Source organism: Palaemon carinicauda, chromosome 35 (genome assembly GCF_036898095.1).
Source record: "Palaemon carinicauda isolate YSFRI2023 chromosome 35, ASM3689809v2, whole genome shotgun sequence".
In the NCBI taxonomy this organism is placed as follows: domain Eukaryota; kingdom Metazoa; phylum Arthropoda; class Malacostraca; order Decapoda; family Palaemonidae; genus Palaemon; species Palaemon carinicauda.
Window position 1 is genome coordinate 30,056,983 of NC_090759.1, and position 263,868 is coordinate 30,320,850.

At 41.2% G+C, this 263,868-nt stretch overlaps 2 protein-coding genes across 9 annotated transcripts in view; both read right to left on the reverse strand.

The window, feature by feature from the left end:
* The window catches only part of LOC137627680 (uncharacterized), a 180,797-nt gene extending 98,749 nt beyond the window's left edge, over positions 1-82,048 (reverse strand). The window contains exons 1-2 of the mRNA XM_068358880.1: positions 81,987-82,048; positions 6,034-6,267 (exon numbers count right to left, since the gene is read on the reverse strand). Coding sequence (XP_068214981.1) covers positions 6,034-6,261 — 228 coding nt within the window. The 5' untranslated portion in view covers positions 6,262-6,267; positions 81,987-82,048. The remainder of the gene's footprint in view (positions 1-6,033; positions 6,268-81,986) is intronic.
* A 12,493-nt stretch (positions 82,049-94,541) lies between these two features.
* LOC137627679 (zinc finger protein 160-like) lies at positions 94,542-242,191 on the reverse strand. Of its 8 annotated transcripts, none has more exons than XM_068358875.1 (14): positions 242,099-242,191; positions 227,766-227,866; positions 223,539-223,771; positions 220,679-220,795; positions 209,736-209,866; positions 208,569-208,704; positions 197,681-197,778; positions 196,090-196,402; positions 190,711-190,823; positions 180,366-180,528; positions 166,812-166,889; positions 165,969-166,227; positions 155,817-155,873; positions 94,542-96,187 (listed from the first exon to the last, which is right to left on the reverse strand). In XM_068358875.1, exons 2-14 carry the CDS (start codon positions 227,827-227,829, stop codon positions 95,004-95,006), a joined length of 2,946 nt encoding a protein of 981 aa, XP_068214976.1. In that variant the 5' UTR covers positions 227,830-227,866; positions 242,099-242,191; the 3' UTR covers positions 94,542-95,003. The 8 variants fall into 8 exon arrangements, with proteins under 8 accessions (XP_068214976.1, XP_068214978.1, XP_068214979.1 ...); XM_068358877.1 differs by lacking the exon at positions 94,542-96,187 and adding an exon at positions 105,841-106,775; XM_068358878.1 differs by lacking the exon at positions 94,542-96,187 and adding an exon at positions 126,613-128,068.
* Positions 242,192-263,868: the final 21,677 nt, after the last annotated feature.

The following is a 263,868-nucleotide window of genomic DNA, read 5'->3' on the forward strand; positions in this document are numbered from 1 at the left end:
AGGTAAGGAGCACTGCCATAGCTTCTAGAAAGTTTATGTGAAAGGTCTTGAATAGATTGGACCAAGTCCCTTGGGCCTTTTTCCGATGAGAGTGACCTCCCCACCCCTCCTTCGAGGCGTCTGTGTGAATCGTCACCAACGGGGGAGGTGGCTGAAGAACTACAGACTTCTTTAGATGTCTGGCTTGGGACCAAGGCCTGAGAAGAGTACGTAGACGAAGCGGAACTGGTCTTCTCAGATCTCTTCGCGCATTTGATGCATAACTTCTCCAAACTCCGGTTGCATCCTTTAGCTGTGCTCTTAGCATCGGGTCTGTTACCGAAGCAAACTGGAGAGAACCCAGTACTCTCTCCTGTTCGCGTCTTGATATCCTTTCGGAATCTAGAAGTCTCTTGACAGAACCAGCTATCTCCTTCCTTTTCTTCGCCGGGATGGAGAAATGGTGTGACATTAGGTCCCAGTGGATTCCCAACCACTGGAACTTTTGAGATGGAGAAAGTCGAGACTTTTTTCTGTTGATCTTGAAGCCTAGATACTCTAGGAACTGGATCACCCGCAGGGAAGCTTGCAAGCATTCTGTCTTGGATGCTGCCCACACCAGCCAGTTGTCCAGGTAGGCTACTACCTGAATTCCCTTTAGGCGTAATTGTTTGAGAGCTACGCTCGCAAGCTTCGTGAAGATCCTTGGGGCTATATTTAGCCCGAATGGCATGGCTCTGAAGGCGTATCGTCTTCGTTGTAGCTTGAACCCTAGGTAGAGGGAGAGTCGACGATTGATTGGAACGTGCCAATAGGCGTCTGACAAATCTATGGAGACGGTAAATGCCCTCTTGGGCAGTAAGGTCCTTATGTGTTGCAGTGTTAGCATCTTGAACTTGCAGTTCACTATGAACTTGTTGAGTGGCGACAAGTCCAGAATGACTCGGAAACTGATTCCTTCTTGGGAACACAAAACAGCCTCCCTTGGAATTTGATGGACTTTACCCTTCGGATCACTTTTTTCTCCAACAGATCTTGGATGTACTCCTCCAGAACGGGGGTGGAGTGTTGGAAAAACCGAGGGCACGGGGGTGGAGCGCTGTACCAGCTCCAGCCCAGTCCATTCTTGAGTAGGCGGTGGGCCCAGGGATCGAAGGTCCACCGATCCCGAAAATTCTGAAGTCTCCCTCCTACCGGTATCATCTCACTTGGACTGTTGTCCTGAGGTCTTGCCTCCCTGACCGCGACCCCCCCTGAATCCCCTTCCCCTTTAGGGGCGCCTAGACGAGCCTCTGGCTGCTCCTCTAGGCTTTGCTCGAAAGGAAGTTGACTGCCCTTCGAACGTTGGGTTGAATGCTGGGGACTGTGTCGACACGGCCTGGGGTACCCACTGGAATGTGGTCGGGGTTTGTGCCACCATCTGGGGCACTGAAGGCATCGGCAATTGCTGTTGCTGTTGCTGTCTAAATGGCTTGGCTGGCCGAGACGGTAGCCTAGTCCTCTTAAGTCTTCCTCTTTGGTTGGGGACCCTCATCCGGGGAAGACTTTCTCTTGATAGACAGGCCCCACTTCTGGAGAAAGTTTCTATTCTCCGTGGCGGCCTTAACAACTTCTTTGACCGATTCGCAAGGGAAAAGGTCTTTGCCCCAAATGTTGGAGGAGATTAGTTTCCTTGGCTCGTGCCTCACCGTAGCCGAGGTGAACACGAATTCCCTACAAGCTCTCCTCGCCCTGACGAAGCTGTAAAGATCCTTCGTCACTGTGGCCAGATGAGTCTTGGCCACTACCATGAACATTTCATGGACCTTGGGGTCACTTGCCATCGTCTCAAGAGTGGTCTGACGAGACATTGAGGCAGCCAGTCTTTCTTTTGTCTCGAGCTCTCTCCGCAAAAGAAAGTCAGACAGCTTAGGGAGGTTCTCACCGAACTGACGTCTGGCAATATCAGCCTCCAACTTCCCGACTGAGAAGGTAAGATGGACGTCCTTCCAGTCCTTGTGGTCCATAGGTAGGGCCAGCGACAAGGGTTTACACTCCTCCAAGGAGGGGCAAGGCTTGCCAGCCTCGACTGCTTTTAACACAGCCGCAAACCCTTTCTGCAAAAAGGGGAAGGCTCTAGCAGGAGAGGACACAAAGGAAGGGAGCTTCTTACTCAATGCAGCCACCTTTGAGTTTGTGAAGGCCCTCTCTTTCATCGAAGATGAAAGCAAAGCTTGAGCCTTAGCATGGTCCATCACTATGACCTCCTTCAGCTCTGTCTCCTCCTTTGAAGCTGGTTCCTTCCTCAACCGGACATAGCAGTCCGGATATGACCCTTTGCTGGGCCAGAATTCCACCTCCTCTAGGGGAACTGAACCCAACTTATCCGACATGACGATCTTTCCAATCGTCATCGGCATGTGCTCAGCATATCTCCACGGGTTAGCATCAGAGCACAAGGGAAGGTCTTTCACGTTGAGCCTTTTCTGGGGCCCACGTGATGCTGCAAGCTTCTGCATCTGCAGTTCCATTGCAGCCGCCATCTCCTGATTCTCCTTCTGCATTTGTTGGATCATTCCAACAATGGAGGAGAGGGCCTGTCCCAGCTCTACTGGGAGAGCGGACGATGTTGAGGGAATAGGTTCAGGGATCTGAACCGGAGCAGCCGACACCTCGTCGGCCTCTCCCTCTACAATGTCTGGGGCTTGATCTTCATCCTGGCCTTCTGCCAGGAGGTCTTCCTCCAGACGCTCGGACACGTCTGACATCCTGTCGTCCAACTGGATGTCTTGCTAGGCGACCGCGACTTCAGCATCCACCGGGATCTGAACTAGGGGGATCTCCTCTTGAGGCTGGGGAATCACTGCATCAGCTGATGCCCTAGGGAAAAGGTAAGCCCTCATCTTCTCACTTGGAAGATAAGGTCCAGAGGTGTTCTTCTGGAAGCCCCTTACCCAGGTACGAAGCTTCTCCTTGCTATATCCCTTGATTCCGCCGTCCTAGGGGAATCAAAAGCCTCAGTAATCAGGTTAGAGCACACGGTACATACCTGAGGGTCCCAATACCGGAGATCACCCTTGGAGACAGCGCATGCTGCGTGCCTCCTACAAAACTCATGTCCGCAGAAGTTCTTACTGCGGACGTTGCAGAAAACACTTCCGCACTTCGGATGGTCCTCCTGTAAAGAGAAGAAATTTCCATGAGTATCAAGTGAACTACGTATCACTGGATATGCACAGTTTAGCATAACAAATCAGAAAGGAAAGACACACACTTGTGTTTCCCGCACAACCAATTGTTGCAGCCTTCCAGATAATAAAATCGTATGGTTAATCTGTCCTAGAGTAACCAATGAAAAATTTCCAGAGGAAACAGGTGTAGCTCACACCTAAGGTATGATTTTAAAATACCGGATAATAGACAAGAAAGAACTCACTTTCTTATCTGTAAGGCAACACCAAAGGGCTGTGCAAGACAACACAAAAGTGTTAGAAAACACAGTGTTGTACCAATACTATACTATAGTTTTCTTCCTACAGTATATGCTATACTGAAGAATACTGGTACAGTATAGAAGGTAATGCGCCGGCCGGCACACACCATAACTAGCTTTAAAGTATACTAAACAGCTATAAGGCGGCAGAACGCTGGTTCAAATGCATGTGCCGGCCGGCAACAGCCAATGTCGGCCGGCAACTACACAAGGTAGCACCCGGCTGCCGGCCACCGCTCGTAGCGACCGGCAGACAAGGGCGTGACAATAGCCGGCCGGCAAAGGTAAACAACCGATGCCAGCCAGCAGCAAAAGAACCAGAGAACTCCGGCAGCCGGGTCGGGTACAGCACTAGAAGAAAACAGAATGGATGCCAGGATAAGAGAGAGTACTACCTCAAAGCCCGGCAATCCGAAAGAGTGCATATAAGGAAGGGGAGAATCTAATTCAGGCTTCCTGACCAATGCCGTCTGGCTCTACAGACAGACATGGATGAGGGACCAAGGGAGGTCCGGGCAGCACTCAAAGCAGAAGACCTTTGCCGGCCGGCAAGGGACTGAGTCAATTCCACATCCTAACCTATACTAGGTCCAGATGTAGAATGACGTACAGTACTGTAACGGCTAGGCCATTACAGAGAAAGAGGGGGAAGGGACAAAGAGGGTCCTACCAACCTTGCTTTAGTAAAGAATTACCCGCAGCCAAGAAAACTCATCTTAGCCTAAGGGAGATCCAAGGAGGGAGGCCAGCAATACTTGCCAACCCCCACTGAACCAAAGCAAGGAAGGTGTTGCTACTCCCGGGGAAAGGATCTTATCCTCCCACCGAGAACAGCAACAAGGACTAGTCTGCTAGATCACAAAAGAAGGAATCATCTCGTACAGAAACCTTCGGGAGTGACCTAAGGAGGTTAAGCCTCCTATGTCTGCGTCAGACTAGCGAGGGAGAGACTACCCCAAGCCAGACAAACCCAGACTCAGACTAAAAACTCTGATGTTTTGCCCCTCTCTGAAGCCAGACTTACTGGAACAGGAAGGTACAGTAACACCCCAATATAGTTGTATCGAAAGTTAATTCAGATAAACCACTAGGGTTAAGCCCAAGGCTTAAACAGAGGGAAAGGGATTGCATACCTTCTCCGAAGAAAAGAAAGCAACCGGGGAGTATGAGAAAGTATACTAAGGCTCCATAGGCAACTTAGCCTAGGCACCAAGAGAATCGATTACCTAAATCACCGAAACTCACTCGTATACTATCTTGGAAATAATCAATATAATCTTAAATGTATAAAACTGCCTAAAGCTTCAATAAAATTCTAAAAACACTCGGAAATCCAAAAATCATGCAGGAAAGTACTAGGGCCAAACGACTAGGCTACATGGTCTAGCGTAGGCCAGAATTGGCGAATACTTCGCCAAAAACAAAACATACTAAAAGCACGAGTAAGGAAATCCTATGTAACGCTAAATAGCTAAAATTATTAAAGCAAAACAGCCGGGAACGTCGCTCTAGCTAACTAAAACTCATACCTAGCGAGCGACAGCGTCCAGGACGCCTCCGGTAGACAACGGCTCTTGTAACAAAGATTATTACTATTAATCACTTTAAAAATTACCAAGAGCCTACATTTATACATAAAAGAAATAATACTCAACTTATCAGAGGCAGACGAAGTTGGAGAAAGCATAATAAAGCGATTAAATCCAAGATTTTGCGAGAAACGGGAAAAAACACCGAGTTGTTAAGCTACGCAAAAAGGAATACAGATGGCGCCAGAATCGGCGCAATGCACGCTTACGAAACGGGAGAAGAGAGAGCCTTGCGAACAGCTCTCCTTTTTCTTTCTCGTTTTCGTTTTCTTGCCAATTGACCCCTTCAAAGTGTTATCTCTGTTCGGGGTGCAGATTGCCATGTGGCGTGTCAAGAATACGTCCTCTGATATTTCGCGATATCCCTGGTACTTTCATTAGGGATATTCGCTCCAGGAGTTAGAATTCTGGGTACCTTAAGGTAAATTCTCTGGGAATATCGCCGTAGTTGTAATATACCCTAGGAAGCTACCCTATAGGAACTTCCATCAGGACGACATGGCTTGAGCCCAAAAAATGCAGTTGTTACATAGCCTATCTGCAGAATTGTTTCTTCCGATGGACAACTCTGATTGTAATACCCTTGGGTAACGATGGCTTATCTTCAAAAGTATGCATTACGTAATGGAACTTCAAAAACTTATCATATTTTCAGAAAATATTAGGTTTCTAACATTAACTTAAATATTGCCATGAAAGCCTAATTCTACATTATTCTTGTCAAAAATATAAAGCCCATGATTTCTTCGTGATAATTTTAGTTACTGAAAAAGATTAATATGTATAGGATTGAAATTCTGGCACAGTGCTGGGTTTGGAAGCTATTATTTTCATTGTTAGTCATAAAATTATTCAGTATTTTAAATTTAAAGAAAACTTGAGTTTCCTTTTCCAATCCAGTGCTAACAATAACGCAACAACCATTGGCTATCGTAAAGAAGTTATATTTTCTTTAATCGAGACTGTTTGTCTTTAGAAAAATACTAGTCTTACCTTATCAGTTTCATTGTAGAAGCACTCAACTTTTTCTACGTGATGTTTGCAATTACGACTATTTAGTGAAACTATCAACTCTCTCGAACTTTCACTTGAACGTGCAGCTGTTCCACGTCTGTTTGAATACACCTTTTGCGTATGTGATGACATAGGGGTGAATAAAATAACCATCAGAAGCGACATTGTTTTTCCATGATGAACTGTGGATACCTCGTTCAACTTCATAGTGTCCTGTTGTAAAAGGATACCCAGGATTACAAAGTTTTTCCTTGTCAGATACTTGAGCATTAAAACAATACAAAATCTATTTTAGGGAAAAATTACTAGAAATGAGAATACTGTACTGTATACAGTATTTTCTGTGTACTGTACAATACCACATCTATTTTCACACTAAGTCATCAGACTGGGGGAGGAAGATTGATTGATTGATTGATTCAAAGTTTTCAGGCATCCTGACATCTGAGGTCATTGACGCCGGTAACATTTAATTTATGTATACAAAAATAAAAGATAAAATAAAATAAAAAATAAAAGAGTATTCAATTAAAATCATAAAAGTTGAATGTAATAAAAGTTAAATATTTTTCAGAAGACCTGCTTCTGAAATAAATCTAAAAATGCCACTTGCATGGTAGGACATATCATTTCCAAGAATCTTGGCAAGGATGAACCTGCCACCCTCACCTCGAGCCTCAAACAAATATCTATTCCGCAAGTTGTTATAATTGGGGCATTCGGTCAACAAATGCCTTACTGTTAGAGGTACTACACAGTCGTCACAATATGGTTGGTGTTGGCCCTTCAGCAAAAACTCGTGTGTAAACCGAGTGTGACCAATACGGAGACGACAAAGAGACGTCTCCCATTTTCGGGGCATCATATTATACCTCCAAGGAGATATGTCATTTGTTATCTCTCGCATTTTATTGCCATCTTGACTATCCCATTGCTGTTGCCATTTATTGCAAACCAATTTCTTGATGTCAGGTAAGAAATCATCACAGGGAATGGGATACCTTCTTGGCAGCAACTCTGATGCAGCCTCCTTAGCCAGTGAATCTGCCTTCTCATTCCCAGACACACCTACATGTGCTGGAACCCAACAAAATTGAACTGTTATACCTCTCCGTCCAATTATGAAAAGCCATTCTAAAATCTTTAAAACTAAAGGGTTATTAGAATTAAAAACTTCCATAGCTTGAAGGACACTCCTTGCATCACTAAAAATTGTAAAATTACCCTCCTTCTCCAACGCTATTTTCTCAATAGCGGTTAATATGCCATACAGTTCGGCAGTAAATATGGAAGTGGTCAGAGGAAGTGCACCTCTACAATTAAAACCATTACTATGTACTCCAAATCCAACGCCAGCATCAGATTTGGAGCCATCAGTATAGATAAAAGTTGATCCTCTATGTTCTCTAACATGTTCATTAAAAAGAGACCTGGCTTCTAGGTCTGACATATTCTTCTTATCTCCAATAAAATATTTACAAAAAGATATCTCTGGTAACTTCCATGGAGGCGTTGGTGATACCTTGAATGGAAGTACCTTATTTCTAATTAAATCCAGACTATTTAATAATCGTTTCACCCGAAAGCCATAAGGTTGAGGAGATTTTGGGTGCAACTCAAAGTATGATGCGTGTCTTACAAGGCTTGCAGTCTGAAAGGCGAGAGAGTTAGGGAGTCTTTGCAATCTAAACCAATACCGAAGAATGGAAGACATTCGGTATAGGTCTAGAGGTAACTCTCCAGCATCAACAAGGAGACTTGGGATAGGCGAGGTTTTAAAAGCTCCAGTAGACAATCTAATACCTGCATGATGTATCGAGTCTAATATTTTTAACCGGCTTGGGGTGGCTGAAGAATATACCTCACAACCATAACTAATTTTGGAAAAAATCAAGGCCTTGTATAATTTTAAAATAGTATTGCGGTCTGCCCCCCACGATGTATGGGACAATACTTTTAAGATATTCAGAGCTTCAACACATTTAGCTTTTAATGCTTTTAAGTGAGAAACCCATGTCAGCCTACAATCAAATATCAAACCTAAAAATTTAGCTTCTCTTGCACATGGTATCCGTTGACCTTTAATGTATATATCCGGGTCTGGATGTACTCCCCGGATACGACAAAAATGGACAACGGTAGTTTTACTTGTCGAGAACTTAAATCCATTCATGTCAGCCCACTGGATAATTTTATCAATAGAGTGTTGGATTTTTCTCTCAACCATTGCCATTCTAGTGCCAGCAAATGATATTGAGAGATCATCCACAAATAATGTTGAGAGAACATCCTGGGGAATGGCTTTGGATATCCCATTAATTGCTAGTGCAAAAAGGGTTACACTCAGCACACTACCCTGAGGAACTCCTTCTTCCTGGCACTTACTCTCAGATAGTGTTTCCCCAACTCTCACTTGAAAAACTCTACGTGAAAGAAATGCCTGAATAAATAGTGGCAGCTCTCCTCTCAATCCCAATTCATGAATGGTTTTAAGTATACCATATCTCCATGTGGTATCATATGCCTTTTCAAGGTCAAAAAATACTGTAACATGGTGCTGTTTGGAAGCAAAGGCTTCACAAATAGAAGACTCTAGTCGTATCAACACATCAGTCGTTGAGTGCATTTTTCGGAATCCACATTGAATCGGTGATAAAATACCTTTCTTTTCAAGGTACCATATCAGCCTTGCATTGACCATCTTCTCCATGATTTTACATAAACAAGATGTCAATGCAATAGGACGATAGTTTGCTGCTAAAAACTTGTCTTTACCGGGTTTTAAAAAGGCTAAAATAATGGCTAGTTCCCAAACACTTGGGTAACTATGATCATGCCATATTCTATTAATAATACTTAAAATAAATAGCTTTGTATTAAAATGTACATGTTTAATCATTGCATATGGAATTCCATCGGGTCCAGGGGCTGTATCGTTGCAATGAGCAAGTGCGGAATCAAATTCTCTTTCAGTGAAAGGAGAATTATACGACTCTTCCCTTCTTGTTGCAAAATTTAAAATTTTCTTTTCTTCAGCGCTCCTATACTGGTGACCAGGGGCTCCTTCACACTTGCTGGATACATTTGAAAAATGATTAGCCAGGGCATTGCTAACTTCCTTTGCTTCAGTTACATACTGGCCATTCACCTTCAACACTGGTGGTGGGTTGGGGGTGAATTTGCCAGCTATCTTTTTTACTTTCCTCCACACAGAAGATGGTGGTGTTCTACTGTTAATGGAGGAAACAAAAGACATCCATGACTGGCGCCTTGCTTCTTTCATGGCACGACGGAACTGTGCTCTACATTTCTTGTACATGATTAAATTCTCATCAGTTCTGCGTCTACGCAATCGTGTTAAAGATCTTCTTGTGGCTCTGTGCAGGGCAGTTAGTTCTGAAGACCACCACGGGACTGGTCGTCGTTTGAATAACCCTGTTGTTTTTGGAATTGAATTGACTCCTGCTGTATGGAGAGTTCCATTCAGTAAGTCTATGGCATCATCGATATTTTCAACTTGTCCTGCATCCCCCTCAATTTCGCTTAGCTCACGAAATTTACCCCAGTCCGCCTTGTCAAGATTCCATCGTGGCGATCCCTGTAAAGGTGGACCATTGTTGGTGTTTATAATGATTGGTGCGTGATCACTAGTATGCCAATCATCTAATGTTCTCCAATCGAAGTCTATTAGGCAATTAGAGCTTACGATTGCTAGGTCAATACATGACAAGGTACCTGTCTGGACATGAAAGTGTGTGGGCTCTCCTGTATTAAGGAGTCCCACATCTTCATTTTCCACAATTGATGATATGATATTTCCCCTCGTGTTTGCTAAAACATCACCCCACAAAGGATGTCTACCATTCAAATCTCCAAGTAAAAGAAAAGGTTGAGGGAGTTGTTGAATCACCTCCACTAAGTTGTCATACAAAATGTTATCATTTGGAGGCAAGTACAGAGAACAAATTGTATATTTTCGCCCTATGTCGATCTGTACAACCACTGCCTGCAGAGGTGTACGAATAGACAGAGAAACTTGGGGAACATCTCGACGAACGTATATGAGACTTCCGCCATGGCTCCCCACTTGGTGATCATATGGTGTCCTATAACTAATGTATTCGCGAGGACATGGGGTATTATGATCAAGTTTGCTCTCCTGTAGACAAATAATTATGGGGGAATGCTCATGAATAAGGAGCTTAAGTTCTTCATATTTGGCCCTTAAACCCTGACAATTCCATTGCAAAATGGAGGAAAAAACTATGGTTTATAATTTGGTAGACCCCTTGGATGGAGTCTTCCCATTAGCAGTTTTTGATCTAACACTATTTTTAGGTGGTTTTATTAAAGAAGGTCTTGATAGATTGGGTTTATAATTTATGATTTTCTTTTTGTCTTTTTGATCTGATTGTTGAGGAGGTTGGTGGACCTCCACTTGAATTTCCGATTTATTTAAATTGACTTCCAGATCAGAAATATCAACAGACAAATCATCATATTTATTTGACGTCGTAATTTTGATATTTCTTATGGAAGGGGGTGAGAGAGATGGAGGTCTCTCTCTTTTCCGATTAGTAGGTTTTGAGCTACCAGGTTTTTGCACCTTCCCCAATACAGGTGCACCTGGTAACTTAGTGTCAGGTGGCATCTCCATCAAATCAGGCAAGGACATGGCCTGGGAGAGGTTAGTACTAATGTTAGTAATGGGGGACGAAGGCTGTACAGAAATGGGCAATGGCCCATTTTTAATACGCTGTGGCAAAGCCTCAGAAGGCAATACGATTACTTTGTCATGCAGTACTTTATCATCAGAGGTTGTATTTCTTTTCTTAGAATTACTGGCAGTGCTAGGTGGGGTTGCTGTCTCCTGTGGTAAATTTACCTTTGATTTTAAGGCCTTTGCATAGCTGGTTGATTTATTCAACATTCTTTTTGCATGTCCCACACTTATGTGTTCTAAACTTGATTTGTTTAGGGCAGCTTCCTCCAACTTATACAGTTCGCATATCCTATCAGTTGATTTATGATTCAAATTGCAATTTGAACACCTGGCCTCAAGTGTACATTCTCCATGATAAGTTTTGGAGCAAATACCACACATTTTTCCATTTTTGCAAACTTTGGATGGGTGTCCAAATTTAAAACAATTAAAACATTGCAGGGGCTTTTGTTTGAAAGGTCGAACTTTAATCCTTTCATTTTCAATAAAAATATGGAAAGGTACATCAGCATCCTGGAAAGTAAGTATAATCATTGAAGTTCCAGGAACCTTATGCACTTTCCATACATTTAATGGACACATAGAAAGTATCTCCTCCTCTGTAAATTCGTATAGGTCCTTATTAAAGACCACTCCCCTTCCATAACTAAAATTTAGATGAGGTTTCATTTCCAATGTAATTTCATCACTGCCTGTCTGTAAGTTAGACAGTATTGCAGACTGAGTCGAAGATTTGGCATGGATGAGATAACTGTTCTTCCCAAAACGAGATATATCTCCAGGTGCTATGGTTCCTACTTTTTTTTGGATAAACTTACATATCTTAAAATAATTCCCTATTATCCCTTTAGGTTCAGCTAAGAGCCACATAGGTGGTTTGGGTTTTCTCTGTGAAGGCATGGGTACATTTCTATCTTTTTCAAACCAATCAGCAGGTTTGTACACATCCAATTCCTTTGGGACCTTATCACAAAGAGCTCCCATGATGTTCAATTCGTTAATTTTGATACTACTAATATTACTTATGGCATTAAACGCTTCATCTTGACTTTCAAAAGATATCCAAGAGTCCCATTTTTCATCTCCAAGTCGCATCCGTATTTCCTTTATCAATCCATAGCACTCAAATGCTCTATATATATCATCATAATTTGTCTCTAATGGGATTTGGGAAACATGAAGGAATCGTAGTTTCCCTGTGTTACCCAAATTGCTAGATTTTTTAACATCAGTAGAGTGGTCCTTTTTAGTTCGAAGGTCGTCAACAGAGTTTTCCTTAATTTCAGTAGCAGAAGTCGTCAACAGTGCCGGGGGGGAGTCAGCAAATCCAGGGGATGGGGAGTCAGTATTTGAAGGGTCCATATTTAAGGGAGGGATTTTCAGGTTTTTTGTTGTTTTGTTGGGGTACCTGCTTGAGAATTATAAGAAAGTATCATACGTTGGAAAGGAAATTTGCATTCGCCACTATCGGCACAATGAGAGTATATTTCCCCGATGGTCCACTCCATACCCTACCCGAAGGATAGCATCAAAACAGATATAGAGGCACAGGTGTAAGCTAAACCCGCCTGTTAGGACTGAGACCAAAGTAATATGGAATCATCCTCCCCATATCTGTAATGATGGGCTTCCGGCCAAAAGCCAAGAGTCCCACCTCAAGGATTGGATCCCCCTGGATTCCGATGACCCAACCCTTGAGAGTAGTTCCGCCAAAAAGGTCCAAACCATCTTTGGGATGGCTGAGATCATCCAATACTCTCATATATAGCTTTGAATGCGAATACCTCCCAACCGTGATCCCTTCTCCCATTCATCTAAGCAGGCAGTAATAACGAATGTGGAAATATCCACGCCATTTAAATAAAATAGAAAAAAATAGATAAAAAAATAAATGAACAAATAAAATAAATAAATATATATATATGCATACATCTACATATATATATATAACTAAGAAAAATAATAATCATAGAGATAGGACAGCAAGATGAAAGAAAGGAAATTTGATAAAATTAGGAGAAGGTCGAAGTAATATTAAGCAGAAGAAAAAGATGAAAGAGAGAAATTTAGATTCGAACTGGGGGAGCAATTTCCCGAAGTTCGAGAGCCCTCTTGCCCGTCACCAAGATTCAGCACGGGAATGAAATGCCGCGCTGAAGCTCAATGACTTCATCAAGGCATTCTCTCATTAAGAGGGGGGGGAGGAAGAGGAAGAGGAAGAGGAAGAGGAAGAAGAGGAGGAGGAGGAGGAGGAGGAGGAGGAGGAGGAGGAGGGAGGAGGAGGATGAGGATGAGGAGGAGGATGAGGATGAGGAGGAGGAGGAGGAGGATGAGGAGGAGGAGGAGGAGGAGGAGGAGGAGGAGGAGGAGGAGGAGGAGGAGGAGGAGGATTGATTGAGAGTTTTCTGGCATCCTGACAGAGTAAGGGGAAGAGGAGGGAAGGGAAGAGGAGGGAAGGGAAGAGGAGGGAAGGGAAGAGGAGGGAAGGGAAGGGAAGGTGGAGGTGGTGGTAGCCTGTGAATGAACGATATTAGGTTATTTGGCATCGTAACATTGAAGGTCATTAATGCCGAAATTTCTTATAAAATAACATTGAAGGTCATTAACACTGATATTTTTTATACACAAAACTATAAAAGAAAATTAAATTTAAAACCATATAAGCAAACAGATCTGTAATAAAGTCAATAGGTTTCAGAAGACCTGCTTCTAAAATAATTCTAAATATGTCCCTAATATTATACAAGACATCCTCCCCAAAAATCTTGGGAAGGATGAACCTGCCATTCCCACCTCAAATCTCAAACAAATCTATTTCTTAGGTATTCAAGAATGAGGCATTTAGTCAATAAATGCCTCACAAATAGGGGTACCAAACAGTCCTGCAATTTGGCCGGTCATAAAAAATGTGCGCGCCCATAATGAAACCAAAAAAGCGTAGCCTCCTACTTCCGGGGCATCATGTTACACATTACCTCCAAGGAGATATAACACTTTTCTTTATTTCCATATACAGTAAGTGTCAATTCTGCTGCCAAATTTCATAAAACCACCTCTTTATTCTTGTTACAGAGTCACTACTGAGGAGGGGATACCTTCTTGGAAGCAATCAGCTGCTGCTTCCTTAGCCACAGTCTGCCTCATATCCAGGCACACCTATGTATGACAATCTAGCAAAACCAACCTGTTATACCTCCGCTAGATAATACCACTAAAATTTCAAAAACTTAAGGGTTACAGGAATTAAAAACTTTTATAGCTTGTAAAATACTTCAAGCATAACTAGAAATTGTAAAATAACTCCCCTTTAACACATTTTCAATAGCAGTCAGTAATCCATAAAGTTCTACAGTGAATATAGATACTAGGGGAAGTGAACTTCTGTAATAACAGTGAATTTATTGCTATATACTGTACTCCAAATACAACACCAGCGTTGGATTTGGAGCTATCGGTAAAAATAAGAAACATGATATTTTGATTATAAAATAAATTTTTGAATATACTTACCCGGTGAATATATAATAGCTGACGTCTCGGACGGCTCGACAGATTCCAAAAACTCGCGAGCGATCGCCGTGAAGGTTGCGGGTGTGACCACCAGCGCCGACTATCTGCCAGATACCGCATATACTTGTCAAGTTCTCCAGTTCTTCTCAGTCCGCTGGGTCTCTATCGGGGAGGAAGGGAGGGCCTTTAATTTATATGTTCACCGGGCAAGTATATTCAAAAATTTATTTTATAATCAAAATATCATTTTTAAATATTAAACTTAGCTGGTGAATATATAATAGCTGATTCACACCCATGGTGGTGGGTAGAGACCAGTATTAATGCAATAAAGGTGTATATGCTTATGAGTTTTTGACAATTATATCATAAAAAAACCCACTTAAATATAGGTACCTGGTAAGGAAGCTGACTCTGACGATTACTCTGCCTCATTAGTCCGCTTTCCTCACGAAGCCCAGCCATCCTCTCAGGATGCTGAAAGACTCCCAGGAGCTGTTATATCCAGGGCGACCACCCATATAACAGGACCTCATCAATACCCTTAATCTGGGCGCTCTCAAGAAACGACATTTGACCACCCGCCAAATCAAAAAGGATGCGAAAGACTTCCTAGTCTTCCGTACAACCCAAGACAAGATTAAAAACATTTCAAGAGAAGATTAAAAGGATATTGGGATTAAGGGAATGTAGTGGTAGAACCCTCACCCACTACTGCACTCGCTGCAACGAATGGACCCAGGGTGTAGCAGTCCTCAAAGAGTCTGGACGTCTTTTAAGTAAAATGAAGCGAACACCGACTTGCTCCTCCAAAAGGTCGCGTCCATAATACTTCGCAGAGACCTGTTTTGCTTAAAAGCCACCGAAGTTGCTATTGCTCTCACTTCGTGCGTCTTGACCTTAAGCAAACAACGATCTTTCTCACTTAAACGAGAATGTGCCTCCCGGATTAAAAATCTAATAAAGTACGATAAAGCATTTTTAGACATGGGCAATGAGGGCTTCTTAACGGAGCACCATAAGGCCTCAGAACCACCTCGTAATGGTTTAGTACGAGCCAAATAAAACTTAAGAGCTCTAACTGGGCACAGTACTCTTTCAACCTCGTTGCCTACGATTTCTGACAGGCAAGGTATATCAAAAGATTTAGGCCAAGGATGAGAAGGCAGTTCATTCTTGGCCAAAAAACCAAGTTGAAGCGAACATGTGGGTTTATCTGTAGAGAAGCCGATGTTCTTACTAAAGGCATGGATCTCACTGACCCTTTTAGCCGAAGCCAAGCACACCAAAAAAAGCGTCCTGAGGGTGAGATCCTTCAGGGAGGCTGAATGCAATGGCTCTAACCTGTCGGACATTAGGAACCTTAGGACCACGTCTAAGTTCCAAGCAGGAGTTGACATACGACGCTCCTTAGAGGTCTCGAAGGACTTAAGATCTTGGAGATCTTTATTATTTGACAGATCCAAGCCTCTATGTCTGAACACAGAAGCCAACATGCTCCTGTAGCCCTTAATAGTGGGAGCAGAGAGGGAGCGAACATTTCTCAGATGCAGGAGAAAGTCTGCAATTTGGGCTACAGAGGTACTGGAAGAGGAAATAGAGGATGACTTGCACCACTCTCTAAAGACCTCCCACTTCGACTGGTAGACCTTGATAGTAGATGAACTCCTAGCCCTCGCGATCGCTCTGGCTGCCTCCTTCGAAAATCCTCGAGCTCTTGAGAGTCTTTCGATAGTCTGAAGGCAGTCAGACGAAGCGCGGGGAGGCTTTGATGAAGACTCCTTACGTGGGGCTGCCGTAAGAGATCCATCCTTAAAGGTAGACTCCTTGGAACGTCTACCAGCCATTGAAGTACCTCTGTGAACCACTCTCTCGCGGGCCAGAGGGGAGCAACCAACGTCAACCTTGTCCCTTCGTGAGAGGCGAACTTCTGCAGAACCCTGTTGATGATCTTGAACGGCGGGAATGCGTAAGCGTCCATGTGAGACCAGTCCAGCAGAAAGGCATCTATGTGGGCCGCCTCTGGATCTGGGACTGGAGAGCAATAGGTCGGGAGTGTTTTGGTCAATGAGGTCGCAAAGAGGTCTATGGTGGGCTGACCCCAAGTCATCCAAAGACTCTTGCACACGTCCTTGTGGAGGGTCCATTCTGTGGGGATCACCTGACCTCTCCGACTGAGACAGTCCGCCAAGACGTTCAATTTTCCCTGGACGAACCTCGTCAACAGTGAGATGCCTCGATCTTTTGACCAGATGAGGAGGTCCCTTGCGATGACGAACAGTGTGTGGGAGTGAGTGCCTCCTTGCTTGGAGATGTACGCCAAGGCTGTGGTGTTGTCCGCATTCACTTCTACCACTTTGTTTCGGAGAACTCTCTCGAAACTCGTCAAGGCCAAGTGAACAGCCAACAGCTCCTTGCAGTTGATGTGAAGGCTCCTCTGATCCGACGTCCAAAGACCCGAACATTCCAGACCGTCCAGAGTCGCTCCCCAACCCAAATCCGACGCGTCTGAAAATAACACGTGGTTTGGGTTCTTGACCGCCAGGGACAGACCGTCTCGAAGACCTATGTTGCTGTCCCACCAGTTCAGGCACGTCTTTACTGGTTCGGAGATCGGGATTGAGACAGCTTCCAAAGTCTTGTTCTTGTCCCAATGGGAGTCTAGATGGAACTGGAGAGGGCGAAGGTGAAGTCTCCCTAGAGAGAGAAATTGTTCCAGGGATGACAGCGTCCCTAGGAGGCTCATCCAACTTCTCACTGAGCAACGGTCTTTTCTCAGCATGAGGCGGACTTTGAGCAAGGCTTGATCTATCCTGGTGGCAGACGGAAAAGCCCGAAAAGCTAGACTGCGAATCTCCATCTCCAAATAGAGAATCGTTTGGGAGGGAGTCAGCTGAGACTTCTCTAAGTTCACCAACAGTCCCAACTCCTTTGCAAGATCCAACGTCCATTAAAGGTCCTGCAGACAGCGATGACGGGACGACGCTCTGAGCAGCCAGTCGTCCAGGTACAGGGAGGCTCGAATCCCCGATAAATGAAGAAATTTTGCCACATTTCTCATGAGCCTCGTAAAAACAAGAGGAGCAGGGCTGAGGCCGAAGCACAGTGCTCGGAATTGGTACACCACATTCCTGTATACAAACCTCAGATACGGTTGAGAATCCGGGTGTATAGGAATGTGGAAGTACGCATCCTGCAGGTCGAGAGAGACCATCCAGTCTCCCTCTCTGACCGCTGCTAGGACGGACTTCGTGGTCTCCATCGTAAATTTTGTTTTGACAACAAAAACGTTGAGCGCACTGACATCCAGCGCCGGCCTCCAACCTCCTGTATGCTTTGGGACTAGGAAGAGACGGTTGTAAAATCCCGGTGATTGAAGGTCCGAGACTTTCACCACCGCTCCCTTCTCTAGCAACTGAGACACCTGCAGTTGTAGTGCCTGTCTCCTTGACTCCTCTCGATACCTGGGAGAGAGGTCTATAGGAACTTTTACCAGGAGGTGGTCTCCGTACGAAAGGTATTTTGTACCCCTCCTTGAGCAACAACACAGACTCTCGGTCTGCACCCCTCTTCTCCCAGGCCTGCCAGAAGTTGTTCAGTCTGGCCCCTACCGCTGTCTGAGGACGTGGGCAGTCAGACTCTGCCACGGGAGGACTTGGATCCTCTCCTCTTGCCTCTTTTACTGTCGGCACGAGCACCTCCCTTACTGGGGGCTCTGCCACGAAAGGGCGGGATAAACCTAGTTGCTGGAGTATCGAGCTTGGGTCTTACGACATAAGATGATGAAGGAGCAGCCTTGCGAGCCGACGTAGCCATCAGGTCGTGGGTATCCTTCTGCACCAGAGAAGCTGCAATATCCTTAATCAACTGCTGAGGAAACAAGGCAGATGACAACGGGGCAAAGAGAAGCTCTGACCTTTGGCAGGGAGTTACTCCTGCCGAAAGGAACGAGCAAAGAGTCTCCCTCTTCTTAAGGACTCCTGCCGTAAAGGTAGCAGCGAGCTCATTAGAGCCATCACGGATAGCTTTGTCCATGCAGGACATAATAAGCACGGATACATCACGGTCGGCCGAAGAGATCTTCCTGCTCAAGGCTCCCAGCGACCAATCCAAGAAGTTAAAAACTTTTGAAGGCCCTGTAAACCCCTTTGAGGAGATGATCAAGGTCCGAAGAGGACCAGTAAACTTTAGAGCGTCTCATGGCCAGGCGACGGGGAGTGTCTACGAGGCTTGAGAAGTCTCCCTGGGCAGAGGCAGGAACTCCCAAGCCGAGAACTTCTCCCGTGTCATACCAGACGCTCGCTCTAGAAGCCAGTTTAAAAGGGGGGAAAGCAAAGGCTGTCTTCCCCAAACTCCTCCTGGTGATCAACCAATCGCCTAGTAAACTCAAAGCTCTCTTAGAAGAGCGAGAGAGCACTAGCTTAGTAAACGACGCCGTCGAAGTAGCTAGGCCTAGCGTAAACTCTGACGGAGGCGAACGAGGAGCAGCAGTTACAAAATGGTCAGGAAACAGTTCCTTAAAAATCAGCATGATCTTTTTAAAATCCAGAGAGGGCTGAGCAGCTTTAGGCTCCTCTCCGTCCGACAAAGTCCCCAAAGGAATATCAGTTGGAAGGGGATCAGCGACTTCCTCATCCGACGGAACTTCGTCCGACAACTGCAGTCTCATGAAAAGGAGAGACCTGCCGAGGAGGCAACGCTTGACAGGCAATGTCAACAAGCAAAGGAGCAGCAGTAGCAGAAGAGGAAGCGACGTCACGCCGCTACTGAAAAGACTGAAATCCCTGCGACTGACCAACCACAACAGCTGAAGTTTATTGACGCTCGACGTCACGTCGGAACTGCATTGACTGCAGAGTCTGAGCAGGCAAAACAACCTCCGACTGCGGTGACTGACGCTCAACGTCACGTCGAGGCAACGGAGCCGGTCGGCGAACGTCAGTGCGGGGCTGCGGCGGCAGCAGCTGAACGTCAGTACGAGACTGCAGCAAGGGAGGATCCATGTCACGTGACTGACTAGAAACGTCAGCACTAACGTCAAACGGACGAGTGAATACTCGTTTGCGCGGCTGACGGCCAGAGTCACGCTCAGCGCACTGGCGACTCGAAAGCAAAGGATCATCGCGAACCTGCTCAAAGTCATACTCTTCCATAAGGGAGGCAAGCTTAGACTGCATGTCCCGCAGGACAACCCACTTCGGATCAACGGGAGTCGGAACGGGCCGTGACGTCGGTAACGTCTGCGTTGGCAAAACATTGCCTCTACCGCGACCCTCGGACCCCGTGTTACGCTTGCGCTTAATAGGCGAACAGTCATCCGACGACTGCAAAAGGTCAGAGCTGTCCCAATGGCTACAGCCAGGACGCTGGACCTGTCCTGAAGGGACTGACTTTCGCTTCAAGGGTCTAGAAACCTTGCGCCAAGGTTTCTTGTGCGATAAGTCTTCGGAGGACGAGGAGAACACAGTCTCACCCGTCTTATGGTAAGGGCGATCTTGACGAAAAACGTCCGATACCAAAGAGGGAACATCTGTACGTTGGTTAACGCCTCTCGTCCCCTTAAGTCCTACCACATTACTTCTCCCTGGTGCAGGGGAGCCTGAAAGAGGTCTCGGACTAGGGGAGCGGCAAGCACGAACAGACGAACCCTCGGTCGCAACACTAAATACACTTTGCGCACTTATCACTTTATCACTACGATTTTCTGTTTTACCACTCTGACACTTCAACAACTTAACATCTGACATGAGTTGGTTACGGTCCGATGCTAAGGACTCAACTTTTTCGCCTAAAGCTTGAATCGCTAGAAACATATCCCGCATGGACGGTTCATGAGTGCTAGTAGGGGGTTCAGGAACAACTACTACAGGGGAAGGATTAGGTTCAGGGGCATGGGAGGAGGAAAATTCCAAAGATCTAGAGGAGCTTCTCCTCACCCTATCTCTCTCCAGCTTACGAGTATATTTGTCATACTCAAGCCAGTCTAATTCCGACAAGACCACGCACTCATCACACCGATCTCCTAATTGGCAGGATTTACCCCGGCAATTAGAACAAACGGTATGTGGGTCGATAGAGGCCTTGGGAAGACGTTTGTTGCAATCCCTCGCACACTTGCGATATTTAGGTTCAGGGATAGGAGAAGGGTCAGCCATATTGAACAATCAGAGAAAATCCAAGTCAAAACCAAAGTCATCAACAATAAACACCAGCCAAAAAAAGGGTTTCAAGAGTTTAATTGAAGAAAAAATACCCGTCACAGCGAAAGCCAAAAACAACCAAAATAAAGTACTTCACCAAATAGGTCGAAAACTCAAGGTCATAAGCGAGCGGAACCAACTTGTCGATAAGACCGACAGAGAAGAACTGGAGAACTTGACAAGTATATGCGGTATCTGGCCGATAGTCGGCGCTGGTGGTCACACCCGCAACCTTCACAGCGATCGCTCGCGAGTTTTTGGAATCTGTCGAGCCGTCCGAGACGTCAGCTATTATATATTCACCGGCTAAGTTTAATATTTAAAATTGCTATGTTTAACATACAGTATTCCATAAAAAACAAACTAAGTCAGTTTTTTTACACCAATAAAATAATAACTACAGCAAGATATTTCTGGTAATTTCCATGGAGTGGTTGATGGTACCCAAAATGGAAGCACTATTTATTGCTATACAAAGATTGTTTATTAATGGTTTAGTTCAACACTCTTAAGGTTGAGGAGACTGGGTGCAACTCAAAATACAGTACCTAGAATGATTTGCAAGGTATGCTGTCTGAACCATTAAAGAATGAAGAATTTTTTGAAGCCTAAAAGAATATCAAACAATAGAAGACCTCTGGTGGTCTAAAGGTAATTCTCCAGTGTCAATAACGAGGGTTGGGATGGGTGAAGTTCTAAAAGATCCAGAAGCCATTCTGATACCAGTACGTTGTATAGAATCTAAACACTTAATCATATTGGGGTGGTTGACAAATTTCATATCCATAAATAGTTTTTAAAAATACTAGAGCTTTGTAGAACTTTAAAAGTTTTGCGGTCTGCCACAATGATACGAGGGACAGAACTTTTTAGAAGTTTTAGAGCCTCAAGACATTTTACTTTTTAAAAGCTTTTAAGTGAGAAACCCATGTTAACCTGCAGTCAACCATGAACCCTAAAAATCTGGCTTCATCTACACATGGAATCCATTGGCCTTTGATGTACATATCCAGGTCTATAAGTACTCACTGCACACAAATGGACAACAGTATTCATTGTCGTAAACTTAAATCTATTCATATCAGCCCAATGAATAATTCCGTCAATCGAGAATTCTCTGGCATCCTGACATCAGAGGTCATTGATGCCGATATAGTTTGTTATAAATAAATAAGAGTATTCAATGTAAAACCATAAAAGCGAAGATGTCCTTGAAAAATTTAAAGGGATTTTGACGTAAGAAAAAAGGGATTTTGACGAAGGAAAAATCTATTTCTGGGGAGAGACCTGTGGCGCCCGGCGAAAAGTCCTTCTTGTATACCTTTTCTGATAAAAACCTTCCAATTATACCAGAGAAAGATAAAAGCATGGAATGCTGAGGTTACAACCCTCGCGCGAGCACCTTTTGGGTGTCGTGTATAAAGCAAAGGCGCGTGAAATCCACTATTCACAGGTTGTCTTCCATTTAGTTAATTCCTTCGCCAAAGGGATGGGCCGATACAGAGGCCCTAGACACATCCCCATCGCCGCACCACCCACGCCACGACGCGAGCGCCATCTGAACAACATCCTTCTGTATTGACCATGATGGCTTGGAAAGGAAAGGGTGGGATCGTGTAAAATAAGGGGAAGGGTTTCGCCGGGCGCCACAGGTCTCTCCCCAGAAATAGATTTTTCCTTCGTCAAAATCCCTTTTCTGGGTCGAACCTGTGGCGCCGGGCGAAAATGTACCAGAGAATGCCTTCCAAGCCCAACAATAACTACTAATTTAATAAGGGGAGAGAAACAACACCATGTAAAGAAAATCATATATAATTCAGGTAAGTAGGCATAAAATATAAACTAGCCACAGGGCATAGTGATAACAAGGAAACCTCTGAGTATCAGAGGAAAACATGCAACAAAACTGACATGGCTAAGAATATCCCAACTTAATAACAAGGGAAAACAATAATAGTTACAATCATATTAACCTACTGTAATATGTAATACACTTAGGGCTAACGAACCACCAAGGAAGCGGCGTCGTGGTGCGAGTGGCGGGTAGGAGGGAGAAGAGAAGAGATGGATGAAAGGAAGAACAAAAGATCAATGGGGAGAGATAAGGCTCCCAGCTGCAACCGTTGGATATTTAAGAGCCTGTAAGTTCTTTAGATAGTGGCGTTTGAAGACCATAGGAGATTTCCAACCCGTGTACTTCTTAAGGTTATCAAAGTCCATATTCTGGAAATAGTTGATGGAGGTAGCTATCGATCGGATATCATGAGCATGGGGAAATGAACCCGGATTGGCTTGTTTAATGAAGTATAGGATCTGTTGCCTAATGCCACGTATGGAAATGGTACCTCCTTGTTCTCTGATAAACAAGGGGCCAGACGATTGGGTAGCAGTCCTGGCTAAAAAGGCCCTGAGAGTGGTGACCGGACATAGAGAAGTATCTTGGAGAAGAGAAATAATCTTCCAAGGGGACCACCTATTTTGGGGGTCCTCGTTCTTAGCTAGGAACGCCCTGTCTGGTGAAAGAAGTACCTCACCTGAAGGGAGGAAATCCATGTTCTCTGAGTTTCGTGAGAGAGCTGCTAGTTCTGAGATTCTGGAACCCGAGGCCAAAGCTGTTAGAAATAAAGTCTTCCTAAGAAGAGTGATATAAGAGCAGGATTCGTTGTCCGTGTCGGAGGCCAGTTTGAGGACATCATTTAGAGACCAAGAGACCTTTTGAGGACGGACCGAAGGTCGAAGCCTAGCACATGCTTTTGGAATAGATGAGAAATAAGACTCCGCCAGGTTAATGTTAAACCCAACCAGGAAGACTTTCCTCAGAGCTGACTTAATGGTGGTTATAGTGCTAGCTGCTAGGCCTTTGTCAAAAATGGACCTAAAGAAGGAGATGGCTAAATTAGGAGTCATAACCGAATGGTCTGAAGTCCTTAAGAAATCCGCTAGTTTCTTAACCGCCGAATCATATTGGCGAATCGTTGAGTCCCTTTTGTCTGATTCTATAAAGAGGACATTATCTGGGTCGATGTTTGCGTCCCTACGTGCCGCAAACTTCATGAAATCCACAAAGTTAGGGTTTTGGCTATCCTTGAGGAATCTGACACAGTCCGTGTTTGGACCACCTGGGTCAGTTTGGGGAATGGGATCCGGAAGGGACGGAGTTTCAACTCGAGGAGGAGAGGAAACCAACTGCTCTTTGGCCAGTGAGGTGCCACTAAAGCTACTACCCCGTTGAAGGAGCGGAGTTTGTGCAAGACTTTCAGTAGAAGATTCACTGGAGGGAATAAGAAGATCTTCTGCCAATGGTTCCAATCCAGGGTTAATGCGTCCATGGCATAAGCCTGAGGGTCCAGGTTCGGTGTCACATAACACGGGAGTTTGTGATTGAGTCGGGTCGCGAATAGATCTACCTGGAGACCTGGAACCAGCCTGAGTATCCACCGGAAGGAGTGCATGTCCAGGGACCACTCCGATTCCAGTGGGCTCGTCCTGGATAATGCGTCTGCTATCACATTCTGGACTCCTGCTAGGTGAGTTGCTGACAGGAACCAGTCTTTGTCGGCTGCCAAGGTGAAGATAGTGACTAGGATCTGATTCAGGTTGGGTGATTTGGACCCCCCCCTGTTGAGGCAGTGGACTACGGCCGTACTGTCTGAGACTACTCTGATGTGGGTCGACCTCGGAGGGGAGATTCTCTTCAGGGTCAAGAACACCGCCATGGCTTCGAGAACATTGATATGGAACTGTCTCATGGCGGGTGACCAAGAGCCCTGACACATCTGATGTTGGGAGTAACCCCCCCAACCACTCAGAGACGCGTCGGTATGAATTGTCACTTGTGGAGAGGGGAACTGTAGAGGAACTGACTTGGAGAGGTTCCTCCGATCGGACCATGGTCGTAGTCTCATTTTCAAGACAGAGGGGATCTTCGAGGTCTTGTCTCTTAAAGGTATTGTCGCCCTCTTTCTCCAAACTCGATTGATGTCTTTGAGTTTGGCTTTTAATAGGAGATCGGTCAGTGAGGCAAACTGGAGTAGGCCGAGGACTCGTTCTAAAGCTCTTCTGGACACCTGTTTGTGTTTGAGAAAGTTCCTGACCTTGGCAGCTATCTCCCTCACCTTCTTGGGAGGAAGGGAGAGCTTGTGCTTTGAGAGGTCCCAACGGATGCCTAACCATTCGAAGAGGCTTGATGGTTGTAGGCGGGACTTCCGGAGGTTGACTTGGAAGCCCAGTTTGGAGAGAAAATGGAGTACCTTCGACGTAGCTCTTTTGCATTCCTGGTGCGACTGGGCCCAAATGAGCCAATCGTCCAGATAGGCGACGATTTGTATCCCTTGGTGTCTGAGTTGCTCGAGCACCGTCTCCCCCAGTTTCGTGAATACCCTGGGGGCAATGCTGAGACCGAAGGGCATGACTTTGAATGCGAAGGCTCTCTTGCCGAGACGGAAGCCTAGATAAGGAGAGAAGTTTCGAGCTACTGGGACATGATAATAGGCGTCGGTAAGATCGATAGAGGTGGTGACGGCCCCACGGGGAAGTAAGGTCCGTACCTGAGAGATAGTCAGCATACGGAACTTGTCGCAAAGGATGTAAGAGTTGAGCTTCGACAAGTCCAGAACTACCCTCAACGCCGACGAGTCTTTCTTCGGGACTGTAAACAGGCGGCCTTGGAACTTCAGGGATCGAACCCGCTTGATTGCTCTCTTCTTGAGTAACTCCGCAGTGTACTCTTCCAGGATGGGAGTGGGTCTCTGGAAGAAGGTCACCGGTGGAGGAGGGGATCCCTGTGACCATTTCCAACCCAAGCCCCTTGATATTATGCTGTGAGCCCATGGACTGAAGGTCCAATGATCCCGGAAGTGATAAAGTCTCCCTCCTACCGGCATCACATCATTGGGAGGGAGTGAACTTAGGGCCCCTCCCTCCACGGGAACCCCTTGCTCTGGGCCCGCCGCGTTGGCGGAACTGTCCTCTACCTCTGGAACTCCCTCTTTGGTATCCACGAAAGGAACCGGAGGGTTCGTAGGCAGGGTTGTATGCAGGTGAGGGCATCCAAGAGGGGTTGGGCTGTGTACCAGGGGGAGCAGCGAGGTAGACTACCTGCTGAGGAGGCGCCTGTTGTCGAGAAGTCGAGGCCGCGGAAGGCTGTGGGGACGAGGTACCCCGGGCCGCTTTGTAAGGACTAAACCTCAGCTTCTTCTTGAAGAATGTGTGTCTCTGGGGTTCGAACCTCTTTTTGGCTGAGAGACCCCACCTTACCTGCAAATTCTGGTTTGCCCTCGCTGCGTCCTGAAGAACCTTATCCACCTCGGTCTGAGGGAAGAGGGTCTTACCCCAGCAGGAGGAAGCTATCAGTCTGTTCGGCTCATGCCTGATGGTGGCCTCCGACAGAACGAACTTCCTGCAACTAACCCGTGCTGACCAGAAGTCATGGAGATCTATTTGGTAGGATAGCAGCTGGTTCTTTGTGGCGACTCTGAACAGCGTTTCCTCTGGGTAAAGAGATGCAAGGGACTCCATGGAGGTGATGGATTGGAGGGACCTAGCAAGTCTAGTACGGGTCTCGAACTCAGTTTTGAGAAGACTCTCTATTAATCTGGGAAGCTTCTCAGAGAAAAGAGTAGAGGCACAGTCCGGGTCTAGTTTCCCCACCGTGAAGGTAGAGGCCGCAGCATCCCAGGCTGCCGAGGAACCCGGAATAAGCAAAGAGGTGGGGTCCGTCTCCTTGAGAGCCGGCATGGAAGAGCCTTCTTTGATGGCCTGTATAGTCAGCTCTGTGACTTTGTCTATGAGCGGCAAAGAGATGGAGGCCGCTGTCGTAAAAATAGTGTAGGAACCCTTGTGAGGGGTGAGCTTTGAGTTAATACACCCCCACTCTGATAGTGTTCTGGCCCAGATAGCCTGGGCCTGCTCTTTTGGAAATATGACCGCTTCCTTCGGTACCTTGTCCATACGGACCAATGCATGTTCCTTTAACCGTACAAAACCATTGAACGGGAATGCTAGGCCAGGGGGATAGAACTCCAGGTCCTCTAGAGGGCGGGTGCCCATGCCCTCCAGAGTTAGGGAGCCATCTACGAATGGAGCATGCAAAGCAAACCGCCAAGGATTGTTTTTATCGAAGGGCGGCAGCTTCGATGCGTCTGGGGCAGAAGGGGGAGGGAACTGAGTTCCGGCGCGGATCAGAGTAGCCATCATATCCTTAATCTCTGTTATTGCACCAGAGTGATGTTGAACTTGATCCCTGACCAATCCTTTGATCAGTTGGATGGGGAGGAGATCAGCCCAGGGTACCTGAAAGTCACCCGTTGGTTTTTTCTTGGATTTGGTAGACTTAGACTTCTTAGGAGTAGTGGTTTTACGAGGAGCAATATGAATATCAGGAGCTGTCGAGGGTCCGGGGACCGGTGACGTTGATACTGGCAAAGCTGAAGTCTTATAAGTTCGAAGTGGCTTCACCTTGGGTCGTACGGAGGCAGAGGGATCCCGAGGAGAAGCCTTAGAGTTATCAAAACCTAGAAAGGAAGAGGTAGAAGAGGGAGTAGGAGAGAAAAGGGTTTCCACCAACTCGGCACCACTTACCTGCTCGTCCCTGGGTTCTACGTCTATATCCAGACCAGCCATGTCCATTTGTACGAGGGTTTCGTCCTCCACGGAAATGGTAGCCCTGACTTCTTCAATTAAAGGGGCAGCAAGGTCAGGAGAGACTGCAGCAGTAGTCGAGCCTGGGAAGAGACGGGAGGCCATATCCCCATCGAGGAGATAGGGAGCGCCAGACGGGGCATTCCTGCCAAAGCCCGACACCCACGGCCGAAGAGTAGCCCTTGCTGACCGAAGAGAGACATCATCGGCCTGTAAGATTTGCAGTGATTAGTGATGGAGGAGGGGGTTTGCCCTCCTAAATATACTGTGTATATCATATTCATGCCTATATTAGTGTCTGCCAACGAGAAATAAGGAACAAAGGGAAAACCCACTTACATCATCATTCAGCAGAACTGACGACAACTCGTAACAGAACGAGCACAAATCCGGGAACCACACTGGGTATTGGGCCTGTCCCGGTTCCTGGATAAAGGGAATGGAGCAGTGGGCATGAGACCGGCAGAGGTCATGCCCAACGGGGTCGCTGAACGAGGCAGAGCATCCTTCAGCAGTACAACGGGCCTTCTGTAAAAGAAAGGAGACATGAGTCTGGTGATGCTTGAAACTCTGATAAGGGATAAAAACCTATTATTTTAGAGTTCTGGCACTCACTGAATTACCTAAGCACCCATATTGCCTTGACCAAACAACTAACTATTAACTTTAAGTTGATACTGCCCCATACCATTGTTGGCACTTTAAAATTCAATTGTCTGTATATTTGTAATGCACCCAATTCTGTTAATGACATAAGGATAATAAGCTTAAAGTAATCCGCCGACCTCCAAGGGTCGAGGAAGCAGTGACATGCCCTTAAAATAAATACAAACACCAGCCTTAGCTAAAGGCAAGGCAAATATAAGTGTGAAGTGTATGGGCGACCTCCGGTGAAGCCGGAGCTCCGGTGAGGCCGGATCGTAATGAAATGTCCTGAATAAAGGAGCCTTAGCTAATTAGCTAAGGCAACTTTAAGTGTTAAGTGTTTGGGCGACCTCCGGTGACGCCGGAGGATAATGAGATGCCCTGAATAATTCAATTGTGGCTAATAATTCAATTGTGAAAGATAAAAAGCTAAGTCGTAGCTAAAGACTAAAGCTTAGATTATAGTAAAGCGTATTTACGATCTCCGGTGAGGCCGGAGGGAGAAGAAAGGTCCTGAATAATTATTGTGAATAACAACACAGTTGTAATAACAAAGGCTATTGTGGATATGGCCGTGGCCTGAGACCGAAGTAAGGGCCACCGGAGGGTCTTATCTAAACAATATGAAGCCCGTCCCATGTAGTAAACAATATAAATATAACAATAGAACGAAAGTTATTGAGAATCCCTCGTGGCGGAGTATAACTCAAGGCGGAGTGGATAACGTTCATAACTACTCCCGAGCCGTAACGGGGAGAGGGCGAAACACGGACCAAAATAACGCTAACAATTGAAAAGTCACGAAAAAATAAATAACTCGTAAGTTATCATCCACCCAGAGGGGGAGAGGTGAGGGAGGGAGAACCCGCTGACCGCACAAAACGGAAAACGGGAAATCCGCTCCCCCACCGGAGCTAAGAAAGAAAACGAGAGAAAGGGGTAACTCGTGACTGCGAACAGAAAACGGGGACCCCAATCTCTCGCTCTCTTGGACACAAAAACAGGACTAAAAATCACAAAACACTATTATAAACGTATAAAATAAAAATGTACATCCATATAATACTACGATCGAAGAATAGCATCCGTTAAAACTTAAAATAAATAGCACTGTTCCTTTAACCGAGTCGAGTGACGAACGCCTCGGGCGGTTACTAAACAAAAACAAAGCTAAATCGCTATCTCGATCGTAGGCTGGACTTACTTGCAAAAAGTACCATGAGCAAAAAAATAAAAATAAAAATAATAACGGTTCTAAAGGCATAAGGCCAGGGACTTAACCAAGAACCTAAGTGACAGAGTACTAAACGGGCAGATAAAGATGAATTCCCCAACAAGTGAACAAACAATGGCCGCCATGAACGGCCAGACGGGGATAATAAAACAGACTATACTGGATATAAAACACAAGCCCGGTACAATAAAATACTGTCAAAACAAACTATGGTACTTAACATTGGAATGTGTGAAGATGGAGCTTCGGACATGACAAAATAAATCCACGATAGATAAAAAAGACCGAGAGCACAACGAAAACATTCAACACTTTTGAATTCCAAAAAGAAGGATGTTGTTCAGATGGCGCTCGCGTCGTGGCGTGGGTGGTGCGGCGATGGGGATGTGTCTAGGGCCTCTGTATCGGCCCATCCCTTTGGCGAAGGAATTAACTAAATGGAAGACAACCTGTGAATAGTGGATTTCACGCGCCTTTGCTTTATACACGACACCCAAAAGGTGCTCGCGCGAGGGTTGTAACCTCAGCATTCCATGCTTTTATCTTTCTCTGGTATAATTGGAAGGTTTTTATCAGAAAAGGTATACAAGAAGGACTTTTCGCCCGGCGCCACAGGTTCGACCCAGAAATCTATTTTTGGGCGAGAGCCATGTCATCCTGATGTTAGTACCCCCCGGCTGCTTCCTACTGTATAATATTTCTGCGATTGATATTATAAGAGAATTACCGTCAGGTATCACGGGGTTCTAACCCCCGGAACGACTATCCGCAAATATCGTGTATAAATAGGGACGTATCCTACGATAACCATTGATATCTGCACCCCAAATAGACCTTTCCCAGTCTAATCCTCTAAGGGGAAGGATAAGCGAGGAGCCGTTACATATCCTATCACCTTTCTGTGCTCCCATATGACCCTGCTGCTTCATTCCACATCGCAGCGGAGCTACTGTGAAATAGAAGCCTCCAATGAGCAAAGGGGTGGGAGAAAAATGAAGTAACGGGCGGGCCATCTGGACGACATGGCTATCTCACCCAAAAATAGATTTTTCCTACGTCAAAATCTCTTTTTTGGGCTCAAGCCATGTCATCCTGATGGAAGTGTGCCAGAGAATTACCTATACTCAGTGGGAGGCTTTGCATAGAAGACCTCGAACCAAAAAATGCTCCTCACCTACGTGACAAAGCATAAGTATTTGGCAAGTATGATGGAAACTTATGAGAAGGTAAACCTGATCAAGTGACATGATCACATCTGTACCAAACAAGGGGTTAATCACCCAAACCAAATGAGCTATAGCCCAACAACATTTACTGTAGACAGTTAGGCTGTAGCACTGAAGGAACACACAAAGCATTGTAAAGACACCTGGGAACCTGAAAAGTAAATGATTAAGTGCATTTTTCCTTTCCTACTCTAAGCAAAAACTTCTGTTTACTCATTGCTAATAACGAGCTGAAGGAGTACCGTAGGACGCATTATGGGGTACGTCGTTGCCGTGGGGTTAATAACATCCCCTCGACCATCACAATGACTGAAGAAAACCTAAGTGGAAAGTGGACTTCCGACCAGTATATGTCTGCAGTCCCTCAATAGATATTTACTGGAAAAAGTTCTAGAAGGAAGCCACAACTTTAGGGCCGAGACACGAAGTCTTACAAGCCGGGTCCGCTCTTCTTATAAAGTAATCTTATTTCGTAACTGGTCTAGAGACAATTCAGACCACACCGTATTATTTTGAAACAAAAGACTACCCTTAAACTGCACTTAACGAGGTTTAAGTGGATATGAATGCTCTCATTCAGGTATAAGTTCATGAGGGACAAGAAGACTGCCATGGGCTCCAGAATATTGATATGGTATTGTTAAAATTTCTGAGACCATCAGCTTTGCAATTTCTTGGGTGGGTTAACCCACCCAACCTCCCAACGAGTCCTCGGAACAAAGTGTCACTACTGGAGGAGGAAAGCGCAACAATAACGTCTGCGAGAGACCTATGGCAGTAGACCACGGTCTAAGTTGCTTCCGCAGTAAAACCAGGGTCGTCTTCTGATGGTCAGGAAGAGCGTTGGAGGCTCTCCTTCCCTAAACTCTGTTTGCATCAGAGTCATACATTGAGGACAAAATTCGTGAATCGTAAAGATCCTCAAACCCCCTCCAAGTGTCTCCTGGTGATCATCCCCGACTAGATCTGGGACTTGACCGACTTCTGTATTTCCTCTCCCTTGAGGGAGGAATAGAACGGGAGTGAGAAAGTCACAACAAATCTCCAACCACGGGAAGTCCTGAGCTGGAGTCAGTTCTGATTACTTAAGGTTGGTCTGAAGTCCAAGGGACTAGAGGAATTAAAAACTCATTAAGCTGCTTCCGAGCACCCTGTGCCAAGGGAATTCACACTAGCCAGTCAACCAGGTACGCCTCTACTTGAAAACCTCTCTACCGCAGTTGTAAGACTACATCAACAAACTTCATGAAAACCCTCAGAGCTATGTTGAGCCCGAATGGCAAAGCTCTGATTACGTATACCCTTCTCCACAGGCTGCAACCCAGGTAGGGAGATAAGTGTCGACCTAACCGACAATACAAAGACGTCAGGAGTCCAAACAGACAGTGAAAACTTCTAAGGGCGGAATGGTCCATATCTGCAAAATTGCCAACATCCAGAACCTGTCCCACTGAACAAACAGGTTTAGCCCAGACAAGACAAGAATAGTTTCAGGTAAGCTCGAAACCGTTTTGGCACACAAATAGACAATCTTGAAATCTCGGATTTCACGCAGCAGATAACTCCCCTCTTCAAGAGATCTTATACATATTCTTCCATACAAGATGTTCCTGGAAGTCTCTCCTGGACTGTGGTGGCCATTGTTACTATTACCAAGCAAAACTGTTGGAAATGACATCCTGTGTCCAAGGACTGAACAACCCACAATACTTAAAGCTAAACATTCCCCTACCAGAGGCCTTCATTATTTTGGGTTAAGGACATGAACCTCAACCTCCACTGCAGTTTCAAAGTCCACGATCTCTGGACTTGCCTCCACTGTCAAGACGGCCTCGGAAAACAAGCCTTACTCATACATAGGGTGTAAGGCCGGAGACTGTGACACCACTTACAAGGGCACAGCGTAGACATTCTGAGGGATAGCGGCATAAGAAAGAACAAACGACTTACCATGATAAGTCAGTTTGTGAGACCTCTTGGTTGTGGCCTTTCCAGGGGTGAATTGAATTGAATATTGGATTTAGGCATTAAGCCAAGCACTGGGGCATCAAAGGCCATTCAGCGCTATATAACGAAAATCATTCAATCATATCTGTACACTCACACCATTTAGTATCATTTTAACCTTTAATACAAATCGTAACACTTTCATACAATAAAATCTAGATGTGAAATAAATAGGGATTAAAAGGGTAAAATAAATAAATAAATTAATAAAATCAATTATAGCTTGTAATATAACCCAATACCTTGTATAAATTCTCAAGTTCAGGGTATTACAGTTTTCCCCCAGTATATCTCTTAAAGGTTTGTCCTGGAGTAAATGTGTCCTCCTCTGAAGATTAAAAACAGGACAATCGACTAAAATATGTTTAACATCCATTGTCACTTGACAGGTATTACAAAGAGGGGCCTGTCTCCCTTCCCCACTCTTCATTAAATAATTGTGCGTTGCATGTGTATGGCCAATACGCAGCCTAGTTATAATAATGGTATCCCTTCTACTTGTAGAATTACAAGAAGACCATTTATCCACCAATGGGTGGATTTGTTTCAATTTTGTATTGGTGGTCAGTTCAGACCATCGAGCTTGCCACTTATTTTTACAGTAAAGATGAATCTCACTTTTAAGATCTTTGTAAGGAATACTCAAGGGGGATGGATTACTTAGCCCTGAAGCTTCCTTTGCTGCCTTATCTACTTGTTCATTCCCATCCACCCCAACATGGGCAGGGACCAAACAGAAGTGAACACTGATACTCTTCCTAGACTGCAGAAGTACTAACCAGTCCTGCACCTCTTGTACTAGATGATGGCCTGGCATAATTTGTTTTAATGAGAGTAAAACACTATTGGAATCCGTAAAAATTGTATAAAAACTATTTTGGTTGTCATTTTTAAAAATATGTTGGACTGCGAGAATTATTGCGTACAGCTCAGCAGTAAAAATTGAACAAGAGGATGGGAGTTTCCTTTAATAACAATATCCCCACCACAGCTGCACTTCCAACTCCTGCAGCCGATTTGGAGCCATCTGTAAAAACATGTTTCCCATGATGTTGAGCAGCATGATTTAAAAACTCCTCACTTTTCATTACCCTACTAAGTAATATATTTTTCCCTCCTGCCGTAAAACATACTTTAACAGGTGGATTACACCAAGGAGGAGACTTGGGATATCCTACCTCTGCTATCTGTACTGTTAACAAGCCTACTTCTCTAGCATCCTTTTTCAGCTGTACTTCCAAAGGCTTAGGCACTCTAGATCTGTTAGGAGCCCGATCTAAAGGCGCCCTAACATATTTACAGTTAGGATTGTTTCTCACAGCAAGGGACCTAGCTAAAAACCTCAAACTCAACTCCTCTCTGCGAATGGAAAGGGGAGGTATGCCAGAATCAACATAGAGACTGTCAATGGGAGATGTTCTGTAAGCACCTGTGCAGATGCGAAGCCCAACATTGTGAACAATATCAAGTTTTCCGAGTAAAGTCTTGGTAGCTGACCCATATATTTGGCATGCATAGTCTAACTTGCTCAGACACAAAGATGTATAAATTCTAAGCAAAGTTGTTCTATCAGCACCCCAATCAAAATGCGATATCACTTTCAGAATGTTCAGTGACTTCTTAACCCTGATAGATAGGTCATTTATATGGGGACCAAATGTCATTTTCTTGTCGAAAATGACTCCAAGAAACTTGACACTATCCTCATATGGCAAAATACAATCATTTAAGAAAAGGATGGGGATCTCTTCCCTTTTACGAGTACGAGTAAAGCGAATGGCTTTGGTCTTCTGAGGAGAAAACATGAATCCACGAGAATTTGCCCATGCGGAAGCAGCATTTATTGCAATTTGAAGATTTTGGCATGGTTGTAGTGCAGATGATCCACTACAATAAATTGCAAAGTCATCGACAAATAGTGATCCTTGTATGCCAGGAGGTATGTGACTAATGAGACTATTAATAGCAACAGCAAACAAGGTCACACAATACGTTGCCTTAGGGGACACCTTCTTGCATGTAGGATGAAGTTAGTTCTGACCCTACTCTCACTTTAATTGAGCGGTTTGATAAAAATTCTTCAATAAAAGAGAACATATGTCCTCCTATACCCCACGAGGCCAATTGCTTTAAAATACCACCCCTCCAGGTGGTGTCATATGCCTTTTCGAGGTCAAAAAAGACACCCACCACCTGGTTTTGGTTAGAAAACGCATTTGAAATTTCCCTTGATAACATCAGCAAAGGGTCTAGAGTACTTCGGTTCTTCCTAAAACCAAACTGTCTGTTAGATAAAAGATTTTTTGATTCTAGATACCACACAAGTCTGTTGTTGATCATTCTCTCAAATAATTTGCATATGCAACTGGTCAAGGATATGGGCCTATAACTAGATGGCAGTTCTGGGTCTTTACCAGACTTGTGGCCTGGAATTACAATTGAAGTATGCCAGGAATCAGGAGATGTATGGGAAGCCCATAGACCATTAAAGGTTTCTAATAAAAATTCCTTGGTATCCACTGGAAGATGTGATATCATTTCATACCGGATGCCATCCTCACCTGGGGCAGTTAAAGAAGAGCTGGAGATAGCATTTTGCATCTCCTCCATACTAAAAGGCAGGTTAAAAGCTTCAGTATTTGAAGAAGCAGGAGGAACAACAGATGTTGATGCTCTAATTTGTAGAAATGCTGGGGAATAGTTGTCAGCACTTGATACATGAGCTAAGTGCTTAGCAAGAACCTCTGCTACATCTTTGGGGTCAGATATATATCTATTATTTTCCCTTAATATTGGTAGAGGCTTAGGAACGAATTTACCTTGAAGTTTTCTAATCTTGTCCCATATTTCCTTTGAAGCAGTTTTGGTATTAATATTAAATATATATTTCTTCCAAGATGCTCTCTTTGCTTTTTTTAAAATTCTTTTTTGTTTGGCACAGGCTCTGAGATATGCTATTCTATCTGCTAAATAGTTTGTCCTCAAGTATCTTCTGAAGCAAGTTCGGGTCACTTTTCTTGCGTTGGCACATTCTTTACTCCACCAAGGAACTACACTCTCAGCAAAAGTAAACTGGACATTGGTCTAGTGGATGGAATCGTGTGGTAAGAAAGGTGAGACTGGTGTGCACTCTTCCAAAGCTGGGAGAGGCTTACCCTCACAAAAGGCTAACTCCATTGATGTAGCTCTTCAAAACAAAGTGGAAAACCACTTTGTCCAGGGCTACAAAGGAGGCCAAGGTTTTACCAAAGGCGACAATCTGGAAATTGATACTCACTGCTGTCATCATTGCTGTGTGAAGTAAGGTAGCTAGTTGCCAAACCTTATATCTAGGCAACCCCTCTTTCTTCTCCAAGGCCTAGATCTCTTCACATGAGGCCTTGAAGACCATCACCTGGTATTACTAATTCCCCTCCATGAAGACTTTCTTATTAGCCATAAGAACCAGATGTATTGTAGCACATAAGGTACTCGGGAACTGGGGAACTCCATGATCTTAGTAGATTATGTTGGGAGGAGAAACGGGCAGGAACAGCCCCCGTCACAGAAGAGCAATCGCAACCGTAGATCGGGAGACCGATGTCATACTGGAGTCAGAATTGGTAGGCACCACAGAATCCTTTATGAGATCAGACCTCATCCTCTGTAGATCGGGAGACCGATGTCATAGTGGAGTCAGAATTGGTAGGCACCACTGAATCCTTTATGAGATCAGACTACTGTACCTCATCCTCTTACCCAGGTGCAAAAGTACTGCAGGAAGAACCTGCAGTCATTATCGGAGGTATCCTCCGAGACCCATCTGGAGTGAAGTAAATCCTTACAAATACTGCAACCCTGATGGTCCCAGTACAATACTGGGGATTTCATCCGCCAACACTTCGCATGTGTGCGGGAAAAATCGAGACTACAGGGATGTCTCACAGCTCTGACACACATCTGCACTCAACAGTGTATCTACATATAGACACAGCATGTAAGGAGAAAAGGGTTCAAATGAGTACTACCTCCTCTAGCAGACACCAAAAGCCAAAAGAAATGGGTCATTAATGCTCCATGTAAACAATTGAGGGAATATTAATCCCATAATTGTGTGTAAATGCCATTGGTGATAAAAAAGATACATTACAAAATGTCCATTCCCCTATAAAGAACATGAGATTGGAAAAATTACCCCACTAAAGGTCCGTTGCTATAGGCCCAAAAAGGGGAAAAAAGGGGGTGGAGAAATGCTCATGGAAAGAACCGTTGCTCAAATATCTCCGCAGAGAAATGGCCAAATAGAGGGCACCGGTACAGGTAACCTTAATCATTAAGCAATCAATGCATAGATTGCATAGATTATTGAGCAAGAGTGCAAAGCAATCCATAGGTTATAAAAGCAAGGTTATAATCTCCATAGAAAAAACTCGGGAGGGATAGCTAGCCTACAGAGTTACCAACCATCTATTCAATCTACACCCTCAATGAGAAATGGACAAATTGGTAGAAAACCAATAACCATATGTAGTGGTTATTCAAAGCAAGAGCCTAGAACCCTTTCGTAGATTGAGTTCCCAGGCCCAACCTACATAAAGAAATCTCAAATGTTAAAGGAGTAAGGCTTTTATGTTAGGTTGTAGTAGAATTCACCTACAGAAAGTAAAGAATAAATCTTAGTTATGTAAGACGGTCTCATAAAAAAAGGCAGAAAGGCTGTGCCCTAAAGGTACCGGCAGTACTAACCCCGCCGCCAGTAACAATAATTCCATCAGTAGCAATAATGCCCAAGGGCAGCGGAGATAACGGTCAAGGGCTTCCGTAGAAAATACCTTGCCAAAAGATAAGCAGTGTCGCCAGTGGCGGCACAGCCGTACGAAGCAACATATTGCCAAAACGGGCACTATAAAACAGATTTTGACGTATGAAAGATCTATACTTGGGCATCGAAAGGTGGTGACAATCGTTATTCAGGCATTGCCATATTGCCATAGGCATGTAAGCCAGATATACCAACGTTGCAGGAAGCACCAGCATCACTAGGGTGTAAAATCAACGCCGCCATCCTCCTATGAGTAACGGCAACACCGTTAGGGGCGAAAGTGCCTAGAACGGCAGAGACAAACGGCAATGGTTCCTGTAGAAAAAACCATGCCTTAGCTGAAGGCAGCGCCACCAGTGGAGGCACTACCGCAGGCAGCGACACATCGCCCAAACAGGTACAATAGGATAGTGTGCCAAAAGGTGGCGGTAAAGCCGCGGACACCGGCAATATCGTTAGTCTGATAGTTCACCCCTCAGGTGAGAAGCATACCGACAGCCATGAAAGGTCACAAATTCCATGAATCAAAATAAATGCCACACCGTCAGACGGCAGCCGCCGACCGATCGAGAAATCTCAGAGGCTAAGAAATAGCGGCAGTTCATACAAGTCGGCACACCGACATCATGACATTACCCTTCACAAAGGGGAGTTCCAAAAGACTGTGCAGTCCTAGCACAAGAGATCACGAGCGAATGCAGAAAGGCTAAACCTAAAAGGTAGATGCCACAGGTAAATCGAGAAATCCCAGAGTCTATGAAGGAACGGCAGAACGGTAAGTTGGAACACCGACAAGGAGAAATCACCCTTCGCAAAGGTGAACTCCAAAAAACTGCACAGTCCGACTATGGGATTGGGATATCATTAACGCTTGCAGCATGGCAGCCCAACGGATTTGCCGACAAAGAAAACATTTGCCATCAAGGTACAAAAATCACCGTTAGTAATGGCACACTTAAGTAATGGCATTGCCGACTCCCAAGGCTCTTCTTAAAGCAGAGGCATAAGAACACTCCACTGTACGAGGCTTTATCTGCCGTCAGTAACGGCAGTGTCGGTAAGAATGGCAGCAAAGTCCAGCAACAAGTGTTTCCACAGAAACATCATGCCGTAATTAAAGGTTGTGGCAGTACAGGCCACACTGCCTAAATAGCAAAGTATCTATCGTATGCCCAAGAAAAGGAATGCCGTCGGAGACGACGAAGCTAAGTACCGGCATTGCTGTCAGTCTAACAACTCGCTCTTTAATACAGGGGTATGCTGACGTGTCTCTAAGACCAGAACCCCAAAGGGATTAGGCCTCACCACAACAATTGCAAAAACAGCATTACAAATAAGATTAAGTTCGATATCAGTAACGGAAAGACTCACCGTGGAAAGGTGTAATGACTAAGTAAAAATTCTACTACAGTACTCTAAAATTCTGAGGCTAGGATACGGCAGCACACAGCTGTCGGCGCACCGACAGTTAAAAGATCACCCTTTGCAAAGGGGAACACGATAGAACTACCGTAAGCCAGCATGAGAAATTATAAATGAATGTAACAATGGACAACGAACACGCCGTGGAAGGATAAGCTAGGCCTGGATACGACAAGTCATAAGAAAAATCCCAGAGGCTAAAAGAAAAGGCAGTATGACAGCTAGCAAACAGACTGAAAAAAGATAAGTGAGCTCACCCTTCGCAAAGGGGATCTCCAAAAAACTGCGTCTTCCTAGCCCTATGAGATCTCCGATGCTTGTAGTACGATGGCTAAGAGCCTAAGCGGTCAGTGCCGAGAAACTCCAAGTGGAACAAAAATCTCAGAAACTAGTATGACTGAGTAAAAAACCTCCCCGAGGGGAGAGACCACTGTCAACGAAACCAGAACTAAAGACCAAAAACGAAAACGGCGAGTCCGTCCCAGACTAAAAACTTACCGTCTCAAGGCTAGGCTAGCTGAATCTGACACGAACTCAAAAAGACAAAAAATAAACATACTATGTAAATGCTAACTTAAAATAGAGCCCAAAGCATAGCAATGCAAAAAAACTCCTACTATGAGATTCAGGGCCTCTGTAACAGTTTTTTGGACTTTCCTCCTTATCAAAGCATCGGATGTAGCTGAAAGTTGACATATGTATATTTTACAACCACACACAAATTTTGTCAGCATTATCAATCACCTAAACCCGATAATTTTAATTTTTATAGAGTAAAAATGAACTAGCTGACGCCATGGCCAGTGATAACGAGCCAAGAGTTGAAAACATTCATTACGTAAGTAATGTAAACACCTTTTGACAAAATTTTGCCCCGCCCATCCACCATACACCCATTCACCTTGTTCCATCGGCTCTGAAACCCATAACAGTCAAGATGGCTAACAGGATTTGGAATTGACCCCGTGGTTGCAAAACTGCATTTGTCTTATGACTTGCAACTTTACACCGTCAAGAGAAAGCTCGTGGCCATATTTACTATAGTCTGAATAAGTAATTATTCAGTTTCTAGTTTAAATCCAATGTTTATGGTCTGATTTGTATTTAGCGTAACATGATTATAATACTTGTAATGTCATTCAGGCTTTTGAACATTTCCATTTACTTTTCACTATGCCACCAAGAGAGAGAGAAAGAGAGAGATTGTATGTAAACAGTCTTTATATAACTATTTTTGTTAAAATAAGAATTTTGTGCTAAAATCTCCATCAGACCAACGGATCATCCGATATAAGTTTTTCTTCTTCTTCTTAGGCCGTACGACCATGTTGGCTATGTTTTGGGCATGACTGCATTTTGTAAATGAATCTGGAATAGTTTAAGGAGTTTTATTTGTACATCTCATGGGAATTTATAGAAGTAAAGTGAACATAATTCATTTATACTTTAAAATAATTACTACATGTAGCAAAACAAATAGTAGTAAAGATGATAATGCAATGAAGGAATGGTACCATACTTTATCTTTAGCTTCAACATTGGCAATAACATACCCAGTTGCCATAATTTTTTGTCAGCTTAATTAAATAACCTATAATCTAATGTTAAACTTAATTTCTGAGGAGGCCATGGCTTATTGCACAGTGAAAAAACATTACAAAGACTTTATGAATGGCGGAACGATACATATGTGGGTGGGGTATGTGTGCTAGCGTGGTAATACAGTAGAACCTCGGTTTACGAACGACTCCGCTTACGAATTTTTCGGTTTACGAAGGGATTTTCTCTGAAAAATTCGTCTCGGTTAACGAATTTAAATTTCCCTCCCACCCGCCGTTTTTTGTGGAAAAGTGTTAACGCCGCGCTTCCCGATCGCATTTTTCATGGAAATAACTTAACGACCGTATCTCACAATGGAGTCACGTGACTCCTCCCACGCATACCTACCACCCCCTAAACCCCTTTATTACCCCCTTCCCTCGTTCATTATCTCAGTATCCGCCGTCTCGATAGCATACATACTTAGTGAATTCGTGGACGATTTCTTTGTGATTTTTACACTTGGTTTGTGATTTGTTTTATTTTCACTCATTTGTGATTACAGTACTGTACTGTATTATTGTGATAGACAATGGCTCCTAAGATGTCGAAGAAGGAAAGCAGTAAGAAGAAGCTGATGATAACGATCGAGATGAAGAAGGAGATCATCAAGAAGCATGACCAAGGCATGCGTGTGAAAGACATTGCTAGACATTGCTAGTTTTTTCAATCGCTCGCAGTTGACGATATGCACAATATTAAAGAAAAAAGAAGAAATAAAGGCCGCTAAAGTAGCTAAAGGTGTATCGTCGTTATCAAAACAACGGCCACCTATTCTTGACGACGTAGAAAATTTATTAATGGTGTGGTTAAATGAGAAGCAGCTCGCAGGAGATTCAGTAAATGAGAATATGATTTGCGAGAAGGCAAGAACCATTTACGAGGAGGGAGGCACTGCACAATCACTGTCTTCGAGTGAGATAAAAGATTTTTTAAAGAAGTGGGAAGACGTGAAAAGTTTTCTTGAGGAAAATGTCCCGAATAAGGCTGAAACAGACCGTGCAATAAATTTATTAGTCGATAATGGGGTGGGTCACTTCTATAAAATTTTAAAGAACAGACAAAAGCAGGTGTCTCTTGAAAAATATCTTGTGAAGGGGGAGAAAAGAACTGTGAAAGACAACGACCAAGAGTCTCGCAAACGCAAAACCAGTGATAGTGAACGCCATTCTCGCAAGAGAACTCCAGTCAACGTTCCTGAAGTTCTCATGGAGGGAGATTCTCCCTCCAAGCAGTAACCCCCTCCTCCTCCTTCCCCTCCTCTCGTCTCCATCAAGCCAGCAGCGACACTCCTCTAAGGTAAAGTTCAGGTTTACTGTGCATGCATATCCATATTTTCATCATTAAATGACTGCAATATTTTAATAATTTTGTGTAGAGTACAGTAGAGTACTGTATGTGTAAGGAAAAATTTGTGAAAATTGGTTTTTGTAGATGGGTTGAACTAATTATTTCGATTTTATAACATTCTTATGGGGAAATTCGTTTCGCGATACGAATTTTTCAGTCTAAGAGTTCGCATTAGGAACGAATTAAATTCGTAAACCGAGGTTCTACTGTACTACTGTAGCAGTAGTGCCGCAACAGTAGTATACATGAATAAAACGTTTAGGCCAACTGCTGGGAACCTTGAGGATCATTTAGCACTTCTTAAAACTACTCGAGAAATGAGTTTTTATAGTCAGAATTTGAATTTTCTGATACAACAATGCCCATGATAGCCTTCAGTGATATCCTGAATCATAACCAGGCCAAAGTGGGTGGAGCCTCATGAAGTAATCATTCTGACGATAGTTATTGGTGAAGGTTCAAAGCCAAAATACAGTACCGGCTATTTTTTTTTTTTTTTTTTTTTTTTTTTCTTTTTTTACAGTAAATAGGTAGGTAGATAAACAATAAATAAAAATTTGCTTGACATTGGATATAGCAGTTATCAAATTAGGTAAGTAGATAAACAATAAATAAAAATTTGCTTGACATTGGATATAGCAGTTATCAAATCAAGCTTGTCAACTACGTTTTGGAAAATTACCAACTATTCCTTACACCTTGTCAATCTGATTGAGACCTATAAAGTAGACTAATTTCTTAGGAAACTTATTTTGGGAGTTAGACTAATAATCGAAGTGTTTTTGTATTTATTATCATATTTTGTTGGTTTGTTCATTATGACAATTAGCAGTGGAGAGGTTTCAGAGTTCATAAAGGTGTACTGCTTTGCTTTTATTTAAACTTTTCTGTCATTGTTGGCAGAGGTATAGCCTTCGTTACGTATAGCCAATCATCGATCGAGAAAGAGGGAAAAAATGCCGTCATAAGATACGTAACGAGTGCGTTCGAAACCTTTTCTCTGAGTAAGTTGGCCCGTCTTCAAAAAACGTCACTTTTACATTATAAGTACCAAATTTATTCAACCTACGTAATGCAGAATATAGTCAAAATTTATGTGTAGATATAATGTGCATTCTGAAGAAGCGTTATATCTATGAAATTCATAGATAAAAAATTATTGCGAAAAAACCGTGTTACAGGGGCCCTGAATCTCATAGTAGCTAACGTGAAACTTGCAAAATAAACAAACAAAAAAAGAGCTATCAGGTACGAAACTCGACGCCATGGCTAGCTGGCCTCGAAGCGCTCAGGCTTCCTCTATCACCAAAACTAAAATTTAACATCCCGAAGGGAACCAAAGCAATTACAGCTAAAACAAAAAGCAAAGAGGTAGGTACTCAACTTTGACGAAGAGGAGGAAGCCAACATACAAAGAAAATCTTCGAAAAAATGTGAAAAGAGCGCGCACAGAAAAATATAGGACAGTAGCGTGAAGCTGCGATCAGAGGAATGAAGTAGCAGGGTCATATGGGAGCACTGAAAGGTGATAGGACATGTAACGGCTCCTCACTTATCCTTCCCCTTAGAAGATTAGACTGATAAAGGTCTATTCGGGGTGCAGATATCTATGGTTATCTTAGGATACATCCCTGATTTATACAAGATATTTTCGGATAGTCGTTCCGGGGGTTAGAACCCCATGATACCTGACGGTACTTCTCTTATGTCAATCGCAGAAATATTATACAGTAGGAAGCAGCCGGAGGGAACTTCCATCAGGAAGACATGGCTCGAGCCCAAAAATTAGTTTTAAGAAGACCTACTTTAGAAATAAATCTAAAAATACAGCTGGCATAATACAACACATCCTGTCCAAGAATCTTGGCAAGGATGAACCTGCCACCCTCACCTTGACCATCACATTTCTTTCGGAACTGTAAGTGGGGCGTTCGGTCAACAAATGCCTCACTGTCAAGCATACTTAACAATCATCGCCATATGGCTGGTGTTGAACAGATACCAGAAACGTGTGTCAACCGAGTGTGACCAATGCAGAGACGAGAAAGTAGTTTCCCACTTCAGGGCATGTACATGTTATTTCTTTCATATCAACTACCATCCCAATACTGTTGCTAATGGTTATAGATAAAATTCTTGATTCTAGGTATAAAATCATCATAGAGAATGGGATACCTTCTTGGTAACAACTCGGCTGTAGCATTCTTTGCCAATAAATCTACCTTCTAATTTCCAAATACACCTACACATCCATGTATCGCTTGCCAGAACAGAGGAACAATGAGAATGTTTGCGAGTGAAGCAAGACGCAGCAGAGCAAAGACCATTAGAGGGATGCAATATAATTTAAAGTACTGTATAGGTAATTACATTTCTATAGGAACCCACAGGAATGCCCTGCAAAACACAGCCCTGTAGCCTATGGATTTCCAGAACAGAGGAACAATTACAATTGTTAATTGCGAGCAAAGAGCCACGGCAGAGCAGAGACTTTTTGGGAATTGATTTAAGTTAACAGTAATTATGATAACTTAAATTTTACACCACTTAAAGCACCAAATAATTTTCAAGCTTGCTATCTTGTGTTTATTATAAATTTTTGATCATTACTAGTGCTGCAAATCATCCTTTTATGGTTTCCCCATACCAAAACCCTATTTCCAACTGGACTCCCCCATTATGATTTTTCTTTACTGTACTGTGTCTTTATTATTCTTATTTATCCTTTCCATGATTATTTTAGCTACCTCTCATTCAGTTCCCCAATTCATCCTTCAATGCAAGCAGGTAAGATCTCCACGGCACCGTCTTTGATGTAGGTATGAAATTTTTCATGGTTCCCGTTTGAATCTACTTTATTCAGTGTCAGTCTAGGAATTTAAAGGTCCACACACAGCCTCTGCCAATTATAATTTTTATACAATTACTTTATTACTTTTTGTATTCTTTATAGACACCTTTCCCAATCTCTGCTTCAACAGAGATTAATACTGTGGGGGTCAAGAGTGACATCTGCCTTCATGTGTGGGAACTACACTAGTCAGGTGAGCATGCAGCCTGTTTAACAGGCCATTTGACCTACAGCTGTGGTCAGAAGAGAAGCCTCTCTCTTATGCTTGCCCCATTAAGTTCACAGCAGGGCACCAAGTCCCTCTTTTACTAAAATATTGAAGTGTATCATTAGCCCTGACGCCCCGGGCGTCCTAGGTGACCATCATCATCATAATAACCACGTTCGGATCGTACGTTTTCACATACTCAACGTTAGGTCTCAGAAACGCTGGGGTAGCCTTCCAGCGCTTAATGGACATAATCATGGAGGACCTACATTTCTGCGTTTTATACGTCAACGACATCCTGGTGATCAAGTCCCAGGACGAACATTTTCAGCATGCAAGATCAGTGTTGAACCTACAAGAAAATGGCCTTAAAGTGCGTTTTGACAAAAGCACTTTTGGTGCCGAGAAGGCAGAATTCCTGGGGCACGAATTGTCAAAAGATGGGGTGCGCCCTTTGCCATCGAAGGTCGACACGGTCATCAAGTTCCCGACGCCAACCACCATAAGAGGTTTACTAGAGTCCATCGGCATGGCAAATTATTATAAGAGGTTCCTTCCCAACATCGTGGGCATCATGACTCCCCTGCTCGGCGTCCTGAAGGGGAGGCCAAAGAAACTATGGGGTACTCCTAGACAGGAGGCCTTCGAGCAAACAAAGGTCGCCCTCTGTGGAGCCAAGACTTTGTCCTACCAGGATCCAAAGGCCCCTCTATGGTTGACCACGGACGTCAGCAAGACCACCTGTGGTACCGTCTTGGAACACACTGTGAACAAAGAACCACAACCTGTAGCCGCCTTCAGCAAGAAATTGAAGCCACCCGAGACACGGTACACCACGTTCGACCGCAAACTCTTGGCGGTATATCTCGCCCTCAGGCATTTCAAGTATCTGCTAGAGGTGATTTCATTCACCATCCAGACGGATCGCTAACCAATGATCCACGCCTTTCCCAAGCACGGGGATGCTTGGTCAGCCCGTCAGCAACGTCGCCTGGCAGCCATATCTGAATTCGTCAGCACCATCACCTACGTGCCAGGGAATAAGAACCCAGTGGTCGATGCCCTGTCATGGATAAAAATCATCCACATCGGAGTGAACTACGACAACATCACTCTCGAGCAATCAGCTGACCCTGCAACAGCAGACGCAAGAGCCTCTCCTATGTCCCTCCAGTGGGAAGACTTCAAAATAAGCCTTAACAGCTCCAAACTACGGTGCGACACAAGCACGGACCGTCCGACCTTTTATACCACCATCAAGGTGACGGGTGATATTCGATGTCGTTCATGGCCTCTCCCACCCATCAACGAGGACGACCACCAAGCTGATGACTGATAAATTCATATGGCCAGGCATCAGGAAAAATGCACGTGAATGGGCACGGACATGCACGATGTGCCAAACCAGTAAAGTCAGCCGACACACTGGAGTCTGGAGTCGGCACCTTCCCGCAACCCAGACGACGATTCGGTCTTCTGGAGGTGCCGGATAACTACTGACCATCATCAATCGCTTAATAAGATGGTTGGAGGTGATATCTATGGCCAAATCATCTACGGACGCGTGCGCCCAAGCTCTCCTCTCCAGCTGGGTCAGTCGTTTTGGAGAGCCGGACGACGTGTCGACCGACAGGGGACCCGCCTTCATCTCTGACTAATGGGTGTCCCTTGCCCACCTAATGGGACCCAAACTACACAGCACGACCGCCTACAGCCCGGTTGCAAACGACATGGTTAAGAGAAGCCATCGTTCCCTGAAGGCGGCATTAATGGCGAGGTGTTCTGACGAACACTGGGGCCATCAACTACCATGGGTCCTCCTCGGTCTCCTCACAGGCCCAAGGTCTAACGGCGACGCCTCGCAGGCCGAGAAGGTGTATAATGAAACTTCATTCGGGCGAATTCTTCCCAGCTGAACCGGGCTACGACAACATCAGCATCGCCCGTTTACGTAAAAAAGCGGGGAAATTCACACCCTGCTGCAAGACGTGCATGGACAGAACCAAGCACTACCGACCAACCGCCCTGAACTCCTGCCCATGCGTCTTCATAAGGCAGGATGCCCACTGGCCTCCACTGACTCAGCCACACAGGGTGCCCTACCGTGTCCTAGAGAGGACGAAAAAGGCCTTCAAAATCATGGTGCATGGGATGGAAGATTAGATATTAGTGGACAGGTTAAAACCGGCGCACACCAAAGACGACGACCTTCAAGTGCAACATGGGCGACAGCCTCGTATACCACCCCAAAACAAGAGAGGAAGCCAGGGCAAGACACTATAAACGCAGTCCAGGAAGACCGCAAACAGCAGTCGAACCCCCGGGACGCTACGAACGGCGCGGCATCTTGCAGTCACTAGACTTAAGCACAGGAATCGCTGACAATGGTCCACTAAGCTGGTATCCCGAAGAGGCCGTCTGAAACCACCAGCATGCTACACAGATATCGAGTTTTTTTTATTTTATTCTTGCCTGTTCTCTCTTGTCATCCAATCATTTAAAGGTCTTATGATAATTGTTTTGGGGTGGGGGGTGGTGAGTATTTGTAAGGACAATGTCCTGCAGCATTTGTACACTGAATTCTCTGTTCTCATCTATACATATTTTCCTGTTACTGTATATCATTGTAAATGTTATTTATATCATTGTGTGCAGAATGGTTAATGCTGGCCCTTGATATTTGTAAATATGTTAACAAAGAAACCCAAATGCCCAGCATATTTTACCTGTGTGACGGTCAGTCACCTGCCCCAGGGGGCCTTGATGCTTATCCGTTCGCAGACCTCTGTCAATCACCTATTCTGAAAATAAAGCATCGGTCGGCTATGATCTGTCATTCGCCCTTCACACTATGAACTCTTTCAGTTGCAAATAAAGTTCATATATTCTCTAATACTGCATGTCCTACGGTAATGGCAGCCACTCGGTGCAAACTGAGGGATTTGGGTGGGGAAATTTACTGGGGAATCAATAATGGTTAAATGAAAATTTTCTTCTCTACATTATTCTATGGGACACTGTAAATTCATAAAAATTACACAGTACTAGCATCCTATGCTCCTGACTCGTCCTGAGTTATTTCTCATTTTTGTTGAAATTCTAGGATTTGCACGTATTAGCTCCTGTTCATTCATGTGTACATACCCTGTTGCGTAGTAATCATTTTAAGCTTTCTGTGCATTTTCTCCTGTTCGTTCACGTGTACATACCTCATTGCTTAATCAACCGCTTTAATCTTTTTGTGCATTAGCCACTTCCCGAATTTCTTTCTACCAATAATTTTACTTGTTAGTTCGTTTGTTGGTTCCTCTTAGTTCCCTGAATCCTTTGTTGTTTTCCCACTGTTTGGTTGTCTTTATGGAGTGTCTTGTACCCAAGTGTAATGGCTACACTTTTATGAAAGTTGAGTTTCTTGGTGAGTACAATGGTACACCTAGTGTAGAACATTTTTACAAGCCTGCTGCGTCATTCACAAAAGTTACATCTTTTAGGGAAAGCGTACTCATTTTCTACTGCAATTGTTCTATGGACATGCAAAACAGAGGATGACTCAATCATAATGCAAGACATTGTGATATAATTTTAGGTTTTGTGACCTGGGAAGGGGATTATGGGGTCTTGGCCCTCGTATAGGTCTGACCTGGGAAGAGCAGTCTGGGTCCTGCCCCCTGCTAGGTACAAGACCTGATAAGGGGGTTCTGGTCATATGATCTGGTAACTACTACGTTAGGTTAGGTGGGGCGAGTCAGGTTTTGTGGCTTTTACCAGTACTCTAAATTTATTTCTTGTTAAGGGAAAAAATACAGTAAAATTTTTTTTCTGCAGTTAATGTTTGCAATGAATTTTACCTTTGTCAGTTTTTTTTCTTGGTTCCCCCAAATCTCCCGGATCCCACGTCTCCTTTTGGAGAAAGACATATTTGCGGTGGAAATAAAGGTCAAATTAGTTTAAAGTGTAAGGATTTCCACATCAGTTTGAAGACTTATCCACACAACTTGTTAGCTGGTCATTAGTAGTTTATTCTTCGTCACTGGAGGAGTGATGATAAAATTAGATCCTGACTGGACCAAACATATACGCATTAGACAAAGTAGTGCGCTGGCTTATGTAAATTAGCAAACTTATATCTCCCTTCTTTAAGAATATTACCAATTATAAGCAAGAAGTTTTTGGAATACCAAAACCATATTTGTTACATGACAAGGCTACTTTAAAATGTTAACTATTGTGCAGCTTGAAGCAAGTACAGTGGAACCTCTACATACGATTGTCCTAACATACGAATTTTCCAACATACGAAGTAAAATTCGACCAAATTTCTGTCTCAACATACGAAGTGTTGCTCCAACATACGAAGTAAACAATACGCTTACCCGTGGAATTTTCTCGAAAGCGTCCAGCGTCGTTTGTTGTTGACGCCGCTAGACGGCAGCACATCGGAGGGACGCCAATCGAGAGTCACCTTGATCAGTCCTCTCATCTCGTGCGCATCGTGTGGTTGTCCTCTATTCGCTCAGTTTTAACAGTTTTTTATCTTGCCTTTTCACATGTTGTTTCCTGTGTTCCGTAATCATGGGTCCTAAAAAGCTTAGTTTCGGTTCAGGAAGTACTGTAGTAGTAGTGGTGAGAAAAAGAGGAAGTCTATGCTTTCATTAGAATTAAAGCAGGAAATAATAGAAAAGCATGAGCGAGGTGTACGTTAGCGATCTGGCTAAACAATATGGCCAGAATATGTCTACGATCTCGACGATCACAAAACAGAAGTCAGCCATTAAAGCAGTGAAACCTTCGAAGGGGATCACGATTATTTCCAAATGTCGTAGCCGTACCCTTGAAGAGATGGAACGACTTTTGTTAATATGGATCAAAGACAAGGAGATTGTTGGCGATACAAACGGAAACGATCATTTGTGAGAAGGCCAGCGCTATCTACAGTGACTTAAAGGCGGCGCGCTCTCGGAATGACGTGGGGGAGAGTTCAGCCGATCCTACGACGGAGGAATTCAAGGCGTCTCGAGGTTGGTTCGAGAAATTTAGGAAACGGACCGGGATTCATTCAGTTGTTCGTCATGGAGAAGCTTTGAGTTCGGACACCAAGGCTGCTAAAGACTTAGTTAAAAAGTTCGAAAGCATCGTGGCGGAGGAAGGTTACGTAGAGCAGCAGGTGTTCAACTGTGATGAAACTGGTCTGTTTTGGAAAAAGATGCCTAGTCGAACGTACATTACCGCCGAAGAGAAGAAAATGCCTGGACATAAGCCAATGAAGGATCGGTTGACTCTTGCACTTTGTGCCAACGCCAGCGGGGACTGCAAAATAAAACCGTTATTGGTTTACCATTCCAAAAACCCTAGGGCATTTAAGCACATAGAATTAATAAAGACCTGCTACATGTTCTATGGCGTTCTAATTCTAAGGCTTGGGTTACTAGGCATATCTTTGTGGAATGGGTAAACGTAGTTTTCGGCCCTGCTGTCAAGTAGTATCTTCTGGAGAAGAATTTGCCTTTGAAGTGCTTGCTTTGTTTGGACAATGCACCCGCTCACCCCCCCGGACACGAAGATGATGATATTGACGAATACAAATTCATCAAGGTGTTGTATCTTCCACCGAATACCACCCCTATCCTCCAGCCCATGGACCAGCAAGTCATATCTAATTTCAAAAAGCTCTACACCAAGCACTTATTTACGCAGTGCTTTAATGTCACGCAAAGCACCAACTTAACTTTGAGTGAATTTTGGAGGAGCCACTTCAATATCGTGCACTGCTTAAAGATCATTGATCAGGCTTGGGAGGGAGTAACTCGTCGAACCCTGAATTCCGCTTGGAAGAAGCTTTGGCCTGATGCTGTTGCTCCCAGAGATTTCGAAGGTTTTGGCCCAGAGAATGAACCTGTGGTTGCCGCCGAGGAAGACGTCGAAGAGATTGTATCCCTTGGCAAGTACACGGGTCTGGAGGTGGATGAAGATGACATCACCGAACTCGTCGATGAGCATCATGAAGAGCTCACCACCGAGGAACTCAAGGAGCTGCAAGCCATGCAGCATGATGAGTTCCAAGCGCAGTTGAGTGAGTCGGAGGAGATCGAGGAGGTAGGCCAAATCTTATGTACGGCAGAAATAAAACAGATGTTGGCATATCATCAACACGTTGATTTCATCGACAAGCATCACCCACAGAAACTTCAGGTTTGCCGTGTTGTTGCGCAGTTCGATGATGTTTGCTTAACGCATTTTAGAAAAATCCTCAAAAGCCGTACCAAGCAACTTTCACTCGATAGTTTCTTTAAAAAAATCTTTAAAACGGTCTAGTGATCATGATGAAAAGAAAGATAGTGAAGTAAAGAAAAGGAAGACTGAATCGTGTGAAAGTGATGAAAATTAAAAATAAGAAAAGAAAAAATTAAAAAAAAATTATAAAAAATATAAAATTATAAAAATGAAAAAAAAAATAAGCTAAGTTAAAGTTCACATAGTAGTGTAAGTTAGTGTAAGTTAGTGTAAGTTATTGTACATGTTATCGTACAACGTCACCGTCCCTACCTCCTCGCTGATCTTCCGTCTCCTGCGTAGCAGTCCCTACACCTGCGCTGGCCTGTTGCTAAGGTAAAGTGTTACATTAAAACCCGTTTTTTATTTATTATTTCATTATTATTATTCTTTTTATTTTGGTTTGTAATATGTATTTATTATACAGGTATTGTATTAATGTAGTGTGTAATTATGTGTAGCCATTTATTAAGGATTTATTATGGGTTTTTAGGCTGAGGAACGAATTAAATAAATTACCATGTATTCTTATGGGAATATTTGCTCCAACATACGATTGTTTTAACATACGAAGCAGTTTCTGGAACGAATTAAGATCATATGTAGAGGTATCACTGTACTTCACAATATAAGAATATCAACTTGAACCATGACATCACTATGTGAACCAAGATATAAAATATTGCTAGAACATTTGACATCACTATAAGATAATTATATCTTCAATACAGCATCTGAAGTGTTATATCAGACTATTTTAAATATACGTAACATTAGTCATTAAAATGTCATTCCCACAATACACAGTTCATTGTTCATATCTCTGGTTCCTTCACTTTTACTGGATCTCATTGTCACGGTGGTACCTGGAGCTGGTTGGGTTGTGGATAGTGGTGAATCTGTGGGCTTCTCAGACAGGGCTGCTGCTGGGGGCGGTTTGTTAGAGGCACTGATGGAACTCTGTGCCACGGCATCACACGTGGTGTCAGAGGTATGGGATGATGTTGATCGCTGATGCTCGGATGACATTGACTTGTCGTCACGGAGATGTTACAGATTCCTACGGAAAAGTTTTCTTGCGGGTCTCGCGACCATTTATGAGCAAGATTCTGAAGCTTTCTCCTTCACGGTTGCTTTTCCCATTTCTTTGAGAGTTGCTTCTGGATGTATACCTGCTGTCCTTCAGTTAACAGAGATAGATCTGTCTTTGCTTGTCTGTTGAATTGCTGTTTTCTGTTGGTCTTGGAGCTGGTGGTAGATTGTGTCCTTCTGTGGTAAGGGTTTTCCAATCCTTAGTGGGAGGGTGCTTTGGAGTTTACGGTGGCGCAAAAGTTGTGTGGGATTGGGAAGGTGGTGGTCAACTGGTGTTGTTCGTAGACTTAGTAGCGCCAGTTTGCGGTCTTCCTGGACCACATCTATAGCGTCTTGCCCTGGTATCCTCTGTCTTGTTTTGGGATGGTAAACGAAATTGTCACCCTTGTTGCACTTGAAGGTCGCCGTCTTCGGTGAGCGCCGGTTTTAACCTGTCCACTGATATCTAATCTTCCGTCCCTTGCACCATGATTTTGAAGGCCTTTTTCGTCCTCTCTAGGACGCGGTAGGGCACTTTGTATGAGCGAGTCAGTGGAGGCCGGTGGGCATCCTGCCTTATGAAGACATACGGGCAGGAGCTCAGGGCGGTTGGTCGGTATTGCTTGGGTCTGTCCCTGTACGTTTTGCGGCAGGGCGTGAATTTCCCCCGCTTTTTTACGTAAATGGGCGATGCTGACGTCGTTGAAGCCCTGCTCGGTAGGGGAAAATTCGCCCGAATGGTGAGTGTTTCACTATACACCTTCTCGGCCTGGGAGGCATCGCCATTAGACTTTGGGGCTGTGAGGAGGCCGAAGAGGACCCATGGTAGTTGATGGACCCAGTGTTCGTCTGAACACCTGGCCATTAATGCCCCCTTTAGGGAACGATGGCTTCTTTCAACCATGCCATTTGCTGCCGGGTTGTAGGCAGTCGTGCTGTGTAGTTTAGTTCCCATTAAGTGGGCGAGGGACACCCATTAGTCAGATAAAGGCAGGTCCCCTGTCTTTTGTCACGTTGTCGGGAACCCCAAAACGACAGACCCAGCTGGAGGGAAGAGCTTGGGCACACGCGTCCGTAGATGATTTGGCCATAGATATAGCCTCCAACCATCTTATTAAGCGATTGATGATGGTCAGTAGGAATCCGGCGCCTCCAGAAGGCCGAATCGTTGTCTGGGTTGCAGGAAGGTGCCGACTCCCGACTCCAGTGTGTCGGCTAACTTTACTGGTTTGGCACGTGCATATCGTGCACGTCCATGCCCATTCACGTGCGTTTTTCTTGATGCCTGGCCATATGAATTTTTCCGTCATCACCTTGGTGGTCGTCCTCGTTCATGGGTGGGAGAGGCCGTGGATGACGTCGAATATCACCCGTCGCCTTGATGGTGGTATAAAAGGTCCGGGACGGTCCATGCTTGTGTTGCACAGTAGTTTGGGGCCGTTAGGGCTTATTTTGAAGTCTCTCCACTGCAAGGACATAGGAGAGGCTCTTGCGTCTGCCGTTGCAGGGTCGGTTGACTGCTTGTGAGATGTCGTCGTAGTTCACCCCAATGTGGATGTTGATTTTTATCCGTGACAGGGCATCGGCCATTGGGTTCTTATTCCCTGGCACGTAGGTGATGCAGAAAAATTCAGATATGGCTGCCAGGTGACGTTGCCGACGGGCTGACCAAGCATCCCCGGGCTTGGTAAAGGCATGGATCATTGGTTGGTGGTCCGTCTGGATGGTGAATGAAGTCCCCTCTAGCAGATACTTGAAATGCCTGAGGGCGAGATATACCGCCAAGAGTTAGCGGTCAAACGTGCTGTACCGTGTCTCGGGTGGCTTCAATTTCTTGCTGAAGAAGGCTACAGGTTGTGGTTCATTGTTCACAATCTGTTCCAAGACAGCACCACAGGCTGTGTTGCTGGTGTCCGTGGTCAACTAGAGAGGGGCCTTGGGATCCTGGTAGAACAAGGTCATAGCTCCGCAGAGGGCGACCTTTGTTCACTCAAAGGCCCCTTGTTGAGGAGGACCCCATAGCAGTTTCTTTGGCCTCCCCTTCAGGACGTTGAGCGGGGGAGTCATGATGCCCATGATGTTGGGGAGGAACCTCCTATTATAATTTGCCATGCCGATGAACTCCTGTAGACCTCTTATGGTGGTTGGCGTCAGGAAGTTGCTGACCGTGTTGACCTTCGATGTAAAAAGGTGCACCCCCTCTTTAGACAAATCGTGCCCCAGGAATTCTACCTTCGACACCAAAAGTAAATTTGTCAAAACGCACTACGAAGCCGTTTCCTTGTAGTTTCAACACTTGCTGAAAATGTTCGTCCTGGGACTTGAACACCAGGATGTCGTCGACGTATACAACGCAGAAAGGTCGGTCCCCCAGGATGTTGTCCATTAAGCGCTGGAAGGTTGCCCCGGCGTTTCTGAGACCTAACAGTTGGTATGCGAGAACTCACGATCCAAATGTGGTGGTTATTGCTGTCTTGGGAATGTCGGGATGTATCGGGACCTTGAAGAATGATTAAATGAGGTCCATTTTGGTAAAAATTGTAGCCCTGTGGAGGGTCCCGGTGAGGTCCTGCATGTTGGGCAGGAGGTAGTGGTCAGGTGTAACCAGATTCAGACGTCTGTAATCACCGCAAGGTCTCCAGCTTCCGTCGGGTTTCTTGACCATGTGTAGCAGTGTGGCCCATGGGCTGGATACCTTTTCACACACTCCCATTTCCTCCATCTCGAGGAAAGTGTGTGGGGCATCCTGTAGTTTTTGTGGTGGCAGACTTTTAAATTTGGAGCGAGTTGGTGGGCCAGTCGTAGTTGTGGTGATATATTCCTTGCTTGGCGGGAATTCCCTCCAATTGTCGTTCAGGCTTGAAGACTTCGGGGAACTCCTGCATGAGGCGGTTGTACTTGCTGTGTGTGACTGAGCATACGCGGGGAATATGGGGCCCGTAGGAGAGTCGGTAGGACCGGTAGGTATCTTCGTCGACAAGTCGTTTGCAACGCACGTCTACTAGCAGACCGTGGTGGGCGAGAAAATCAGCACCCAAAGTGGTGTCTTGATGTTGGCAATCAGGAAAAGTCAGATGAACTCTTGGTCCCAGAATGATAATTTAAGCGTTCTCGTCCCATAACAGGATGAAGCTGCCGTTCGCCAGCAACCAGTGCAGTCCCATTGTCTGATGGGTGGCCATTGTCATGTTTAGTATGTGGGAACGTAGAGACAGAAGCGCCGGTATCCACTAGGAACATTCTCCCCGAATTTACGTCATGGATGTAGAAACCCCCGGGGTTAGAGTTCAAAGGTTCTGTGGCTGCTTGTAGATGTGGTCGCTAAAAATTTTTTGGAAAAGAGCATGGCCAGGTGCATTTTACCGCTCTTTTCACCAACGTGCGGTGGTAGTAGCACCATCTTGATCGGTCGGGAGTTTGTTGTTCATTTTCTTCTCCGTGCTGTTGATGCTGGTAGCGACCCAGTGGGGGTGGGGGGGTCATTGTTGGCGAGTTCTCCTGTTGTAGACCGCATGGACCCCTGCCTCTAGTTCCGAGGGACACACTTCCTCCTCTGTCACTGCGTTCATCGAGGCAGTGGCAGCGTATCTGGAGGCCTGTGCTGCCAGGTGGACCTTAGTCTGCCTTTTCTACCAAAGAGGGCATGTCCATGTCTTCAGCACCTTCTAACTGGGCGCGGACATTCTTTGGAAGTCTATGCAAGAATATTTCTCGGGTCAAGCCGACTTCTTTAGGCCACCCGCTGCTGTCCAGCTCGTCCAGCTGTAGCAGGTCCAGGAACTTATCCCAGGTCTCCGATGGGAGATTGTCGCCGAGGGGGGGAGGGGGGGTTGACATCAGGTCAAGGGCGCGCTGGGCCCACAGGATTGTGGGGAAGCCATAGACTTTTGACAGTTTCTTTTTCTGCTCGGTATTAATGTAGGGCTCCCAGTCTCTGCCTCAACCAGGATAATATTTTCTTGAATGTGTCTGCCGAGAGCATCACCATCATGATGTCGGCCATCCTTATCTCGTCTCACAGTTGCGAGCCTGAAGTGTATCTCAGCCCTCTGGTACCATACCGTGGTTGCATCTGGTGTGAAAAGAGGCAGTTGTAACTTGTGGCCCGTCGCCACATGCGTGATTTGAGTTATGATCGCACCATGCCCTTCGGCTGCGAGGGGCGTAGAATTATAGACGTCCAATCTGCCATTCTTCTCATGCTCTGAAACTCACTCTTGAGCTGTATTTAGTCCGTTAACGGAGAGGTTTTCTGAGCAGGCAAGTTATCGTTAGTGCCGTGACAAACTGCAAGGAAGAACGCCAGAACGCAAGCTATTTTGCGCCGTGGTAAGTCCGTTAGAGGCATTTTTTGGGGTATGGAGTCGCGAGCCCAAACAATCTCTTTCGAGGTTGCTGTGTCAAGTCCGTTAAGGGAAACTCCATAGGTCACCAGTTTTGAGGGGCGAATGACAGATCAAAGCCAACTTATGCTTTATTCTCAGAACAGGTGATTGACAGGTTTGCGGACGTATAAGCAGCAAGGACCCCTGGGGTAGGTGACTGACCACCACACAGGTAAAATATGCTGGGCATTTGTCTTTACGCTAACATTTATAAATAGCAAGGCCCAGCATTAACATGAAGAATAATGATAAATAAAAAGAAGAGATGATTTTGCACACTTTGTTATCAATAACATTTACAATGAAATAACAGGAAAATATGTATAGAAGAAAAAAGGGAATTCGTAGAATAAAAATAAAGTAGGACATTGTCCTTATATATAAAACCACATTTCATTAGTAAAGCTTTTCCCGTGTACTATAATAACACCTATATATTTCCTACTTGTTCTCTTGGGTTTTATGGTCTGACCATGAGTATTGGGGGTAAAACACCGGTAAAATGATAAAATACGTTACATTTCTAATCAATAGAACAACTTTCCCTACAGAGAATAATGCTTACAACGTATTTGACCTTTAAATGCACTGCAAATAAACTGTTATTTCATTCTCCCTCTCTCCTTCCCAACAGACGCAGTTGAGAAATGGTATTTTGGGTGATAAAACAGGAACAGTGATTATTTAACACTTCCGAGATCAGTAAAGGCCACTCCACTAAACAATCCACCTAGCTTTACCTAAGTTCAGGTCACAGACCTAACCAGGGGGAAAAGCTCCCCATATGCCCTTTTCAGGTCACAGACTTAGCCCGTGCAGCAGGAAATTTTTCCCTCGACTGAAGTTCCCCCCTTGGGAAAATGGGCCTAGGATCGATGTCCCCCCGGGAAAAGCAGCCCAGCTGTTATTCCCCCAGGGGAAATTTCAACCCGATATTTTCCCCCACCTAGTCCATTTCTCACCAACCCTCCCTTACAGATTAACTATTTTGATGAATCAGATAAACGGTAAGTTTGAAAAAATCCTACATACATACATATACCCTACCGGGTAATTAAGACGACAACGAAAGCTTTCCTTCTCGACGTCCATGGCCAAGAGGACTGGGTCTCAATAGACCGCGTGAAACCAGCGTTTCTCGAAGGAAGCGACACCGCCTCCGCCGGACCTGGCAGATACAGAGTGCCACCTCAAAACAAGGCGCCCAACGAAAGAAAAATCATCAAACGACGACAAGAGGAAGAGAACCTTACGCCGACCACCGGGGCGCCACTCCATTCAAAAACAAAAGGAACCCTCCGACGCCCGAAAAGATACGAAAATTGATCATCAGCCCTCTACGCCGCCCGATGTCTTGGGGGGCGGGGGAGTACTTGTAAGGACACCGCTCCCTTCGTCGTCCAGAAAATCATCAAACTTATTTTATTTGAATTCTCCTAACGCCACTCCGTGGTTTCCCATGTATATGTATTCCGCTCTATCAGAGCTACATTTTGACATATGTATTATTTCATTACATGTTTGTTAACTCATAATTCGTATATTTGTAAGTGTAAGAAAACATATATTTTGGCCGGCAATTCAATCTGATTTGGCGCCAGCGCCATCCTACCTTTCCGTCCGCACCTTGTAATATACTCCCACGCACATTTGAATAAAGTATCAGTTGATCTTGGTGACGCTTGTCTCACTGTCCTTACAATATTAATATATATATATATATATATATATATATATATATATATATATATATATATACTGTATATATATATATTGTAACATTATTGCTATATATTTTTAAATTATTTAAGTTTTATATGTATAAGGTTAAATATACTGTAGGCTTATTGTTTACCTTCTTTAATAGTTTGTCTTTTCACTGGTGGTTATGTTAGTATTTATGATGGACTAACGGCTGTTTTATATTTTCAAGTGGTGTGGGTTACATGGCTGCGCTCCTGCGTGAACGGAGTTTTGGAGGGGCTTTTTTTGAGGATGGTTCCTTAGTGTGTTTCTGAACCTCCAACTTTGAAGGGCGCGACGATTGCTGTGGGAATTATATTTACTCCTCGCCATTGCAGAGCTAGTGTGAAGCTATTTAGCTTTTTGGATATCCTTTCTCTGCAGCAAGGACCCAGATCGTCTCGCATTTTGTGTACTGCCCTTGGTTCAGTAAAAGCCAAGGGGACCTCTCTGTCCCAAGGTAATAATATTTATACCTGCTTAAGTATCGTGATCACGACCTGTGATAGTCAGCTGACGTCATTAGTGGAGCTTGTGAAAGCCTTTCAATCAAACCAGCCATCGTCAATTTGATAGGGATATTTAGTTTGTATTTGTTAGGATGTTCTCACTTTTCGTTGGCCTTCTCCTTTCTGGACCCTCTCTCCATTTAGTATGCATGTGTTGATGACCTTTCTGTAATCGTGTAATTGTTTTCTTTTGCAGGGAGTTAAGATTGAGTGTGTATCATATATTAATGTATTATTGTGGTTCAGGTGTTATTTCTGTTTAGTTATTATGTATTAAAATCAAGGAAATTTTTGTGGTATTTTCTTTGTCCCCTTGAGTTGACCTTGCACTCGTATTGATGTTTGGTTACTATTCCACCTTTAGTGGACTTAGTACTGTATGATGGTGAATACTATTTGATAAGTGTAGTGTTTTGAGTGGTGGTCAAAGCCAGCCATCACAAGTGGCGACCGTGACAGGATCTTTCGTTCCTGAGTATTCACCTGTGTTTATGCAAAGTTAATTCTTGGGGTAATTTTTTTTTTTCAGGCGTGTATTTTCACCTCCTCGGTGTTGTTTTATGTAAATTTAGTGTTTTGTGTGAATAAGTGATCATGGCTGTTAATGTATTCGAACTCCTTAGAGGAGAGGGGTGGCAAGAGATGTTGGCAGAGTTAAATAGGGAAGACTTGGAAATTGTAGCAGAGCATTTTGAATTGGAATATGATGTGTCCATAAGAAAGGGTGTATTGCTATTGCACATTTATGATTATGTTAAAACTGTAAAGACAAGTGGGGAACAAGAGGTGAAACCTGATAATGGAGTGTCAGTAGAAATTTTGGATAGGCAAATTGCCCTGAGACAAATGGAATTTGAAATAGAAAAGTTTAAGGCAGGGGAAAGAGAAAAGGAGAGGCAGCATGAGATTGCTATGAGAAACCCAGTTTCTTTTTCCCCCGCCCATTCCCCAAATAGGTTAGTAACGCCTCCTATTAATTTAGCGCAGGCTCTCAAATTTGTACCTAAATTTGAAGAGAATAATGTAGCAGAGTTTTTTGTGTCATTTGAGAGGATTGCAGCAAGGTTGGAGTGGCCCAAAGAGTATTGGACCACTCTTATACAAAGTAAATTGGTTGGAAGAGCTCAGAGGGTATATGTAACGCTGGAGGAGGATCTATCAGCAGATTATGAGAGTGTAAAGGCTATTGTCTTGAAGGCCTATGAGTTAGTCCCTGAAGCTTATAGGCAACGCTTCCGGAACTTAGAAAAATGTAGGGAACAAACTTTTGTTGAATTTGCCAGGGCAAAGGAACAGTATGCTAGCGATTGGTTCAAGTCCAAGGAGGTGGGAGATTTTGAGAGATTGAAAGAGTTAATGTTGGTGGAGGAGTTTAAGAGGTGTGTCCCAGATAAACTGAAGGTCCACCTCGAAGAGTTAAAACTCGAGACCGTTCAGGAAGTAGCCATCGCTAGTGACGAATATTGCTTGTCTCATAAGAGTGAGTTAGGGGGAGTAACGACAAATGTGAAGTCTAGTTGGGTTAAGATGGGTAGGAATAATAATGCTAATCCGAATAATAATGCTAAGGTGTTTAACAGAAATAATCATGGAAGTAATAATAATCAGGGTAATAATCAGGGTAATGCTAATAATTTTTCTCCTAACAGAGGTAATAGGCAAAATATATATAATCCAGAGAAATTGAAAACATTGACGTGCTTCTTTTGCAATAAGAAGGGGCACGTAAAGAGCATGTGTTAGCGTTTAGGAAATCCCAAAATGCTAATGTTAAGCCAGTGATGGGCGTGGAAGAGAGAGAGAGAGAACCTACCGCAACAACATCCACTGATCAATGACTACCTGGTTGTTTTGACAGATATTTGTCCTTCGGTAGTGTCTCCTTCGCCAATTCGTCCGAGAAAAGACGAGTGCGTATTTTGCGTGATACCGGTGCAACTCAGTCTTTGATTCTAAGGGAGGCATTACCTTGTAATTTTGTACCCAAAAGTGGGGAATTTGTGTTATTGGCTGGTTTTCCTGATTCCGTAAAGTCATATGCTATTGAAAATTTTAATTTAATTTGCCCTTCCTTTGCAGGGAATTTAAAATTGGCCATAGTTGATAAATTCACGGTTAAGGAGGTTGATGTTGTGTTAGGGAATGATGTGGCTATGAAGAATAATTGTCCGATATTGATAAACCCTGATAGTGAAGTAGCAGCAGTTACTCGTTCTAGTGCTAGAATTGTTGACGCTGCAGAGTCAACAATTGATGTAGATTTAAGTAGTTTAGATCGTAGTGATAGCCTAGCTGTAGATCTTGGAATGTTAACGGACAAGTTAAATTGGACTACTGAAGAGTTAATCAAAGCCCAGAAAAAGGAGTTTCGGGAACTCCCTATCGAGTCAGGGGAGGTGTCTGATATGACTGGTCCCAAATTTAAGATAATTAATAATATTTTATATAGGTTGAGTAGGCCTATGGGGGTGGATAATGTTGATTATGAAATTGTGAAACAGATAATGGTTCCCTTTGGTTACAGGAATGAGTTAATGTCATTGGCGCACGAAAGTGGTTTGGCCGGCCATTTTGGAATTCATAAAACTTCTTGCAAATTGTTAGGGAATTATTATTGGCCGAAGTTGAAGGCAGATGTAAAGAAGTTTGTCAATAGTTGTGATGTGTGCCAGAGGGTCAGTAAACCCAATCAGCGGATTCCAAAATCGCCTCTATGTCCTATTCCTGTAGTTTCCGAACCTTTTAAGAAGTCATTATTGATGTGGTTGGACCATTACCGAAGACGCGTAGTGGTAATGAGTATATTTTGACAATCATGGATAGGATGTCTCGATATCCCGAGGCCATACCACTACGTACGATAAAAAGTGTTAAAATTGTACATGTACTAATTGACTTTTTTACCAGGTTTGGGATGCCTAAAATTATTCAATCGGATTGTGGTTCTAATTTTGTTAGCAGGTATTTCAGAGATAAAATGGCAGAGTTAAATATAAAACATGTGACTTCTCCATATCATCCAGAAAGTCAGGGAGCTCTGGAGAGATTTCATCAGACCCTGAAATCTATGGTAAAGAAATATTGTTTGATTAATGGTTCTGAATGGGATAAGGAATTACCTTATTTGTTGTTCGCTTTTCGTTCTGTCCCAAGTCAGTCTTTAGGTTTTTCGCCTTTCAGCCTTGTGTTTGGCCATTGTGTTCGAGGTCCTCTTGATGTGGTTTGAGTGTCTTGGGAGGGAGACGTCCCTGAGGTTAATTTATTGGATTATGTGTCTAATCTAGGCAATAAATTAACCAAGGCTTGGAAATTTGCGGGTGAAAACTTATTATGTAGCCAAAAAAGAATGAAGTTCTTTTTTGATAGAAGGTCCAAGGCACGCGACTTTGCGGTAGGCGATAAAGTATTGGTTTTGTTACCCTTCCCAGGGAATCCATTGAAAGCTGCTTTTTCAGGTCCTTGGAAAATTTTGAAAAAAGTAAGTGAAGTTAACTATTTAGTGGAGACACCTCAAAGAAGGAAACCTTTTCAACTGTGTCATGTAAATATGTTGAAAGCTTATATGGAACGGGAAAAAGTCATTCCTGTGGCAACTTTTTCAGAGGGGGAGGGTATTGATGATAATTGTTTTAATGGATGTGAATGGCGGTCGGATAATAGAAAGTCTTTGGAAAAATTTTCGGGAGTAATTTCACATTTAGGTAAGGAAGAACAAAGGTCTTTGAAAAATTTAGTATCTAATTATAAAGAATTATTTTTGGATGTACCGAGTAGGACTTCGGTCCTTGAACATGATGTAGAGGTAGGTAGCGCCACTCCTGTGAAACAATCTCCTTACAGGTTGAATCCCTTCAAAAATGAGGTTGTAGCAAAGGAAGTGGATTATATGCTAAAACATGACCTAATTGAACCTAGTCGTTGTCCTTGGTCATCACCTGTTGTATTGGTAAAGAAATCCGACGGTGATTTCAGGTTATGTTTTGATTATCGTAAGTTGAATGAGTTATCTAAATCTGATTGTTATCCATTACCTCGAATTGAGGATTGTATTGATCGAATGGGTAAGGCCAAATACATTAGCAAATTCGATTTGTTGAAGGGTTATTGGCAAGTTCCTCTTTCAAAGCGGGCAAGGGCCCTGTCTGCTTTTGTAACACCACAGGGGTTGTTTCAATGTAAAGTTATGCCGTTTGGTATGAAGAACGCGGCTGCCACCTTTCAGAGGTTAATGAATACTTTAGTCCATGGTTTAGAAGGATGTGTTGTGTATATTGATGATATTTTTATTTATAGCGATGATTGGGAAACCCATTTAAAACGTATTAGGGCACTATTTGAGGTGTTGAAAAAGGCAAATTTGATAATTAATTTTAAAGAAAAGCGATTTCGCAAAGGCGAAGGTGGTATATTTGGGTCATGAGGTTGGTAATGGTAAAGTTGCTCCTAAGCAGGCCAATATCGAAAGTATTGAAAGCATGCTAGTCCCTAAATGTAGGAGGGATGTCAGAAGATTCCTTGGTTTGAGTGGGTACTACCGAAGGTTTGTTAGGAATTTTTCGGATATAGCCAATCCGTTAACAAATCTCTTGAGAAAGAAGGTAGCATTTGTCTGGACGGATGAAACGCAAAGGGCTTTTGATAATTTAAAAAGAGTTTTAATTAATTTCCCTGTCTTGAGAGCTCCTGATTTTGACCTTCCTTTTTCTCTTGCCACGGATGCAAGTGACGTTGGTGTAGGAGCGGTGTTGTTGCAGAATGACGAGCAGGGAGTTTCTCATCCTGTCGCATTCTTTTCAAAAAAATTGTCCTCCGCCCAACGTAGGTATTCAACGGTGGAGAAAGAGACTCTTGCGTTAATATTCACTATTAATCATTTTCAGGTTTATCTCTCCTCCTCAGATACACCTATTAAGGTCTTGACAGATCATAATCCCCTGACCTTCATCAGCAGATACAAGAATAAAAATCAACGATTGATGAGGTGGAGTCTCATGCTGCAAGAATGGAATTTAGAATTTTCCCACATCCCAGGAAAAGATAATATTGTTGCCGATTTTCTCTCTCGCAGCGTTGAATATTAGATTATTGACAGAGGGCTATGCAGTTATTAAAGGTAGTATCTGTATCGTTCTAATTATGGTGTGTGTGCTGTTGAAGTGGGCACGTAGTGAGTAGAAGTAAATGTATATTCAAGATTTATTAATCATGGTTTCTTTACAGAAGATTATAATGTTTTGGGTATATTATATGGGATCTTTAAGGTTAAAAGGTGAGGGTGATCACTGGTACTTTTTAATGATTAATTAATTAGATGGGTCATGGGCTCACGGGTCTGTAGCACAACACAGCCGTTTTTTTAGGCGCTACAGGCTGGTGTATGAGTGGTACCCTAGACTGAGTTAAGGTTAATCTACTAAGGTTTAGAGGTGTCAGGTACGATAAGGTTTATAATAAGCTAAGAAAGAGATAGGCACTACAGTGAACCCTCGCTACTTCGCGGTTCGACAATCGCGGATTCACCACTTCGAGGGGTTTTCCCATAACCCATATATATATACATATCGCGGATTTTCCGGAAAATTCGAAAATACCGCGAAATCTGAAGACAACCAAATACGATATTTTGTTACCTGTAATTCCATTAATACTGTAATTAGTAATATCTGTTCTTACTGATTGTTCATTGAATTACATATGATATATAATTCAGCACAGAAAGAAATAAAACACGAAAAGAGAATGTGATCATACGATAATTCAGTACTGTATACAGTACGTAGTAAAATTAAATCGAACATGAAACGCAAATCAGATGCAGTCATACCATATTAGAATGGTGTGTACTGTAATGGATGTGCTTCTTTTCCATGAATCTTTTGTATGTATACGTACGTAGTACTGCATCCAATAATATTCTTTGTTGCAAAAATCACATTTCGAATAAGCGTACGAGAGAGAGAGAGAGAGAGAGAGAGAGAGAGAGAGAGAGAGAGAGAGAGGCGTAAAATAGCGTACGTAAAGCTGTATTATTATTATTGTTATTATTATTATTATTATTGTTGTTGTTGTTAATAAAATTATTATTGTTATTATTATTATCATTATTATTATTATTATTACTGTACAGTATTATTATCATTATTTATTATTATTACGGTATTTACTTAATCTACGTACGTTCGGTATGCGCGGGGCATCTTCTATGAGTAGGTAACCAACGCATCATAGTACTGTAAGACGGGTTGTGATTGGTTCAAGCGCTGATAGATGACGAATCAGAACTCAAGTTTTGTTATCTAGCCTGTGATTGGTGTTTTGCCCGCATTTCCTACCCGCAGCATCTAAGTTCTCGCGGGGCTGGATCGTCCACTCTCTGTTACCGCGTATCGCTGAGTAGACGTTCTTAAGTGTGTGAATCTGTGCTGTGTGCGACTTTTTTAAGTTGAACTTTTTGTTACTGTAAATCCTACTGTAATGGCTCCCAAGCGTTCTGCTTCTCTTAAGGCTGGTAGTGAGCCTAAACGCCACCGAAGGATGATGACGATAGCTGAGAAGGTTACGCTTCTCGACATGTTAAAAGATGGTAGAAGTTACGCGGCCGCCGGCCGCCATTTTGGCATCAACGAATCTACTGTTCGCTATATCAAGAAGGACGAGGCGAACATTAGAAAGACGGCTGCAATCACCTTTAGCAGATCAGCGAAGCGAGTCGTTACAACACGTAATAAAACGATCGTACGCATGGAAGGTGCTTTAGCTGTGTGGATTGCCGACTGCCGGAAGAAGAACATAGCGTTGGATACGAACACCATTCAAACAAAGGCTTTGAGCTTATGAGAATTTTGCTGCAAAGGAACCTAAAGACGACGGCAACCATGCTGAAGATGATGATGATGCAGATGATCCTCAACCAGGGACATCCACTGATTCCCAGCCTCAGAAACGTTTTTCCGCAAGCAAAGGATGGTTCGCGAAGTTTCAGAAACGCTTCGCCCTGAAAAGCGTTTCCCTGCATGGGGAGTCTGCTTCCGCTGACACTGCCGCTGCTGAAACTTACGTGAACCAGACGTTCAAGAATATTATCGCCGAAGGTGGATACAAGCCGGAACAAGTCTTTAATATGGATGAGACTGGCTTGTTTTGGAAGAGAATGCCGTCGCAAACTTTCCTGTTCAAAGAGGAAGCCAAAGCCTCTGGCTTTAAAGCATTCAAGGATCGCATTACCCTCGTGATGTGTGGCAATGCTGCTGGATTTTTGTTATAGCCGGGGCTTATTTATAAGTCGAAAAATCCTCGCGCTTTGAAAAATAAAAATAAGAATCTCCTTCCCGTGTACTGGATGCATAATCAAAAAGCCTGGATTACGAAGATGCTGACCTCCAACTGGTTCCATCAGTGTTTTATCCCGCAAGTCAGCAAATATCTCTTAGAGAAGGGCTTGCCATTCAAGATCCTTCTCCTTATGGATAACGCTGGTGGACACGCAACTGACCTGTCGCATGAGGGCATTCAGGTTGAGTTCCTGCCACCCAACACCACGTCATTAATTCAACTGATGGACCAGGGGGTTATCAGGGCGTTCAAGGCCCTCTACACGAAGAACACCTTGGCGGACCTCGTTGCGTGTGTGGATGCTGCCCAAGATGACGAGGATGAAGATTTTAACTTGAAGGCGTACTGGCGGCAGTACACCATAGCCACGTGCCTGCAGAATATTCAGAAGGCACTTCAAGAGATGAAACCTGCAACCGTGAATGCGAGCTGGAAGAAGTTGTGGCCCGATATTGTTTACGACGACAAGGGATTTACTCCGTCGGAAATCCAACACTCTGCAATACGCAAATCTGTGCAGTTGGCTGCCATAATTGGAGGTGACGGGTTTGGTGACATGACGACTGAAGACGTCGATGAGTTGTTGGACTGCCATTCCCAGCCCCTAACTGACGCAGACCTCGAAGACCTGACGAAATCGGCAAGTGAAGAAGAGAGTGATACCCAGTTAGAGACCCAAGAAAATGTCGAAGAAACGGGCTTAACATTAGAACGGCTTGCCAAGGCCTGCAACCATGCGAAGGAGTTGAAAGAAATGTTGCAAGAGTGGGACGAGGATATGGTTCGCTCGATGCAATTCTGCAACAAGATCGATGAAGACATGACTCCCTACAAAATGCTCTTGGATCGAAAAAAGAAGCAGCGGCAACAACTTCCGATCACAATGTTCTTCCAGCCTCGCAAAAAAGAGCCAGTTCCTCCTGCTAGTACGCCTTCGGAAGAAATTGAAGAAGTTTCCCAGGAAGAAGTTGAAGAGGTGTCCCAGGAAAAGACACCTCCGTCTGAAGAGACGTAAAATACTATCATTGGCTGCACAGTAGAACACATCATCAGCTTCATCATCATCATTTCTACTGTGCAGCAAATTCATCGCCATCACCATTCAAGTTTTTCTTCAACTTCTTTCGTGGTGAGTACAGTAACAATCTTTATTTTTTACTTTAATATTCTTACTGTACATTCTAAAACTGTATTTGTGCCCGTTTTATAGTTTAGTACTGTACGTACTGTATGCATTAAGTTAAAGGGAAGGTTTTAAAAGTCTACATGTTGTAACCTATAATTTTTTTTGTTTAAAATTTACATTTACGTACGTAAAACAATCTCTCTCTCTCTCTCTCTCTCTCTCTCTCTCTCTCTCTCTCTCTCTCTCTCTCTCTCTCTCTCTCTCTCTCTCTCGTAAATTGTTTTCCTGCTTTGCTACGTACAATACTGTATAAATTATATTTGTAAGGTAACATATTTTGTAAATGCTTTTACTGTAAATACTGTATGTACTGTATCATTATTTATCACTATCATCATGCGCGTTAAATGCCTTGTTTGTTCTGAGTGTGGTTGTTTACTGAGCGTACACGCCGTCGTTTCAGGCGGCGTCATAAAGAAAAACATTTCATTTGGAAGTCCTAAGAAAAATACGTAAACTAAAACATTGGTAATAAAAAAATCAACATACAGTACTGTATAATCAATATAATCGATGCAAAAACTAACCTATACATATATGTGTACTGTACACTAAATGAGTTTGTTTCTTCATTATGATCAGAGATGAACGTAAACAAAACATTGGTTGCCATTTTTTATCGTGCTTTTTAGGTGTTTAGGAAACGCATGATATAAAATCGCCTTTAATATTTGTGCCTGTTTTAGTTTAGGGTGCTGTAGTACATGCATTAAGTGTTCTGTACATTAAAGGGTGGTTTGTTAACAGTACTACGTACAAGGGAAGGTTTTAAAAGTCCGAATATACATGTTAAATAAATAGGTAAATATGATGTCACTACTTCGCAGATTTTCACCTATCGCGCCCGCGTCTGGAACCTATCTACCGCGATAAACGAGGGTTCCCTGTAATCTGGTATTCTGTATTTTCAGGCTAATAATTACGCTTCATCGAATTTGTTTGTTTGTTTGCGCAGGGGAGTCTTGTGGTGGTCTTCTCTGTGTCGTTCGGTGTGTGTGTATGTATTGGACACTATGGTGATAAGTGTGATATATAACACTGAAATAGACAGTGGTTTTTGTGATCAACATTTATTGATAGCGAGTGATGTGTATCCCTGAAAATGAACAGTGTATTGAGTGTGGAAAAGGTTATAGCTTTTGGACTATATATACAGAATCCGGCTGTTGGTGCAATGTCTCTTAATTAAGTTTATTAACGATATGAGTGATGTGAAATTTTTAGGTTGGGTACCTATTTATTGAATGGTGATGTTTTGGTTTTCTGGTTTTGGAAAGTTTACTTGTGATTAATTTAGGTTTAAGATTTTTTTTAGTATTGGTTATATATTGCTATCCTTGTGAGCTGCAAACCTTGGTACTTGCCCCCCTCTTTCCTTTTGTTTGTCATGTTTTTGCAGTTTGTTTAATGATTATTTTTGGGCTCAAGCCATGGCGTCCTGATGGAAGGTTCCTTTTTGGTATCTTCCTTGGGTAAATAACTACTAAGATATTCCCAGAGAATTTAACCACAGGTTATCACAGAATTCTAACTTCTGGAGCGAGTATCCTAAAGGTTTCCCTTTTAAGACATCGTATATCAACAGGGGACGCATGTATTAACGCGCCACATAGCTATCTACACCCCGAACAGAGTTAAGGCTTCGGTGTGTAAAGGCGGAGAATAGCTGGGAGCCGTTCCATAGCTAATCTCATCCGTGGCTACTTTTGGTACTCGAGACGTAAACAAACAGGCGCCATTGCTTAAATGACGTCACGTCCGTCTTCATCCTTTGTACAGTAGCTCGCCTTACTTAGACGGATTTTCCCTGTGCTATCTTTATCGCCTTGCATCTTTATTATGTCGCTACCTTCGACCTCGCCTTCTTCTGGAAAGTTGAGTACAAGGTTCCAGTATTGTTTAGTTAAGCTCTGACCGTAAAGTAAATATTACTTTGAGATATTTGTTGTTTTGTGGCAGAGCTGTGCCTCTACCGGACCCGTCATTTTATGGCGTCATTGTTGTTCTGCATGCCTTATTTAGTTAGCCACAACAACGCTTCCGGCCTCATTTACTAATCGATAACATTAGTTTATTTAGTCTTCATAGCTAGGAACTTTTATATCGTGTTTTGACGCTTTTTTACCGGTCATCGATTGACCCTATACCAGTTGGCTACTATAGCCCCCAGGCCAGAGCGCCTATATCAGTGTTCATGCATGATATTTATCAGTGATCCTAGGCTTACTTATGAAGATAGTGGCATTATTTTACAATACTATTGACTGATGAAAGTGTTTTCGCCTTCAGGGACCATATAGGGGATAGGTTAGTTAGTGTGTCTTTCTAACCTAACCTACATGTAGGACCCCTATATGCTTCATTCATCCCCCTGCCCTTGGCATTCCCTCTGCGTAGCCTTGCTCCCTTTACCACGTAAGGGGATCAAGCTCTTACCAGAGTATATTATCGCCTTTCAGTCCTCCCTAAGAGAATTAACCCCCCTTAGGGTTGCGCCTGAGAGTGAGGAACAGCTAGTCTTTCCTCTATGGCTAGGACTAAGTCTACGACTGTCCTGCGATAGCGTTATGTCTTCTATCCTTCCTAGTTCAGGACGCTCAGCCCTGCTCTAGGTTAGGTTTTGGAAGGGTAATTCTGTTCCTTGCTGAAACTGTACCCATGCACCGTTTCAGTCAGGCTGCCTTACCTTAGGTTAGGGAGTGTCCTCCCTTCCTTAGTGGCCGCTCTGGTACAGAACCCCTTTCATGGAAGACTCTTCTCTTCTCCCCTCCCCACCTATCTCTTGTATAGCCTAGCCTATACTTAGGTTAGTCTATACCCATCTGTCCCCTGTCCTACAACTCCTCTTTAGGGTGGAGTGATAGGGCTACCTTGAGCTTCTGTGTACAGTCCACTCTGGTACATATACCCTTCATAGTGTCCTATGGGGTTAGCCACTGGATGTGTTCTGTATACAGGGGTCTCCCCCTCTTTGGGTGTCCCCTAGCCCTCCCTTGGGCTACCCTAGCTCCCGGTCCTCTGCGGCCCCTGCTTCTGGGTGATAGAGCCAGTCTCTATCATGGGTACACCCTCTCAGGGGGGGATGTCTGGGAGTCCATGGCTGGACTCCTTACATCCCTCCCCCCTGTCTCTTTCACTATCCGGGTGCCGGTCCCTTGCCGCCTCCACTGTCGGCGATACCCACCTCCTACCTATGGTGACTCTCCCCATACCCCATGGCCGCCAGTCCTCCGTGTGCCGGGGGACTGCCGCCGGCTTCCAGCCGATGGCTCTCCTCCTTCCTCATAGCTTGGCCGTCCGCCCGCCGGCCGGCCACCGGAGTGCCGGCATCCACTGCCGGCAACCCGGTTCTGCCATAACCATCCTTGATCCTGTCACCAATCTGGCATCCTCCGGCTGCCGGAGCCGCCGCTCCCTCTGCCGGCGTGCCGGCGGCGCCACCCTGGTATTACTCGACTTATATTGTCTGTACTAATGCCAGAAACTCTGCTGGAGCGGCCTCCGGCGTGCCGGAGGTCTGCCGGAACCCCCCGGAGGCGTCAAGACGACTTGCACCCCCTTATACTAGCTATTATCTGATATTGATAGCTCTACACTGCAACCAGATGGCCTGTTTACGTTAGTGGATCAGTACCTTGGTACTGTTCTATTAGTAATCATGCTGTCCTTTTGCATTCTTCAGATTTCCAGCATGCTGCGTGTATCTTAGTGCGGCTGGTTGCCGGAAGCAGTTACCCTCGGGGATCCTTTAGCCCCCTAATTTGGGACTGAGTGGCCTCAGTCCAAAACTTATCCTTGGCAATTCCCATGGAATTCCATTACCCTATGGATTTCTGCGGGAATTCTATCCTGCGCCTTCGGCCACCTCGGATTATCCAAGGATGAAGCTTGCGGTAACCAGCCGGGCGGGATGCATGGAGTATGTTTCTTTACTATCTCAATCCTCTGTGCATCACACCCTTTATCAAGTTAAAATTAATGATTAATATTAACTTAGCTTAAGAGCCATTCTTATGACTCCCCCCATACTCATTTTCTCTTTCTTCCACAGGAGGAGCAGATGAAGTGTGACTTCGACTTCTGCGCTGTGAAACGCCCGCACTTCTACGGGCATACGGCTTGCAGGACTCACGCCCCTTGTGCTAACAAGAAAGGGGATTTGAAATTCTGGGACCCACTGAACTGTACGGTCTGCCAGGCTCACCTAGTTGATGCCTTCCATAACCCTCCCTCAGCGGAGGTCAGGGACACTTCTCGGGAGAAGCTACGCAAGTGGGTGCGTGGCTTCCAGAAGAATGCCACCGGACCGTACCTGGCCACTGAAGAATTGAGGTCACTTCTGTTCCCTAAGGCCTCCCCTGATTCTGTGGTGCCCAAGGATTTGATCCCCACTGTACAAATTACAGTGGAACCTGATGTAGTCATGGCCCAGTCCATGCACGAGTGCCGCCTGGATTCCGAAGATGATGAACACATGTCGGATGTCTCAGAGGACACGGAGAAGACCCTTATGGCTCAAGGGGCTGAAGATGATGAAGACCAGATGGAATACGCCGAGTCGGAGCAAGAGGTCGCTCCTCCTTCCATCACCGCCCCTACTCCTACACCGACGGAAGTGTCTCTCCCGTCTACCTCCACTACCCCGGAACCCTTGCCATCCACCCAAAAGATGCTCCGGATGATTAAAGCCATCATGGACGACAGGCTGAAGGAGAATCAGGAGTTCATCAGGTCCATGATAGGATCCAAAGAACCGAAGAAGATCTCTGTTAAGGATCTCCCCGCTTGCTCACATGCCAACCCATGGAGGTATGCTGAGCATATGGTTATAGCGACCGGCAGGATCTTCGTCAGCGACAAGATCGGCACGGTCCCCCTGAAAGACGTGGAGTTCTTCCCAAATTTCGAGGCCTACCCGGACTGTTACGTCCGACTTCGCTCTGAACCTGCCTCTAAAGAAGAGACCGAACCGAAAGAGGAGATAGTGTTCGATCTCGCGAAGGCCCAGGCTATGCTAGCCAACACGTTTAAAAGTAGGGGTTTTACCTGCTCTAAGCTTCCGGCCCTGAGCAAGAAGCACCCTACCTACGTCGCACCCGAGGATGCAGTCCTTCCATTCATGGAAAAGGCCTTCGCTGCGTGCCTCAAGGCTGTGGAAGAGGGAAAAGCCTGCCCTGCACTGGAGGAGTGCAGACCCTTCTCCAGTCACTCCCCCCGACGCTCGACACTGGAAGGACATCCAGCATACTTTCGTGGTGGGAAAGCTAGATCCTGACGTCGCCGGACGTCACTTTAATGAAGACCTCCCGAAACTCAACGATCACCTCCTTCGTCGGGAACAAGATACGAAGGACAGGCTCGCAGCATCCATGTCCCACCAGGTCCAACTGGACATCATGGCCTGTGACACCAGAGTACCAGACCACTACATGGTACTTGCCAAATCCCACATGGCAACCCTGGTGAAGGACTTGTACCACTTCATGAAGGCTCGGAGAGCCTGTCGTGAATTCGTGTTCGCAGGTGCCACTGTGAAACATGAACCCCGGAGGCTGACTTCCTCCAACATCTGGGGCAAACACCTCTTTCCTTCTGACCTTGTGAAGGAGATCACCGACAAAGCCGCCACGGAGAATAGGAACCTTCTCCACAAGTGGGGCATGTCAAAAAAGAGGAAATCCTCTCAGGACGACGGACCTCAACCTAAGAGGAAATCTTCCAAACAGAAACCCCAGCAACGTCAACCAAGACGTCAGTTTCCGGGACCCGCTACCTCCCAAGTAGCAGCTCAGCCACAGCAGACCTTTCAGCTGGTCACCCAACCGATCTTGTCACAGTCACCGGTTTTCACCCCTGCTTTCGAGCAACAGACTACTACCTTTCGTCCCAAAGGTAGAGGCTCAAGCAGAGGTGCAGGCAGAGACGCGTCTCGCCGTCCCTCCAGAGGCAGAGGAGGAAAGGGAGCTAGCGGCCGAGGCAGCAAGCCCTCGGGACACCAGAAGCAATGAAGTGCTTCCGGTGGGAGGAAGACTCCGCCAATTCCAGGATCGTTGGACCTTCGATCCCTGGGCACACAGCATCGTCAAGAAGGGTCTAGGCTGGAGTTGTACTCAACCACCCCCAACATTCCAGCAATTCTTCCAACAATCAACCCCCCTTCTGGAAGAATATGTCCTAGATCTCTTGAACAAGAAGGTGATAAGGAAGGTAAAGTCCACCAGGTTCCAAGGGAGACTGTTTTGTGTCCCCAAGAAAGACTCCGACAAACTCAGAGTCATTCTGGACTTATCCCCCCTCAACAAGTTCATAGCGAACGACAAGTTCAAGATGCTGACTCTTCAACAGATAAGGACCCTTCTGCCTCGAGGTTCTTACACGGTCTCCATAGACCTGGCGGATGCCTACTGGCACATTCCGATGAACCATCACGCTTCCTCCTACCTAGGATTTCGACTCCAAAGGAAAAGCTACGCCTTCAGGGCCATGCCCTTCGGCCTCAATGTGGCCCCTCGGATCTTCACAAAGCTGGCGGACGCCATAGTACAACAGCTCCGCCTCCGAGACGTCCAGGTGATGGCCTACCTCGACGATTGGCTAGTTTGGGCTCCATCGCCCGAGGATTGTGTAAAATCCTGCAGCAAAGTCACCCAGTACCTAGAACACCTGGGATTCAAGATAAACGCGAAGAAATCTCACCTCTCTCCAGCTCAGAAGTTCCAATGGTTAGGAATCCTATGGAACCTTCAGTCACACCGCCTTTCCATTCCCCAGAAGAAAAGGAAGGAAATAGCAGGGTCTGTCAAGCGACTACTGAAATCCAAGCGGATCTCAAGACGCCAGCAGGAACGAGTTCTAGGCTCTCTACAGTTCGCCTCAGTAACAAACCCAGTGCTTCGTGCACAGCTAAAGGATGCCGCGGGAGTCTGGAGACGTTCTGCATCCATCGCTCGAAGAGACCTCAAGAGACGGCTCCCAAACAGACTTCGACTTCTCCTCAAGCCGTGGTCGGAAGCAAAGGCCCTGAAAAGGTCCATTCCTCTTCAACACCCACCTCCATCACTCAACATCCACACGGACGCTTCGCTGGAGGGTTGGGGAGGTCACTCCCACCAAAAACAGGCTCAAGGCACATGGTCTCCCCTGTTCAAGACGTTCCACATCAACATCTTGGAGGCCATGGCGGTCCTTCTAACTCTGAAGAAACTCTCCCCGCCTCCCTCGATCCATATTCGTCTAACCCTAGACAACTCAGTGGTAGTTCGATGTCTCAATCGCCAAGGCTTAAGATCGCCCCAGATAAATCAGGTGCTTCTCCCAATCTTCCGTCTGGCAGAGAAGAAGAAATGGCACCTGTCTGCAGTTCACCTACAAGGATTCCGCAACGTGACAGCGGATGCTCTATCTCGGACAAACCCGATAGAGTCGGAATGGTCTCTAGACGCAAGATCATTCTCCTTCATCTCTCACCAAGTCCCAGAACTTCAGATAGATCTCTTCGCAACGAGCGACAACAATCAACTTCCTCGGTACGTGGCCCCGTACGAGGACCCCAAGGCAGAAGCAGTGGATGCCATGTCACTGGACTGGAACAGATGGTCCAAGATCTACCTGTTCCCTCCCACCAACCTTCTGCTGAAAGTCCTCTCCAAGCTGAGAACCTTCAAAGGGACAGCGGCCCTAGTGGCTCCCAAGTGGCCCCGGAGCAACTGGTACCCCCTGGTCGTGGAGCTGCAGCCCAAGCTGATCCCTCTCCCGGGCCCAGTTCTCTCCCAGCAAGTACAGAAGTCGACTGTCTTCGCTTCATCATCGAAAATCAAGGACCTTCATCTCATGATTTTCTCTCCCTAGCCGCAAAGAAGAGGTTTGGGATCTCGAAGAAAAGTCTAGACTTCCTCGAGGAATACAAGACCGAATCCACAAGACGGCAATACGAATCTTGGAGAAAATGGGTCTCTTTCGTCAAGACAAAAAATCCTAAGGAAATCACAATTGATTTCTGCATGTCCTTCTTCATTCACCTTCATGGACAGGGATTAGCAGCCAATACGATTTCAACTTGCAAATCGGCCTTGACTAGACCAATATTGTATGCCTTCCAAATTGATCTGTCCAGTGACATCTTCAATAAACTGCCGAAAGCATGCGCTCCTCTACGCCCAGCACCCCCACCGAAACCGATCTGCTGGTCATTGGACAAGGTGCTCCATTTCGCCTCCAACTTAGATAATGATTCATGCCCTCTCAAGGATCTGACTCAAAGTTATATTTCTCTTTGCTCTTGCCTCAGGAGCCCGAGTCAGCGAAATAGTGGCATTGTCAAGAGAAGAGGGTCATATCCTGTTTACTGATTCAGGAGACATTACCCTCTCCCCGGATCCGACGTTTCTCGCCAAAAATGAATTACCCACCAAAAGATGGGGCCCCTGGAGAATATACCCCCTGAAGGAAGATGCCTCTTTATGCCCAGTAGAGAGCCTCAAGGTCTATCTTCGCAGAACTTCGAACTTTGGTGGAGATCAACTCTTCAAAGGAGAAACATCGGGCAGCGACCTGTCACTGAAACAATTAAGAGCGAAAATCACCTACTTCATTCGCAGAGCGGATCCCGACAGTACACCCTGCCGGTCACGATCCTAGAAAAGTTGCATCATCTCTGAATTTCTTTCAGAGTATGGACTTCGAAAGCCTTAAAAGCTTCACAGGCTGGAAGTCCTCGCGTGTTTTCTTCAAACATTATGCGAAACAAGTGCACGAAGTCAAACATTTTGTGGTAGCCGCAGGTAGTGTTATGAAACCTGCACCTAACTCTGCATAGAACAGCGAGTTACTTGGGACTAACTCTTCGGGTGCCTATGTTGACCTTCGAGCGATACATAGTGATGTCGAAAACACTTAGTGCTTTCTTATAACTGTTCTTATCCCAGGTGAAATGTCATAGTTGTCACACAAGTGCCGCATGCCTAGAGCATGATGTGTTTTAATTAAAGACTAACGTTCCTCGAGAACGAGTGCCTACTAATAAATTTGAAATTCCCTTTCAGATTCAAGAGCAAGTCTTTATTACTATGTACATTATAATTACTGTAAATTAACTTTACTTATTGCTGCAATTCATTTAATTTCTGCAACTGTGAAATAAAATTTCTATTTTATTACTTGTGCGTCTCAATCCGCTCCTACTTACTATGAAATACATGCCTGTCATAGTTTTATTATCCCCTTTCCTTATGGTTCATGGAGATTTTAAGGTCCTAACCCTTATTTTATATTCACTCTTACAAAGTAATATTCCAATACGAATACTTACTCTTCATACCCTGGAGACGAAACCAACCTTCTCAGCACACAGTGTCCAACCACCACTTGTCTGCCTTCCAGAATGTTACGATACGAATGCCAACCATTCAGTTCTTCAGGTTCTTCTAACAAGGTGAATAGCCCTTCAATAACCACTTTGATCTCGGCATGGCCCGTGGGAACTTCACTGCCAAGGGGGGCAGGAAGATTCTTCCCTACGGTTCTTTATTAAGATTACTATGCTATTTTGCTCAAAGCCCTTGGCACTTACCAATATGGGAAAATCTACCACGATACATTGATTCTCTGGTATTCTTCCATCAGGACGCCATGGCTTGAGCCCAAAAAACGGATTTTGAGCGAAGCGAAAAATCTATTTTTGGGTGAGATAGCCATGGCGTCCTGATGGACCCTCCCTGCTACTTCGTCCAGTTTTTAGGTCCCACCCTGCTCTGCTGTATCATGGTGATCGGCAAGCAACTGGCTTCAGGATGAAGACGGACGTGACGTCATTTAAGCAATGGCGCCCGTTTGTTTACGTCTCGAGTACCAAAAGTAGCCACGGATGAGATTAGCTATGGAACGGCTCCCAGCTATTCTCCGCCTTTACACACCGAAGCCTTAACTCTGTTCGGGGTGTAGATAGCTATGTGGCGCGTTAATACATGCGTCCCCTGTTGATATACGATGTCTTAAAAGGGAAACCTTTAGGATACTCGCTCCAGAAGTTAGAATTCTGTGATAACCTGTGGTTAAATTCTCTGGGAATATCTTAGTTGTTATTTACCCAAGGAAGCTACCAAAAAGGAACCTTCCATCAGGACGCCATGGCTATCTCACCCAAAAATAGATTTTTCGCTTCGCTCAAAATCCGTTTTTTGAGTGTTGGTTTAATATTTAAAATTTTTGAGTGTTGGTTTAATATTTTATTATGTGATAACCTGTATGTTGTAATTCAAATCACTTTAAAATAAAAAAAAATTGGGGGAATTTTTTTTTTTTTTTGGTTGGGTTAGGAGGTTAACATTATTGCTATATATTTCTAAATTATTTAAGTTTTTATAGATGTATAAGGTTAAATATACTGTAGGCTTATTGTTTACCTTCTTTAATAGTTTTTCTTTTCACTTGTGGTTATGTTAGTATTTATAATGGACTAACGGCTGTTTTATATTTTCAAGTGGTGTGGGTTACGTGGCTGCGCTCCTGCGTGAACAGAGTTTTGGAGGGGCTTTTTTTTGAGGATGGTTCCTTAGTGTGTTTCTGAACCTCCAACTTTGAAGGGCGCGACGATTGCTGTGGGAATTATATTTACTCCTCGCCATTGCAGAGCTAGTGTGAAGCTATTTAGCTTTTTGGATATCCTTTCTCTGCAACAAGGACCCAGATCGTCTCGCATTTTGTGTACTGCCCTTGGTTCAGTAAAAGCCAAGGGGACCTCTCTGTCCCAAGGTAATAATATTTATACCTGCTTAAGTATCGTGATCACGACCTGTGATAGTCAGCTGACGTCATTAGTGGAGCTTGTGAAAGCCTTTCAATCAAACCAGCCATCGTCAATTTGATAGGGATATTTAGTTTGTATTTGTCAGGATGTTCTCACTTTTCGTTGGCCTTCTCCTTTCTGGACCCTCTCTCCATTTAGTATGCATGTGTTGATGACATTTCTGTAATCGTGTAATTGTTTTCTTTTGCAGGGAGTTAAGATTAAGTGTGTATCATATATTAATGTATTATTGTGGTTCAAGTGTTATTTCTGTCTAGTTATTATGTATTAAAATTAAGGAAATCTTTGTGGTATTTTCTTTGTCCCCTTGAGTTGACTTTGCACTCTTATTGATGTTTGGTTACTATTCCACCTTTAGTGGACTTAGTACTGTATGATGGTGAATACTATTTGATAAGTGTAGTGTTTTGAGTGGTGGTCAAAGCCAGCCATCACATATATATATATATATATATATATATATATATATATATATATATATTATATATATATATATATATATATATATATATATATATATATATATATATATATATATATATATATACAGTACACAATGTTACGCAACGTTACCAACGTTACGATGCCATTGTTAACGTTAGCAATGCTACGATAATATTAACGTGTATTTTAAAGCATCTTTCGGTATTATTACAGTTTCATCCATTATGGGAAATCTATTATAATAATATATTTCCCGAGTAAAGCTAAGTCTTTTGTAGTATTTCTGTAAAATATTTTCTGTCGCAAATGCCTAGTTCTTTATATATCGACGATCAAACTCACGCTACTCAAGTCTTCCTCCCAGATTTTTTCTAAGTCTGTTGTTATTGTTGACTGTCTTGTATTTGCTTAAATGAGCCCTGTAAACACTATAATCCACAGAAACTAGTCCACTATGAAGTTTTACACGTTTGGCCAATCACAGCGCCTGTCCACTATGACGACATACATGTTTGGCCAATCACAGCGCGACAATACAACAGCGCGACAATACATTATCTTATCCAGGCATTTCATTTCGTTCTTAGACACGAAGGCCATAGCAAGCACGTCATCTCATATTGCACAAGTTGAAATTTCATCTTGTCCTGACTGTTTCCTAACTTACAATGAATTTGTTGTAACTTATTCGGGGAATATTGAAAAACTAGTGGATTTGTGCCAGAGACAATTTAATTTTGCAAAATAAAAATTGTTCTGCATGTCAAGGAACCTTCGCAACGGCTTCACGTTTTCCTCAAAGCTCCAGCACATCTTTATGAACCAACAGTTTAAGGTAAGCTTCATTAATTTATAGAGTATATTATAATGGTGATAGTATAACGATGTATACAGCAGTACCATCACTTTGGATTAGGTTTGATGGATGTGTTAGGTAGTGGCTGTAAGGGGGGGGGGTCGCAGGGGCTAGGCCTAGGTAGGGGTACAGGGCCCTAGGTTAGGTGGTTGTATTAGGTTCGGTAGTGTCCCGAAAATCACTGTGGCCTTAAGGGGGGGTCGCAGGGGGGGGGGGCGGAGCCCCCCTGGTAGGCTTAGGTAGGGGTACAGGGCCCCTAGGCTAGGTGGGTTAATTAGGTTCAGTAGTGCCCTGAAAATCACTGTAGCCTTAGGGGGGGTCGCAGGGGGGGGGGGCTCCCGGTAGGGCTAGGTAGGGGTATAGGGGGAGGGGTGGTGGAAGGATAAGTATTCATTTATTGCAAATATTTGACCCCCCCCACCCAAAACCCCGGTTCCCACCTGGTGTCCCCCATAATTGTTGGGATGAAGGGTCTTTCTGCATTCTAGAACAACTTGTTTTAACTCCAATTACATAGTAAATCTCTAAATCGGATGGTTTGCGGTCAAAATAAACGTTAAATTCGTTGGAACTACATTATTTCTGATGCAACAAATATTTTTATTCCAGTTTCCCCATAATGGATGAAACTAAATTTACCCATTTTTCCATATACCCTTTACACAAAATAAAGGGTACAACACCTAACAAACCCACCTAACCTAACCTACAAGTTCCCAGGTCACAACCCCTAGCCAGGGGCAAACCCCCAGACCCCCTTCCCCGGTCACAACCGTTGGCCGGGGGCAAGCCCATGGACCCCCTTCCCAGGTCACAATTACTAGCCAGGGGCAACCCCCTGGACTCCCTTCACAGGTCACAAACTTGTACAGACAAGAGGTAATGTTGAACTGCACACTCTAAAAACACTAAAATTAGAGAAATTGATGACTTACTTATATGACCCGGTGTAATGGTCTTTCCCCCCATCCGAAATAATGGTTATCTCCACCAAGCAAAGGGGGTATCTTGGCCCAGAGGGGGGAATATCCTGGAACAAGGCCCACCTGAGGGATATATATCCTGGGCGACATTCCCCCGGGTGAATTTCGGACGGGGGCGATAAACAGACCATTACACCGGGAACAAGTTACAAGACCCAGGGAACCCCGTTCCCAGGTCACAGACAGTGATGGCAAGCCCTGTGGAATCCCCTTCCCAGGCCACAGACATAGCGAGGGGCCAATCCCACCGAATCCCCCTACCCAGGTCACAATGTATATTAAATAATTGCTTAGCAATTATGATCGACACCAACACCTCTTGAGCAATTTTCACAGTAGGGTTGAAGTAAAACAAATATGTTGGTCTCTCCTAAAAGATAACTCAGAATTGCAATTAGGATACCAAAGTTTGAGGGATAACGAGATGTTATAAAAGAACGGATACGTGTGGTTTGTAAAATTGAAGCAAAAGTGAAATAAAGACTTCAGGGGAACAAGATGTCGATATTTTGCGTAATTTTTCGTGAACTTATTAATGGATCCCAGAGAATAATGTATTGAGAAAAAGGTTAGTTCTACCACTATCGATTTCCCGGTAAAGTTAACCCAATCCAAACAATCTGGTTCCCACTGGGTAACCTCAATTACCGTAGGATATATTAGGGTATATCCTAAATTTATTAACGAAAATGTGATATCAAAGAAAACGGTTGTCTTCTATATAAAAACTGCGTTCATTTATTAGTAAAGAGTTTTTCGCGTTTTTATAATACCGAGCTGCTCATGCCAATCATGTGGGTCATTTCGGATATTCTTTACCTTCATACGAGTAACAATAGCCTCATATTGAACTGGGCGTTTTAAACAATGGCCGAGATAGAAATTAAATTACTAAATTTATAAACGGATTGAATACCTCTGAAGAAAACTTGTTCTTGCGAGAGTAGGCATGTCATATTCCAATAAACTCTAGTAGATGGGGAAAATGGCTCTAATAACATCCGGGAACTTTAAGCATGAATATTTGGAAGCTTTTCATTGATTAAAATTGCCAGCTAATGATAGTCATAAAAAAAATCCCAACCGAATGCAATCAACGTATGAGCGGTAGTTTAAGTCAACTACAATCACTAGTAACAATAGCGTTTTAGCCGATAGATACCTAATTTACTATACACCGGCCCCAATTTTTCGAGAATGTCAAAACCGCCAACTATCATCAATTTATCATGGTAAATTCAAACTTCGAGAAAAAAAGGATCGAATATCAAGCGTTGGAATAAACTAGCGCATATGTTGCATATAAAATTTTTTTAATTAGGCCTACCATAATAACTTTCGGGTACCAGTAAAATTCACAAATATTTCCAAGCCATTTATTACTAAATACTAACTGGCACGAAATTTAACACTTGTGAATTAGTCATACTGATTAGTTTTTCGCAAAGATAAAATTAACTTTCTAAATTCTCCTGAAAAGTAGTCACATTTCGGGCTTTTCTATAGAACATTGTCTCGAAAAACTAAAAACCCACTGTAGAGAGAAGCGTTATGCAATCAGGACAAACTTTCAGGTAATGATGAGCAACCAATATAACAAGTATCATATGGCGGAATAAAAAACAAAAAGGCAGTTACATTTCAATTGTATAACTGCTACAATCGATCAAGCGACTTGGTAATTGAAGAGTCAAAGACCTTTAAATACCACAGTTAGGGTTTAAACAAATCCGCGTGGTGACTAAATAATTCTGGTATATGGTTCACATTTATAGAGATTTAAAACATAACACCGTAATAAACTTAATTAAAATCAAGGTCTTTAAAATAACTACAATTCGGACTTGAATAGTCCACATAATGAACTTGTATCAACATTTCGGTCAATGGTTTCAATTCAATATAGTAAAGACAAAGATAAAATGCCAACATACCGTAATGAATGTTGTGCAGTGTCGTACCGAGTCCAAAGGGTAAAAACCCACGCGTCCTTCTATCGCTCCAAATATCGCCTTAAAACTAAAACAAGGACACATTTCAAGAACTGTGACTTGGCAGAGTAGGTGGCGCTGTTTTTACCCCCACTTCTGACTCCTTGGAAAACTATGGGACAGCGTTGAATGCAATTTGGAAATATCTTTTCGTGAAAAGTACAGAAGTTATTGAATGGTTTCGCTTTAAATCTTTAACTTGTATTGAATACAATTCAACATTTATATCTGAATCATCATCAATTAATAATTTAAGCACGTTAGACAAGGAAATGGTGGATTCTGTTTTATTATCAAAAAGTGAATACATTCCTATCAGTATAGATACATGCAATGGTGTATATCTAATAATTACATTAATGTTTCTTCTTTAAATTGGTATATATATATTTTCTAAAATGAATTAGTGTAAGAAACATTTATCGAAAGTCGGGAAAAGATCACAATTAATGTTAAAATTACTTATGGGTATTGGGCTTCACTGCGAACGCCGCCCATAGTTGTTTTCCTATGGTTGGGGGTTTTAGAGTAATTATTTCATTGTACTTTTAATACCTAAATAATTTGATACAGTGATACAATCATAATTTTACATGGTATGTTCAGTTTCCATAAAAGACATAGCATACTTATGGCACCAGGATGAATATATAATTTAAAATCTAATTATATATTTAGGCAATTATATATAGGACAATGCACTTTACTCTAAAGTAACGTGATCACCTCATTCTCAGAGCTACATTGCAATAAGCTAGCTTATAACCAGGACAGTCGCGTAAGATATATCGATAAATTTATTTGACAGGCGTTGCATACTGTGTGTTAAACCTACTTCCTATCTTGATTTTGTAATGAATACATATGGCATATGGGTGACATACATACAGACCCATGTTTAATACATGGCAGCGATAAGGTTATGCAGGTCCGTTTTATTAGGATGGTTTGAAATTATTACTCCCAATTTTATACCCGCCCCATCTAATCTCTCGTTTTAACAAAACCATTTTGTTATCAATATACTTAACGTCTATAACTAACACATTTCTGATATGAATATGGAACACTAAAAGGGAATAATAATGGCACATGCAACTATAGGCTACCACGCAGCGCACAAGATTCCAGCACACGACTTTGACCCATCAGTACATTTTGCCTACATTGGTGGCTGAAGTGTTTCCAAAACGTAATGATCGGACCATTAGGAATTTGGTCGACATGGCCCGGTACCAGTACTTACAAGGCCACTCAGCTGCACTATGAAGCAAAATTATCATTACTACTTGCCAAGCTACAACCGTAGTTAGGAAATCAGTAGGCCTATGCTATAAGCCTAAAGGGCTTCAACAGGTGGAATAACCCAGTGAGGAAAGTGAAAAAATAAATTACAAGAAAATTAATGAACAATTGAAATATTTTAAGAAACAACAAAATAAACCCGTCATATATAAACTATAAAAAGGATACAAGCGGAAGAGAAATAAGATGCGTACCTGAGTGTACCCTCAAGCAAGAGAACTCTACCCCAAGACAGTGGAAGACCATGGCACAGAGGCTATGGCACTAACCAAGACTAGAGAACAATGGTTTGAAGAGTTGCTTACCATAGCTAAAGAGTCTCTTCTACCCTTACCAAGAGGAAGGTAGCCACTGTACAATTACAATGCAGTAGTTAACCCCTTGAGCGAAGAAAAATTGTTTGGTAATCTCAGTGTTCTCAGGTGTATGAGGACACAGGAGATTATGTAAGGAATAGGCCAGACTATTTGGTGTATGTGCACGCAAAAGAAAAATAGGCCGTAACCAGAGAGAAGGATTCATTGTAGTACTGTCTGGTCACTCAAAGGACCCAATAACTCAAGCGGTAATATCTCACCGGGTGGCTGGTGCCCTGGCCAACCTGCCACCTTCACAGATGCATGATAGTAAAAGCCATTTTGCTCACTTGTAAGGAGTTATAAGATAGGAGAAAAGTTACAACTGGTTACCAGATGTATAACAAGTTGCCCAATCTACCAACTTGTCCAACACCAAGTTACACTTAAAGGACAAGGCTTCATTCTCAAGAGCGTATTTTTATCTTATTTTTCCTTGTTTCCTTTCCTCACTGGGCTATTTTCCCTGTCGGATCCCTTGAGCTTGTAGCATCCTGCTTTTCCAACTATGGCTGTAGCTTCGCAAATAATAATAATAATAATAATAATAATACCTAATGTACATTCAGTCTTTTCAGTCATCTCTTTGTCAAAACTGAAATACACAGAATGTAAAGCATGACACATCTCTTCCTTTAATCCTATCAACTATGCAATTGGTCTACGATAGTTGACCTGCCGTTCACTTCAATTTTAATTGTCCATTAGAGAACAAAATGGGAAGCAGAAAAAGTACTCTGATTACAGATAAGCCTACAGACGGAAAGACATTTCATCAGTTTAAAATAGGGACGGTGGGGGAAATATGACAACAGTTCTAAAAAGGACATTATGCAATTGGTAACGGCAACTTAATAGACTCTTCGTTTAATAACCCAAGTCCATTTATTCTATATAATTTAAGACGCTCTCTCTCTCTCTCTCTCTCTCTCTCTCTCTCTCTCTCTCTCTCTCTCTCTCTCTCTCTCTCTCTCTCTCTAGTGTAGTCTGAAAAGGTGCCACTAAACTTATTCCATATTTTGAAAGAAATGCTTCCTTTTAAGAGAATGTTAATAATTTTTAAATGCACAGCTAACGGCAGACTTGGGTAGATTTATAGTAATTTAAATTATCTGCAATTATGAAATATCATATTTCGTGTACTACTAAGCACGAGAAAAATATAACAAACTAAATTCACCTTAGACTATTTCTGAAAAGAAAAATGGCGCACGCTAAGAAAAGATATTTTCTGTATCTGTGACCAAGCCTCTCTCGTCCAGTCTATCCTTTGAAAAATGTCGAATAATTTTTTTTTAGAAAAGCATTAAAAATTGCATCCTCACCGGATATTTCCCTACTGAATAGGGCAAAATATTAACGAAAGAAGACAAATGAAACGGCAGAATGGGTCTTTTCATTGTGGCCTTCTTCTGTATCTGACAAGCCTTCAACGTTCCACTGGCCACAGAAAATGGGGATTCGTCGTTGTCTACGGGGCGTGAATAATGTCTTTTCTCACCAAGGGAGAACTCGGGAGTAAATAATTCCTTTACGGTCAATGATTAGTTATTGCACCCGCTTAAGATGTTGGAAAGAAAAAGAAGAAGAGGAAGAAGAAAGGGGTTTAGGTTTTCACAGGAAGAATTTAAATTAGAGTCCAAACTGACCACAATAAGTTGCCAAAACTGATGAGATAGCAAGGTGTTATCATAACTGATTTCAAGGTAGAATGGGATAAAAGTAAAGATTGACAATTTTACCATTAATTATTTATGGTACAGGTAAAAAAAACTCGATTGTAATAATAAGAATAAGCTTAGAAGCTTAACTTTGCACTAATCTATATATTGATAGAGTGCCCGTAAACTTATTTTGCGGAGTGATCAATTAGGAACCAGGAACCAGGTCCAGGTGTTTGTGGTTTACGAAATAGCTCGAGATCGTATGAACTCATTTAGACGGAACTTAAGTTCCTTTTTAGGCGACACAATCCAAATAATCAACGAGTAGTAAGTATATGATACATGGATGTGAATATGAAAATATTTGGTAATCGAAATTTGTTCCTACATAATGGTTAATATATAAAAAAAAATATTTTTTCTCTTTCCATTCATCATTACACATCAATAAATCACTTTAATGGACGTGAAAAGTTTGTACAATGAAAACAGAGTTGTCATTACGTTTGTTTAGGTAATTTGTATATATCCGGGTTGCTTATGAAACGAAGAGAATGGTGCCAAATGAACTATCTACGCTAGGCTGTGTAACAATAAATAAATAAAAAAAAAAAGCTTTGCAAAGTGGGTTCTACTTTAATCTAAATAGAGAAAGTATTATACTGTATTTTGACTGTTGTTTTGCTTTTAAAAATACGTATAATTTAGCCAAAGATACAATACTGTTACATAAATAAATTCATACTTTTTGTTTTGAATTGTGGTTAGTTAATGTAATCGGCTGCTCTTTCCCTAGATTACTGAGAATTTTTTTTTTTTTGGAAAAAAATTAAAACGCTGGTATCTTGAGTACTTATTGTCGATAATCAATGTTAGTTACTTAGTTCTCGTCATGTATCCATCCAATTTGGTTTTTCGTGTATTTCTTTTTAACCGAAGCTGGGGGACTCTTTGGGTTTCCAAGATACAAATGAATAACAAATTATCTAAGGATTCGAGTCAAAAGACTTGACCATAATACATCTAATAATAATAATAATAATAATAATAATATCATTATTATTATTATTACTATTACTATTATTATCATTATTGCTGGCTAAGATACAACAATAGTTGGAAAAGCAAGATGCTGTAAACCCAAGGGCTCCAACAAGGAAAAATAGCCCAATGAGGAAAGGAAATAAATAAACGATATCAGAAGTAATGAACAATCAAACTAAAATATTAAAAAAGAAAAGACATCAAAACAGACATTTCATATATAAACTATAAAAAGACTTATGCCAGCCAGTGTATCTTAATCTTAAGAAGTTTTATTTGAACAGAATTCTTTTAAAACTAATCCACTAATCTTCAAAGGTCCCGCGACCAATCTTATTAGTTTATTCAGCTCGATAACAGAATATTAGTGTCACGCTGAATATTTGGTATTCTTTTTTAGCTTAAGATTTATATTTTTGACAGTGGAGATAAAATCTTTTAATAATAAACGCTCTCAAGCTGTACTGAGAGAGAGAGAGAGAGAGAGAGAGAGAGAGAGAGAGAGAGAGAGAGAGAGAGAGAGAGAGAGAGAGAGAGAGAGAGAGAGAGAGAGAGAGAGAGAGGATGTGGGGTTAGCGAGACAAAACCATACTGTATTAGGGGATGAGTAAGGACAATGGCCTGAAGGGGGGGGGGGGGGGGAATCCAGGTATCTGCGCTGCATAAAAAGTGGACGCAACTGTTCCGAGTCCATCATTGGATCCTAACTTCCCTTGTGGTCACTTTCTTACCATCTTCGAGAGTGAATCCTAGTTTCCTGTCTTTTAATAAACACACGCACACATCAATTTGCCAAGTGGGTTTAACTCTTCTTCTTGTTTTGATACACAGTGATTTATCCTGGACTACGAACAACTCAAATTATCATTTTTGCAATTTTCATTCTTTCTTTAGGGGCTACTTTCCTAGGCTTATCTACATGAAACAATATTCAATACATGATCTACAGGTTCAATTTAACGTATACATTCTTCGGTGTTTTTCATATTATGCAACGCATAACTGGTGTGTATTGTCAAATCCACATTATCGAAAGACTTATAAACTTCAGTTTCTCAATCAATGGAGTTCGTTTCAAGTTTTTATTTCTATAAACTGGCAGGACTCCCGTAATAAAAGAAAAAAAATCCTTATCTCCTTTCAGAATGCAGGTCAAGTTCCTCGCAGTCCTGGTGGTCATGATGGTTGCCCTCTGTTGCGTGACTTTTGCTCAACAGGACGACATACTCACCGAACGACAGGTGAGAATATTTTATCTCTCAGTAACATGATTTAAGACGCATACAAGATGTACTGGAGAATAATTAAAATGATTCCTTTTGAAAAGTGTCTCAGGTGCGCAAAGACATCGATCCTGAGTTAGCCAAGGGTAAATATGAAGTTTCCTTCTTGTGTTACTCGGCAAGAAAATGTCAATAATGACAATTCTTTGGACCAGAATCCTAGGAAAACGGTAAGAAGTAAAGCTAGTCTGAAAACAGAAAAAAATAAGGTCTTGGTGTACGTCTTAAACTCAACTTTGTTTGTGTAACTTTTATAACTTTATTCCTCTACGTACCTATTGCAAGTGAATATTTTACTTCAATAGTTTATTACTTCTCATGTAGTTTATTTTCTTCCCTCAATGGGCTATTATTTTTTCCTGTTGAAACCCTTTGGCTTATATTACCCTGGTTTTTTTTCAACTAGAGTTGTAGCTTAGCTAATGATACTACTACTACTACTACTACTACTACTACTACTACTACTACTACTACTACTACTACTACTACTAATAATAATAATAACGTTATGTGTTTTTTAAGCAGGCAATTACCTCAGTGTAAATTAATATACTTCCTACGTTATCCATTCTTAAACTGTAGCATAAGACTAATGTCGTAGCCAAATTATACGATTACATTGTGTATGTAGATTGCCTTACCTTGTGTAAGACACGGGCTCTTGCCGTTGGGCAGCCCGTAAACGATTGCAGTACAAACTAAAGGATTACTTCAATTACAGATCGTGGCAGAACTCGCAGCCCAAATCCTTCGAGTGACCCACGGCCCCTGGGGTGCAGCAATGGCACAGAAGCGCAACTCTGGAATGATTAATTCCATCCTTGGCATTCCTAAGGTCATGACAGAAGCCGGGAAGAAATAGGAAGAGCGCGTCTCAGATTTTAGGTTTAGCTAGGCTTAGTTAAGCAAATCACAACAGGGGTTTCTTGTGTGATAAACACAAGGATTTAATCATTGATGAATTGGAATAATAAAAACATGATTAAGCTGCTATGTTACAAGATATGTCGTACATGATAATTAAAATTTCTTAAAAGAACCAAGATATAATCAATTTGTTGTTTTTTCTCTTACCTCAGTAAGGGCTATGGCAGATTTCCAAAGGATTTTGCAAAATAAACGAAAATTACCGAACGCCTTAAACTTAACCATCTTTTATCGATTGCCAAGAAAAACAATCTTATAACCAACCAAAAGCATCTGCATTTTATACATATTGCAATCATGAAAATCAGGAGACAATTGTAACCTATCCTTTGTTATTGGAGCTCTTACTATGTGGAAATGTTTAGTTCCTAATCATTAAAAATAAAGATATTAGAATATTTTAAGGTTTTCTCATATTCCCTTGTCCTGCATATTTACAAGGAGAGAGAGAGAGAGAGAGAGAGAGAGAGAGAGAGAGAGAGAGAGAGAGAGAGAGAGAGAGAGAGAGAGAGAGAGAGAGAGAGAATTATAAATTAAGTGATGTGATCACCTACTCTTTACAGTGGGTGTAAGCTATTCCCAAAAGTGAACTCTACTTTAAGATTAGGGATTATCATTTTAACGTATTGTTGATGACGTCTTTGTGCATTAATACCTACAAAATATTACTTGCTTCTTAAACTTTCTTAGACCAGCACTCCGTCAAACTCCAATACACATATTGCCATTTTACCCTTCCCTCTTCATAGTTTATATGGTAAATATATTTTGACGTTGTTACTGATCTTAGGATATTCTATATTAATCATTCATTACTTTCCATATAGTTTATTACATTTCCTGACTGGGATATTTTTCCGTTTAAATGCCGCTCATGAATGACAGAGGCAAGAGACAGTGACATTGTCCTATTAAGCAGGACAATGCTCTAGGCCTAGAGACTGACCATATGATCAGCGACCAAGCACCCTCTCCATCCAAGTTACGACCAAGAAGGGTCAAGCAATGGCTGCTGATGACTCAGCAGATAGACTTATACGCTCCCCCAAATCCCCCCCCCCCTATTTAGCTAACATGGATGGTAAGGTTGCAGCGACCAGAGGAACTTACCGAGTTTGAGCGGGACTCGAACCCCAGTCTGGCAATCACTGGGGGTTGTAGCTTAGGTAGTAACATTAATATTAATAATGGATATTTAGGACCTTCTCCAATATGTCTATAGGACTTTTTCAACCGTTTCTAGAGCTTCCTCTCCTCCCATTGCTTAGTAATTCAGAATCATAATTCCTCTAACTATAACATTATTGTCCACTCTTCCTACGTAACAAAACTTTTTCTCTAATACTCTCATCCATCCTTTCTCTTGTTAAATCTTTCTGCCACTTATCTTTCATTACATGTTACCTTTTAAATCGTTATTACTGCACATTTTCTACATAAACAATTAATTTGTACATCTTTTAAGATTTTTTTTATTTGACATCCAGACTTCACTTTAAGCAAGGAGTGACCTTAACAACCCCTTTCACGCATTCACATTAATGGTTCTCAAGACGCTCTTGAAGTCTTCAAGTTTTCTCTTATTTTTTTTTCAAATACAGCCTGCCATCTTTATTGTTTCCCCAATTCTTTAACTCTCCTATCTTCCCATCTCCATATTTCACCAAGAAATATAAACATCAATCGACCACCAATTCTTACTACAAATTAATCTTTATTGTTCCATCTTTACTGTGATCTTTCTCATCTTGTAAACTCTTTTAGTAGTTTCTCTTCATTGACTTTGGTTGTCACAGAATCCTCTATAAATATCAACCATTCTATAAAAAAAAAAGAATAATCTTATCCCACATCTTCTCTCATACCTCAACTATAATTTCTCTGACCTCTCGTGTCACTCCAATCATAGATATTACATGTCAATGATGGCATACCCTCGTCTCCAAGGCCCAAGCTACTGCCAAAAAGAGTGAGTCATACTTTCTTGACAAAATGTGATCGACCTTATAATATACCCCCCGTTCATTCACGATATCTATTCTTCCTCATTGCCTCTCTATCATATGCTTCTTCTGGGTAGAAGAACGCTACATTGCTTTTTTCTTTTGATTTCAGACTTATCACGTTTCAAAACAAACTCTTGAAATAAACAACTTCCTCCTTGCCTAAACCGACACTTGTTTCTCAACTTATATTAATTTCTCAATCAAAATCTTACCACATACTTTCTGTGGATATTTGACGAGTTGTCTACAACTCTTTATGTTTATACAAATAAAATTATTAATCGCATTTCACTATCACCTGTCAAACTCTGTTAAGTCACAATAATCCAACATCTTACTTGTAATCCCATTTAGTAATGTCGATTTATCTTTCGTCCTCTTAATAGTTTTTTCTTACATCAGCAACGGTGCCTTTTTAAAGAATTCTTAGCCTAATAATCATAATTTCCAATCGTCGTGCATCACCCAGATATGTATTCGTATTCATGTCAGAAAGCATTTCAGGATCTATTTTTTTTTTTATCAAAAGATTCACCTATTTATTAAACTTACTTTCCATGTCGACTTCCCCTTAAATCAACCTTTAAATTTCAAATTCTCCATATTTTCATTGTTGGCCATATCTTTTCCGCTACATTCTTGACTAGCCCTAATCTATTCATCTTCTTGTAAGCCTGCCCTAGTCCAACTCTTGGGCTGCAACTGCATTACAAATAATCAGCATTTTTCTTCACTAAAAAATTTATTCATTCATCTAAACACTTAATATTTTCAATTTCTCTCGAAACTCTTTCACTTACAAACATTTCATCCTATTCTAACGACTCCAACATATCATAGACTTATGAAAACACAATTATTGCTTTTACTGTCGTTTCTTCAACACATACTCACTAGAGTTATTTTTATAATATAATTTTCTCGCTTTCTTAATCTTAAAAATATATATAAAAAAAAAGAAAAAACAGAGTATGACAAACCACAATGTATGAGAAAGCTTTCGATTCTGTCATAACCTTAGCAACGATGAAAAACCACTCAAAGACAAGGAATAGATGAATCTTATGTTAAAACACTTTAGGATATATATATATATATATATATATATATATATATATATATATATATATATATATATATATACTGTATATATATATATATTGTATATATATATATATATATATATATATATATATATATATATATATATATATATATATATATATATATACAGTATATAAAGGTAGTATAGCAATCCAAAATCTACATAAAAAGAGAGGGAGGCCCCATCTCTCCTAAATTATTCACAACATGCCTAAAAGAAGTTTTTAAGACTTTAAATTAGGAAAATGTAAGAATTAGAATTAATGGGGAATACCTTAACAACTTAAAATTTGCAGGTGACAAAGTTGTGTTTAGTGAATCGTGGGAGGAATTAAAAAAAAACGATAAAATATTTTAATGGAGAAAACAGAAATGTAGGACAGAAAATGAATATGAGATTGTTAATGAATAAACGTACTTAGGGCAGACAGTGGGTGTTTCCCCAGGACATGAGACCAAAATTTAAAGAAGCATAAGTATGAGAAGGAAAGCATTTGGAAAACAAAATGAGATAATGAAAAGTAAAATGCCACTTTCTCTAGAAAAAAAAGTATTTAATCAGATGGTCTTACCAGTATTAACTTATGCATCAGAAACTTGGAGCCTTATTAAAGCCTTAAAACATAAGCTAGTTAGAACTCAAAGAGCTATGAAAAAAATAATGATGGGAATAACACTAAGAGACAGAAAAAGAGCAATATGGATATGAGAGCAAACAACATTAGAGGATATTCTACCATGTAAAAAAAAAAAAAAGACATGGGCAGGACATATAATGAGAATGACAGACAATATATGGACATTAAGAATAACAGAATGGGTTCCTAGAGATTGCAAAAGAAGCAGGGGAAGGAAGAGAATACAATGGATTGATGAACTAAGAAAGTTTGCGGGTGCAGACTGGCACAGAAAGGCCATACACAGGTGCAGGTGGAAGGACATGCCTGAGGCCTTTGTTCTCCACTGGACAATTTAGGCAAACGACCCCAGTTAGGTTTCGCTAGTTGTCTCTATCTTGAGCTTTTAATTCAATACTTCTCCATTCATCATCTCCTACTTCCCACTTCATAGTCCTCAGCCATGTAGGCCTGGGTCTTGCAACTCTTCTCGTGTCTTGTGGAGCCCAGCTGAATGTTTGGTAAACTAATCTCTATTGGTGAGTGCGAAGAGCGCGCCCAAACCATCTCCATCTACCACTTATCATGATCTCGTCCACATGTGGAACTCGAGTAATCTCTCTTATAGTCTCATTTCTAATCATGTCCTGCCATTTAACTCCCAACATCCTTCTGAGGGCTTTGTTTTCAAATCTACTAGATCTATTGGAGATTGTTTCATTGTCATACCATGACTTATGTCCATACAGTAACACCGATCTCACTAAACTGAGATATACTGTAGTCTGATTTTTATATGTAATTTCAGGCAATTCCATTTCCAAATTTTACTTAACCTAGTCATTGCCTGATCTTCTTTTTTCAATCTTTCACTAAACTCTAATTCTAAAGACCCTGCATTGGGGATCATATTTCCTAAATACTTAAATGATTGTACCTCATAAATTGCTTCTCCTTCCAATGACATTTCATCTTCCATTGCATACTACATTCTCATCATCCCTTGTCTTTCTTCTATTTACCTTCAGTCCAACATCGTATGATATTTCATGTATTCTGGTAAGCAAGCATTGCAAATCCTGTGGTGTTCTGCTAATAAGGACAGCATCATCAGCATACTCTAGGTCTGCTAAATTCCTATCACCAATCCAGTCCAATCCTTCTCCACCATCTCAGACTGTTCTATGTACAGTATTACAAAATCCATGAGGAGGATAAACTACATAGGTGACAACACATTCCCTTGGAGTACTCCACTGTTAACTGGAAATTAATTTAATAAGACTCCATTAACATTAACTTTGCACTTGCTATGCTCGTGAACAGACAATTAAATTAACATATTTATGAGGAATTCCATAATAACGCAGGACTCCCCACAAAATTGGCTGGTGCACACTATCAAAGGCTTTTTCATAGTCCACAAATGCCATTTATAGGGAATTTCTATATTCTATGCATTGTAGTACATGTCTCAAAATGAAAATTTGGTCAGTGCAACTTCTACCTTTTCTAAATCCTGCTTGTTCATCCCTTAGCTTTTCAACAATCTTTCTCTCTCACCTCTTTAGAAAAAGCATACTACAGTATATATTTTCATAATAACTGACGTAAGTGTTATGCAATCAGTCAGGTCTCCTTTTTTTGCTATTTTCACCAACACTCCTAACTTCCATTCATCAGGTTCTCTTCATGCCACATTCTACAAAATAATCTTGTAAGTTGTCTGGGAATCACTTCATTTTCCGCCAGTATCATCTCGGCAGTTATTCCAGCACATCCCGGGCCTTTCCATCTCTTTGGGTTTTTTAGGATAGCTTCGACTTCAAACACACTGAATTCATTCATGGGCACATCAAGGTCTTCATCAGCTCCAGGTATATCAATCAAATTATTCTCTTCATATCTCCTATTCATAACCTCACTAAAGTGTTCCATCCAACGTTGTCTTTCTTCATCTTCTGCTGCTATAACAGAGCCATCTCTCTTTTTGATGGGTATATGCTTCTTTGCCCCAGTCAAGATTTCAATAATAATTCTATGAGCAATTCTTACACCATAGCCATTTCCTGAATTCATAGCTTTGTCAGCCTCATCTGCTTTACTGTCTTTACTGGCTTTTCTTTTGACCTCACTATCAATACTGGAATACTTTCTTAAGGTTAGGCAATTCAACACAATCATAAATAAATTTAATTGCTGTATCATTCAAATACTTATACTCTGCATTTATTGAATAACTCACTAGGATGAAACATATATTGAGCATAGAGATATTTAATTGAAATTAATAAATCTTCAAAAATATTTGCTGCAATATTTTAAACATTTATGGAACTATAAATTAACCCTGATATGATGTGGGCATTACAGAATAGAAACTTTTGAATGGTATTCAAAATGAAATGTCTTGAATTGAGGTATAAAACCCCAATGAATTATAAACATACAAAATATTCATGAGGTAATACTGTTTACAAAATTCAATTTATATCTATATACAGAAATTCACAATAAATAAAACTCTATATGTACATCTCGGCATCAATTAGATTAACTAAAAATATCATAAGAATAAAAGAAACACGACTAGCTCATTTTTAGTACTAGAAACTTCTCTGTATATCAATAGAAAACTTAAATTGAAGAGTTTCTTATTGAGGAATGTGATCATGCTTTATGAATTCATCCTTACACTGAAACTCACTAGAGCAAATATCACACGTATAAAGCTCAAAAGTGTGAACAGATGAATCTCCAAGAAAGTCTGCATATACCAGAGTACTTTCCCCTTTAATGTCAGGAATGTCACTGCAAACTGAGCCATCTTGAATGACAATTGTTCTGTGTTCAGATATCTCACTTGTAGAATGAGCTGGCACTCCTTCCTCTTCTTCCACTGAACTATTATGAGAGGTTATGGCTTGGCAATCTCCCTCACTATAATCTGATATGTCATAACTCACACATGTTGAAACAGCTACTGCAGGAGCAATGGGCTTACCACTCTCATCTCTTGCTGCTGTAGTATCGAGAATTTTGGTATCTAGTTTTGGCTCTTCACAATATATTGATGTCACACAATGCTGTTTACGCATGTGAGCAGCAAGTCCAGTATTATTTTTGAATTTACAATTGCAAATATTACATGATCTAACAATGGTCTTCTGGCTGAGTTCATGAGTCTTCATGTGCATTTTCAAATTCCAGTTATTAGCATGAGCCTTACCACATAACTTGCAAAGTAGATTTTTCTCTTTCAAGTGTATACAATGAATGTGTCTTTTCAGATGGGGCTTTGCTTTAAAGCTTTTTTCACAATAGTTACACACATATGGACGACTGCTAAAATGATAACGCTCATGACGTTCCAATGATGACGGAATTGCAAACGTTTTCCTACAAAACTTACACTTAAAGCTTCCAGTCCCTTGATGTTTTGCTTCATGCTCCTTATGGTTAGAGTGGGATTTAAACTGTTTTGAGCAAAATTTACATTTGTAAGGACTAAATCCGTGATGGACCTTTTTAACGTGATCTTTGAGTTTAGTGGCATCAGGAGCCTTGTAACTGCAATATGGACAAGGTCCCAACCGCTCTCCATTATGACGCCAAATTTTGTGATATCTTAGAGCTTGTCGCTGTGTGAATTCCTTACCACATTCATCACATTGAAAGCATTGTTTTGAACCCGTGAGAGATTCTGGCTGCTCAACTAAAGACTTGGATGTTTCCTGAGAGATTTCTATATGGTCTTTATTTGGAATCTCAGCATTAAGAAAGATACTTCTTGATGGTTCAAGCCTCACCTCTCCTGGGGTAGATTCACCACTTCCTCCTGTAGGTAGTAAAATCATAAAGAAATAATTATACCTGACAATAACTCTATAAATCACATATACAGAAAGGGTAATCATGATGCTACAGATTATTATGGCTATATTTTTCTTCGGTACTGATGTAAATGAAGTAAAGCTGCCTGTGTACAGTATTCAACTGTATGGACAGGGTCTGAGGAAGAAATGTGCTGTCATCTAAGAAATAGTCTTTAAAATCTGTATTTATAGCATATCAGATTACATAGAGTACAAAGAACTTTTAAAAATATAAATTGTGGAGTTAGCACATACTTCATAGTAAACAAGAGGACTGTTATACAGAAATGGTGGGGTAAACAATTTGGTTATGACACCTAGCTTGATGTCAATGCAAAATCTAAGTCCCATCTCATGAAGGAAATGTATGAATCTAGATCTCAAAATGAAAAAAGAAAAAAAAATATATATATATACTGTATATTGTAACTTATCATGAGACTACGAGTACACTCTTGGTTGTGTCCTTGGTTAAGTCTTATGTTTAATCCACGCACTTCCTATGGTTGGGTATCACTTGCAATGGTCCTTCTAAGAGACACTGTAAGCAGTATATGAGGGCCTTCCAGTTTTAGTGAGTACTGAACAGGAAAGGTTTCTGTCTTCCCCTTTTCACTGATTTGAATTCATGAATTGGGTTATAAAGCTAGCATTTGGATCTAGGAGGTCATTCAGCACCCATGTGTAACTGGGATGAAACTGTTGCATTAACAAATAAAACATTAATTCCTTTGAGTCTTATAAGTCTAACAGATATTTCTTTTCCAATTTTTACCATTCAATAAAGAGCATAAAACCTTGGGAAACTCACTTGATTCTTAAAATGAACCACAAGTTTTGTAAAGAATAGATATAATAATAATTATGGTTAGAGTACTTGTCGTGTGAATTCTGGGATCCTCAGGGACATAGGTTTGAATCCTCACCACACCGGTGTTCCCTTGGGTAAAGTTCTTTACCATGATTACCTTAGTCCATTCATCTGATATAGAGTACTTATACTCAATTGGTAGGGCCTAGATATGAGTAAAATGGCAAACTAAATAATGATGGATACAAATCAAGGAATTAACACCACTAACGTAATGGAACTTCTAGAAATAGAAGGGCTTCATCAAGTAGTCAGGTATACAACTCCAGGAAGGCAGAGGAAGGTCAGATACTTGGCAGTCATCATTGAGAAACTGACCTTAATAGAAATCAAGAAGTAGCCTCACAGGGGACTTCAATGGCAGTATAACAAAGAAGAAAATGAACAAGGGAAGAAAATAAAGAGGTATGGATATGCTACATTCAGAATGGTCTAAAATAGAATGCATAAAATCTGGCAACAATTCCCCACAGACAGAAAAGAGACTTGCCAATCAAATACAAAAAAAATGAAGAAGAAAAACTGGGTATCTAAAACTTGAAGAGAAGAAATAGGAAGAGGTATGACAACACCCAAGAAGAACCACATGACCCACTCAGGCTGCTAAAAGAAGTGGTAACTGCAGATGGAGACAACATCAACAACCCACAGTACAATGGCCAGCAAGACACTGAAATAGAATTGACTGATGACATGGCAGAACATCTGAGCAAAATACGACATTGGATGAAAGATGAAAGAGGAAGATTAAATATACCAGCCCTAAAAGCCTACAACCAGAAGAAACTAAAGGAAAAAACAGGAAGTCAACTAAATATTGAGACTAATCTACACTGGTATTATCACAAAAAATAAACCAATAACCTCGCACATGCAGGAGGAAGACTAGTTGTGCCATTAATGGCGATAAAGATACCAACATCACAACCCAATGAGCAGAGTCAAAGACAACCTCCTTGGAAAAGGAGATTGGAAAACCAAATAACAGAAATGAGAGCTGACTTGAATAAACAGTGGCAAGATATGGAAGGAAATGAATGAGAAATACAAAGTGCAGGAGATGGGCCTGAACAATATAAGAGAAGATATCAGACAAAGAATAAAGGTAAAGGCACAGAACACCCAGAGATATGTAAACAGAAATAAAGGATATCAGCAGGACAAACTCTTCGAAAAAAATCATTAGTGCCTATATAGCCAACTAAATGGTTAAGTGGAATGATCCAAAAGATTCTGAGAAGGCATATGAAATAATCCAATGGGCCACAATAAATGAGCAAATGGCTAAAAGATATAAAAAGTAATGAAAATGGAAGAGTTAAGCAAAGGTTCTCTGATATCATGACCAAGGCTATAAAAAACCAGCTGAAGAAAACTCCAAACTGGAAAGCCCCAGGCCCCTGATGAAGTTCATGGTTCCTGGCTCAAAACTTCAGAGCCGTTCATACAAGAATGACAAAACAAGCCCAGCATTGTATCCAACATTACCAAGCACCTGAATAGATGACCACAGGAAAGACTTGTGTATTTCAAAAAGAAAAAATTTAAAGGTAATATAACAAGCAATTACAGACCAATTACCTGCCCAACAATAATATGGAAGCTACTAACATGCATCATCAGTGAAAAACTGTATATCTACTTAGGAGGAAATAACACCATACCCAGCTAGAAACAGAATGCAGAAGGAAATGCAGAGGCACACAAGACCCGCTACCAACAGACAAAATGGTAATGAATAGCAAAAAAAGGAAAAGCAACCTGAGTATGTCATGGATAGACTACAAGAAAATCTTCAACATGATACCATACTGATGGATGATAGAATACTTAAAGATAAACTATACTTAAATGTTCTGGAAAATAGTTGGCAGACATCAACAAGGGGATTCACTATCCCCACTACTCTTCACAGTAGCTGTAATTCCCATGAAAAGAGTGCTGGAAAAGACCAAAGTTAGGCACCAACTGAGCAAAGGAGGTAGCAGAATAAACCTGATTGTACCAACCGTGTGTCACACGATCGTACATAGTTCATTTTGTGTATATATTGCTTGTATCTTCGCTCTCCCCTCGCACTAAAAAGAACCTGAAAAAACATGTCTGTTTTTCTCAGAGGTAACGGTGTTGATTTTGAACATGAAATTTCCTGTTGCCTTGAGCTTTTGTATATAAAGGAGAGTGTTCTATAATAAACTCACTCAGTTGCTTTCATTCTGTCTTTGAGTCACAACCTTCTCTCGGCCCGTCATATAATGTTCATGAATGACAAAAAAAGCTGTCTGAGAAAGATGCTTAGGAAATATACATGCTAATCCAGAAGGTAAGAATTGTATCAGGAGACATCAAAGATGCAATTTGGAATAAAAGATGTGCTCTAGTTAATATAGAGAAAGGAAAAGTAACAAGAACAGAAGGGATAAAGGTGCCAGATGGACATGTTATCAAGGATATAGATGAAGCAAGCTATAATGAAGGCAAAGCTTAACTCTGGAAATATGATGGTCTATAAACCCCTGGGCAGTGCCAGTAATCAGGCACAGTGCTGGAATAGTGGAGTGGAAGAAGTCAGAGCTATGCAACACGGATAGGAAAATTAGAAAGGTAATGATTACGTACCAAGCAGTGCAGCCAAGAGCAAATATTGACAGGCTCTATATACCAAGCAGTGGAGGAGGAAAAGGACTCTTCAGTATTTAACATTGTGTCTATATTGAAAGTAGAGCATTGGGGCAGTACCTTAGAGTGCATGGGAAGAAAACTCGATAAAGGAGAATGAAGACCCAGAAGTGTATGAGGAGAGAACAGGGAAAAAAAAAAAAGACTAGAAGAATAGAAAAGAAAACTAGTGCATGGACACTTTCTGAGACAAACTGAAGAATTTATCATTAGGGAATCATGGCAATGGCTACAGAGAAAAGACCTTAAGAAGGAAACTGAAGAAATGATAATGGCAGCACAAGATATATTCAATGAGCAATAGATGGAGCTAACATCTCGTCTAAGTGTAGGAAATGTATGGCAAAAGAAGAAACGTCAACCACATCGCCAGTGAAGGTTCAGTACTTGCTCAAAATCAATATTAAAACAACAATACAGTGGCTAAAACTCTCCACTGGAGTCTATATAGAAAATATCAAATACAATGCAGCAATAAATGGTATATCAACCTCAAGCTGTGATAGAAAGTGATCACACTAAATTACTCTGGGACTACAGTACAAGGACAGACAGGGTGATACAAACACATCGACCAGACGTCACTCTGGACTCCAGCTTCGCTGATATCTCTTCTAAGTCAAGAACGAGGGTTTATATTTGTGTAGGAACAAAATGCATATACAGTATGTAGGTAAATGTATATATAACATCAAAACCAAACTCCTCAATAAAATAATCATAGTATTATAAAGATAAAAGGATTAGAAAAAAAACACTCACTAGAGGACTATTTTCTTTCCTCCAAAAATATGTAACTAATAGGACTGGATGAGGAAACCCTTCTAACCCCTTTCAGGTATGTACAGCATTTTCAAACTGCCACTATCAGAATATTAATGACAATACAGTATCTTAATTAATAAACACTAAGTAGAAAGTAAAATGGTTAAAAAATACCATCCCAATATCAAACAATGAGAAGAAAAGCTCCAACATAAAATATAATTGTTTACATTCCAGACTGCCATAGGACCTGTGCAGTGGCAAGGCAACTAAGCAGGAAAAAAACTTCCAGAATAACCCCAAACCAAAGGAAATTCAAAATAAAAAAATACTGCAGGGTACACTTTTACCACTCATAAGGAAAAATCCTGGGGCTTTTCATTGAAGTTATATCGCTCTGGCAAGGCTGAAATTGAGAGGCCAAAGAGGTGGCAGTGGTGCTATAGGAGCTTCAATTAGGGGCTACCCTCATTGGGTTGAGGCTCCTACACTGCCTATTCCCAGAGGAGATGACATTTAGTTTCTTACTTTGTTAAACATCAAAAGCTCGCTCTTCATTGATATAAGCAGTGACATAGAGGTAGCATCAAAATAAAGTTATATACTTTACATGAAAGACTTATTGCCATTTATACCACAATATGTAACTTTCTTACTACATTACACTGATTAAAAACAAAATTTTAATAATGAAACTCATCTTACACCGTACAAGCCTGTGAGTCACAGTGCTAGTATTCTCAAAGCACAAACACCAGCTTCTCAACCTTAAAAATTTGAAATCAAAGTTTTTTTTTTTTCTCTCTACCCTATATCCCTTATTTCCAAGCTGTTACCTGGTGTCTGACTCTCCTCTTCATAAGAGGAAGATAAAACCTTCCACCTCTACAACTACAACTATTCTTTTGAAATCATTGAGTGTTGGGAGAAGGGTGGGAAATAAGTGACACCCTGGAACTGGACCCGGAACCCTGACACAAAGGTTGGGTTGACAAATCAAGGAGGCAAACACTGGCACTGGGTCATGGATTGGGGTCACAGCAGGGACAAGGGAAACACTTACCAACCACTGGATTCCCTGACACAGAGGGAAACCATCACTCCCTTTGCCACTGGGGCCACAAGAGAAACAAGTCACAGGGGATACTGGGAGAGAGGTAACCTTGGCTACCACCCTCCATGTTCATGGAGGGCCTACCTGAAAGTCCTACGGAAGTCTAAACCTTCCTCAGGTCAAACTTGTTGTTCACAGCCTGCACGGTCACAGCAGTAGGCCCTTCAGCCTCCGAAGGAGAGCGGAATATACTCAACAGTTCCCAACGCACAAACAAAACCTGAAAAGGATTCCGATGTCGATTTTCTCTCTCATAACCACCGTGGCATAAGTGCAGGGGGGCAGTAGCAGACCTCCCCATACTGTGGAGAATGACAGCAACCTTTGCCAGTGTCTTCTTGGCCGTTGCCTAGTCCTACTCCTGCAAACGCATAGCGTGCTTAGCCATTCAGGGCAATGCCTGGCACAACCCGTAAGGCCATAATTGAAACTCGGGGGCAAGAACACACATGTGAACAGACATGTCCCTCGAATCACAAAAAATGTGGAACCACAGTCGGCTTCGCCAGCAACAGCTGATGCGTCCGCCCATTCACTGCAACACAAAGATCTTGTTTCCATTCCATTATTCAACGACCCAACACTTAAGAAAAAAAAACAATAGTTTTGGCAAGTGCCGTAAATTTAATACAGTATGTCCATATGTCACAGTGGTCGAAGCAAAAGTGTATTATTAGCTGACTGGATGGAGGTGGGGCTCTTTGGCCCTCACCCTCTCCAGTTGGACTGCTCATTATCCATTTTCAACGACCGATTTCAACTTGTGCTGAGGTAATCTATCTCCCCCATAATTAAAGGACAAGTGTTTGTATGAACATAGGAACAAATGTATAAAGTGTTAACTATACTAACCAAAATGGAATTACAGAACAGCATACCAGAAAATGTGCAAATAATTGTGAACTTTGCCTTTTTTAGTGGAGACATGAAATATGAACAAAAAATAGAGACTACTCTAGTGCTTAATGAGTGTGAATCAGCATCATCAAAACAATGCTACAGGTATTTTGGGGTTACTTCAAACTCTATCGACATTTTTATTTCTTGACCAACAAAAATTTGAAAAGGAAATTTTCATAGTACTGTATTTTAATTTTTTATAAGTATTATTTTATTCATAAGAGACTCAAGAGAAAAGATTGATGAAAAGCTGAAAGATGAACAAGCAAGATTTAAAAAAGGTAGAGGTTGCACTGACCAAATTTTCATTTCAAGACATTGTACAGCAATGCATAGAATATAGAAATCCCCGTTTGATGGTATTTGTAGACTATGAAAAAGCCTTTGATAATGTGCATCGGCCAATTTTGTAGTCCTGCGTTATTATGGAATTCCTCTTAAATATGTAAATTTGATTAAGTCTGTTCATGAGCATAGCAATTGCAAAGTTAATGTTAATGGAGTCTTATCAAATGAATTTCCAGTGACCAGCGGAGTACTCCAAGGGAATGTATTGGCAACTACGTTGTTTATCCTCCTCATAGATTTTGTAATGTGTAGAACAGTCAGAGATGGGAGGGAAGGATTGAACTGGATTAGTGATAGGAATTTAGCAGACCTAGAGTATGCTGATAATGCTGTCCTTGTTAGCAGAACACCACAGGATTTGCAATGCTTGCTTACCAGAATGCATGAAATATCACACGAGGTTGGGCTCAAGATAAATAGAAGAAAGACAGAGATGATGAGAACGGAGTATGCAATGGAAGATGAAATATCATTGGAAGGAGAAGCGATTAATGAGATAGAATCCTTTAAGTACTTAGGAACTATGATCTCCAATACAAAGTCTTTAGAATTAGAGTTTAGTGAAAGACTGAAAAAAGCAAATCAGACAATGGCTAGGTTAAGTAAAATTTGGAAATCAAAATGCCTGAAATTACATATAAAATCAGACTATATATCAGTTTAGTGAGATCGGTGTTACTCTAAGGACATGAGCTAGGTATGATAATAAAACAATCTCCAATAGATCTAGTAGATTTGAGAACAAACCCCTCAGAAGGATATTGGAAGTTAAATGGCAGGACAAGATTAGAAATAAAACTATAAGGGATATTACTCAATACCACATGTGGATGAGATCATGATGAAGGGTAGATGGAGATGGTTTGAGCATGCTCTTCGCACTCCCCAAGAGAGATTAGTTCACCAAACGTTCATCTGGGCTCCACAAGGGACTTGAAGAGTTGGAGGACCCAGGCCTACATGGTTGAGGACTATGAAGCGCAAAGTAGGAGATCATGAATGGAGAAGTATAGAAATGAATTAAAAGCTCAAGATAGAGACAACTGGCAAAATCTAACAGAGGCCCTTTGCATCAATAGACGAAGGAGGAGATGATGATGATGACGATGATGATTATTTTATCAATATATAGAAACTACATGTACCTTCTAGTGTGACTATTTTTCATATGGAAGTTATTTGTTCTTTCTAAACGTGATAGTGCAGATTATAGGCAATAAAGGTCTCAATTTTCCTGTTTGAATGAAAAAACTGTCTCATATTAAAACAAGTAGATGGAAATTTTCTCCAAAAAATTCTAGCTTTGAGAAAATGGCCTTCAAAGTTTTTTTTATAGAGATTGAGTGAATGGACTTTAGTATGAATGTGTGAGCTTTTACCAGTAATTTTCCTCACCACCTGGGATCGTAAGGACCTAACCATCATATTTTTGGGTTATTTACTATACAGTGTTGAGCTTCTACCTTTAAACCCAAAAATATTGCTCCCCACACACCGATATAATATACGCTACATGCACCAAATGCACACGAGGAAGCAAGACATGGCTATTACTATCATTATTACAAGCTATGTTATAACCCTAATTGGAAAAGCAGGATGCTATAAGCCCAGGAGCTCCAACAGGGGAAAATAGCCCAGTGAGGAAAGGAAGTAAATATACTACAAAATAAGTAAAGAACAATCAAAATAAAATAATTTAAGAACAGCAACAACATTAAATTAGATCTTCCATATATAAACTACAAACACTTCGAAAAAACAAGCTGAAGAGAAAGAAGATAGAATAGCATGTCCGAGTGTACCGTCAAGCAAGAGAACTGTAACCCAAGACACTGGAAGACCATGGTACAGAGGCTATAGCACTACCCAAGACTAGAGAACAATGGTTTGATTTTGGAGTGTCTTCTCTTAGAAGAGCTGCTTACCATAGTTAAACGAGTCTCTTCTATCCTTATCAAGAGGAAAGTAGCCACTGAACAATTACATTGCAGTAATTAAGTGAATAAGAATAGTTTGGTAATCTCAGTGTTGTCAGATGTATGAGGACAGAGGAAAGGAATAGGCCAGACTATTCGGTGTATGTGTAGGCAAAGAAAAAATGAACCGTAACCAGAGAGGGATCCAATGTAGTACCGTATGGCCAGCCAAAAGATCCAATAACTCTCTAGCATTAGTATCACAACGGGTGGCTGGTGCCCTGGCCAACCTACTACCTACAATAAAATATTTCTGTCGTGAGATTATAAATTGCTAGCCACATCTCATTAATATATAAAAAAGCAGACAAAGAAATTGGAAGAGCATATACGAATACAGTACAGTACATACCTTATCAAATATAAGAAAACCAATTATCTATTCCCCAGGAAATGAAAGAAAATGATGGAATAACTGTATATGAGGTACCAAAATAAATAGCTTTCCATGGATGTTTTGAAGAAAATGTAAGTAGATACATAGGTCAGAAAATGGTTGCGTGCTGGACAGGGCACACTTGCAGTAATATATACAAAGGACTTTTATGCAATAAAAATACATTTTTTTTTCATTTGAAAAAACAAAATTGAAACATCAAATATGGTTATCCAAGCCAAAAATGTAATAATCTGAATTTTCAAAATTCCAAACCAGAGGTCATGAGCTATAGTCCTTAAATAAAAATACTTTAACACTGTGTAATGCAAACAATTACAGAACACTGATCCCACTACAGTAACAATATTTTTCATAAGAACAGATTTGTTAAACTAAGTAAAATCCAGTATAACACTTGCAGTGACTGAATAAAAAAAAATCGATCACAGAAATGTAAGAATAAAAACCTTGTACTTTACATTTACCAACAGGATTTGACATTCCTTTTATTATTGTATTATATGAATATTTGTTGAGGTTACATGCACAGCTCTGTAAAGCCAAATAAAATAAACATGACGTACTTGAATAGAAATTTAATTCAATGTGAATTATGGACCACTAGAATATATAAACACTTCATGCTCAGTAGTTGTATGATCTGTTAACAAATCAAGAGATTCAAAAAGCAGTCCACACAAACTACAAGAGAAGACTTCAACCATTAATGGATCTACAGGAGGCGATGGATCTAAAATATGCTCAATTGCTTCTTCACTTCCAAGTGATACTCCAACTAACATCATTGGATGTCGCATTCGCATATGGGCTGCTAGTCCAGCCTTCCCTCGAAATGTACTGCCACAATGAATACAAACATTTGGGTAACCAATATTTACATAACTATGGGTTTTCATATGAACCTGTAAGTTCCAATTGTTGATATGAGTAGACCCACATATAGTACATGAAAAACGTTTATCTTGATAATGAACAGCCCTGAGATGAATACGTAATCGATTTTTCTGCTTAAATGCCATACCACACTGACTACAAACATAAGGCCTTTTTAAACTATGGATCTCAGAATGTTGTTCTAGATCTGACAATATCAAAAATGTCTTATTACACTGAGTACACACATGTTTTCCTGAATTTGTGTGCCTTGCAACATGATTCCTGTAAGTGGATCGAAATTTAAAAGAAGCATTGCAAAATTCACACACATACGGACGTAAATTTGAATGTGTTCGCAGATGCACAGATAGCTTGGCCTTGTCTGCTGCCCAATAGCTGCAATGAGGACATGCTGCTTTCCGTTCTCCTTTATGAATATACACATTATGGTATTGGAGGCCTATCTTCTGAGCAAAGCTTCTGCCACATTTGGTGCACACAAATTTACGACCTTTATCAGTGCGCTGGCCTTTGCAACAATGTGCTAGAAACTGCTCCTTATTGAGAAATAGTTTGCGGCAATAGCGACAAGACACAGCAGCCATTTCTCCTTTGAACTCTGCAAGAAGAGACCCATCATCCTTTCAACCTAATCTCACAAGATAAATTTAATTCTAAGAAAAATATAATCTTAATATACATAACCAAATTTATTCAGACAGGGGCTTACAAAGTGATGTTTATGTATTTTTTTTATAAAAGCTTAAGATGCACTAAGGAGTTACATACTATATGGTAATTCTTTTTTATGAAAAATCAATAAGTTTGCAATTTAAATATGTCAAATACTTGGTGTATATAACTGTAAAGTGTTTAGAAGAAAGTTCTTTCAACAGAAAATTACTATTACAATGCTCCATCCAATAAATCTGTTAATAGATCTTCCTTTTTGTTTGCCAATAAAAATATTTTTCTTTCCGAAGACAAATTACTCTCTTTTATATGCATTTGAAATAATTCTCTCTTAAACTCTAGCAATACACAGTTTCTTTCATATCTAGAATGACAAAAGTACATTGTCAAAAAACTCAATGAAAGTGAAGAAAAGAACTTTTGAAGTTCTCACTTCCTTAATATGACAAAATTGAGATTCTGGACATATCTAGGCACACTTTGAAGGAAGTAATAACAATTCAAAAGTTTTCAAGTTTTAAAATGTTATTTTCATTAGTAAAATAAATTTTTGAATATACTTACCCGATAATCATGTAGCTGTCAACTCTGTTGCCGACAGAAATCTACGGTCGGGATACGCCAGCGATCGCTATACAGGTGGGGGTGAACACCACAGCGCCATCTGTGGTCAGGTACTCCAGTACTTCTTGTCAACACCACCTCAATTTTTTCCTCGGTCCACTGGTTCTCTATGGGGAGGAAGGGTGGGTCAATTAAATCATGATTATCGGGTAAGTATATTCAAAAATTTATTTTACTAATGAAAATAACATTTTTCAATATTAATCTTACCCGATAATCATGTAGCTGATTCACACCCAGGGTGGTGGGTGGAGACCAGCATACATGTTAACAAAGAAGCTAAGTATCCCGTATTTTATTTTATTAGTTATTCAAAAATAACATAAAATAAATAAGTACCTGGTAAGGAATACGACTTGAACCATTACTCTGCCTTTATTAAGTACGTCTTCCTTACTGAGCGTAGCGGTCCTCTTAGGATGCTGAACGACTCTTAGGTGCTGAAGTATAAAGGGCTGCAACCCATACTAAAGGACCTCATCACAATCTTTAACCTCGGCGCTTCTCAAGAAAGAATTGACCACCCGCCAAATCAACAAGGATGTGGAAGGCTTCTTAGCCGACCGTACAACCCATAAAAAGTATTCAAGAGAAAGGTTAAAAAGGTTATGGGATTATGGGAATGTAGTGGCTGAGCCCCCGCCTACTACTGCATTCGTTGCTACGAATGGTCCCAGGGTGTAGCAGTTCTCGTAAAGAGACTGGACATCTTTGAGATAGAATGATGCAAACACTGACTTGCTTCTCCAATAGGTTGCATCCATAACACTCTGCAGAGAACGGTTCTGTTTGAGGGCCACTGAAGTAGCCACAGCTCTCACTTCATGTGTCCTTACCTTCAGCAAAGCAAGGTCTTCTTCCTTCAGATGAGAATGTGCTTCCCTAATCAGGAGCCTGAATAGGTAAGAAACTGAGTTCTTAGACCTTGGAAGAGAAGGCTTCTTGATAGCACACCATAAGGCTTCTGATTGTCCTCGTAAAGGTTATGACCTTTTTAGATAGTACCTAAGAGCTCTAACTGGGCAAAGTACTCTCTCCAGTTCGTCCCCCACCAAGTTGGATAGGCTTGGGATCTCGAACGACTTAGGCCAAGGACGTGAAGGAAGCTCGTTTTAGCAAAAAACCGAGCTGCAAGGAACATGTAGCCGTTTCAGATGTGAAAACTATGTTCCTGCTGAAGGCGTGGATCTCACTTACTCTTTTAGCTGTTGTCAAGCACACGAGGAAAAGAGTTTTTAATGTGAGGTCCTTAAAAGAGGCTGATTGGAGAGGTTCAAATCTTGATGACATAAGGAACCTTAGGACCACGTCTAGATTCCAGCCTGGAGTGGACAACCGACGTTCCTTTGAGGTCTCAAAAGACCTAAGGAGGTCCTGTAGATCTTTGTTGGTGGAAAGATCCAAGCCTCTGTGGCGGAAAACCGCTGCCAACATACTTCTGTAACCCTTAATCGTAGGAGCTGAAAGGGATCTTACGTTCCTTAGATGTAACAGGAAGTCAGCAATCTGGGTTACAGTGGTACTGGATGAGGAAACTGCATTGGCCTTGTACCAGCTTCGAAAGACTTCCCCTTTAGACTGATAGACTCTGAGAGTGGATGTCCTCCTTGCTCTGGCAATCGCTCTGGCTGCCTCCTTCGAAAATCCCCTAGCTCTTGAGAGTCTTTCGAAAGTCTGAAGGCAGTCAGACGAAGAGCGTGGAGGTTTGGATGTACCTTCTTTACGTGAGGTAGACGTAGAAGGTCCACTCCTAGAGGAAGAGTCCTGGGAATGTCGACCAGCCATTGCAGTACCTCTATGAACCATTCTCTCGCGGGCCAGAGCGGAGCCAACCAACGTCAGCCGTGTCCCTTTGCGAGAGGCGAACTTCTGAAGTACCCTGTTGACAATCTTGAACGGCGGGAATGCATACAGGTCGAGATGGGACCAATCCAGCAGAAAAGCATCCACGTGAACTGCTGCTGGGTCTGGAATCGGAGAACAATACAACGGGAGTCTCTAGGTTATCGAGGTAGCGAACAGATCTATGGTTGGCTGACCCCACAGGGCCCAAAGTCTGCTGCAAACATTCTTGTGAAGGGTCCACTCTGTGGGGATGACCTGACCCTTCCGGCTAAGGCGATCTGCCATGACATTCATATCGCCCTGAATGAACCTCGTTACCAGCGTGAGCTTTCGATCTTTTAACCAGATGAGGAGGTCCCTTGCGATCTAGAACAACTTCCACGAATGAGTCCCTCCCTGCTTGGAGATGTAAGCCAAGGCTGTGGTGTTGTCAGAGTCCACCTCCACCACCTTGTTAAGCTGGAGGGACTTGAAGTTTATCAAGGCCAGATGAACCGCCAACAGCTCCTTGCAATAGATGTGAAGTGTCCTTAACTCCTGATTCCATGTTCCCGAGCATTCCTGTCCGTCCAAAGTCGCACCCCAGCCCGTGTCTGATGCGTCAGAGAAGAGACGGCGGTCGGGTTTCTGAACAGCCAAAGGTAGACTTCCTTGAGAAGAAAGCTGTTCTTTCACCACGTGAGAGTAGACCTCCTCTCTTCGGAAACAGGAACTGAGATCGTCTCTAGCGTCATGTCCTTTATCCAGTGAGCCGCTAGATGATACTGAAGGGGGCGGAGGTGGCGTCTCCCTAACTCGATGAACAGGGCCAGCGATGAAAGTGTCCCTGTTAGACTCATCCACTACCTGACTGAGCATCGGTTCCTTCTCAGCATGCTCTGGATGCAATCTAGGGCTTAGTAGATCCTTGGGGCCGACGGAAAAGCCCGAAAAGCTCGACTCTGAAGATCCATACCCAGGTAGACAATGGTCTGGGATGGGACGAGCTGGGATTCCTCAAAATTGACCAGGAGGCCCAGTTCCTTGGTCAGATCCATAGTCCATCTGAGAATCTCCAGACAGCGACGACTTGTGGGAGCTCTTAAAAGCTAGTCGTCTGACGGAGCCGGACACAAGATCATGGTACTGCTGCACAGTCTGTGAACTGTCAACCATGGGGAAGCGAGGAAGTACAGCGACAACCCGAAGCTGTCTAGACTGTCTGGGTCGTACAGACAACTCCTAATCGGGTTGCTGAGGTTGCCGCACTGCGTCACAACAAGTCACTTCTGCTGGTTGTTGAACGTCTTCCCAGTGACACACTGACTCCGTAAACAAAAAATCCTCTAACAAGGACTAAGCTTGGACTGCATGTCTTGCAACAAAGCTCAAGGTCTATGGGAGCAGGTGTGGTAACAGACGGGGTTAGCGACTGAAGTGGAACCATTACCCTCCCTGGAAGCATGTTATGCTTAAATAAAAGTCCATAGGAGGCTAAGCAGCTAAAGGCTCCTCTCCAAATGACAGAGTCCTCAAGGGAATATCAGAAGGAGGGAGAATAGCACTTTCTCATCTACAGGAACCATATCCGAGAAAAGCTAAGTTCTCTCAGTGAGGGTTTCACTGGTGCAAAAGCAGCAGACTAGAAGGCAACGTTATGAAACTGCTTGACAGTCTAGTGAGTTGGCAACAACCAAAGATGTGTGACTGAGGAGCATGCGGTAAGGTATGCAGAGCATGCTGTATGCAGAGCATGCTGTATGTAGAGCATGCTGTAAGGTAAGCAGAGCATGTTGCATGGCGTGCGGCTTATGCTGCATGGGATGAGGCTCATGCTGCATGGGATGAGGCTCATGCTGCATGGTATGAGGCTCATGCTGCATGGGATGAGGCTCATGCTGCAAGGGATGAGGCTCATGCCGCATGCGTTGAGGAGGATGCCGCATAGTATGAGGCTCCTGCCTCATGGGTTGAGGCGGTTGCCGCATAGCATGAGGCTCCTGCCTCATGGTTTGAGGAGGATGCCGCATAGCATGAGGCTCCTCATAGCATGAGACTCCTGCCTCATGGGTTGAGGAGGATGCCGCATAGCATGAGGCTCCTGCCTCATGGGTTGAGGAGGATGCCGCATAGCATGAGGCTGCCTCATGGGTAGAGGAGGTTGCCGCATAGCATGAGGCTCCTGCCTCATGGGTTGAGGAGGATGCCGCATAGCATGAGGCTCCTGCCTCATGGTTTGAGGAGGATGCCGCATAGCATGAGGCTCCTGTGAGGTTCCTGCCTCAAGAGTTGCGTCTGCCTCAAGGGTTGAGGAGGTAGCTGCGCAGAGAAAGGCTCATGCTGTGAAGAATGCGGTTGCTGCATGCGTTGAGGCGGCTGCCTCATAGCATGAGGTTCCTGCCTCAAGAGTTGCGTCTGCCTCAAGGGTTGAGGAGGTGGCTGCGCAGAGAGAGGCTCTTGCCTCAAGAGTTGAGGCTCTTGCCTCAAGAGTTGAGGTTCTTGCCTCAAGAGTTGAGGTTCTTGCCTCAAGAGTTGAGGCTCTTGCCTCAAGAGTTGAGGTTCTTGCCTCAAGAGTTGAGGTTCTAGCCTCAAGAGTTGAGGCTCTTGCCTCAAGAGTTGAGGTTCTTGCCTCAAGAGTTGAGGCTCTTGCCTCAAGAGTTGAGGTTCTTGCCTCAAGAGTTGAGGTTCTTGCCTCAAGAGTTGAGGTTCTTGCCTCAAGAGTTGAGGCTCTTGCCTCAAGAGTTGAGGTTCTTGCCTCAAGAGTTGAGGCTCTTGCCTCAAGAGTTGAGGTTCTTGCCTCAAGAGTTGAGGTTCTTGCCTCAAGAGTTGAGGCTCTTGCCTCAAGAGTTGAGGCGGTTGCCGCATAGCATGAGGCTCCTGCCTCAAGGAAAGTGGAGGTTGCTGCATAGCGCTGGTACCTGGCAACTCCCAATGCGGCAGCTCACGCATGGAGGCAGGAGGAGCCTCAACATCATACGTCTGGCAGGGTGGACTGCGCAGAGGTGGAGGAGCGCTCGCAGAAGGAGGTGTGCTAACCTTCTCTGCCTGAAACTCCTGCATCAACACTGCAAGCTGAGACTGCATTGTCTGCAGCATAGACCACTAGAGTTTAAGAAAGACAACAACAAACTAGCTACTGTCCGTTGAGACTGAGGGTCTAAAACAGCTGGTGCGGCAACAGACGGAGTTACTGCCTGTTGCGATACCACCTTGCCTCTCTGGGAGGTGTGCAGTTGTCGTACTGCAGCAAGTCCGAACTGACCCAGTGCTAATGGCACCACCTAGGAGTTGGACTTGCGCGGAAGGGACCGACTTGCACTTAAAAGCTGCAAGATTTGGTCCATGGTTTCTGCGAGAAACCTCTTCCGCAGACGAGGAATAAAAGGGCTCTCTCGTCTTTGTGTGGGTGGGGTGATCACGTCGGCTACGTGAGTTGGTTACACCCGAAACCACGGAGGGAAACGTCTGTTCGTCGATCAAGGCCTGATGAACCCATAAGTCCTTCGACGTTACTTCTCCCCTGCTTGGGAGCTTGTAAGAGGTCCCAGACTAGGCGAACAACTGGCACGAACAGACGAACCCTCGAACGCAACACTGTAACACTTTGCGCTTATCACTTTATCACTTTTGATTTTCTGTTTGCACTTATTTCACTGAACTCGAAACTTTAAGTGGTTTGTACCTGAAACACGCAATTCTATCCTTCATTAAAAGTTAGTAATTGCGAAAACAGTATTACAATGTAACAGAAAAACATAATGAAAGATAAATAATTCAGTGGCTGGAAAAGAGACTAAACACTAGATTAAATAAACTACGTTTAAAATCTCTCACCGCATAAAGCCTGAGAACAAGAATAAAACTCTAGAAACGTTTACCTTCTTCCCCTAAAGAGACTAGGGAGAAGAGCAAAAACGATAACAACGTTACCCGCTTGAACGAAACGTTTATCCTCCTCTCTCTCCCTCCGTCTCTATCTCTCTCTCTCTCTCTCTTGACTTAGAACCTGAGAGATGAGCCCAATTATATATATCGTTAAAACATATTATTGTTAAAGGAAAAAAACTGAAAGATTTCCCAATAAAAAGTTCCTTTATTAGAATTAAAACCATTTAAGCTAAGAAAGAATGAACAAAACGATAGAATCGTTCTACTCTTACTGCAACGTGACACCGTGAATACTCTCTCTCTATCGTAACGATAGAGCGCAAGTTGAACGTTCTGAACGTCAACAACTGCAGAGACAAAACAAAACGTTAGTTCAACTTTGAAAACAGTACGAGACTATCAAAGAAATTCTTTCAAAAACATTAAAATAGCATAATATGTTAACGAAATGACGGGCTCAATGTTAATTAACTTCGGTTCCAAGAAAAGACCGCCTACTATTAGGAAAGGTCGAATATAAACAAATATAAAAATTAATTTTAATAAGTTTATAATAAAAGGAAGTTAATCGAAGAGGCCTATAAAAGGCGGAGAGATATAAAATAAATCTATAACTTTTGTTAAGCAAAATTAAGAAAGAGAGTCTATACTCTCTTCGACACCAACACTTCCGTCTAAGGGAAGGGTCGGCCATTAAAAGTGAAAGAGAGTTCATACTCTCTTCGTCACCAAAATTAAATCAAAAATTAAATCAAATTAATTCCAAAAACTTGCTAAGCTAATGATAAAGCTTCCTGAATAGCGAAGGCTAAACTCTAGAGCAAATACATCACCAAATCGTGAGCAATAATTCCAGAATCAACAGCGTATCCATGTAGGTCTAGCCGGAGGCACGACAGAGGAAAAATTGAGGTGGTGTTGACAAGAAGTACTGGAGTACCTGACCACAGATGGCGCTGTGGTGTTCACCCCCACCTGTATAGCGATCGCTGGCGTATCCCGACCGTAGATTTCTGTCGGCAACAGAGTTGACAGCTACATGATTATCGGGTAAGATTAATATTGAAAATATTGTACCTATATTCCATATGGGTGTAAAGTACTATATTAGTTTTATAATATGAACTGCATTTTATCAGGAAGTCAAACTTCAAGTCTTTTACATGGAAATAGCATTTGGTGCAAGCTTGGATGCTGAAACTTGTAAAAATTAACAGCAGATATGTGGGAGAGGGGTTTGAACTGTTCACTTAACTACCAGGCCCCCTTTTCCCTTAGGAAAATAGGAACAAATATGGGGATGGTTGGAGATATGATTATAATTAAAAGACCCCATGTTTGTAAATATTCTAGGAAAAAATAATGAATGATGAAATTCTGATATTTGTTCCTTCAAAAATACAAACCTTTTTCTTTTCTATGAAAGCTAACTCATTAGATGAAGGTAATGTCTATCTAAAACTGTATGACCGATAATGTTTCTCCCACCATGAACTGTCAGCTTTCTAGTTACATATGTAAGGGAGGTATGCCTCCTGTAGCTTAAGGTACTGCTTAGCATTCCTAATGCCAAGGGTAAAAGGGCCCTATGCTCGGATTTGCTTCTGAAAAAACCATACCCTGGAGCAACCATGATATCCCATTATAAGAGATGAAAACCAGATCCAGAGGTAGCAGTAGTATTGCAAACAGACCCAAATATGATAATGCTCTACCCATATCCCTTTGTTAAAAGTTAAGGGTTAGGAGCGGTATCTCAAAGTCAAAGTTAGAATGCATTATTAAATAACTTGACAAAATCAACTCAAATTACATTGCTGTTCAGAAAAGAGGGGAAGAAAATAAAATACATTTTCCTACTACTAAGATTTAAAGCTCCCTCATAAACCTTGAACATTCAATGGAGTGGAAAATTACACAATGTGTTGAATAGGCACCATAGGTCATAACATGTGTTCAAAGACTTGACGGTATAATACCCAAGGTAAAAATTAATTAAAAGTTGTCTGGTGTATCATACAGCTGCTCTCAATATCCACGGCACTGAAAAGTTCTTCTTGAATGTGATTAATGAGGTCATACCTGCTTTAGTGAGCTCTTACTCTAGGAAGAGGACAAATTTCCATCACCTGATGACCAGGAAGAAATGGGGCTCTTAGAGATGCCATTGCACTTGTCAGAAATAATAACCAGTCACTGACACAGACCTGATATATAAAAACTTGTCCTAGTAGTAAAACAAACTTCTTGAATTTCTTTATTTCTATCTGAAAGTAAAGAATGAAAGAGAATAAGAGGGATCTACAACTGTATAAGTACAATGGGATTGAAAGGAGATCATGAAACTCATTCACATCCATTCCCACAGCTGAAGCAATGAGAAAAATAGCCTTGAGAATAACACTTATCTAAAGCTACCCTCACAAGTTTCTCATGCCACTCTAGAAGCCTGAGTTTCTGATGTGGGCAAGACTGTCCAAAGCTATCCAAGAGAACGGAAGCTACAATCATGAGCATAGAGACCTTAACAAGGGATGAGCAACTCCATGCTATTCAAAAGTAGTTTTTGATAAAAATGATATTTTAATTATAAAATAAATTTTTGAATATACTTACCCGGTGAATATATATAGCTGCAACTCTGTTGCTCGACAGACAAAAAACTGTAAAAAACTCGCCAGCGATCGCTATACAGGTTGCGGGTGTGCCCATCAGCGCCAACTGTCGGCCAGATACCATACTCAATGTAAACAAAGACTCAATTTCTTCTCATCCCACTGCGTCTCTATTGGGGAGGAAGGGAGGGTCGTTTAATTTATATATTCACCGGGTAAGTATATTCAAAAATTTATTTTATAATTAAAATATCATTTTTAAATATTTAACTTAGCCGGTGAATATATATAGCTGATTCACACCCAGGGTGGTGGGTAGAGACCAGTTAAATATGTTTACATCTTATGAGCTAAGAGTTTTTATTTCATTTTAGAAGTTACCAATATAACAAAAACAAAATAAATAGGTACCTGGTAAGGAAGTCGACTTAGACGATTACTCTGCCTTATAAGTACGTCTTCCTTACGGAGCCTCGCGATCCTCTTAGGATGCTGACAGACCCCTAGGAGCTGAAGTATCAAGGGCTGCAACCCATACAACAGGACCTCATCAAACCCCTAATCTGGGCGCTCTCAAGAAATGACTTTGACCACCCGCCAAATCAACCAGGATGCGAAAGGCTTCTTAGCCTTCCGGACAACCCATAAAAACAACATTAAAAACATTTCAAGAGACAGATTAAAAGGATATGGAATTAGGGAATTGTAGTGGTTGAGCCCTCACCCACTACTGCACTCGCTGCTACGAATGGTCCCAGTGTGTAGCAGTTCTCGTAAAGAGACTGGACATCTTTCAAGTAAAATGACGCGAACACTGACTTGCTTCTCCAATAGGTTGCGTCCATTATACTTTGCAGAGATCTATTTTGCTTAAAGGCCAAGGAAGTTGCTACAGCTCTAACTTCGTGCGTCTTCACCTTAAGCAAAGCTCGGTCTTCCTCACTCAGATGTGAATGAGCTTCTCGTATTAACAATCTGATAAAGTATGACAAAGCATTCTTTGACATAGGCAAGGATGGTTTCTTAACTGAACACCATAAAGCTTCAGATTGGCCTCGTAAAGGTTTAGTACGCTTTAAATAGAACTTAAGAGCTCTCACAGGGCATAAGACTCTTTCTAGTTCATTGCCTACGATCTCCGATAAGCTGGGAATATCGAAAGATTTAGGCCAAGGCCGAGAAGGCAGCTCATTTTTGGCTAGAAAGCCAAGTTGCAGCGAACAAGTAGCTTTTTCCGACGAAAATCCGATGTTCTTGCTGAAGGCATGAATCTCACTGACTCTTTTAGCCGAGGCTAAGCATACCAGGAAAAGAGTCTTAAGAGTGAGATCTTTCAGGGAGGCTGATTGTAACGGCTCAAACCTGTCTGACATGAGGAATCTTAGTACCACGTCTAAATTCCATCCAGGGGTAGCCAAACGACGCTACTTGGTGGTCTCAAAAGACTTAAGGAGGTCTTGCAGATCTTTATTGTTGGAAAGATCTAAGCCTCTATGCCGGAAGACCGATGCCAACATCCTTCTGTAGCCCTTGATAGTGGGAGCTGAAAGGGATCGTCCTTTTCTCAGGTATAAGAGAAAATCAGCTATTTGAGCTACAGAGGTACTGGTCGAGGATACAGAAACTGACTTGCACCAGTCTCGGAAGACTTCCCACTTCGATTGGTAGACTCTAATGGTAGACGCTCTCCTTGCTCTAGCAATCGCACTGGCTGCCTCCTTCGAAAAGCCTCTAGCTCTCGAGAGTCTTTCGATAGTCTGAAGGCAGTCAGACGAAGAGCGTGGAGGCTTTGGTGTACCTTCTTTACGTGTGGCTGACGTAGAAGGTCTACCCTTAGAGGAAGACTTCTGGGAACGTCTACTAACCATCGAAGTACCTCGGTGAACCATTCTCTCGCGGGCCAGAGGGGAGCAACTAACGTCAACCTTGTCCCTTCGTGAGAGGCGAACTTCTGCAGTACCTTGTTGACAATCTTGAACGGTGGGAATGCGTAGAGATCCAGATGTGACCAATCTAGGAGGAAGGCATCTATATGTATTGCTGCTGGGTCCGGGACTGGGGAGCAATAGATTGGAAGCCTCTTGGTCAGCGAGGTTGCAAAGAGATCTATGGTTGGTTGACCCCAAGTGGTCCAAAGTCTCTTGCATACATCCTTGTGGAGGGTCCATTCGGTTGGAATTACTTGCCCTTTCCGACTGAGACAATCTGCTATGACGTTCAAGTCGCCTTGGATGAACCTCGTTACTAGGGAGATGTCTTGACCTTTTGACCAGATGAGCAGGTCCCTTGCGATCTCGTACAACGTCAGTGAGTGGGTGCCTCCTTGTTTGGAGATGTACGCCAAGGCCGTGGTGTTGTCCGAGTTTACTTCCACCACTTTGCCTCGAAGGAGACATTCGAAGCTTTTCAAGGCCAGATGAACTGCCAACAGCTCCTTGCAGTTGATATGCATGCTCCTCTGACTCGAGTTCCACAGACCTGAGCATTCCCGACCGTCCAGTGTCGCGCCCCAGCCCAAGTCCGATGCGTCCGAGAAGAGAACGTGGTTGGGAGTCTGAACAGCCAGGGGAAGACCCTCTCTTAGGTTGATATTGTCCTTCCACCAAGTCAGACAAGACTTTATCTTTTCGGAAATCGGGATCGAGACCGCCTCTAGCGTCTTGTCCTTTTTCCAGTGAAAAGCCAGATGGAATTGAAGAGGACGGAGGTGTAGTCTTCCTAGTGATACAAATTGTTCCAGGGATGACAGCGTCCCTACCAGACTCATCCACAGCCTGACTGAGCAGCGTTCCTTCTTCAGCATCTTCTGGATGGATAGCAGGGCTTGATCTATTCTGGGGGTCGACGGAAAAGCCCGAAAAGCTAGACTGTGAATCTCCATCCCTAAATACAGAATAGTTTGGGATGGGACCAGCTGCGACTTTTCCAAATTGACTAGGAGTCCCAATTCCTTGGTCAGATCTAGAGTCCACTTTAGATCCTTCAGACAGCGACGACTGGAAGAGGCTCTGAGAAGCCAGTCGTCCAAATAAAGGGAGGCTCGGATGTCCGATAAGTGGAGGAATTTGGCTACATTCCTCATCAGCCTCGTAAACACGAGAGGAGCTGTGCTTAGGCCAAAGCACAGGGCCCGAAACTGGTAAACCACATCTTCGAAGACGAATCTCAGAAAAGGTTGGGAGTCTGAGTGAATGGGGATATGGAAGTAGGCGTCCCTTAGGTCTAGCGAGACCATCCAGTCTTCCTTTCTGACCGCTGCTAAGACTGACTTTGTGGTCTCCATGGAGAACTTCGTCTTTGTGACAAAGACATTCAGAGCACTGACGTCTAGCACCGGTCTCCAACCTCCTGTCTTCTTTGAAACTAGGAAGAGACGGTTGTAAAATCCCGGTGATCGAAGGTCCGAGACTTTGACCACCGCTCCCTTCTCTAGCAAAAGAGACACTTCCAGTTTCATGGCTTGTCTCTTTGCTTCCTCTCTGTACCTGGGAGAGAGATCGATGGGGGACGTCGCTAGAGGGGGTTTGCGTACAAAAGGGATTTTGTACCCCTCTCTGAGTAACTTCACAGATTGTTGATCTGCGCCTCTCTTCTCCCAGGCTTGCCAGAAGTTCTTGAGTCTGGCTCCCACTGCTGTCTGAAGTTGCGGGCAGTCAGACTCTGCCCTTGGAGGACTTGGGTCCTTTCCTCTTCCCTCGTTTCCCTTCGGCACGAGCACCTCCTCTGCTGGAGGCTCTGCCACGAAAGGGCGGAATAAAGCGAGACGCTGGAGTGTCTATCCTCGGTCTAGCAGACAATGTAGGCAAAGGGGGAGCTTTGCGAGCCGAGGACGCAACTAGATCATGGGTGTCCTTCTGAACTAACGATGCGGCAATTTCCTTTACCAAGACTTCAGGAAACAGGCACTTGGAAAGGGGAGCAAAGAGAAGTTCAGATCTCTGGCATGGCGTAACTCCAGCAGACAAGAAAGAACAGAGAGACTCTCGCTTCTTCAGGACTCCGGACGTGAATGAGGCAGCTAGCTCATTGGACCCATCACGGACGGCCTTGTCCATGCAGGACATAATGAGCAAGGAAATATCCTTATCTGGCGAAGAAATTTTCCTGCTCAGGGCTCCTAAGCACCAGTCTAAAAAGTTAAAGACTTCGAAAGCCCTAAATATCCCTTTAAGAAGGTGGTCCAGGTCCGATGGTGACCAACAAACCTTCGAGCGTCTCATGGCAAGGCGGCGGGGAGAGTCTACAAGACTTGAGAAGTCGCCCTGGGCAGAGGCAGGAACTCCCAAGCCGAGAACTTCTCCCGTGGCATACCAGACGCTCGATCTAGAAGAGAGTTTGGATGGGGGAAAGGCAAATGCTGTCTTCCCTAAACTCTTCTTAGACTCTAACCAGTCTCCCAACAGCCGCAAAGCTCTCTTGGATGAGCGTGAGAGAACGAGTTTCGTAAAGGCAGGTGCGGTAGCAGGCACTCCTAATACAAACTCTGACGGAGGAGAACGAGGAGCCACAGAAACAGAGTGGTCCGGAAACAACTCCTTGAAAACAGCCATGACTTTTCTAAAGTCCAATGATGGTTGAGTTGCCTTAGGCTCGTCCAGTTCTGAAGGTTGATCGTCGGGTTCAGCAACGTCCTCATCTGATAGTTCCTCATCCGACAACTGATGAGGAAACGGCAACAGAGTGGGCAACGTCTGGTTCGCTGAGTCCGGTCGCACTGGTGCATGCGTGACGGAGCCGGACGCAACGTCATGGAACTGCTGCACAGTCTGTGAACTGTCAACAACCATGGGTGCGCGAGGACGCACAGCGTCCACCCGAGACTGTCTAGACCGTCTGGGTTGTGCAGTCAACACCATACCGGGTTGCGGAGGTTGACGCACCGCGTCAAAACAAGTCACCTCTGATGGTTGCTGAACGTCCTGAACGTCAACAACCACCTCCGTGCGTCGCCTAACGTCAACATGCGGCTGGCAACCCACACTGGGTCGCATCGGAGGAGGAACCACCTCAACTGGTGGACGCGAGAAGGTAACCTCAGCGTCAACAGGACGCACAACAGACCGCTTGGAAGGTTGTTGGCCAGAAGGTTCAGCAGCAACCTTCTCCGCATTAAAGTCCTCCATCAAGGACGCAAGCTTGGACTGCATGTCTTGCAGCAAAGCCCATTTAGGGTCTACGGGAGCAGGTGCGGCAACAGACGGGGTTAGCGACTGAGGCGGTACCGCTTTGCCTCTCTTAGGCGGTGAGCAGTCATCAGATGACGGCAACGAGTCCGAACTGACCCAGTGGCTACAGCCGGGACGTTGGACTTGTCCTGAAGGGACCGACTTACGTTTTAAAGGTCGTGAGACCTTGGTCCAAAGTTTCTTACGAGAAACACCTTCGGACGACGGGGTAAAAACGGGCTCTCTCGTCTTACGTAGGTAGGGGCGATCTTGGGGAGATACGCCTGATACCTTGGAGGGAACGTCTGTTCACTGATCAAGGCCTCTCGAACCCATGCGTCGTACGACATTGCTTCTCCCCTGGGCTTGGGAGCTTGCAAGAGGTCCCGGACTAGGAGGACGACAGGCACGAACAGACGAACCCTCAAGCGCAACACTGTTCACAACACTTTCACTAGGCACTTTATCACTTCCCGCGGCACTTTGGCACTTTAGCTCCTTAACATCCGCCATGAGTTGATTGCGGTCACTAGCAAGGGACTCAACTCTCTCCCCCAAGGCATGGATAGCACGCATCATGTCAGCCATCGATGGTTCCTGAGTGCTAGGAGGGGGGTTAGGAACAACCACTACAGGGGAAGGAATAGGTTGAGGGGCATGAGGAGAGGAAAAATCTATCGACCTAGAAGAACTTCTCCTTAATCTATCTCTCTCTAGCCTGCGTGTGTACTTCTCAAATTCGATAAAATCGAATTCCGAAAGGCCCACGCATTCCTCACACCGATCTTCCAATTGACAGGTTTTACCCCGACAATTGGAACAAACAGTGTGAGGGTCGAGAGAAGCCTTTGGAAGACGCCTAGAACAGTCCCTAGCATTGCATTTTCTAAACTTGGGAACTTGTGAAAGGTCAGCCATTTTGAATTGGTCAAGGGAAAATTCCAAAAAACGATCTAATTCATCAACAATGAATCCGATACAAAAAAGAGTTCAAGGATTTAATTGAAGAAAAACCCTGCACAGCGAAAGCTCATAACCAAAATAAAGTACTTCACCAAATATGATGGGAAAAACTCCAGGTTTCAACAGCGAGTAAAGTACGTCTTGTCGACACGTCGACAGAGAAGAAATTGAGTCTTTGTTTACATTGAGTATGGTATCTGGCCGATAGTTGGCGCTGATGGGCACACCCGCAACCTGTATAGCGATCGCTGGCGAGTTTTTTACAGTTTTTTGTCTGTCGAGCAACAGAGTTGCAGCTATATATATTCACCGGCTAAGTTAAATATTTAAAAACTGAGCAACAGCCCTTTACAAGATAGGCCGAGTAGAAATTTTCTTGGGGCAAGGTTATTGGAAAACCTCCATAATCTTCTAAACAGGGGCTTTAACACAGACACACCCCTCTCCGGACAACAACTACAGAAGATGGCCCACTGACCCAGGTATACATCTACATTGGATTGTCATATGGTAACGCACAGCTGTAGAATCCTATGAGAGAGAGAGAGAGAGAGAGAGAGAGAGAGAGAGAGAGAGAGAGAGAGAGAGAGAGAGAGAGAGAGAGAGAGAGAGAGAGAGAGAGAGAGAGATGTTTTGAAGACCATATCAGACTTCACATGGACATTTGTACTTTTGGGTTGCTTGTGACCAAACTGTCCATGGTTTCCTCTCCTTCAGAACACAATTGCTTTTCCCTTTCGGATCTAGAATCTTTACACCAAGATTTCTTTGCAGGACTTCTTGGCTGCCATTCTGGTCTTCCTTTTGGAAGACAGAAAGCTTAAGGCCTCATAAATTCTTTCATAGAAACCCATACTGACAGAACTTCTCAAGTAAGCTTTTGATGTGGATTTAGACTCCTACATGTTTCACAAGACTACTTTACATATTCCTCTGCTTTATAATGGTCTTCTTTACCACCTTCAGTTTTCTAAAAGTCACTCAATTGAGTTCTTAATTTCTTGGCTGGATTAGGCAACAATATTAACCTCAAAGAGCATCTACACATAGCAGTATCATTAATATCTTTAGAGTTGGGCTATGAGTCAGTGAACTAGCTGCATTTTGCAAACAGCGGAAGTTTGTCATCCTCACTCCCGGCCAACTCCTGATACTGACTCTGGATCTTCTCTTTGTGGCCTAAATAAAAAATCCAATTTGTTGATAGAATCCTTTCTCATACTTTGACTTTACAACCTTCTTATGATTATCTGTCCAGTGCCTAGTGTAAACCTATTTACAAAGCTCTAAATCATCCGAAGTTAGTTTGTTTTAGAATACCCATGAGCTTTGCGTTGTCTTATGACTTACCCCCATAAAGTAAACTGATCCTCTCTCCATCCCAAAACTCCTGATGCAAGATATCCAGAGATTTATGAGTTGGTCTGGGGATAAGGGAATTCATAAGACATTACCTTAATCATATACAAGTGGTTCAGCGTGCTTGCAATGTTCTTTCCTCGAATTGGTCCCATAAGCTTGGAAATACACAAAAAATTAAGGAACGGAATTAAAAATAGAGTAATTTTATTAAGTGTGTTTTACCAAAATACCCAAAATACCAATCTCTTAATTACACACCAAATAAAGGTTAATGTTAAGGTAGGGGGAAAAGGGAAGGCAGGTGTCGCCCTGCTCCTTATTAGGAGACAAGGCACTAAGAGGGAAAATATATATGAAGATAGGACCCTGTTATAATGGTTGTGTTAAATCTGGAGGAACCACTATATCTTTTTAATCCTTCAAAATTAAGGGACAAAAATAATTGACTGATGTTGCTACAGCCCGGATATCTTGGGCATGAGGTACAGATTCCGGCTTGGTTCTTTTAATAAAATAAAGAATCTACTGTCTGATTCCTTTCAGGGAAATGGTTCCTCCATCCTTTCTAATAAACAAAGGTTCTGAAGACTTTAAAGAAGGTCTATTTAAATAGCTTTCCAGAGTGATAACTGGGCACAGAGATAGATCCTGTGGAAGTGGGACAATCTTCCAAGGGGACCATCTATTCTGTGGATCCTAATTCTTTTCTAAGAATTTTCTATCTAGAGAGAATAAAATTCCACCAGAAGAAAGAAAATCAATATGATTTGGTTCTCTAGATAATGCTGAGAGTTCAGATATTCTGGCTCCTGAGGCTAAACTTATCAAAAATAACGCCTTCCTAAGAAGCGCTATATAAGTGCATGAGTCAATATCAGAGTCAGAATCTAGATCAAGGACACCATCTAAAACCCATGAAACTGCGTGAGGGCGAGTTACTGGTTTTAGTCTAGTACAGGCTCACGGAATAGACGAAAAATACGAACCTGTAAGATTAATAATGAACCCGATCTGAAATATTTTCTTTTAAGCAGATTTAATCATAGTAATAGTATTATTGGCTAGGCCTCCTTCCAAGAAAGTTCTGAAAAAGGTAACTGCCAGATTCATAGTCAGTGTCCGAACTTTCTTACATCAGAATCATATTGCCGAAGGGTAGAATCTCATATACCTGACAATAGGGACAATGTGTTAAAAGCGTCAATCTCAGCATCTCTTTGTGCTGCAAATCTCAGTAGTCCATAAAGTGAAGGCACTCTGAATCCGTGAGGAAGCAGACACACTGTGAGATAGTACCATCCATGTTAACTTGGTTCGGGAATCCGCCGAGGTCGGAGTCCTAGTTCCACCAAGATAGGGAACCAGTTGCATTGGGCCAATTGAGGGCTACGAGGGCAATCCGACCTTTGAAAGTCCTCAGCATGTCCAGGTCTTTCATTAGCATGTTTAAAGGTGGAATTAGATAAATCCTCCGTCAGTTGTTCCAACCTACGGACATGTCGTTTGTGACATAGGCCAGAGGGTCCAGGTTGGGGGCCACATGACATTGTGGCTTGTGGTTGGATTCCATGGCAAATGGGTCTACTTGGAGACCCGGAACCTGTTGGCAGGTCCAATTAAATGACTTTTTTTGCCAAGGACCATTCCGACTCCCGTGGAGGTGTCCTTGTTAGATCATCCTCAACCCCATTTCTTACTCCTGCCAGGTGAACAGCTGACAGGTGGCAAAGGTTCCTTATTGCCATTGAAAAAGTAGCGACCATCACTTGATTTACGTGACTTGATTTGGACCCTCCCCTGTTTATGCAGTGGACTATCACTTGACTGTCTAGTATTAGACTGATATGTTATTTCTGTGACGGGGAAAGACTTATTAGAGTCTAGAACACTTCCATGAATTCTAAGATATTCATGTGTACAGTAGTTGTCGGAGTGTCACTGTCCACAACCCCTGGACCTATTCGTATTGGGAATAGCCTCCCTAAACGCTTAGGGAGTCATCTAAATGGACAACCAATGTTGTCGCTAGGAATCATAAAGGTACTGACTTTGCTAGGTTTTTGACCTTCGTCTATTGTTGAAGTCTTTTCCATAGTGTAGGTGGAATCCGAGAAATTTTGTCTCGACATTTCTCGTTTGCTTTGGACCGCCAAACTCGATTGATGTCTTCCAGGTTGACTCTCAGTAATGTGTCTGTTACTGAGGGAAACTGGAGTAAACCTAGGATCCTTTCTTGGTATCTCCGGGTCGTTAGTTTGTCCTTGAGAGATCCTCTTGTGTTTCTTAATATCTGTATCCTCTTCTGTGGTGGAATCAACCACTTGTGTGTGGTCAGGATCCATTAAAGACCTAACCACTGGAAACACGTTACTGGAGAAAGACGGGACTTTTTGAAATTTATTTGGAAACCTAAGTATTCCAGAAATTTTATTACTTAGCCCGACGCCTTGTGGCATTCCTTGACGCTGTTGGCCCAGATAAACCAACCGTCTAGGTAGGCCACTAACTGTATTCCTTGAGTCCTCATCTCTTGGACTACTGTCTCCACCAACTTAGTGAATAACCTGGGCGCTATGCTGAGTCCGAATGGCATCACCTTGAAGGTGTAAGCCCGTTTGCCTAGCTTGAACCCTAAGAAAGGACGAAAAAGCCATGCTATCGGAACATGAAAATAAACGCCTGTAAGATCTATAGAGGTGGTGACGGCCCCACGAGAACATAAGGTCCTCATCTGTGAGACAGTCAGCACCATTTCTAAGGTATAAATACTGCTAAATATACCAGAGAAAAAAGTTGCATGGAAGGCCATAAATATACCCAGCTCGCTCACCCTTATAGGGTGTCGGTATATTAACTGGGGCGTGTGAAACCACTACCAGAGGTCCCTTACCAATTAGTCTTCTCCTTCCTCAACATCCCCCATTACTACGAGGTGCCGTTTTCTACAGCTACTGCTTCCCCCTCTCCCCCCACCACCACTACCACTACCCATTCTTCTCCCATCATTCCTTCTATGCACCTGTGAAGGTTTAGATGTGTTTTTCATAGCTCTGTGATATTTTGTGTTTTTGAAGATGTCAGATGTTTTGGAGATCCCTGCCCCCAAGTTGAGTATTATATTTGTCTGTTTGGGATTTCTAGGTAGCGACACACGTTCATTACATATATGGTGCAAAAGAGGTAACAGCCAGGAAGAAAAGAATTTTAATACCACTGGATAGCAGAGTGAGTGCAAGTTAAGCGATGAACCCCAGTGTTTGTAGGGGCTTAGAGACGGTGCTAATGTATCATTTGCATCGGTGTATGAAGGGACTAATGATGTGGAAATTCTCTGTACAGGGAATTTATTCAGGTTTCAGTAATATAAGTAACAGAAAACTCTTATTATTTTCTACATCCATCTATTTTAGGGAAAACAGGATCCTATTTATGGGAAAACTTCAGCCTTTTAGGAGTTTTTATTACTAATGGAACAAAGGCCCTTGAGATTTTCTACTAATTCTTAAAGCTAAAATTTACATTATCCATATAAAAATATTCTATGCTTGTTCTAAACTAATGGGGAAAAAATGTAAATAATTGTCCTGAAGTTAGTTTGCCCATGTGGCATCTCATCTAAGAGAGGAGTACAAAATTGAATTAATTTGTTAACAAAGGGAAGGCAAGGATGAGGAGCTTGGTTAATGCCAAGAATTAGTTTGCTTTAAAAAAAAAATGATAAAAAAACAAGCAAACATGAAAAGAACGAGGGTTACTTTTCCTTCAAATGGACATATATGAGAGAGAGAGAGAGAGAGAGAGAGAGAGAGAGAGAGAGAGAGAGAGAGAGAGAGAGAGAGAGAGAGAGTTATTCATACACATATTTACTCATGTAAATGACTAGCAATTTTATTATACTTTATTATATTCAATATTCACACAACGCCTGGTTGGGTGAGGGGATTTAATTAGTAAACCGTTCTTGCCAACAGACACATGCATCACTTCCATGTGTGCACCTAGTCCTCCAGGACCTCGAAACATGCCATTACATACAATACACTGATGAGCAAAAGGGATGAGGTCAATATCCTTATGGGTCTCAATATGCTTTTCCAAGTTATTTGCTGTCATGTGCTTAGCACCACACAAATCGCAAATAAATCTCTTGTCATTCAAGTGCTTTGCACGAAAATGGCATGCCACATGTTTATATGTTTTAAAAGTAACTTTACAATATTTACACTCGAAGTTCTTCTGTGTACTGTGACTACGCAGATGGTCTTCATAAACAAATTTGCTGTTGTACACTTTGTCACATATGTCACACTTATAACAACCTTCATTTGTATGTATAACAGAGTGGTTCTTTAAAGCTGCCTTTGACTTGAAGCCCTTCTCACATTCTGTACAGTTATATGGTCGCTCATCGCTGTGAACTTTCAAGTGTCTCTTCAAGTGGTAAAGCCTTGGACCTTCATATTCACATTCGGTACACTGGTATCGTCGGGGACCTCCATGTTTAAACATTCGATGTACACTCAAGCTTATTTTGTCATCAAATTCATCATTACAGTCATCACATTGGTATGATGGCAATTTCAGGGGCACAACAATTAACTTCTCATGAAGTTCTTTAATATGCCTCCGAAGTTCTTTTTTTCTTTCAAAGGCATCTTTACAGTCTCGACACTTGAATAAAAAACGTTTTACAGCCTTCAACTTCTTCCGCCTTCCCTTTTGTGTTGACCTCCTGAAAACCATGCCAGGATGTGAGCTTGAGGCCTCTTGACTTTGTTCTGCAAGAAGATTTAGCAGTCAGATTCTGGCACTTCAGACATGTCATCATCATATATCTGTTCTATGGTGTTCACTTCAATGTTCCTTTATATAGTTAATACAAAACAGACTACACATTATCTTTTCACATACAGTATAACAATTCACAGACAGGATAGTCAATAAATTTGAAAGATATATAGTATCACTCATAGCTATTGGGGATGCCTACTTTACTGAAATGCAGTAATGTATAATTCCAAGAGAAAGATATCTTTTGAATAATAAAGCTAAATCTAAATGTTGCATAATAAAAATTCAATAATTCCACAAGAATTAGTGGTAACAAATGTGATCTTTGCATTCCATGGCAGCTAAATTTCTTCTATGCAGATATCATTAAAATAAAAGTTCACATAAACCATTCTGTATTTTAGTATATTGGTATGATCATTTACATTAGCAGTCACATTCATACACAACAAATATAACGAGCAAAATTTTCATTTAAATACAATAGTATATTCTACTATATAATTTCCAACACAAATATTATGTACTATAAACAGAATTCCTGAAACAAAATGTATTATTTCAATACATACCCAACATTCACTGAGCTATACATTTTGCAAGTGAAGCTTGGTTAAAAACTCAAAATTAGCGGACGAGTAGTAAGTTTGTATGACTACTCCTCCTATACTTGACACTACTGTAGTTGCCTGCCATCTTGACACCATACTTTTTATTTGTCCCCACTGCATGTGGGAGGGAGGGTAGATCAAATGAATGTTGGGCAAGTTTTGTGAATAATAAATCTTCTTTCTAAAATACTGTTAATTTCAATAGGTATTACCAAACACCCATCACACTGATTCCCACATCATCCAGATGGTGGGTAGTTGTAAATAATAGGGACAGTAATAAATCCACACTGCAATAATATGAATACCAAAAAGTCTTGTAGCAATCCATTAAAACACTCAGAAGACTTGCAAAGCAGAAGACTCATTTCATCTTAGAGCATTACCTCACCAAAAGGAATACCACCGATAGAACCAAACAAGAACTAGTCAAAAGAACCTCTAAAGAAATCAAGGTATTGATCTAAATCTTTAAAGTACCTTAACTAGATTCCTACTTTTATCACCTAATGAAAATAAAAAACAAATAAAAAAAAACTAATGGACAATGTGAGTCATAAATAAATTTCTTCAAGTAAGCGAACGCAAGAACAGAGTTACACTTACATTATCCTTCTCATTACCTTTGGGAAGGAAAGATTTTGTATCAAATTAATAGTGGCCATTCCTCTAATGTAATGTACTTTGACTTTGAGGAATTGGAAAGAAGAATTCAGTCTTCTAATTCACAGTCAGTGTCTATTAGTCTATTCATAAAAAAAAAATACTTTACGTTCTTCGACACAAAGAGAATTATCTTTTTAAGACCTCGGACTTTTTTTATAATCATTATGTAAGGGAGGTGCTTTCTTCAAATACACTTTAATGACTTAGACAGGACACATTTCATAAACATTTCTTCCACTCTAGTATCTCGAGAAAGAATGGACAATGTCAAGTGATTCTTACAAGTGGATTATTTTTTTACTCTAAAAGCTGATAATAAAAGGAGGAATTGCTCCTGCTTCAAAATTTCAACTGAAGTACAAGTCTTTTAATTTTCTAATGCTCTTGGCTAAAGTGAAGACTGGTGAAAAAAAAGGAACTTCCAGAAATGCTTTCTGAACCCAGTGGACTTTATGGGTTCAACCTAATGACCCAACAAGAACTTTTGGACTATATTCCAATTCCAAGAGGTAAAACTAGAATTAGGGGATCCCAATCTATGCAATGTAGTGTTGAAGGCAACACATATCTATAATCTGTGACAGTTGCAACCGAGGAACCTTGATATATCACGAGGGAACACGAAAAACTTTGTGATATTGTACAGAGGAGTTGATAGCCAAAACACCTCAGGGCTTACACAAATTAAAGTACATAGTCCATTGTTGCTATTACTGACAAAGGGGGGAATTTTTCTTGAAAGCAATTATGGAAAGGTCTACTGTTCCAGAAACTAAGGACTTTGAGAGGGTTTGATGACTGTAGTGGCCTCATTTTCAATTGGACACAAGGCAAAAACAACCTGCCCTAGGAGACATAAACCACCTGCTTGATGTTACTAGTTGAGTTTTGAAATTCTCCACAAACTTGAAGGAGATGAAGCTCTCCTATGCAGGAAAAGACTGAAAAGGAACTTCTGCAATCCTCACTTCAAAATATAGAATTGATTGAGTTGCAAATAACATTGACTGATTCCAGATTATGAGAATTCCCAACAAGGGGAAAAGATTGAAAATAGATTTTGGCTTCAAGACCCCTAAAGAAGAATTTGACAAAACTAGCAAGTTCCATCTGAAGACTAGTGCCATTATATAAATGAATATTTGTGGGGCCATACTGCGACTGAAACAAAGACAGTAGAGCTAAAAATTCTTTCCTTAGAACACAAATTTCAGAAATTTTCTTAGATCTTGATGCAATTTGAAGCAAAGATGATCATCTAAAAGACATATCAAGAACATCTGCTCGTCCTTTATAATAGGAGATAAAATGAATATAGTTGTCTATGTAAAATCTTGAAACTTATAAACTAGTTCAGTTTAGACACATTAAGAACTGATTTCCATCCCCCTTTTCAAGAGTACATTCTGTTATCCTTTTGGAAAAAGAGGAGGACTTCTCCCTATGGGTCCTAAAGGTCTAGAAAATCAATATTTTGATTTAGTAACTGTCAAAGTATTGTTCCTCTATCCTTCTCTTCTGGTCATACAAAAGGGAAATTTAAAGAGTCTTGACCTATCTGGGATACTGACATTCATACTTGCCCATGGGGCAGGAATCATCGTCGAACATAGCTGGTCTAGTTTACCGACAAAAGCCTTAGAGGTCTGAGCAAGGCTGGATTGCCTCTTATTCAGGTACTCCTCCAAAATCAGGAGCTAGTCTTGGTTGGTAGTAGCATAGGACCACATAATGGAGCCAAAAAGATTGTAGTTTTGTTTTACTCCATCACCAACTTCAACCCTTAGATGTCAATAATCTATTGATACTCAAACTTTAGCTGTTGGTGAACAACTATCATCAATAGATGGTACCAATGTTTCTATGGATCCCAAGACAGAAAATGTAGTGCATTTGATGTACAGGGCAACAGCTTACTATGAACAGCTAGTTACCAATGGACCTTTACTGCCTTCAGATCCGAATGAGCCTCCTCCTAACATGTCTGTCATGGAGACCCTGTTGAAAGAACTAATTGTTGTTGAATTTAACCCTCTGTTAGGAACAGGTAGGGGGAAGTGATAACTAACAATGATTTTAGGGTCTCAGGTGAAATGAGAGAAACACAAATGATTGGGGTGACAATATATCCTTGATGGATAATTAATGATGAACTATCCCTGTGATGATAATGATAAAGATACTGATTATATTCTATTTGGGGTTGATAGTGATCACAATAGAGATGAATGATATGTTATAATACAATGACATGCATGACACATAAGCTAGCTATGTGCATTTCAATCAAGGGAGAACCTTATCAGTTTTGCTGTGGAAAAATTTGCATTCATTTGATATCAATGTGATACAATTTGAGAGAGAGAGAGAGAGAGAGAGAGAGAGAGAGAGAGAGAGAGAGAGAGAGAGAGAGAGAGAGAGAGAGAGAGAGAGAGAGAGAGAGAGAGAGAGACAGTTTTATGCAAAATCTTTCCTAGATATGCAAACATTACATTGTTTATGTGGATATACTTTGCCACTAGCTAGTATGATTGTTGAAAGCTTGCTGCCACTCTTGCTAAGTATTAAGTGGTGGGTAGGATTTGGATAAAACTCCCCTAGATTTGAATAGCTAGGAAAAATATAATCCACTTTAAAACATTACAATTTTTCCCTATGAGAATACATAATTTTGTCATTTATATGAAAAACTAATCAATACTGTACTGTACATGAGAAGTATTGACAATGAAGTGTAACTGTTGGTGCTCTATCTCACCAAATATTCCTAGTTGCTGGTGGTGTAAATAAGCCAGGAATGAATATTCCTATAACCTCTTGTACAGTACAGTACGGCATTCGGACTCTAGGCAGTCTGCTTGCTACATCTGGCCACAGTCCGCAAACCACTACAACCAATTGAAGGCAGGGTACCAAGAGTCTCAGAGCATTTTTTTTCCTCTGGCATTACCCAACTCTTGTTCTTCTGAAAAGAGTAAGGAGATCCCCACACCAATCTGCTCTGAAGAGATAGATTACCCAAGTAGAAAAATATATTTTGAGAAAAGATCAAGAAAAGCATTATGCCTCTTCAAAAGATTAGATTATAGGGTTGATGTGAAGTGTCTAGTAGTGACAGTGTTGTGTTCATATTTCCCCCTTCCAAATATACAAAGATAATTTGTGCGGATGCGAGTGATCAAGGTTAGCTCATCAATGGCCTCGAGTCTCCATAAGACCTGGCTATTATATGTTCATAGTATCTTGTCTACTCCATCCTATCTTAGGTATCAATAAGCTTATTATTTACTAAATATAAAATTAATACTTTGCTTCTTTATTCTTTGCATACAGTACTTTACTTATCATTACTTCAAAATCTTATATAATTTATTTAGTACTTTACTTTTCCCACTTACACAATAAACAAGATTTCAATACTAAAACCTATTCATTCCCATGAACATCACATGTTTTTGGTTTTCTTTCCTTATAATAGCCCTACCCCACTAGTGCAGTATTGAAACTATATAGCAGTGTATTGAAATGCTTGGACGTAGCCATCCCTTTGTCCCCTTCGTCTTTCAGTTCTTTTGTCATCGCATTGAAACTTGAACATTTTACCGACACTCCAGATTGTTAACTTGTGATTTAGGGATTATTTAAATATTATTAATGATTATAGATTAATAAAGGATGTTTTTTCAGGCACTGTTATGCATTAATGTGATGATTGTTAAAAGGATTTATTGCTGGGTGATAATGATCTTCATTCTTTTTGTAATATGCTAAGAACAAAAGCATCATTAATTTTGAAGATATTGCATTAAAATTTGGTCTACAACTTAGAAAGACATTATGAAACAATAAAATAGAGCACTTTTTTCAATTTTTGTTTCATAGTTATTTCTTAATTTCTTTTTCCTGATTCATAAGGGTTCTTTTTTTTACCATATTAAACGGCATTAGCTAGCAGGCCTCTTAAGTAAGTTAACTAATCTAGTAAAGATAGTACTGTATTAAAGTCGAGTACCGATGGTGTATCCAAGATGAATTCTTAGACTTTAAATTTCTTAATATCATCAATAATTTTAAGCCCATCACGAGTGTCTAGCACTAATTTTCACTCATTTGGATGTACAAGTTATCCAGTGGAATAATTTAGTTTGTGGCGAGTTTCTGTTAAATTAGTGCAGTTAACCGTTCGATATCTGGAATTTCAACATCAGGGTTTTGATATTTCATACAGTATTACCAAGATCTGCATAATATTCTAAGCAATTTAAATTCTTCACAGGACTGGGCAGTTATGACTGCTGCATGGAGCCCAACACTTTCAATTCACCAGAATTTCTTTGCAACTAGCCTTCACGATGATTCCTCATCTAAACAACGTGACTTCTCTGGCTGACCCTCTAATTATCCCAGCGCCCTTCCTCGTAAAAGCATCTCCCTCACGTGATTGTCAAGCAACTACAGGTAGTTTCAAGTTATGTAATGTGTATGTAGGAGTACGTATTATTATTATTATTACTATTAGCCAAGCTAAAACCCTAACAGGAAAAACAAGATGCTACAAGCCCAAAGGCTCCAACAGGGAAAAATATCCCAGTGAGGAAAGGAAATAAGGAAATAAATAAACGATATAATAATGAAAAGTTAAAATGAAATATTTTAAAAAACATTAACAACATTAAAACAGATAATTCATATATAACTATAAAAAGACTTATGTCAGCCTGTTCAACATAAAAACATTTGCTGCAACTTTGACTTTTGAAGTTCTACTGATTCAACTACCCGATTAGGAAGATCATTCCACAACTATACCAAGTACAACTTATTTTCAATACTAAATGTTTCTACTGGATTTCAAGGATTGCAGAATGTGTCAGGAGATTGATTTCGCTGTGTAGAACTTCGTAAATGATTAGTGGTGTTGAACTGTATGTGAATTGTACAGTATCTTTTTTATCTTATTTTTGCTGACATTGCAACTGCCTTAGGATAAATATTGATATGTTCATTGAATACAGTAACTACTAACAGTGTATTTACAGTACAGTGCTCTATACAAAATACTGCATTGTATGTAGATACAGGCTATGTATTAGGTGACAAGCTGGCAGGGTTATGAGGCAACCTTGCGAAGACAGTGATCACTTAGGAGTGGCGTCTCACCTTAGCCAATACTGTAGTACATAATTTATATTACAGTAATATATATTACTGTATCAGTGAGGGTTATTGGATAGGAATAACTTTGTTATCTATACATAGAGGCATGGCAACGACTTACTCATTTATACCTTTCTTCCTAAATATGAAGGCATTTCCATTCCAATAATTCCTCATCTTTCCCTACCCAGCATTCAGGAAGTCCAACCCTAAAATTGCCTCCTAAACAACACTTTTGTTATAAACTGTTTCACCCTATTATGTACAGCACCTGTAGTATATTACTCCCAAATGAATATACCATGTACATGTCATATTTTTGCTTATACCATTTTTTCATATTTCCATGTAACTCGCCCTTTTAATCCTTTTCATATACTATGGAAAAATGTATCTTAACGCAATATTTTCTATTTCAAGCACAACCAAAGTTGCGTTTCCGAGTGTGTTGGCAATATAAATACAATATATTAAAGTTTTTGCTTGTATTAGCTCTAATTTTTAGTTCCAAATCCTCTACATGTACTATACTATTTATCTTGCATGCCTTCTGGTGCAATATACATTTACTACCTATTGCAGGGCTAATTCATTACACAATGACAATGCCTTATCTTCTTGGGTTTCACTTAACGGTACTATTGTAAGGCTACTGTTGCTTATATCCACTTTTGCCAGTGACAAACAATAGCAAGGACATTCATTCATTTCTGCAGCTTCTCTATAATTTCAGTCAACAGTATACACTAATGGTAAATTTCAGCATCTTCACACTATTTCCTTCTGATATTCAACAGTTTTGCATCTACTTCCCTTTACAAACAAAGACACACCTGTGCCTCAGACTCACTTCAACATCAAAACCTTACTCTCCCATTTATATCGTAATGCTTACTTCTCTAAGTAAGTTGAAAATCGTACACTCGCTCAAAATCTAATTGCTATATTCATGCATATAAAATGTTGTGTTTAATGTTTTTAGTAGTCTAATGAATTAAATTACATAGATTTTACCATGCTATTTCAAATAAATGTCCAGGATTTAAAATTCTGAAAAATGTACTGTGGTTTCAATGTTGTTGACAAACATCTCTAAATACATGGGAAGTGTGTTGTCTTTTTAATAAATTTACTGGGTGACTCAGATATCTTTGATATAACATTAACAAAAGCAACAACCAATGTAGCTATTTCTAGTCCACTGCAGGAGAAAAGCCAAGAACATGTCCTTATTTATGTCTGGGGTTTGGCCAATTTTCATCACCTTGCTGGCCACTGCGGACTGGTGATGGGAGACTTTAGTTTGATGCTCACAGCAAACCAACCTAGTATTGGTGGCCCTGACAAGGAAAGTTATCCTGATCATGGCAATACACAAACCCTTTCTCCAAATCAAGGTATCCCAACTAAGAAATGGATATAACATAATACTTCTTTAAAATGAAAAAGGAGAGAAGTCAGTGCCACTTACACATGGGTGGTGGTGGTGGTGGTGGTGGTGGTGGTGGTGGGGGGGGGGGGGGGGGGTTGGAAGTAGCCGTAGAGAACGCCACCCCGTAGTAACGGGGGATGTTGAGGAAGGAGAAGACTAATTGGTAAGGGACCTCTGATAGTGGTTTTAACATGCCCTAGTTATTATACCGACACCCTATAAGGGTGAGCAACGTAGGCATATTCCTGGCATGCCATGCAACTTTTTTCTCTGGTATATTTACCAGTATTTATACCTTAGAAATGGTGCTACAGTATAAGGAGCATTTCACGAAGCAACACAGGTTGAGCCCAGAAATAGATTTTTCCCTTGTCCAAATCCCTTTTTTAGGTAGGTACTGTACTACTGTGCTGAGCATGTGAGAATAATGAGCAAAAGATTCCAAATCTATAATTTATTGTATTATCAGTCATCCTTACGGTCTGGAAGGCAAAACGCAGAAATGTTCTTTGAAAAATATAGCAGGTTTAATTAATTGCTTTCTCTAGGGCCATACATGTTTTAAATGGAAAAAATATCAAGACATCTATCCTCACAGGTCATATGTTTTACTAGAAAACTAGAAGAGATTTTTATTGATGACATCATTACTCTCTAAAAATATACAAACTGAATTTCTCTTTAAAAAAAAAAGACAAAACATGTACTGCAATACACTCATACCTCTCAACAAGTGATTTCATGTCCAGTTTTTTTACTGTTCCATTTTGCCACAACAAAATACAAAAAAATTTTCTCCACACTCTTTAAAATAAAAAAGCCACAAATATATTGCAAGAACAATGTGGTAAATCTTGACTTCCTGTATTAACATTGCCACAGGGTTGCTTACTGAGGTTACATAGTAACTTGGTGGTTTTATAATGGTTAACTTTTATGTAATTTATTTGTTTTTATGGATAATGTACCCCAACAACTATACAACCTTTTACACAATTCCAAAAAAAAAAAGAGAGCATAATAGTATAACCTGGATCACACGTACTACCAGTCCCTGATATATTTTGTTAGTCAGCAAACAGATTTACCATTAGCATTATCAGTTTCTAAACCAAAATACTGTATGTCTAAATTCTAATATAATTCAATATAATGTACAACCAATCTCAAGTTAAAACAAAGTAATTAACATTTCATTGGACTTTCAGAAATATGCCAAACAATTCTCTTTCCTGAAGAATTAAGAGAATGACTGTCATAAAAAAAGTATTAAATCTCACTTCAGAATGAGTTGTATCTCAACAGTGCAAGTCACAAAGCAATGAAAACTATCTGCAAACAAAGAAAAATGTAAAACTTGTAAATAACCAGCAGAACGTTTTATTCAGATTTTCAAAAAAAATTGCCTTAGTTACCTCCAATCACTTCAAATAAAATACTTAAAACATATCAAGTACAATCAAACAAATAATTCAGCATTTTCTCTAATCTATTCCTCTTAACTATGTGCTTTAATCATGTGCTCTTGACACTGGCTCTCGGAGGCAAAAATTGCGCTACATGTATTACATGAATAAATGTGAATGACTTCTCGTTCATCATTGCTGGCGACAATAAAATCTTGACTAACATCACAATTCAAGTCTAATTCCCTTTCCGATACATTGTACACCACTTCCTCTTGATCCCCTGACTTCATATCAGTTAATACATAGTCTTCTTCACAACTAACATGAATTGAGCTTTCTTGACTTTTTTTGTTTGCTTCTACGGATTCATTTGACACATCCTCAGATATGGAAGAAAAGTGATACTTGGTAGGGCGCCGAGTTGGATGTGGATTTACCAATTGTTTGTCTGATGCTTCCTCTCCCACATCTTCTAGTGATTTTAAATTATGGACCAACTTCACATGCGTTTCAAGACCTTGATGACCACGGAATTTAGCTTCACATCCAGTACACTGATACGAGTATGGAAGATAAGGCATGTCACTATGCTTTTTCAAATGATTTTTCAAGTTGAATCCTGTCATATGCTGGGTGCCACAAATATCACAAATAAAACGTTTGTCATTGAGATGAACAGCACGGATATGTCGAGCAACATGCTTGTAGACTTTGAATGATGCACCACAATAGCAAGCAAAATTTCTTTTTTCCTGATGGCTATGCATGTGATCAAAATAGGCTCCTTTATGATTGAAGGCTTTTTGGCAAGTGTCACAGAAGAAACGTCCTTCATTGGTGTGCAAAACCATGTGGTTTTTATATGATTCAACCGTCTTCAAACCTTTTCCACATTCACGACAAACAAACTGTTTTTCGTCTGAGTGTACTCTCATGTGCCTTTTTAGATATTCCTTTGTTGGGGCTACATAAGTACATTTAGTACATCGGAAACGTCGTGGGGCACCATGTTTAAACATACGATGAACCTTAAGAGTAATTTTCTGCGTGAATACTTTTCCACAGTCTTCACACTGGTGGCTGCCTTGCCATGGGGCAACACCAAGATGGATGTGGCTGTAATGCAATTCGTATTTCCTCCGAGTACTGAATACAATGTTACACTCAGAACACCGATGCTCCTGTCGTATCCACCTGGTATCATGTTCATTACGTAGGCGCTTGCGATTTGTCTTGTTACCAGCACTGGAATCGAGAGTATCTTCCTTATCCACAGCATTGCTGCTCCCCTGCTCCAATCCAGCCTTCAACGTATATTCTGCAAGAAGAGTCCACCATCAGATACACTATGGAGTGATCATTTACCGGCTGGCCAACATGTTTTAGGCATCAGCAGGGGAGCAGCTGCCAATAATGTGAATATATAATCATGTTCATCCATTGAATATGGAATACAAAGTTCACTTTAAACACATTCACAAATGTTGGACGGAAAATGAAAATTCACAAATTCAATGTAAAGGTTTTTTATATACAAAAATTGTAATCCTAAAGCAAAGCTATGGAAAGAGCAGTGTTAATTTGGCAATTATCAAGAGAAACATTAGCATGGTGTGTAAAACTATAACTATTGAAGAAAAATACCTGCATCTCTCAATGCGTCTTACTTTATAACTCAACAGATCAAACATTTTTGTACTTGCAAAATTAGTGGTTTTTATTTTATCTATTAATTATGAAAACAAAGCTAACTCAACATTTTCACCAATTTCATTTACATATAGATGGATGTACACACACACACACACACATATATATATATATATATATATATATATATATATATATATATATATATATATATATATATATATATACACACACACACACACACACACATATATATATATATATATATATATATATATATATATATATATACACACACACACACACACACACATATATATATATATATATATATATATATATATATATATATATAATCAAACCTTACCATTTGTGGGTTTGCTACCAGTAAATTTGATATCTGTGGGAATGGCCTGACCTTCCCTAAAGCAATATTTGAGTACATATTAACAATTATACAAACATAATCACAGAAAAAGTCTTGATAGATGAAGCAAATATTCATTACAGTATTATAGAAGAATATCAGTTTCAACTTACTCTTCCTCTTACAGAACTGAATAAGACATGCTGTAGTTGGTCTTACATAACAAAGTTTTTTTTTGTCTTTGCCGTTATGATGCATTCACATCTATATAACTGTGAATAACCTTAAATGAAAACACAAAAAAGTAATGAGATTTATTAGACAAAATATAGCACAGCATACTCCGTTACATAAGAAGGGAGGGTAAATTCAGACGGAGGAGTGAATTTTCAATCACTTACAGAATAATGGCTTTTCATCTTTTCTCTTTGGTGCTACATATATGAATGCTTTCCTGCATTTAGTCTTTCTTTGAAGGCTGATATTTGCAAGTATATAAGGATATAGGGAGTCTGGGATACTCACTAAGACAGCATCTGTTATTCAATGCTTTCCTTATTTGCTGGGTGTCTGTTACCTAATCCGCATGAATGGTGAAGTCTGATTGTGTGTGTGTGTGTATTAAAACCTCCTTAGATTCAGGTCATTACATTCTGGGAACCCTAAGGTTACAAAATACTGTGGGCAATAGGCAATATAAACTAAGATTTCTATGTTTCTCGATAATATGGTAGGTAAAAGTTTGCTGAAAGCTTATCTACGTTATAATAATTGTATTTCTCTATCTGCTTGTTCATATTTTTACAATTTTTATGTCATGATCATGCCAAAAGAGGCAAAAAGTGTCAGACAACAACTAGATATGACTGATATCAAATTTGCCAGGCAAATACGAAGACGAGATAATATTATAATAGTCATGTTTTACTCAAATGTGGCCATTTGATAAATATAGCATATATTTTTTGGATTTGAGGGAAGGGGCTCACCATTGTTTAGTAAATAGCCCTGAAATATGATGATTACATCCTTATGAACCTCAGTGTTTAGAAAAATTAACGCTTGAAGCTAACACACTACTTATGCATACTTCAGTAATTTCAACCTACCGTATCTCTACAACAAAAACAAAGAAAAATCTTTGAGGACTGTATTTCTTTGTCAGCTTGTTTATATATTCATAATTCTAATGTTAAGGTTATGGAGAAAGATACAGAAAAGTTTCAAACAATAACTAAATATGAAAAGAAAAAAAATTGCACAGAAAGTATGCTAACGAGAAAAAATTGTGCTAGAAACGTCCTACGTATGTGTGGGCATTTGGTACGTGTAGAGTATATATTTCTGGATTAGAGGCAAGGGGCTCAGCACTGCTTTTTAAATAACCAAAAAAAAAATGAGATGATTATGTCATTGTGATTCTCAGTGGTGAGGTAAATTAAAGCCCTAATTATGAATTTACTAAAGTATAGTCAACAAATCTTTAAAAAAAACTTTGAAGACCGATTTCCCAAATAATGAAATATTTGGTGAAAATTGCTACTACTATTTTGTCAAAACAGCAAAAGATAGGGAATTTTATAGGCTATAATCTGTACATTCACTTTTTGCCTTTTTAACTATAATAAATAAAAAAAAAAATATTCAATGTGAAAGAAGTAATCTTTGAAAGTGACTCCTATACATAAACAGTGAAATAAAATACAAATGGCATGAGAATTTCCCATGTACAAGTTTTAGAGCATAAAAGGGATTTTGACGAAGGAAAAATCTATTTCTGGGCGAGGAACCTGTGTCGCTCCGTGAAATGCTCCTTAAAGCACCATTTCAAAGTTATAAGTTATAAATACTGCTAAATATACCAGAGGAAAAAGTTGCATGAAATGCTAGGAATATATCCAGCTCACTCACCCCTAGAGCGTGTCGGTATTAAAACTGGGGCGAGTGATACCACAACCAGAGATCCCTTTCCAATTAGACTTCCCCCTCCTCAAAATCTCCCGTTACTACGAGGTGTCGTTCACTACAGCTACTGGCCCCCCCACCACCACCAATACCTAACCTTCTCCAATCATTCTTTGTTGGCACCAGTGAACGTTCGGACGTGTTTTTCATAGCTCTGTGTTATCTTTTAAATGGTTTTTTATATGAAAGAAAAAAAAATGGTTGAAAAGCAAAAAAGGAGCAGAAATTAGATATAACCCCAAAATAGCATTGTTTTAATAGGGCAGTCGCGTTCTGTGCCCCTTTACTGCACTGCTAAAGTATAATTTTTTACTATAGGCATAAACCTATTGAAAGGAAAGAAGATGCAAAATCCTAAAATCTTAAATATTTTATGGATAAATGTTGGTATAACAACTTCTAGAGAAGTGGCAATATGAACATCAGGGGACATTGATAGAAATAAAGTACATATGCATACGTAATGATATATATCATTTTGACTGGCCTACCTAGCAGTGGACTGTCGTTTTACTGTTTTTCAAGGATGGAATTTGCCCATGATGGTATTCTGGTTAATTCACGAATTTCTAAGCCACGTTACTTTTGAAGAGCCTCAAAAGAGAAACAAAATCATGTACATTTACTACTAGATGTACCCCTACATAGCTACACTTTTACAGGGGTAACATGAAAAAATTGTTCTCAAATGAGAGGTGAAAACTGAATCAAGACAAAGCTTAGAAAGTCAAACAAACCACAGGGAACAGATAAAGATTAAATGCAGAAAGAAATGCATATGGGCTAATAAGGATGTTGTAAGTCACTCCAAAATAAATCTCCAAACAGGATCTTGTTTAAAAATGCGAACTAGATGTGTCACTATGTATAGAGATAGAAGAGTAAACGAATGTTAGATGATAATGAAAGGATTTGCAAGAAATACACAGACTGACATACATATTTCCCATAGACACAGCAAAGGACACTAGTAAAAGTAACACTTCGGGCGACAGTATATATGTTTCTTATTAAACCTCGGAAGTTTATAGTATTGCGAGGCACCACCAAATTATGTTCATAAAACACTAATTTCTGTGACAAAAAAAAATATACATCAAGGCTGCTTACCAGAAGATATTTAAATAAATATGGAAAACATATAAGACTATTTATCTATCTGTATTTAAATGACTTGGTTATTTAATGTAAATGAAAACTTTACTTTCCATCCATCAATATGCTAAGTTGCAAGACACTGTCAAAGACAAATGTGGTTATGACTTCTAGTTATAAAATTTTAAACTTGAAATAGAGAACCAACATCTCAACCACTTACACATTATTAATTTAGTTTCAGTTAGCCAGCTTGACAATGACTTAATTCTGGAATTAACAGAAATGTATAAATTTTATATTAAATATTAGATTACATAATTCAAGGATCTGAAAGTTAAATTTTAAAAATGTACAAAGAACACCCTTTGAAGAACAAGACATGCTTGTGAAATCGGCTACTCTACTCTCCCTTATTGTATCCATTACCTTGACCTTGAGCAATAAAGGATTTGTTTAACAAGAACATAAGCCATAGTCATAATTTTTTGCCTTTATAATTCATATTGCCAGCAAATAGATTTCCACCTAACACTGAGCCTAATATTAAAAAAAAAAAAAAAAAAAAAAAAAATGATAATAAAATCATGGCATAAAAAACTAATAAAAATTTCCCTGGGATCTTAGTGCTGTACAGGTATATATAAAATTTTCACTGAACAATCAAACTAGACTATAGAGTATGCATAGAATGTCTGTGGAAATTCAAGAGCTCTTCAGAACGAAACATTGATCCACAAAAGTTGCATGGAAATACGCACACTACACTTATTTGTTCTTTTAAACCTTCTCCACTGTCTTCTATTACTGCTTCTACAGCATCCAAACTGACTACGGAGTCACTACCTTTGAAAGAATCTGAAATTTTATCACAAATGACACCAGAATCAACTTCTTGAATCACATGCTCTACTTCAGCAGTATTCATTTTGGAGTCATCAACATTACCATCTTTGTTTTTAAGAACATATCCAAGAACTGAGGACATATCCTCTGTCTGAGGTAAATATACTTTCAATTGGACAGGCCTGTCAAATTCTGGATGTGTAATACGCCTATGAGTAGTAAGACCAATTTCACTATGGAACCTATGATTACATATATCACAAGAATGTTGAACTCCCAATTCTTCAGCTCTTTCGTGCTTTTTCATATGTGTACGCAGATTATAATTTGTCATAAAACGTGCATCACAGATATTACATTTTATTCGTTTATCCTTAAGATGAACTCCTCTGACATGTATTTTTAGTGACCTGTGGGTTTTAAAAGACATCTGGCAGGCAAAACACTTGTGGTTCCTAATATCAAAATGGCTATTGCGATGATCTTCATAATATTGCTTGTGATGGAAGCCCCTCTGACATACATCACACTGATATTTCCCTTCATTAGTATGCAACGACATATGATTTTTATATGTAGACTGGGTTTTAAGAGCCATACCACACACTTCACATGTAAAAATTCTGTCATCATAATGAGTTAAAATATGTCTTTTCAGTTTAGCCTTCGTAGCACTCTTAAAATTGCAGTTGTTGCACTGAAAAAGCTTTGGATCTCCATGCTTGTATATTCGATGAACACGTAATCCAATTTTTTGAGTAAATGTTTTCCCACACTCCTCACAAAGGTAAGTGCCCTTCCAAGGTGCAACACCTAAGTGAATGTGTTGGTGATGACGATCCATCTTTAATCTTGTGCTAAAATTCTTATTACACTTTGGGCACATATAGATCCCTCGTCGCCATCGATCATCTCCAGATTTACGGTTCACCTTTCTGTCAGTAACACTCTGAGTTACTCCCCTCCTGGACTTTTCCTCAGATATCACAGAAACTACCCTATCGGAAACTTCCCTCGTTTCATTATTATCCTTAACTAATGAAGCATCCCCATCAACTGCCTTAATCTCCATTCCATTCAGATCTTCTGTTTCTCCTCCAAGACTTCGATGCACTGGAAGGAGAAACACAAAATGAGGGAGAGCAAGATACACTTGGAATGAAGATCTTGGCAAAATTTAAAATAACACTTCACTTTCACAATGTATCATTGTTCACTTTGAGCTTGGGAGTAAAATTGCAGTTACATTATCTTCAATTAGTGTTCATATTTTTTTGCAACACTGGCCAAACTATTGTGCAAAATTTCCACTTAAATAAATTTAGAGAAGTCAATGTGAAAACACATTCTATAACCGATTTACCCCAACTACAAAGAATGCAAATGGGTCCAGCCCAAAATCTTCAACATGGTCGCCTCTCAAATGGTCTCTGCTCTGTCATGGAGCATTTCGCTCGCAACTTAACATTATCACATAGACCCTGTGATTTTGCAAGCGATACACTGATCTGGTGTGGGTCACTATTTATAGTATCATCTCTTGTATTATCATTATGTTTACATAAATTAGCTATGAGGTGGTGGTGGCCAATCACGATGCCTGTGGGCAAAGTACGTTATAGATTTTGAGCTGGACCCAGTTGCTTTCAACACCAAATGGTTATAGCATACATCAAATGCTTCTCATATCTTTTTCAACTCTTACTCCTTTGATCTGAACCATTACTTACAAAAAACCTTAATTACAAAAGCTCTATTGATTTTTTTATTATTAATTTTCGAAGTGTCTCGGCATCTTTACTTTAAAAAAAGTAGTTAAATTACTTATATTAATTATCAATTTCAACAGTGCAGATTGCACTTAACTATAATTCTTGTATGTTTTTCTTACAGCAATTCTCACATAAATTTCCAGATTTGCATCTGTCGGATGATCATGATACTAATATTTATTGAAATTTAGTACACCAGATGATTCCTTACAACATAAACTGTTGTGAAAAATATTGATAACAAATTTGCAGTAGCCTGCACTCAATCTCTCTATCATCATATTGAATAACGTATTGAGCTCTTTCATAAAGCATTCATGTCATACATTCAGGACCATAATATATACTTTTAATTTTCTGTTTTTACTGGATGTTAGACTACTCCAACATTTTGAAGAAATAGGAGACTTGCTTTATTTATATTGAATTGAAATCTATCATACTCTTTTTTTTTGTATCACTTGGTGTGATTTTAGTTGTAGGGAATACTGCTACCATGGCAAGGAACACGGGGTTATAATCTGGTAATATTTAATAAGAATTTTAACCTATTTAATAAGAATTTTAACCTATTTAATAAGAATTTTAACCATAGTATAACAAAGCAACCATGAAACAAGCCATAAAAAGTAAATTATAAATAGTACAGCTTGAAAGGAAACATAATAGTACACCCCCCAAAAAAGAAGAGAAAATGAAAAGAATTTTAATAATAAAATTTCTCATTTCTATACTCACCTGATGTTTATATGGCTTTCATCTCTGAAAGCTTGGAATGTCGACATTAATCCTTAAAATTAAGAAATTTCCCATTTTCTTTCCTTCCAACATACTAATGCCTCTAATAAAGCAATGCGAGTTAACAGCATCTAACAACAATAACGTGCTGTGCATGTTACATTGCTTCATCAGTCTCAAGTCGAAATACTTCCCTATCTTCTTGTTAACCTGCATTAGTTCCTTGGACTAATGAAATCTGAAGATAGAGAAATCTGGGAACTTTCTTTGACTACAGCCAGCACCCACAGATCGAGGAGAAACTTCTCACAGAATCCCTACCTAATAAAATAGACGGATCCTCAATATGGGATCCTTTCATATTAACATTTATTTTCTCCAGTCCTTTGATGAAAGTAACTGGCATGTGTTCACTATGTTCCCATTTCTAAATTCACTTGTCCTTCAATTATGAAAAGAAATACAAATATTAGAAACTGTAAAATCAGTCTGGATATTTGTTAGTTTAGATATATTTAATTTTACCCTTCATTAATCTGTAAACAATACCTAACTGCACGAGAAGTACTAGAGACCATAAAGTGTCACTCTGAAATGCATTTCATTTTAACCAGAATTACAATTTTGGGGTGATTATATCCAGTACCAATTACCTGTACCTAACCTTATTTCGGTAACTGAGAACATTACATAAACCGACAATTTGATAAATCATTATCTGAAGTTAAAACCTTAAAAACTTATCATACACATCTTTTAATATTAAAATGCCAAATATTTAAAAGAATACATTAGGGTATTTGTAATTATAATATCTAAATTAACTGCTGATGGGTTCAAGAGCATGGAATTAAGTGTAATCCAAAACTAGATAGGCAATGATCCGTTTTGTAAGGCAGAAAGCTTTAACCATTGATGGGAGCTTGAATTACCAGCCTTATTGTACTTAGAATTTAGGATAATTCATATATATTATGCAAAAGATCTGCAGGTCAAGTTCCTAATTTGGATATCAAAAAAATAGTTCATCTTTATTATTGTCTTTTATTAATCTATTCTAAGACGTTACTAAACTGTTTTTCGATTATTTACAACTACAGTCGAGAATTGAAATGCATTTGAACAAGAGACTTGTTTATGCAAGAGAGTAACCCATCCCTACATTTACCTCATAAGTGATAATCTTGTGATGAGCTAGTGGCCAACCTTACAAGCAATTACACACAACCATTCAGACATGAAGCAAACAAACAATTTTAGCAAATCTTTGACAGATTAATAGATGAAAATTATTTGTCTAATAGCATCAAATGATTTGCCACGCAAACCCCATATGAAAAAATTTAAAGGGTGCTTACTTCATTAAGAAGAGTGATATGATATCCAGACAACCTTCTTGGCAAATATTGGGTATTATTATTATCATCATTATTATTATCACAAGCTAAGCTACAACCCTAGTTTTAAAAGCAAGATGCAATAAACATTTGCTTAGAGACCCTTACTTTAGCAAAAAGAGGGAAATAAAGATCCAGGCTACCATCTCGGTCTTCTGCCTCACAAATTCTAGGTATATAAATGTGTCTAAGAGAGTGGCTAAAAATGTGTGTGAGGATTTTTCAGCAGAACGGTCTAAAGTAAATAAAGAATCTGTAACTACGAGAAAATCTTGAATATGGGAGAAGTTGCATACCATCAGAACCCTTAGTAAATTGAAAAGTTGGACTAGGGTTTGAAGCATGGCAGGTTGGGCCTGAAATATTACAAACTTAATGGCCTTCTGAGTTTCCAAAAAAAAAAGAAACTTCTTACATTAAACTCTTGATAAACTCAAGGATATCCAAAGTAACTCATTAGGCTATAGAAAGAGTCAAAAGCTGGAGTGGCATTATTGTAACCATTTCTCTGTAAAAAAAAGACCCCCAGCCTTCTCCAGATTTCTCCTGAACTAAAAGTTTCCTTTATGCTCTGAACTTTAATCTAATCATGAAACATAATTCTCTGAGAGGAATGATGAGGCTTACGCATTTCTCATAAGATTCTTTAAATTAAAACCTATCCCCAGCACAACATGCAAAGAAAATGCAGATCATGACTACCCAAAATCAATTCTCATGACCAACAGTGCATCAATTATGGAAGGAAAGAAAACGAGAGATTTCTTAATCTTAAGTGGTAACATAAACATTCAAAGCTGTCAGAAACAAAAGCAATATGAACATTGGGGGAGGTTAATAGATATAACTAAAACCACGTTAAATTTTTTATGACAATAAAACCAAGATTCAACCATGGTAAACATTGAGGAGTAGTGGTATTACCATTGCAAGCAATAATTTACTGCCTCTCTACAGGAACATTACAAGCTAACAGTGGTAAACAGCAAAATAAGACTGCTATACATGTTCAGCATTTCTATTCCTAAGTCCTATGAAAATTAAATATATATATATAAATACTGAAAAATAAAACCACCGAAAAACCATAAATATTGAAAAAAAAACGTACTGTATAACCTGTCTTCTTATGAAAAAGCAAAAGAAAACTACTGTATAAAAACTAGTTACTTTCACAGAAAAATAAAAAAATGATGAAATACTTTACATATATAAATCATCTCTTTACCCATTATCAATCCATCAATGGTTTAACGAGTAGGTGAGACATAAAACACGTTACATGGCAAGCATCTTTACCAAATTATGAATATATTCGTGAGGATCCACTTTTAAATGATAAATCTTCACTAAAATACTCATAAAAATGGTCTTTAACAAACTTCTGAGACATATCTGAATACCTGTAATCCAAGTGAGGAAGGATATGAGTACCACCCACTTAAATCCTCAAAATACGAGTAAAACACACAAAAATAAGAAACACGTTCAAAGAGGGACGTTGAAGTACCGAGTTATAAAAATGGTATTTCTGGGGCGGCCTGTGACGGCCGGTGAAAAGTCCTTCTTTGTACCTTTTCTAATATAAATCTTCCAAATATACTAGAGAAAGATAAAAGCATGGAATGCAGAGGTTACGACCCTCGCGCGAACACTATGTGTCGGTGGGGTAGTCCAACTGTGTTCTCTAGGGCCTGTCACGGCCCTCCCAATTGATGAAGGGACTATCTAAATGGAAGACAGCCTGTGAATAGTGGTTTTCGCACGCCTTTGTTAAATACACGACACCTACAAGGTGTTCGAGCGAGGGTTGTAACCTCTGCATTCCATGCTTTTATCTTTCTCTAGTATATTTGGAAGATTTATATTAGAAAAGGTACAAAGAAGGACTTTTCACCGGGCGTCACAGGCCTCTTCCCAGAAATAGATTTTTCCTTCGTCAAAATCCCTTAATGAAGTCTAATAAATTATGTATCCATTTGCCAAATCCTATCACCACCAGCGAACGAAGACATTTTTTACGACAGTAATTAGGAGAATGATGATAATTTCAGGTGATTTTTGGATCTTCCTTGTCTGATGAATTAGCACATGAACCTAGGGTAGGATTCAAGGTATTAATATTTACCCAACCATTAGAGTAGAACACTCGAATACCTTTCATAACGATATTTCTTTCCCAATGTTAACAAAAGCAGAAATATTGTAATTTTTCACATCATAAATAGTGATTTACTTCCTAAAGAATGCGATGACCCATATGTAGCTGGCATTGAAAATCTGCCATGGTATGTGAGCATAAGAAACCACACTATAAAATAACAAAATTTATTTCCATGTTCACCTGATTTTCATATTGCTTTTCTCTGGAAGCTCACTTATATCGATGTTTGCCTTTGAAACAAAAAATATTTCCCATTTCCTTTCCTTCCAATAGATTTAGTAGACTTCTAGTAAAGCAATGAGACTGTCTAGCAAAATCATGATAATAATCCAATGGCTTGGGCAAGCCATGCTGCTTTTGTCTTCAAGCTCAAAGTTAAAACTATATTCCTTATATTCATGACACCTCAAGTCATGTGGAGAGGTGTGTGAATATCAAGTGAGTATAGAAATAGCAAATCTTATTGTTAAAATTAATTTATTTCAATGAACCTCCCTTAATGTACATGTTGCTAACACCCATACTCTGGTGGAGGTGGGTCACCAGTGAAGGAAAGAGATGGTCATTTATAGCTTTAAAAAAAATTAACATTCAAGACTTATTTGTAGTCTAGTTTTTATGACAAACCATCTCATACAAATAAATCCCCTTATTGGTAATGACATTGGCGCAATCCAAAGTAAAGATCTCATAATTCACCAGGACGATGTTATATAAATATGATTGTACTGTCCAAACAGGCTTCTAGAGTCAGTATGCCCATCATATACCAATAACATAAAGCTTCAGATTGTTTCCCTAAATAATACCTCATCCCAAACTTCCCATTTATACAAACCCCTACACCATATGACTAAAACTAGAATTTTTAAAAGAAGATTTAGAATTGATTAAACCCACAAATATTATTAGTTTACATCACCAGCAGCCACTGTAGAGCCTAAGGCCCAGTAATCTTGATAAGCATACCAGGATTCTTAAGATAATATTTTGCTAATACTGACTTGGTATGCCGATGAGCTATCGCTAAAAATTCTTTTAAAAAAACTTCCGCAAAAATCAAGAAATGTAGCCATACTTCTAATATCATGAACCCAACCCTTCGAATCTTTCATTAGACTTGAATCCAATACAAATCTTTGTGAGCCTCAGTGGATAAACTTCAAACACAAAATTGCATTTTTGAACAGAGGAGAATTTGGAACTCTAATCCAAAACAAATTATAAACCCTACCTCTACTGAACATAACCTCGTCCAAATAATACTGGAAGGCTCTCAACCAGACAAAGAAATATATTTTATTTTCTGACTTAATGCTTGTCTCCTTTTCCAAAGAAGGAATTTTAAAACGTCAAACCTTTAGTTTTAAAACCTATTTTTAGCTCTGAAAGCAGGCAGAAGAGATTAAATTATCTTATGTTCCCCAAAGCCTACCTTAAAAGATAGTGCTTGTAGTTCAATTATGAATTTGGCTGATGTCAATGCCAACATGAAAACGTTTTAGTTGCGAGATCTTTAATCAAATGATCTTCAAAAGTACAAAACTTGAACCTTTTCAAACATCGTAAAATTACATCTAAATTCCCCTCCCCCCAAAAAAAACGAGCTAAGTACTGGAGATTTTTCAATATTAATTGTCCCAAACACATCTGCAATAACACATGAAATGGATGTAACTAACCCCAGATGTTTTAGTACAGAATTAAACATGGATCTATATACCTCTTTGGATGGAGTAAAAATTTGACTATATCCAAACTAGTTGAAGTCATTGATACATTTCTAGATTTATAACAATCAAAATAATCATTTTATTGTCCTTGATAAAGATTATTAGTAAACTGTCTTTTAAATTCTATGATAGACATCTAGAGGACCACAAAATCTTTAGTTTCTGAGAATATGATGGATAGTTTCCATGCGTTAAGGTGTAGCACATACAAGTTTGGATACACCACCTTCGAAATTGGTTGTCTAAGAAGATTGGTTCTGTACAGATACCTTCTCAGATATTATGACAACCGAGGCCACAGATTGGTGAACTATTCCCTTTCTGGCCCCTAACAGAGCTACCATTGTCATCCTGCTGTTCGTACAAATTCTTAAATTGTACATCATCTGGCGAATCATGAATGGTGAAAATGAGAAAAGGTCCAGTTTAAACCAGTTATGTAACAGGACATCTACCTTCATGATATGGGATCTCAAACTGGTGAGCAAAACACTAGCTTTTTGTTTAGTGATGTAGCAAACATGTCTATGTTAGGTTAACCATGCCACTTCCAATTTTTCAGACATACTGACAAATGTAGAAACCATTCATTTAGAAAATTTCACTACTACTGCTTAGCAGATCAGCTAAGAAGCTCAATTTTCCTGGAATGAACTGACGAAGAAGGCTAATTTTTCTCAAAGTTGTCCAAATCAATGGCACCTCTGCTACCTGGTAGAGGGATGTGACCTTTTCCCCTGTTAGTTCCAGATGTAGATCAATGAGGTCTTATTGCCTGAAAACACTGACAAGGTTTTTCCTACCAGCAGTGGTTTATAGTCCTGAAGGGCCTTGAATATTGCTAAGCTCCAGAAAATGTTCACTTCCCTGATAGATATGAAAAATGTAGAGTTGCTCCCATCCTTTCTGTGAAGATTCTGCAAGCAGAATGATTTGGGATTTTCATTTCCAAGAAAACTCCCATGGATAATCAATTGCAATCGTCCCACCAACTCAACAGATAAGATTGGCTTTCATCACCGGATTAGAGATTTCGTATGCTGTACATAGAATATTTTGTTTCAATTTAGATTGTGATGACATTGGAAAGCTCTCATCTTTAGGCATCCAATTGGAATAAATTTATCTAAGGATGTCATGGTCCCTAAACGTCTCATCCACATCTCAACTGACAAAGACTTATCCTTTTTAACCTTTTTAAAAACACAAGAAAAAATTTAATGCTCTTTTTCCAAAGGACAACCAACTCCCCCCCTAAAGAGTGTAGCTATTATCATTCCAAAATCTAGACCCTCTCATGAGTTAGAAACAAAAACCTGAACAACGACACTTGTTGAACCAGACTCCATACCAAATCGCTCAATAATTGCCAATGATTCACATATAGAAGTACTCCTAGTCATAGAATTCTTAACCATTTAGAAATGGAGTTACAATCCTGACAAACATTGAGACAAAAACACAGCCACTTGAATTGATATACCTGTGGACCGCAGATGAAACCAAGGCACCTGTGTTTTCTTGAATTGGGATGAATAGGTATGTTAAAATATGAATATATCAGATCTATTGAAAACATTCAACTTCCTTTCTTTGTAGCCCCAATACTACCAAGAGCCCTGTAATCCATTGATAACTTTGTTAACTTTGTGAGAACTGTAAATGTGTTGAGGTTTGAGACATCTAGATCTGGCCTACAAACCCCTGAAGCTTTGGGATCTAGGTATAATGTTGTAAAAATCCCAAATAAAGGTTCAAGACCTCTTCGTTTACATCACTTTCCAGAAGTTTTACAATTTCTACTTTAAATATCTGTGGCTTTGCTGTATTTGACAGATAACTCAGACATGGGACAAGAAAGGATTGAAGGCTTGAGGAATGAAGTAACCTTCTTTGATTATAGCCAGAACCCACAGATCAGAAGTCTCTCCAAAATGTCATAAAAGTGGGAAAGTCTTCCTCCTACAGAGATGTGCATGGAAGTGCCATCATAATGTTCTCCGAGAAGATATACGATTTCTATGGGCAACACTTTTGGAATGTCTACTAGAGCAAAATCGAGATTTTCTACCACTGTTATGAAACAAATTTCTTGAAGGTCACAATTCTAAGGCAGTAGAAGCTATTTGGTTAAAGGGAAAACATAGGTACAGTATACCAAAAAAGTGACCTTAACAATATACTTTGTGACCTGGTACCCACTTGAGAGTAATTACTTTAATAATCCTATTTAAATCCAAAACAGGACCCAAAATACGGGAAGAAATCAACGAATGTTTCTGTGCCTCTATAGTGTTGCAACCATAGAGGGACATGTTTCCTTTTCTTAATCACAAAATGCACAAAGGCTGGTATAGTCTCAGATGCCCCATCTATTTTATCTAAATAATGCTAAACAAGATTCAAATCCTGATGGCCTTCAAGTTTCTTTTCTAAAAGATTAGAAGTAACCCTTATTATAGAATATGCATATAAATGTATTCAAGAGTTCTTCCTACTTAATTACCCACAACCAGCATCTCTTAAGTAAACCAGCTTGAGAACCCTGCATTTAAATGAATAATGTGGGAGGTTGGGCTGTAGCACCCTAGCAGTACCAGCTGAACTCGGCTGAGTCCCTGGTTAGGCTGGAGGAACGTAGAGAGTAGAGGTCCCTTTTTTTGTTCTGTTTCATTGTTGATGTCGGCTACCCCCCAAAATTGGGGGAAGTGCCTTTGGTATATGTATGTATGTAGTATTCACGATGGGTTCAAAGGAGATTAAATCAAAAGCTAGAACAAGATTATGCATACATTTCTCTTATATAATATAGAAGACATATATACCAAATGAGAACTTACTTTTCTTTGCTTTGGATATAACAACTTATTAATTCTATTCAAAAGGAATTAAGAAAATCTAGTCATCTTGGAAGGAAAAGTTCCCAAGACACAGAAGAATAGGGATTGTCAGAACTTATATGACAACTTATTTGGATAACTTTTAAATAAGTTTCTGTAATAATTGAAAAAGGGATACCTCAATAAAGTCAGTCTCTTTCTCTGTGTTTTCCTCATCATCATCACCTTCCTGTTCTGAAGGATAATCAGAGACATTACTTACAAATGTTCAATTTGTTTAATTTGTATGGGAACTGCTGTGCATTTGTTTTTCAATGGAATTTTTCAGAAGTTGAGGTACTCATGCTTACATTTACTTCATTAGAATTAACACATGATGAGCTTGTGGTCGAGCTTACATGAGAGCGATGCATGCTGCAATCTCAAAGATCATGAAACTGATCAGTTTTGCAGAAACTTTAGCATATACATTTTGTTTGAAGCTAATCAAACATGCTAAACCATCTATAAATGGAAAAAAAAAAAACAGGTTGCTTTAAAGTGCTTAATCCAGCAAGTGGATGGATATGGTATTAGGAGCAATGCTAACAACTCGATCTCGTTGTCTATGAGAGCGGCTAGGGTTGCGGGAGGGCAAAAGTTTCGCACCAGAAGGCTTCAGAGTAAATAAGGAACTCAAGGCTTTATGAGAAGATCTTGAATCTGGTATGACCTGAACATCACCAAAACCCTTATTGAATGGAGTACTAGAACCAGTAGATTCAATTTGAGAAATCAAGTTAGGGTTCGAAATAGGGCAGGTTAGTTCAGAATTACTGCTTTAAATCAAAGTTTCACTGGCTTTCCTAGATACAGAAAAGAAGTTGAGAGATTTCGGAGTTTGTGACTATCACAACTAAACTCGTTAGATGCTGTATTAAGAGTTGTGCAGGAATGTCATTGTTGTCCTCATCCCCATCATAATCAGCTAGCATAGTATTCTCTGGATTTCCTCCTGCATTAAAAGCAAGAATCCTTTTATACTTTGAATTTCTAAATTAATCAGCAACTATAGAAAAATACCTTTCCCAATGAGGAACAGTACCTTGAACTATCTATAGATTAATTACTGAAAAATATCCAGAAAATATCACTAAAAGCACTGAAAACCTCAATTGAAAAATCTGGAGTACAAGGCCTTCATAGCATTTTAACCAACAGTGTCATGAATACTATAAACAAAGGTAATACGACTTGTCCAAGCTTTTGATTTATTGTTATTACCAGATAGACCACTTCACTAGTTACTAGAGGCATAAGTCTATTGGAGGGAAAGAAAACTGAAATTTATTTTTTAGTTTTAGGGGGAAATTGTCAATATAATTAACCTTCCAGAGAAGCAATATGAACATTAGGGGAGGTTATCAGAAATAATTCAAAATTCACTGAAAACATCACACTAAATTTTCAACATGCGAGCCATTTGCTTTCCAGTTAAAATATACTATCCACTGGAGAAAGCATTTTCCGCTGTATATTTATTTGAAACTAGTTAAAACACCAATAAAAAGGGAAAACATGCAGTAATAAAACTTGATAAAAGGCCATTAAAATAGAGTGTGGTGTAATTAAACATGGATATCATCACCAACATACAGCAAGTACTTTCCAAATGAAACCAAATCTCATAGAATTCACCAAAACAGACCAGATAGTCCCAGAGAGAATGACACCATAAATTAGGATACCATTGAAAAATCCCCCAAAACAACAATGAAGTAATTGCAACCATATTACTTAACAAAAATGCAGTAAAATATACAGTCAATCATAATCTGAAGGCTGTTCTTTATGAAAACTCGTGAAATATACTACATAAAGATAAAAAAAATTTGAAAAATCCTTCAAACTTACCTTTCTTTGCCTTGTGACGTTTCTTCTTCTTCCTCTGTATGGGGGCCCCCGACTCATCTAGGAAATCATTAAAAATTTATTATTTTCATGCAACCATATTTTCAGATGCACTCTCCAAACTGAAGACCTTTTTTTAGTGTAATATTCAACTAAATGAAAAATTTGGTTTATATGAGAAAAATGATATTTTAATTATAAAATAAATTTTTGAATATACTTACCCGGTGAATATATAATAGCTGCTACTCAGCGGCTCGACAGAAAACACACTCAAAAACTAGCGAGCGATCGCTATGAAGGTTGCGGGTGTGACCACCAGCGCCAACTATCGGCCAGATACCACTCTTGCATGTAAACAAACCCTTCAATTCTTCTCGTCCCGCTGCGTCTCTATTGGGGAGGAAGGGAGGGCCTTTAATTTATATATTCACCGGGTAAGTATATTCAAAAATTTATTTTATAATTAAAATATAATTTTTAAATATTTAACTTAGCCGGTGAATATATAATAGCTGATTCACACCCAAGGCGGTGGGTAGAGACCAGAGTTAATTAAGTTTACAGCGTATAAGCTAAGAGTTTTTGACAGTTATCAATATAACAAAACCAAAATATATAGGTACCTGGTAAGGAAGTTGACTTAGACGATTACTCTGCCTTGTAAGTCTGTCTTCCTCACGAAGCCCAGCGATCCTCTTAGGATGCTGAAAGACTCCCAGGAGCTGAAGTATAAAGGGTTGCAACCCATACTAACAGGACCTCATCAAACCCCTAATCTGGGCGCTCTCAAGAAATGACTTTGACCACCCGCCAAATCAACAAGGATGCGAAAGGCTTCTTAGCCTTCCGTACATCCCAAAAAAACATTTCAAGAGACAGATTAAAAAGGATATTGGAATTAGGGTAATGTAGTGGTAGAACCCTCACCCACTACTGCACTCGCTGCAACGAATGGACCCAGTGTGTAGCAGTCCTCGTAAAGAGTCTGGACATCTTTTAAGTAAAATGACGCGAACACTGACTTGCTTCTCCAAAAAGTCGCGTCCATAATACTTTGCAGAGATTTATTTTGCTTGAAGGCCACGGAGGTTGCTATAGTTCTAACTTCGTGCGTCTTAACCTTAAGCAACCATCGGTCTTTCTCATTCAAGTGAGAATGAGCTTCTCGTATTAAAAAATCTGATAAAATATGACAAAGCATTCTTTGACATAGGCAATGATGGTTTCTCAACTGAGCACCATAATGCCTCAGATTTACCTCGTAATGACTTAGTACGAGCTAAATAGAACTTAAGAGCTCTAACAGGACATAATACTCTTTCCAGTTCGTTGCCTACGATCTCTGATAAGCAAGGAATATCAAAAGATTTAGGCCAAGGACGAGAAGGCAGTTCATTTTTTGGCCAGGAAACCAAGTTGAAGTGAACAAGTGGCTTTTTCTGTAGAAAAAACCGATGTTCTTACTGAAGGCATGAAGTTCACTGACCCTTTTAGCCGAAGCCAAGCACACTAGGAAAAGTGTCTTGAGGGTGAGATCCTTCAGGGAGGCTGAATGTAATGGCTCAAACCTGTCTGACATGAGGAACCTTATGACCACGTCTAAGTTCCATCCAGGAGTTGCCAAACGACGTTCCTTAGAGGTCTCGAAAGACTTAAGGAGATCTTGGAGGTCTTTATTGTTGGAAAGATCTAAGCCTCTATGTCGAAAGACCGAAGCCAACATGCTCCTGTAGCCCTTAATCGTGGGAGCTGAAAGGGAGCGAACCTTTCTCAGATGTAAAAGAAAATCTGCGATTTGGGCTACAGAGGTACTGGACGAGGACACAGATGCTGACTTGCACCAGTCTCAAAAGACTTCCCACTTCGACTGGTATACTCTAATGGTAGAAGCTCTCCTCGCTCTTGCAATCGCACTGGCTGCCTCCTTCGAAAAGCCTCAAGCTCTTGAGAGTTTTTCGATAGTCTGAAGGAAGTCAGACGAAGAGCGGGGAGGCTTTGATGGACATTCTTTACGTGGGGCTGACGTAACAGATCTACCCTTAGAGGAAGACTTCTTGGAAAGTCTACCAGCCATTGAAGTACCTCGGTGAACCACTCTCTCGCGGGCCAGAGGGTAGCAACCAACGTCAACCTTGTCCCTTCGTGAGAGGCGAACTTCTGCAGTACCTTGTTGACTATCTTGAATGGTGGGAATGCATATAAGTCCAGAAGAGACCAATCCAGTAGAAACGCGTTTATGTGGATTGCTTCTGTATCTAGGACTGGAGAGCAATAGATTGGTAACCTTTTGGTCAACGAGGAGGCAAAGAGGTCTATGGTGGGTTGACCCCAAGTAGCCCAAAGACTCTTGCCCACGTCCTTGTGGAGGGTCCATTCCGTGTGTATCACCTGACCCCTCCGACTGAGACAGTCTGCCAAGACGTTCAAGTCCCCCTTGGATGAATCTAGTCAACAGGGAGATGCCTCGATTTCTTGACCATAAGAGAAGGTCCCTTGCGATCTCGAGCAGCGTGAAGGAGTGTGTGCCTCCTTGCTTGGAGATGTACGCCAAAGTTGTGGTGTTGTCTGAGTTGACCTCTACCACTTAGTTTCGAAGAAGCTTTCAAATATCATCAAGGCCAAGTGGACTGCTAATAGCTCCTTGCCGTTGATGTGCATGCTCTTCTGACTTGAGGTCCACAGACCCGAGCATTCCCGACCGTCCAGGGTCGCACCCCAACCCAAATCCGACGCGTCTGAGAACAACACGTGGTTTGGGTTCTTGACCTGCTAGGGATAGTCCCTCTCTCAGACTGATATTGCCGTCCCACCATTTCAGGCATGCCTTTACTGGTTCGGAGACTGGGAATGATACTGTCTCTAACGTCTTATCCTAGTTCCAGTGAGAGGCTAGATGGAACCAGAGAGGCAGAAGGTGTAGTCTCCCTAGTGAGACAAACTGCTCCAGGGATGAGAGAGTCCCTACGAGACTGTTCCAACTCCTGACTGAACAAACGTTTTGTTTTCAGCATTAGTTGGACTTCGAGCAGGGCTTGTTCTATTCGGTGGCAGACGGAAAAGCCCGAAAAAAACTGGACTGCGAATCTCCATCCCCAAATATAGAATAATCTGGGATGGGATCAGTTGGGACTTTTAGGTTGACCAAAAGTCCCAACTCCCTGGCCAGACTCAACGTCCAATGTAGATCCTGCAGACAGCGAAGACTGGACGATGCTCTGAGAAGCCAGTCGTCCAAGTACAGGGAGGCTCGGATCCCCGATAGATGGAGGGATTTTGCCACATTCCTCATGAGCCTCGTAAACCCGAGAGGAGCAGGACTGAGGCCAAAGCACAGGGCTCGAAACTGGTACCCCCACATTCCTGTAAACAAACCTCAGAAATGGTTGGGAATCCGGGTGTATAGGAATGTGGAAGTATGCCTCCTGAATGTCGAGAGAGACCATCCAGTCGCCTTCCATAAATGCTGTCAAGACAGCCTGGTAGACTTCATCGTGAAGTTTGTCTTGACAATGAACACATTGAGCGCAATTGCCTCTTACGTACTCCTGCAGTGAACATGGCTGCCAGATCATTGGAGCCATCCCTGAGGGACTTGTTCCTGCAGAGAACGTGACTGCCAGATCATAGGAGCCATCCCTGAAAGCCTTGTTTATGCATGACATAAATGTACAGCAAAACTTCAAACGCTCGAAAATAGCTCTTAAGTCGACCATAAAATCTTGGAGCGTCTCATGGCCAGGCGCCAGGGAGAGTCTATGAGGTTTGAGAAGTCTATCTGGGCAGAGGCAGGAACTCCCAAGCCGAGAACTTCTCTCGTGTCATATCAGACTCTCGCTCTATAAGCCAGCTTAAAAGTAGGGAAAGCAAAGGCTGTCTCCCCCAAACTCCTCCTGGTGATAAACCAGTCGCCTAGCAAACGTAAAGCTCTCTATAAGAGCGAGAGAGCACTAGCTTATAAAACAACGGCTTCGAAGTAGCTAGGCCTAGTGTAAACTCTGACGTTTAGGCGAACGAGGAGCAGCAGTTACAAAAAGATCCGGACAAAGATCCTTAAAAATCAGTATGATTTATTTAAAGTCCATAGAGGGCTAAGCAGCTTTAGGCTCCTCTCCGTCTGACAGAGTCCTCAAGGGAATATCAGTAGGAGGGGGAACAGCAACTTCCTCATCTGAAGGAACCTTGTCCGACAATAGCCGAGTCTCAAGCAAGGGAGAGACCTACCGTGGTGGCAATGCTTTACAAGCAGAGTCCACACGCACTGGTGCATTAGTAGCGGACCAGGACGCAACGTCATGTAACTGCTTGACAGTCTGTGAACTGTCAACAACAACAGGTGCGTGAGGACGCACAGCGTCCACTCGAGACTGCTTTGACCGCCTAGTCTGAGCAATCAAAACAACTCTAGAATGCGGAGGTTGACGCCCAGCGTCAAAACAAGTCAACTCCGATGGTTGGCGAACGTCCTGAACGTCAACAGGAGCATCAGTAAGTAGCCTAACGTCCAAATGCGGCTGAAAATCCACACGAGACCGCATCGAGTGTGGTTCTAAACAACCTGACTGACGTGACTTGGCTACGCCAACGTCAACAGGACGCACAAAGGAACGTTTGGGTGGCTGAAGGCCAGGATCTCGATGAGATAAACGGCTAGGCTCAACGGACTTATCGGCAGAATAGTCTTCCATAAGGGAGGCAAGCTTATTCTGCATGTCTTGCCGTACAACCCATTTAGGATCAACGGGAATGGTTGCGGTAAGAGACGAGGGTAACGTCTGTGACTGCAAAACCTTGCCAACAAAAACTCTCGGAGTCTGTGTTACGCTTTTGTTTAGGCGGCGAGCAGTCTTCCGATGACTGCATAGGGTCAGAGCTGTCCTAATAGTTAAAACCAGGACGCTGGACCTGTCCTGAAAGGACTGACTTTCGCTTAAAGGGCCTCAAAACCTTGTTCCACGGTTTCTTATGCGAAAACCCTTCGGATGACGAGGAGAAAATAGTCTCTCTCGCTTTATGGTAGGGGTGATCTTGGTGAGATACGCCTGATACCATAGAGGGAACGTCTGTTCGCTGATCAAGGCCTCTCGAACCCATAAGTCGTACGACATTACTTCTCCCCTGGGCTTGGGAGCTTGCAAGAGGTCCCGGACTAGGCGAACGACAGGCACGAACAGACGAACCCTCGGTCGCAACACTGATAACACTTTGCGCAATATCACTTTATCACTACGATTTTCTGTTTTGCACTTATTTCACTGAAATCGAATTTTTTAACAATTCACATTAGGTATGAATAAAACTGATTTCTACCTGAAGCACGCAATTCTACCCTCATCAAAAGGTTATAATTGCGAAATCAGTCGTATAATGTAAGCACATTAATACCAGCAAAAAAACAGTAAACATATTTTAAGATAAAAAGATCAGTGGCTGGGGAAGAGAATAAACACTAGTTCATTCAAAACTACGTTTTCAATCTCTCACCGTACAGTGCCTTGGGACGAGAATAAAAAACTAAAAACGTTTTATCCTTTCTCCCCGTACAGAGACTAGGGACGAGAGTAACTTGAGAACAACGTTACTCGCTTGGGACGAGATAAAGATCAGAACGTTCTCTCTCCTCTCTCTCCCTCCGTCTCTATCTCTCTCTCTCTCTCTCTCTTGATTTCGCACCGAAGAGAAGAGCCCACTTACGTTTCGTCAAAAAAACAGGTTATTTGACCAAAGGAAAAAAACTGAAAGGTTTTTCAATTAAAAAGTTCCTTTAAAATAGAATTTAAAACATTTAAGCTTTGAAAGAAGAATGAACAAAACGTCAGAATCGATTTACTCTTTCTGCAAAGTGAAACCGTGATACTCTCTCTCTCTATCGTAACGATAGAGCGCAAACTGCGTAGCATAAATAAACTAAACGTTAGTTCATCTTTGAAACAGTACGAAGACTATTCAAAGAAAATCTTTCATAAAATATCTACTAAAAAAATATTCATTTAATAAGTTTTAAATCATTAGCTCTGTAAAAGTGATTTACTATTGAAAGGGCTCAACGTTGTTTAACTTCGGTTTCCAAGTTAGGACCGCCTACTCTCAGGAGAGGTCGCATATAAACAAATCATTAAAATTTATCTTGATGTTTATTATAAATGGAAAGCTAATCGAAGAGGCCTAATAAAGGCGGGTGAGATATAAAATATATAGAGGAAAATCTATAATTAATTTATAACGTGATAAGATAATTGCTAAAAGCCTAAACACACTTCCGTACTAAGGGAAGGGTCGGCCATTTAAAAGTCAAGGAAAGTCCAAAAAACAATCCAAAGTCATCAAAAATTAAATCTATCCAAAAACGAGTTCAAGATTTAAGTTGAAGATAAAACACCTGTACTGCGAACGCTCAAACCAAAATGAAGTACTTCACCAAATATGTTGAGAAAACTCCAGGTTCTACAGCGAGTAATGATACGTCTTGTCGTTAAGGGTAGACAGAGAAGAATTGAAGGGTTTGTTTACATGCAAGAGTGGTATCTAGCCGATAGTTGGCGCTGGTGGTCACACCCGCAACCTTCATAGCGATCGCTCGCGAGTTTTTGAGTGTTTTCTGTCGAGCCGCTGAGTAGCAGCTATTATATATTCACCGGCTAAGTTAAATATTTAAAAATACACAAATAGAACAAGTCAAATTTTCCATTAAGTAAAAATTTTATTGAAATAAAATACTGCATTTTGTAAAACAACAAAATAAATTCCATTAAGATTCAGCTTCTATGAAGTCTTATTTTCTAAAATCCATTTTGTGTTTTGTATCTACTGTAACAAGCATTAACTTTCTAAAGCTTAAAACTACAATCTGCTATGATTCTATAAATATATTTTCACTTCAAAGGAAATGAGACATTCTTCCCAATTATAAAGTATAATTCCCATTCAGTCACCTGCCTTAATCAAACTAAAGCTCTGTTGTACAATTAAAGTATCTGTGCTTAACTAAAAAGGAGAGAGTACCATGATACAGTATAGGTATTATCTGAGCCTATTAATCTTTCGTTAATTCTTATTATGAATTAAATGTCACTATTCATCATAAGGATGGTCTAATGAAACAATCCTTTTCTTTACCCATGCTTATTTTTACATTATATTTGTCTACAATTATAAAAAAAAACTGATCACCCCGATAACTTAACCCTTTTACCCCCAAAGGACGTACTGGTACGCTTCACAAAACACGTCCCTTTACCTCCATGGACGTACCGGTACGTCAACTGCAAAAAAATGCTATTTACAATTTTTTTTTTTTCTTGATAATTTTTTGAGAAAATTCAGGCATTTCCCAAGAGAATGAGACCAACCTGACCTCTCTATGACAAAAATTAAGGCTGTTAGAGCAATTTGAAAAATATATACTGTAAAATGTGCTTGAATAAAAAATAACCCTTGGGGGTTAAGGGTTGGAAATTTCCAAATAGCCTGGGGGTAAAAGGGTTAAGTAGCCTTTAATATCATTCCCCTGAAAACAACATTTTTAATAATAAAATGATTATTTCTTTGAATCTCCCCTGATTTTCAAATCCCTTTGTTCAACATATCGAGTCTTTCCTCCACAAATTATATGAAAACGATGTTACTGTTAAAATACAGTGATCCCTCGCTACTTCGCGGTTCGACTATCGCGGATTCACCACTTCGCGGATTTTTCATGACGCATGTATATACATAAATCGCGGATTTTCTGGAAATTTCGAAAATACCGCGATGTGACCGATGGTGCGAGATTGGAGAAAGTAAGTAAAATTGAATCATGATTGATTTTCAATATCAATGAAACTTTGAGGAGCAACGAAGATATCATTTGTTAGAGAGATAGAGAGAGGTAAGGAATGGAAGGGAGTGAAAAGTAGCCCACAGAGAGAGAGAGAGAGAGAGAGAGAGAGAGAGAGAGAGAGAGAGAGAGAGAGAGAGAGAGAGAGAGAGAGAGAGAGAGAGAGAGAGAGTGTGTGTGTTGTTTTAAATGTAATAAACAAAAAAATTTGATAGGTTATAACACATTGGTACTTATGTAATATCAACTGTATAGACGGTTTGAATAAGTTAAGAAATGGTATAAACGATACTTTGTTAGTGTATTCGTACGATCTCAAGAGCGGCAGCTAGACGTCAGCTGATCTGATCACAGCCAAAGTAAAACAAAAAGAAGTCAACAATACTCGATTTTTAAAACACACCCGAAATTTAAAAACAAAAGTACACGCTTTCTTAATGTGCAATCAACTATTTAAAGAGTAGCAATTTTCTAGAATAAAATGATGTTTCCCAAAAAATAGTGGTTTGCTGATGAAATCAGATGCCGTATTTTTAGCAACGATTGAAATGGATGTAAACTCTGCATAATTTTTTCGTTTCGTATTTAATTGACACTAAGAAAACTAATTTTAGTTTCTTCATCTATATGTAAGTATTGTATAACACGAAGAGAGAGAGAGAGAGAGAGAGAGAGAGAGAGAGAGAGAGAGAGAGAGAGAGAGAGAGAGAGAGAGAGAGAGAGAGAATGAATCAGCTGTTGTAATTGAATGCCGTGTTTTTGTTTCGTGAGAATTTCATCGCCACGACTAACAACAACATACTGTACTGAACTTTACAGTATTATACAGACTACTGTAATATGATAAAGTAAAATATTTGTAATAACCTATTTTATATGAAATGGGGCTATTTTTTTTGTTTAAAATTTACATTTACGTACGTAAAACAACTCTCTCTCTCTCTCTCTCTATCTCATAAATTGTTTTCGTGCTTTGCTACGTATGTATGATTTTATATAGATACGGTAAATAATATTTGTAATAACATATTTTCTAAAAGCTTTTACTGTAATATCATTATTTATCACTTTCATCACGCGCGTTAACTGCCTTCGTTTGTTTATTACGATCGAAGATGGAGCGTACTTTAAACGGCGGCGTCATAAAGAAAAACATTTCATTTGGAAGTCCTAAGAAAAATTAAGTAAAACATTGGTAATAACAAAATCAACATACTGTATAATCAATATAAATCGATGCAAAAACTAACCTATACACAGATGTGTACATTAAATGCGTTTGTTTCTTCATTATGATCAGAGATAAACGTAAACAAAACATTGGTTGCCATTTTTTATCGTGGTTTTTGGCGTGTTTAGGAAACGCATGTTATAAAATCGCCTTTAATATTTGTGCCTGTTTTAGTTTAGGGTACTGTAGTACATGCATTAAGTGTTCTGTACATTAAAGGGTAGTTTGTTAACAGTACTACGTACAAGGGAAGGTTTTAAAAGTCTGAATATACATGTTAAATAAATACGTAAATATGGTGTCACTACTTCGCGGATTTTCACCTATCGCGGTCGGGTCTGGAACCTATCTACCGCGATAAACGAGGGATCACTGGTTGGATCCCAGCACAATATTTTTTTCTACTTCAGCTATATCTACAATAACACGTCACAAAATATTTTCTAAACCGCACACATCAATTTGTTTAGGCTTCTCATAAACACAAACCAAGCATTTAGGTTTTGCCTTGTCATATCTTGAAATGTATTCTATGCACTGGTTACTCAAGAAATCATGCAATTTTATACAAGTACATGTCATTAATAAAAACAAGATTGACTCAAATATTATTGAACATTAAACTTACATTTTTTTTAATAGGGAACACTTTTAAAACAAGCACAAATGGTAAGTCCTGCTGTCAGTTTGATTTGAATATCTTACAAGCAAGGGCTTCTATCAAAATAATCACTTAAGACCTGCTTACCTGAAAATTTATCAAAGGAACTATCAAATATTATTTGAAGCTTGGATATATCTATTAACTCTTTTACCCCCTAGCTATTTGGAACTTTCCAACCCTTAACGCCCAGGCGTTTTCTTTTTCAAGCACATTTTACAATATATCTTTTTCAAATTGCACTAACAGCCTTAATTTTTGTCATAGAGGGGTCAGGTTGGTCTCATTATTTTGGAAAATGCCTGAAGTTTCTCATAAAGTTATAAAAAATATGCAAAAAAATGTAAATAGCAGTTTTTTGCAAGGACGTCCATGGGGGTAAAGGGATGAGTTTTGTGAAACGTACCAGTACGTCCATTGGGGGTAAATGGGTTAATTCCTTACCTTCATTTTTTATATCCCAGTCATCGTCATCATCATCATCATCCTCATTATCTGATTCCTCATCTTCCTCTTCTTCTTCAAGCATTGAATAATCAGGATTAAACTCTTCATCATCTTTTTCAGTAGCTTCCTTCAAGCCAAAACTATCTTGATCATCTACAACACCTTTATTTGGTTTTGAGAATACTTCTCTCACAGTTTCAACTTTTTTGTTCCATTCTTTTGCCGTGATTTCTCTAACACCCTCAACTGGTGCATCCTATAAGTAAAATAAGAACAATGCAGACCAATAGAGTAAATCAATATGAACACTTTTGAATTAGTAAAATTTTAAAACTCAAAATCTAGGCTTGTTGTAACCTTACTAAATCGTTATCGTGATTCATCATAACAGAGTACCAAAATTTTGAAAAAATTAATGTGAATGGTGGACATGAAAGTTATATTCATCTAGATGAGAAAAAGGTACAGTGTCTTTGTTTCTGTATTTGAATTGTCATTATACTTGAAATATCAACTCAAATGCCATGATATAAGTAAATGGAGCACAAAGGTTAATTTGTGGTATAATACTGGATAAAAAAAAGTGAGAGTAGATTAAATAAATACAGAAGTTCCATAACAATAAGGACTTTAAGCAGATGAGAAAGTGGTAACCCATCACAAGAAATGTCAGAAGTAACCTTTTGATACTTTGCTTTTTTCAAAGATAGTCGGTTGTATACCTGTCAGGTTAAACTAAAAAGATCTATTGAACATGCTAAACTTTTTTCATATGGAGGTTAAAGGGGTAACTTCTGAACATAATAAACATAATGGATAAAAGTATAGCATATAACTCACCTCCTGATGGATGAACTTTTCAACTTCCACCTCTTCCAATTCATCTCCACCAGGAACAATATCAATGTCTTTGATACACTGGAAAAGAATATGAGATATGAATATTCCATTGATGTATATCGATAAACTATATAATATATATGTCTACTGAAACTAAAAAGTGAAAAAGTCAAAATCCAAATATAGATAGAACTTACGGGTAGATACTAGTACAATAAGTGAAAGGGGTGGTAAAAAATGAAAATCTTGATAGGTATACCAGTGAAAGACTTAAGAGTGGCTATTCCATTAGAACAACACTTCAAATACTAAACAAAGGGATGAAATAGAAATCTGTGAGACCAGCCAGTAACCAATATCATTGTAAGGCTAATACAATAATGACATTGTTTACCTGGGAGTCAGTGTTCTAACATCATGAGTAAAATTTTTGAACTTTACAAAAGATTTTGGAGTCATTTCTTTTTGTTAATAAAGAGTTGTTTAAGAGGCACAACTCATGATCTCTGTTTGGAATTTGGGAAAAAGTTTATTGCATTTTCTACTGGAAGGTATACTGCACTTCATGTTTCAAATAGTGTTTTTAACCCACGAAGACGACGGGCGGCGCCGCCAAAGGACGACTACAGTTTATTGATATTTATAGAAAAAAGAAAAAAAACTGTAATTATATTACTTTCCACTCTAATATATAAGTATTTGGTATCATTGAAACCGCAAGAAGATGAGCTTTTTTAATAGGGCATTTATTGTCCAATACATTGTTAACTACTTTAGATATAAAAAAGAAATGTCTTTAGAAATCACAGCTGCAAAAAAATCGAAGTCACTTTGAAGCTGGATTATTACAAAACTTATTAATCCTATTTGTTATAACAGTGCTAATTTTGTAAAGAATGTAATTTTGAAAAAGTCCTAAAAAAAAAACAGAATATTCTATCCAGTAATAGCGTGGTAAAAAAATTATATATCAACATATCAAGTGACAATTTTTCACCATTTGGTAATGCGGATTTACAAAAATATTACAGCGTTCATAATTATCTCTTGGATGGACTATCAGTATTTTTCTGATAGATAATATAAGCATTTAGAACTAAATCCAGAATTAATCTTTATTGTTCCTGTGAGTGATCATGATGTCTTTTGTGTTAGTAGGGCTTCTGCTAGAGGATGAACCAACAGGTTCAATGTCAAGATCGTCGTCATAAACATCGCTATTAGTAATATAATCATCATTATCATGCTCACTATGGCTGTCCAAATCATTAGCACTTGTTTCTGAATCATAAAGATAATCAATATCTTTTATCACGTCAACCGATAACAAAATCTCGATCGATAAGCCAAACGGCAACTACCCCCATCGCCAACAGCGCATGCTTAGCACACTCCTATAACCTCAAAGTATAAGATTTTTGGCAACTTTGCTTTGTAAACGATCACTGATTGGTTAAAGTAGCCTGTGACGTCAATAGAAGGCGGAGCTAAAGGCATACGTATGAGGGAGAAAGGATGTAAAAAATGCATCCACAATATAGACGCTCGCAAGTTGATGGCAATTAATGCATCCATTATATGGACGGGTCGTCCTTCGTGGGTTAATGAAAACAATTTATTTTATTGATGAAATGTCCTTTTTATTATATTTACACAAGTGCAGCAGGACCATTACCCAAATGTTTTATGACTAGGGTACCTAATTATTTAATTTTTTTCAATATTAATCTTACCCGATGATCATGTAGCTGTCAACTCTGTTGCCCGACAGAAATCTACGGTCGGGATACGCCAGCGATCGCTATACAGGTGGGGGTGTACACAACAGCGCCATCTGTGAGCAGGTACTCAAGTACTTCTTGTCAACAAGAACTCAATTTTTCCTCTGTCGTGCCACCGGCTAGACCTACTTGGATACGCTGTTGATTCTAGAGTTATTGTTCACGATTTGGTGATGTATTTGCTCTAGAGTTTAGCCTTCGCTATTCAGGAAGCTTTATCATTAGCTTAGCAAGCTTTTGGAATTAATTTGATTTAATTATGGTGACGAAGAGAGTATGGACTCTCTTTCACTTTTAAATGGCCGACCCTTCCCTTAGACGGAAGTGTTGGTGTCGAAGAGAGTATAGACTCTCTTTCACTTTTTATTCCCACCCTTCCCTTAGACGGAAGTGTGTTTAGGTTTTTGGTAATTTTGCTTAACAAAGTTATAGATTTATTTTATCTCTCCGCCATTTATAGGCCTCTTCGATTAACTTCCATTTATTATAAACTTATAAAAATTAATTTTTATGTTTGTTCATATGCGACCTTTCCTAATAGTAGGCGGTCCTTACTTGGAACCGAAGTTAATTAACATTGAGCCCGTCATATCGTTTTTCCTGTTAAGAATTTATGCTATTTTAATTTTAATGTTTTTGAAAGAATTTCTTTGATAGTCTCGTACTGTTTTCAAAGTTGAACTAACGTTTTGTTTAGTCTCCGCAGTTGTTGACGTTCAGAACGTTCAACTTGCGCTCTATCGTTACGATAGAGAGAGAGTATTTCACGGTTTCACGTTGCAGTAAGAGTAAACCGATTCTAGCGTTTCGTTCATTCTTTCTTAGCTTAAATGGTTTTAATTCTAATAAAGGAACTTTTTATTTGGGAAACCTTTCAGTTTTTTTCCTTTAACAAATAATATATTTTAACGATATATATAATTGGGCTCATCTCTCAGGTTCTAAGTCAAGAGAGAGAGAGAGAGAGATAGAGACGGAGGGAGAGAGAGGAGGATAAACGTTTCGTTCAAGCGGGTAACGTTGTTCTTGTTTTTTGCTCTTCTCCCTAGTCGCTATAGGGGAAGAAGGTAAAACGTTTCTAGAGTTTTATTCTTGTTCCCAGGCTTTATGCGGTGAGAGATTTTAAACGTAGTTTATTTGATCTAGTGTTTAGTCTCTTTTCCAACCACTGAATTCTTTATCTTTCATTATGTTTTTCTGTTACATTGTAATACTGTTTTCGCAATTACTACCTTTTAATGAAGGATAGGATTGCGTGTTTCAGGTACAAACCACTTAAAGTTTCGAGTTCAGTGAAATAAGTGCAAACAGAAAATCAAAAGAGATAAAGTGATATGCGCAAAGTGTTACAGTGTTGCGTTCGAGGGTTCGTCTGTTCGTGCCAGTTGTTCACCTAGTCCGATACCTCTTACAAGCTCCCAAGCCCAGGGGAGAAGTAATGTCGAAGGACTTATGGGTTCCACAGGCCTTGATCAACGAACAGACGTTTCCCTCCGTGGTTTCGGGTGTATCTACACACGTTGCCGACGTGATCACCCCACCCAAACAAAGACGAGAGAGCCCATTTATTCCTCGTCTGCGGAAGAGGTTTCTCGCAGAAACCATGGATCAAATCTTGCAGCTTTTAAGTGCAAGTCGGTCCCTTCCGCACAAGTCCAACGGCCTAGGTGTAGCCACTGGGTCAGTTCGGACTTGCTGCAGTACGACAACTGCACACCTCCCAAGAGAGGCAAGGTGGTACCGCAACAGGCAGTAACTCCGTCTGTTGCCGCACCAGCGGTTTTAAACCCTCAGTCACAACGGACAGTAGCTCCGTTTGTTGTTGTCTTTCATAGACCCTAGTGGTCCATGCTGCAGACTATACAGTCTCAGCTTGCTCCTTCATGCAGGAGTATCATGCTGGAAGGTTGACAATCACCTGTTAACCTACAACCCGCCGATGTTGTGCGCTCAGCAGATACTGCGGCTGCCTGCTCCCACCCTCCACCTGTGAGAGCTCCACCACCGATGCGCAGTCCACCCTGCCAGACGCATGTTCTTGCTGCACCATCTGCTAACATGCGTGAGCTACCGCATCAGCAGTGGGAAGGTTCTGTAGAGCTGCCGGGTTCCAGCACTATGCGGCATTCTCCGCAGCCCATGCAGCATGCTCTGCATACCTTACAGCATGCTCCGCATACCATGCAGCATGCTCTGCATACCTTACAGCATGCTCCGCATACCATGCAGCATGAGCCGCATACCTTACAGCATGCTCCGCATACCATACCGCATGCTCCTCAACCCACCGCAGCCCCTCCCACGCTCCAGCACTCTGCTTTTGTTGTTGCCAGCTCCCACACTCCGACTGCGGAGAAGGTTGACGATGCACCCGTGGGCCTACACCTCCCACGGTTGTGCACCCGGCATGGCTTCCTGCTCTCACACTCTTGTTGTGAGAGCTCCTCCACCCATGCACAAGTCAACCCTGCCAGATGTATGATGACTCCCACACACAGAGCACTCCGTTGCCGTGCGTGAGCTACCACAAGCTGCCGTGTTTTGACACGGTGTGTCAGCCTCCGCAACACACTGTGGTTACCGCCACTCGCCAGCAGCAAACTAGTCAGTCAGGAGTTGAGGCTTCCCCACACAACTTTGGTTGTTGCCAACTCACAAACTGTCATACAGTTACATGACGTTGCCTTCTGGTCTGCTACTTATACACCAGTGCTGTATGTCCTCACGCTCCTGTTGTGGTTGACAGTTCAGTTTTTGACAGTTCACAGACTGTCAAGCAGTTTCATACGTTGCCTTCTGGTCTGCTGCTTTTGCACCAGTGAAACCCTCACTGAGAGAACCTAGCTTTTCTCGGATATGGTTCCTGTAGATGAGAAAGTGCTGTTCTCCCTCCTTCTGATATTCCCTTGAGGACTCTGTCATTTGGAGAGGAGCCTTAAGCTGCTTAGCCTCCTATGGACTTTTATTTAAGCATAACATGCTTCCAGGGAGGGTAAATGGTTCCGCTTCAGTCGCTAACCCCGTCTGTTGCCACACCTGCTCCCATAGACCTTGGGCTTTGTTGCAAGACATGCAGTCCAAGCTTAGTCCTTGATAGAGGATTTTTTACGGAGTCAGTGTGTCACTGGGAAGACGTTCAACAACCAGCAGAGGTGACTTGTTGTGACGCAGTGCGGCAACCTCAGCAACCCGATAAGGAGTTGTCTGTACTACCCAGACAGTCTAGACAGTTTCGGGTTGTCGCTGTACTTCCTCGCTTCCCCATGGTTGACAGTTCACAGACTGTGCAGCAGTACCATGATCTTGTGTCCGGCTCCGTCACGCATCCACCAGTGCGACCGGATTCAGCGAGTCAGACGTTGCCCACTCCGTTGCCGTTTCCTCATCAGTTTCGGATGAGGAACCCTCTGATGAGGATATGGCTGAACGAGAAGATCAATCCCCAGCCCTGCTATCCATCCAGAAGATGCTGAAGAAGGAATACGGCCCTGTCAGGCTGTGGATGAGTCTGGTTAGGACACTGTCATCCGTGGTGCATTTGGTGTCACTTGGAAGACTACACCTCCGTCCTCTTCGGTTTCATCTAGCTCTTCACTGGAAAAGAACAAGACGCTACAAGCGGTCTCGATCCCGGTTTCCGGAAGATAAGTCTGGTCTAACCTGAGGAAAGGACTTTATCAACCTTTTATAGGGTCTTCCCCTGACTGTTCAGACTCCCAACCACGTTCTCTTCTCAGACGCATCGGACGTAGGCTGGGGTGCGACCTTAGGCGGTAGGGAATGCTCGGGATTATGGAACTCACGTCAAAGGACAATGCATTTTAACTGCAAGAAGCTTCTGGCAGTAAGTCTGACCTGGAAAAGCTTCAGGTCTCTCCTTCAAGACAAAGTAATGGAGGTCAACACGGACAACTCCCTGCTTTGATGTTCATCTCCTAGCAAGGAGGGACCTACTCTCTGACATGGTGCGAGTTCGCTAGTGACCTCCTCTCCTGTTCAACAGGTCTTGACTTTTCACTAGTAACAAATTTCTTCCAAGGCAACTTGAATGTCTTAGCAGTTTGTCTCAGTAGGAAGGGACAATAATTCCAACATATTGGACCCTCCACAGAGATGTATGCAAGAGACTTTGGGTCACTTGGGGCCATCCAACCATGGATCTCTTCGCAACCTCGATGTCCAAGAGGCTCTCAACAGACCCAGCAGTGGTTCTTTTAGATGCCTTTCTACTAGATTAGTCTCATCTAGATCTATATGCATTCCCTCCGTTCTAGTTTGTCAACAAGGTACTGCAGAAGTTCGCCTCTCACGTTGGGACAAAGTTGGCCCGCGAGAGAATAACTTACCGAGGTACTTCGATGGCTAGTAGACGTTCCCAGAACTCTTCCCCTAAGGGTGGACCTGCTACGTCTGCCACGCGTAAGAAGGTACTCCAAGGCCTCCACGCTCTTCGTCTCACTGCCTTCAGAGTATCGAAAGACTCTCGAGAACTAGAGGTTTTTCGAAGGAGGCAACCAGAGCGATTGTTAGAGCAAGGAGAACATCCACCCTTAGAGTCTACCAATCGAAGTGGGGAATCTTCCTAAACTGGTGCAAGTCAGTATCCGTATCCTCGACCAGTACCTCTGTAACTCAAATAGCTGACTTCCTCTTATATCTGAGAAAAGAGCGATCTCTTTCAGCTCCCACTTTCAAGGGTTACAGAAGCTTGTTGGCATCAGTCTTCCGTCACAGAGGCTTAGATCTTTTTAACAATAAAGATCTACAGGACCTCCTTAAGTCTTTTGAGACCACGAAGGAGCGTCGTTTGGTTACACCTGGTTGGAATTTAGACGTGGTTCTAAGATTCCTTATGTTAGACAGGTTCGAACCCCTTCAATCAGCCTCCCTGAAAGATCTCACCTTTAAGACTCTTTTCCTGATATGCTTTACCAGCTAAAAGAGTCAGTGAGATTCATGCCTTCAGCAAGAACATCGGATTTTCATCCGAAACGGCTACATGTTCTACATCTTGGTTTTCTAGCCAAACACGAGCTGCCTTCTCGGCCTTGACCAATATCGTTCGTTATTCCAAACTTATCGATATGGTTGGAAAGGAACTAGAAAGAGTATTATGTCCTGTAGAGCTCTTAAGTTCTTTTTTAAAAAACCTTTATGAGGCCCGTCTGAAGCTTTATGGTGTTCAGTTAAGAATTCATCTTTGCCTATGTCAGAGAATTCTTTATCCTATTATTTTCAGACTGTTAATACGAGAAGCTCATTCCCTTCTGAATGAGGAAGACCAAGCTTGGCTGAAGGTAAGGACACACGAAGTTAGAGCTATCACAACTTCCGTGACCTTTTAATAAAATAGATCTCTGCAAAATATTTTCGACGCAACCTTTTGGAAAAGCTAATCAGTGTTCGCGTCTTTTATCTTAAGAATGTCCAGTCTCTTTACGAGAACTGCTACACTCTGGGACCATTCGTAGCAACGAGTGCAGTAGTGGTGGGGGCTCCACCACTACAATTCCCTAATTCCAGAACCTTTTTAATCTTTCTCTTGAAATATTTCTGGGTTGTCCGGAAGGCTAAGAAGCCTTCCGCATCCTGGTTGATTTGGCGGGTGGTCAAATTCTTTCTTGAGAAGCGCCTAGATTAGAGGTTGTGATGAGGTCCTTTAGTATGGGTTGCAGCCCTTAGTACTTCAGCACCTAGGAGTCGCTCAGCATCCTAAGAGGATCGCTAGGCTCAGTAAGGAAGACGTACTTAAAAAGGCAGAGTAATGGTTCAAGTCGACTTCCTTACCAGGTACTTATTTATTTTATGTTTGTTATTTTGAATAACGGCTAAAATAAGATACGGGATACTTAGCTTCTTTGTTAACATGTATGCTGGTCTCCACCCACCACCCTGGGTGTGAATCAGCTACATGATCATCGGGTAAGATTAATATTGAAAAATGTTATTTTCATTAGTAAAATAAATTTTTGAATATACTTACCCGATGATCATGAATTTAAGGACCCGCCCTTCCTCCCCATAGAGAACCAGTGGACCGAGGAGAAAATTGAGTTCTTGTTGACAAGAAGTACTTGAGTACCTGCTCACAGATGGCGCTGTTGTGTACACCCCCACCTGTATAGCGATCGCTGGCGTATCCCGACCGTAGATTTCTGTCGGGCAACAGAGTTGACAGCTACATGATCATCGGGTAAGTATATTCAAAAATTTATTTTACTAATGAAAATAACATTTTTTTTCAAGAATTTGAAGGAGAGATATCATGTTAGTTCCTCCATATTCCTACTGCACTGTCAATAATAATTTTGCCTCATCAATCTCTTTTGATTTCTGCGCTGTATGGCATGTGTTTTGATTATTTTCAATCTTTATCCATATTTAGATGGGATGTTTATTTAGGTTAGGATTCATTGTGTGTAACATCACAATTTTTTTCCAATTCCCTCAGAGGAGAATATCAATTTTTTTTTGGTTTCTCAATAGTATCCTAAAAAAACGTTTGCTGCTTGTTTTTCAAAGTTATATCCATTGTATTTCTTAGTTTGCTCATTTATATATTTATAATTTTCATGTTATGGTTCCGCAGTCCTGCTGAAAGATGCATAAAGTGTCACAGGTGATAACTAACTATGCCTAAGTGTAAAATTTTTCCAGAAAACATGTAGATGAGTATATATTATGCAAGCAATGTTTTACTCGTGTGGGAATTTAGTACTTGTAGCACACACCTTTCTGGATTTGAGGGAAAGGGCTCAGCACTGCTTAGTAAATAACCCTAAAATAAGATTTTGTTCGTATGATCCCCAGTGGTGAGGAAAATTATACGTAAAAGCACTTGCTGATGTATACTAAAGGTATATTCAATCAATCTCTACAAAAAAACTTAAGAGGCCCTATTACTCAAAACATGGAATTTTCGGAGAAAAATTACTACTACTTTGAATACTGATAATTTTTGTCACTCAAAAATAAAAAGCTAGGGAATTTTATAGCTTACAATCTGTACATTTACTTTTTGAAAAAACTTCTATATGAAAAATAGTCATCTTTAAAAGGAACTCATTAATAAAATACATACAAGAAAATAAAAATGCTAAATAAATTTTCAATGTATAACTTCAAGATAAGTTTTGATATTGCGAGAGCATGCATCCCATTGCTTACTAAACTTTGTTCTTGACCTATTGCTGATATACAGAATATAACCCACTAAAGCCTGACTAAGTGACAAAATCACTTGAAAATAGCAACACAAGATCACAAAACCAAAAAAATTCTCTTTTGGCATAACTGACTTTCATTTCTCACTCATGGGAATTGAGCTGCCATCTCCATTGGGAAAACATTGTACTGTACAGCATTCGAAATGAAAAAAAAGTAAAGAAATACAAATACTTCAATGATAAATGCAAAAAGAAATGGTAAGGCCATGCCTAGCTGGATCTTTACTCTTATACCTGGATTAGGCCTTTAAATCGTTTAAAAGATTTTGTATCGATAGGATCTTACATATGGAAATGGCTGGGAACCTGATCAATGAAAATATGATGATAATCAATCTACCCAAATTTTAGGCAACAATGACAAAATTAAAACTTGCCGATACCCTTAACTAGAACAAACGGTTCATTTCCTTTAAACTCAATCAAACGCTTCCCCAAAAGTTGTTCCATCATAGATGCCCATCTTTGGAATAATGATATGAAAAGGGAAAGAATAGGGAGATGCTAGAGATGATGGCAAGAAATAGTTTCAATTTATATTGAGCTCTGGAGTATAAACTCAAGATGATAGGACCCTTTGAGAGATGAAGTGAAGAAAAAGTGGAAAAGCTTAGGGCTATCATGATGATTAGAAAGATATTTTCTGAAAGCAAATAGAGGACCAGTCATTGATGAGGTGACCAAAAATAATTATAAATCCAGTATACAAATGGAAAGAGAATACATTAACACGGAGGAACAAGAACGCTTGAGCACATTATGAAAATACTCAGCTGTTTATAATGAAAATACTAAAGATATACCAAGGGAATACAGGTTAAAAATAATTTAGTAACTTTGTAAATACATTTTATATGTACTAATAAGACAGGAAAATAGACAAATAAAATCAGAGGGCACTAGAAAGACTCATTACACTAGTGAAGTTAGTGTACCACTACACAAGAACTGGAGAGACTGTTTCAGGTATATCAAAATTATTTGGTAAGTGTTTTTGTCTACCATCATACTACAAAGTATTTTTGTTTGTTTTGAAAGTTTACTGAATGTTGAGGATAATAGGAAGATATAATTGCTGTTGCAGGTGTTGAGGTGCCAGTGATGGGAGATGAGAATGAGAGAGAGATTACAATAGATGAAGTGAGGAGAGCACTAGATGAAACGAGAGTAGGAAAAGCGTCTGGGGTTGATGGTGTGAGAGCTGAGATGTTGAAGGAAGGGGGTGTGACTGTACTTGAATGGTTGGTGAGATTGTTTAATGTGTGTTTTGTGTTGTCAATGGTACCAGTAGATTGGGTTTGTGCATGTATTGTACCACTAAATAAGGGTAAGGGAGATGTGCATGAGTGTTGTAATTCAAGAGGTATTAGTTTGTTAAGCGTAGTTGGAAAAGTGTATGGTAGAGTAATGATTAATAGGATTAAGGATAAAACAGAGAATGCAATCTTAGAAATACAGGGTGGTTTTAGAAGAGGTAGGGGTTGTATGAATCAGATTTTTACAGTTAGGCAGATATGCGAGAAATATTTAGCAAAAGGTAAGGAGGTGTATGTTGCGTTTATGGATCTGGAGAAAGCGTATGATAGAGTTGATAGGGAAGCAATGTGGAATGTGATGAGGTTATATGGAGTTGGTGGAAGATTGTTGCAAGCAGTGAAAAGTTTCTACAAAGGTAGTAAAGCTTGTGTTAGGATAGGAAATGAAGTGAGTGATTGATTTCCTGTGAGAGTGGGGCTGAGACAGGGATGTGTGATGTCACCGTGGTTGTTTAACTTGTATGTTGATGGAGTGGTGAGAGAGGTGAATGCTCGAGTGCTTGGACGAGGATTAAAACTGGTAGACGAGAATGACCATGAATGGGAGGTAAATCAGTTGTTGTTTGTGGATGATACTGTACTGGTTGCAGACACAGAAGAGAAGCTTGGCCGATTAGTGACTGAATTTGGAAGTGTGTGTGAGAGAAGGAAGTTGAGAGTTAATGTGGGTAAGAGTAAGGTTATGAGATGTACGAGAAGGGAAGGTGGTGCAAGGTTGAATGTCATGTTGAATGGAGAGTTACTTGAGGAGGTGGATCAGTTTAAGTACTTGGGGTCTGTTGTTGCAGCGAATGGTGGAGTGGAAGCAGATGTACGTCAGAGAGTGAATGAAGGTTGCAAAGTGTTGGGGGCAGTTAAGGGAGTAGTAAAAAATAGAGGGTTGGGCATGAATGTAAAGAGAGTTCTATATGAGAAAGTGATTGTACCAACTGTGATGTATGGATCGGAGTTGTGGGGAATGAAAGTGACGGAGAGACAGAAATTGAATGTGTTTGAGATGAAGTGTCTAAGGAGTATGGCTGGTGTATTTCGAGTAGATATGATTAGGAACGAAGTGGTGAGAGTGAGAACGGGTGTAAGAAATGCGTTAGCAGCCAGAGTGGATATGAATGTGTTGAGGTGGTTTGACCATGTTGAGAGAATGGAAAATGGCTGTCTGCTAAAGAAGGTGATGAATGCAAGAGTTGATGGGAGAAGTACAAGAGGAAGGCCAAGGTTTGGGTGGATGGATAGAGTGAAGAAAGCTCTGGGTGATAGGAGGATAGATGTGAGAGAGGCAAGAGAGCGTGCTAGAAATAGGAATGAATGGCGAGCGATTGTGACGCAGTTCTGGTAGGCCCTGCTGCTGCCTCCGATGCCTTAGATGACCGTGGAGGTAGCAGCAGTAGGGGCTTCATCTGTGATGGATAATGTGGGAGGGTGGGCTGTGGCACCCTAGCAGTACCATCTGAACTCGGTTGAGTCCCTTGTTAGGCTGGAGGAACGCAGAGAGTAGAGGTCCCCTTTTTGTTTTTGTTTCATTTGTTGATGTCTGCTAACCCCCAAATTTGGGGGAAGTGCCTTGGTATATGTATGTATGTATGATCTGACAAATACTAAACATATAACTTTCATTCTCATTTAAATGGTTAATTACTGTTTTAAGGAGTAGAAGAGACACTTGCTATGGTAAGCAGATATTCTAGGAAAAGTATTCTCCAAAATCAAAACAAAGTTGTGTTTTCTTGAATAGTTTATCACTCACTTTACTATTTAATGGCCTTCCACTTTTTCCCTATCCTTTTCCTTATCTTCATCTCTGACCATTTTATAGTCATTACTCTCTTCCCTTCAAAGCTAGTGGCTAGTCCGTTGCATATATTGCCATACATGATTTGTTGGTTCTACCATGTTGATTAGTTTCATCACATTTTTTTTTCTCATTTGGTTAATGATTAAAGGTGTCTGATTTCATTTGAAGAGACACTCATCCAAACGTTAGTTGGGTAAGCCAAGCCTCTCAACGCGATGCCCAACCTCAGCAGTAACCTTTCCAGGGAACAGGATACACAAGGAGGGCTAAGGTAAGACTCAATCAGGTGTCCATGTAAATGCAAAGTTACCCATGTTACTATTATACTTTATCTTCAATCAGTACAGTCAACTTTAAGTTTGTTTTAAGTAAGATGTAACTTTTCTTTTGGTTTCAATCCTTACTGTGTGTGAAGATATTGAGCAAAATCATGATCAAATACATCCAACACTGTCAGTGTTGTCTAATGCATAGTAGCATTCATGGATAACATGGTAATATTAAAGACCTTGCAGTTACACCCAGACAGTATTTTCTAAGTACAGAAACTGATTTCTTTAAGGCACACCTAACCTGAGCAGCTCGAGCTTCCAGCAAATATTGGAGTTATCTAATCACCTCACATTCACCCAAAGCTGAATAAACTTTCCCATATAGATCTATGTTCTCTCTGACCCTGAAGTATACTGGCCGGGACTAAACCCGGGTTTATACCTGAAGCTTCAGTGAAAGGCCAACTCAATATGAACAGCAAAGTACTCAACAGTCTCTTCAGCATTGTAATGGGCATTAGCAAGAATTACACTGGAAAAGAATTAGCATTCCCGCTCCTCAAAAAATACGGCCCCCTTTAAGGGAAGGCCACAATCTACACTGAGCAAAAGGGATAATTGTGTAGAGAAAGAGAGGGGATCATTGCAAGTTTAACCATAAACTGATGCAGTGTCCAAACTTCACTTGCAATGCTACTTTGTTACACGAAGATAAAACCAATCATTCAAACTTAACAGTATGAGAAAAAGATTAAACAGCCTTGGATAGGACACAATAGTATAACTGATGTATATTTGTTGGGGCCGAAGACAAAGTGATGATTCTTTGACAAAAGAGTCACTCACCAACTGTTGTTAACTACCTTGCTGATTTCAAAGGCCGTTTTAGATCCGCTAAATACATTCCATATTTTAAAGGACGAAAAGTTTATCTGTAGGAACAAAGACCAATGCTTTGTTGTGTCTTTCTAGAAGGACAGTCTGAATTCCTTACGAGGAACTGCTGATATCTTTGTTAAACTATGCAGACTATTATTCACGTAAAATTCTAAAATTCGTACTATCATGTAGATCAAGTAATACTGCTATGTACCCAACAATAAATTAAATCTAAGATATAAGGTTAAATATAAGTGATAAGGGGATGTTATGTGGTTTTCTACTTACTTCTAAAACATCCCTTGGTAATCCAGCAATCATCTTGAGAACATTTCCAGCATGGGATGGTTTTTTATTTTGAGAAAGAACATTTGAGAGGCATCTTGAAAGAATGGGGTTGATAATATCATATTCAATCACTGATATAAGACGGAATAGCTCTTCATCCAAACTGTGGAAGACCAATAAGCATTACAATTAAAACGACAAATATTCCAATCTCAAAAAGACACAAACTATGCTGGACTTGGAATAGCTATACAGGACACTAAAACTAACCAATCAACTGCTTTAAAGAACATATAATTTTTTAGTGATAAAATGCTTTCAAGTTCATCAGAAAATATGTTTACAAAGAGTAATTGTATTAGTCACTTTTATAAGCTATAATTTCGGATATTCTCACACTCAAAGCTATACTGTATTCATAAAAGGCATCATTTCTACATGCAATAAAAACCTTTGACCAACAATAGGATTATGACTTCAACAAAGCTGGAACGGCCATTTAAACTTTTAACGAGGCAGTAGTAATTGATGGATGGCAGATTGGTCCCTCGCATCCATCCGATAGCATAACATTCACTTTGAATTCAGCCACTGAACTGAAGAGTACAGATATACTTCCTAACCCTTTCACCCCCAGGCTATTTGGAAATTTCCAACCCTTAACCCCCAAGGGGTTATTTTTTTTCCAGCACATTTTGCAGTATATTTTTTTTAAATTGCTCTAACAGGCTTAATTTTTGTCATAGAGAGGTCAAGTTGGTCTCATTCTCTTGGAAAATGCCTGAATTTTCTCAAAAAATTATCAAATATATAAAAGAAAAAATTTGTATAGCATTTTTTGCAAGGACGTACCAGTACGTTCATGGGGGTAAAGGGATGGCTTTTGTGAAACGTACCAGTACGTCCTTTGGGGGTAAAAGGGCTAATGTACTCATCTGGCTATTTTCATATTTTGCATTTTTAATCAGTTTAAAGGTCTGAAGGCTGCTCATGAATTGCAAAGGGAAGGGACAGTGACAATGCCATAAAAAGCAGGATAATGCCATAGAGCCTGACCATATATACATATGATCAAAGCCTCAGACCCTCTCCAACTAAGCTAGAACCAGGGAGGGTCAGATAATGGCTGATGACGACTCAGCAGGTAGACCTATAGGCTACCCCTTTGATCGTCTGTGTTAGTGATCATTCACGCAAGATTGTCTATGCCTATAAGCATGATTCTCCAATCACACAAACTTACCTAATAAGAGTGGCCATGCCCATAATTACACACACTAGCTTTACAAGTACAATCACCACTCGCACCATTACCATGTGCAATGGTTCCATGCATTTCGGTCCAGATTGTCTCTGGTATCCAAAAGTTCCATCACCGCTTGAACGGTTTAGGTTTGACCAGTCACTACGTGATCAGTTTTCTCCTCTCGCTCAGCTGAAACGAGAATACCCCTGACAGATATCTCCCCACTTACAAGAGGGAGGGACAATATGTATTGGGAATGTACCTATTTGGGGAGATCATCCTAGACATTCTGACCTCTTATGGGAGGCAAGAGGTTATATATCAGAAATGATTTCTTCCTCGAGAATGTTTCGTTACACAATTCAGGTATTCAGTGACTTCGGGTCACAGAAGTCATTTCAAGTTTTCCAGTAAACAATTCTGATGAATGAGTAACTTTTAAGAATTCACATCGGTTGTACAGGCTACGAGATCCCTCAAAATGTTCCAAGGTTTCCTCGTGATGTTTTCCTTTTTCACTTCTTCTTCAAAGGAGCATTTAAATTGTGTTATCTCATGGCAGGACATGTCTCCTTGAGCCTGTTTCCACTCATCATTTCCCCACGGGATCATGCATATTAAGATCGGGAACCTCAGAGAATGGAATTCACATTCCTTCTTCAGGTGATCATTATTTTTGAGTCACCAGGACACTTCCTACCAGACCAGATATCTTTCAGTGAGATCAGACTTGCAAAAACTGTTCCACAATTAAATCTTCCTAATCTCAGAAAAAGGTCCTGGACATAAATTTTTCCAATGTCCTTAGACTTTCCTAGACAACAAGGTGTTCCTACTGGAATTTAATTAGACTTGCTCTGCAGGAATTAAGTTTATCTTGTTAAGCTTGTAAATCTCAATATTGTATCACTTTGATATTAACGCATTCATTATAGGGATTGAAACAGACAATTTCTCAGGTCCATTCTCAGCACTCATACAAACATCAAGATGCCACTTCATGCTTGCATGATTTTCGGTAATGATCCTCCCAATCAAGGACAGGGACTCAATTGACCCGTTTTGTTTGTGGATTGGCTGGCGAGTATAGTATGCATCCTTCAGGTCCAGCTTAATCATGAAGTCTCCTGGATAACGGTGGCTGCTGTCTCCCTTTTAAACCTGGATTGCTTGATGTACAGGTTCTAAGCAGAGAGGTCGATGACTCGTGTCTAGAAGCCTTTTCTACAAGATAGAGTCAACTACAGAAGCCGGGTGACCTGTCGTCGACCTCCTAGAGAGCATTCTTGGTGATCATCTTTCGCACCTTCTGAAGCAGGGCTAGAAGTTCTAAAGGCCCTTGCCGATACGCCATGACACAGTTGGAGGAGAGGCGGGGAGAGAGTTGGTAAACAGGAGGTATCCGAAATACACGACTTGGATTGTCCAGCCCTCCGCCAAGTAAAACCACCGCCTCCTCCAATTCCTCTGTAGAGATTCCCCACTGGTGGTAAGGTGGGGGGGATTGCCCTTCGGAGTGAGGTCCTCTACCTTTTCCTTTTCAACATCATCTAGACCGGCCTGGAGTCTGACGAGGTTGAAGAGATTGAGGGTTTCTTCTGACTGGAGCTTGAATGAGCAGCTTCTCTACCTACTGGTCTTCTGGGATGCAATGCACAAGTTAAGAGTTCTTGACTGGCAAGAGGTCAATGGTTGCTGCTGTTAGAAGTAGACAGCTCTTTACATAAGTGTTATGGGTCTCTTTCCTCCAGTCCTCTGTGACAGCTGCAATGTCTTCTAGTGGAAAAAGATTTGAGTTCCAGGGGAGCGTTTTCTTAGGTCTAGTCGTACCTCCCTGCGGTTCAGCACCCAGTTGACCCAGTGACTATTGATCTGAAACATCAGATAATCTACTGCCCTGTCAACAGAAAGAATGATTTCCTTCAAGCCTTTCCATTATCATATTTATTACAAACTAAGCTACAACCCTAGTTGGAAAAGCAAGATGCTATAAGCCCAAGGGCTTCAATAGTGTAAAATAGCCCAGTGAGGAAATGAAATAAGGAAATAAATAAACTACAGAAGTAACAAATAATGTAAATAAAATATTTAAAGAACAGTAACAATATTAAAATAGATCTTTCATATATAAACTACAAAAACAAAAAAAGAAGAGAAATAAGAGAGAATAGAGTGCCCGAGTGTACCCTCAAGCAAGAGAACTCACCTCGAGACAGTGAAAGACCATGGTACAAAGGCTATGTCACTACTCAAGACTAGAGAACAATGGTTTGATTTTGGAGTGTCCTTCTCTTAGAAGAGCTGCTTACCATAGCTAAAGAGTCTCTTCTACCATTACCAAAGAGGAAAGTAGCCACTGAACAATTACAGTGCAGTAGTTGAACCCTTAAGCAAAGAATTGTTTGGTAATAACAGTGTTGTCAGGTGCATGAGGACAGAGGAAAATGAGTAAAGAATAGGCCAGACTATTCAGTGTATATGTAGGCAAAGGAAAAAGAAGCAATTACGAAAGAAAGGGATCTAAAGTAGTACTGCCTGGCCAGTCAAAGGACCCAATAACTTTCTAGCAATAGTATCTCAATGGGTGGCTGGTGCCCTAGCCAACTTACTACCTACATCTGGCATCTATGAGGTCTTCTGTGTTGGCTAAATAACCCACCAGTTATCCAGCCAAGAGGCTGTGGCTTCCATATTACCTGCTTCCATCTATGAAAACATAACTGGGATGGATATAAGTCTGTCTGCCGAGCAGCCTAGAGTTAACTTTGCCACTGCTGGATCTAAGGGAAGTGGAGAAGGACTAGCGTCTACTACCCTGTATAGTAGTAATTTTGCTGTTTTGGTCGTGGAATTGGAACCAGACGAGAGGATTTCTTTTTACCAACTACTTGGTTCTCTACCTTCCGCAGAACATCCTTGGCCATGACGGTCCAAGGCAGTTCAAGTCTTGGTCTGGTGCTGGGTGGAGAGCAGCATAGAAGGTTAACTATATCTCACCTACCTTTTGGAGAGGAGGAGTGTTTCTCAAATGGTCTCAACCATGCGAATGGTGCGAGGAATTTGTAACGCCGCTTGAGATGCCTTTGGTCCAGAAGGGAGAGGAAGATCAACTGGCAACTCTTCAGAATCTTCCGTATGGATCTCATCCACATATCCATCATCTTCCAGAGGTTCTGCCTCCTGACTGGCTGACGCTTGTACCACTGTCTGGGATGAGGAGGCGTTCTCTGTCTCTGCAGCTTTGATAACTTACAGTTGGGATCTTTGAAACTGACATCTTCCTACCTGCCTTGGAATCCTTGCTCTCCTTCCTTTGGGCGCATGCTGAAAAGGGGGAAGGAGGGCCTGAAGGAATGATTCGTGGGTCCTACACCTTCATAGCCATAGGCAGTGAAACTCAAGGTCTATGTATTGGCTGTGGATATTATTCTTCCATTAATAAAACTAGGTATCAACCCTGTGGCCGCGGGGGCATAAAACAATTAGAATAGCGCCAACGTTATCCCTGCGTGTCGTAAGAGGCGACTAAAAGGGACGGGACGAGGGGGTTGGGAACCCCCTCTCCTGTATAAAAAATCCTGTGAGACAGCAACAAAGAGATGGAGCTGGGGGGAGAGTGACTGCTCCCCGCACTCTAGTTTTGGGGTGTTTGAATGTGCGTGGATGTAGTACGATAGAGAGTAAAAGATGTGAGATTGGAAGTATGTTTAGAAGTAGAAGGATGGATGTATTGGCCTTGTGTGAGACAAAGATGAAAGGAAAGGGTGAAGTGATGTTTGGTGAAATGTCTGGTCGAGTGTCTGGGATTGAAAGGGGAAGAGCAAGAGAGGGTGTGGCTTTATTGCTGAGTGAATGGATGACAGGTAAAGTAGTGGAATGGAAGGAGATATCATCTAGGTTAATATGGGTAAGGGTTAGGTTGGGTAGGGAATGTTGGGCGTTTGTCAGTGCGTATGGCCAGGTAGTGAGAAAAGTGAAGAAGAGCGGAATGAGTTCTGGAATGAATTAACTAGGTGTGTAGAAGGACTGGGTAGAAGGAATTATGTAGTTGTCATGGGTGACTTAAATGTTAGAGTGGGCGCTGGAGAGGTAGAAGGTGTCATTGGGAAGTATGGCGTACCAGGTGAAAATGAGAGTGGTGAGAGACTGGTAGATATGTGTGTTGAACAAGAGATGGTAATAAGTGCTAGCTTTTTTAAAAAGAAAGATAAAAATAAGTATACATGGGTAAGAGTGGCAAATGGAAGAGTAGTAGAAAGGGCATTAATGGATTATGTGTTGATAACTAAAAGAATGTTTGGAAGATTGAAAGACGTGCACGTGTTTAGAGGTATGGCTAACAGTATGTCTGATCATTTTTTGGTGGAAGGAAAATTAGTTGTAGCAAAAGAGTGGGGGAATAGAGTAGGTGGATGTAAAAGGGAGCTAGTGAGGGTTGAAGAGCTAATAAAACCGGGGGTAAAAAGTAAATATCAGGAAAGGTTGAAAATGGCATATGACGAGGTGAGAGTAAGAGAAACTGGTAATTTAGAGGAGGAGTGGAAGTTAGCAAAAGAAAATTTTGTTGGGATTGCAAGTGATGTATGTGGCAAGAAGGTTGTTGGAGGCAGCATGAGGAAGGGCAGTGAATGGTGGAATGAAGGAGTGAAGGTAAAAGTGGAAGAGAAAAAGAGGGCTTTTGAAGAATGGCTGCAGAGTAATAGTATAGAGAAGTATGAAAAATATAGAGAGAAAAATGTGGAAGTAAAGCGCAAGCTACGTGAGGCAAAGAGGGCAGCTGACCTGAGGGGGGGTCAGGGACTGGGTCAGTCATATGAAGAGAATAAGAAGTTTTGGAAAGAAGTGGAGAGAGTAAGGAAGGCCGGCGCAAGAATTGAAGAGACAGTGAAAGATGGAAATGGAAGGTTGTTAAAAGGAGAGGAGGCAAGGAAAAGGTGGGCGGAATATTCTGAAAGTTTGCTGAATGTTGAGGATAATAGGGAGGCAGATATAATTGCTGTTCCAGGTGTTGAGGTGCCAGTGATGGGAGATGAGAATGAGAGAGAGATTACAATAGAGGAAGTGAGGAGAGCACTAGATGAAACGAGAGTAGGAAAAGCATCTGGTATGGATGGTGTGAAAGCCGAGATGTTGAAGGAAGGGGGTGTGACTGTACTTGAATGGTTGGTGAGATTGTTTAATATGTGTTTTGTGTTGTCAATGGTACCAGTAGATTGGGTCTGTGCATGTATTGTACCACTATATAAGGGTAAGGGAGATGTGCATGAGTGTTGTAATTCAAGAGGTATTAGTTTGTTGAGTGTAGTTGGAAAAGTGTAAGGTAGAGTACTGATTAATAGGATTAAGGATAAAACAGAGAATGCAATCTTGGAAGTACAGGGTGGTTTTAGAAGAGGTAGGGGTTGCATGAATCAGATTTTTACAGTTAGGCAGATATGCGAGAAATATTTATCAAAAGGTAAGGAGGTGTATGTTGCGTTTATGGATCTGGAGAAAGCATATGATAGAGTTGATAGGGAAGCAATGTGGAATGTGATGAGGTTATATGGAGTTGGTGGAAGGTTATTGCAAGCAGTGAAAAGTTTCTACAAAGGTAGTAAAGCATGTGTTAGAATAGGAAATGAAGTGAGTGATTGGTTTCCGGTGAGAGTGGGGCTGAGACAGGGATGTGTGATGTCGCCGTGGTTGTTTAACTTGTATGTTGATGGAGTGGTGAGAGAGGTGAATGCTCGAGTGCTTGGACGAGGATTAAAACTGGTAGGCGAGAATGATCATGAATGGGAGGTAAATCAGTTGTTGTTTGCGGATGATACTGTACTGGTAGCAGACACAGAAGAGAAGCTTGACCGACTAGTGACAGAATTTGGAAGGGTGTGTGAGAGAAGGAAGTTGAGAGTTAATGTGGGTAAGAGTAAGGTTATGAGATGTACGAGAAGGGAAGGTGGTGCAAGGTTGAATGTCATGTTGCATGGAGAGTTACTTGAGGAGGTGGATCAGTTCAAGTACTTGGGGTCTGTTGTTGCAGCAAATGGTGGAGTGGAAGCAGATGTACGTCGGAGAGTGAATGAAGGTTGCAAAGTGTTGGGGGCAGTTAAGGGAGTAGTAAAAAATAGAGGGTTGGGCATGAATGTTAAGAGAGTTCTATATGAGAAAGTGATTGTACCAACTGTGATGTATGGATCGGAGTTGTGGGGAATGTAAGTGATGGAGAGACAGAAATTGAATGTGTTTGAGATGAAGTGTCTGAGGAGCATGGCTGGTGTATCTCGAGTAGATAGGGTTAGGAACGAAGTGGTGAGGTTGAGAACGGGTGTAAGAAATGAGTTAGCGGCTAGAGTGGATATGAATGTGTTGAGGTGGTTTGACCATGTTGAGAGAATGGAAAATGGCTGTCTGCTAAAGAAGGTATGAATGCAAGAGTTGATGGGAGAAGTACAAGAGGAAGGCCAAGGTTTGGGTGGATGGATGGTGTGAAGAAAGCTCTGGGTGATAGGAGGATAGATGTGAGAGAGGCAAGAGAGCGTGCTAGAAATAGGAATGAATGGCAAGCGATTGTGACGCAGTTCTGGTAGGCCCTGCTGCTTCCTCCGGTGCCTTAGATGACCGCGGAGGTAGCAGCAGTAGGGGATTCAGCAGTATGAAGCTTCATCTGTGGTGGAAAATGTGGGAGGTTGGGCTGTGGCACACTAGCAGTACCAGCTGAACTCGGCTGAGTCCCTGGTTAGGCTGGAGGAACGTAGAGAGTAGAGGTCCCCTTTTTTTTTGTTTTGTTTTGTTGTTGATGTCGGCTACCCCCCAAAATTGAGGGAAGTGCCTTTGGTATATGGATATGGAGGTATCAACCTACAGTTCTCCGTTAAAGAAATCTCCCTCAAAGACAAGGAACCTCTGTGCGTCTTGATATTGCCAATTATTCAGGGCGAAGTTACAAGTACCTTGAACCTGCATCGACAAGTAGGACCCTCTTACTCGCAGCAGGATCCAGAGGTGAAAAGGAGGAAGTCCTATTTGGGTCGGAGTCCTCCATGGATGACAAAGAATCTACAAAATCCAACTCATGTAGTCACACTGCTCTCCTAGGGTCAGGATCTCAAAATGCAAGCCTAGAAGCGAGTGCTGTCTTCTGGTGATGCAAGCCCTAAATGGAATTTACCTTTCCTTGACATCTCTCCTCCTTTTCCAGGAAAGTGAGGTTCATCCGTCAATGCTTGTAGAGCCCGCTTGGAGAGAGTTCCTGCCACGTTGGAAGTCTCTACTGAAGAACAGCTAGGCCACTTCGTTGAAACTTTGGAGCTAGCGCGAGATGACGAATGCTCAGAGTGAGGGCGAGGTGCAGTAGGAGCGTGGAGACAATACACGATTGGAGAGCCCAGGAGAGGAATCCCTGGAACGCGAAGGGGAAGCATGACTGGAGCACGAGGATAAAACCCCACTGGTATCAGGAGGGGAATCACGATACCTGTGTAAGGGCGAAGATTGCATAGGGTACGAGGGTGCAAAGGAGAAGCTCTAGAACGTTCTGGAGATGGAGAAAAGTGCCTATAGCAAGCTGGCGAGGATTGTTCAGAGCGAGATATTGAAGATCCTCTTGAACACAAAGGAAATCGCCTAAAACATGATAGTGAAGATTGCCTGAAGTGCAATGGAGATGATCGACTTGAACGCGCTGGAGAAGGTAGCATAAAGCGCGAGGGCGATCGATGACTTGAGGCAGATGAGGAGTATCTGTAGGAGCACTGATCCCTCCGATAGGGCGATCTTCAGCACCCCCATGATCTGCAAAGTAACGCAGAAGGGGAAAGATGTCTAGAATGTATGATGAGGCACGGGCGAAGTAGGAGGCGAGGAGAGAGTGACTCAACTTCCTTTTTAAGTCCTACTAGGACTTTTAAAGTGAGAGACACTAATGCGCAAAGCACGAGGGGAAGCGCCATCTGAAGACGTCCCTTGAGCCGAAGGTCCAGGAAAAGGTGAAGCAGAAAAAACCTATGGGAGGCAAGTCTATGATCTCCCTCTGCAGACAAGAGATCACATTGAAGCTGAGGAACAACTCAGCGGTAAGGACTCTGAAAAATTCTCAAGGTTCCGTAACAGAATAACTCACAAGAACAATAGCAGCGTCGGGGAAGTGCTGATGTACAGGATTCTCTGGCAGGAAGGACGGCAACTGCAAGAAGAGCCTACTGAGGAGAAGACATCAAGAGGGATGGCCTGCACAAGTTTCTCCTTTACAAACTTCTGAAGTCTACCTTTCAAAGGAGCACTAGAGATACCCAGGGAAAGTAACAACTGCAGGCCATCCAAACTCTGAAGATAAAGAGAAGATGATGGGAAACTAACCAGGGAAGGTGCCGTCAAACCACCAAGGGGAACAACAAGGTCTCCCGTGAATGCCCTACGGAGGAGGATGCTAAAAAGATATCCGAGGGATGAGATCCAAGGGAAAAAAAAAAAAAAAAAAAAAAAAAAAAAAAAAAAAGGGGCCAGGATTTCTACTTATTAGGCTTCAAGGAAGACCCTGAAGGCAAACAATCACTTTTGGCCTTCTTCTTCCTTCTGCCAAACAATGCCTAGTAGGAGGATGATCACTCCCTACAATCATCACATGGGGATGCTTAGATACAAACATGTCCTCGGCATGACCGGCACAGTCTCTGAAGATCTACCTATATAATACTCATAAAGGTCCCGCAGGTCTACAGAAGCATTCCAGACCATGTCCCCATGATGAAGTAATCACACAAACTGGAAGAAAACAAAAATTTTCAAAGTAAATTTCAAGCAAAAACTGCTATGCTCCCAGCAGAGAGGAACAAGTTCACACTCTGACGGCTAAAATCCAACTGTGGTTACAGTGAACTAAAGGAGAGGTAGTTGCCTTACCGCTGCCGATTGTTTACACCTCGTTGAAAGTTTTAACTGCCGTATTCCAGCATTTGCTGTTATTCTTCTCCTATAGTAAAGAATGATGGTTTGTATTTGTGTAAGAACAAATTCTGACTGGGACTATAAAAACAACCTGATGCTACTGAATATTCTCTATATTGATAGGATACCTCACTACAAATGACTATAAATATACAATTCAAATATATTTACCTTCTCCAGTCAATACTAGAACAGCTAGAACATGATAAAAGGGGTTCTGCTGTAAGGTTACACTGCACTTTGACTTCTCTCAAGGGACTTTTCATTGAGCATAAACCTTGATCCTGTAAATGTTTAAAAAATGTACATTACTGAAATTATAGTTTTTTTGTATGAATTACTACAAGCAATAGCAAATAATAAAAAAAAGGTAATTGGTGTAAACCATTTTTTCTCTGTGCTAACGTACACTGAATACTATACAGTGCTATGAAATGAATACCAATAATACAGGCAACCATCACTATACTATACTATTTCTCTTCCTCTTATTTTTTTTAAGTTTTTATAGTTTATATGTTAAAGATCTATTTTGATGTTGTTATTGTTCCTAAAATATTTTATTTAAATTGTTTACTACTTCTCTTGTAGTTTATTTATTTCCTAACTTCCTTTCCTTACTGGGCTATTTTTCCATGATGAAGCTCTTGGGCTTATAGCATCCTGCTTTTCCAACTAGGGTTATAGCTTAGATAGTACTGTAATAATAATAATAATAATAATAATAATAATAATAATAATAATAATAATAATAATAATAATAATAATAACTAATACTTAAGATATCTGTTGCTGCAAAAGCTAAGCAATACAGATGTGCAAATGCGTTAATTTGTTCGTTATGATCGGCGAAGAAATGTAAACATAACAACGGTTTTTGTTTTAGATTGCATGCTTGGGAACTGCATGATATAAAACTGCCTTCATTTAATTTTTTGTTATTTCTATGGACACAGCAAAAGATTTTACCCAAATTCATTAAAATTTGCACAAATTTTCGACCTAGTCTTATTCAAAGGTCGTCACATACACAGGAATATACAGTAACGAAAGTATTATTAAATATTTGACAAATTTCTGAAAGCATTGGTGAACGAAAAAACAAAAAAATTTCTTCTTGTACTGTCGGTATCTTTATACTCTATTTCATGTTTTATTCATTCAACTAATTACAGAGCTACCAAGCATAATTCTTTTACTATTACATAATAAAAAACACTTTAGTGATTGAATGAACAAACAAAGGTTGCTATACACAAAACTTCACCTAAAATACTGGATAAGTGCTTTTTATTCTATTTCATGTTACATAAACATTCCTGTTTGAATTTTCTGATTGCACTAGTAAAACATGCATTTTGAAAAATGGAGTTTTTATGATAAAACAAAGTTTATGAATACTTACCTGGCAGTTATATATACATAGCTAATAATCTCTATTTCGGCAGAATTTTTCCAAACGTGGCAACCGCCTTGTGGTGGTTGGGTGGTAACACCCGTTAAAGGGTGGTAGGAGGAATCATTCCCGTTTTCTTTTCTTCAGTTCATCTATGCCCGACCTGTCTCCTGAGGGGAGGTGGGTGGGCCTTCGAATGTATATATAACTGCCAGGTAAGTATTCATAAAACTTTGTTTTATCATAAAAACTCCATTTTTATGAATAGAACTTACCTGGCAGTTATATATACATAGCTGATTAACACACTTGGAAGTACCTGAGATTTGTAATGCAGGGCAAGTGCTTCCAATTCAGAGCTCTTTGCTTCGGTCTCAGCACGGCTCCTCAAGTCTTCACCAGGATAATGGCGAATGTGTCAGGTTGGCTGCATCAGGAGGGGATAAGGATATCCTTCTATCTGGACGATTGGCTGATTCGTTCACGATCGAGGGAGAAATGTCTGGAGGATTTACGGAAGACTTTTATGATGGCTCAAGATCTAGGCCTGGTCATCAACAGGGAGAAGTCTCAGATCAGACCGAATCAGACTATTCTCTATTTGGGGATAGTTCTGAATTCAGTTCTTTTTCGGGCTTCTCCCTCTCAGGAAAGACAGACCAAGTGTCTCGTAAAAGTCAGAACTTTCCTGGACAAGAAGAGGTGCACAGTGAAGGAGTGGATGAGTTTGCTGGGGACTCTATCCTCCCTCGAACAGTTTGTCTCTCTGGGGAGACTCCACCTAAGGCCTCTTCAGCACTTTCTTTCGAAGACGTGGAACAGAAAGATGCAGGAAGACTCCTTTTCCTTCCCCGTTCCAACAGAAGTCAAGAATCTTCTGAAGTGGTGGCTGGACCCAACCTTGTTAGGGGAAGGGATCTCCTTACACAAGAAGAACCCAGACCTAGTGTTGTTTTCAGACGCATCAGAGTCAGGCTGGGGGGCAACACTAGGAAGCAAGGAGGTCTCAGGCTACTGGGAAGGAATTCAGCTGGGATGGCACATCAACAACAAGGAGCTGATGGCCATTTTTCTGGGGCTAAAGGCCTTCAAGGACTTGGTGTCTGGGAAGATTGTGGAGGTCAACTCAGACAACACCACAGCTCTTGCTTACATCAGGAAGGGACTCACTCTCTGTCTCTGTTCGAGACAGCAAGAGAGCTCCTTCTTTGGGCGAAGGAGAACAGGATAAACCTGCTGACGAGGTTTGTTCAGGGACAGAAGAAGAAGGAGGGGCTGCCAAGGGCTTACGAGCAGAACGAGATAAAAGGTCTTGGGTGGCTTTTTGGGCCAGAGAAAGCATAATGTCATTAACCAAGGACTCGGGGAAAAAGATGTTGAGAGAGGGGGGCGTAAAGAAGCTCAGACTTTTGTGCAGTGGTAACAGACCTAGAAGCAAAAGAGCAAAGCAGAGCTCTCTTCTTTAGGACCCCAGCTGAGAACAGCGCCGCCAACTCATTCGCCCCATCTCTGAGGGCCTTATCCATAAAGGACATAATACTGGTAAGGTCCCTAGATCCTTCTATCTGGTCAGTTTTCCTTGCGAGAGTCCCAAGCGACCAGTCTAGAAAACTAAAAACCTCAAAGGCTCTAAAAATACCTTTGACGAGATGATCCAGCTCCGACATCGACCACATGACCTTGGCTGAGTTGAGAGCATGCCTTCTAGCAGAGTCCACTAAACCAGAGAAGTCACCCTTGGAGGAGAAGGCACTCCCAGACCCAAAGGTTCCCCAGTTGCATACCACATACCCGCTTTTGAAGCAAGATGAGCTGGTGGAAACGAGAAGGAAGTCTTAACTGCTTGTCTCCGCTCCTTCATCCAGTCATCAATCTTCGTGAGAGCCTTCTTTGCGGAGATAGACAGTTTCATCTTGATGAAGGCCGACTGTTTCTTGGCCTTCTTTCTGTTAAATTGGGACTGAGGAGATTGAGGGGCAGCAGGTTGGAATTCCCCTCCAAAAAGTTCAAGAAGGGAGCGAGAGAGAACTTTGTAATCTCCCGCAGTGTCGGCAGGATTATCATCGTCATCAGAAACATCCTCGAGGTCCTGATCCACATCTGCAATATCCTTCGAACGAGAAGAAGGATCCTTAGAACCCGACAAGGGCAAATCAAAGGCATCATCCTGCAAAAGACGGGTTGCATCCTGGAGTCCAGCGCTAGAAGAATCCTTGGAACGAGAGGCAGTATCATCCCGAAGAGGCAGGGTGGTATCGCCCTGGCACCGAGAACGATAGGCCGAGTCGTTCTGATGTCGAGAGCGAGAGGCGGTATCGTCCTGGCGGCGAGAACGAGAGGCGGTATCGTCGTGGCGTCGTGAACGAGAGGGGGTATCGTCATGGCGTCGAGAACTAGGGTCGGTATTGTCGTGAACGAGACGAGGTATCGTCGTGGCGAAGCGAACGAGAGGAGGTATCGTCGTGGCAAAGCGAACGAGAGGAGGTATCGTGCTGGTATCGTGAACGGGAGGCGGTATCGTCTTGGCATCGAGAACGAGAAGCAGCATCGTACGATAAAGTATCGTCTCGGTATCGAGAACGAGAAACCGTATCGTCCTGGTATCGAGAAGAAGTATCGCCTGGCGAAAGCACACATTCCTCATCCTGGCGTAGAGAGGGAGAAGTTTTCTTTAAAGAAGAACTCCGTTCTCTCTTAGAAGCAGACTTCTTAATCGGTAACGAGTCGTCTTTACGTCTGTCAGACTGGGCGTGAGGGCGGCTAAAGGCTTGCACTAACGTCAAAAGTTGTTCCTGCATGACAGACATAAAGGATTTAGCAACATCAGCTGGGTCTTGCGGCACCGAAGGGGAGGGCTGACGAATAACACTCGTAGAAGGGGGAGGATCTTCAGCAGTAGGCTTCGCCCTTTTCACAGGCACGGAGTCGAAATCATCCTCCGACGGACAAGGTTCATAACTGCTAGAACCGGGAGAGAAAGAACGAGACCGTTCGTCGCGGTTCCATCTCCTCTTAGTAGGTCTTGAAGCTTCAAACTTCCATTTACGTCTGGATGAATTCAGAGAAGAAAACAACACATCCGACACGTCTTTCCCGTGACGGTCAAGAGCAGCCTGGGAATCGACAACAGGACTGCCTGAAGTGACGGCTGACCGAGGGTACGTACCTCTCACCCCCTTTCGGTCATCGACGTACCTTCTCCCTTGGTCCTGGGAGCTTGGTAGAGATCTAGGCCTAGGGTAATGACAGGTTCGGTCAGTCGCCACCTCCACTGCACTAACACAAGCACTTTCACTTTCCTTACCTTTAAAGGCCTCCAGTTGTTCTTTAATGGCCTTCAACTCGGCCGCCAGGCTAGCGTACCGAGGGTCATCCGTAGATACGGAACCTGTAGGAGGTGCAGGAGTTACTAACTCAAGGGAAGGATCAACTTCCAAAGAGGAATCAATTATAGGTTCAATAGATAAATCTACACTAAGTTCGTCTTCCTTACCACTAACAGACTTAGACTTAGACCTAGAAGCTCTCCTAACTCTATCGAGCTCTAGTTTACGCACATAGCGCTTCATAATCAACCAATCTTTCTCATCCAAAACTTTACATTCCCCGCACCTATTATCAAGGGCACAAACAAAACCCCTACAATAAGAACACACGGTGTGAGGGTCTACCGCCATTTTCGGTAGTCTCACCTTACATTCCTCATTCGCACAGACACGGTAATGACTCTTTTCACTCATAATGAAAATAGCAAAAAAGCTAAGAGAAAACAAAAAACACGATCGCCAAAACCCCAAATCAGAGTACTTCACCAAAAAAGCAGACTGGTACACCGAGCAGGGAAAGCAAAGAAAAACTCTTAATGACGGACCAACGTGTTGTCGATCCAGCCGGCAGAGATGAACTGAAGAACAGAAAACGGGAATGATTCCTCCTACCACCCTTTAACGGGTGTTACCACCCAACCACCACAAGGCGGTCGCCACGTTTAGAAAAATTCTGCCGAAATAGAGATTATTAGCTATGTATATATAACTGCCAGGTAAGTTCTATTCATAAAACTAAATAATACTCATTGTGGTTATTACATGTACCGCATAAAACCTGATAACTTGAAAAAATAGATTCCAAGATCCTTAATATTCATCACTTACTGTTTGTGTACAAGTGTCCTGTATTCGGTGTGGCCGTCCCTTGGGTTTTGGTGGTGGCGCTCTGGGTGCTGATGGTAAGCTAATACTACCAATTTCAATTTCATACTCGTCTTCCTCAAAATTAGGTACTTCCATTTCATTGTCTAGATTAACACGCATTTCCCTAAGAGGCTTCTCATTTTCCTTTTTGCTTCTTTTAACATCATCCAAAGGTTGTTTTCGAGGCCTTCCGGGACCAACTGAATTTCTAGAAGTCTTTGGCGTTACAGTCTCTGCCTCTATATCAGGTGTCTCATTTTTCATTAATGGAATTCTAGATGGATCAGAAAGTAAGAAGGATAAGATTTTTTAACTTGAAACTATACTTTGTCAAGCTTTCTAAGACCGTTCAGGTGTGGATGGTACAAATATCATATGTTGCCAATTTTATGTTTTTTTATTCATATTAGCATCCAGGAGTCTATTGAAATGCTTTGTTTTCAACAGATATTTCAAATAAAACCTTATTTACTGTATTATTAATTAAAGCTCAAATTTCCTTACTAAAACTGTAGATGTCATATTTTTTTCTTGGCATTGCCAGACCTAAGTATATGGGTTCTATGGTATGTACTGGGATTTAAAAGGTCACAGTCAAAGTCATTAAAGGACACTCACTCTTTATCACCTGTTTTAATAATAATGGGCAGCCCGAGTGACTCCCGCAAACACCTTTACCTACCACCCAAGGCCTAGGAAATTCTCTATAATGTTCTGAAATATTTCCTTTTAGAGAAACAACGAGGAGGTCCTGCAACTGATGTTTTGAAGGCTATCCAAAAAGCATTTGAAGCAACCAAAGTGGTAGAAATTACTAGTTACAGACTAAAAGAGGACGCAAGAGAGATAGTAAATCCATTGGAATCTCCAGCGTTTAATAAAAAAAAAGACAAAATGAGGAAAGTGACTGATTTTGATGAAAATTTTCTGTAAAGAACAATTCATGGTTTCTACGATCAGAAGGCAATTTCTAGTCTTGACAAAGTGCTACTACCGATGAAAGGAAATATTGGTTATAGTGGAAGTACAGAATCTTCTTAAATGGTGATTAGAAAAGTAGATATTTGCTATGCAAAAGTAAGCAGTCAAAGCTGCTACATATAATGCCAGTATCTTATGCTGTAGTATTTACTTTAACAATTAAAACAAAGTGATGAAAAATATATATATGCAAATAATACATATATGCAAATAATCCATATATAGGAAGGAGGATATGGGATCAGGACTGAAAATCACAAAATAAGTAAAAGGGTGTATGTACTTAAGAAGCATACTTTTTCCCTTTGACTTGCAACGTCTTAAGCAACTCTTCCCCCAAAAAATTACCTCTGTGGGATGCATTTAAAGGACCTTACCCTTAGATCTGACAATGCTGTATTTTCTACAAGGCCCAACCCTGGCATTCTTAAAAAGTTTTACAGAGTATAGTGATGCAAACATTCAATATGAAACACCACAGTAAATAAATGAAAGAATGTGCATATAATCAATAACTAAAAGACCCCCCAAGTACATTAGAGCCCAACAGTTAATCAATAATTTTACTCACAACTCTGCCCAATCGTAATTCCTATTTGGTTTTAGAGTTCTTTTGGTCCGCCCTGTCGCCATACTTTGTTTTACTTTTTCTGCCTCCTCTGCTATTAACTATAAAAAATATAAAAAGATATTATATAGTCATTAAGTGATGGAAGTTAAAATCATAACTAATAAAAACCATAATTCTTAATAAATCCTAAATTGCCCATAACAATTGATGGTAGATGGCTAAAGCCAACTAGTGTATAGTAGTGCATAGTATGAGTATCATACAAGGGAATCTCACACGCTTCACTTCAAAAAAAAAAAAAATTAAAAAATAATAATAATAATAATAATAATAATAATAATAATAATGATAAAAATTCTTATTTCTATACTAACCTGATGTCCATATTGCTCCTCCTCCAGAAATTTTTTAAAAATTTCCAACTTTTTTTTTCTTCAATAAATATAAAGCTTTAACAAATGAAAGTAACCTTCTACCAGTAAGTTGTAAAAAGCCAAGGATTGTCACATCAGATATTCTTTGTCTTTAGTTATTCCTATCAACCACCCGTGATAACACGCTCTCCATATTTTTTACGTACTACACATTAATCTGTCTTCCCATGGTTTAGTTAGCAATTATTGCCTGGAATGTGCACAAGAATTATTTCTGGGAGATCATGATCTAAATTACCTTTGTGTATTATGTCAGGGGCAATACTGTACTGTGATTTAAATAATCATTGTGAAGAGTGCATTTCCCTCTTGGTACAATCATAGAAAAGTCTGTTTCAATAGTTGCACCGTTCGAAACTTAACAGTTCTAAGCACACAAAGAAATGTGTTGTTAGTTCAGGGGAAAGGCCAAGGAAGACTGGGATTGAACTCTCCCTTGATAATAGTAATTTTGGCCCTTCTCACCCCATGGCCAAACTTAACCTAAGCCCCAAAGGCAATTTAATATTAACGGTTCATTCAGCAGGGCGTTTGAGAGTATGCTGCACTCTACATTGAAAGCATAAAAATCTTTATATACTCTAGTTCCTTCTGCTGAAACCCTTGCAAAACCACAATCCTAGTTTGTCTTTATGACAACTAGATTGTGAGGCAGAAGACCAAGTGGGTTACCTTGAACTTATATCCATCCACAAGCTAAAGTAAGCATTTCTTATCAATCTCATATTACATACGTGGATGGCGTGGTATATTTTATGATTCCTTTAAACTCTGAGGTACTCAACAAATTTCTAACTATAATTGATTATTTTTATCATGTTTCAGAACACAGTGTAACCCTTCACCATACTATGGTTTATATATCACTCCCATGAAGCTCATTTGTTCTCAGAAATGTGCACTATGAAGAAGTCTGTGATATAGATTTACATAAACAGTAATATATTCATAAATGCATCATGTACTTTACTATTAAAAGGATGGAGATTTACCAGACTCATTGGGCTGGTAAATCTCCATCTCTTTAATAACAAGAAAGTACATTGGAGATTTATAAATATATTATATGTAAATATGTATAACAGACTCCTCTTTATATTGCGAGTGTCTGAGTGCAGATATATTTTATATTTTTCATATTTTAATTATTCTTTTTTTTTTAAAAACACCTTATATTGATGACTGAAGAGCACAAAAATGCTTAAATGAATAAAAAAGTTGAAGACATATTTCAGTATACAGTATATATGTTATGTTGTCTGCTAAAAATAGAGTTCAGCCAAAGAAATTGAATTTTGTGTTTTGAGACTAGCCTACTCTCAAACATGGACTTAAGCCAAGTACAGTATAAATTTATTCTGTATTCTATTTAATATGACAAATTCGGAGATAATTTGTATTTTTCCTAACCATACAAACCTTAGCTATTTACATTGGGTTTACCTTTTAGCGTAGCTGAAATGACGAGCCAATAGTTTTTAACGAGGGTTAATTACCCCGGCGCTAGTTAGCGGGGGTAGGGGAAGGGATAGCTTGCTACCCCTCCCCCCCCACACACCGGTGATTTGCTTCACTTCACTTAGAGGTAGGACTTGACTTGGGGGCCAGGGCTGGCGGGCAAATATGTGTAAATAGCTAAGGTTTGTATGGTTAGGAAAATTACAAATTATCTCCGAATTTGTCACTTGTTCCGTAACCGAAATACAAACCACGCTATTTACATTGGGTGACTTACCCCTTAGGAAGGGCGGAAAGTCCCCAGCCTTACTGACTTCGGCTTTGCCAGGGGGCTCCATCCCTCAGTGAGTAGCACTTGAGAGAAGGAGCCCCTGCACCTCACCAGTTCCTTGCTGCGCTAGGAACGAGTGGCCTACGTAAGTTGTGTGTGGAGGAAAGTGTGACTCGTCCTATGAAGTTGACCTTGAGACCTTTAGATAGGAATCTAGAATAGGACGTTCCCAATACCACCTCGTCAGGGTATGGGGGACGCAACAGTATTAAGCTTAATACTAGGAGCACAAGGAAGCATGGGTTACCTGCAGAGGTCAAGGTCAGCTATGCGAGGACCAGGCTGCTGCTACCCCAAGAGAGGGGAGAATGAAGAAAGAAGTAAGGGTCAGACATACTCTTTCATTCATGCAGACTAAAACCGGGTAACAACGCCCTCAACCTACTGCTACTTGTTCACAAAGGAGCCTGAGGTTAGACCAGCTGTTGTGCAGCCACCACAGGGCCGATAGAAAACGTATCTAGGCTCCTGTGGGTCACGTCCTGCAGGTAGTGGACTGTGAAGGTCGTCTGACGCTTCCAGACCCCAGCTTGAAGCACCTGCGTCACAGAGAAGTTTCTCTTGAAGGCCAGGGACGTAGCAACGCCCCTGACATCGTGCGCCCTAGGGCGACGTGACGGAGGAGGGTCTGGATTCAAGGCGTGGTGGATAACCCTTCGAATCCAAGCTGAGATGGTGTTCCTGGTGACCCTCCTCTTTGTCCTGCCTGTGCTCACAAACAATGCTTGCACTTGAGGACGGACTGCAGCCGTTCTCTTCAAGTAGTACCTCAGACACCTCACTGGACATAGTAGCAGCTGGTCTGGGTCGCTTGTTACAGAGTGGAGACTCGCGATCCTGAAAGAGTCGAACCGAGGATCCGGCACTCCAGGATTCTGAGTCTTGGCCACAAACTCAGGGACGAACCTGAACGTTACCTCCCCCCATCCCCTTGAATGGGCGATGTCGTACGAGAGACCATGAAGTTCGCTAACCCGCTTGGCCGAAGCCAAAGCCAGCAGGAAAGCCGTCTTCCAAGACAGGTGGCGATCGGAGGCCTGGCGTAATGGTTCGAAGGGAGGTCTCTTAAGAGCCCTGAGGACCCGAACCACGTTCCAAGGAGGAGGTCTCACTTCCGACTGGGGGCAGGTAAGCTCATAGCTACGTATGAGTAGAGAGAGTTCTAGCGAGGAAGAAATGTCCACGCCTTTCAGTCTGAAAGCCAAGCTTAAGGCTGAGCGATAGCCTTTGACTGCCGAGACCGAAAGGTGCATTTCCTCCCGCAGATATATGAGGAAGTCCGCTATTGCTGGAATAGTGGCATCGAGTGGAGAGATACCCCTCCCACGACACCAACCACAAAAGACTCTCCATTTCGCCTGGTAGACTCCCTCAGAGGACTTTCGCAGGTGCAGAGACATTCTCTCCGCAACCTGTTGCAAAAAGCCTCTCTCCGTGAGGAGACGCTGGACATTCTCCAGGCGTGAAGCCGAAGCGAGGCCACGGCCTTGTGAGGGACGTTGGAGTGGGGTTGTCTGAGAAGCTCGTGTCGTGGAGGAAGTTTCCTCGGGAGCTCCGTCAGGAGCTGCAGAAGGTCCGGGAACCATTCCGCGTGATGCCATAGCGGAGCTACCAGTCATCGAACAGTTGACCGATAGTCTGGTCCTGTTGAGCACCCTTCTCATCAGACAGAACGGTGGGAAGGCGTACACGTCGATGTTGTCCCACCGTTGCTGGAAAGCATCTTGCCAGAGAGCCTTGGGGTCCGGGACTGGGGAGCAGTATAGAGGCAGCTTGAAATTCAACGCTGTCGCGAACAAGTCCACGGTCGGGGAACCCAACAAAGTCAAGACTTTGTTGGCTATCTGAGGATCCAAAGACCACTCGGTACTCACTATCTGCGAGGCCCTGCTCAGACTGTCGGCGAGCACATTCCTCTTGCCAGGAATGAAGCGAGCTGATAGTGTTATCGAGTGGACTTCGGTCCACCTCAGAATTTCTATTGCAAGATGGGATAGCTGCAGCGAAAAAGTGCCTCCCTGCTTGTTGATATAAGCCACTACCGTGGTGTTGTCGCTCATCACCACCACGGAATGACCCGCCAGGGTCCGTTGGAACTGTTGAAGAGCCAGAAAGACGGCCTTCAACTCTAGCAGGTTGATGTGCAGGCACTTTTCTGATTCTGACCAAAGGCCTGAGGTCCTCTGGTTCAGAACGTGCGCCCCCCACCCTTCTTTTGATGCGTCCGAAAACAGAGTCAATTCCGGGGGGAGGACGAGAAAACTCACACCCTTTCGCAGGTTCTCGTCGACCAGCCACCACCGCAGGTCCGTCCGTTCCATAGATCCTATCGGGACCAGAAAGTCCGGGGAATCGGATCCTTGATTCCACCGGGACTTGGGCCGCCACTGTAGGGATCTCATCCTGAGGCGGCCGTTGGGAACCAGACGAGCCAGGGAGGACAGGTGACCTAAGAGACGCAACCACGATTGGGCGGGAAGCTCTTCTCGCCTGAGGAAGGGTTCCGCCACCCTCCTCAGCCTTGCTATCCTGTCGTCTGATGGAAAGGCTTTGTGAAGATTGGTGTATCAGCATGCCTAGATAAACCAGTCGTTGGGACGGCTGCAGAGAGGACTTCTCGAGGTTTACCACGATCCCCAGATCCTGGCAAAGACCTAGAAGCCTGTCTCGGTGCCGAATAAGGGTCGACTCAGAGTCTGCTAGGATCAGCCAGTCGTCCCGATAGCGAAGGAGACGAATGCCGTTCCTGTGCGCCCAAGATAAAAATCAGGGTGAACACTCTGGTGAACACCTGAGGAGCTGTGGAGAGACCGAAACACAGCACCTTGAACTGGTAGATCTTGTCGTCTAGGCAGAATCTCAAGTAGTTCCTGGAAGACGGATGGATTAGGATCTGGAAGTACGCGTCCTTTAGATCAAGTGTGCACATGAAGTCTAGAGGTCTCACCGCAAGTCTGACCGTGTCCGCTGTCTCCATGCTGAACCGAGTTTGCTTGACAAACTCGTTCAGAGCCGAGAGGTCGATGACAGGTCTCCAGCCTCCAGACGCCTTCTTTACAAGAAAGAGTCGACTGAAGAAGCCTGGGGAGCCGTCGACGACCTCCTGGAGAGCACCCTTCTTGAGCATGGTCTCGACTTCCGCCCGAAGGGCCAGCCCCTTTGCCGATCCCGTGGCATAGGAGCTCAACGACACTGGATTCGCTGTCAGGGGAGGTTGAGATGTTATGAACGGGACGCGATAGCCTTGGCCGATCACCGAAACCGCCCAAGCATCGGCCCCGTGTTGCTGCCACCTGTGCACGCAACGTTGAAGGCATCCCCCCACACGTGGACACGCAGGGGGACTGCCACTCCTAGGGTTTGCGGCCGCGGCCGCTCCCTCTAGGAGTCTTGCCTCCCCTGGAGGACTTACCGCCCCTCTTGACCTTGGCTGGAAAGGGCTGGGGCTTAGACACCAATTTCTTAGCTGCCGGTGCCTGCTTCGGTGCCTTACGAGGCTGCTGCTGCTGTTGCTGCGGAGCTGGAGGCTTATAGGGACGAGCTGCAAGGGCCCTATGGAGGGGGGAGTCCGTGCTAGATTTCCTCCACCTCTCAACCGTTCGCTCCATATCCTGTGGCTCCAACAGATTCTCCCCAAGGAGGGAAGCATGTCTGAGCCTACAGACATCCACGGCGGGGACCTTCGGGTGGAACCTCTCGGTCACCGCATCGCGCCGCTTCAACACCGAGTTGGCCCACAGGGTGGTGACCTGGTGCGCCAGGAACTCGATGGAGCGGGTGCCCGAGAGTAAGAAGGTCTCCAGGGCCTTCCTATTGGTCAACTTAGACAAGTCCTCGGAGCGCAATAGGATGCCCAGAGTTCCTAGCCATATATCCAGCCACGAAGTGGCCTGCATGGCACACTTCGCGACCTTCTCATGGCTCAGGATCTCCGACGCCGAGAACGACACCTACCGGGCAGAGAGCTTCTCGAAGGGAACTCCCTTAGCCAGCTCTTCCACGGAGTGATGGAGAGGAAGAGCGAGACTAGACTCACCCAGGATCTCGAAATACCTCCTCTGCTGGAGACGAGGAGGAGGGATGAGTTTGTTCCCGGCAGAGGAACGACTGGAGGAGGCAAGAATCGCGAGCTGAGCATTGGCCCTGGCTCTGGCACTCTTCAACCCCCGAGACCAGGGCAGAGCCGCACTGGTCTTAGGGGCCTTCTGAACATCGAACACTTGGTCCAGGACCGTGTTCTTGCCTTCTCGGGGGGCGATCACGGGGTCCATGAACCCGTTGAGTTGCCTCATCAGGCTCAGGACCTGCCAGAAGGCATGTTCAGATTCCTGCTGGTCTCCTCCTTGCGGGCTGGCAGCTAAGTCTCCCGTCCCCGGAATCTCTTCCTGGGGCGAAGCATGGACGTTCCCCAGGGGAGCAGCGGGTTCCTGGCGAATCCTTGAAGACGATTTCGGGATGGTCTTGGAGTCCTTGGGTTCCCTCCTGGGAGGGATACAGGATACCAACAAAGAGGTTCGGAGAGCCCCTTCCGCGCGAGACGATTCTCCTCCATGAAGAGAAGGCTCCCCCCTTGGTGCCGAGGGGAAGACTATCGCCTCACTGGACTCACCCGAGGACGGAAAAGCCTCGTCCACGGGAGAAGGAGAAAATGCCTGCGAAGGGGATGGGGCCTTCCCGACAGACCTCTTAGGAGCCAACTTCTCCCTGGGGGAAGTTACCACGAAGTCCACTCCTCTCTTTCTCTTCAGCGGAGGTGAGGCAGCCGTTGGTTTGTTCCCCTGATTGGCGAGTGCTGGCTTCATAACCCTCACTAACGCCCGCATCAGAGGACCAAACCAAGTCTGTTGTTCCACGGACACAGAGTCCGAAATCCTCGCTGGAGGGAAAGGGATCGGGCGATCCTTCGGAGTGGACACCACTGGACCTGCCTGAAAAGGAAAGGGGGAAGAAAGACGCACTGACCTCTCTGAAGTGTCTTCCCTGTCCTGCACAACAGTCCTGTGTTTTGATGGAGGCGATCCAGAGCGCGGTCTGGTAACACGCGTTCCAGCTGCTGTCACTGGCTGTGAAATTCGGCGCGAACGTTGGTCGCGCGGACGCGCAGGCGAGTGGCCGTACAGGCGAACGAGCGCGTGGGCGAGCCGGTGAACGAATGCGTTGGCGCGACGGCGAGGAAACACGTTGCCGCGTGGGGGAGTGAGAACGTTCTGAAGATCGCTGGCGACGTTGGTCAGGAGACCTGTAGCGCGTGGGAGAGCGATTGCGAGCAGGCGATCAGTGGTGCGCAGGCGAGCGATGGCGCGTTGGCGCATGGTGACGCGTTAGCGAGCGATAGCGCGTAGGTCGCGCGAGGGCGAACCATATCCTTCCAGAACCTTTGGGCGACGGCGCGTTGGAGAACGCATGCGTGCAGGCGATAGATCACGCGGGCGGTCCGGAGATCGCCGATGTTCAGGTGATCGCTGACGCGTAGGAGAACGCGGACGAGCAGGCGATTGTTGAATCGTCTGTGAACGCTGGCGAGCAAGAGGGCGACGCTTGGAATCCTGTGAAGGAACAGTCGGCGCGGCGCGTTCACGAACAGGAACAGGAAGCGCGTGGGCGAACATGTGTTTTAGAAACACGCGCTGGAGAACGCGGGCGATGTTGTGCAGGAACAAGCTGAGGATCGCGAGAGCGCTCAGGAGACTGATGGCGCGCAGGGCGCACAACAGGAACTGCAGGATATTCGGAGACCAAAGGGGAGCGCTGGCGAGCAGAAGGGCGATGGTCCTCAGAAGAGCGCTGACGAACAGGAGAGCGCTGACGATCAGAAGAGCACTGACGAGCAGGAGAGCGCCTGTGCGCTAACACTGCAGGAGAGCGCCTGTGCGCTAACACTGCAGAAGGGCGAGCAGGGGAACGCTGGCGCTGGGCGCTCTTCAGAAACAACAGGTTGAAGGATGTCCTCAGGAGAGCGCTGGCGAGAAGAAGGGCGAACATCAGGAGAGCGCTGACGAACAGGTGAGCGCTGACGAGCAGGAGAGCGCCTGTGCGCTAACACTGCACGTGTAAGGGAAGAATCCCTTTGCCCTGAAAGGACCGTTGCCCGTCGGGTGACGAGGTCAGGTTGCTGAACATCTGCCCCAGAAGGTGTTCTGGCAGGCGTAGGAGACCGATCCCCAGAGAGGTCTAATGAAGCTGGAGCTGCAGGCTGTTTACGGCGAGGAGAGTCCCCTATGGAGGAAGAAGATCCAAAAAGGCACCTCTTAACACCCTTATAAGGAGACGGGAGGCCCTTGCGACGCAGCGGACGGTGAGCCTTACGGCGAAGGCGGCCACGAGGAAGATCGTCAGGACCATCAGTCCTCCGAAGGGGAGTCTCAGTCAAAGCACTCCCCTTAGAGGGAAGCTGGACAGCAGAAGAGCCCGTAGGACTCCCTTCCCCCTTCGAAGGATGTACGGAAGGGGGAGGAGAGCCGTCAGCACCAACATCCTCAACTGCACCTGCAGAGGATTGCCCCGCCCCGTCGGAGGCCTCTGCCACCACGACGTCGACGATAGACAGAGGATCTACCTCTGCTATCACCGGCGACTGCTTAACGGCGGCCCCCAACTGGACAAGGTCAATCAGGGCAACCGTGGAGGGCAAGCCCTTAAGCCCCAGGGAAGCCCAAATCTGTAAAAGATCATCATTAGACAGAGATTCATCAATAACCTCCCCCGGAGGAGGAGGAGGAACCGCCCCGCTATGGGAGGCGACGCCCTCTCCCCCCACCCAAGGTCGGGAAACAGAACTAGGGCCTGCGCTCCCACTCGGCCGACTCTCCTTAGGAGCCGAACGAGGGGGAGCTTCGAAGGAGGTTTGGGCGGCAAAAGAAGAGTCCCGAGAACCTTCCTCCTTCAAGGCAACCCCGGAAGGAGAACGGTCTCTCTTGGACTTCTTCTTACGCCGGCGACCAAACCTCTCCCACTGGGACGCAGACCACTCCCTGCACTCACTACACTTATTTTCCTGATCACACCGTCGACCTCGACACTGCGGGCAAAGGGTGTGAGGATCCGTGTCCATGGCCGACATAAAAGTACCACAAGGGCAGCCGGCAATACCAGGGCACGTACGCATAGTAATAATAAAGGTGGTCAACTTCTAACACACACACACAACTGAAAGAAAAAGCAGAAAAAAGATTAAAGGCTGTCAACGAGGACGATGAACAGACACGTCTGTTCATCGCCGGAGCCAAAAGTGAAGTGAAGCAAATCACCGGGGTGTGGGGGGGAGGGGTAGCAAGCTATCCCTTCCCCTACCCCCGCTAACTAGCGCGGGGGTAATTAACCCTCTTAAAAACTATTGGTTCGTCATTTCAGCTACGCTAAAAGGTAAACCCAATGTAAATAGCGTGGTTTGTATTTCGGTTACGGAACAAATACACATTTTAAGGAAATAAAAATTCTCCTAAAAGTAAGTATTGTATGAACACAGAGAGAAAGAGAAGGATAAGGAAGAAGGTCTTGGGGTCAAAAGACCAGGAATAAAAGAATCCCTCCTCTTGGCTCTAGATGGGGATGAGCTGAAGTCACCTTCTGCAGGAACAGATGCAACCTTCCACTGTGCTCCCCAAACCAATACCTCAATCAGTCAATCATTGGAATGGGAACCCTTAGGCCCAATTGAAGGCCACAAGAGACAGTGTCTTAGACGCTGGACTGTCCATGGGGAGAAGCCCTCCCTGTTCCACTAAGGAAAAGAGAAGCCACAAGCCTCGAAGGTTGTCCCAATGTTAAAGGGCCACCGCTCCTGCTCGATCATTCTCCAGAGGAAGCTGAAATCCATATGGTTTATTGCTGAGTGAGAGGGGGACAGCAGGGTGCTCAACCACTGGCAACTGGTAACAACCAAGCAGTCGTTGACACCTCGTTTATTGGCCGTATTCCAGCTCTACTGTATCATTTTCCTATGTAAAGAACAATGGTTTGTATTCGTCTAGGAACAAGAAAAAATCAAACCACTCAAAAAAGATGCATTGTCATGATAAATTAACTAAAAGTTGATGAAAAGATACAAATAAAAAAGCTAACAAGTCTGGGACACAGGTAATCTTGAGAAAATGGATTATGTAATAAAAACTATCAATCTCTTGCAGGATTGAAATACTATTCAATTAAATTGCAAAACCTATTTTAGTAAATAACCTTTTCAACAAAACTAAGAACCATTACTTAAGAGAAAATATTGGTGGGACTATGCCAACTTTCTTATAATGTAAGTTTATACAAAAAATTATGAAAAGTTTTCTTCCGGCCAATTACTAGCTCCGTTGATTCTGCATCATAAATTTTAAAATATCCTAGAGATATTCATAAGCCATTTGTTAGACATTTTCAGATTCTAACAGATTCAAACCCAATTATCACATTCACCAGAACTTTCATCTAAAAAGCAGTGTTAAATATACCACTTGAATTAAATAGTTCATTACTCTATCATATTTATTATTATTCAATGAGCTTAAACAGTTCACTTTTTATCAATGATCCTTTTTTTATATGCTGGGCTGCTATAATTATTGGGCCATTGGTCATGCCTTCTTCTGCTTATCAAACTAGATGTTAGTTAGCTGATATTCATCATTATTACTACATGTACTATTAAAGAGAAACTATGGTATAATGTCAAACTTACTATATCACATGTCTTTTTTTTCCTTGTTTTTGACTTTGGTGCCTGAGCAGCTTTTAGCAAGGAATTTTGGGGACCGACACTTGCATCAAAATGCTTTGAGCAGATTTCATGAGTTTCATTTCCAGGATCTATGGCACTGAAAAAATAAAAAGGTTTAACAAGAATTCAAGAGATATATTGTAGAAGAAATCATAAATTTTATTTTCAATAAAAAGATATAATCTAGATGAAAAATTATGTAAAACTTTATTTCAAGAATATCTCTTACATCCTATGGCAATGAAGAATACATGAATGAACCCATATTCAATACCAAATATCACATACATACTAATTTCTTTAAACCCATAGTATGTGCAATGTAAGTACAGTGCTGTACACTCTTACTCGCTCATAAAACTTTCCAGATATTAATTTTTCTCAGTTTGGGTAACATTGTATTTTCTTCCACCTTACCTTGTAAATACCCCCCAGAGAGACATGGCATAAATTCTGTTTAATCATAACTAGCTCATCCTGTGTTAGAATTACCTATCTATTTAATACATATTCAATTCTTATTCCATTTTTTGTAAAAGAGTTAGGATTACACTTGTTTACATTGCAGTGAATCTGTTATCGTGAAAAATTTTATTTAACAGAGAATATACCAAATTTTAAAAGTAATTTGTATTTTTCAATTAGACAAACCTGAGTCATTAAAATATGTATGTTTTCAGTAAGAGTTAAAACAGATATAGAAATTTTTAAAGAGGTAATTAATGGGAAATGGTAAGCACAGGCAAGTAGCCCAACCATTCTCCCATTAAAGACTCTACTTTAGATCTTTGGCTCAGGACTGAAAGAGTTGGCTGAGTTTGGAAGTTAACTTTGAAAGTCTCAGGTTTGTGTAGATTTGAAAAAATACAAATTAATTCTAAATTATATATCATACTCTATATATACATATAAATACATACATATGTTCATACAGACATATATCTACCCATAAAATTTTTTTTGAGACTGTAGATATGTACATACTGCATTTTGTTGCTGAGAACTTTAATTTGGCACCAGATGCAATATTTACGTTTCATTAGAAATCCAGAAAGAATGGCGTTAAACATATATTGTAAAGGATAAAAAATGCTGTAACCACAAGTGAAAAAGAATAGGAAAACTTACAAATTTAATCCAAGAATGTTTGCCCAAGTTGATCTTTCTGCTTTGCTTGAAGGAAGGTCATAGTAGGAAATAGACGAATCCTCTTCCGATTGATGTTTACAACCTATCACACAGCACTTTCTGACTAGACCCTGAAAATTAAGAATTTATACAATGTTAACACACACACTAGAAAACCCCCTTGGAGAATAACCAAAACTTGCATAGTTATGCACACAACAATTCTAAATATTAAGAATAAAAGAAAAGTAAACTTATTCATACAACCAATACATTTCCTTAAACTGCCAGCTTGGATTACTCAGATGCCTAAGCAAGTTTCATAATCTCAACACCATCAACATGAAGCACAGTTCTACACAACCAATTTCAGGAACAGTGCAAAACCTGAAGCTTGCATTGTGACTTTTAGAAGTTACAATATTATACACCAAAAACTTAGTACTACACATTAACAACTTTGGGATAGGAAAGTTGAATGAATATTGGAAAAATTTATCTTAGCACAAAATATTTTTATATATTTTACTGCATGACTGACTGAAGGAGACACTAATCCCATTGAAAAATAATTTATACTGGCTATAACTATAACCTTGGATGACCGCGGAGGTAGCAGCAGTAGAGGATTAAGCGTTATGAAGCTTCATCTGTGGTGGATAATGGGGGAGGGTGGGCTGTGGCACCCTAGCAGTACCAGCCAAACCCGGTTGAGTCCCTTGTCAGGCTGGGAGGAACGTAGAGAGGAGAGGTCCCCTTTTTTGTTTCATTTGTTTGATGTCGGCTACCCCCCAAAATTTGGGGAAGTGCCTTGGTATATGTATGTTGTATGTATAACTATCTACTACATATTTAGACCATGACTTTCTAATAGAAGTGCTGAATAAATGTAGAAGTGTGGTTGTTGTACAGATAAGAAACATGAAGAGCTTGAGCCAGATGAGTGACGATTCTTGACAAGTCAGGCACACACACACAGAAATGAGCCACATGAACAGCTAGCAGTCTTGGTGCTGGCGGAGTCATGGGATTCAATACTACTGTACTGCTGGGTGGAAAACATGCCTCAAATGTAGCATAATAGGAGATAGCAACAGAATCTGTAGTTTGAAGATTATCAACCACTTGATCAAATGATTAATAGGGTTATGAGGACCAACGGTGTTACTAGAAGACAGACAGAACTAAGAGTCACGGAACTGCTAAAACCTGCTAAGCTATCAGGAGTGCATTTGCCGTACGCTTTGGATTTAATTTATGAATTTGGGCTTTAAAGCCTGGCACTGAGGTCTAGGTGGTCTCATCTAAAGTATGAAGTAAATGTTAAGAGGTTGGACTGGAAGATAGAAGGAAGAATGAAGAAATGGGTAAAGTATATAAGCTAAAAAGTGAGTGCAGCTAAGGATTAAAAGGATTCTGCAAAGTCCTTTTAAGTAATACCTATGGTGAACTAGTTGAGGTGCACTGGCAGCCCTATCCAACCCCTGGGGCTTATACGTCATGGTGGATCTTGAAATCAAGAAAAGTGTATTCTACATGTTTTAGATCTCATCTTTATCCCAAAGTGACCCGATGGAGAATCCTTGATGAGCCTTTGGTGCTAAATGGGAATGCACCACTGCAACTATCAAATCTTTTACATATTCTTGTTACAATGTAGTGGTAGAGTAAGTTTAACTAGTGGTAGAGTAAGTTTAACTAACTAAAAACCAATTCATATGAGAAAAAAAACTCTTACTAGTAGCTGTAGTTAAAATGCCCCAAAATTATAAAAGTAACAAAGAACTATTAAAATAGAAAAATCATGCATTCCATTACAGGCTAATGAATTGTTTACGTCTATGATATGTTACTTGTTGAAACTAGCAAAAATTAAAGTACCAGTTTAGACAATTAATTATAATTTGTATCAAAAGTTTTATATAAATTATGAGACAGAATATTTCTGATCAGTTAGGAAAATCACGCCAAAAATTATCATCACTACAAGTAACTGTAAAAGCAAAATGTTAAAAAACCCTATCCCAAAAAGGAAAGCTGCCTAGTAATGGAAAAGAAACAAGAATACAGATTAAACATTAAAAAGAAAAAAATTAAACCAATATCATATGACTTATATTAATATTACTATGAAAAGTGGAGTGTGAAGGTTTTGAAAATGAAAATCAAATATGAAGATAATGAAAAAGATGAGGAAAAAGCACCCTCTTAAGAAACCAACAGCCATATTTGGTCCTTTTATGAATAGTCTACGAATTAGTCATTCCATTTTAAGTGATTAAATACACTACCAGAGGTACTGTGCAACTGGAACATATAAACAAGGGAAAATGAGACTTAAGACTTCTACCGTAGGGTGTTTGGAGATTATGTTAATGCACCTACTATGCTATTGAAAAAAATGGACAAGTATTGAAGGAAACTACATTTTCTGCTGAAAACCATGTACGCATTTATTCAAATTATGACTGATCATATACTATTACCAACATACAGAATACCTATTTCAAAGTGTAATTTACAATAGGAAATTCACTAAAATTTTGAGAAAGATAAAGGAGTTACAAAAGCTACGTCGATCTGAAATCTTAGAAGTTTCCTTCTTTGTGAGAAAAGCAGCACATTGTTGAGGGCACTACATTCTGTTCAAGACTGAACTCAAGTGGCAAAACGGCAGTGCGTGCGGTCCTTTTGTGAAACACAGAGCAAGGTAGCAGGTTTTTTAGCACTACTTCATATCGATACTTAAATTTGATGGGAAATTTTCAAGTAAATACCCTATTAACAGAACATATTGGTGACCAAGCGGGGTATATCGATGTCTCTTCCCAAAGTACAATTCTTAACATGCAGTGCTTCTCCATCTCTCTCTCTCTCTCTCTCTAAAAAGTGAGAGAAATCATCCCAGAGGGGAAAAGGAGGACAGGACCTTTTATTCCTACATGCAGTGCAAGTACACGTCTTCATGAGAAAAGAGCACAGGTTGCAGCCGCGTTCTTGTAAGAATGTGCGCACGAGTCCCTTGTTTGAGATGGTGTCCCATTCATTATCTTTGTTGAAAGGAGTCAAGGGGACTCCTGAAGCAACACTGTCTCATCCTTGTGAAGGAAAATGGTAGGAATTAAATATTCAAATCTCTTGTAGACCAGTCTTTGGACTCATTCTTCCAATAGGGGAAAAAAGTGCGGAGCCCTTCTATCCTAACTGGAAGTGTGAGGAGACGAAGCTGAGGCAGAAGTAAAGGAGGAACTTCAAGTCCTCCTACTAAGTGCCGTTTGGGCAGATGATGCTCCTATGGAGAAAAGGTCACAGAATCTCCATGAAACATTGGCAAAATGTTATTTTTATTAATAAAATAAATTTTTGAATATACTTACCCGATAATCATGTAGCTGTCAACTCCGTTGCCCGACAGAATTCTATGGAGGGATACGCCAGCTATCACAATACTAGAAGGGGGTGTACTTACCAGCGCCACCTGTGGCCAGGTACTCAATCATTTGTTGTTGACACCTCCTCAATTATTCCTCGGTCCACTGGTTCTCTCTGGGGAGGAAAGGGAGGGTCGATTAAATCATGATTATCGGGTAAGTATATTCAAAAATTTATTTTATTAATAAAAATAACATTTTTCAATATTAAACTTACCCGATAATCATGTAGCTGATTCACACCCAGGGAGGTGGGTGAAAACCAGTGTACATGATTAAAGGATAGCTAAGTATCCCATATTTCATATAACAGTTATCTCAAATAACAATGAAATAATAAGTACCTGGTAAGGAAGTCGAATAGAACCGTTACTCTGCCTTTTATTTAAAGTTCGTCTTCCTTACTGAGCGCAGCGTTCCTCTTGGAGGCTGAATCAACCCAAAGGTGCCAAAGTACAAGGGGTTGCAACCCTACTAAAGGACCTCTACCAAACCTTTAACCCAGGCGCTTCTCAAGAATGAATAGACCACCCGCCAAATCCAAGGATGCGGAAGGCTTCTTAGCCTACCGTAACAACCATAAAAACAACAATAAAAGTATTCAAGAGAAAGGTTAAAAAGGTTATGGGATTAAGGGAATGTAGTGGCTGAGCCCTCACCTACTACTGCACTCGCTGCTACGAATGGTCCCAGGGTGTAGCAGTTCTCGTAAAGAGACTGGACATCTTTCAGATAAAATGATGCAAACACTGACTTGCTCCTCCAATAGGTTGCATCCATAATGCTCTGCAGAGAACGGTTTTTATTAAAGGCCAACGAAGTAGCTACAGCTCTTACTTCGTGGGTCCTTACCTTCAGCAATGCAAGGTCTTCCTCCTTTAAGTGAGAATGTGCTTCTCTGATCAGAAGCCTTATATAGTACGAAAGCCCATTCTTGGACATGGGTCTCGAGGGTTTCTTGATGGCACACCATAAGGCTTCTGACTGTCCTCGAATAGGTTTAGACCTCTTCAGATAATATTTGAGAGCTCTGACAGGGCAAAGAACTCTCTCTAGTTCGTTACCTACCATGTTGGAGAGGCTAGGTATTTCGAACGATCTAGGCCAAGGACGTGAAGGAAGCTCGTTCTTTGCTAGGAATCCAAGCTGAAAAGAACATGTTGCAGATTCGGTTGTGAAACTAATGTTCTTGCTGAAGGCATGAACCTCACTGACTCTCTTAGCTGTTGCAAGGCAAACGAGAAAAGCAGTCTTGAGGGTAAGATCCTTGAAGGAAGCTGACTGGAGAGGTTCGAACCTAGATGTCATAAGGAACCTTAAGACTACGTCTAGATTCCAGCCTGGAGTGGAAAGACGACGTTCTTTAGACGTCTCAAAAGACTTGAGAATGTCTTGAAGGTCCTTGTTGGAAGACAGGTCCAAACCCCTGTGGCGGAGAACTGAGGCCAACATGCTCCTATACCCTTTAATCGTAGGTGTTGAAAGGGATCTCTCATTCCTAAGATGAAGAAGGAAGTCAGCTATTTGGATCACAGAGGTATTGGTAGAGGATATTGAATTGGCTCTACACCAGCTTCGGAAGACCTCCCACTTAGACTGGTAGACTCTACGAGTGGAAATTCTTCTAGCTCTGGCAATCGCACTGGCTGCCTCCTTCGAAAAGCCTCTAGCTCTAGCGAATCTTTCGACAGTCTGAAGGCAGTCAGTCGAAGAGCGTGGAGGTTTGGGTGCAACCTGTCTACGTGTGGTTGACGTAGAAGGTCCACTCTTAGAGGTAGAGTCCTGGGGAAGTCGACTAGCCATTGAAGTACCTCTGTGTACCATTCTCTTGCAGGCCAAAGGGGAGCAACCAGCGTCAGCCGTGTCCCTTCGTGCGAGACGAATTTCTGCAGAACTTTGTTTATTATCTTGAACGGAGGGAATGCGTACAGGTCGAGATGGGACCAGTTCAGAAGAAAAGCATCCACATGAACCGCTGCAGGGTCTGGAACAGGGGAACAATAAAGCGGAAGTCTCTTGGTGATGGAGGTGGCAAACAGATCTATGGTAGGTTGACCCCACAAGGTCCAAAGTCTGTTGCACACACTCTTGTGGAGGGTCCATTCCGTGGGAATGACCTGATTCCTTCTGCTGAGGCGATCCGCTGAAACATTCATATCGCCCTGGATGAACCTCGTGACCAGTGTGAGGTTTAGACCTCTTGACCAAATGAGGAGGTCCCTTGCGATCTCGTAAAGGCTCCTCGAATGGGTCCCTCCTTGCTTGGAGATGTAAGCCAAGGCTGTGGTGTTGTCTGAATTCACCTCCACCACTTTGCCTAGCAGGAGGGACTTGAAGTTCAACAGGGCAAGATGAACTGCTAACAGTTCCTTGCAGTTGATGTGGAGTAATCCTTGTTCCTTGTTCCATACTCCTGAGCATTCCCGTCCGTCCAAGGTCGCACCCCAGCCCGAGTCCGATGCATCCGAGAAGAGATGAAGATGGGGGGTCTGGATGGCCAATGATAGACCCTCCTTGAGAAGGAGATTGTGCTTCCACCACAGGAGAGTGGTCTTCATCTCTTGGTTGATAGGGATAGAGACTGCTTCTAGAGTCGAGCCCTTGTCCCAATGAGCCGCAAGATGGAATTGAAGAGGGCGGAGGTGGAGTCTCCCTAGCTCGACAAACAGGGCCAGTGATGAGAGGGTCCCTGTGAGACTCATCCACTGTCTCACTGAGCAATTGCTCCTCTTCAGCATGCTCATGATGCACTCTAGGGCTTGGTTTATCCTGGGGGCCGAAGGAAAAGCCCGAAAATCCCGACTCTGAATCTCCATTCCCAGGTACACAATGGATTGGGAGGGAATGAGTTGAGATTTCTCTATATTGACTAATAGACCTAGGTCTCTGATTAGATCTAAAGTCCAAGAGAGGTTCTCCAGACAACGACGACTCGTGGAGGCTCTCAACAGCCAGTCGTCTAGGTAGAGGGAGGCTCTGATGTTCGATAAGTGCAGGAATTTCGCTACATTCCTCATCAGATGAGTAAAGACCATAGGAGCTGTGCTTAGGCCAAAACACAGGGCTTGGAACTGATAGACAACCTTTCCGAAAACGAATCTCAGGAAAGGTTGGGAGTCTGGATGAATGGGAACGTGAAAGTATGCATCTTTCAAGTCCAACGAGACCATCCAGTCCTCCTGTCTGACCGCTGCTAAGACCGACTTGGTCGTCTCCATTGTGAACGTCTGCTTGGTGACATACTCGTTGAGAGAGCTGACGTCCAGCACCGGTCTCCAACCTCCTGTCTTCTTGGCCACAAGAAAGAGACGGTTGTAGAAGCCCGGGGATTGATGGTCCCGGACTATAACCACTGCCTTCTTCTGCACAAGTAGCGACACCTCCTGTTGCAATGCTAGCCTCTTGTCCTCTTCTTTGTAGTTGGGAGAGAGGTTGATGGGCGATGTGGTCAGAGGCGGTTTGAGGCAGAATGGAATCCTGTAACCGTACCTCAGCCAACTGACAGACTGTGCGTCTGCACCTCTCTTCTCCCAGGCTCGCCAGAAGATCTTGAGTCTGGCTCCTACTGTTGTCTGGAGAATCTGAGAGTCAGTTCTTTCCCTTAGATGTCCTGGGTCCTTTCCTAGACTTGCTCCTGTGAGAGTCTGGACGGGAGCTTCCTCGGCTGGGGGCTCTACCACGAAAGGGCGGTATGAACCTCGTAGCCGGGGTATCAGCCACTGGGGAGCGATAAGTCTTGGGGACAGAGGTGGTAACCTTAGACTTACGAGCCGATGAGGCTACAAGATCGTGCGTGTCCTTCTGTATCAGGGCAGCCGACAAGTCCTTAACTAGCTCCTCGGGAAAGAGGAACTTTGAGAGTGGAGCAAAAAGGAGTTGTGACCGTTGGCACGGTGTAATGCTGGCGGAGAGGAAGGTACACAGTTGTTCCCTTTTCTTCAACACCCCTGATACAAATAACGACGCTAGCTCACCCGATCCATCTCTGATGGCCTTATCCATGCAGGACATAATTAGCATGGCAGAATCTTTGTCCGCAGGAGAGGTTTTCTTGCTGAGGGCTCCCAGGCACCAGTCGAGAAAGTTGAACATTTCGAAAGCTCTGAACAACCCTTTCAGAAGATGATCCAGGTCTGAGAAGGTCCAACAAACCTTCGAGCGTCTCATCGCAGTCCTCCTAGGCGAGTCCACCAGACTTGAGAAGTCAGCCTGGGCAGAGGCAGGAACTCCCAAGCCTGGTGCTTCCCCTGTGGCATACCAAACGCAACCTTTCGAAGCGAGCTTCGTTGGAGGGAACATGAAGGAAGTCTTGCCAAGGTGTTGTTTAGACTGAAGCCACTCCCCTAAGATCCTTAAAGCCCTCTTGGAGGATCTAGCTAGGACAAGCTTAGTATAGTTGGACTTAGCTTGTTGTACGCCCAGCGAAAACTCAGATGGAGGAGAGCGGGGAATAGCAGAGACGAAGTGGTCTGGGTAAATCTCCCTGAGTAGAGCCAAGACCTTTCGAAAATCAATAGACAATGGAGAAAGCTTAGACTCCTCCACGTCTGATGAGGGATCAAGGTGTGCCTCCTCATCATCCGACACTTCATCAGCAGAGGGTAGCGAAGCGATAGGACCAGAATGCTGAACCGCAGAGTCAGAACGGGTAGGAACAATAACAGAGGTTTCCTCATCTTGAGGGAAAACCTGAGGCTCAGACTGCATAGGCTGAACAACAGACGAAGCAGAAGGCAGGCGCATGGGTGAAGGAGGTTGACTCCTAGCAAGAGTTGAACCCAAGGATTGCACAAGCTGAGCGGAGGACGGAGGCGGAGTAGTCCGTTCCTGTTCCTGTGAGATGAGTGGAGCATGAAGAGGTTGAGGCTGCGCAGAACAAGGTAAAGTTCTCGCAAGCTGAGGCTCCTGAGGCGCAAGTCCAGGGTGTAGAGGAGCTTGCCTAGAGGAGGGTTGAGCTCGCTGCAGCGATGGTTGAGCAGACAGACTCACGGAGGGGAGAGGTTGTTGTACCCCAACCGAGAGTTGCACCACTGGTGGAGCAGCAAGGGGAGGAGGAGGAAGAGTGGAATAACTCTCCTGATCCCAAAGCAAGGGTTGCCTTAAAGAAGGCTGAGGCTGAACAACACTGGGAACAGCAAACTCCGAAAGTGGCTCAACATCGTACGCCTGGCAGATGGTGCTGCGACCAGGCGGAGCAGGTGCAGGCTGGGCGAGCACAGGCGGAGCGAGAACAGGTGGAGGGAGTGTAGGCGGAGGAGGAGGTGCAACACTCTCAGCCCGACACTCACGCATCAAGTCCGAAAGCTGAGCTTGCATGGACTGAAGCAGGGTCCACTTGGGGTCGGCAGAAACGATAACAGACTGAGGTAAAGTCACAGTCGGGCTCTGTATAGGCAGAACCTTACTCCTCTTGGGCGGAGTACAGTCGACCGATGACTGAGGCGAGTCGGAGCTGAGCCAATGACTACAACCTGGCTGAGCACTCGCTGACTGAACTCTCCGTTTAAGCGGTCTCGAGACCTGAGACCAACGTTTCTTCCCTGCATGTTGATCAGCGGACGAGAAGACGGGCTCAATCGTCTGCAGGTGGGAGTGACGGTCTAAGGAAGACACGCCCGCAACCACCGAGGATAATTCTGTGCGCCTAACAAGGCCTGTCGAACCCTTAAGCCCTTCGACATTGCTTCTCCCCTGGGCATGGGAGCTTGCAAGAGGTCCCGGACTGGGAGGACGACTGGCTCGCACAGAAAAATCCTCACGCACCACACTGGCACCACTAGCACTTGGCACTGCACAGACACTAGCACTCGTCACAGCACTGGCACTATTTCCACCCACTGCACTCTTGACCTTCAGTTCTTTAACCTCGGCCATCAGAGACTTATGGTCACTTACCACTGATTCTACTTTATCTCCTAAAGCCTGAATAGCACGCAAAACAGTTGACATATCAGGCGGAGGGCACACAGTAGGTTCGGGGGTAGCCACTACAGGGGTAGGAAAAGGTAGGGGATCATGAGGTGAGGAAAACATAGAAGAGTGAGAAGAACTTCTCCTAACTCTACCTCTCTCTAACTTAGATGAATATTTTAAAAGACGGACAAAATCCAATTCCGAAAGTCCGGCGCACTCCTCACATCGATTTTCTAATAGACAGGGCCTGTCCCTACAGTCAGAACAAGCGGTGTGAGGATCTACCGAGGCCTTCGGAATACGCCTATTGCAAGACCTACATCGTCTATGGGAGGGAGCTTGCGAAACGTCAGACATCTTGTTTCAAAGAGTTAGCCAAAGGGTGATCCAAAAACAAGCAAAAATTCATTAACCGTTAACCAGTATTTATATAAAAGCTATCTAGCTAATATAAAAAGGATTCCAGTAATGCGACAGCCGTTAATCTAAGAGAATACTTCACCAAATATCCATGAATAAACTCGAAGACCATAAGCGTATCCCAGAACGTCTAGCCGGAAGCACGACAGAGGAATAATTGAGGAGGTGTCAACAACAAATGATTGAGTACCTGGCCACAGGTGGCGCTGGTAAGTACACCCCCTTCTAGTATTGTGATAGCTGGCGTATCCCTCCATAGAATTCTGTCGGGCAACGGAGTTGACAGCTACATGATTATCGGGTAAGTTTAATATTGAAAAACCAGATGTTATGTCCTTAATGCCTTTCGCAGAACAGGAAGACACTAAAGGAAATCCGCTTCACACTCAGTTAATGCAAAACATTTTTCCTCTGTTGGAGCACATCAATGTCTATGGATTGCTAAACTCATTAGGAATATGGTGTTGTATTCGTCACCAAGCCACACAAGTGACGGAATAATCAACAAACAGGAACACTGCCTAATATGAACAAGAATGTGGATATCAGCAGGTTTGCACAGAAAACTGCCACAGCAAGTTATCGGGATACCACTGGAAATAAGTACTGTACTGCCTTCTATATATCATACACCAATGGCTATCTGCTTACACGATCTAAAAGAAAAACAAAAGGGGACCAGAAGTACATCTGTACTATCTACCAGCTGAAAACAAAGTAAGATTCAGTAGCCTTTCAGATTACTGGCATTTACCTACCACCCAGTTATAACTACTGCCAGCTCAATACCGTTTTAATAGTCATATCCAGCTTCAATAGCATACTGTTATTAAACGACAGGGGTTTGTATTTATGTAGGAGCTAATAACTGAATACTGAGAAAGATTTACAACTATTTGAATCTAATTTCAAACACACATGTATATTACTACTTCTGTATTCAATGTTAATGTTTAGAATTACTGTAGTTATTAGGGCAAATATAGGGATGTTTAAACCCATATCTGAAAAGCTTAGAAATTCTATAAACATTAGCCTTATTTCTTTAGTTACTATGGCTTTGGCAAAAGATTAAATTCTAGTAAAGCTTTAGATCCTAATTACCATATTACAACAAAAACTAATATTAGAACAATTATCAAGAGTTCATGACTCAACAGAATAATTCTGCCAAATCACCTTGTCTTTTGAAGATTCCTCTCTTCCAACCTGAGCATTTTCCACAAAATAATACGTCTGTGTCTCACAGTCAAAAGATGACGATCTATTTGCAGATCTATTACAAGCAACATACAACTGAAAATAAGAAGAACCCTCTATAAAAGTCTTAATAACATATTCTTTTAATATGGTAACTACAATATAGTACAGTGCATTTGCATTTTCATAAATCCATAGTTTTGGTTAATATATAATAACTTTGTTATATCATACACTGGAATCTGGATAAATGAACAGCTATAAAATTTTTGCTGTAACATTTACTTTAAAAAAGCCCATCTTCAAAGAGCTTAGAGAAGTTAGCTGAAGGATCAAATTTATTAAACAATATGTCTAAACTTACAAAACTATATGTACAATATTGCCTGCCTCTAGATACAAAATTAATTAGTTCAGGAGTGGCTTTTGTATCATGATTTTGTTTTCGTAAATTGCCAATTTGTTCCAAGCCCTACAAAAAAAAAAAAAGCTATAACCATAATGAAATATAGCCAAATACATATGAATCCTTCAGTATACCAACCCTAACTGTCAATACCTGTAAATAAAGTAGTTATTAGAACATAATGCAATAATGAATAGAAAATACAATGCATAAAGTACAATACTGTACATATTCGAAATATAAACTACAGTACTGTACTTTTATTAAAGTTACCCTTACTGTAGAGAGGTACGTTTCCTATCATGTATAACCAAACCGTTTTCTTCAACTCGCGCATATTGTTAAACGGTAACTATCTTATTGTTCAATAAAAGAATTAATATTTATTGGTGATACTTTAAATAAATAACTTACATGCTTTTTTACACCCTCGTATTTTTAAGCTATTTTGTTGAAATACAATCAAGATTCACTGATGTTAATATGTATGTGAACTTACTTTCTAGACTGAATAAAGTTCAACTGTTCAGTAAAAAAAATTTCTAAATGTTATTTATTTACCGAAATGAATAATATATTGCTAATGTTTTGATATATGTATTAGCATTGTGCATATGTATATAATGTACATACACACACTACAGAACTGTTCATTGTGTTTTTAAATTCAAAAATTCACTTATAATTATAGTAAATTAAAAGTAAATAAATAATCATGATATTAAAAGGAAAAAACATGTTACAATCAGTTATTCATTTACTGAAATGAAAGAAAAATATATCATTAATGTGTTTAATATACGTAGTAGCATTGTGCATTCATACATACAATACAATTAAGTGTAAATAAATAATCATGACATTAAAAGGAAAAAAATTTATTATAAATTGTACCACACAAGTTCGGTTACACTAAAAATGTACTACTATTAAAGGACTGGAATATGTATTGTTAAGAAAAATACAAATTACTTTAAATTTTGTGAATGTGTGTTTTTTCAGTACCAACCGGCATGTATTTAAATTTATTTCTTATGGCGCCATACTAAGAGACATACGAATAAGAGAATGATAGATGAATAGTTAAGGGCTTTAATATGCATTGAGAAAAATATCTTTTTAGGAATACTGTGCCTTGTTTCAATGAAGTAATGTCCTGTACAGTATTATGTAGTAAAGTGAACACTTCTGTCGACAAGACTGCATAATACTTTCTAAACAAATAACAAACATGGAGATGGCACTACATGTGGTCATATATAAATGCTTATCTTGTATATATTTACATCAGCTTAGACATGTATATAGTAATGTACAAGATAAAATAATGACCATGAGAAATGGAAAGTTGACAGCACTGTATCATGGGATTGTTCTTAATAGATGATACATTAAGTTTTAATAGTGAGACACAGTACTGCTTATGTATCTGACTAAGGTTTCAAATATTTGAGACATTTTGTTTTTCAAGTGCCATAATTATGGGTGTATTTCAAGTAGAATACTGAATGGTCGTTTCTCTTATTTTATACTAAATTACTATACTGCCATTGCAATTGTGGTTTGAATAAGTTTTATTTCGCTAAGTTTGATTGTATATGATAGGCTATGAAAACTTTTAGGTTATGTCTAGGGGGTTTGGGGGTAGCTTAAAACTGGCAAAATATTCTACTATCACATTCACATGTCAATGTTGACCACATCCCTTTGAATGTATTACAGCAGAAAAAAAAGAGAGGTTGCTGTACTTGAAACCATAGTTTATTGAAATCACCTGGCAATGATTATACCTAGTTCAAAATCATTTGCATTCACATATGACATCAAAAATTGTAAACAAGTTACTAATACTTCATTGTATGGTATTTTCAATTGCAAGTATTTATAAAGGATGAGTTTGATCACTTAAGTGAGATAAAGCAGGACAATTAAGCTATAATGGAAAGAACAGCTCTATCAGGGACATTAAAAAAAGGGGGGGGGGAGGTTCTGGAGGTGTGACTGAAAAATGCAGGGGATTGGGAAGATAACATTGCAATTTTATTAGCTAAAAGACTGTATGTTTAGCAGGTATAAAATCAACTGAGATTTCAAAGAAAGATATGGCCTATCACATAGTGAAAAGGGGAGAAATCAAGGAAAAAGGGAGAGAAATCAAGGAAAATGGGGGAGAAATCAAGGAAAAGGGGGGAGAAATCAAGGAAAAAGGGGGAGAAATCAAGGAAAAAGGGGGTGGACATGAAAAACTCTGACTAATCAGCAGAAGTCCCATAAAATCCTGGAGAATAGGTACAGATGAAGGTTTGATTCTAAGGTAAAATAAAGAAGTGTCCACAGTGAAGAGATTAGTGGAAACAACTCTTCTCACATCTAATTACATGAAAGACTAACTCAGTGATAAATATTTCTTTCTTACTAATAAGGGTAACCTACCTGAGATGATATTCCCTGAGGTTCTTGAAAAACATCTCCTGACCAATCAGTTCCACGATCCACTACCTGACCTCTTGTCTTTGTCAAAGTGTCCTCCTCTTCTTCTTCTTCTTCCTTAATGATTATAGGTAACGAACTCCAATCTTCTGGAACAAGTCTACGAAGTGCTAGCACGCTACTAGAGTCTCCGGTACACGAAATGTCCCTCTTTGCTTCCTTAGGTACTCGACCACCTTCGCAAAGTGAAAAAAATAATTACCTTTAGAAACCAACTGCAAAACAATAAATTATGAAACCCACACATTTCAATAGACCTTGGCAGAAATATGACAATTTTTTCAATACTTTCTATTTTCCCTAACTATACAAACCTAAGTCCTTTACTATAGGAGAATAACAACAGCAAAGTTGGAACATGGTAGGTAAAACTTTTTACTAAGTGTAAACTATCTGTCAAAAGCAGGGTGGCACCTGCTCATAGCTACTCACTTTGACTACAGAAAGGACTTGATTGAGAGTTGTTGTTGGCAGGAAAGTTTGAGTTAAGGACTCAAGTTTGCAGTTAGGAAAAATACAAATTACTTTAAAAATTTGTCATTTGTTCCTAGACTAATATAAACCATCATCCTATACTACAAGAGACTTACTATTAGGTAGGTGGAAGTCACCATTACAAATGGCTGAAATTCTACCTAAGATCTAAGGACTCATATATAATGGTAGAGCTAGAGTCCTTACCCCTAGTGAACCATAAACATGCTTGAGGAGGATCACGACTTGCAGCTAAAAGCACCTGTTGTAAACTTGGCAAAAATAAAGGGCTTGTCCAAAGCTGATGTGAATACAACCAAATTATGGACTAATAGATTTCCTTAGATAGATCACACTCCCCCTCATACGGTGTGTGGGGGGAAAATCTCTCGTGTTTACATACACGGTAGGTGAAAGCAATCTGATTTTACACAAACTTGAGGCTGAGTTCAGCTGGCGAAGCTTCCAAAGAGAAGGGAAGATTGAAAAAATTGAGGCCAGTCATTCGTGGTTTTCATTCCAGACTTATCCATAACCTTGGCCTTCAACCTAAAGTCACTTGTCCTGTAAGAGGAGCTGAAATAGCTAAACCCCCTGCTGAGCAGCTACTACAGGTCCCAAAGTGAACTTGTTCATGGACCTGAGTCACATTCTGCAGGTAATGGGCTTGAGAAAAGACAGTCATTTCTGAACACCTATGCCACAGAGTATTTGTAATTAAAGGCCAGTCAGATAATAATTCCTCTAATATCATAGGCTTAAACTTATACCCGACTCACAGATGGGGATGAAAGAGATTGTGAGATAACTTCCCTTAATCAGAAGGAAATGGTGCTTTTTTTTTCCCTGTGCTGTTCTAAAGTGTTGTAGGCAAGGTATGGCCAACCTGGTATGCTTAAGGTAGGCTCACAATACCCTTACAGGACAAAGTAACAGCTGGTCAGGATCCTCAGTTACCTCTCAGACTTAAAACCTGAAAAGATATAAATTGTGGGGGATATAAATTGTGGGTAGCTAGACGATGGATTCTGGGTTTTGGCAATAAACCTCCATCCCGTTAAATGGGTGATGTCTAATGAGAGTCCATGAAGTTTACCGACATTCTTTGCCGAGGCTAAGTGAGCAGGAACACCATTTTCAATGTAAGATTCCTGTCAGTGCCTCGCCTTAACGATTTGTAGGGTGCCCTCTTCAAGGAATAAGGTAAGATTCCTGTCAGCGCCTCGCCTTAACGATTTGTAGGGTGCCCTCTTCAAGGAATAAGGTAAGATTCCTGTCAGCGCCTCGCCTTAACGATTTGTAGGGTGCCCTCTTCAAGGAATGCAAGACTTTGACGATGTTCCAGGAAAATGGACTCGCTTCAACTGGAGGGCAGGCCTGCTCAAAGCTCCATATGAACATGAAAGTTCCTTCACAGAAAAATGCCTACTTCTTTAAGTCTAAAAACTTGACTCAAGGCCAAACAGTACCCTTTTGAAAAAATTGAGCAGTTGCTCCTTGTGGAGATAAAAAAAAAAAAGACTATAATTAATGGAACAGAGACTCAGAAGGGAGAGACATCCCTCTTATGACACTAATCACAGAAGATAGCCTATTAGGCCTGATAGACAGCTGTCGAGGATTTATGGGAAGTATCCAGACACCTGATGTGCTGTCTTGAGAAAAGCCTGTCTTTGAGAGATGCTGAATAACTTCCATGCATGAAGCTGTAGGAACTTCCCTGGCCCAAGGTAAATTCTGATGTATGGTTGACGTGGAAGCTGAGGAAGGTGAGGACATTCTCTTGGGGTCTCTGGCAAAAGAAGCAGTATATTCATGTACCACACCATGAGCAGCCTCTTCAGTGCTATGAGTTTCATGTACATGTTCTGAAATGTTTGGACTTTGTTCAGAACCATTCTTAGAAGGCAGAATGGAGGAAAAGCATAGGCATTGAGGTTGTCCTTGAATGTCACCGCTAGATCTGGTACTGATGGGCAGTAGATCGGAAGCTTGTTGTTCAAAGCTGTCACAAAAAGGTCACTGAAGGGGAACCCCATGAAGTCAGGATCTCTGTCGCTATCCGAAGAATAAAGACCATTCTGCTGCAAGTTATTTACTACCACGTTCTTCTTTCCCTGAATGAACCAGGGTGTGAGGGATAACAAATCGAAAGTCCTCACTGTTAGCTAACATAGTTGACGGGACATTGTTTCTCCCTGCTTGCAGATATAGGACACTATGAAGGCATTGTCGCTCATCAACATCACCGAGTATCCTTTGAAAAGAGGGTAAAATCCTTGAAGGGCCAGTCAGGCTGCCTTCAACTTCAGTATATTGATGTGAACTTATCTGTCTTGCTCTGGCCAATTCCCTGACATCATATAATGACATAAGTGAGCTCCCCATCATTCCTTGGAGGCATCTGTAAACAGATGAAACTCCAGAGGAGAAATCGAGATCTGACTTCCCATTCGAGGGTTTAACTCCTCAAACCACCATTTGGCACTTGCTCACCAAAGATAGAAGATCGTCTAGATATTGAGAAAATGACGACTTCAGCTGCCATTGAAGGAATTAACCGTTCCAGAGATGTCAGATGGCCGAGGAATCTGGCAAAGATGAGCTGATGGACATGACGACACAGGAAGGGGGAGCTACCTCTTACAAGCACGATATCCTATCCTGTGATGGAAAGTCTTCCTTTTATGGTATATAATTCCATCCCCAAATAAACTCAGGAGTAGGGATGAGGGCAGACCTCTCGATTGATATAGGTTAAGAAGCTTGTTTTGAAGGACTAGCAGTCTTACTGTTGATTCTGCAAGAATCATCTAGTCATCCAAGTAGCGAAACAACCCGATTCCATTGGCCCCAGAAAGATACTAGCTCAAACATCCTAGCAAAGACCTCTGGAGCTGTCAACAGACCGAAACAGAGGACCTTGAACTGGAAAACCTTACCGTCGACTATACTCGAAGGTACTTCCTGGACGATGGGAGAACTGGTATCTGGAAATGAGCGTCCCTAAGGTTCAACGTTATCATCAAGTCCCCTGGTCTTATCACCTTGACAAGTGTAGCTGGTGTTTCCATCCTGAACATGGTCTGGTGGACAAACATGTTCAGGGCAGAGATTAAAGACTGACATCCAGGCTCCAAAAATCTTCAAAAGAAAGAATCGTCTTCAAGAAGCTGGGCAGCCCGTCTTCTACCTCCTGCAAAGAGTCCTTCGCCAACCTCTTTCTTATTTCCTTCTGAAAGGTAAGATGTTTTGATGACCCTTGACGATAGGATGATGTCAACATCCGAGGAGGAATCATAGGAGAGAGAAAGATGGTGAACAGAAGGTGATATCCTGAGTGTAGGACGTGGACACGCTAGTCCTCCATTCTGTGAAACCACAACCACCTTCAATTCCTTTGTAGACACCCCCCACTTTCCTCTGCCTTTTTGCCGACCTCGGCTGCATCCTTATTTCTCCCATTCCAGCTCAGTCAAAGATATTCCCTCTTCTAAAGTACAAAGATTTGTATACCCATAGGAAAAAACTTGACTTTTACTGTAACTTTTTATTCCTTGCAAAATTTACGTAATAATTTTGAAATTAAATAGACCTTGGAAACAAATAAAAACAAGAATAATTGAAAATACTGTATGGCTGATGCTTATTAAAACTATATATAAAATCTAAAAGTATAATTAACATCTCACTCACCAATTACTACGCCTTGATAATCATTTGCTTTTCTTTTCAGCGACCTTTTACCATCACTGTCCATTGTTAAATATTGCAAATCAATCACTTCATGGCAAAGTCTGAAAAAGTTAAAAGTATATTAGAATGATGTAACAATCTGTCAAACAGGAAAATACTGTATAGAGTACATGATAAACTACGGAATATAAAATAATTCAACAATTTTAAATTATTCTTGACCACCTAAAATTCTTCAATGACTATCAAAAACTACCCAATACTAACTAAAATAGCATAGCATATGGTAGGGCTATTCATTCAAACAAGGGGTAATTCAATGACATCATTCCTCAAGCAGACACTCCTATGTTTGGGAGTAAAGTCATGATGGATAGGAATTACATCCCTTTGGATTTATGTCTCGAGAGTAAAGATATATTGTCTCAATGTGACCCAATTTAGTAAATATGGTGTTCCCAAATGATCAAAGATTCACTGCTGTGAAAATTCTGTTGTTGTGGTTTCAGTTTTACTCACTTTACCATCACTGACAAATCAAATATTAAACACTAATATATTAGACCATGAAACTCCTGGGAGAGAGAGAGAGAGAGAGAGAGAGAGAGAGAGAGAGAGAGAGAGAGAGAGAGAGAGAGAGAGAGAGAGAGAGAGAGAGAGAGTGTATTGATTTAAAAGCTCAAGATGGAGACTACTGGCGAAATCTAACTGAGGCCCTTTGCATCAATAGGTGAGGGAGCAGATGATGATGATGATGATACAAACATGACAAATTTGGAATAAATTTGTATATTTCTTAACTGCAAAAACCTGGAGCTCTTTACAGTGGGGATATATTTTGGCAATAGCTGAAGCTAGCCATATGACTTTTAAGTGAGATTAACTACCCACTGCGGGGGGAGAGCTCGGGGAAGAGTGGCAACCCCACTCACACCTGTATTAGTAACAATATGACAACTTTGGAAGTAATATGATAAATTCGTAGGTAATTTGTATTTTTCCTAACACTACAAACCTTAGCTATTTATTAGGGGTATTACTTTCGGCGTAGCTGAAATGACGAGCCATTAAAGCTTAACGAGGGTTAACTACCCACATCGCTAGTTAGTAGGGGGTAGCTTGCTACCACTCCCACTCACACACCTGTGATTTAGCTCACTTTGCTTGGAGGTAGGACTTCAAAGGGGATAGGGCTGGCAGGCAAGTTTGTATAAATAGCTAAGGTTTGTATCGTTTGGTAAAATACAAATTACCTACGAATTTGTCATTTGTTCCGTAACTGGAATACAAACCACGCTATTTATTAGGGGGTGACTCAGCCATTAGGAAGGGTGGACGTCCCTGCCAATCTGGCTTTTGGCTTTACCCAGGGGCTCCTTATCTGAGTATGTCAGTACAGTACTCAAAAATAAGGAGTCCCTGCACCTCGCTAAAACCTTGCTACACGAGGTCCGCGGCCTACGCAAGCTGTGTGTTGAGTTATAGAAGTGTGACCGTCTAGGTAAAGTTATTCCGAGTCTTTAGAAGGAAAAACTGTTGTAACCAAGACTTTCCCGATACCACCTCTCTAGGGTATGAGGACGCAACAGTATTAGTTTTAATACTAGGTACACAAGGGAGCATGGTTTACCTGCAGTGGTTTGAGGTCAGCTTGTGCAGAGAACCCAGGATGCTGCTTTCCCCAAGAGAGGGGAGGATGAAGAAAAACATAAGAGCCAGTTAAACCTTTTAATTCACGCTAACTAAAACCGGGTAACAATGCCCTCAATCTTCTGCTACTTATCCAATAAGGAGCTTGAGGTTTTAAACCAGCTGTTGTGCAGCCACCACAGGACCGATAAAAAACGTATCGAGTCTCCTGTGGGTCATGTAGGTAGTGGGATGTGAACGTAGTCTGACGTTTCCACACCCCAGCCTGAAGAAACTATGTCAATGAGAAGTTTCTCTTGAATGCCAGGGACATAGCTACGCCCCTGACATCATGAGCTCTGGGGCAACGTGAAGGAGGAGGGTCTGGATTCAGTGCATGGTCTATGACCTTGCGAATCCATGCTGATATTGTGTTCTTGGTGACCCTCCTCTTGGTCCTTCGTCAGGATGCCAGAAAATTTTCAATCAATCAATCAATCTTGGTCCTTCCTGTGCTGACGAAGAGTGCAGGCACACGAGGACGGGCTGCGGATGTTTTCTTAAGGTACAGTCTCAAACTCCTCACTGGGCAGAGTAAGAGATGATCAGGGTCATCTGTTACAGAACGAAGACTCGAAATCCGGAAGGAGTCGAATCGTGGATCCGCTACTCCCGGGTTCTGAGTCTTAGCAATAAACTCAGGGACGAAGCTGAACATTACCTCTCCCTATCTTCTTGAATGAGCGATGTAGTATGAGAGACAATGAAGTTCACTGACTCGTTTGGCCAAAGCCAAAGCTAGCAGGAACACCGTCATCCGAGTTAGGTGGCGATCTGTTGCCTGGTGTAATGGTTAATAGGGAGGTCTCTTAAGAGACCTGAGAACTCGAACCACGTTCCAAGGGGGAGGTCTCACTTCAGACTGAGGACAGGTAAGTTCATAACTCCATATGAGTAAAGAAAGTTCTAGCGATGAATAAATGTCCATTCCTTTTAGTCTAAAGGTAAGGCTTAAGGCTGAGCAATAGCCTTTTACTGCTGGGACTGACAGGCGTATTTCTTTACGCAAATATACGAGGAACTCCGCTATTGCTGGAATAGTGGCATCGAGAGGAGAGATTCCCCTTCCACGACCCCAACCACAGAAGACTTTGACTTTCGCAGGTGTGCAGACATCCTGATCGCAACTTGTTGCGAAAATCCTCTCTCAGAGAGGAGATGCTGGATAGTCTCCAGACATGAAGTCGACTTTGTGGAATATGTTGGCATGTGGTTGTTTGAGTAGATCTTGTCGTGGAAGGAGTTCTCTTGGTGGCTCCATTAGGAGTTGCAGAAGGTCTGGAAACCACTCTGCGTGATGCCATAGCGGAGCTATGAGTGTCATTGAAAGGTTGACTGATGTTCTGGCCTTGTTGAGTACCTTCCTCATCAGACAGAACGGGGGAAAGACGTAAACGTCGATGTTGTCCCACCGTTGTTGGAATGCATCTTGCCAGAGAGCCTTGGGGGTCTGGTACTGGGGAACAAGAGAACAGGAGCCTGAAGTTCAGGGCCGTTGCCAAGAGGTCCACAGTCGGAGAACCTCACAAAGTCAGGACTTTGTTGGCTACTTGATGATCCAAAGACCACTCAGTACTCACTATCTGAGATGCTCTGCTCAGATTGTCAACGAGCACATTCCTTTTGCCCAGAATGAAGCGTGCCGATAGTGGTATCGAGTGGACTTCGGCCCATCTCAGTATCTCTACTGCTAGATGGGATAGGTGCTGCGAAAAAGTACCTCCTTGCTTGTTGATGTAAGCCACTACTGTGGTTGTCGCTCATCACCCCCACTGAGTGGCCCGCCCAGAACAGTTGGAACTGTTGAAGGGCCAGAAAGACGGCCTTCATCTCAAGGAGATTTATGTGGAGGTACCCTTCTGACTCTGGCCTGAGGTCGTGTGGTGTAGCACGTGGCTCCCCCACCCTTTTTTTTTTAAGGGTCTGAGATCAGAATCAAATCCGGGGGAAGGACGAGAAGATCCACTCCCTCTCGTAGATTCTCGTCTGGCACCCACCACTCGAGGTCCATCAGTTCTGCTGATCCCATGGGGATCCGGATGTCCGAGAATCGAGAGTCTGATTCCACCGGGAGTTGAGTCGCCACTGGAGGGATCTCATTCTGAGGCGACCATTGGGAACTAGATGGGCCAGTGATGAAAGGTGACTGAGGAGACGTAACCACGTTTGGGCTGGGAGTTCTTCTCGTTTGAGGAAGGGTCTTGCGATCTCCCTCAGCCTTGCTATTCTGTCATCTGATGGGAAGGCTTTGTGGAGATGTTTGTCTATTATCATGCCTAGGTATACCAGTCTCTGTGTAGGAAGCAGGGATGACTTCTTGAGATTTACCATGATCCCCAGACCTTGGTAAAGTCTCAGAAGTTTGTCTCGGTGTTGAAGAAGGGTTGACACTGAGTCTACTAGGATTAGCCAGTCGTCCAGATAGCGGAGGAGACAGATGCCAATGCTGTGTGCTCAAGATGACACTAGGGCAAACACTCTGGTGAAAACTTGAGGTGCTGTGGAAAGACCGAAGCACAGCACCTTAAACTGGTATTTCCTGTTGTCTAGGCTGAATCTTAAGTACTTCCTTGAAGACGGATGGACTGGGATCTGGAAGTACGCATCCTTTAGGCCCAGTGTACACAGGAAGTCCTGTGGTCTTATCGCTAGTCTGACTGTGTCTGCCGTCTCCATGCTGAACGGAGTTTGTTTGACAAACTTGTTCAGGGCTGAGAGGTCGATGACTGGTCTCAAGCCCCCAAACGCCTTTCTTACAAGAAAGAGTCGACTGAAGTGGCCTGGGGACTCGTCGAGGTCCTCCTGGAGAGCGCCATTCTTCAACAGGGTCTGGACTTCTGCCCGAAGGGCCGGCCCCTTTTTTGGTCAGGGGAGGGAGAGATGTTATGAACGGGACGCGATATCCTAGATGAATCACAGATTGTCCAGAGTTGAGCCCCGAGTTGCTTCCACCTGTGCGAGCAACTTTGTAGGCATCCGCCCACTGGTGGACAAGCAGGGGGAGTGCCTATCCTAGCGTTTGCGTTCTCGGCTGCTCCCTCTAAGATTTTTTCCTCCCCTGGAGGCCTTAGTGCCTTTCCTGTCCTTGGCAGAAAAGGGCTTCTTATACACCATTTGTCTTCGCTGCTGTCTTGGTTGTCGTAGTCTTGGTTAGATGGGACTGCTGAGGAGCTGGTGGTTTATAGGGCTTGGATGTCAAAGCCTTATGGAGGAGGGAGCCCTTAGGCTCTAACTGGTGGGCTCCCTCTAGAGAGGAATGCCTGGGCCTAGCTATCTCGATGTTAGGGACTTGTTGGTGGAATCTCTCAGACACTGCGTCTCGACGTTTCAAGATGGTATTTGTCCACAAGTTCGAAACTTGGTGGGCGAGAAACTCGATCGTGTGTGTGCCCGAGAGAAGGAAAGTCTCCATTCTCTTCCTGGTACGTTCCTTGGAGAAATCCTCAGTTCGTACCAGGATTCCCAAGGTCCCTAACCAGATATCAAGCCACGAAGTAGCCTGCATAGCATACTTCGTGACCTTTTCCTGATTAAGGATTTCGGTCACCGAGAAAAAGACCTGCCAGCTGGAGACTCTCTCTAGAGAGACCCCCTTAGTAAGCTCTTCCAAGGAATGGTGGAGAGGATGAGCTAGACTATGCTACTCCAGGATCGCAAAGTACCTCCACCTGTTGGACATGAGGTGGTGGCAGGATCTTGTTGGTAGAGCTGGAACAATGGAAGGAGGCATACTCGGAGAGCTGTAGGGCGATCTTAGCCCTAGCACCCTTCAAACCTTGAGACCAAAGCAGGGCTGCACTGGTCTTTGAGGGCTTCTGGGTGCCAAAGACACGGTCTAAGACCATATCCTTGCCCTCCCGAGGGGGTATCTCTGGATCAGTAAACCTGTTAAGAAGCCTTATAAGAGTTAGGACCTGGCAGAATGCATGTTCTGACTGTTTTTGCTCTCCTTCTGACGTCGGACTTGCAGCTTAGCCTCCATCTTCCAACCCCGAGAGCTCTTCCTGGGGTGGGTCGAGGACATCCCTTAAGTAGCTGACTGTCTCCATCTTGGTATTCCTAGTGGAGGACTTTGGCAAGGTCTTGGAGTCTTTGGGCTCCTTCCAAGGAAGGAGGTAGAACTCCAACATCGAAGGCCTAGATGTCGTATCCTTCCTGATCTCCGATGAAGGTAGGGAACTCTCTGCGTGAGGGGAGGCTTCCTCCGACGGTGGAATGGAGGAGGTCCTTTCCTTACGTGACTCCCTTGGCAAAGGTGAGGTGGGAGAGTATCCCGGGGAAGATACAGGAGTAACTAGCCTTGATGGCCTGACCAGAGTCAGTTTTACCCTCGAGGAAGTGACCACGTCAGAGACTTGTTTTTTCCTCTTCAGGGGGGTGGCAGAAGCCATTGTTCTGTGCCGAGAGTCTGGACCCATAGGCTGCTCCGATGAGCGGCCAGACAGGGCAGGATTGACGGCCTGTGCTACAGCTCTGACTAAGGCACTGAACCATGGCTGCTGACTGACCAATACACTGTCAGAAAGATCTCTTGAAGAGGAAGGGACCGAAGGTTCCCTACGAGGAGTTTCCATTGTAGGTGGGTCCGCTTTAGAAGAAGGCAGTTTTGGGACCCTGAACCCCCTCTGCAGAAGCCTGTTCCCCTTTTCCCGAAGGGCGCGCTGAAAGGCGTTTCCAGGGAGGGGAGTGAGGTGATGATGACTTGACCGAGTGGAGTTCCTGTGCCTGTGCTGGTGAGCGCTGATGCGTAGGCAAGCGTTGGGCGCGCGAGCGCACGGGAGATTGCTGGCGCACAGGGGAGAGCTGGCTTGCGCACGCGAACGAGTGGTGGCGTGCACACGGGGACAAAAGTTACCGCGCGCGTGGGCGAGTGTCGGGTGCACATGGGAGAGATCTGGCAAGCAGGAAAGTGCTGGCGCGTAGGAGACAGATGGCGAGCGCGCTGGGGAGATTGCTGGCGCATGGGCGAGCGTGTAGGCAAGATATGGCACGTATGCGTGGGCGAGTGCGCACAGGGGAGTGATGGTGTGTAGGGGAGTGATGGTGTGTAGGAGAGCGCTGGCAAACAGGTGAATGCTGGCGTGCAAGAGCTCGATGACAGGATTTGACTGGCGCGTTAATTGGCGCGCAGGATGATGCTCAGGAGAGCGTGATGTGGGGCACACATGATGGCGCACGGGAGTGCTGTTGCGCAGGAGAACATTGGTGTGCAGGTAACTAGCGCGTAGGCGAATGTTGGCGCGCAGGTGAGTGTTGGCGCGCAGGTGAGTGCTGGCACGCAGGTAGACACTGGCGCTTAGGAGATCGTGGATGCGTCGATGCAGGAGAGCGCTGGTGCGCATATCATTGGCGTGTGTGCACATGGCATGTAGGAGATCTTTCATCTGGTTGGCGCGTAGGCACATGTTGGCGCGTAAGCACGTGAGGTTGCTGTCCTGTGGGAGCAAGATGGGTGGTGCGCCGTAGCGTTGGTGCCTGACGAGCTGCTAGTGAGCGCTGGTCAGGTTGCATGGGCGCGTGGTGCGCAGTAGCACACTTTGGTGGAGCCTTGTTAGGCCCATGCAGGAACGGCGATGGAAGGTCGGCAGGTCTGTCGGATGGATGGTCGACGTGTGCTTTACAAGGACGACCATCCACCGAAGGGGATCGCGAACGATCTGCAGACAGGTCCAGGACCGAAGTCACAAGACTGGTACCAGGTGCAGTGATGGTCAATCGGTCTACTGTAGAGGTTCCTCTGCGGGGGACTGCATAGACGGCGTTGAACCAAAGAGGCGCCTCCTCACTACAGGTGAAGGAAGGCCTCTAAGGCAAAGAGGAAGGCGAGCCTTCTGACATATGCGCCCTCTGGGGGCCGTTGGATCAGCAGTCCTCCGAAGAGGAGTCTCTGTAAGTGAACTCCCCCGAGGGAGAGAAACACTAGCAGGAGAGACTGATGATGAACTTAGTTTCCTCCTCATAGGATGGTCAGGAACGGGGGAAACTAAGCCGTCAGCTACCGTAGAGCCTAGCCTGGCAGAGGAGATGGGTGAAGCCGCATAAGACACCTCTGACACAACAAAGTCGACAAGTGTCGGGGGATCTACCTCCGACGGTGACGACGACTGCTTGACAGAAGCACCCATGTGGATGAAATCAAGCAAAGCCTCCTTGGAGGGCAAACCCGTGAGCCCCAAATCTGGAAAACAGAAGTTAGTGACAAGGCCTCCCCTGGGGGAAGAGGTGGTGCTGCTTCGCTAAGGGAAGCAACCTCATCTCTCGAGACCCGGGGTTGGACAGAAATGAATTGGTCTACAATACTACTCGATGGTCTCTCGAAAGAGACCGACCGAGTAGGCCTTGGGTTTTTCTTCCTTCGAAGCAACCTTCGAAGGAGAAACATCCCGCTTGGCCTTCTTCTTCCGCCGTCACGAAAACCTCTCCCACTGGGAAGAAGACCACTCCCTACACTCGTTGACACTATTACACCGTTGGCCTCTGCAAGAAGGACAAAGGGCGTGAGGATCGGTCTCGACCGCCGACATGAATGTTCCACAGGGGCGGTTGGGAAGGCCAAAGCAGGTGCGCATGGTCGCAGAGGCCAACTTCACACACACCGTCTATGAGAAAACTAAAAGCAAAATGCATTAATGGCTGCCAATTGTCGGCGAGAATGAAGAGCGGCAACGTCTGTTCACCATCCGAGCCGAAAGCAAAGTGAGCTCAATCACAAGTGTGTGAGGGGGAGCGGTAGCAAGCTACCCTTCCTAAACCCCCGCTAACTAGCAGTGTGGGTAGTTAACCCTCATTAAAAAATTAATGGCTCATCATTTCAGCTACGCTGAAAGTAGTACCCCTATTAAATAGCATGGTTTGTATTCCAGTTAGGGAACAAAATAATATTGCAGAGCCATAGGTTCCTAATAAGAAAACAAGCATGAGCTATAGGGTTCGTTAAGCTGTACTGCAGTAACAGTACTGAATATATAATAATATACACTATACAGTATTAGTATTATTAGATAGGAACAACAGTGTTTTGTTGTTATTTATTGGGTGGTGTGGCGATGACTTTCGTGTTATGAATTGTCTAATCTTGTACTTTAGTTGTGTCAATAATGTAGAATTGCCATTGAAAAGCAATAAGAATTATAATACCGCAATAGAGAGTTACCTAGTGTGTTAGCAGATCACGCATAGGCAGCGATCTGTGTTCTAGGGGGGTTATGAGTTAACCTACAGTAGGGCACCAATTATACCGGATTTTTGCCCTTCATGGGTGTCTTTCTTTGTTACCTAACCCCAACAAAGCTGGAGGGCTGACTACAGAGACTCAAATGATTACCATGAGCAACATATGCATGTTAACACTCGCCACAAGAAGAGTAACAAGATAATGTTTATTTGCAAGGGAAGAGACCCACGGCAGAGCAAAAACCATTTTAGAGACACGATGTGAATCATAGGTAATTATGATACTTTAATTTCATGCCACTTATACGATCCATATATTTTTCCAACTGGTTATCTTCTGTTTATTATGCATTTCTGACCATCACTATTGCTGCAAATTACTTGTTTATAGTGCTTCCCAACACAAATCCCATTTCTCCTTGGGGTCCCCTCATAATTCTTATTAGATAGGGGGAGAGTTAAAAAAAATTAATGAACAGGTGGTTTGTTCCAACATTCACGGCCATAAATGGATAAAATACAAGATAACAAGTAAAAAATATACAAAATATACTGTATGTGGTTCATGTACTGTATTTGGTTAAAAATTAAAGTACCATATATTTATCCCCACAGTCATTCTCACGAAAGTAACCATGTGCTTAGAAAATGAAATTGCGTGTTGACTTTCTATGTTTTTGGTCAAGGAGAGATGATGCCTTTAGAAATATAAGCATGATAGTTATATGAAAAAAATAGTCTCAAAAGGAAAAATTATGAAAAAATCACCATGCAAATCAAGGAAAACTTTCCTGAACTTGCTGACTTCTTTATACCTAGGTATAATCTCATTACGTTAGCTTGTATGCATTATCATATTGTATAAACACATATCTTTGATATTTTACAGTGTTTCTCTACTTTAACTCATATACTGATTCTGACTCTAGTTGGTGTCAACAAGGTTAGGAATAGCCTATCTAGGTAGCCAGGGGTGTAAGTACTTGGTTGGTACAGGCATAAATTTTGTCAAATCGATCTACTTTGTGGGGAAAATGTTGTCTATCTTGATAGGAAATACGATGTTATAAAGACAGTTTAACGATTTATGAAATACCATTTAGTATTACGTTACCAGCAGTCAAGCCGGTTGGGAGGCAAAAGCAGGACCGTCACTTGGTCTCAGTTTAAGGTTACGGCAGTCTAAGGGGGGAGGTCGCATGCTGGGGGCATAGTCGCCCCTCCCCTCTGGTAAATAAGTGGGTATGGATATGGCTCTTAGTTTATGTTAGGTGGTGTTCTTGAGTTTGATTCCCTTTTAAAAAGTGGTTTTTGTCATAAATTTTGGGGATTTTAGAACAAAATTTGAAAATTATGAGTTTCCCCAAATTATTTGCATCAGAACAGTTCAAAGTACAGGTACATACCTATAAATAAACCAGGAACACTTCTTATTTTCTTCATTACAAATATTTGTAATGAAAAACATTTACCAAAATTTCAATTACTGACCCACTATGTCCTAACCCACTACAAAGGCTCCCCTAAGGCTTATGAAATATTGAGGGTGTATGTATGATAGTGGCCACCTGCATGTATGATGATGGTCATTTCAATTACTGATCCACTATGTCCTAACCCACTACAAAGGCTCCCCTAAGGCTTATGAAATATTGAGGGTGTATGTATGATAGCGGCCACCTGCATGTATGATGATGGTCATTTCAATTACTGACCCACTATGCCCTAACCCACTACAAAGGCTCCCCTAACCGTAGCTTATGAAATATTGAGGTATATGTACGACAGCGGCCACATGTATGTATGATGATCATTTCAATTACTGACCCACTATGTCCTAACCCATTACAAAGGCTCTCCTAAGGCTTATGAAATATTGGGGTGTACAGTATGTACGATAACGGCCACCTGGGTAAATTTACAGTTTCATCCATTATGTGGAAAATGGAATAAAAATATATTTGTTGCATCAGAAATAGTGTAGTTCCAACGAATTTAACGTTTATTTTGACCGCAAACCATCCGATTTAGGGATTTACTATGGAGTTAAAACAACAAGTTTTTCCAGAAAAATCAGTTTTTGTAACCATGTTTTTATTGTTTTTGTTTCATATTATGTTGTAATGCAGAAATACCCTACTTTATCCCAACAATTATGGGGGACACCAGGTGGGAACCGGGGTTTTGGGTGGGGGGGGGGGGCGTCAAATGATATTTGCAATAATTAATGTTCCACCACCCCTCCCTCTATACCCCTACCTAGCCCTACAGGGGGGGGGCCCTCCCCCCCCCCTTAAGGCCAGAGTGATTTTCAGGGCACTACCGAACCTAACAAACCCACCTAACCTAGCCTAGGGGCCCTGTACCCCTACGGGGGGGGGGCGGCCCCCGGCGGCGGCGGCGGCTTCACCCCCTGCGACCCCCCCTTTACCCCGGGCTAAATTTAAATATATATTTTGTTAAGTCACTTCTTACCTTAAATGGAACCTGACGATGATGATGTGGAAGGTTGTGGTTGACCCTCTTCTGAATCATCAATAGCTACTGGAACCCGTTGTGCCTCAGATTGTGGAGGATACAGTTTGCTGGCCGTAATAAAAAAATGATGGAGCAGCTCCTCCTCAGGGTATTTGTGTATAAAAATAAAATGTGACAAATACTGCCTGAAGTATTCACAACGGTTACCAGGCCGTTGTATCCATTTCTTCAGCTCCCGCCAAAGACGTTCAATGTTTTGGGTGTGGATGTCGGGGTTTGAAGGATCCACAAAATTTTCTGAATGGTTTACAGTACGGTGATCGTATCCGAGAGACTGCAGAGAGTTATAAGCCCGCCACTTATCACTAACAACAATGCTGCCCCGTTTAATGTACTTCTCAATTAAAGGGATGAGGGTGGCTGCATCACGCTTCTGTGGTAATGGGTCAATTAAAGGCACAATAAATGTTTTTTTGGACTGCCTCTCAATACCCCCGAACACCCATATGTCACTCAGAGGCCTTCCACGGTCATACTTCCGTTTTCCAAAATGAGATTCGTCAATCTCAACGAGTACACCATCACCACCAATAGCCTCTTGGTTATCAAAACTAAATTCAGTCACTTCTGAACAAAAGCTTCTCCAGTCTACACTAGTAGAAGGAGATATACTAAGGCCCTTAATAACAAAATGGTGGTCCAAACACTTATGCAACCAGTGATTGACAAATAAAATTAATTTCCATGGGGGAAGGTGGGACCCGTGAAGAAAAGTTCCCTTATAGTCACTAACACTATAATTACACAAACGCCTTTTCTTCGTTTTAGGTATTTTCACCGATTTTGTACAATACCACACATGTCTATCTTCACGGAAAAGTAAAGGCGAATCACATTTAGCACACTGAACACTTATAGGTACAGTAATACTAAATGCTCTCTAAGAAACCGAGTCACAACGTCTGGGGTACCATTATAATTACCATGAAATCGGCCGATCACCTCAAAATAAGAATAGCGACATATATCGCACACCTGCACCGGAGGATCCATGACAGTTAAGTAACGAGAAGACTGAACCGGCAGGTTTCCAACCCAAAAACAAACGACAATCAGGAGTTTCTCCCATAATGAAATAGGAAAAAAAACAAAATATTATCGGTTACAATGTTATATTGCACGAAAAACAGATCCTTGAAACAAGAATAAGAGAAAAAATGAATCGTCCAATAATAACCCTTGAAAAGATCCCAGTAGTATTTTGATTGGAGGAGCGACATTAGTGGGAGGAGCAAATGCGCATTCAAGCAAATATTGTCACATTACGCAATGGGGGGAGCCAAGTAGGATGAAAACAGATATACAAACTAACAAGAGGTAGGCTACCTTGCGTGCCCATGGAAAGATATACACTAAACTTAGAAAAAGTCAAGACCTTCAATACCTGAAATAGTTTTTTCTCTGTAAGTATGCATTAGCGACAATAATGTATTGAGATTAAGTATTTTGTTATCACGTGCTTTACTAGGGAAATATATAATTATAATACATTCCCCATAATGGATAAAACTGTAATAATACCGCCACCTGTATGTATGGTGATGGTAGGCTAAGATATAGCAGTGTAAGGGGGTTCATAAGGTTAAGTAGGTAAGGACACAGCTTGTAGGTTGGGTTAGGTGTGGAAGTTTAGGTTGAGTGGCATTCTTGTGCATAGGTTTTGGAGAAAACGGTCTAGGGAACGACTAAAAAATTGGAAGGAAATTCCAATTTTCTATGCACGCAGGAGGAACTGGCCACTTATATACAAAGACTTCAAACTATTGTTAAAGGATATATCTAGACCCACTATCAAACAATTTTCTGTTAAAAGGCATACTTGTATCAACACATACATCACAGCTGAGCCAGGTCTTCTGAAAGTCATTTAACTTTTATAATATCTCTGCTTTTATTGTTTTAATTGAATATTAGGGATGTATAAATGATAGCGGCCACCTGTACGTATTATTAGGGCTAACTTAAAATACGGCAGTGTAAGGGGGGTCGCAGGGGGCATTAGCCCCCTGTTAGGTAATTAGTTAAAGACACAGCTTGTAGGTAAAGTTAGGGTGAGAGTTCAGGTTAGTTGATGTCCATTTTCAATCCACGCGGGAGGAACTGGCCGCTAATATACAAAGGCTCCAAATTTTCTTTATTCATAATATAAGATATTGGCATCAATGACCTTAGATGTCAGGATGCCAGAAAACTTTAAATCAATCAATCACAGCCAAGATGGTTTCTTAAAAAATTGTGACAACGACAAACACGGCATGAAGAACGCATGTGAGAACTACGGTAAAGCATGACGTTAATTTCTTAGAAAAGTTGATGACAAATTCAACAAAAGTCCAAGGAAATACAGCTATTGTGAAAGCACCTTTAGGGTACCACTAAGCCTACCCCAAGACCTTAAATTGGCCTGACATTGATTGCTAAAGCCACTGGGTACCACTTAAACACGATACTTCTCTGGCTAGGCTAGACAGAGCGCTTGAAGTGCAAGAATGTTATTGTATCAAACCATAGATAAGGCACAAGCCATAAACAATAGCTTACAATCGACCAACGAAATCAACACTTAAAGACAATAACAAATTGATGCTAACCTTACAATACTGATTGACTAACTGTCGAAAGACTATTGTCAACAACTTAAAATCTTTCATCTGCAGTCAATGTTATTAAATGTCTCTTTAAATCACACTAACAATCTAACATCTGCGTTTGTTTACATGTGATCTATATGAAAATAGACATGTACTCCTTCGGAAAGGAGGAATTACATACCTAAAACAATTTCCACTTTATTTATATTTAAGAAAACAGCCATATCAATATCATTATCGGTGTCGGAATGAACTTAAAATAAAACATTGGCATCTGGTGTTAACAGGCTACCTAAATATAAGAAGATTCAATGAAAATTGAATTTATGCTAATAATCCTACCGTTGGCAAATGGAGACGCTCAGAGGGTTTGATCAGAATGTCCAGCAATTCTCCAGAGTTACGGAACCTCTTTACCCGCTGACGAGTGACGAACGGCCTGTCATCACCAAATTCACCAATTACCATTCATATGGAATATTGTTTAAAATATTGATATGATAACATTAATGTGCTCAATTTAATTCATAACGCAGAGTGCATGCCTTAAAACAACCCACAATATATATATATATATATATATATATATATATATATATATATATATATATATATATATATATATATATATATATATATATATATATATGTATATATATATATATATATATATATATATATATATATATATATATATATATATATAAAACAAGATGAAGTTGGCACGTAGCATGGCTAAGTTGAGGCTAAACTATAAAATTATATTTCACGATGAGGCATATTATTATCAGCATTATTATTCTTATTATTATTATTATTACTATCCAAGCTACAACCCTAGTTGGAAAAGCAAGATGCTATAAGCCCAAGGACTCAAATAGGGAAAAATTCCCAGTGAGGAAAGGAAATAAGGAAATAAATAAATGATGAAAACAAATTAACAATAAATCATTCTAAACATAGTAACAACGTCAAAACAGATATATCATATATAAACTATAAAAAGACTCATGTCAGCCCGGTCAACATAAAATTATTTGCAGAGAGTTTGAACTTTTGAAGTTCTACTGATTCAACTACCCGATTATGAGGATCATTCCACAACTTGGTCACAGCTGGAATAAAACTGTGTAGTATTGAGCCTCATGATGGAGAAGGCCTGGCTATTAGAATTAACTGCCTGCCTAATATTACGAACAGGGTGGAATTGTCCAGGAAGATTTGAATGTAAAGGATGGTCAGAGTTATGAAAAATCTTATGCAACATGCATAATGAACTAATTGAACGACGGTGCCAGAGATTAATATCTAGATCAGGAATAAGAAATTTAATAGACCGTAAGTTTCTGTCCAACAAATTAAGATGAGAATCACCAGCTGAAGACCAGACAGGAGAACAATACTCAAAACAAGGTTCAATAAAATGGGATTGTTTTCGAAGAGAAGATACTTGATTCATAAAATAGATTTTTTTTTGTTTGCCACCATACCCAAAACGACAATACAGAACCAAAATTCGTTTAAATGGGGACGTGCAGTACTAGAGCTAAAGTTAAATGTACCATGGGTTAGTCTTCGATTTGATAAAAAACAAAAAAAAAAATATTCATGAAGATCAGCATAAATGTCACTTATAACTTGAATCATTCTACTAAACATACACACATAAAATAATTAATAGGGGTACAGATCTATTGCCAGTGATATTACAAACAAAATTGGGAAAAACACAATGCTAAGCCATTAAAATATTTAATAAAAAATAACACGAGGAACAACCGATTCACAGAAAAAACAGTTGGCCTTCACTATATTTCAAGATCATTAAAAATTTTGACTTCAAGTTTTCCCAAAACCATAGGCTTGTCTTAAAACAAAAACACACGATTTTTTTTTATTTATTGCATAAATTGACTTTCAAGATAAATTTCAAAACATGATACATATGAAAAGAAACCTCTGACTTGAGGGTAGGCCTACACACAAGCTCATTATTCTATCTGTTTCCTCATTTCCTTTCCTCACTGGGCCATTTTCCCTTTAGTACCCCTTAGGCTTATAACATCCTCCTATTCCAACTAGGGTTGTAGCTATTGGGATAATAATAATTATCATAGATTGTAATACTACTTTTTTCCAATAATATTTACCGCTTGTGTTACTGAAGTGTACGGACATTCAACCTTTTATTCTCCTAAGAAGAGAGAGAGAATGGACAGTAAAAGTTTTCTATTATGGATTAAGGGTAACGTGGGAAAATGTGAAGTTGTTGTTAATCATTTTTTATATATATATATATTTTCAATACAACATATACTTACACGTGAAAGATAGATTTTAACTTAATATTTTTCAAAACGCTTTTCTTTGTGACAACTGCCTTGATGGTTGTTATATTTTCAAACTGGCAAGCAATATTTGAAATCCCCTCACGAAATGTTAGACAGAGCATGTTACTTATAGATAAACAACAATTATGGAAAATTTCCTTGACTATATTCTTTAAATCTTATATAAAAAAGGCTAGCATGACTTATAATAACTTCTTATGTTTCAGTTAACTCATCGTCGCGTATGTATTTTGTGCTACGTATTCTTAGAACCTCGTGCTATACAATAGAGAGAAAAATAAAGATGATTTGATATTCTTGGATTACTTTGAATAAAAATGCATGTATGATGAGTTATTCATAGACATTTCCAATATGGAAAATCTTACTGGTGCACTTAATCTGAAGAACTTGCTGAATTCAAGATATCCTAAAATTTTCTTTCATAATACCAAACGACGAAACTGAAGGGTTCACCCACAGAAATTTCAATCAGTTACTCACACACAATTTTCTACTGAACTATATTCACAATTTCTAACCAGTAAGCATGTCACTTCAATAATTGATAAGGCTGACAAGAGTACCTAAAAATATATGGTGTAACTTCTAAATGTTTTAAAATCATAAACTCGGAATTTTGGTACTTATTGGAATAATATTAAAGTTAAATAACTTTTCTCTATATTTTTTCATTTGTTACTTCCCATCGTTTACTACTCGACATTTTATCATACTACAATTTCCATGCTCTTTTAAGCTTATACATGGTCTATCCTTCTATTATTTAACATAACCACAGATAGTATAATTTTCCCCCGATGAAACCTTTAATTTTACTTAATTTTCCAAACAACCAATAGTTTAATTATTTATCTATCGCACTCAAATTCCACCCATAAACAAACACAGCTAAACCAATGACCACATCTTGTATTATCAAAAACTCCCCCCCCCCCATCCACTTCCTCTTCTGTTCCTTTAGCCCCAACTTAAAATTCATCCATTTTCTTCTTTGATGTTCTTCTCATGTCGCTCTCATCCAACACACTAGTCCTAATTATGGTCCAAGACAAACTTTTAAACTTCCTCTCAATCTACATCTACTGTACCTTCAAATAAATAAATTATCAAACATTCCCATGCACTCTACTTCTCATCATTTTATCCATCAAACTACTCTTTCATTTAATCTGTACTAACACACAGTCCAGAAAACGCTTTTCATTGCCATTTTCTCTTTCCGAATAGCTTACACGTATCTGTCAGTCCTGTAAAATGAAACTGTATACCAATGCTAAGGTAGTTTTTGATACATCCTGTGCATTGCTTCCCTACGAAGTACTACTGAATTTGCTTTCTAATTCTTAAGTTTGTATAGTCGAGTTATGAATTCCAGTCATTAAACAGGATATATAGAATTATTATTATTATTATTATTATTATTATTATTATTATTATTATTATCATTATTATTATTATTATTATTATTATTAGCTAAGCTACAACCCTATTTGGAAAATCAGGATGCTATAAGACCTTAGGATCCAACAGGGAAAAATAGCCCAGTGAGGAAAGGAGATAAGGAAATAAATAAACTATATCAGAGGGAATGAACAATTGAAATAAAATACTTTAAGAACAGTAACAACATTAAAACAGAACTTTCATATATAAAAGAGATTTACGTTAGCCTGTTCAACATGAAAACATTTGGTGCAAGTTTGAACTTTTTGAAGTTGTACCGAACCAACTACCTGATTAGGACGAACATTTCACAAATTGGTCATATCTATTGGAAAAAAGGAGATCCTGGTGACAATTACAATTGCAATCCTATAACAGGCATTACAATGAAACTAAATGCACAATTTCTGATGTGCGTGGTACAAAAATCACCAAAATGGCTTGGGGTTAAAGAGAAGAAAGAAAAAAAAATGCAAATATCAGCAAAGTTGTAATAATCAGAGCCAATCGTACTAGGTTGTTTTCCTGGCATCAATCAGAATAAAGTCTCCCTTTGACCTTTTGACAGGCCCCTATAACGAGGTATGTAGGAAAACGACACTAGTAAACACACAGAAGGACGATCTCTCTTCAAAGACATGTTTATCCTACATTTGCATTAAGTTTAACAGGTATTCTTCTTACAAGGTACAGGGTATTATGAAAACAAGGCAAGCACCACAGAAACCCTGACAGACAGGGGGAAGATCCCCTTCAAACACATAGATGCATGATGACCAAGATTGACCGAAATATCTTCTTCCAAGAGGGAGATGAAATGAACAGTATTTCTAAAAGGCAAACTGATGATCTCCCTTCATTGTAATGTATGTGCGATGGTCTAGCCCCCCTGGGTAGGACAGTGGTAACGTGTTCGCTTACCATTCGCATAGCAGCAGATCGACCCAAGGACGGGAGCGTGAGTTTAAGATGTTTACTGGGGAAGTCACTGCTGTGGTTGGGCACCACAGTGGGAGGGGGGAGCCGCTTGGGCTTTCCCGGCTGACGTTTTCGCGAGCATCTATTCGGATGAAACTGGAACTGAAACCAGACACCTTTAACGTTTACCTTTTACCAAGTTTCACTGAATTCCTTACAACAAAGAAAGGCGAGTTTCAACGACAAGGTGCATGTGATGGCCATTCTCCCAGAGACCCGACTGTAGAGTGGTCACTGTCAACGCAATTCTATAGATAACAGCACATCTACATACTAAGATTGCCTGATATCTCATCCGCAATTTACGAGAATATACATCGATAATTGAAGTAAGACACCCACAATGACGGGAAAACCGGCAAGTAATCTTCTTCATGCACATCTATGAACAATGGTCTATACTAGTACCAAATCTGACTGCTATGCTATAGCAAGGTAGGCATGATATATGGAAAGACGGACATATATATGATGCACATCTATGCTTGGTAATGAATTTTTATGAAGCTTGGCTGAAATTATGCAAACCCACCACTAAAGACGAGTTTCGATAACCTAGAAGGATGATAAACATTAGCAAGACAGATGGAAGATATCCCTTCATGTATACCTAAGCATAGTAGTCTACCCTTTAGGTCAATTGTAATCTCCTTTTCCCTGATCTAGGAATGACCAAGACGAGGTCAGTGTGATAGATATCAACATACGGATAAAGTGATGATTTCCTATCACACACATTTATGTATGATCTTTGCTCCAAATTTGATCGAAGTCTCTTTAAATATGTAAGGGGACTAGGGGAGTTGCAATGACACGTTAAGTGTGGCATTTACAGTAACCGAAAGGAGAAACAGGGAAAATCCATAGTTACCCCTAATTTGTAGATATCCCTCGAAGCAAATTCATATCTGTTTCTCTGCGAATCCTACAAAAAGGGGGATTCTGTTATTCAACATTATTGACTTCGTAACACCCAGAATCCAGGTTTCAATCGGTGAATGGTACTGTCCCAACGTATCACATCATAATGTGAATGTGATCTAAGTCTAAATATAGAAAAAAAAACATTTCTAGATTCAACCAACTAATTTCATTTCATCAGACTTAGGTAAATAAGAAAAGTCAATCAACGATCACCCCTCTTTACCGTGAACTATGATCTACAGTTGTAATCTTCTTTTACAGTTTCCTAACTCTAACGAAGATGCTACTGCCAGCTTAGGTTTACATAAGTTCTTCTCTATTTATCTTCTAGAGATTATACACTTGAAATAAACAATCCCGTAAGAAATTCAAATATATATGTTAGCAGTTTTAAAGATCCTGATTTAGAGATCATAGTTCCTAAACGTTTAAATGATTCCACCTCATTAATCCTTTCTCCGTCCAATGATATTTCATTTTCCATTGCATAATCTGTTCTCATCATCTGTTTTTTTTTTCATCTATTTATCTCGAGCCCAACCTCATGTGATATATCACGCATTGTAGTAAGCAAGCTGGAATAGGCGTAGGAGGAGATGATGATGATGATGATATGTTACCAAAGTATAATAGAGTGTCTATGCTCTGAGTCAAGAGAGAGTCAGAGTCTTCATAGATATAATTGTGTATGTATATTGTATGTTTCGAAAACCATAATTTCAAACCTGACAGACTTTACACATTTTCATATTCCCCCAAGACCTACATGTCTGTCCTACCTCCAATTAGGCCCTGCTACTGGACCTCTCAATTATATGAACATTTTGGATGTTCAATTTACTTTCAACATGTCTTGGAGCGATCATTTTGTCAAACTCGAAGTGAATAATACTGCTTTAAAATGCTATTGATTATACTATTCAAGACATCTTCATTCTAGTTATTATCTTATACAGTGTTATTCGTTCCCGATTGGAATTTCTACTTTCATATTCATGGCGTTTCAAGATATGACTCTCTCTCAGGACTGCATCAAAGGAATTTCTTCTGATCACTGACCCACCACAATATCTTTCGATCGTCTTCCTCTCTGCCACAGAGGACTTCATCTTTTTACACGGGGTTTTATTTCTGGCCCCTGTTTATGCAGTGCACGAGACAGACACCCTATTCTCAAGTGGCCTTGCAACCACCGTCAGTACGCAATATTCTATAAGCTTTCTGAGCAAAACCAGCTTTCCGTGACTTTCTTTCCCCGTGCTACCAAGAACAGTAACTCTATTCTTTCTTTTATTTTACTTAACTCACGATCTCTCACCCCTTAAAACATGCTTTAAACGCAGGTCTGTCGCTTCCTTATTAATTCAGTCGCTTGTTTTTTTATGATCCTATGTTTGATAAAATCAAGTCCTTTCCCACGCCTATTGCCGCAATGGGCCTCAATAGGCGTGGGAGGAGATGATGATGATGATGATGATGTTTGATAGGGCATGGGGGTGCCTGTCAGATTATCCTTTGCATTGGAGAAAATACGCACTTAAGATTTATTCTTCCTCTTTTCTTTCCATTTCCCACAACTGGGAATTCAACCCAATGGAAGCTGTATCTTCTCGTAAATATCTGCATCAGTTACTGACCTAAATAACGAAGCCAAAAGGAAGAGAGGAAACTGACAACAAAGCAATTCTCAGTCCTGACTAGCCAATAAATAACCATCATAATTAGAGTTAAGTCGCTTGCCACACGTACAGTAATTCTGTTCACTATATGTATATTCCATCATTTCTATTTTCATCGTTTACAGGTTTGAAATCAGAGTTGAATGATTTTCAGCCAGTGACTTACATTATCCAATAGATTTTGTAGATTTGAGAACAAAGCACTCAGAAGGATATTGGGAGTTAAATGGCAGGACAGCATTAGAAATGAAACTATAAGAGAAATTACCCGCGAACCATATGTGGATGAGATCATGGTGAGGGGTAGATGAAGATAGCTTGGGCATGCTTTTCACACTCCCCAGAAGAGATTAGTTCCCCCAACTTTCAAATGGGCTTCACATGGCACTAGAAAAGTTAGTAGACCCAGGCCTACAAGGCTGAGGAATTTGAAACGTGAAGTAGGAGATGACGAATGGAGAAGTATTGAAGTAAAAGCTCAATATAGAGACGACTGGGGAAATCTAACAATGGGCGTAGGAGACGATGATGATGATGATGACTTATTTAACTGTTATATCTCAGGAAAACTAAGAAAAACATTCAAATTTTGTTAAATTCAATTCCTAATTCTAATGCATTCCAGAATAAGTAGAGTATCCAGTGTATATCAGAATTTGTTCTTTTGTATTAAAAAAGAAAAGAGAAAAAAGATTTTGCTAATACAAAAAATGTAAGAACGGATATGTTCTTAAGTTAATGATTATAATACACACATACATACATACATATATCATACACACACACACACACACACACACACATATATATATATATATATATATATATATATATATATATATATTCTCAAGAATAATCAGTTTCCCTTAATAGGGGTGGTTCAAGGGGAAGAACACATTAGTCACTGCCACATTCATACCTTTGACTATTGAATAGTGAATTGGTCTCTTTATACACTCAAGGAAAGGTTCATCAGCAGCGTATGTAACACACACACACACATACTGGACTATTCATCCCTATATTGCAATCAATATTGCACACCCATCTCCAGAGTCTTCCTGGTGTAAAATACGTTCACTTCCTTCTCTCTATGCCTTTTTAGTTACCCCAGACACAATCACTCTTTATCCCCTCAATATGTATGCACGCAATGAGCTTCCCATTTTGTCTCAAGTCTTACCAAGTGCTAAAATATTTAATTACCTCGCCTTAAACAATTAAGTTATTAGTCATCTTCTTTCATCTATTTGTGGTGGCCTATTTGGTAACATCCCTGACTGGTGATCGCCAGACTAGGGTTCGAGTTCCGGTCAAACTCGTTAGTTCCGTTAGTGGATGCAATCTCACCATCCCTGTTAAGCTAAGGTTGGGGGTTAGAGGGAGCCTATAGATCTACCTGCTGAGTCATTAGCAGCCATCGCCTGGCTTTCCCTTGGTGCTAACTTGGATGGAGAGGGGGCTTCGGCGTTGATCATATGTTATATGGTCAATCTCTAGGGCACTGTCCTGCTTGCTAGGGCATTGTCACTGTCACTTCCCTCTGCCATTCATGAGCAGCCTTTAAAAATTCAAACATCCACACAGAATAAACACCCATTGTTTTGTTTATAACTACATCGACCTATACTATGGACCAACAGACACTATGGCATTGGTCAATTGTAGATTTTCAAACAGTTCAGAGCGACGAAGAAGCTAACATTTTCTTTTCCTGAATCACATGGTCTCATCTTCCATGCACGGGACATTTATTTACTTCAAGGGGTACAAAAGCCTTCACTAGGCGCTTAGCTGCCTTAAGGTACAATACATGTGTACCACGTACCACTGGTACTTCTAAGGACAGCAGAGTCCAGGTTGTACCCCTCTCTCTCTCTCTCTCTCTCTCTCTCTCTCTCTCTCTCTCTCTCACATACACATATCTCTCCTATTTAATAAAGAAAGAGTGTCTGCATACGAACACACACACCAAATATATATGTATATATGTATATATATATATATATATATATATATATATATATATATATATATATATATATTGAATTATAGCCACGAAAGGAAACATGAAAAGACTTAATTTTTCCTTCCGTGGCTATAATATATTTTATATTCATCACGTGTCAGCTTTCGTGATTTCTACATACACACACACATACATACATACACACACACACACACACACACACACACATATATATATATATATATATATATATATATATCATATATATTACAGGGGGTGCAAAAGTAGGTATTCAGTAGTGTCACTATGTGAAATTAGTGACATATATTGAAATGAAGCGACATATATTAAAGGATACAATAATACCACGGGAGCATAAACAATGCCAAGATGGTGCCTTCTATTTTCAGCAGGTTGGGACGCCCCACCTCATTTTGCAGTCAATGAGCGCGCACTACTTGACTCAAAATTTCCCAACAGATGGACTGTACGCCATGGTGCTATCGACTAGCTCGCCGGATTTAAATCCTATGGACTTCTTTTCAAAGAATACTGTAAAGATAAGGTTTTCGCACGCAAGCCCCGCTCTGTTAAAGACATGATTCAAGTCATTGTGGAGGCCTGTCAGGAAATTGATGCTGATAAAGACCTTTATTCTAGAATGTTCATGAGTGTTCGGTCTCAATTAGAAGAGTATATGAACGCTGACGGCAAGTAATTTGAGTGCCTGAGGGATTAGGGATTACATTTGTTTCTTATTACACATATTCCTTATAACTTGTTTATGAGACATTCGTTTGTTTATATAACAAATGCAGTGAATATGTACGTGTTTTCCATTTTTTATCACTGTATACATACTTTTGCAATCCCCTGTGTATACACACACACACACACACATATATATATATATAATATATACGTATATATATATATATATATATATATACAGTATATGAGATCCCCCACAGATATTGCTAAAACACAAAACTTAAGAAGGTTAAAAGGATAAGCTAAAACTTTGGCTAAAAAAGTTGCAGACGAACAAAGACTGAATATCCCTCCGGGTCCTAAGTGAGAAATCATGTTGGATGATTAATGTCATGGATGGGGAAAACAGGATTAAGGAGGATTAACAGAGGGGCATCACGAGTTGCCCAGGATTTTTGCGAAATTTTCAGTACTCTCCCGTGAAATCCAGGCTGCCATTAAAAGCTCTGAGAGAGAGAGAGAGAGAGAGAGAGAGAGAGAGAGAGAGAGAGAGAGAGAGAGAGAGTTGGAAAATTTTTGCGAAATTTTCAGTACTCTCCCGTGAAATCCAGGCTGCCATTAAAAGCTCCGAGAGAGAGAGAGAGAGAGAGAGAGAGAGAGAGAGAGAGAGAGAGAGAGCTGGCAAAAGGTGATAAAATATATGATGTCAAGTTGTGAGTGCATAACTAAATAGGTACATTTCTACTTTTTAATGGTTTGCTCTGTTGAAAAGAATTGAGTAAATTCTCAGGAAGCTCTGCATTTTAATTTTCAATATATTTGACAAAAGTATTAATGGGGCTTTTTATTATTATTATTATCATTATCATCATCATCATTATTATTATTATTATTATCATCATTATTATTATTATTATTATTATTATTACTATTCACACAAGTATTACGTCATATGCTGAGTGAACAACTGTTTTTAGATTTCGCAGTACCGTAACTGTGATAATTTTATGGACATATTCTAGGAAATAAATCCTCAGATGTTTCTATAAATAAATATATTTTGAATTTGATCAGTGAGTTTTTCGAGTAATGTTGACATTTCCATTAAAGCCGTTCATACAATAAGTTAAGCTGTCACCAAAATATTAAATGAAATGTTATAACGAAATGGGCTCTTTTGATTCAGTCGCTTGAGATAAATTTGATAATGTGCTATCTTCAAAACATACATTAAGATATTCTTTTATCGAATGTATATTTTTGCAGCTTACATTTCAAGGTATAAAGCAGTCGTAAGGTTGAGTACAGAACAAGGTTGTATTTTGCATAGAGCAAAACCTTTAAATGTAGGAATGTAGTGTGTTCTCTCTCTCTCTCTCTCTCTCTCTCTCTCTCTCTCTCTCTCTCTCTCTCTCAGCTTTAATTTTTAACTTGATAACTAGTGTACGCGATTCGTCAAAATTGAAGGCTAAATATCAAATAGATATGCACACAAGCACCCCCTTCTCACCAGAGTATCACTACTCCTTCTCCCCCTACAAAAGAGAGTGCTACCAGATATATATATATATATATATATATGCATATGTATATATAAACACACACACACATATATATACATATATATACATACATATACAGTATATATAAATATATATATATATATATACATATATATATATATATATATATATATAATCACTAACACTCGGGATTTCAATCAATGTAAATATAAACCTCAATGGCATTTAATATCGAATTCTACCATGGGAATATATATCCACTGGAATTCATATATGATAATAGCTTCTGGCTGGGCAGAGATTCGAACTCCTGCCTTCCCAGCCGAAATCATGCCTGCGAGGACTCTACCTTGGTTTCGGCTGAGAAGGCAGGGGTTCGAATCTCTGCCCAGCCAGAAGCTATTATCATAAATGAATTTCTGAGAGTATATATTCCCAAGGTAGAATTCGATATTAAATGCCATTGTGGTTGATATTCAAATAAATATACATACATACATACATACATACACACACACACACACACATATATATATATATATATATATGTCCATCTTTCTTCGTGGCCAAGTGGCTTAGTCACTGTCTATACAAGCTTGCCGACCAGGGTTCGATTCCCGGCCGGAGCCAAGCTCTTGTATTTGGGTGATTTCGCCTGGGGCTCTGATCCCGAGGTCGTTAAGAGAATCCAGACATTAATGTATCAAAAATATATATGGCTTATTTGAATATGAAAAACACGTAAAAATGTACAAAATTTATCATATATATATGTATATATATACATATATATATATATATATATATATATATCATACATATATATATATATATATATATACCTATAAGAAGATACTTGCTCTTTATTATATAGGGAAGATACTTTTATACGGAAATAATAACGTGAAGTTAGAGTTATAATAATAATAATAATAATAATAATAATAATAACAACAACAACAACAACAACAACAACAACAACAACAACAACAATAATAATAAAACCTCACATTCTGTTAAAATTAAACCTACGATGAAATAGAAATCTGGAAACTGGAAGCGTAAGCAGACGGGAGAGCCTGGCCAGGCGTAGCTCCGACGCAAACAGAAATAACAAATGCAAATCTTCTCAATTTCAGCAAATGAGTCATTTGAATTCAACATTCATTATTCATCGGATAATGGTCGAGTCATACAATTACTGGACAAACATGAAAGGTTAGGATTTGAATCGTAGGCTTTTTTTTTTATGGTTAATGTTACTCTGGACAATACATATGTCCAATATGTTAGTATACAGACAATATAATCTATTTATAATCTATCACTTCTAATTATCAAATTATTATTATTATTATCATTATTATTATAATAATTTTCACTTGCTAAGCTACAACTCTAGTTGGAAAAGCAGGAAGCTATAACCCCGAGGACTGCCCAACAGGGAAAATAGCCCAGTGAGGAAAGGCAATGAGGAGACTACAAGAGAGGTTATTAACAATTAAAATAAGATATTTCAAGAACAGTAACAACATCTAAATAAATTTTTTCATATATAAACTATAAAAACTTTAAAAAAAACAAGAGGAAGAGAAATATGATAGAACAGTGTGTCAGAGTGTACCCTCAAGAGAACTCTACTCTACCCCAAGACAGTGAAAGACCATGGTACAGAGGCTATGGCACTATCCAAGACCAGAGAATAAAGGTTTGATTTCGGAGTGTCTTTCTCCTTGAAGAGCGGCTTACCACAGCTAAAGAATCCCTTCTACCCTTACCAAGAGGAAAGTAACCCCTGATCAATTACATTGCATTAGTTAACCTCTTGAGCGAGGAAGAATTGTTTAGTAATCTAAGTGTTGTCATGTGTATGAGGACAGAGGAGTATATATAAAGAATAGGCAAGACTATTCGGTGTATGTGTAGGCAAAAGGAAAATGAGCCATAACCAGAGAGAAGGAACCAATAAGGAACCGGTTGTATCTCAATGGGTGGCTGATGCCCCGTATGAATGTATTTTTTAAACCATATACAAAAGAGTTCTGTGGTTAAAACGTACGAAACAACAGACTTTTGCAATAACATAAACTTATGTAGAATTTTGTTCAAAGCTTCCCCTATGAGATTAGCATCTCTCTGATGACCGAATAAATAAATAAAATTGTAAAAAGCATAAATATACAATTTATTTAGTTGACTGAAGAAACTTCTAAGCTTCAAAACCTTGTCCAATCCTAAGGTCACTCTCGAACTTTGATGTTTAGGCATAGAGAATTTAGTTGATAATATTCCATTAATAATGGTATATATATATTTTTTTTGAATAACTTTCAAAGTATTCAGTTGGAATAATATTCAAGATTTTTGAACTTGGGAAAAGAACAAGCTAAGGACCTAAATGATCTTGAAATGTGAACAACATACCTTTTCGGCATGAAAAGTTATGAATTGGAAAAACTTTAATAAAAATGTTTCAAGTTTTCTATATACAATTTTGAAGTTGGCCCACGGTAAACCTAATAGGCACAGTAGTGAATTATAAAAGTTTTTTTCAGGAAGGTAACTACTGTACATGTAAAATGTGAAAGACCTACTTCACAAACATCAAAAGTTATTAGAAATCTTAAAACTTGCAAAAGAAAGTTACTTTTCTATGTTAATCTTGAAATTGACCCCGAGACAAAATGATAGGACCAAGAAGTGTTCCTTTAAGAAAACTGCCATCAAAATATGATATTCATAAATCAATGCAAACTTCAAAAGCTATTTGCTTGAAAAAAAAAAAAAAAAAAAAAAAAAAAAAAAAAAAAAAAAAAAAAAAAAAAACTCTAACTTGCTGCTGAAAGACGACGAAGATAGATATCAAAATACTACAATTATCCAGAATTGTATATCAGGAAGAAAAATAAAAAAAAGAAGAGAAATACATACACAGTGAGTTATAAGATATTAAGTCATACGGCAAACGAAGTCGAAATTGATTTCCTCACCAGTCTGCAAATAAAACAAGATATGTAATGGAGGCTAAACAGTAAAGATAAAGACAGCGTGAGGTGCTAAAACTTATGTGAAATATGAGAATGAAAAAATCCAGCGCTCTCATAAATGATGCCAATGTAACTTACATTTCCCGCAGAAAATATAAAACAATGATTGCCTCCATTATCTTAACAAAGACGGAAAACAATTCGCGAGAAAATGTTTTTGTTTTGTTTTATTGCCAAAGACTAGAAGGAACAAATTGATGGTAAAGCGAAGCCAAACAATTCTTCAACCCGGAAAAGCCTTAGGTTGCCTTTGTTTTGTTAACTAGAAGATATAATTCCCTAAAACTGATGGAGATTGTATATACCACGCGCACACACACACACACACACACACACACACACACACACACACATATATATATATATATATATATATATATATATACTGTATACAAAACTACTACAACAACAACAAAAGAACCATTTCTTGTCCACTCCAGGACAAAAGCCTCAAACATGCCTTTATACAAAACATCCTCTCTCTCTCTCTCTCTCTCTCTCTCTCTCTCTCTCTTTCTATATATATACATATACACACACACACACACACACACACATATATATATATATATATATATGTGTGTGTGTGTGTATATATATAATATATACATATATATATGTATATATATAAAATATGTGTATATATATATATATATATATATATTCATTAAATGCTAAAACGCTTGTGGCATGAATTATTTTAAGGAATCATTCTTAAAGTTTTTAGAATTATGTCTTGTGTTCAGGGATAGAATTTTAAACGAAAAGACAGAATATGTGACTGGGTTGCCCTATTTATTCAACTCTTTCCGACAGCTGTTTCAGATAATCACTAACGGTTTTCGTCAGGGCACATATGGAAAGACTGATTGATTGATTATGACTGCCATGCCTCTTGCATATAGGCAGCCCGCAAGAGAAGTAAATCTTAATGGGGTTCAACACAGGTTTAGGACGATTAACTAGGACGACTACGGGATGAGAACTACCGCAGGAGGGAGTCTGGAGGTGGAAGACCAATGGGGGCTGGCAGCTACAGCTCAGTACACTAAATCCCACTTCTTCCCGGTCCCCGAGGAACCTTCTTCCGCCCACACTGTCTGCACGGGCCAAGTGCCATAGAGGGAATTCATATTTACAAAGAATTCAATATCTTTATATAATGGTAGCGCATTTCTATGAATGAAAATTAAAAGAAATCTAAAAACATCAAGATACCTAAAAAATAACATGGAAATTTGAACACATTTTGCACAAAAGCTCATGGAATTGCTAATGAAGACATCTAGATTCCTAATACAGCTTTAAAGTTCCACTTGGAAGTGACAGAGACTGGAGTAAAATCTTGAGGCACAATACAGAATGCAGTCCTGCTGGATGGGAGGATATCTTCTGAGAAAACTTGAATGTTTGATACAGGATGGTGCATCCTGATGGACACTACTTCAGCAATCAACTGCTTCCCATAGTTATCCTGGTGAACAACATCTGTGTCCCTGATAACATAATTAAAAGGAGATCTTTTATCCTGTGAATCAACAAAATGCTCATGCATGGCCCCAATATTATGCGGAACATTAAGTCCTCTCCTGAGAATGGTCATTGTCTGCCCAATGCAGCCTCTCGGTTATCACCTAACGGCTCACTCGCATAATTGGTAACCACTGGAGTGACCAGCCCCCTCCCGCCTTCCCCTTCACTGGTTACAGCGAGCCGCAGACCAGTTTTGCATCAAGGGCATGACTCAGTCAAGCACCTAGAAAGACTATGTTCTCGCAGCGATCCCCGAGGACAGTTTCCTGGAAATCTTTGATTGGCTTTGTGAGCGAGGGACACCCCAATAACGTATGACCCCTCAAAACATACTTACTGGAGCATTACTCACTCTCGCCAGCTGCCTGTATAGCCAAAATTTTTCAGCTCTCTTAACAAATGTTGGGGGACCAAAAGGCTTCGCTTGCCCTCAGAGAAATGACCAGTATCGGTCGCCTGCATCCTGCCGTAGACGGCTCTCCTCGTGAAGTGAACTTACTTCAGGTGGTTTGGGTATGACGCTTATCCCAACCAGTACACGCTACCATACCTGATGTTGATATCTTGCCCGTGAAGGACCTGATGACCAAAGTTGGCGCCCTTATGGACATACACTTCACCACATTTAAGACCTCCATCAACCCCGCCACCCACAACGAAGAGGACAACTATTCAATATTGACCGAAGCTGCATGAATGCAGTAGGACACAGATGCTTACCCCGTGACATGATGGACCGGTGACAAAGACGCCGCCCACCAACCACCACTCGCTCACACCCCAACCAACGACCTCTACACACTGTAATGGTATTTTTTTTATTATTGTATATCTTGCACTACATCTCACTGTTAACAGAACCTGTTTAAGCCTGTCTTTTCATTAATTGTTGTGTTTGAATTTTTGTGACCTTCTTGCTCTGAAACTCTTGTATATAAGCTCGCTGTCTGTTGAAATAAAGTTAGTTGCGTTAACCTCGCCTTTCAGGGCTCGCTCGCACATTTGGTGAGGTGGTCACAAAATTTCAAACACAACAATTCATGAAAAGACAGGCTTCAAAAGATTCTGTAAATAGTGAGGTGTACAGCGAGATATATAATAAAAAAGAAAATATCGTTACAATGTACGAGCGAGTGTGAAACACGTGCGGTACAATAGCTTGCTCTTTATTATATAGGGGGGATATGTGTGTGTGATTGTGTGTGTGTGTATGTGTATGAATATAAGCCTCATGAATTGTTTCCATATCTATTACCAGTGTTAATAATAAAATATTTAATTAAAATGCCTATTATTACTATATAATCATGGGACATTTATCTAGGGAAGAATGAGCTCTAATAACTTTATACTTTTTAAGGATATTGAGATTATATAAATTTCTCGATATTTCAAAATAATAAAAAAAAAACACCCTTATTCTAATGAGGAAATCTTCAGGCAGTTGAGAAATGAGAAATATGTTTCCAGTATCATAATTGCTACTTTTGTCCGCGCATTCCTTTTCTAATTAAGACTTCTTCAAAATTCCCATTGCGTTCCTGGAAAGTTAATTACAGCTACATACGTATTAACATACGAGATAATATGCAGTATGAAATGAGACCTGTTATGTGTATACATGCATGCATACACACACACACACACACACATATATATATATATATATATATATATATATATATATATATATATATATATATATATATATATATATACACACATAGACAAACACGTTATACATATATATATCTATATATATTATTTATACATATACATATATATAAATATATACATATATATCTATCTATCTATCTATCTATCTATCTATCTATCTATCTATATATATATATATATATATATATACTGTGCATACATATAAACTCATGCAAAATAAAATTTCCATACCGAACAATGGTTGATTATTCCAATATGAAAACCCATCCAAGATTAATGTCAGAGGTCAACACTGAAGTAAGATCTTAATTAGAAAATGTATTGAAATATATATCCCCTTACTCTCTCTCTCTCTCTCTCTCTCTCTCTCTCTCTCTCTCTCTCTCTCTCTCTCTCTCTCTCTCTCTCTCTCTCTCCTTTGAGAACTCCCGGTTCTTACTCAGCTACAAAAAAGTAAGGATGGTAAGGATAAAGCATGTATATTATACGCTATACAAGACACACATAACGATTCCTTATAATCCTATTCCCAGTTTCGTTTGAGTTAAGGAACAATTTGCGTCCACAAAAATCGTAACAGAGTAAATAAAGTTGAATATAGAAAAGAAAGGAATGAATCAATTGAGCTTCAACAACCCTACGAGGAAGATCTAAAGAAAATAAAAGGATCATATTTTATTTAGTGGAACTAATACAGAAAAGAAAGAAGAAGTATTTAACCTGATATGGAGTAAAAGACAAAACACTACAAGAGGATGATAAACTTTAGAGGCGCCGTTGCAAAGGTTATGCCTCACCCCTGAACCTGAATCTGAGTAAGAGGTTATAAATTCCTTACAATCTCTGTTTCTTATTCAAGAAGAGATTACTTTACTTTTGAGAAACACATTAGGACTGTGTCTTTTTCAATTGCAAAAAAAAATTGGCTTATTGAGAAAGTCTTTTAAGATTTTCGGTGATCAATCTATTCTGAAGAAGTGTTTTAATTCTATCAATCTACCTTGGTTTGAGTATAGTTCTCCTGTCTGGTCTTCAGCTGCTGATTCTCTTCTTAATTTGTTGGACAGAAACTTACGGTCTATTAAATTTCTTATTCCTGATCTAGATATTAATCTTTGGCACCGTCGTTCAATTAGTTCATTATGCATGTTGCACAAGATTTTTCATAACTCTGACCATGCTTTACATTCAGATCTCCCTGGACAATACTATCCTGTTCGTAATACTAGGCAGGCAGTTAATTCTAATAGCCAGGCCTTCTCCATCATGAGGCTCAATACTACACAGTATTCTAGAAGTTTTATTCCAGCTGTGACCAAGTTGTGAAATGATCTTCCTAATCGGGTAGTTGAATCAGTAGAACTTCAAAAGTTCAAAGTTGGAGCAAATGTTTTAATGTTGACCAGGCAGACGTGAGTCTTTTTATACTTTATATATGACATATCTGTTTTTGACGTTGTTAATAGTTTATATATGACATATCTATTTTGAAGTTGTTACTGTTTTTAGAATGATTCATTGTTAATTTGTTCCTATCATTTATTTATTTCCTTATTTCCTTTCCTCACTGTGCTATTTTTCCCCATTGGAGCCCTTTGGGCTTATAGCATCTTGCTTTTCCAACTAGGGTTGTAGCTTGGCTAGTAATAATAATAATAATAATAATAATAATAATAATAATAATAATAATAAATACTGTAGCGTCACTAGCTTTGATAAATCCTTTCTAACTCTAGTTACGAGAAAAACAGAAGTATATATTTCATTGATATTTGTTTGTCATAAAAGTCCAAATAATGATGTGCACCTATACAATCATGGGAACTAAATGTATCTTTAATACACAATTCATATTTGGGAACTAAGTGTACCCTTAATACACATTACATATTTGGGAACTAAATGTATCTTTAATACATAATTCATATTTGAAAACTAAATGTATCTTTAATACATATTTCATATTTGGGAACTAGATGTACTTTTAATACAAATTCCATGTTAGCTTTACTAGATATTTCAAGTAAAATATCCATTCGTTAAGTAAATGGAAGTTTGCCTCACTTATTAAAGTACTTCAAATGTTCATATTTCATTGAACACAATTAATTCTCATATGTTTCGAATTGGTAAATATTCAGACGAATTTCATGATTATTATTATTATTATTAGTTGTTGTTGTTGTTACTAGCTAAACAACAACCCTAGTTGGAAAAGCAAGATGATATAAGCCCATGGGCTCCAACAGAGAAAATAGCCAAGTGAGGAAAGGAAACAAGGAAAAATAAAATATCTTAAGAACGGTAACAATACTGAAATAAATACTCGTCTTGATAAGGATAACTAGTGCTTACACTGCAATTTTATATATTATTTTTGTTACGAAACTTCCCTTCGGATTTCAATTTAGTCAGCAACTGAAGGAAACGGTAAAAAGTGAGATATTCATCACCTTTTTTTCTTTCTTTTAACATGAAATGCACATTTACTATCTTACAATCTATAACATATATACATCATCGTATATTTACATGAATATTTTTTTTATTTTACATATACTGTATTTAAAATTGCAATTTTTACAATTTAAAACTGCAATTTTTACTAATTATTTGAATATGTTTTTAGATAAAAAAAAAATGTATCGACCCGTGAATACTTCACCATCGAGGGGGTTTTGAATGTACGAAAAAAAAAAAAATAATAATAATAATAATTTCTCTATCTTTAGATGCCAGGCTCTCTTCTATAACAATAAAGGTTTAAAGGCCACTCATGAATGGCAGGGACTGACCATGCATACAAATGATTAGCGCCCAAGTTCCCTCTCCACCCAAGCTAGGACCAAGGAGGGCCAGGCAATGGCTGCTGATGACTCAGCAGATAGACCTATAGGGTCCCCCAACCCCCCTATCCTTAGCTCACAAGGATGGTGAGGGTGCAGCGACCGAAGAAACTAAGCACTTTGAGCGGCATTGAACCCCAGTCTGGCATTCACCAGTCAGGGACGTTACCACATCGGCCACCACAACCTTAATAGGCTTTCAAGGAACAGCAATGGGCCAGAACCTCATCATAATATCCTTTTAAAAGTAAGAAGAAATCGGACAATGTAATAGAACGCTTATTCCGACCAGGGCAATGTCCCGTCAGGGCTAAGAGACTCTAATGGTCACGTATGTGTTACCTACTCTTACAAATATAGGAAAATAACATGTCTCCATACGGTGGAAAATAAGGTCAATGAAATTCAATATGTATGTGTAATATATATATATATATATATATATATATATATATATATATATATATATATATATATATATAGATAGATATATATATATGTATATAAATATATATATATATATATATATATATATATATATATATATATGTATACTGTATATATAAATATATATATATATATATATATATATATATATATATATATATATATATATATATATATATATATATATATATTCTTTTTTTTTGACAACGACGCGCCTCACAGACTCAGCAGTTTCTTCTCCACGAAACACCAGTGGTCATGTCTTCTTTGGCTTTACTTCTTATGTCAGGTAATAACTATAACTACCTAATTCCATATGTTAACTATCAATAAGATATCTTCATCTTCTTAACAATATCAATTTAATGCTTAAAACCAAGTCTTTAGTTAAATTCACTCGAGGGCATGCTGGTTTAGGTTCTTCTGCCATCTCTGCAGTTGTCAATACTGCCATCATAATTAACAAGGCATTATCCGTTTTAGCAGGAAAAATAGAAAGTGAAATATTCATGAAACCCAAATAACCATTGGACATTGATTTCACACAAACAAAAAGTAATTAAAAAAGGTGTCTTTGCTGCAATATCTAAGGTCTCATTTTTGCATAGATAATTTTTTTTCTAATGATTAACTGAAAAATCATGAATTATATGAAAATTCCAAAGTTTCATTTAGTAATGAGACCTGGTACGTCAGCACAGTAGGCCAGTCAATTTTGGACAAAACTACGCAAATGCTGCCATGCGAATGCTACGCGAACACATCAACACATTAACATTAACCAGGAGGCTACATAAATACCTGAAAAAATCGGAAAGGGTAAAATCTTCCTTCTGATAAAAACATACAATGTTTAAAAAGAGTCTTCACATAATATGCAACTTATGATGAGACACTGGAGAGTTATGGGGTCTTTTGACTGGCCAGACAGTACTATATTGGATCCTTCTCTCTGTTTACGGTTCATTTTCCCTTTGCCTA

Coding starts and splice junctions, on each gene's coding strand:
- LOC137627679 (XM_068358871.1), bottom strand. CDS start 227,829: ATGGACAGTGATGGTAAAAGGTCGCTGAAAAGAAAAGCAAATGATTAT. Junction 196,403..197,680: donor AATTACGATTGGGCAGAGTT/GTGAGTAAAATT, acceptor TGATCCATCTAG/AATTCCATTAATGAAAAATG. Junction 190,824..196,089: donor AGGACACTTGTACACAAACA/GTAAGTGATGAA, acceptor AAACATTTACAG/GATCAAGGTTTATGCTCAAT.